Source organism: Choloepus didactylus, chromosome 4, assembly GCF_015220235.1.
Source record: "Choloepus didactylus isolate mChoDid1 chromosome 4, mChoDid1.pri, whole genome shotgun sequence".
In the NCBI taxonomy this organism is placed as follows: domain Eukaryota; kingdom Metazoa; phylum Chordata; class Mammalia; order Pilosa; family Megalonychidae; genus Choloepus; species Choloepus didactylus.
Window position 1 is genome coordinate 60,866,128 of NC_051310.1, and position 225,089 is coordinate 61,091,216.

The following is a 225,089-nucleotide window of genomic DNA, read 5'->3' on the forward strand; positions in this document are numbered from 1 at the left end:
CACCACCTTCCCCGTCATGATGTTGCATGTTCAGGAGCTGGCTAGATTCTCACCCACAGGTTACATGCTTATGCCTTTCTGCAACTGTGGAAATAAGGTGAGCATATTATGATTTGTTCATGCCTTTCCTTAGACATGTGAAAAGCTAGGAGTAAAAAGTACTTAAATGAGTGGATCTGAAACTATAGCATGCAACAGAATGCATGTACCTGGGCTCCAATGCCAGAGATTCTGAGTTGGTAGAGGCCCAGGCTCTGCCTTTTTATAGACATCCCAGGTGATTCTGATACAGGTGGTCCAGGGACCACATAAGAAACAGTGATATAAATGGAGCACCAGTGCACAAATCCCACCAAGCAGCCCCTGCCTTCATCAGCGGTTTAAACATGCTGTCGCTAGCCCAAGTCCTGGGAGATCCAGTGTTTCCTTCTTTAGTAACAAGGTCTATTATTCACTAGCATAATTTGAGGGCGTTATCAAAAGCTTTCTTTTCTAAAAATATTTCCCAGGAGTTTCTGAATCTACAATCCACAAGAGTTCTAAAGGATTTATCTTCTCCAGGACTCCCTGTAAGTCATGGACAGCCCAGCGAGAATAGAACTTTCCATATACTTTTTTTTTTTTTTTTGTAAAGGGAAAAATCCCAGTGTGGCATGTCCTCGGTATTTTAAGGTGCAAAGACATCTCACCTGTCTCATGTTCCAGCCCGTTGGAGCCCTGAGCTCTTCCCCACCACCTTCCTCTGTACCCAAGGGCTGTTCCTGAGATATAGAGACCCAGAAAGAAGGGCTTTTAGTCTCATGTAAGTTCTTTCCTCCTTAGGGCACCCTCTATTAACAAAACCATAAAGAAAATCAATGGGCTGCTATATTCCCCTCCATCTTGTTTAGATCCTTCCAAATTAAACATGAAATTGATGGGTGAGGTGGTCCAAACACCTTCACAATGAAATTGACAGCATATGAAATGAATCTGAAAATTCCATTTATTAAAACAAATACATTGTCCATGTGGGATGAAAATGTGCACATCACATTCAGGTTTTCCTGCTTTAACATTTCTGTATCTCCCTCCTTGAAAGCCACACTGTATAGATTTTAAATAGGAAAACTGTAACAGTTCTTGGGCTGAAAAATGTATATGTAACAATTCACCATTACCAGGAGCAGCTAGAAGCAAAAGTAAAATTTAAAAAAACTAAAAAAAAAAAAAAGTATAAAAATCCCCTAAGACAGCATGCTTGGTTTTCTCAAAATTCCTTATGTGAATATATTATATACAAAGAGAAGGTTTTTATTGTTAAATTTTTCTTTGTAGGCAATCACTTTTAAATTTTATTAGCAAAGTCAGACCCAGATCAAAGTATTTATTTGGATCCTCTGATTTAAATTAAATAGTATTTGGTTTAAAGTTGGATAAAAACATTTGAAACTGGAGTATAGTGAGGATGATGCAAGATTATTTTTTCTTTATAGAATCCACATTCTAACTATGTAGGTTATTGTTACTATCTATTAACTAAATCCATGGCAGATTTTCATTACTATTCATACATTATATACAGGAATTAGGGCCTTGAATGATTAAGCTGAGTTTTCCTATTAGTTACCCCTTAAGATAAAATTATGCTAGTGAAAATGCTGAATTTCTAAAGGAATTAAAGCTCTTTAGAGAAATAAGTAATCAAAAGAAGACTTTTCCTCTTAATAAGTAAAAAATACCGGTAAGCCAAACTCATATAAAGTCTCTGGTAGTATAATGCAATAACGATGCCATAATGTAGGATGTGAAATTATTAAAAAAAGCCAAACCATTTTCCTTAAATTTAATTTCAAATGGGCTGTGTATTTTCTGCCTTTTCTTCTGTTTTATAAATATGCTCACATGCAGTTTGGAACTTCCTTAACTTTTAATTACCAGACTCATAATGCTTCCTGAAAATTTTAATTCCACTTTAATTGCTCCAAAGATCGAGATTTACATGGGAATAGAAAAAGTGCTTCTGAGAAAAAAATAAATGGTGTGGATTATGAAAATCATCTGAGTTTATAATGGCACCTTAATCACCACTAAAGAGTTCTTTATTCACATTTGTTTTTATGTGACCACATATTCAAGTTTTGGCTCATTTTTAAAATGTGTTAAGGTTTTAGCTGATTCCACAGTATTACTAAGCTAATTGTACAATATTGTTGTTTAATGTCGTTTTTCCTACTAAATCTTTATCAGCGTCCCACTGACTGTAGCAAAATCCTAAGGTTTGAACAGAAGTCTCGTTACATAAGTGCCACACATTTCACAAATGTTTCAGTCTCTCCTTTGTTCCATCCCAGACGTGAGCTTTAATTGGATATATTATACTTTTCACCAGCATGTCTTAAAAGGAGCTAAGGAAACATTTACTAAGAATGTTTCAAAATCTGTCCTCGTATCTTCTCTTTCCCTCCCTCTCCATACTTAAAAACAAAATAAAACAAATAGGAGGAAGAGAATGGAGAGAGACAAGATAATAAAATCATTTGGAAGGTAGAAGAGGATGTACAAAAGACTCTCTCTTGACTGAGAACGACAGAGAAAGAAGTGATAAAGGCTTTCAGCACCCCCTTTCCCCCCCATTACTGATGGATGCTACAGCTGCAATGAAAAAGCACTCTCAATATCATAGCCGAGGAAGAGAGAGGTCTAGCTGCAAGGAAGTTGCAAATAAAGACTTAGAAACACTAACAAACAAGGTGGAGAACAAAACCAAAACCAAAAAGACCCCATTGAAAAATTTGGTGAATGAAAAACAAAGACCATCTCAGTGGAAAAAAGCCGGAATCCTTTCCTGGAGGAGTGGCCGCAGGGGCTGAACCTGCTACCCAAACAGTGGGTAATCGGATGTGGTGGCTCATCTGCTGGAGTTCTAAGAATTGGTTGCCTTCTCTGGAGCCATGGGATTACTTCTCCTGACACGTCAACAAAGGAGGGCTACAGTTTTCTTGTTAAGAATAGCAGAAAGCGTTCTTTCAATCTAGGACTTCCGTGATTCAGGGAAAGAAGAAGCAACTTGCTTATACACTTTGGCAAAAGCACTTCCCAATGATGGTGACTCTTCACCTCTCATGCTTGGTGGGATCTGTGCTGCCCCGAATCCTGGATAAAACCAAAATGGTTTGGATTCTGAAAAACATTTTGAAGAGGCATTTACACAGTAGTTATCTAGGAGATATTTTGGGCATGGCTAAGGCTCTGAAGTAATCTCTGTCTTCAAAATATTGAGTTTTTCTCTCCAGCTTCTTTTCTCTCTAGTTTCTTCTCCCAGCATTACAATAAAACAACAAAACTTCTGAATGGATGTAACATAGGGACAATTTCATGCAGTATTACTCAAAAATTATCACAAATATATGAAAGCACCAGTCACAACACATTATTTACTTTTACTTGCAGAATCAAGGCTATCATATACAAATGTTAGGAATAGTGATAAGAGCACACAGAAAACTGGCATTTTCTTTTTTTACTACCATGAGGAGACATCGTAGGAACATCTCCCTAAGCATTTGGATGCTCATCCTTGGAGTTTGGTCTTACAGACAAGTCCAGCCTTATCTTTGTACTAGTCTAATGGGGGGAGAGGGCAGGGTTGGGAGAGGAGGGATAGGAAAAGGAAAAAAAGAAAAGAAAGGCACAAGACTAAACATCAATGCCATTTAACCAAACTGTGGCTACACTGGACAATTTAGTTTATCACAGGGTATTCTAAAGACAATATTCATTCCAAGAAGGCCATACATATCTTAATTCAGTACAGCTGTCTGTTTTAGTTTTTATTTTCTTAAATATGAAGCAGAAACATAAGGGTTTTTTTTTGGGGGGGGGGGGGTAGCAGAAAAGAAGTGACACCAATTTTACTTTACATATTCCCCTCCTCCAGGCAGTTATGCAGATATCAGATCTTTTAACTCATGATGTGGATCAGCTTTCAGTCTCCTAAAGGGGACCAGTTCTTTAAACATGCATGGCCTGGAGTTTCCAGGATGGTTCTCCTCCCTCTCTTTAAATGCTGTGGACTAGAAAGGCGTCCACTTCGCTAAAAACTCTACATCAGTGTCCCAGGAGCCCTGAGGCTCTTCAGGTGCCTCTTAAAGACTTAAAGGATGGCACAGAAGAACTTCTTCTCCCTAAATGGGTTTTCTGAAGCTGGAACTGGAGTCAGGAGGGGATCTTCCTTGGCATGAGCTTCACAATAGGCCATCAAATCTGCAGCTGCCTTGGATACCTGGAAAAGAAGACAAAAACAACAGAAGCTTTAGATCAGGCATTGATTCAGGTATAGTCTAGTGCAGTCAGTCAGCTGACCAGTCGGTTTGGAGATACAACTGCCTGGATTCAAATCCTTGCTTCACTGCTTAGTAGATTGTGTGAAAATGAGGCAAGATCTTCAACTTCCATTTCCACATCTGCTAAGAAGGCAGTTGACAGTAATGACCTCATAGGACTGCTGCAAGCAGGTCTGGGACTAGAGAGAGGTGAGTGGGGTACCTGGGGCACAAAATTTAAGGAGGCACTCACTGTCAGGGTCATGCAAGTGCTAACCCCATTCTTGCTGAACCCTGAGAGTGAGGGCCCCCTTAAATTTTGTGCCTCAGTACCTCTCTTGAATCAGCCTGGTCTCAGCCTTGGTTGCAAGGGTTAATTGAAATGATCCAGGTATGATGGTTAGGTTCATGTGTCAACTTGGCCAGGTGATGGTGTCCAGGTGTCTAGTCAAGCAGGCACTGGCCTGCAACTGCAAGGACATCTGTGGCTGGTTAATAAACCAGACGGCTGGTTTATTAAATCATCAGTGAATTGGCTGCAGCTGTGACTGATTACATCAACAAAGGGTTTATCTTCCACAATGAGATAATTCAATCAGCTGAATTTAATCCAATCAGTTGAAGACTTTTAAGGAAAAGAGAGAGAGGACCTCCACTTCTTCTTAGGCTAGCCAGCAAAGCGTTTCCTGAGGAGTTCATCAAACACCTTCATCAGATTTGCCAGTTTGCCATCTGCCCTACAGAATTTGGACTCATGCATCCCCACAGTTGCCTGAGACAATTTTATAAAATCTTATATTTACAGATATCTCTTGTTGATTCTGCTTCCCTAGAGAACCCTAACTAATACTCCAGGTAAACTGCTTAGTGCCTGGCACATAGTAAGCTTTCCACACAGGCTAGCCATTATTATCATTCCACAGTCATGCCTCTCAGCTTCAGGAAATGTGCTAGTATGCCTAGAGCCTTGATGATTCCTTTTTTAACCAAACACATCAGAATATATTAATATATGCATATATATATTACTTCAACCAAGCATTGTCCCCTTTTGGGGCATCTCTTTGGGAGGCTGGTAGCCAATTTCAGTGACGCTACCACTTCTCATAATTTCTTTAGCTCCTCATTAGGAGTTGCCCATGGTACATTCTTTTGAACAGCCTTTACAGTAGCAAATTTTCACTTAAGGGTGGATTTAACTTAGGGAAATAAACTAAAAATCATTTATAACCATCTCCTCGGGAACAGGAGGATGATCAACCAGGGGAAAGCAATCTGGGTCAAAAACTATAAAATAATGAGTCAGTTCCAAAGTGACAATACACAATACACTTGACATGGTAGCACTTGACATGATAGCACTACAATAGCCTCTCAAAGTGACAACTCAAAGGATAATTCTCCCTAAGAGTGGGGTAGATTACCTTATTGTTACAAATATCCACGGCAGGTAGATTATATAAACCCGCACAATGACATCAGGCTTGTCCACGCGACACATGATTTGCTCTGACCAATGAATTGCCATGTTCTTTTCCCACTGCCACTTTGTCCAACTGAAATAATTTACTAGGAACCATCTTAACTGATCAGAAGTTTTAACAAATCACATAGTGGTTACACTCTTGATTTGTTCCCTGCCCCAAGGCTTAGTTGATTAGACCTTTGCCACTTAAAGACCTTTCAATTTTATGGTTTACTGGTTGGAAATGAGAATCAGTTTCCTCTTCTAATCCTATAAATCCTTGAATTTTTGGTATTTTTCTGTTCCTTTTGTCACAGACCAGATAGAAGCAAATATTGCAAACAGAAGCTGCTTCATCTCCCAGTCGCTGAGCAAAGGTGACATGATGTGGAAGAGAGTGCTGGGAGTGAGAATTATGCCTTTATTGTTGTAAGTCCCTGAGAATGTGTGTGTGCATGCATGTGTGTGTGTGTGTGTGTGTGTGTGTGTCTTTTGTTACTGCAGCAAAACTTAGCCTACCCTCACTGATATAATGAGGCATAGGCATTGATATGTTTGTGCAAATATCACTCACATTTTAGTAGGCATTTCATTACTTATAGAAATACTTTTATTGTACTTCAATTTTGTTCCAGACATTGTGCTAAGTCTTCTTTTTTGACCCTTACAATAATCCTGAGGAGGGAATCACTAGCCTCCTTTTATAGATGACAAACTGAGGCTCAGGCAGATTGTGATTTGTTCAAGGTCATACAGCAACACAAGTGGTAGAAAATTAACTTGAACCCTGATGTTCTGCCATTAAGCCACAGCCACCTACATGCCAACTCCTCAAGTGTGGGGCTAGTACTGAAGGCCAAAATTGTTTACAGCGCCTTTATGAAATGCTACTATAACGGAATGAAAGGAAACAGCCTGTTCTTGTCTTCTCTCTTCTACATGAAGGCAAAGAACAGATTTTCAGACTGAATCTCAATCACTTTTTGAGGTGCCTTTTACTTGTTTGAGCAATAGTCATTATTATGCCAAACAGGAACTAAGCAGAGACTCGACAACAGTAATATCTAAAACTCACTTGTTTAAAAAAGAACCAGCACCATCCCTACTCATTTGCAAGGTCCACACACAAATAAGTGGCAGGCATTTGAAAATATTTTTATGATACAGAAGTTGTTATTGTGGGCAAAATGAATAGCTTAGAGTTACTCGTATCTTATATTTGAACACTTGATTCTGAATAGTTTCCTTCTCAAAATATATTATGTGCTTTATCTTGTTTCCTCAACTAGATTGCAATCTCCTGTGGGCAAGAGTCCAACACAATGTCAGGATCATAGCGGTAACTAGAATAATTGCTAATATTTATCAGTCCTTACCCCATGTCAGAAAGGTGCTAAGCACTTTACATATAGTGTCTCGTTTAATCCTTATAACAACATGATGGGTCAGGAACTATTATTACCCTAATCTTAAATATGAGAAGTTGAAGTAGGTGTTTCCTGGGTCTCAGAGCTAGTGACTGGCCAAGTTCCTGACTTAATTCGTATGAACACTCTTCCTTTCTAACAAGTGGCTGCCAACCTGGTCCTCTGCCTACAATGAGCCACAGTAATAGCTTCCTGGGTCCTCTTGCTTGCTGACTCTCCCTGCTAACAGTCTGCACACAGCTTCTTTTACATTTCACATGTCCAGGCCTGGTTCTTCAACGAAGCTTTCCCCAGTGACTCCAGGCAATCTCCCCCTTTCCTGTCCTGTTGATGCATCTCCAAAAATATCTCAAATTTGCCCCCATACGATGATATCTTTAGCAACAACCCTAGTTCGAGCCTCCTTCTTCTCTCGCCATGATTATTGAAATAACCTCTTAAATAAAAAGTTACTAACTTGGGCTCCCCAAGGGGTCCATGGATAGAATTCAAGGGGTGACCTGTGGACTTCAATGATTAAAAAATTACATCTTTATTTTCAATAATCTCAAACTGAAATTTAGGATTTCTGTCAATTGTAAATGTTGGCAACACACTACAGTAGCATTAGCAGTTACTTGTGACTGAGTCACTAATAGAAATCAGATGCTTTCAATTACATTATAGTTTTGCAGAAGCTCATCAGATAATTTATGTCCATCTAATTTATAATTATAGGGATCATTGTCCCCACTATCAGATCTCATTACATAATCAGTTAATAAAGGTGAACATATATAACTGTACCACAGATGGTTTTTAAAATTATTTTGATGAACTACAGTTCAATAAAACCACTTTCCTTTGTAATTTTAAAACATTATTCTGAGAAGGGATCCATAGACTTCACCAGACAGCCGAAGAGGTCCGAGACAGAAACAAATTTAAGAATCTCTATCCCAAATGGCTCCCTGCTTTCACAACTGCGCCAGGAGTAGTATTCTCCATACCATAGCTAGAAAGTTATTTTAAAAATATAAATTGGCTCATATCACTCCTCTGCTTGCGACATTCAGCAGCTTCACACTGTACTTTGTAGAAAACAAAAACATCATAAAACAGCCTGTGAGTCCTGCTTGCTTTGGGCCTGCCTATCTCTAATTTCATGTCTACCACTCTTCCCTCCCCACACATGTCTCCTTTCATTTGGAGAAAGCTCCAAGTTCTTTTCTGCCTCAGAGCTTCACATATATAGCTCTCTGGAACATTCTTTTCTCCAGCTCTTCAGCAGCTGGCTCCTTCTCTTCCTTCAGGAATCAGCTAAAGTATTGCCTGCTTACAGAACCTTCCATGACCGCCTCATCTGAAGTACTTTCTTCATTATTCTGTCCCAGCACACCCTGATCTTTTCCTTCTCAGAAAATCTTATGCCTATTTATTTGCTGTTTAATATTTGTCTTTCCCTTTAAGTATTCTGCTCCATGAGGGCAGGAATCATTCCTGTATCACCACTGGATAACCAGTGCCTGGCACATAGTAGGCACTCAACTAATTGCTAAAGGAGCTCTCAGTAAGATCTTATTCCACAAATATTGCATTTAAAGAATATTTACTTAGTACCTGTTAGGTCAGACACAGTTCTAGATGCTTGGAATAGTCAGGAAAGCAAATAGACAAAGATGCCTGTCCTTCTGGAGCTTAGACACTATTCTAGACTTCCAATTCTGCCTATGATAGAGTATCAGGGACCAATGAAACCATGCTGACTTAACTTAAAAACTGGACAGAATATATGGAGAAATGGCTTTCAAATGTTGGACAATGGGCAGTGCAGAACAGTGACTCCTGAGAGAAGGGAGATAACTAAGGTAAGCCCCACGACTGCCCCAGCTTATTGCTTGGTGAGAGTTTCCAGGCCATAGAAGAGGGAGGGTTCACCTAAAGAGGCAGGCAATCTACCTGAGTTGAGGAGAGTAAAAGAGAAGAAAGATCTACAGAGAGACAGAGAGCTCTGGATGCCTTCAGAGGCTTCCTCTTGAGTCTTTAGCTGAGTACTGATCAGCACATGTGAGGGAAGGAACTACCTGAGGCTGGGCAAAGAATTTCAGAAAGGATCAGGTGAAACAACCCCTGGAGATCATGCGGGGCTGGAACAGTTTGTGTTTCCACCAGACAGAGAAGAAAAAATCTCTTAACATCCAGGACACTGAGTCCTGAGAAGGTATTGTTTCACTAGTGGTGCCGAATAGCCCTAATTTAAAGGATGTTATGACCCACCTATCAAAGTTAAAATGTAAGCCTTGAAAGGATCAAAATGTTTCCAAGTTACTTAATTGCACTCTAGAACAAAATCCAAAAACATTTAAAGGAATATGAAAAATTCTAGTACCCTAAAAGATAAAATTCACAATGTCTGGATCCAATTATAAATTACCAAGTAGACAGAAGCAATGTGTTACACACAATGGAGCCTCAATAAAGATTAAGTGCTGATTTCATATTGGAATTCATGGAGGTAAGAAGGCAGTCAGAAGACATATTTAAAGTGCTGAAAGCACAATATTGCTAATCAAGAATCCTATATCCAGCAAAGCTGTCTTTCAAAAATGAGGAAGAGACTAAGACATTCCCAGATAAATAAAAGCTGAGGGAATTCATCACTATAAGATTGGCCCCACAAGAGATGCTAAAGAGAGCCTTGCAAGTTGAAAGGAAAGGAAAATAGATAGTAGATCAAAGCTTCATAAATAAAGATCTCCAGTAAGGATAACGACTTGGATAAAGATAAGTGCCAGTACTTGTATTTTTAGTTTGTAATTCCACTCTTACTTCTTACAGGGTCTAAAAGACATATGCATAAAATGTAATGATAAATCTGTGGTTTTGGACTCATAATGTATAAACAAGTAATTAGTGACAAAAACTACATAAAGGTAGGGGAGTGAAGGGGTACAGAAACATGGTTTGTATATACTATTGAAGTTAAGTTAGTATCTAAGCAAATGAGAGTATTATAGATGTAGGATGTTAAATTAAAGCCCCATAGTAACTACAGAGATATATTAGAGAATGTGCAAACTCATAGAGACAGAAATTACAAAAGTACAGTTTGCCAGGGACAGGTAGCAAGGAGAAAGGGGAATTAATCCATGGTGTAGAGTTTCTGTTTGGGGAGATGGGTAAGTTTTAGTAATAGAAGGTGGTGAGGGTATTGCAACACTGTAAATGTGATTTATCCCACTGAATGGTATGCTTGGGAGTGGGTGAGATGGGAAAATTTATGTTGGATATACGTTCCCACAATTAAAAAAAAAAAAAGAAAAGAAAGAAAGAGCATCTAAAGAAATGATGACAATTAAATGCAATACATGATCCTGGACAGGATTTAACAAGGCTCATTATTCAGATGTGAAAACATTAGAATATAGACAGTAAGCTTTATATTAATGTTTAAATTTCTTGAACTTAATAACTGCACTTAAAGTGATTACATAGTGAATATCCTTGTACTTAGAAAATGTACATGGCAGTATTAAATGTAGGACATACGAACTACATTCAAATGTTCAGAAAATTGCTAAATAGATACACAGGCAAGCAGGCAGAGAGATAGTTAGACGGATATACAGATTGATAGATGGATTGATAGAATGATATGGCAAATGTGGCAAAAATAAAAATTGGTGGATCTGGTTATATGGGGGATAGGGATATGCTGGAGTTCTCATTATGAGATTTGTATTATTTTTATAACTGTCCTGTTCGTTTGAAAGTATTTCAAACAAAATTATGATACACACAAATAAGCAGGAAAAAATAACCCCATAATGAGGAGAAAAACTAATCAAAAGAATACCCAGAATTGAAACAGATGATAAAATTAGTAGATAAGGATATTAAAATAGCTATTACAAATATTGTCTATATGATCAAAAAGGTCAAGGAAAGCAAAAATGTGATAAAAGACACATGGAAGATTAAAAAAAAAAATGACCCAACTCAATACATAGGGATGAAAAATACAATGTCTAAGATTAAAAATACACTGACGGGATAAGCAGCAGATTAGGAACTGAAGAAGAAAAGATTAGTGAATTTGAAGACAGCAATAGATACTATCCAAAAAGAAGCAGAGAAAATAAACTGAAAACAAAAAAAGAACAGACTATCACTGAGCTGTGCAACAACTTCAAGTGGTTTAATGTACATATAATTGGAGTCTCTGGAGGAGAGGAAAGGGACGGGGGTTGGGTGGAGGGATGAACAAATATTTGAAGATAGAAAGGCTGAAAAATTTCCAAATTTGATGAAAATTTCCACAAGTTCACTGAACTCAACAAACCCAAATGGCAGAAGCACAAAGAAAACTACACCAAGGAACTGCATAATCAAATTGCTTATATAGTATTTAAGTGGGAGGGTGGAGAGAATACACAATAAAACCTAATGAATAGTTACAGAGAATGTTAGAAGGTAAAAAGTTTTATGGAAAAATGAAAAAGTAGAGCAAGGTAAAGGGGATTTGTGTGTGCTTTGGGTGAGAAGACAGGTTGAAATTGTTAAGCCTAATTTACCAAACTTTGAATTTAAACAGTAAGTAAGGATATAGCTCAGTCTTCATTATATCCTGAAATTGAGACACATCTTAACATTGATGTCACAAATACTTGCAAGCCATTAGGCAAAGAAGTAAGCACTAACAATTTGTCAATCTTTGGTAAATTAAAGGTAAATAAAGGTTATAGTAAGAGAAATGGGGGGGATTCTGGGAAGATGGCAGCATAGAAAGAAGTGGGGGGATTCTGGGAAGATGGCGGCATAAAAAGAAGTGGAAGACTTAGTCTCCCCCAGAATAATTCATAAATGAACAAAAAACCAGTAAATAACCTGGAATGGTAGCGGGGAGACAAACGTGACAGTACACTCACCATCCACCGACATGAATTGGGAGGAATGCCCGAGATCACAGCATAAAATCTGTAAGTAAAAGTGCGGACCCGCGCTGAGAGCCAAGAACCTACAGCTGGGAGCCCCTCCCTCATGGAAGCCATGCCGTGCACTTTCTCAGCCCAGCTCCAAGTGAGGTTTTAATAATAACTGCTCAATACAGACAGCGAATCCTCAACAAGCAGACAGACGCTTTTGGTGACAACTGACCTTGGGAGAATCGGGGGAAATATTCTGTCTCTCGCTCTCCCTCTGTGGAGAAAACCTCAGCTGCTCTCAGCCCACAAGGCATTGCAGTAAAGACAGCCTCACACATTCTTCATTCTGAAACGAGCTGAGAGCCCTGTGGCACAGCCAAGCGGCCCAGGGCTTCCCTAGAGGGACGGTGCACACTGATGACATAGCACGGCATCCCCCTCGGCTGAGGGAGGATCGCAGCTGGGAGGGGGGATCCGCTCGGAGAACCCAGGGGCGCTACACCAAGTCCGGTGGTTTATGGGACACCGAGAGAGAGGTGCCCTTCCTCCCTGGCCACCCGTGAGCACGCCCCACATTCAGGGCGGGCGACTCCAGTGGCGCACCCAGGCTGAGCTCTCCAACTGAACACACAAGAATCATTTCCCCACACTACGTGGGAAAAAAGGTTGAGAACTGACTGGAGGGATATAGGTGGCTCACAGACGCCATCTGCTGGTTAGTTAACGAAAGTGTATGTCACCAAACTGTGTCTCTGAAAAATTAGATTGAAATCCTTTTTTTTTTTTGATACAACTTGAAAGAACCCTATCAAGCAAAACAAATGCTGAGAGGCCAAAAACAACAGAAAATCTTAATGCATATGATAAAACCAGATGATATGGAGAATCCAGTTCCAAACACACAAATCAAGATTTCGGAAGAAACATTATACCTCACAAAACTAATTAAAGAACTACAATCAAAGAACAAAAACATGGCAAAGTATTTAAAGGACATCAAGAGGACCATGGCCCAGGATATAAGCACCATAAAAAAGACCCTAGAAGAGCATAAAAAAGACATTGCAAGAGTATATAAAAAAATAGAAGATCTTATGGAAATAAAAGAAACTGTTGGCCAAATTAAAAAGACTCTGGATATTTGCAATACAAGACTAGAGGAAGCTGCACAACATCTCAGTCTCCTAGAAATCCACAGAACAGAAAATGAAAGAACAGAAGAAAGAATGGAGAAAAAAATTGAAAAAATTGCAATGGATCTCAGGGATACGATAGATAAAATAAAACGTCCAAACTTAAGACTCATTGGTGTCCCAGAAGAGGAAGAGAAGGGTAAAGGTCTAGAAAGAGTATTCAAAGAAATTGTTGGGGAAAACTTCCCAAACCTTCTACACAATATAAACACACATAGCATAAATGCCCAGTGAACTCCAAATAGAATAAATCCAAATAAACCCACCCCAAGACATATTCTGATCAGACTCTCAAATACTGAAGAGAAGGAGCAAGTTCTGAAAGCAGCAAGAGAAAAGCAATTCACCACATACAAAGGAAACAATATAAGACTAAGTAGTGACGACTCAGTGGCCACTATGGAGGCGAGAAGGCAGTGGCATGATATATTTAAAATTCTGAGAGAGAAAAATTTCCAACCAAGAATACTTTATCCAGCAAAACTCTCCTTCAAATTTGAGGGAGAGCTTAAATTTTTCACAGACAAACAAATGCTGAGAGACTTTGCCAATAAAAGACCTGCCCTACTTCAGATTCTAAAGGAAGCCCTACCAACAGAGAGACAAAGAAAGGAGAAAGAGATACAGAGAATTTTAACAGACATATATAGTACCTTACATCCCAAATCACCAGGACACTCATTTTTCTCTAGCGATCACAGATCTTTCTCCAGAAGGGACCATAAGCTGGGACATAAAACAAGCCTCAAGAAATTAAAAATAAATAAATAAATAAAAATTGAATATACTCAAAGAACATTCTCCAAACACAATGGAATACAAATAGAAGTCAATAATTTTTGAACTATTACTCCACTATTTACTTCCTACATGATAAAAAATATACAAACTCTAAGGAGAAATCAATGGTTTTGAACTCAATGTAAAATATGTAATTTCAGACAACTATATAAAGGTGGGGGAATGAAGGAGTAGAGGAACATAGTTTATGTGCCCTATTGAAGTGAAGGTGGTATCAAAGAAAAACAAGATTGATAGGGATTTAAGAGGTTAATTTTAAGCCCCACAGTAAACACAAAGAAATTATCAGAGAATATAACCATAGAGATGAAAAGTAGAGTTTGCGTTAAGAGAAATGGGCAAAGGGGCAATGGAAAGTTAAGAAAGGAGTGTAGGATTGCTGTTTGAGGTGAAGGGAAATTTCTAGTAATGGATGGTGGGAAAGAGCATAACATCATTCTAAATGTGATTAATCCCACTAATGGAAGGCTAGGAAAGGGGTGGAATGGGAAGATTTAGGCTGTATATATGTTTCCACAGTTGAAAAAAGAAAAAAAAAAGACAGTCTAACTAGACAACAATTGAATGCTAAGGATGAACTTGGATGGGATTGGGGGGTGGAGGACAGGTGGCTCGAAGGGACACAGTTGAGACATAAGAAAAAGCATTGTATCATTGTTGAATCTCTTATACTTCTTAGCTGTGCTTAATGAAATAACATAAAAGAATGTTCTTGTTCATGGGAAGTACATACGTGAATTATAGTGTATGTTCAAGGATGTGTGCAGCTAACTCATATATTCAGAAGACAGAGAAATATTTGATGGATGATAGATAGGGAGGGAAAGAAATAGTGATGTGACAGCATGATAAAGTTGGTGGCTTGAGCTATCAGGGGAGGGGGGTCAGGGTATGATAGAATTCTGTGTATGGGGCTAGTATTGTTTTTGCAACTATTCATGTAACTTTGAATTTATTTCAAAATAAAATAAAAAAAAAAGAGAGAGAGAGAAATAGGGAACCACTGACAAATTTTAAAGGAAGGCTCTGGATGCTGTGTTGAGAACAGGACTCTGGGAGCAAAGGTAGAAGCAGAGACTACTCTGGAGTCTGTTGCTGTAATGCAAGCAAGAAGTGACAATGGTCCAGATAGCAGCAAAGTGGGAAGTGGTCTAATTCTGGGTAATCAGCATTTTGAAAGTAGAGTCACCAGGATTTTCTGATGGATTAGATGTGGGGTATGAATGAAAAAAGAAGTTTTTTGGGGAAAGATCAGGAATTCAATTTTAGAGATGTTGAAACTGAAATGTCTCTTAGACATCCAATTGAGATATATGATTCTGGAGTTTGGATTGGGAAAGAGAGCTAGACTAGAATATACATTAGGAATTGAGGCCATGTAGATAGTACATAAAGTTTCACGAATGAACATCACCACCAAGGGGGCAAACTTAAATAGAAAAGAGAAGAGTTGGGACCAAGCCCTGGGACACTTCAACTTACGAAGCTGGGGAGCCTAAGAGGAACCAACAAAGGAGACTCATAAAGAGTGGCCTGTGAGAGTGGGGAGAGGCGGTGGCAACAGTGGGAGTTTGGTTCCATACAGTGTGACTGATCAAATAAGCATAATAGGAACCAAGTTATTCATTGTCAGCGAAGGGAATTATAAATATGGGAAGTGATAAAACTGGAATGAACCTTGTGGTATTGGATAGGATAGGAATTGGTGGTATCAGGGTGAATTCATGATTACATATACATACATATGGATATAGAAATAAATACAGATGTAAAAGAGTGTGTGGTGGGGGGAACAGGGGGAGGGAATGAACAGCTAGAGCAGTGTCCTTGATTAGGGAGATGGGTGCTTAAATGAAGGAATTTGCTTTTGATAAGAGCATGGAAAGCTATTATTGTTATTTGGTCTTCCCAGATTGACAATTGCTGAAACCCAGCTATTCAGCAACCTCACCAAACTAGACTGGGGCTGAGACAGGTGTAAGGGAAGAGAGACTCTAAACAGCCCCAATAAAGGCCTCCTGACTGTGATTTTTATGCTCTTAAAAAAACAGGGACCTACTCTAGGCAGACTCCCTGAGAGTTTTGAGAAGCAGCAGCTGCCAGTAAGGATAAAAACCAGACCCAAGAATTTAAACAGTAAGTAACGATATAGCTCAGTCTTCATTACATCCTGAAATGGAGACACATCTTAACATTGATGTCACAAATACTTGCAAGCCATCAGGCAAAGAAGCAAGCACTGACAGTTTGTCACTGCCTATGTACGTGGGAAGCTGGCTGTGCATTAAGGCTATCAGTCACTCAATCGCCCTTTTCAGTTGGGTTGCCTGCACTGATGGAACCATCCAGGGCTGACTTGACTTAATTTGTTGTTTAAAAGGACTTCAAAGATTACACTGGGGTGGAGGCTTGAAGTGGGAAGTTATTGTGTACATGGAAGATTGCCTGTCACAGGTCTGGCAGTAAAGTTGAGGGCAAAAGAAACTGTGAAATTTCTGGGGAGAGAACACCAGATTTTCAAACTAGGAGAACTGTTGGTCTGACATTATCCAGAAAGGCCTTCTACTCCACTGAAAAGCTGCTAGCTGACTTTCAAGAAAGGCTTTATTTGTCTTTGAATCATTAATATGTAATTAGAGTAAGGAAAACTGAAAGCATCTAGCTTAAGCAGTAGTAAATGCAGAACAGACCTCAGTCTTCTTCAATATGTTTGGAATTTTCTGAAACGGCGAGAGTGCCATGGAGAGCAGGCTCACTAACACGGAGTGGAAAGCAGCAAGTCACTATGATGCTCTGCATCACCAGGACGACCCATGGCACTGCCAGTGACCACAGGTGAGTCTACGGGAGTTTCCCACTGAGATCAAGAAGTCCAAGTTTGATTGTGACATGAGAGAAATAGTGATTATGTGATTATGTTTGATTATTCTAAGTAGTCTTTGCTTCTCCCTCCTCCAAGGTGATATTAAACAGATGGGACATATCAATAGGATCTTTAAAAAAGAAAACAGAATAAATAATTTTCAAAATAACCATTGTCAAGAAAAGTATATTGTATTTAACTATTTATTAAGAAGATAAAATTGGGAGAAGGGAGACTTCATCTGGTCTGAAAACTAGACTCCAGAAAAATTCATTTCCCAGGGATTTCAAATTACCGAAATATCACAGTACCACTTCTGTATCTCCTAGGTACAAAGCATAAGGCTAAGCATGTACTTGGTGCTTAATAAATACCTGCTGAATTTTTAAGAATTAAATCAACCCTCATAAAAGTGAAAATCTATGCTCAATTATTAATGTACTCCTGAATTCAATTTTAAATTTTTTGCTTCATTTTCAGCAACTCACATGAATGAGGGCTGGCTATATTTGAACATAGCCCTCTCCTTTATAAGTCTTTTGATATACTTTACTTACTTTTATTATGCTTGAAATTGGCCTAGAACGGGGACGTATTTCATTCTTATAATAAAATCAAATGCAAACATTTTAGGGAAGTGATGCTAAAAAGTATTTGAAAAAGTCCCAAACCTAGGCTTATGTCCCCTCTCTAGTACCAAGCCTGATGTCTAACTGGCCTATTTCTCAGTTCAGCTCTTTCTAAAGTTCAGTTCAAATCTATGAGGAGGCAATCATCAGAAAGATGATTCAACCATTAGAAATATTCATATCTGGTTCAGTAATTTACAAATATTTGTCAGTTATGAAAATTAGTCTATTCCTTTTATGTTGAGCTGTTTTAAAAAAGTATATTATAAATGCTATCTATTCACAATCATTTACATGACACAAAACAATTCACCTATTTTTAAAATGACCAACATCCCCCACCTTTTTGTGTTTCTTTTGAATTCTCACTAATTACCACAATTTTATTTGGCCAATTACATTCATGCTTGGAATCTCCAAAACCCTAAATGTAATTAACATAGTTCTTGATGACTTGTTACATGACACTCTCAATACAGGAACTTAAAACTATCCCCTAAAAAAAGTGTTAACTGAAAGCCTGTGCACCTTAAATGCAGGATGCCAAAAAGTAGAAGACATGGTGTTTGACTTTAAGGGTCATGCAGCCTAGTTGGAAAAATTTACCTAATGAAAGTGAAATTAATAGTAAATTGATACAATATAGCGAGAAGGGATAAAAAGATTTATGAACAATTGGGGATTTTAGTTGGCCCCTAAAGGAGGGATAAGATTTGAATAGACCAAGGATATGAGGAAGGACATTCAGAGACAGGGACTCAGATTAACTAGAGGGGAAATTTGTATAACACATTCTTGGGACAGTAAGGTGAACCACTTGCAAAGATCTATTAAGAATACTGGGGATAAGCTGGGCATTTTTTGTGTGGGGTCAATTTATGGAGCATTGATTAGTTAAGAAGTGATTATTTCACCCATGCTCCTGGCTTGGCTTTCCTTTGCTTCTGTATCTATGTTATTCTTCCTGATGCTAACAGTGATCCCTGCCAAATGGCATTTTTTTTTTCAGCTTACAGTGATTCCTACCTCCCCTTTCACAATCTGCCCCCTTCCCATCCACATGGGTGGGTTAATTCCTAGGAGTCATGTTTGTACAATGTTGCTCAATTCTAAAGCCAACTGATAGAAGCTGGAGACAGTTCACACAAGTGCCACTCTAGGAATATGGAACTGAGATTAAAAGGATCAAATCAATCTATCTCTTTGAGCTGGAACTGTGACATATGATCCTGGGAGCCATGGGTAGCCATCTTGTGTCTGCCATATGGACCAGGCAGCCCAGAAATCCTTTCTTTCCAGGCAAAGAAAAGGGCAGACACACAGAGAAAAGCAGAGACATGATGGGTGCTCACAGTTGCCGATGTCCTTCTGGTTCTCACTTCCACTGCTTGCTTACCCAGCTACATTTCTGTTCTTGGATTCTGTGGCACCCTCCTTCTTTTATAATCAATCCCCTCTTTCTGCTTAAGCTAATTGAGGTTAGATTCTTGTCCTTAGAAACCCAAAGAATCCAAATATAGTGATGAATAAATAGATTTACTGAAGCTCTGTTGCATTTAACTTTTGGACATGTTCTCTCAACTTGTGCTCTAGGGACAAGCCTTTGATTTTGCCTTTGTTCAACACTGATGTGGGTATATTGCTGTTTCATACATCAAAGTGTCACCATCCCCACAACTCCTCTGCCAGTCGTCCCATTTTTCCTTTTATTTCCCTTTATTCTCTGTCCCTGAATGAATGCTAACAGAGAAACACGGCAAAGCTGGGAGTATCATTTATGTATGCCTGAGGCTTATGAACAGATAATGGGTTCATCAGTCCAACTCTCTCAGGATCTGTGATGCAAAGAGAGAGGAAACCAGAAGGTTTAAAAATGAATATGCTGCATTTAAAAATCGTTAAAGTGACAAAAGTTATGTTACACAACACACACACACACACACACACACACACAAACACACATATATATACCAGAATAAAATAAAATTTCAAAAAAGACTATGTTATTTTGGTCCTCTTTTAAGGTAGGGCTACTCTATGCAGCCGGAGTTGCTCTGGAGGCTACCTGAGGGGTACAGCCACCCCTTGTTTAAAGGACCCTCAACAGCTCCAGTGCCAGCTGTGTCTCCTTCCCTACCTTATTAAGAGTCCTGTTCATTGTCCCCTCAGCCACAGAAGACTCTCCCAGGTCCACATGAAGTCCTTGCTGCCCTTTACAGTTTGAAGAGATTGCTACTCTGACTGGAAAATCACAAACCTGGGATCTTCAGAGAGAAGCCCCTTCCTGCTGACAGGATCATGCATGAAAGGGAGGTAAAAGAGGTCGACTGCTCAGACGCCTCAGGACTCCTAAAGGCAGATAACCAAGCCCAAAACCAGCTAGCTGACAACTGTGTCAACACAGCCTCAGTTTTATCCAATAGCGAAACTAAAAATACTGTGACACTTCACCACAGTGTGCCTGTCTGGCTCTGATGTGCAGAATAAATGCTGAAATACAGGCTGCTGCTGAATTTCCAACAATTTAAGGTCTAATGACGTCAAGAGGGATTCAGAGATTTCACTCTACAGATCACCTGGGAAAGCAAACACTCGATGCTCTGCTTATTAAGCTAGTGCTTTATCTCTATTTTACTGGTGATTTATTTATAGATCTTCAGAAGTAGTATATAAAGGGGGGGGTGTTGGCTTCTTTCTGATGACATTTGATAATTTGCGTCAATGATGGGTTTTGCTCACATTTTTTTAAATAACCCCTTACTAGATTAGGAGGTTCTCAAAGACAAGAATTGGGTCTTTACCCATTTCTTTATCTCTAGAACCTAATCACCTGGCAACTTAGAAAGCTCTCAATAAAAATACTTATTGGATAAAAGGATGAATTGAATGAATGAATGAACAGAATGAAAAGCAAAAATCCAACCTGATGACTTCTTAACTTCTTAAAAGCTGAACCTTCATGGACTCACTGAATTAGTAAAGCAGAAAGGTAGAGAGGCAAGGAGGATGAGGATTCTAAGCATTTGAAATTCCCATCAAGGGAATTAGAAGTGGTTCAGTATGGCATGTGGGGGGAAAGAAAGGGATTAAGCCAAAGAGATGGGCAGGGACCAGAAAGACCTTGTATACCTTGCTAAAGAGATTGAATTGTATTCTATAGGTGATGGGGAATCATGAAAAGATTTCAGCAAGAGAGGAACATAATGAGACTTTTCTTTTGAAGGTCTCCTTTGGCAGCAATATGAAGGGTGGCTGTGATGGCAGGGGATGGGCATGGGGTTGAGATGGTGTATCAGTCAGGGTTCTCCAGAGACACAGAAACAATACGACACGTGTGTGTGTGTTCTATTTTATGTTAGATTTATTTTATGGAATTGGCACACGTGATCGTGGGAACTGGCAAGCCTGAAATGTGTAGAGCAGGCCCACGGGCTGGAAACTCAGACAGGAGTTAATGTAGTCTTGAGGTAGAATTTCTTCTCTGAGAAACCTCAGCTGATTGGATGAGGCCCACCCGCATTTTTTTTAATTAAATTTTGTTTAATTAAAGAAGTTGTAGGTATATAGAAAAATCATACATAAAATACAGGCTTCCCATATACCACTCCATTTTTAACACCTTGCCACCCACATTTTTGAGGGTAATCTCTTTACCTAAGGCCGACTGATTATAAATGCTAACCACATCTACAAAATATCTTCAGAGCAATATGTAGACTAGGGTTTGATTAAATACTGGGTTCTGTAGCCTAGCCAAGTTGACACTTAAGACTAACCATCACAGATGGGATTGTAGAGATCAGCTAGGAGCCCGTTGAAGTCAGTAATTCAGGTGAGAAATTATGACGGATTGACCTATGGCTGAAAAGATCTACTTCTGTCCTCGTCCCCCACTGTGAGCTTCTCACCACCCACCAGCACCATCACATCTTCCTTCAGCAGCAGTATCCGGGGATGCTGGGCAGTAACAGAAATGCCAACCACAGTGGTGATACACAAACACTTTTATCTTAGTTGGGCCACCTGAAAGGGCAAAGTGGTATTTTCCAGAAAGTTTATGGGCAAAATCCTACTCTCTCTCTCTCCCACTCCAAAATATCTGAATGAGTCTTTCTGATGCTATGATCCTTGCGCCACCTCACTTTTCTCAGCATTTGGTACTTTTTCAGCAAAGAAGTCAAAAAGAAGAGGTAAGGGGAAAAGAGGAAGGTGGCAAAGGAGTAAGGCAGATAGTCAGGACTCTATTGATCTCATTTATGAATACAGAGGAATTAAAGCTGTTGACAGAAAAGCATGAGCTGTTTACAACTTCACCCATTATTAGGAGTCAAATTTTATACAGGAGGTTTAGGATAGATGGAAAAATGTCCATGGTTATTTGCTCAGCCTATTTATGGAGGAAGCCAGCTGTCTTCATTCTCTAGTACACACCTGATACGAGGTAGAAGGAACAAACCCCTTCCCCTAGGACAGTGGTTCTCAACTATGGCTACGTGTTGAAATCAACTGGAAACTTAAAAAACACTGAGGCATGGGTCAAATCTCAAGAGATTCTAATTTAATTGGTCTGGGGTATGGTTGGGAAGTGATCATTTTCTATAACTCCCTGGGTGATTTTAATGCACAGATGGACTGGGAACTACTGCTCTAGACTAGAGGCAGGCAAACGTTTTCCATATAGGGCCATAGAAACTTAGGCTTTGTGGGCCATATGGAAATTAGTTGGATGTGAAAAGGTAAAATGTACCAAGAGACTCTAAAAGTGGTGCTGGACTCTACCTGAGTCATATGGTAAAACAGCATTCAAGATGTATCTGCCTAAAACATGAACACACACCAAAGCCTACGTTTACTTTTCTCCTCACATTCCCAGCATTTCTAGACTTGCATCCTGTTCCACCTTTCTTCTTTCCCCATCTCAGTCCCCACCTCCCCACTCTCTTTCTCTGCCTACATAGAAATCTTCTTCTGTGGTAGGCAGAATAATTCCCTCCCCACCCCCAGAACCTGTGAATATTTTATGTTATATGGCAGAGAGATATTAAAAGCCTGCTAATCCGCTGACCTATAGATAGTGAGATTATCCTATGGCAGCTACTCTTCTTGGCTGTTGTAGTGTAAAAGCAGTCATAGACGATATGTAAACAAACGAGGGTGGCTGTGTTCCAATAAAACTTTATTTACAAAATAAAAGGCTATAGTTTATTGACCCCTACTCTAGAAGCATGCTCCCCAAGCATGCCTGCATTGATTAGGTTGATGAATCAGGTGTGAAGAAAATAGAAAAAAGATGCTAGTTTTAAAAAGGGCATTAGGAAGAATGTTCTGGTTTTGTTTTAGTGAAATGAGATACGTTCCTGAGTTCTATTTCATAAACTGCTTGGGTCTTCTGGGGAAATAAAGTTTTGATGGCTAATAAAAATTCACTTTACCACCCTGCAATAGCTATCTGTTAATAGTGATACTAAGCAGGCCAACTTTATGTTCAGAATTGCCAAAAAGGGGGGTGGGGGTGGGGTGGGTTGAAAGTCTTGGTACAATTTGAATTAGCCCCAACTGAAAAAAAAAAGGTGCTGGGTTGGAGCTAGGGAACAAGAGAAAGAAATAAGTAGACTATCAACTTTTTAATGTAAACCTCTATATTGTTTGATTTCTTAAGGAGACCTTATGTGACTTTTGTGTTTGAAGAAGAAAATCTTATAAAGTGTAAAGAAAAAAATAATAACCTGTGATGGTGAATGGTGGTTTGACATGAAAGACAGACATGTAAAATTAGAACCTGATCCAGGACAGAAAAAAGTCAAGAACTAAATGAGAATAGGGTCTCTACAAGGTCAGGGAGGTCACTTGATAGACTGATATATTTTATGTATTCTCCAATTTCCTTGGCTGCAATGCAGCTATGATCCTGTGTTTTGTTTTGTTACTATAGTTTGTTTAAATCCTACCACGAAGAACCAGTTTTAACAGTTCTTTATGCGAGATAACTCTAGAGAAAGCAAAGACACATTAGAAAAATGAGCTTTTGCCTAATCATTACGTTTCTCTTCTGTCATCACTGGCTTCATCATTCTCTATGGAAGAGTAGTCAAAGGACACATGGCTGCAAATCGCGCTCCTTATAATCAAGGCTAGATGAGCTGTAGAGGTTATACTGTCCTCACCTTTATCCTATCTATGTTGGCTTCCATCTTCAGCTGTTCTACCAGCTTCCTGGCTTGTGCTATGCTGGCGGTGTTGTTGCTGGCCATCGGAGGGCTGGCTGTGTTTTTCAGACACACTAGGAAAGGAAACAAAGAGGAAGAATGCATCAGAGAATTCACGAGCTGCCAAATCTGCAGGTTCATCACAACTAGATGATCTCAAAACAGTGGCTGTAGCTGGCCCGGCTCCTCTGGCCCTCTACAACAGCAATCCAGCATGTGTCTGAGGGCGGGAAGATTAGAAGATGAGGTTGCATTTTCCAACCTCCTACCATTCCTTTTTTTAGGGAAAAAACTAAGCATATTTACCAATCAAATAGACTATGACGTGCTCCCACATTAAGAAAGCAAGATATTAAAATGATCCTAGTTTATGAAATAGGTTCAGAATGGTAAGGATGTCAACATACATTATTATTGTTATTATTTATTGAGTGCTACTATTGTCAGATACTGTTTTAAGTGCCTTTAGATGAGGAATGAAAGGCAAGCAGAAGGAAGAAGGGTAAACTATGTATTCCTTCAGGACCAAAGACACCAAGTGTACAACCGTCCTCCCGATGGGCTCAAACTCTGACCTTCTGGTTAACTGTATCCACCTCAGTCTGTTCATACTGCAGAGTCACTGCAACAGGAGGCTTGGCTTTGCTGCATTGCTTAATCCAGCATTGTTTTAAAAAGCCATTTCTCACAGTCTATTTGAAATATGGATTGATTCACAACCATCCACTTGACTCACAATTTTTCAGGAACACATCTATGCCATGGGAGAGATGGACTGCCTTGTCTACATGCTAAATACATCAGTTAGTTCATCAGCAGTATTCTAAATTAAGTACAACAGACTTATAATTATTTATAGTTAGATATATGGAAATGGAACATGAATTTTTAGAGCGTAGAGTTCTGTGTCTATGTAGATAGTGAGGTGGTTTATTTGCTCTGGTCCTGCCAGACCCCCTCCCCTTCCCTGCTCCCCCATCCCTGCCAATTCCTATCCCACTTTCATCTCTCTTCTAATCCTTTCTTGATCCAGAATCTCACTTAATTCTTGTAGTTCATCTCAAAAGTGTTCCATTTTATTTTCAGTGCCTGTCTCTCCCACTTTCTGGTCAGGTCTTGCTCCATGTCAAGGTGCCAAACACCATTTCACGACATCCTATATAAATGTGTCCTTGCGATTACTCACACCCAATAGGGAAGCAATGTCTGAGAGCAGAAGTTCAACAGAGTGCATGACCCAAGAAATGGGAAAAATTAAAATGCTGCCTCGGTCAACTTTAGTAGGATCTTGTTCTGAAGACATTGTATTAGAAACCGTGACTGCTGCTAGCTTTGGGGAATTATTTTTATCCAGGAATGAAGTAGAATCAGGCTAACCATCTCAAAACATAAAGAGGACATATAGAAAACCTAAGGAAGCAAGAATAACGCACAGTAAATTCTACACATAGAATTTTACCTGTGCACTAAAATCAAGAAACTTTTTTTTAATTACCAAAAAAAGTAAAACCTTATAATTTATCTCCTTTAGTACCTATTTCTTGATATTTAATTCTCTAAGACAAAAAAAGAAATTATGTGTAAGGCTTCAATGAACATATAGTCCCTTAGTACTATTTATAAAGAATACTTCAAAATTAGCCACCCCCAAGTGTTTACAGTATAAACTGGAAGATAATTAACTGTTCCTTCAACTTGTTTTCAAAGGGTTTAGAGACAATAGAATGGGAAAGAAAACTAAAGGGATTTTGAAGCCACAAAGATCTCTGAACCTATGCTAGAAGATCAAAGGAGGAAGAACTACATGTAAAAACAAAACAAAACAAAACAAAAACCTAAAAAATAAAAGGAGGCTTTAACAATTGTGATTTCATCAGCATGGTTAGGGACCTAATCATCTCAGTCCCAGAGTGACATTCTATGTCCCACAATCAAACATCCAACAGCCTTGCAATACTCCACAGGGCCAAGAAGAAGTACTGAGTTTTACCTTTTCTGTTCATCCAAAGTTGGAAGCAGCCATACGTTATAAGCCCCTGAAAACTGTTCTGTGAAGCTAATGTTTCGCAGAACTATGTGAAACGGTAATTTTTCACACTAAAATGCAGATTATCATTGAATTACTAAATTCTCATGGCCCTGAAGGAGCTTTGGGAGTCTGGTCCTATTCTTCTGTCCTGAACCTGAACCATATCAAACAGCCCAACCTGCCTCCCAATACTGCTTCTTCCTTAGTAATAATATGTTTCTTTTTGTAAGAGACCACAAGAACCCTGAATTTTAACTGTGCATATTTTGCTGAAAAACCATTCCCTAGTCTCCCTTGCAGCTACATATAGTTATATGACTAAGTTTTGGACAATGAGATAGGAGTGCAAGTGTCCTTAAAGGGACACGGTATGCCTTTCACCTCCCCCTTCTCCTGCTGCTGGCCTGGAAGGCAGTTGCGTTGCCCACGGAGCTCCCTCGTGGACCTCTATAATAAGGACCATACCCAGGGTGAGCCAGAAGGATTGTGGGTCTTTGCTGACACTTGAGCCAGCACTCTCTACATTGATGGGCTACTTTTAGACTTCTTTTATGTGTGAGAGAAATAAATGCCTATCTTGTTTACACCATGGTTATTAAGGGTTTCTCTGTCGCTGGCCAACAGAACTGACATTAACTGATTAAGTGACCTGTAATTTTCACTCAAGTATCCAAGACAAGTCTGTCCTAGTACCTTTTCCTATTTTCTGGGAAAAGCTGTAGATGTCTTGAGGAAACTGAGATTGAAAGTAAATTAGTTTCCTATTGCTGCTGTAACAAATTATCACAAACTTAGTGGCTTAAATAATACAAATTTATTATCTTATGTTTCTGGAGGTCAGAAGACCAACATGAGTCTCACTGGGATAACATCAAGGTGTCAGCAGGACTATGTTCCTTCTGGAGGCCCTATGGGAGAATTTCTTTCCTTCTCTATTTAGTTTCTAGAGGCTGCCTGCATTCCATGGCTTGTGGCCCCTTTCTCCATCTTCAAAGCTAGCAAAGCAAGTCGAGGCTTTCTCACACTGCGTCATTCTGACCTCTTCCATGGTCACATCTCCCTTTGACTCTGATTCCTCTTCTGCCCTGACTTCCACTTTTAAGAACTCCAGATAATAACTCTAGTGTGAGTACATAGGGCACATCCAGATCATCCAGGTTAATCTCACTATCTTTAGGTCACCTTAATTTCATCTGCAACTTCAATTGGCCTTTCCCATATAACACAACATATTCACAGATACTGGGGATTAGGCTGTGGGCATCTCTGGGGGGGTGTGCCTGTTTGAATGTATTGTGTCCCCCAAAACGCCATTATCTTTGATGTAATCTTGTGTGGGCAGACCTATCAGTGTTGATTAGATTGTAATTCTTTGAGTGTTTCTGTGGAGATGCACCCCACCCAAGTGTGGGTGATGACTCTGATTGGATAATTTCCATGGAGGTGTTACCTCACCCATTCAGGGTGGGTCTAAATTAAATCACTGGAGCCATATAAATGAGCTGACAAACAGAAGGAACTCGGTACATCTGAGAGTGACATTTTGAAGAGGAGCTACAGCCAACAGGGACACTTTGAAGAATGCACAGAAGCTGAGAGAGTAGCTGCAGACGAGAGACAGTTTGAAGATGGCCTTTGAAAGCAGACTCTTGCTCCGGAGAAGCTAAGAGAGGACAAACACTCCAAGAGCAACTAAGAGTGACATTTTTGAGGAACTGCAGCTTAGGGAGGAACGTCCTGGGAGAAAGCCATTTTAAAACCAGAACTTTGGGGCAGACACCACCACGTGCCTTCCCAGCTAACAGAAGTTTTCCAGACAATGTTGGCCATCCTCCAGTGAAGGTACCTGATTGTTGATGCGCTACCTTGGACACTTTATGGCCTTAAGACTGTAACTGTGTAACCAAATAAACCCCGTTTATAAAAGCCGATCCATTTCTGGTGTTTTGCATCCTGGCAGCATTAGCAAACTAGAACAGGGGGCCATTATTCTGCCTACTACAGAAGGAGACTTCTATGCAGGCAGAGAAGTAAATTGGGGAGGTTGGCAATTGAGATGGTGAAAGAAGGGTGGGTTAGCACACTAGTCTAGAAATGGTGGGGAGAGTTCATGTATATGAAGCCTAACAGAACTTAAGAGAAAAAGTGAACATAGGCTTTGGTTTGTGCTCATAGTTTTAAGCAGATACATCCTGAATGCTCTTGTTTTACATACAACCCAGGCAAATTCCAGCACCAATTTTAGAATCATTTAGGGCAGTTCACCCTTTTCCCATCCAACTGCTTTTCTATAAAAGAAATGCAGAAATTCACCTCCTGAGGTCTAGAAGAGAGCTGTATAGTCCCAGGCCAGTGTTCCAAAGAAGTACTTTGGAACTTGGCCAAAGTACTTGGTGGGAGCCAGGTACTTGGTGGGAGCTATCCAAATGGAAGATATAAAGAGGAGCAAAAAGCTGGAAGTAGAAGGCAGAATCAACAGATGAGAGAGTGTGACTGGAGTAGAAGAAATGCTGCCCAGGGGTCAGTTAGGAGGAGAGAAGATGGTGATTGCAGCAGGAAGTGCCAGGAGTGGCTGGCGAAGAGTGGGGAGCATGTGAATTAAGGTATATGCTCCCTTCTCTAATGTCATACACTCCTTGGGGACCTCACTCCCTTCATCCCACAGTTTTTCCTTCTTTTTGTCCCAGTCTCTCTTCCTTTTTTTTTCTCTTTTAAACTGGCCATAATATAGAATGGATATCTAAATGCTGAATTCATTGAATTACTGCCAATATTCTTAATGCTTTCTCTTTCCTACTTCTACCTTTCCCCACATCAAAAAGCATCTAAAAATTAGTTAGTTGCTTTTGACTTGCTGTCATCTTGTTTTTCCTATGCATGACTGTGATCCTCAGCGGAAAACCTTCTCCCACCCCCACTGTGAATTGCAAAATTCCAAGTGTTTTTGTAAAGACCATGCTGTTAGACCTTTAAAAACCAGGTCGTAATTTTCTGAAGCTCATTTCCTTGGAAACCACTTGCCTGCATCCTGAGTTATGCAGAATTTGTAGGTCAAGCAAACCAAGCCTTACACCCCAAAATGTTAAATCCATGGTGTCTGAGAAGCAAGCAGCTTTATAAATGTTAGAAGAGACAACATGTATACAACCATGCTTTCTAGCAACTTCTGAAATACCAAGTGGTATACCTCTATTCCTGGTCTATTTGAATTTGTCCAAGTCTATTAAGCCAACTATTGCAAAAAAAGAACATTAGAAGAAGAGGTCAAAAGCCATTCTCTTGTTTAACTGTGGAAGGAAAAGTTAGCCCATCTTTCAAGCTTGAGGTATTTGGACAATGTGTGCACTCACACACACACACAAACACTTCCCTTCACACACACACACACAAACACAGACTATCTTTACCTACTAAAACAGAGACCCTGACATCACGGATTCTTGATAGGGAAGAGGGAAACTTTTGTCTTCCACCCCCATCTGAGCTGAGAGTAATCAATGCACTAAGAAATGTTTATGAAAAGGTATTTACTGCACCTTTTGAATATAACGGAGTCAAGGAAAAGGGTTGACAGGAGTCCCATTAGATGCTTAGGCAGTTTCAACAGAGAAGCACAAACATCAGATATTCTTTACTAATGTTTCTGTTTCGTTTTACATGTAACCTAAATTGGGCAGACTTTTTTAAAAAGAAAAACGTGGTTCGAATCCAGTAACCACTGAAACAGCCCTAAAAGAAAAAGTAAAATTCTGCTGAGAAGATCTTCTAGGTTAAGTTTTAAAATACACACCTCTTAAAAACAAACAAAAACTCTTTAGTTAAAAAGAGAGGAAAATGGTGTTAATGGTAGCACAATATTGTGAATGTAATTAATATCAGTGAATTGTACGCATGAAAGTGGTTTACAGTAGGGAATTTTGTGTTATATATACGTTACCACAATAAAAATTAAAGGGGTGGGTGGGAGAGAGAGATTCATTTCTATACACCCCCCCCACCCCATCAACCTAGTCTTTGAACTGCTTGTGATGCACCACGGTTTACCTTCACAGGGACCCACCCTGGCCTTGGGTCAGAGGGTCACTCCAAAGATGTGCCCAGCAGCTGATTCCACCTCTTCTAGGAGTGGGAGAATAGGAGTGTGACAGAGGGAATTAGAGTCACAGTCCGGTTCTCTTGGGAAAACTTTGGAATCCTGAGTCCAATTCTGGGAACTTAGAACATTTCCAAGAGTCAGTTGGGGTGATGATCAAAGGTTGGGCCATGCTAGAGCAGCATTCTTTGGTCCAGCAATTGGTAGCATCTGTCAAATGCCAGGTCACCTGGCAACCAAGTAATGGCATGAATTTTGAATCAGAGAACTATATGGCTGAAGTTTTATGCTTTCACAATTCTGAAGCCAAAGTTTCTTTTTTAAATTCTAATAATCTACCTTCCAGGAATTCCAAATGGGATTTAAGCTTTTCTCCAAGTCTTGCACCAGATTCACTGGCAGTAGTTCTCAACCAGGAGAGGTCCCGTCCCTTAGTGTATAGGTGACGATGATGCTGGCATTTAGTGGGCAGAGGCAGGGATTCTAATGCCTTGCAGAGCACCAGACAACAATGATTTGTGTCACTCAAAAGGCCCACAGTGCCCCCACTAAGAAATATGCAAGGATACTAAAAAATAGTCATAGAACCATGCATGGAAAATTCTGCTCGAAGAAAGTACTCCGTGAGGAAAGGTGCAACTAACTGGCCTTTTATCACCTTACATTTTATAAAGCCTATTACCTTCCCAGTGATGAATAAGTGTTAAAAGCTCATAATTTCTACCAGCATTTTTATGCTTTATGGATATTTGGACCCTGCTCATTTAAAATAGAGGCTTGTCTCTTTCTTGCAATGTACTGTGGAATGAGATTATGCTGGGTACTAGCAACAAAAATCCCTAGAACAATCACAGAGATTGTGTGTGAGACTGGTAGGGCTCTGAAGGAATGCCCTAATTATCCCACCTGAATTCCAAACCAGGAATTCCAAACCCAAAGAATAATACAGAAGAATTTTTATGCTTTTCAACTGATTAGAATAATCTCCTCCAACCCCCATCCCAAGGAGCATGAGAAATAGGCTTGTTATGGAATAATAACCTTTTAGATGAGCATTATTTTTCTAAAAATACATTCAGCATTTTAATTTCTTTCAGGAGGAACTTTTCTGTTAAGAAACCGTAACATTTTCTTGTCATTTAGGCTTGGGAGTAAACACACACAACCCCTTATTCCAGTGGCACAGAGAAAAATAAATGTTTTGATAATGGGGTCTTTGCCTTAGAGATCATAGGTTAATTGCAGAGGATTCCATTCTTTTCATACTCTAATGGTGTCTTTTAAGCATGGCATCCAGGCAGGCTTCCCTATGGCCTTGAATTTTAATTACAACTATGTGTTTCTCAGGACTGTGTTTTGGTATTTGCAGTAGGTGCTGAAGGGCTTTGATTTATTTGTTTTGTGTATTCGCATTCACAGGTTAGGATTACAATGGCAATAAAACAAATAATTTTTAGGTCTAGAAAACAAATTAGAGGTTTATAGTTTCCCAGTCACTTAATGATATCTTTGTTATTCTCGTTTGTCAGTTAGCTACATCATTGGTGCTTGGTAGCTGCTTTTGAATTAGAGAAATAATTACAAAATATTCTTACTTTAGAGTTTTTCAGAGCTTCTGAAGTTATTCATCTGGATAAATGTGTTTGTTAACTGTTCATAGCACAAGCTACTTTAGCTTAGTCATTTTTGCTACTGACTTTTCTTTGATCCCTACCCTAATTAATTCTGCAGTAAATCCACCACCATCATTTATTAGATTACATACACTAAGAGTTTAATGTATGTCCATTCCTGTGAAGAAGTTTCACAACAGAGAACTAGTAAATTATGACGAGTGGCTGCAATGTGAATCAATTAATAATGGTAGAATATCAGTCATATTTCAGGGTAGCTTTTGTCAGGCATCTCCCTCTATTGCCAGTTGGCTGCTTTGATCTAAAAATACCAGAACAGCACATTTCGGTCTCTGCTAATCAGCAAACATTAATTTCTTTTGGATCCCCAGCCACTAGAGACATTTTTAAACCAATAAAGGATTTTTACCTGTGAAACTTGCTGTTTCTCTCCCTCAACACTCTCAAGCCCTTGGGTTTTTGGGTTGAAAACCACCACACATGGTCACTCTTTCCCAACCGTGTGTTTTCACAATTGGGTGCATCAACGATATCTTTCGGGTGTCACAATGTCCTGGAGTTTCCTCACTCGCCTGTGCTCATTTTTGAGCACTGGAGTGGAAGTGAGAGACAGAATAAAAAGGAGATGAGAACAGAGTAGGGTAGAGAGAGGACTGTAGGGTATGCATGCACACAGAAACAGACATGGGAAAGCTTGGAGATAGAGGGCATGGAATGATCTTGAATTCCGTGGGCCACTGGTTTGTATTTGGAGAGGGAAGGGGAGGAAGGGGAGGGAGGAAAGGAGGGAAGGGGAGGTACAGGAGGACATACCACCCCAACCCTCACGGAGCCTCAGGGAGTTCACAGACAGGGCACAGAATGTAAACAGCTGGACAGCACAGTGTTGGCTAAGGTGAAGGATGGATTTGTAAGGAAAACAAAACAGGAGCCTTCCATGTGCCTCCCCCCGGCCCCACCTCCATATTTTAGTGCTTCCCATTTCCTGGAATTTGATTTTACAGGCCAAGAGCTCTGCTCCTTCACTAAGAACTCATACTAACATGAATTTAATCTTACAGACCCAGGGCTGCCCAGAAGTGGCCAAGTGCTTTAAGCCACTCTCCTATCTAACCCTCATGACAACCCTATGGAGGTGAGCATTGACGTCCCAGTTGAGGAAACTGAGGCTTAGATTACGTCAGAACATTAGTGACAAGGGTGTTTCTGAAGCAATCTTCCCAGAGAAAGATTTTCATCCAGCCCTTCTCATTTCACATTTTCAGAGGCAGCCAACTGATCCTAATCTGGGGACTGTGGTATATGCTTGGCCATTCTCAGAAATCTACTAGCAATTTTTACAGTTGGTCTGTGTAGTTACAGGGAGAGCTAATGCCGACGAGGATCAGAGTGGAAGCTGTAACAACCAAACACACTTTGGGGCCAAGAGGGAAGAAAACGAACCAAAGGAGGAAAATCTCCACATAAAATCCCTACTGTATTCGATTTTGCTAGCGCATTGCCACTCACCAAATGGTAGAACGGCAAGATTGTGTCTGACTTCCCTCAAATCCGCTTGGGAATCGTCTATGCTATGTAGATGGGGAGTAAGACGCAGCACAGCTTCCCCTGCCTCATGTGGGTGATAAAAACCAGTATGTGAAGTGACAGCTCTCCACTTTCCAGTAAACTGCTGTTTTGAAAATGTTAACCTCTAGAAGCTACAGCCTTCCTCTTGGAAATAGGATCATTGATTAGTCGCTTTTAATGACCTTGACAAAAACACAGCCCTTGAAAGATATTTACTTCCAAGTCATGGATTTCACGGATTTTCTAAAATGAAACAGAAATGAATAGGCCGTGTTGCAACTCCAAAATGACACATAAGCTTTTAGTTTTTATCTGGGCCTTTGACAAGGAAACAGCTTGTATCCATAAACGGGTGCTGGCATTCTAAGATGCTAGGTGGGCTTTGTTCACTGGGGAAGAAAGATTAGAGTTTTGTAGGACATATGTCGGATTTTTTTTTTTTTTTTTAATATGGAAGCCCAGACCACGTTCCAGTAGGGTTCCAACAAAAGAGAAATAATCAGCTAGTGTCCATAGAAATGGCACTGTTAACCTACTGATACTCTGCAACAGCAGGCAAGTGGGATCTGACAGGCAGTGGCCTTCTGCCTCCTTGTAGGAAATTATCGTTTGGTTAATTAATTTCTTTAAAGAGCCGCAGCTTCAATCCTAAATCCTCACTGGATCTTAAACCTTTGGCAACTCTGGAATTCAGGGAGACTTCCCTGCCTGAGCTTCCTTGCCACTGATCAACATGGTTCTTTAGACTTACAAAATGATAACATAAGACATTCCTTGGAGAGCAGCTAAATTCCCAAATAAGAATTGGACCTTTTCCAGTCAGGTTTGTTTTTCATTACTGCATTGTCTGGGTAAATTCCCCCTGATGGAAACCACAGATAGTAGAAGACTGGAAAACACGCACAAGGAGACAGAGGACTTGGATGCTAGTCCTCTCTGACACTCCCAGCTGTTTTACAGTGGGAAAAGCATTTCATCTTTCTGGGCCTCAGTTGCTCCGCTGTAAAGTGGGGTAACAAGCGTGCCTAACGTTAGTGACAGCACGTTGTAAATTATGAAATATTATAGAAGGAGAACACAGGCATGAATAAAAAAGAACCATCACCACCTTTTACTGAGCAACAACTAAGAACTATGAGTCAGAAACCTTATATACATAATCACCAATACTCACAACAAGGAAAATGGAAAAGGGATAGCGGAACAAGAAAGGCAAAGAGAAAAATGCTATGGGACGTGACTCACTGTGACTCTATTAAGAACTTAATAATAAATTAGATGTTAACAAACAATTCAAAAGGATAAAAAAAAAACTTTGGTGGGGGGGGGATGGAATCTTTACATGCCACCCAGGATTCAATCCAATGTTGAATTTCCAATGAGATAGCAATTATTTGGAAATCAATTGTAATTTAAAATTAGTTAACAGGGTTTTATGGAGTGCTTAATATGTGTCTCCCAGAAGCATACTCATTCTTTAAGTAAAGAGCTGTGGGCTACCTCAATGATTCTAGGAAGGCATTTAAATCATTCATTTCTATCATGTGGAGGGGAAGGCTGAGGTCCACATAAGCACTGGTAAAGGTGTTCTGTGGCCAGAGAATACACTTGCAGGCCTAGCCCCTGAGGCTTTCTTAATCGGCTCCCACCTCGTCCTTGGGCCTAGCTCCTGTATGGAAAGGCCCAGTCAAGTACCGCTGCATACGCAGTAGGCAAGTCTGTCAAAATCACCACATCACCAGCTCTTATCTTCAGCCAAACCAGCCTGTATGTTGTTCTCCCAACATAACTCCTGCCTGGTGGCCATGGTTTTCCCATGTTTCTCTCATCCCCTTACACAGGCTTGTATCTCCAAACCGTCCGGCAGTCTCTCTTCCTCTGAGACGCTGTCTTTGACGACTACAGTGGCCTCCTCAGTCCCACAAGCCCACAGCAGCCTCAGAGCCTGTGCCAGTATAATCCAGCCATTTCTCTGGCTTTTTAAAAAAAAAAAATTGGATGCTGGGTGGTAGTATTAATTATCATTATGGTTTCCAGTCATTCATCCATACCGGTCATTCTATCTCCAAAGTAGCTCTAAATTTTCCTATCTTTACTGGTTAAGCAGGTTGGTCTGGGTTCCACATAGGGCCTTTCTTTACACTTGATGTTTCCTCAGCCTGCAACATGTGGTGCACCCATGGCTACTCCCTTCTTCTTTGGGCCTAGATTCAAATGCCAAGTTCCTTCCAGCTCATGCTACCTAAAGTGCCCCATCTTTTGTTCTCTAGCACATCATCAGGTTTATTTTCCTCAATGCATTAGAATAACCTGAAATTATGTAATTATTTATCTGTTTCCTCCACTAAATGTAAACGGCAGGAGCCTTATCTGTTGCATTCACAGTAGGTGCTCAATAAACATGTGTTAAATGAATAAAATACCCAACATCTACCCCAGTACCCAGCTTATCCATATCAGATGCCTAGTAAATGTTTGCAACTCCTAAGGATGAGTGCCTGGACCTAGCATCATCCATACCCCAACCCCACTCCAGCCAAACAGATGCTATTGGATACAGATTGCTTACATGGTTTGGGTTTGGTAGAAAAAAGAGCTCATGTAGGTCCCCAAAAAGGGCCCCTCCCAGACTGGTTACACCTCATCAGATTCACCTGTATCTCCACATTCTTGGGGCAAAATATAAACTTGAGACTGGTTGAACCCTCCTCTCCCTTGTCAATTCCAGGCTAATGCCAAGAAAGGAACAGATCCTCAAATAACCAGATTCAATCTGTTGTTTTTGGAAACATATAAATTATCAGTAACTTTTCCCAGTTGCAAAGTTGTGCAAATACTTTGTTTTAAAGAATAAACATCATTCTGAGCCTGAGCGCTCCTCTGTAGTTGTTGGCCTTGCCCCCATCAATACATGACCACTCATCTGGGGCAGAATCTCAGTGTGGGGCCACGAACCCTGAAAATGCAGCATGGAAGACCTTTTCTTCTTTTTATTAATTTAGTTTTCCCTTAATGCCAGGGGCAGCATTAGCACATTTTCCCCCAATTCACTTCTTAAATTATTTATTTTTCTTATAAAAGCAATACATACCTATTATTGGGAAATTGAAAAGCATAGAGCTTCAGAAAACAAAAATCTCCTACAATCTCATCACAGTATGTTTTCAAGTACCATTCCCAAACTTGGAGGGCTTATTTTTTGTGTGTAATATAATGCTGGGAAGATAATATTAATTAATAAACATAATAATTTGCTGGGCCCTGCATAAATGTTGACCTTTCAGGATAATTTTTCATTATCCACACAGCAAGATTTATGCTCCCCCTCGAACTCCCACTTCCTTCAGGGAGTGAAGTTATTTTAACTTTCTCCCATCACTCAAAAGCCAAAATTTATATTTCATCTTTTACAGCTATTACACATATCTGATTAGTAGAGAGCCATTTTAAAAATTCTTTTAATCAATATTGTTTTAAAAATTACTTCTTTAAGTACATAAAATGAATTGCCATGCCAATATCTCTGATTATAAAGAGTAAGTAGAGAAGAAAATGTAAGGAACTTAAGATGAAGGGACAAGTAATTTTCTCTTTTATTTCACCACTATACAAGGCCACGGACATAACCGTTGTCCACACTGCTTCAGAAATACTCTGTGCATTCCCTGAGGAGGGAAAAATAAAAAGTGACCCTTCTCCACAGGACGGGTGTTTATTTGCCATGTGCAAAGGGTGAAAGAAACTTGTCTGAATTGTTGACCTGGGGACCAGGATGGCATCTTATAGATACTGTTTGTGGTGGATTGAATTATGTGCCCCGATTTAGACATGGTCTTGCTCTTCATCTGCATTCCTGTGGGTGTAAACCCGTTGTAAATGGGACCTCTTAAATTTGTTATTTCAGTTAAGGTGTGGCCCACCTGAATGAGGTTAGACTTAATGTGGATTACTGGACTCTTTTATAAGCAGAAGAAATACAGAAATAGAGGGAGAAAGCAATGGGAGGAGCCAGAAGCTGAAAGTCAAGAGAAGCCAGAGGAGAGAGGGGAGGACTTCACCATGTGATGGGAAGCCACGAAACCCCAAGGATTGCCAGCCAGCCAGAACACTACCAACCCCAGGAGGAAGCAAGCCTTCTAGACTCTGAAATTTTAAGCCAATAAATTCCCATTGTTAAACCAACGCCTTGTGTCAATTTTGTCTTAGGAGCCTGGCAAACTAAGACTATTTTTTTTTAAGTCAGATTTATCAAGATATAATTCACGTACAGTAAAATTCACCCTTTTTAAGTGTGTCCATGAGAGGGTTTGACAAATGTATATAGTCCTGTAACTACCACAATTGAAAATACCATTTTAGGGAGCTCTTTCACCACACTTGTTGCTCAACTTCTCCCATTTCTAACCTGTCCTCACAGAATGAACACTACTGAGACAGGTCCCAAGGTACAGAGAGCAACTCCCAGAAAGTAAAGGCTGTGAACTTGACTGGCCTTATTTAGTATACCACGGTGTTCATGGAGTTTTTATCGCAGTTCAGCAGGATCCAGAAGTTATCTTACATAACCGTCTATCCAATATAGAAATCTTTTTTTAAACCTCCACTGATTTAATACACTTTAATCACCTGTGACACAGGTTTAGAAAATGCCCTGAATGTGTAGAGCCCAGAGTGGTTATATTTCATTCAACAGCTTTGGTCCTGTTTTGATAGCACCTGGGGGCTCATGAAAGGAGCCCTGCCAGGATGGGGGTTGATGGTGTTCTATGTTTTATTTTAAGGAATGAAAAATTAGAAAATGACTCCTCTGCAAATTTATGCTACTGCCCTTAAAGAGAGGCTAAATATGAGGCATTCAAAACCCACTGAAACAAGACCCTTATTTTCAGATAAAAGAAACTTAAGGGCAAGTGTGTTTCAAGGAATTGCTTTAGAAAATGTAGCTATCACCCAGTGTGAAAAGCAAACTTAAACTTGGGTTAACAGACACCTGATTGGTTAAATGCACTTTTTACTGTTTGTTGAGTAAGCATTTCTAACATTTTCCTACCCTCAAATGAGGCGTTGTGAAGATTCAGGTTTATTCAGGTTTTTCATTCAAGTTGTCTTTCCTTCCCCTCCTGACATGCGGTCACTGTTAGAGAAACTCTAATCCCTATTAGGAGAATGGATTTGGGGGATGGGGTGTCAGTGAAATAAAAACAAGATCCTATTCTCTCTGCTGACCCCTCGCCTCCCTAACGTGATCACTATCCAACTATGAGACATCCTGATCTATTTAGATTGGAGGAACTATGCTTGATTTTCCCACCTTCATCATTTGCCAAAAAACAGTTTTACAAAGAATATAAATAGACAGCAAATTTTGCTACAGAGTTTCCTAGATTAGTGTGTGAATAGTATCTGCTAAGCAGGTCTCTGCATTTAAATAAGTCTAATATCACGCAGAGAGGGAAAGAGATAATTGTGTGAATCTCCAGGGAATTTTTCAGAGGACATTTCTTTATTATGTATGTGATGTCTTGTGATAGAAATATGAAAGTTAAGACAGACAGGCAGGGGAGTAGCTTCGAAGCTGCTTTATTTTATTTCTTGGCACTTATTATCATCGGATATATTTTATCTGTAGTTTTATTGCCTGTATTCCTCACTAAAATATAAGCTCCACGGAAGCAGAGAATTAGTCTGTTTTGGTCATTGCTGAAACACTGGTACCCAGAAGAGTTCCTGGGTCATAGTTATTTATAGAATGAATGAATGAATGCAGTAGCCATAATGACTTGGTCAAAAGAGTCATTTCCCAGAAGGGGCTTGGCTTCTATTGATCATCTGTAGATGGATCAAGAGGTTTGGCACCTTGGGAACTTTAAAAGAAATTCATTTTAAAACAGGTTCCGTGTTGCACTCTTTAAAAATTGTCAACTGCATCTTAGGAGATTTGACTTTATTTCCTGAGCTATACTTCTGGAGCTTATTTGTTCTGGTTAATTTTTATGACAACCATATAGAATGATAACTGTAATCATGAAAGGTTGCCTTCAAGAACTCTACTGTATTTTTTCACTGTTTGGGGGAAACACCTCTGAGACAAACCTGAAACAAATTTTGCAGATGCAGAAACAAGAGAAAGATCAGATGACCTGGCCAAGGTCAGAGACGGTGATTAGCATTCAATTCGTGTGTCTCTAAAACTAGCTTGAAAACCTAAGAAAATGGAATCCCCTTTCTTAACTAGGCCTGTCCTGTGAAAATGACTTAATTCCTGCAAAATGTGGGGCTAAAGACAGAGCTAATATCAGTATCACTTTGCTTATGGTGGTGATGGATTAGTCAGGTTCAGGCTACTGTGTACCCTATGTCCAATGAACATATGGCAGGATAGAGGCTGAAAGGGCATTTTGTGGTCCTGAAATAAAGCCAAGTTGACTCTGCTAAAGAGGAATGTATTGCCCAGACTATATTAGTAAGGTGCGTTGGCCAATATACCAAAGAAAGTACACAGGAAAGAATCAGAAGTCTGATTCATGTCTGGTTAGAGCATCATTTGCTAGGCTGAGGGTTATGTACAATGTCACACAGGGTTGAGGTTAATATGCGTGGGCAACTTCTCATATTGGTAGTCAGCTATAGAAAAAATATTTTGGAATTTCTAGAGCTAGTGTTCAAAACTGGTGTGTTTAAAATTAGGATGATACATTTTCTTCTGGCTGACTAAAACAGATATTATCATCCTAGCAAACAGTTTTCTAAAGGCATTGGAGATTCTGTAAAAAAATTTCATCTATCTGTCAAATTGGCTTCAGAGCCACCTCCATCAATTACTACTGCCAGGCTCTTTTCTCAACACTATTCTAACATCTTCCTTCTGTTTTCCTCCCTACCAAGCACAGAAGGATCAAGAACATACAGCAAGCAGATCAGTCTTCTCTTATCTTAAGGAATATTTTCATGAAAATCAAACCAAAACTGAATAGGAAGGAGAGGTGGATATTTCTTTTAGCTTCCCTAGTTGGGTATTTATTACTCCCACCCATTTCAATTACTTTTTGGCCTTAGGTACATAGGGCTTATATTTATGACTAATGCCTAGTATTTTTTCCTTACTCTTTTCCTTGCTTGGAGGAGCATATTCTGCTGGTATAGCTAAACAGATTCTCTGGTTTATGATTACTCATTTTCAGAAACCCTGTGTGTACTGAAAGGCTGCTTAGTGACTCTCAATTCTCAGCATTCTCACATTCTTGTCACTTCTTCAGCAGATGTTAACTGGCAGTGTTAGATGAGTCACGCAGATATGGACTGCATCCACCACTGGGGGTGAATGGTAATGGGATGAAGGGGATCTGTCAGTGGCCACATTACAGCAGCTATTTAATATTGCTGGAAAAGAAACAACAAATAGGCTGGTGTCTAAGCCAGGTTACTTGCTGGGCCTGTTGCGGGGGTGATTCCTGATTAAGAAAATGAGTCCAATTTCATTTTACAGAGGTCTAATTAATACTTTGACATCTCAGCATCATTTGAAATTCCTGGGATTTGGTCCTTAAAACCCTAAGGTCAGTGATCCTACTTGCTTGTAAAATGCTTCTTATTCCTAGGAGTTTCACACTTAGACTTTGTTCTCACAAAGAGTGCACATGATTGAACGAGATTATGGTTCAGCTCACACTAGTTGCTCTGGATGTACAACTGGAAAAAGACAAATACCCAACAAGGACTTCAGAGGATACTTGGTTTTCCATTAAGTGTTTTAGTGTCATGACTAAACCTTGGAATTCTAATTACACAAGGGGATGATTTCGTCTATTCTTCTCATCAATTGCAAAGAGTACCAAAATACTTAGTTTTTAAAACTTTCAAGTTTCCTCTATATAACAGATCATTCTTAAACATTTGGGTGGCCATATTTAGTCTAACTAGACAACCAAACAGAAGTTTTGCCAGTCTTTTGGGGATTATTTTCCTTTCAAATCTCAGTGTAAATAAGAGATTTGAGGCTTGCTTACTTAATGATTCAGACAGTGCTAGGCTCAAGGGATAAAAAACAGGAAGCCAGATACAGTCCCCATTTTCAAGGAGCTTACATTCTAGAGGTGGAGACAGACCTACAAACAGGAAATTTCAACACAGCATGGAGCACACCAAGCTAGGAGAAGCCCGCAGTATAAAGGGAGCATCTAGGAGGGGCATGCCATAGTTTGCCAGGGCGGCTATGACAAATGCTACAAACTGGTTGGCTTAAACAATGGGAATGGATTGTTTCACAGTTTTGGAGCCTGAAAGTCCAACATCAAGGTATTGGCAGGCTGTGTTTTCTCTGAAATGTGCAGCACTCTAGTACTAGCTTGCTGGAATCCTTGCCATTCCTTGGCCTGTAGATGCAACTCTGCCTCTGTCATATGGCAATATCTGCCTCCTTCCCTGGCTTCCACTGACTGACTGTGTCTGAATTTCACCTGCTCATAAGGACCCCAGTCATAACGATTAATTTAATTTGGCCTCATTTAAATAGGATCTTTAAAGATGCTATTCACAAATGAGCCCACACCCACAGGACTGGTGTTAGGACTTGAATATGTCTTTATGGGGGGCATGATTCAATCCCCAACAGGCACCTAACCCAACACTTTTTCCAGAGAAAGAGAAAAAAATTAGAGTTCAGTTTATAGGTTAATGTGAAAGAAGGTGATCTGTTAGGTTAATACGATTTCTCTCTAGTTAATAAATGCAAAGCACTGAGTTCTAAGACTTGTCCAAATCATATATCTAGAGCAAATAAAATGTTTCAAGTGACAATAAAAAAGGCAGGAATTTAATTTACACATATGACAAGACCTGAAAACTAAAGCATAAAACAAAGATGCCAATAGTTTTCTCCAGCTTTGGACATCAATTGATATTTGATCCTTGGCCACATCACTGGGCCAAACTATAATGTAGAAATCACAATTTGAGTCAATGACAGAAAGAATTAGATCTGACTGACTTGAGAGGTCTAATGTTTACCATTACTCAACCAATGGGAGGTGGGTTTTAATTAAACGAGGGAATATTGGCACTGACTTACAAAAGGAAATTTAAATTTGAAGAATTTTAATACTATTAAATTTGGAAAAGTGGTCAGAATTAAGAAGTGTGGTGATTCTGACTCAAAATGATGTCAGCTCCAGATAAACAACAGAGATTTGATTGCAGACAAAACTATTTATTCTGTGGCTGGACTGACCCTCCACTTAAATGGAATTATTTGACCAAATGGAACTGCTAATAGTCAAGAGAGACAAAAAATGAAAGATGAGGACAGCCCAGGAAAGAGGAAAGACTACTAGTTTCTACTAATTACCAACCCAAGGAAAGGAACCTGTTGAAGAATTTTTGGCAACTCGCCTCAATTTAGACAGTCACATCTGCCTTCAAAGGCCATCACTTTCTGATGAGTGATGAGCTTACTGACCAGATCATAAGTGAAAGTTACTTTACATAATGAGTCTGAAAATTGAGAAATACAAACATCTGGCACCTACATCGAAGTATTTTCTCAAAAAGATTATTGAGTTTCTTGGTGATTTTCATGTCAAAACTATTATAAATTTTAATCTATTTTTTATAGCAGTTGGTAAAGTGTAACAAAAAAAAAATCATTCAAAAAGTCAGAAATCTCAGATGGGGGAACGATGTTCGTACAGCATCCTTGTGTGTCAATGGTCATTTTGGGTCCAGCACAGCATGTAGAACACTAAACGTGTAGCCTACATTTCTGCCCATCACCCTTCTCCCCCATAAAATTAGCTCAAAGCTCATTCTAGAATCAGATAGAATTTTTTCTTACACACAGATCTTCTTTTGCTTATAATTTGTATGACTTCTTTAGAGGGGAAGAGTTTTAAAATAAAAATTTGAAATCCACTAGTTTGCTTTGCTCTTTATGGCTTTTCTCTAAATAATCTTAAATATGTCTCATGAGGCCTGGTGTTAGAAGCAAATATAATGTCAAGCTGATGATTTCAGGAGCTTTTAGAAGATAGTAAAATGACTCAGTGCAATCTGTCAGGTCCAGCAGCAGACTTGAAAATGCACCAAATGCCACGGTCCTTTTTTAAAAAATGGACCCTATACCTTCGCAGTGTCCTTAGACATTCTTCCCAAAACTTCATTCAGCTTAAAAACAAAACAAAACAACAACAACATAACTGATTGCTTCCTTAGAGCTTTTTCCTTTTTGCCCCCATTTCAACCCCATGTATGTCTAAGGCCTCAAAGTCAAGTCTTGCACAAGAAAGTTTGAGCAATAGGTCCCAAAGAAGGGAGGAGACTCTGATTTTCACAAGACCACACTCAGAGTGCTTTCCTGCACATTTAAATCACCTTTATCTACAATGGCTACTCCAAGGGTTAGGAGGAAGTACAAAGAGGAGGTACAGGATCTATCTTCTCTAGTCACACTACCTGGTTTCAAATGGATCCTGTCATGTGCTAACTGGTCAAGTAACTTAGACACTCTCTGCCTCAGTTTTGTCACTGTAAAATGAGAATATTAAAGTACTTACTTCTTAGGGTTGCCGTGGGGATAAAATAAGATGACTCACGTACAGTGCTTAGAACAGTGACCCATACATTGCACATGCTAAACAACTGCTGGCTGTTATTAAGATGATGAACACCAGAGCAGAGATGATGGGAGGCAGTGTCAGGTCAGACAAGGATAGTACATATTTTGAAAGCTAAGTTTAACCAGTATTTGCCTCTGATTATTTATGATTTTTGGTAGGTTCTTGCTTTAGGAAATACTATACTCAGAACTCCATAGTCTGTGCCTTGGAGGTTACCTAACAACTTAAAATGAATCTTATCTATTGACTTTTCTCATCATAGCAACTTGTGCAGTCAGGGGCTGTTTCTACCTCAAGGTCTTTCTGCTGAATTACAGAGAAGTTTGTTCTGGCATTCACTCACCTCTCTTTTTCTCTTCCCTCTCTCTTCCGACCTCTAATACTTCCAAGTGCCAAAGTCCTTCACTGAGGTAACGCATCTCGGTCTGACCTTCCCTAATGTCTTATATTTCAGAATTACCTCTCCCAATGCCATCCTTACCCATCTGTTAATGAATCTCAACTAAAATGAATTAATAAGGATGATGATGTATCACTAACCTCAACTAAAATTATTAATAAGGATGACGAATGACATTTAAATAGTGCTTCGTAATTTAATAGAGGACTTCTATGTACAGTATATCATTTTTACTTCAAACAACTACTCTATGATGGCAAGGCAGGGGTTATCATTCCTATTTTCAGATTAGGAAACTGGGACTCAACCAAATTAACTGTCTTGCTCTAGTTCACCATTGTTAAGTGACCCTAAGTTAGGAACCCAAAGCTTCTGATTTGGTTTGCTATGAAGCCAATGAGAGCAGAAAAATAGTTTTTAAAAGTGATTTATACTAAGATGTGAATGGCTGATGGCTTAAACCTATCAAGAGACAAAGACATTTAAAAAGAGAGTTCTGAAAAGTGTAATGAATTTATACTTCTAGAATGAAGGTGGTGGTGGCGATGGGGAATTTAGGTATCTTTGAGGAGAGCACCTTTCTGGTTTTTATTGCCCCTTCCTGCTGCCTGTGTGGCCAGCCCAGGTTGAGGTGTCTCAGGTCTCTGCAAAGGCTGAAAGAGGAGACTTATTTTACTTTTTTTAGTTTTATAACAGTTGGAAAAAGGTAACAAAAATACCCCTGGGGAATCTGTGGACCTTTCCTGTCACAAGCCGAGGGTTGTGTCCTGTTTTAATCTTAAATCCATACACATTTTACATACTATTCCATGTTGACTTTAATATAGAAACACTTTTTTAAATAAAATAAAATAGAGTGAAACTTTTACCATGTTATTCCTGGCATGTAGTTGCATTCTCTCAATTTAAGGTGTTATGAAATCCTTTTCGAGTCCCCAATGCAAACGGCTTTTCATTTAAATCAAACATATGTATATATATTTACCAACACAGAATCCAAAAACACAAATGGGTATACACATATACTTGTGTGTGTGTGGCGAAAAGTGAAACTAAGAATTCTATTTCACAGCTTCAAAGAAAAGTTGTGAATTACTACTCCAACCCTCTCCTTACCTCCATGTTTTCAGAATCAAATTTTCTGGAAGCTTGATTGTCCCTACATACTTCTGACTTAAGACCCAAGACTAAGAGGGAACTCAGGCTGGCTCCATCTCACTCTGGGCACAGCCTTGATGGTTTCAATAGGAAATGTGACATGTTGGCTTACCATGGGCAGAACCTTGCTGGTCTAAGAAAGAAACCTCAGATGGGTTCCAACCGTTTCCACTTAATGCCTATTATATTCTCTACCTGGTTGTCATTTTAAATAAGGGTATTTTATGAAAAATAACACCCCACTGTACATTGGAAACGACTTAGAAAATTATTGGCTGAAAGAACTGTCCTGCTAAGAAAACGTATGTTGGCAAGTTTCAAGGCAGAGTTCCCAGAGCTGCAGTTGAGTAAGTCCTGTGGAAAGTGCCAACATGGTGGCACACACACTTTTCCCTTTCTCCCTGACCCCCAGCCTCCGCCTTGGAAATCAGGAGCTGCAGTCTTTGACTGGACTCTATTGAGACTTCCCACCCGCGGCTGCCCAGGAAGCACATACCAGCAAACAGAATGAAAGGGGCCTTTATAAACAGGAGTCGGTTATTTCTTAAACAGACTCCCACATAAAGACTTTTTGTTTCTAACTGTTTCGGAAAAACTGAGCTTCTTCTGAAAAGTCTTTGGAAGCGGGAGGAGAGACTGAAGACAGGGAGGAGGCTCGGGGGAGGATGCTACAAGACGAGGGAGAAAGGCGGGGTGGTGGAAATTGTCAGAGGTTGAAATCCAAAGACTTTTCCAAGGTAAAAGCCACACTGTTCGGTGGCTGATAGGGAGTCGGGGTCAGGGCTGAGAGATGTTGCCTGGTTACGACCCTTCGGGGTCTTCTCCCCCAGAAAGTCATTCATCACAGGAAAGAACAATTAGGAGAGAATCTAGTGCTCTAGTTTCCAGAAGAATTTCAGGGAAATTCTTATTTTTTACATTTTTTGTCTTTATCTTCTCTTTTCCTTTTATCTCAAAAGTTACATTTCATATTTTACAACAGTCACAAGCAATTTCCTTCCCATTGTACTATGCTAGTTTATCACAGATAAAGTAGTTTTCTGTCTCTCTTTTTAACTAAAAAAGCATGATTTCCCAAACTATTTGTAACATCCTCAAATTTGAGTCGTATGTAGGAAAAAAGTCTAGAGTTTTACAATTTGACTTACTTGGCTGTCACACGATTTAAAATACACACACATACACAAACAGGCGTTAATGAGAAAAACAAAGATGTATAGCAAAGTTGCATTAATTTATTATTAAATATTTATTGGGGGAATGATAATCTAATAAGAACAGATAAACTATGGAGGGTAATCTCAATGTTATGGGAATGCTCAGGAATGATTATGGTTTGTAAACTTTCTTGGATATAGTAAGATCATGTTGGAAGCAATAGAGTTATTTTAGGTTTTTTTTTTCTCTTATTCCTTTGTTTTCTTAGGGGTTGTTAATTTTCTTGGGGTATGGAAGGAACATGTTGGAAGCAATGTAGTTATTTTAGATTATTTGTTTTTCTTACTCCTCTGTTTGGACATGGTTTATTAATTTTCTTGGGGTATGGTAGGAACATATTGGAAGCAAAGTAATTATTTTAGGTTATTTGTTTTCCTTAATCCATTGCTTTGCTTGAAATGTTGTGGGGTTTTTTTGGTTGTTGTTTGCCTGTTTGTTTTTAATTTTTTGATAAACAAAGTTAAAAAATTGAAAAAAAATCAGTAGAAAAATGGGAGTAAAAACTAAATGACAAATAAGGTGGGATGGGGGATGGTTTGGGTATTCTCTTTTCACTTTTATTTTTTATTCTTATTCTGATTCTTTCTGATGTAAGGAAAATGTTCAGAAATAGATTGTGGTGATGAACGCATAACTATATGATCATACTGTGAACAGTTGATTGTATACCATGGATGACTGTATGGTTTGTGAATATATTTCAATAAAACTGAATTTAAAAAAAAAAAAAATATTTATTAACTGATTTTTTTCATAATATAACTGAATGCCCTTGGTACCATGTATGAAGAAAATGCTAAGGAGAGTAGTACAAAGAAAAAAATGATAGGGTTTTAGGGATTTGGGTGCATTAAGAAATGAAGAGAAAATGACACTGCTTATTGCAATTCTGTACTAGCCATTAAAACAGAATCTGCTGTAGACAGAAGTCAGTTCAAGTTAATGTGTCCAATTTTTAGTGAATTTTTTTCAAGATTAGAAAAGTCTTTCCCAAGTTTAAATTTATGAAATCTCATTACGTTTCTTAAAAGAACAAAAAACACATTGCCTTAAGAGAATCTACCTCTCAGTACTTCCAGTAATGGCATTTATTTCTGTACCTTTGTTTTCCTGACCACAGGTGTGAAAGTGTTATGAAGTCAGCACTAGTTTAATATCCTGTTCATACCCTATACCCAGAGGCTTAATTACCCATCTGTGTCCTAAGGAAAAGGAGGGTCCCTGTGGGTATCAAATACTGCTTTACACTGCCATGGCCCCTTTCCCAACAATAAAAAGTTGTACATTTTAAACATGCCAAAAGCAAAGGGTGTTTTAGTAGGATTTGTGAAAATGTAAATTCTCAGTTCCCAAACAACATTCCATTTATACTTGCACTCAAGCGTCTTAGGCCTTCTGCCTCTATTCAAGCCCTGTCCTTAAAGGAGGTAACCTCCTTTTGTGGGATCATAATAATACTTCTTAAGTACTTGCCATGAAGCAGGCACTGGTACAAGTGCTTTATTTAGATTAATTCACTGAATTCTCACAACACTGTGTTGTGGGTACTAATATTATCCTTAATTTTACAGTTTTGGAAACTGAAGCACAGAGAGATAAAGAAAGTTGTCCAGGATCACACAGCTAGTAGGTGACGAGCTGGGATTTGAATCCTCACAACCTGGTTCTGGAATCTGTACTTTTTACCACTGCACCATACAGTCTTCAAGGATTTTGGATCTAAAAGGGCCTTAGAGATCAATCCATCTTAACCTTCTCATTTTATAGGAGAAGGCATGTGATTCAACTAGGTTAAGCAACTTGTCCAGGGGTATATAGCTAGTTTTTGGCAAATTTATGAAATGTATAACTATTTTTCCCTCCCTCTGTCTTCCCCATGAAAGCAACTAGGTCTTCCTAAGCAGCCCAGAACCCTTTACATTTTTCCATATTGCCTCCTTCATTGTTTCTTTGCCCCAATGAAAGCAATTCACGTCAGTGTAAATTCATAATGTCTTAGTTAAGACAGATAAATGGAGGCAGTGACAGAAGCAAAAGTCATTGTTGGGGCATTCACATCATCTTCCACTGTCTACAAGAGATGCAAGGGAAGGAGGGACTGAGAACCATTCAAGAGCCACCATTTGAAAAGTTCAAAATCCCTGATGCTCACCTTTCCATTTATAAGTTCTATCCAAAGTAACTCTTCCTGTTACATCTCTCATAGCATCCTGCTCCTATCCTTCAGAGTACTACCGCATCAGAATTTGTAATTATGCATCTAGTTGTGTGTGTGTTTAGCTCCTGTCTCCTGGCTAGACTAAAAGCTCCATGATGGCAGGTGCCATTTGTGTTTTGTTTGCCAAAAAACATCTTGAGCCTGGTACATAACCAGTGCTCAATAAATAATTGCTAACTGAATTTACCCTGAAGACTCAGAGACACAGTCCTGAAAGATGATCTTAGGCTGCTTCACATTTTGCCTAATAAACATCTGTTCTTCAACGCTCATTACCTTTACCCAGTCACTGGACCATATCCATTACTGAGGCAGAACATGTCAGAGTCTTAATCACTCAAGCCAATCAGTTTACAAATCTACCTTTCACTCAGGGTCCAGGATCTCATTAGGTGGGGCTAGCTATGTTGTTAAACTTCAGTCATCACACTAAGTAGAATAGACCACACTAAAACATCTAAATTATAGAATATGTCAGTGAAAAAAATGAATTACTTCTAAATTATTAGGGTAACTCAAACTATATTAGCACTTGGCCACAACAGACTTCTTTTGGGAACTTGCTTTAAATCCTAGTTAAAATAATCTGTTTGGCATGTTCACTGTTTATATGTAAAGAGTTATTTCTAAAGATCGTTAAGGAAGTTCAAAAGCAAATTATCCTTTTAATATTTTAAACATTATTCTTATAATCTTATTTATACTCTCAATTGCATTATTACCCACAAAGAAAAGGTTTGTTGAGTAAAATTAACATCAATCCAACCACTATCTGAAATAAAGCAAATTATGAATTAATAGACTTTAAATTAATAAACCTTTTACTCTAGCTATTATAAAATGTTTTCTAAATTCTTTTTCCTCGATGATGCCATATAATCATTTCTCAAGTAACACTGGGCTCTTTAACTTTTTTACAATGAAGGTAACAGGAAAACAGATCCAGGTGAGTATAGGTACTTAGTGTCTAAATAATCTATCTGTATTAGTTTCTCTTCTATAGGTGGATCCAAGCAAAAAAATTCTTGATTGTTGTGCTATATATGTTAGTGTATTTATTTACTTACTTATTTTGAAGATCATAAGTTATTGGAAAGAGCATGCTTCACAAGGTAAGTGCTGTCTCACGGGGACCATGCCAAAGATGAACAACTGCTCTTTTATTTTTAGAAAATAACTGTTTGTAAGTTGGGATGGTGAGACATTTTTAAAATTTGGATTCAACCCTTGGCCTCATCTTATCAAGATGCAATTGCAAAAACTCCCTTTTTAAAATGGAGGTAAGAGCTGATTTTATAAATATTTTTAAGTGTTGTCTTTTGGGACTTGTGTCTGCATAAGAACAACCAAGAAGCAAAATTAGACCAAAGCTGCTCTTTTGCAGTGCAGAGATGGTGCAGCTAGTTACCAGCGTGCATGACAGTGTCTTGGCAACAAGGCAAAGCTCCTTAGATCAGAACCTGGGTAACTATGTTTGATATTATCAAATAAAAATGCTTTGGGGAGTGGTCTATCCTGCTGTTTTCCCCCCATCACTTCTGACTCATTATCATGCAGCTTTAGTCTTCTTCCCCTTTTGGGGGAGGTTAGGGTGGGGCTTGTTTGTTTATTTTTAACACAGTATGTCTAATGATTAATAAGGAAATGGACAAGAGTTGAAATTTGCTTGTGAGGGAAAGAACCGGGGCTAAATAACTCAATGATATCGTTTAAAAAAAAAAAAAAGCCTGATTTTTCTTTTCAGGGAATAATAAATCTCCTTTGATTAATCCTAAATACCTTTAATCAGAGGAAATTTAGCAAGTGCAGAATTTATACTATTTGCTGGATGTTAGGTAAGAAAAAAGACAAGTTTTAATAAACTTGGCATTGGTCTAAGGCTCCACTCTAACCCCCCAGAGGATGATGCATCTCACAGGAAGATTACAGAGGAAATTGCAGTAAAAACTGCTCATACCATTGCTGCCTGACAGATGGGATGCAATTTTCTTGTACTTTCCTTCTGGAGCTCAGCACGTGCAGGTATGGAGAATTTTTCCTTCCCTACCACCCGTTTCCCAGGAGTGACTAGGTTTCACCTGGAGGTGCCATGACTACTGGGCACTTTGACTCCAGAGCGTTTGGGGGCTGCTTTCACTTTGATGGAAACAATTTCAGAAATGAGATATAATTTTGAAAGGGTGAAGATCAGCTGAAGATGTGCTCATATGCCTAAGGGCTATGAAAGATTTGGGGTAGGTCTTTGGGTCCTGTCTTTCCTAGCCACCACCTCCTACCCTCTAGCCACAGTCTTGCTTTCAGCAGGCTTCACCCACCTGGTACCCAAGCCAGGCCTGAGCAAGCCTGGCCAAGGACATGAAATTAGATCTCCATCAATGGGTGGGGTCTAAAATAGCTTTTGCCTCCTTAGGCTTATGGCAAGGGTCCTAGGGAATACCTGGGCACTCATATAATGTTCCCTGCATCCTTCCCATTTGCCAGGCCTTAACCTCCCCAATGGCTAGATTTTCGTGCCTGAACTTTAATTGCTATTAGGCAGATGGGAGACAGCTCCAAAGCTGGCAGATGGTCCTGAATCCTGACATAGCTCACTACCTGCCATCCCCTGTCCATCACCCTGCACCACTGGGATACCTACATCAACCTGGATAGGTTCCACATCTGCCCTGTACTGCACCCACCACACTGCAGGCAGCCAGATCTCCCTGGGTGCCCTCTCTCTCTCTCCTGGCTTCTTCCTCTTGTGGTCACTGCTGAAGCAGCACCAGCTACAAACTCTTCTCCCTCTAGAGTGTATGAATAATATTAATTTCCATTTATTATTTTTCAGAATTATTTTGGTGGTGAGATTTTAGTACTTTTAAGACATTATGATATTGGCATCCTAGAAACCAAAATACAAAGCAACTCAGCACAAAATAGGTTCTCGTGGGAAGCCAATGTCAAAATTTCCCACCATGTTCTGCCAACACTGCACTATTCTCAACTATTCTATTTATCTCCATGGGGCAAATGATGGATGTATTCCAGCACCCACTCAATTTCTTGTTTTCTTCTTGCTAAAATAATAATAGATCTAAAATGTGAATTTCCATCTAAAATTAGCCCTTGGATAGACATGATCAGCTACCACTCAACACCAGGAAATTTCATACAGAAATAAAATGATTATAGAGATAGAATGATGCATGATTTCATTCACTGAATCAATCGTCTTTTTCATTTGGTGCCTACTAAATGTAGTATGTTATACAGTAGGGGATAAAGAAGTAAATAGGAAGAGGCTCCTGTTGTCAAGGAATTTATCTTTGAAGGTTGACTTTTTTATTTTTAGAGTCCTACTATTCTAATGCCTCCCTCTCTCAAAATGACAGCAATTATAGGTTTATCTTATGAAAGATATTGTTGTCACCTATCACTTACTGTCACCTGCTGCCACACTCATGAGAGAACTAAAATGCCCGTATGTGTGTTCTGTATATTCTGCAGTGTGTTTCTGCCTGAGAAATAAGTATAGCGTCTGTTTCCAGAGTTCTAAATGCATGACCCTTAATTCACATATATAGGCAAAAATGATTATTTCATGCTAAATGCATGCTCCTTTCAAAGAACTAATCTAGAGCAATGTCATATTTTTTCAAGTAGCATTTTGCCACAAAGCATTTTAGAAAATTTTCAATTTTCTGTTGAAAGGAAACACTTTAAGGGCCTAAAATTCATGGGGGAAGTTTTTTAAAATAATAAAAAAAAAATCACTGTAATTACAGAACAGTTGTCACTGTAACTACAGAAAAGAACAGGTGGCCTCTAATGTTCCAATATTTACCCATTTCCCCCTAATTTCCTGTTTACCCACATTCAGTTTGTTTTCCTGCTTCTTCTCCTAATCCCTCCCATATCCTGAGACCAGTTTAGGTGTCTTTTGTGAATTCGTTTGTGCGCTTTCTCTATTCACTTTATTTGGGGCAGTAATATTTTTCAAGAAATAAAACACACTGTGACGCCAGTCATAATTATTACACTCAATTGTACCATTTTCCCTAAGGGAGCAGAGGTTTAATATATGAAGTATAAATTTCTCAAACCTAATTTGCCATTCTTACCCACAAGCTGGTTTAACTGCCTTTACAAGGCATGTCTCTTTTCCTTTAAGGATGCTGTCCTTATTCAAAGAACAGAACAAAGAAGATGAAAGAGAGCAGAGGGAACAGATAATTGAGCTGATTAATGCATTTGAGCTCTAAACATGGCCGTTTCCTTTTTTTTTTTTAACATTTTTTTTAATTGTGAAATACAACATATTCAGAAAAGTGATAAATTTCAAAATACAGTTTAACAGGTAGTTTATAAAGCAAATTTCAAAGTACAGTATGTGTTACAGTTCCACAATTTCAGGCATTTCCTTCTGGCTGTTCTAATACACTAGAAACTAAAAAGAAATATCTATGTAATGATTCAGTAGCTGTAATCATTTGTTAAATCCTAACTTCTCTGTTATAATGCCTCCCTCTCATTTGATCATTTTCTCAGTCTTGAGGGATATTTGGGCAATGTCCACCCTAATTTCTTTATTGGTCAATATTTCTTACTAGCTGAGGCAAAATGGTCAATACTTCAGATTGCATGGTTTTCCATCAAAGTAAAGGCAAAGCAAACTCATAAGTAGAAACAAACTCTGCTGATGTTAAACTCAAGCAAGAATTCACTGTGACGGGCTCTTTGTCCCTTCCTAATGCAGAGGACATGGCATGAGGTCATGTATGCCGCTGTCCATTTCCCCCATTTTATCAAGAGAGATCCAACCCTAGCATCTTCAAGGTTTCTGTCAAAGCTATGAATAAGTGAGTAACTCTGATCAATATTAAAATCTAGTTCAACCTGTTATTAGCACTTAAAAAAAAACACTCTTGAAGCAAAATCTGATAGAACTAACTTGCCCATGGAATTCAGTGCAACAAGTTTCATCAGCAAAAATCTCTCTGTTACTGAACATACCAGATCAGGGCCACAAAGAAACTCCCCGAGAATGCTTTAATTAGGTATTTCGCTTAGAAATGAATTAATTAATTAGTGATAAGCACCTGAAGCACATTACTCATGCGGGTCTATTTAAAGCTTTAAATAGATTAAAAACAGCTGACACCTCATTACCATCAGATAATGTTAGATGGGGCTTAACACCCAAGTGATTTACCAAACTTTTTGCCATACCAGTTAGCACTTATTCTAGTCCCTCCTCCATACTGGGCACCCTTTAGCAGGAAGGATTCTTCAAGAGGATTCAGGTAGAAAGGATTAAAGCAGGAGCTGTGATTATTGTGGTCAGTTGTTCTTCATTAGTACTTGTTTTGGACCTACTGAAGCTGCCCAAGATGGCGGCCCTCTTCCATCTTGCCTTGGTCTGACTTGTGCATTCTGTGCACTGCCACGGAATAAAAGCATGGTGACAAATGTACACAAAAGCCAAAGTGGAACTACTACATTCTTTAAAAAGATGATTGAAATTTAGGTACCTTCTGCAAAAGTGCAGAGAGAGAGGAAGGGAGGGAAGGGGGGAGGGAGAGAGAGAAGGAGAGAAAGGAGGAAAGGAAAGGAAAAGAAAAGAAAGGAAAGGATAAAAAGGAAAAGGGGAAAAGAAAAAGAAAAAGAAAAAACAGCAAGAAAAAAGAAAAGAGAAAGAAAGAAAAGACCAACTTAATACTGATTCCCAGTATTAAGCATACATATGGAAATTCCTACCCAAACAAAGCCCAGAAAAGCCTGCTAAGTATGGCCAATCGGGTAAAAAATTAGAAATTAGGCCAGAAAGAATTTTGTGTGCCCTTTATAAGACTCATCCATGCAAATTAAATATATAGATATGTATATATATATTAGTTGGCTATTTGTGGACATGATAGGGGCCCAGGAATGAAAATACATTAGTCAAGAAGGTAAATGAATTATTGACATTGATTTTTACTGAGGAGACTGTCAGGGAGATTGCCATCTGAAAGTAATCTTGGGGAAGAGAAATATCTGAGGAATTAAATCAAATAGCTGTAAATGCACATTAACATTCTGGATCCAGTGGACTAACTGCATCTAGTTGAGTTACCAGTCCACAATGGTATCTATTTAAGAATTTTAAAGAAGTTAATGGTGAAATTGTAGAACTGTTGGTGAAAGCACTGTTAAAAATCAGTAAATGTAAGAAACTCCCCAAACTAGGCAGAATATTGTGATCACCATTCACAAAAATAAAAGTATAAATAAAGCCATCAAAGATTTATTCATCAGCTCCTGTTAAGGGCATGCTCTCCGGAAATTTCCAGTTTTAATTTCTGGATAAAAGGAGTATATTCCATTTGATACAGTGGCAAATACATAAAACAAGTATGATATATAAAAAATGTTTAAAAAGGTACTACATGCATAACATTTATTTTTCATATAACACCAACTTTTCTCTGATTATAAAATAATACTTATCACTGAAAAAAATTTGGAAAATTCAGAAAAGTAAAACAAAAAATATAAAAATCACTGGTAATCTCACTACCTAGAAATAACATTCTAGCGATATTCTTTCCAATAATTTTCATATATGTGTGTGTGTGTGTGTGTGTGTGAAATACACCCACATACATACACTCCATTTTTGTTATTATTGTTGGATCAGTTTCAAGGGAAAATATGGCATAAACAGAAAATTGGGTAATGCAAAGTATCTCAATGCTGATATTAGACTTATAAATACAGTTTAAAGGATGGACCCTGCACTCCCACCGTGACTTCTAGTACTGCAGCACTACTGACAGCCGTGGCTCTGATTTCCTCATCTGGAGCACACCTTTTCCCTCCATCTATCCCTCCTCCCTAGAATCCACCTGCTTCTAAGGAAAAGGACCACTAATCCTGTACTGCTCTCCCCTTGCAAAGCACACCATCAGAGACAACTGTTTTTTAAAGCTTTTCCTCATTAACTTTATTCTTTAATGCCTTTATTTTTCCCCAACTAATTATTTAAAAATTTTAAACATACAGAAAAGTTGAAGGAATAAAACAATGAAGACCCATATACACTACCCCCACCCTAGAATTAACAATTGTCACTTCTTTCTCTTTCCCCACCACTTGAAACTAGGTAGCAGATACCACTACACTTCATCCCTCAATATTTCAGCAGAAGCTCACTTTTAAAGCAGAATCATAGATTACGGGTTAAGTTAAACTCCCAGCAGAGTAAGTGAACTCCAGCAGTTTTACCTAAATATTATCCCAGTTTTGCCTGGTCGATCTCCAACCTTCTAGGAAACAACACACACGTACACACACACACGCACGCAAACAAAATCGAGCCATGTTGCATAACATCTGGTCTAAGGTTTCTGTAAAGGACTGCCTATGGGATGCTGTTCCCACGTGGAAACTATGGCCTCACATTAAAATCACTGACATATTATTACAAGGAAGAATCCAGGCTGGGAGCCCTGCAGGGAATAACTCTCTTTAGTTATGTCAGACTTGGTCAATCACGCCACTGTGTTCTGGAAATTTCACCCCTGGGCACTTCTGGTTTGTGTGAAGAAGCCCAGCAGTAATGAAAAAGAACTCAAGACTTAACCCACAGGAGGGGTTCTGCCGTGGGGAAGGTGGCAGGTACCCCTCGATAGATCCCTGGCCAGCTTGCACTAACCTCAGGCAGCCAGAGCAACAGGAGAAGGTGAGAGCTCTGCCTCACCTCGCTGGGATCGGGGGGTTTCAGTAGGGTGTATTCTCAGGACACATTCAGCACCTAGTCTGCAGGCCTGGAATTTAGGATTGCATAGGTGGGGAGCAGGACAGGGCTCACGGTCCTGCCTAAGGTAGAGACAATCCTGGTGCTCTCTCGTTTTCTCTTTCTGACCATTCGTACGTACCCCATTTCCATTCTTTCTTCCACCTCTCCCAATAATAATGAAAGCCAACATTTACATGTGTGTCGCGAGGCAGTGAATCTGAGCGATAAAAAGCTCAGATTCAGATCCAATCGCTTGAGTTTGAGGCCTCTCCTAGGTATTTGATCTTGGGTAAGTTACTCGGCCTCTGGGCCTCCACTGCTCACCTGGAAAGTGGGGATGATAATACAATAGCACGTGCCTCTGGGATCTTTATTTTGCAAAGTGTCTAGGGCAGTGTCAGACACTGTTAGCTGTATTTTTAATTTACTATGCAGTTACTTCATACCAAAGCCTTTCCATGACTCAACTCCTTTAATCCTAACAACCCCCCCCTAGACAAGGCTATTATTATTCCCATTTTATAGATGAGGAAAATGAAGCTCAGATAAAGTTAACTTCCTGAGATTTCCCAGTTTAAGCGGCTGCACCTGGACTTGAACATGTACAACAGGACTCCAAGGCCACATTTTGGCCATCCTGCTTTGTTGCTTCCTAACACAGGACATGAGAGCACCAAGTTAACATTCAGGATCAATTTCACACTCAGAGGCCTGAACATAAGGCATTCCCTTCCCTTCCTCAGAATGGAATTCTTTCATTTATCCACTATCTCTTTCCCACTCCCTTCCCCTCAACAAACACACATGCAGACGCATGAATGCACGGAGTTATATAAAGCCTATTTCATCAACGCATGATACCAAGATATGATATACTTTTTATTTTACATTATTGCAAGCACTGAAGCTGACCAGCTTGGTAAGCAGCACTGACAAGTCCCTGACCCAGTTCCCAAGGCCCTGACCACATTCCCTTCTCATCCCTCCTCCCCCCCTCCCCAATTACTTTGCTGGACAAATTGTTACACTGGGAGCACAGCTCTCAACTACACCTCTTTGTTAAATAGTGGCTCATACCTGACTTCAGCAACAGTGATGCATTTCAGAAGTTCAAAAACTAAAGGCAAAAGGGAGGGAAAGTAGGTTGTTCTGGAAGCTCTGCCAGCTAATTCCATATAGGCAGGTGACCCATATTATGTCAATTAAGGGCTGCTTTAGAGGCATGCTACTGGGCTTTTTAAAACATTGAACATTTTAGGATAATGTAGAGATGGATTAAGGTTTTCTGAATGCACCAGGGCCTTTTCTCTATAATTCAATTAATAGAATCAAGCATGGACTTCTGTTGGTGTCCTCCCAGGCGGCTGAAAGGCAAAGTGGGGCATGGACCTTTAAGTCTGGGAGGGGAGAAAGGCCCTGGCAGGGCTGCTCAGCCCCTGGAGCGTGTGCCGTGGGCATCACGGTTTCCAGCACCGCAGTGCATTGCCCATGAAGCCCAGCAGAGAACGAGGGCAGGAGGAACACAGCTCCTAGAATCCCTGGGGCCTTCGTACCAGCTGAGCTCTCTCCCTTCTGCCTGATGACACTTCTCCCGCTTCTCCCCATATCTCCCTTTTTTGAACATTTCCATATCCTGACATTTTTTAAACTGTCCTTTCCAGACAAACGTGTAGGCCCCGCGTGGTCTGGCTCTTGGTTCTTCTCCAGCCTCATCTGTTGCTTTGCCCTCCGCTGGAAACATGGGCCTCTCTCAGTTTCTCCAACAGCCCAACTACTTCCCACCTCAGGGTCTTTGCATGCGTGCTGTTTGTTAGTTGGTTTTCTACCCGGCGTGTTCCTCCCTGCATCTCTCCGTCTGACCTCATGCTCAACCTTTGGATTTCCACTTTTCTGAAATACCCCTTATTCCTAAACATTGCCACAGTTTGTGAATATATATTTGTAATTATATGATTATATTCCATCTCCCCCACTAGACTGTTGATACCTCTTTGGGCTCATGGTTATTATACCCCAAGAGCTTATTATGGCTTCTTAACCACAGTGGACATTCAATATTTACTATTTGCTGAACGCATGGATTCCAGTACTTCAGGGTCCTGGTCTCTTCAATTAATGTGAAATGTTAACCTTGTGTATACATTAGTGACTGATATCAATGCGTTACTTTTCTTAGACAATTTGTGTGCTGTTTAAAGGATCTTCAGTCCAAGTTGCCAACCAAAGCCTCAGTGAGATTTTCAGGTACGAATGGTGGCAGGTTGTTGGGAAGAACTGAGGAAAGCTGGCTTTCCACAGTCCAGTTACCCTTACTTCTAGGCTATTACTGGCTTCACCAGTGCACAGAGAAGACAGACAAAGACATCAGAGTTTATCTTGTTAAGGGATGAGGTGCATAGACATGTACATACTAGAGGTGGAAAAGCCAAACTCAGGCCCTGGAGCTCCATGCAGGACTCTGGGAGAGGTGCTGAGGCCTACGAATTCATTTATCGGATCTTACTGCAGGCCTTGTTTCCCTCTGCCAAGTACACCACCTCAAAATCACATCAAGGTGTATCAAGGTGAAGTAATGCTGACATTCCAAGGCAGGTGCTTTAGGCACTTTTGTCACTATTGACAAGGGTGTAATTAGGTACAGCATTTTTAGCAGACAGTTCAGCAATTATCTATTAAAATGTTAATGCACATACCTTTTCATTCACTAATTCATCTTCTGAAAATTTACCCTACAGAATTTTCACACAGTATGCAAAGATATATGTACAAAGACATTTATTTTATTTAAAAACTGGGGGAAAATACAGCTGTCCATCAGTAGGGACTGGTTAAATAACTTTGGTATGGTTATTGTATTTACTATAGTCATTAACAGAATACTAAGCAGCTAGCAAAAAGAGTGAATTATATATACTGGCATTGCAAGTATATACAGTATATATCTACAATATATTGTAACGTGAAAAAAATACAAGATTCAGAATAGTGTATGGTATTTTAATAAATATATTTTTAGAGTGATATATAAATGCATGCTGTTACATGACTAGGAAAAGTCTAGAAGTTGACCCACTAAAAGATTAACTGTATTTGTAAGGGGTTTACATGGAACTTTCAGTTTTTAAATTGTATGCTAGTATCTATTATTTACAGGCTTTATAAGCATATTTTACTTAAATATAACAATAAAGTTTCCATTTTTAAGCAAAGGTATAAAATTATTTTCAAAATATGATACAATATTACAATTAACCTGATCAAGAGGCTGTCTGTAGACACAGCACCAACTTACAAAGAATGCAGCTATCCATGTTATCTAGAAAAGCTGGTCATTTGGATCTGGGGTAGCCAGCCTCGAAGAGGACCCCCAATGATGGTACGTTACCTCCGAGATCAGGTTATAAAGGACTATGGCTTCTATCTTGGGCGCTCTCCCTCAGAACATCTGCTCTTGGGGAAGTCATGTCACGAGGCCACCATGGTGTGGATTTCAAGCCTCCTGCCAACGGCCATGTGAGTGAGCTTGGAATGGGATTCGCTGGATCCAGTCGTGCCTCAGATGGTCTGCTGCCCCAGCTAACACCTTAACTGCAGCTTCATGAGAGATCCTTGGCCAGAGCCAGCCAGCTAAACTACGCCTGGATTTCTGATACACAGAAACTGTTAAATAATAAATGTTTGTGCTTTAAAGCCACTAAATTTGGGGTAATTTGTTTTGTAGCCATAAATAACTAAGACAAGACCCAATGAACTATTTAACTTTTAGTGCCTGTTTGCCACCTGCATATATATAGCCTTTTAAAGTTACCATCTTTATACTCTTAACTTAGCCTCACAGAGGTTCCCACTCAAATTGGTAAAGACTAGCAACTAAAGTTGGTACAGGGTATTTTTTTCTGTCCTCCAGAAGGATACCACTAATGATGAAGGGAGAGAGACTGAATCCAAGGGAGGTCACCAGGGTGAAAGAGCCAGGAGCTGGTTTGGTATCAAACCTTCAAGTTACAATCCTGTGTGTTTCAAAACTTCCGCCTCTTCTATCTACCCATCAAACTGTTACATTATTGAATCAGGCAGTGGTATAAATTAAATGTCACAAGAGAAATTCATAACAAAGAGAAACGGACAAAACAGCTGAAACATTGTCCGTTATTTCCTTGCTAAGTGGAGTCACTGATGAAAGAAGAAATGGGTTCCTTTCATATGCAGGCTTAATTTTGCTTAATGCCAAGAGAAGAGAGGAAAATGAGCTTTCATTGTTGTATAAGTCTTTCCTACTATTATTGTTAATGCATTTCCATTCAAGACCCCTGTTTTTAATCCAGCCAAAAACATCTGTTTAATGCTTTTATTTTCTGTTTTAAAATGGTTTGCACATGTAGGATACATTTTTGTGTGTAACTGGAAAAAATGTGTGCATGAATCGGCACCTCAGATTTTCAAGGAGAGGTCAGGGAAGCACACCCAGCACATCCAGGGAGAAACCAAGCTCTCCCGAGGCACCATCGATTTGCTGCCAGCTTGGTCCATGGAGACATGGCAGCGGCCACCAGCCTGAAAAACACCCAGAAGCCACAAGCCTGTACCTCCAGCATGGCTTAGTAATAAAGTCAGGGAGTCAGTGCAAGGGGTTTTCAAACATACAGGTTCACAGAGTATTTTCTATAAGCTGGATGTGAACTATTTTCTACACATATGTGGTCTACTAGTTCCCTAAATATAGACAGATGACAGCATGATAAATAAAATGCAAATTCATTTAAAAGAGCTCTTAATTAATAGCTATCTCAACCAATGGCTATCAAAAGTACAGTCCTATCATATAATATATAGATATGTTTAAGTTTCTATTTTTTAAAAATACTCTTCCAATTTGAAATGTTGGGAATCATTGTTCTAGAAATGCTGTAAGTATATTAAAAAAATCTCATTCTTCACTAAGATGTGATTGCATTCTAATCCAGTTTCCCCCATTCCCTCAACATGAAAATTCAGTTCATTGATTAAACCAAATCAAAGTATATATATATACCTTTGATAAACAGAATACACATTTTATACAAAAAAGGAAGAGCAGTCTTATTATGCGTCAAGTATGGTATGTAAGTGTGCTATTATGTCTTAAATCCTAGTACATCAAAATTTTAATATAAAGAGTAAAATAAAGAAGGAAGGAAGAGCAAAGAAGGAGGAGAGGGCATTTGAGGGTTAGATGGTACAAAGCTGGGAGCAGAAAACCCTGCCTCATGTGGAAAGTCCAGATTTTAGTAATTTCAGTGAAACAAAGTGACAATAGTTTCAGTTTGCTAGCTTAGAAGAGTGAAGGAAAATGCAGTCTGTCTTTGGTCTCTATCATATTTTATGGCTCCCTGCAAAAGAATACCCCCTTCTAACACTTATGAGTGACTCACATCTATGACATATTTTGCTTTCATTCTTTTTGAGTTTGTCTATAGTTCAAAGTGAGAACGTAAAGGTAATTAAACTTGATCCAATTTCCCTAAATTTATTTTTATTTTATTTTTCACTATTAATCTAAAGGTGTTCAGAAAAGTTCAGTAAAACCATGTAGAACAGGCATTTAGAAGGAAAATTTTATTGCAATTTTAACCCAGATGCCTATCATTTTTTTTTCCAAGCTCCCCATCTACAATTGCTATATCAAATTGTGTGGTAAATAATCAGAAATTACAAAAGCCCCTGTGCCAGTTTGAATGTATTATGTCCCCCAAAATGCCATTACCTTTGAGGCAATTTTGTGTGGGCAGAACGTATTAGTGTTGATTAGATTGTAATTCTTTGAGTGTTTCCATGGAGATGCAACCCACCCAACTGTAGATAATAACTCTGATTGGACAACTTCCATAGAGGCATGGCCCCACCCCTTCAGCATGGGCCTTGATTAGTTTACTAGAGCACTATATAAGCTCAGACAGAAGGAGCAAGCTTGCTACAGCCAAGAGGAACACTTTGAAGAACGCACAGGAGCTGAGAGAGGAGCTGCAGATGAGAGACAGTTTGAAGATGGCCGTTGAAAGCAGACTTTTGCTATGGAGAAGCTAAGAGAGGACAAATACCCCAAGAGCAACTGAGAGTGACATTCTGAAGAGCAGCTGCAGCCTAGAGAGGAACATCCTGGGAGAAAGCCATTTTGAAACCAGAACTCTGGAGCTGATGCCAGCCACGTGCCTTCCAAGCTAACAGAGGTTTTCCGGATGCCAATGGCCATCCTCCAGTGAAGGTACCCGATTGTTGGTGCATTACCTTGGACACTTTATGGTCTTAAGACTGTAACTGTGTAACCAAATAAACTCCCTTTTATAAAAGCCAATCCATTTCTGGTATTTTGCATCCAGGCAGCATTAGTAAACCAGAACAGCCCCCAAAGACTGGAAACTACAGTTGTCACACAATAGAAATCTTAAACAGTTAAAAATGATTCTGCAAACAAAACTCTTTCAAATGAAATATTATTTAATAATAATTAAAACAATTAGTAATTAGTTTAACCCAAGTCTCTAGGAGACAGGACCAGAGTTTTTTAAAGACTGGGGATATACCAAAAGGTAAATAATTATTTTTGTACCAACTACTCTCAGTCCCCAATTTTGGGGAGATTCAGGAGTATGGGTGCAGTGAGTTAGCTCTGCCAGAAATAGTGTGAGAGCACAACCTGCCCCACTGCACCCCACCTCCCACAGAAACACTTGTGTAATGAGGACTGAGGAATATACTGTGAAAAATATTAAATAAAATGGCAAAAGAAAAACATTTTAAAATGCAGATATATTAGTTGTCAAAATCTGTCAAAACCCATCAAATATAGACCATCATGTTTTGTGTGCCCTGAGCTAGCTGGACAATCAGGCAGACATAGGAACTGTTTGAAGATTCTTATTAACTCAGGGACACAAAGTGCCTAATGCAGAAGATTTTTTAGAAAATGAAGCTGATCAGAAACTTGCCAGGACACAAAAGTGACACTGAAAATCCTGTTTGAATCCCACAATACATGCATGTTTTCAAAATATCAAGTCAAAAGACTTGAAGTTTGGTATTTCACTAAAATTGAATTTTATCACTGACTATATATTCTTCCTCTCTTCTAATATTGGAGTGAAAAGAGGAATATTAGTATGCAGAGTAGTTGCAGCAGCCTAGGAAGCCCAGGCACCCTGTAGAACCGGCTCCAGCTGCCTGAGGTGGGAGTTTGTCCTCCCCAAGCATGGTAAGCCTCCCTTCTAGAAGGGTTGGTCAGGCAGTTAATCATCCCAACACATCCCTATGGTGGCCTGAGGCATCACAAGTGAACCCCTCTCTGAAAGGCCTCACATAGGCTATGTAAGATGATAAGGTAATTCTATCATTCTTCTCCTTCTATGCTTCTGACCTGTTTCCTAAATTCTGAGGTAGAGGCTAAAATTCATTTTCCAGGCTCCCTTGCAGCTAAGGTGAAGGTACATTGCCCAGGCAGAATCCCATCCAACTCTGAACTGGAAGCTAGCAATGTGGAGAATTAGGGATGGTGGATGTGGGGGCAATGGCAGCCACTTTGGGTTTTCAGAGACAGCTGTGGCAGCAGTTCCAGAGGCAGCTTTCAAGTGCCCAGTGTCACGTGTGGCTGTGCAAGCTGTGGTATCTGTGTCCAATAGAAGCAGTCATGCTGTCTTCTCTGGGCCAGCTCTGCAGTGTGATTGGCTGTTATTTCTGATTATCTAACCTAGAAGTCTGAAGGTTCTCCAGCCCTCCCGGAAATTCTGTGGGTATTGCACATGCTTTTGATAAATTCCTTCTATGGTAAAATTCACCAAATTTGGTTACTACTGGTTGTAACTAAGAATAACCAAAAGGGATAGAGCTAGGGAGCAGAACATAATTCTCTGAAGTTTGATACTTTATTATGTCCAACACTGGCTATCTAGTTAGAATTTGGGTCACAGCCATCCCTGTCAGTGTCTGGATTCTTCCCAGTTCTCAGAATTGGTAGTGGTTGTTTCTTTCCGACCTTGTAGGGAAATAAAGAAAAATATTGAATAGATTTACTAAGGTTCCTGCCATCCTCTATGGGCGTATTGTACAAATACACCTCACTCTAATAACAATATTCTTTTTGATCTTAGGGAAAGAGAGAATAAGGGATCCAAGAAACTCCATAAAAGACTGAATATCACAGAGGTCTGGAGCTAGCTAGTTGTGTGTGCTAACTGTCATGGGGAGTCAAAAATACAATAACCTAAAAACAGATGTCTTTTTCTGCCTTGTCCAAGGTTTTGAATGTCATCAATGATATATGACCAGATGTGAACACATAAGACTATGCTCCCACAAAAACCATTTGCTTTGTTCACAGAAATCCTGGGGGATACGATGAATTATTTCTGAATTTTCAGTTTATGGTTATTATGTACCATCCCTTTGAATTTATGTATCAAAAAACCTCTGAAGAGCAATGTGACTTGCCGGGAGGAAACAATCTTCAGTTCAGAGGAAATAAATCTGGGATTAAATGTTAAAGCTCTGTAGTGACTTCCTAAAGCAATCTGTAGGGGAGGTAAATTTTTCTTCAGGATGTAGTTTTCATTCATTAGCAAAGCAGCTTAATGAGAATTACACCCCAAACAGTAATTTTCATCTAGATACTCGGATCTATATCTCTCCATTCCCCTTCATTTTCATCCAATAGACAAGTGTTGTGTCATTTTTAAAATGGTTGTAAATATAATGTGTATACTACGTAACAGTTATTCTAAACTTCTTTATGTAATCTTCACATTTTATCACTTCAAATAAGTACATAATATTTCACTGAGCTGCTGGACATTTACAGTGCTTCTAACTTTTGCTATTATATAGCTCTCCTATTAGCATCTTTTAAGAAAGTTTTCATTTTCTTTAACATCGTTTCCTGCGGACAAATCCCCAAAATGGGGTAGAAGAAAATGAGCATCCCTGATAACTAGCAATAAATGAACTAGGGATCCTTTCAAAAACTGATAATGAACTTTCCTGTTTTCACAATGGTTCTCCAGGATTGGATTTTATTTCTTTATTTTTGCTAAATTAATAGGTGAGATAATGAGGTATCTCATTGTTTTAGTTTGCATTTATTTAATTACTGGTGAGGATGAAGAGTTTTCACACATTGATTCAGTTAACAGTTATCAATCCTATCAGGCAGGGCAGGCCCTGCTGTCAATGTCCCTGCCCTCAGGGAACCTTGGGGAACCTCTTATCTTTTATATAAACTTTCTATTAAAATCCAACTGTTTGCCTATTGGAGACTTGTGTTAATCTTTCAGAGCTTTGAAAGAACACTTTATTTATTAAACTTAAACAGAAGATCGCAGACTGGTGAGCTGTATGTTTTAGTTACTCCTCCAGGAAAGTAGGTAGAAAGCCAGGAACTGCGTGGACTGGACACCACAGAGCAATCTGACTTTGGGCATACTTCATACAACACTCATGAAAACGTCGAACTGCTGAGATCAGCGAAATCTGTAAATTTTTGCGGCCAGGGGACCCGCGCCCCTCCCTGCCAGGCTCAGTCCCGTGGGAGGAGGGGCTGTCAGCTCCGGGAAGGAGAAGGGAGAACTGCAGTGGCTGCTCTTATCGGAAACTCATTCTACTGATCCAGACTCCAACCATAGATAGACTGAGACCAGACACCAGAGAATCTGAGAGCAGCCAGCCCAGCAGAGAGGAGACAGGCATAGAAAAAAAAAAAACAACACGAAAAACTCCAAAATAAAAGCAGAGGATTTTTGGAGTTCTGGTGAACACAGAAAGGGGAAGGGCGGAGCTCAGGCCCTAAGGCGCATATGCAAATCACGAAGAAAAGCTGATCTCTCTGCCCTGTGGACCTTTCCTTAATGGCCCTGGTTGCTTTGTCTCTTAGCATTTCAATAACCCATTAGATCTCTGAAGAGGGCCCTTTTTTTTTTTTTTTTTTTTTTTTTTTAATCCTTTTTTCTTTTTCTAAAACAATTACTCTAAGAAGCCCAATACAGAAAGCTTCAGAGACTTTCAATTTGGGCACGTCAAGTCAAGAGCAGAACTAAGAGAGCTCTGAGACAAAAGGCAATAATTCAGTGGCTGAGAAAATTCACTAAACACCACAACTTCCCAAGAAAAGGGGGGTGTCCGCTCACAGCCACCATCCTGGTGGACAGGAAACACTCCTGCCCATCGCCAGCCCCATAGCCCAGAGCTGCCCCAGACAACCCAGTGTGACGGAAGTGCTTCAAATAACAGGCACACACCACAAAACTGGGCGTGGACATTAGCGTTCCCTGCAACCTCAGCTGATTGTCCCAGAGTTGGGAAGGTGGAGCAGTGTGAATTAACAAAGCCCCATTCAGCCATCATTTGAGCAGACTGGGAGCCTCCCTACACAGCCCAGCAGCCCAGAACTGCGCTGGGGGGACGGCACTCACCTGTGACATAGCACAGTCATCCCTCAACAGAGGACCCAGGGTGCACAGCCTGGAAGAGGGGCCCACTTGAAAGTCTCAGGAGCCATACGCCAATACCAAGGACTTGTGGGTCAGTGGCAGAGACAAACTGTGGCAGGACTGAACTGAAGGATTAGACTATTGCAGCAGCTTTAAAACTCTAGGATCACCAGGGAGATTTGATTGTTAGCACCACCCCCCTCCCCGACTGCCCAGAAACACGCCCCACATACAGGGCAGGCAACACCAACTACACACGCAAGCTTGGTACACCAGTTGGGCCCCACAAGACTCACTCCCCCACTCAAAAAAAAGGCTAAGCAGGGGAGAACTGGCTTGTGGAGAACAGGTGGCTCGTGGACGCCACCTGCTGGTTAGTTAGAGAAAGTGTACTCCACGAAGCTGTAGATCTGATAAATTAGAGATAAGGACTTCAATAGGTCTACAAACCCTAAAAGAACCCTATGAAGTTCAGCAAATGCCACGAGGCCAAAAACAACAGAAAATTATACAGCATATGAAAAAACCAGACGATATGGATAACCCAAGCCCAAGCACCCAAATCAAAAGACCAGAAGAGACACAGCACCTAGAGCAGCTACTCAAAGAACTAAAGATGAACAATGAGACCATAGTACGGGATATGAAGGAAATCAAGAAGACTCTAGAAGAGCATAAAGAAAACATTGCAAGACTAAATAAAAAAATGGATGAACTTATGGAAATTAAAGAAACTGTTGACCAAATTAAAAAGATTCTGGACACTCATAGTACAAGACTAGAGGAAGTTGAACAATGAATCAGTGACCTGGAAGATGACAGAATGGAAAATGAAAGCATAAAAGAAAGAATGGGGAAAAAAATTGAAAAAATCGAAATGGACCTCAGGGATATGATAGATAATATGAAACGTCCAAATATAAGACTCATTGGTGTCCCAGAAGGGGAAGAAAAGGGTAAAGGTCTAGGAAGAGTATTCAAAGAAATTGTTGGGGAAAACTTCCCAAATCTTCTAAACAACATAAATACACAAATCATAAATGCTCAGCGAACTCCAAATAGAATAAATCCAAATAAACCCACTCCGAGACATATACTGATCACACTGTCAAACACAGAAGAGAAGGAGCAAGTTCTGAAAGCAGCAAGAGAAAAGCAATTCACCACATACAAAGGAAACAGCATAAGACTAAGTAGTGACTACTCAGCAGCCACCATGGAGGCGAGAAGGCAGTGGCACGATATATTTAAAATTCTGAGTGAGAAAAATTTCCAGCCAAGAATACTTTATCCAGCAAAGCTCTCCTTCAAATTTGAGGGAGAGCTTAAATTTTTCACAGACAAACAAATGCTGAGAGAATTTGCTAACAAGAGACCTGCCCTACTGGAGATACTAAAGGGAGCCCTACAGACAGAGAAACAAAGACAGGACAGAGAGACTTGGAGAAAGGTTCAGTACTAAAGAGGTTCGGTATGGGTACAATAAAGGATATTAATAGACAGAGGGGAAAAATATGGCAAACATAAACCAAAGGATAAGATGGCTGATTCAAGAAATGCCTTCACGGTTATAACGTTGAATGTAAATGGATTAAACTCCCCAATTAAAAGATATAGATTCGCAGAATGGATCAAAAAAAATGAACCATCAATATGCTGCATACAAGAGACTCATCTTAGACACAGGGACACTAAGAAACTGAAAGTGAAAGGATGGAAAAAAATATTTCATGCAAGCTACAGCCAAAAGAAAGCAGGTGTAGCAATATTAATCTCAGATAAAATAGACTTCAAATGCAGGGATGTTTTGAGAGACAAAGAAGGCCACTACATACTAATAAAAGGGGCAATTCAGCAAGAAGAAATAACAATCGTAAATGTCTATGTACCCAATCAAGGTGCCAGAAAATACATGAGAGAAACACTGACAAAACTAAAGGAAGCAATTGATGTTTCCACAATAATTGTGGGAGACTTCAACACATCACTCTCTCCTATAGATAGATCAACCAGACAGAAGACCAATAAGGAAATTGAAAACCTAAACAATCTGATAAATGAATTAGATTTAACAGACATATACAGGACATTACATCCCAAATCACCAGGATACACATACTTTTCTAGTGCTCACGGAACTTTCTCCAGAATAGATCATATGCTGGGACATAAAACAAGCCTCAATAAATTTAAAAAGATTGAAATTATTCAAAGCACATTCTCTGACCACAATGGAATACAATTAGAAGTCAATAACCATCAGAGACTTAGAAAATTCACAAATACCTGGAGGTTAAACAACACACTCCTAAACAATCAGTGGGTTAAAGAAGAAATAGCAAGAGAAATTGCTAAATATATAGAGATGAATGAAAATGAGAACACAACATACCAAAACCTATGGGATGCAGCAAAAGCAGTGCTAAGGGGGAAATTTATAGCACTAAACGCAAATATTAAAAAGGAAGAAAGAGCAAAAATCAAAGAACTAATGGATCAACTGAAGAAGCTAGAAAATGAACAGCAAACCAATCCTAAACCAAGTAGAAGAAAAGAAGTAACAAGGATTAAAGCAGAAATAAATGACATAGAGAACAAAAAAACAATAGAGAGGATAAATATCACCAAAAGTTGGTTCTTTGAGAAGATCAACAAGATTGACAAGCCCCTAGCTAGACTGACAAAATCAAAAAGAGAGAAGACCCATATAAACAAAATAATGAATGAAAAAGGTGACATAACTGCAGATCCTGAAGAAATTAAAAAAATTATAATAGGATATTATGAACAACTGTATGGCAACAAACTGGACAATGTAGAAGAAATGGACAATTTCCTGGAAACATATGAACAACCTAGACTGACCAGAGAAGAAATAGAAGACCTCAACCAACCCATCACAAGCAAAGAGATCCAATCAGTCATCAAAAATCTTGCCACAAATAAATGCCCAGGGCCAGATGGCTTCACAGGGGAATTCTACCAAACTTTCCAGAAAGAACTGACACCAATCTTACTCAAACTCTTTCAAAACATTGAAGAAAATGGAACACTACCTAACTCATTTTATGAAGCTAACATCAATCTAATACCAAAACCAGGCAAAGATGCTACAAAAAAGGAAAACTACCGGCCAATCTCCCTAATGAATACAGATGCAAAAATTCTCAACAAAATACTTGCAAATCGAATCCAAAGACACATTAAAAAAATCATACACCATGACCAAGTGGGGTTCATTCCAGGCATGCAAGGATGGTTCAACATAAGAAAAACAATCAATGTATTACAACACATTAAAAACTCGAAAGGGAAAAATCAATTGATCATCTCAATAGATGCTGAAAAAGCATTTGACAAAATCCAACATCCCTTTTTGATAAAAACACTTCAAAAGGTAGGAATTGAAGGAAACTTCCTCAACATGATAAAGAGCATATATGAAAAACCCACAGCCAGCATAGTACTCAATGGTGAGAGACTGAAAGCCTTCCCTCTAAGATCAGGAACAAGACAAGGATGCCCGCTGTCACCACTGTTATTCAACATTGTGCTGGAAGTGCTAGCCAGGGCAATCCGGCAAGACAAAGAAATAAAAGGCATCCAAATTGGAAAAGAAGAAGTAAAACTGTCATTGTTTGCAGACGATATGATCTTATATCTAGAAAACCCTGAGAAATCGACGATACAGCTACTAGAGCTAATAAACAAATTTAGCAAAGTAGCGGGATACAAGATTAATGCACATAAGTCAGTAATGTTTCTATATGCTAGAAATGAACAAACTGAAGAGACACTCAAGAAAAAGATACCATTTTCAATAGCAACTAAAAAAATCAAGTACCTAGGAATCAACTTAACCAAAGATGTAAAAGACCTATACAAAGAAAACTACATAACTCTACTAAAAGAAATAGAAGGGGACCTTAAAAGATGGAAAAATATTCCATGTTCATGGATAGGAAGACTAAATGTCATTAAGATGTCAATTCTACCCAAACTCATCTACAGATTCAATGCAATCCCAATCAAAATTCCAACAACCTACTTTGCAGACTTGGAAAAGCTAGTTATCAAATTTATTTGGAAAGGGAAGATGTCTCGAATTGCTAAAGACACTCTAAAAAAGAAAAATGAAGTGGGAGGACTTACACTCCCTGACTTTGAAGCTTATTATAAAGCCACAGTTGCCAAAACAGCATGGTACTGGCACAAAGATAGACATATAGATCAATGGAATCGAATTGAGAATTCAGAGATAGACCCTCAGATCTATGGCCGACTGATCTTTGATAAGGCCCCCAAAGTCACTGAACTGAGTCATAATGGTCTTTTCAACAAATGGGGCTGGGAGAGTTGGATATCCATATCCAAAAGAATGAAAGAGGACCCCTACCTCACCCCCTACACAAAAATTAACTCAAAATGGACCAAAGATCTCAATATAAAAGAAAGTACCATAAAACTCCTAGAAGATAATGTAGGAAAACATCTTCAAGACCTTGTATTAGGCGGCCACTTCCTAGACTTTACACCCAAAGCACAAGCAACAAAAGAGAAAATAGATAAATGGGAACTCCTCAAACTTAGAAGTTTTTGCACCTCAAAGGAATTTCTCAAAAAGGTAAAGAGGCAGCCAACTCAATGGGAAAAAGTTTTTGGAAACCATGTATCTGACAAAAGACTGATATCTTGCATATACAAAGAAATCCTACAACTCAATGACAATAGTACAGACAGCCCAATTACAAAATGGGCAAAAGATATGAAAAGACAGTTCTCTGAAGAGGAAATACAAATGGCCAAGAAACACATGAAAAAATGTTCAGCTTCACTAGCTATTAGTGAGATGCAAATTAAGACCACAATGAGATACCATCTAACACCGGTTAGAATGGCTGCCATTAAACAAACAGGAAACTACAAATGCTGGAGGGGATGTGGAGAAATTGGAACTCTTATTCATTGTTGGTGGGACTGTATAATGGTTCAGCCACTCTGGAAGTCAGTCTGGCAGTTCCTTAGAAAACTAGATATAGAGTTACCATTCGATCCAGCGATTGCACTTCTCGGTATATACCCGGAAGATCGGAAAGCAGTGACACGAACAGATATCTGCACGCCAGTGTTCATAGCAGCATTATTCACAATTGCCAAGAGATGGAAACAACCCAAATGTCCTTCAACAGATGAGTGGATAAATAAAATGTGGTATATACACACGATGGAATACTACGCGGCAGTAAGAAGGAACGATCTCGTGAAACATATGACAACATGGATGAACCTTGAAGACATAATGCTGAGTGAAATAAGCCAGGCACAAAAAGAGAAATATTATATGCTACCACTAATGTGAACTTTGAAAAATGTAAAACAAATGGTTTATAATGTAGAATGTAGGGGAACTAGCAGTAGAGAGCAATTAAGGAAGGGGGAACAATATTCCAAGAAGAACAGATAAGCTATTTAACGTTCTGGGGATGCCCAGAAATGACTATGGTCTGTTAATTTCTGATGGATATAGTAGAAACAAGTTCACAGAAAGGTTGCTATATTATGTAACTTTCTTGGGGTAAAGTAGGAACATTTTGGAAGTTAAGTAGTTATCTTAGGTTAGTTGTCTTTTTCTTACTCCCTTGTTATGGTCTCTTTGAAATGTTCTTTTATTGTATGTTTGTTTTCTTTTTAACTTTTTTTTTCATACAGTTGATTTAAAAAAGAAGGGAAAGTTAAAAAAAAAAAAAAGAAAGAAAGAAAAACAAGGGAAAAAAAATGATGTAGTGCCCCCTTGAGGAGCCTGTGGAGAATGCAGGGGTATTCGCCTACCCCACCTCCATGGTTGCTAACATGACCACAGACATAGGGGACTGGTGGTTTGATGGGTTGAGCCCTCTACCATAAGTTTTACCCTTGGGAAGACGGTTGCTGCAAAGGAGAGGCTAGGCCTCCCTATATTTGTGCCTAAGAGTCTCCTCCTGAATGCCTCTTTGTTGCTCAGATGTGACCCTCTCTCTCTGGCTAAGCCAACTTGAAAGGTGAAATCACTGCCCTCCCCCCTACGTGGGATCAGACACCCAGGGGAGTGAATCTCCCTGGCAACGTGGAATATGACTCCCGGGGAGGAATGTAGACCTGGCATCGTGGGATGGAGAACATCTTCTTGACCAAAAGGGGGATGTGAAAGGAAATGAAATAAGCTTCAGTGGCAGAGAGATTCCAAAACGAGCCGAGAGGTCACTCTGGTGGGCACTCTTACGCACACTTTAGACAACACTTTTTAGGTTCTAAAGAATTGGGGTAGCTGGTGGTGGATACCTGAAACTATCAAACTACAACCCAGAACCCATGAATCTCGAAGACAGTTGTATAAAAATGTAGCTTATGAGGGGTGTCAATGGGATTGGGAAAGCCATAAGGACCACACTCCACTTTGTCTTGTTTATGGATGGATGAGTAGAAAAATAGGGGAAGGAAACAAACAGACAAAGGTACCCAGTGTTCTTTTTTACTTCAATTGCTCTTTTTCACTCTAATTATTATTCTTGTTATTTTTGTGTGTGTGCTAATGAAGGTGTCAGGGATTGATTTAGGTGATGAATGTACAACTATGTAATGGTACTGTAAACAATCGAAAGTATGATTTGTTTTGTACGACTGCGTGGTATGTGAATATATCTCAATAAAAAAAAAAATTTCAAAAAAAAAAAAAAAAAAAAAACTTAAACAATAAATCTTTACCTACTATATTACCAGTATGTCCCCAATTCATTTTTTTCTTAGTTTTGGTTTGGCTAAATACTTTTAATGTTTGTATAGCTGCAAATAAGAATCATACTCAAAATGAAAATTATTGAACTGTCATGAATAATAATATTAACAGGTAATATAATACATAAGCCAAAAAATACTTAACATTCCTTTTATTTGCTGAATAAAATTTTTGTCGCAAAACTGATTACTCTGTGATATATTATGGAGAAAATGCTTCATTGAAATATTCTAGAAAATTCCAAATCATTTGTTGATTTTTAGAAATTACGATCTTATGTGATGCAGATGTCAGCTAGCTAAGCGATAGTCCTGTTTACCATGTAAGAACCACATCAGTGACTTCACCATCATATTGACAGTCATTGAATCTCCAGTATCTTAGTTGCAGCTGGAGGACAGCTGGGCACCCTGCCGGCTCTTCATGACAGGTACATACTGGGATTCCCGTGCTTTTCCGGCTTCTCCCTCACTTCCACCTCCTCACCCCCAAAACTGCTGCCACCAATGCCACCTGCCTCACTGCCTGCTCTGCTGCCCCTGGCAGCACTAGGCCACTCCTGGGCAGAGGGAGGTCGTCGCACACACCTCTACCGCCACCTCCGAGACCACTCAGGGGCTGCTAGAGGCCATCAGTATCTTGTACTGGCACAACTCCCAGGCCCATTACCACCTCCATGGCCACTGATAGGTGACATCATTAGATAGCTCATAATCTCAGTAAAGAGATAATTTCTCTTAACCAACTGATATGAAAGCATTTCAGTCTTTTAACACCCAGTGCAGCTCTACTGGAACACATCAACTGATTATTAGCCCTGGCTACCACATAATAAATGCTTTATATGAAACGGTTATTCAGAAACCTAAATCCTGCAAATTTGATACCCGCTTAGGTGACAGGTCCTAAGCATTCACAAATACTTTAGATGATCAAACTGGCAGGATGTAGGAACACACTGGAATCATCCTTAAAACACCCCACATTTGAGCTTTGTGTGCACTGGCTGATTGTCTAATCAAAATAAACAAAACTCAAACACAGCTGACGAGAGCATGAAAATGCGGGTGGGTCCATTTACACCATCACTTTTATGCAAGCACCCATACCAAGCTACTTCTTCTGGTAACTGGACAACCAAAAGAACCAAAATCCCTTTATGGTCAAGTCACTCCCAGCTGGGAAGAATCTAGGTGAAAGTTAAGTGACCATGACAGGTTTCTCTCCACTGGACTCCCAGACCCATCTCCACCTACTGCCAGAGAACTTGGGAAAAAGGAAACAGGATCTCTCAGGGTAAAACTATTGTCTGTCAAGAAAAAATTTCCAAAACTCGGAAATAAAGCAGAAAGATTACTGTGTGTTCTTTCAATGTCATACTATGGTATTGTCTAACAATATTGTCTAATAATATTGTCTATGTTCACTCCTTCAACAGAGGAGAGGAAAGTATTGTTTGATTTACTACTGATTAGGGCTCAGACTCTATCAACTTAGATGTTAGCTTTGTAGAAGACAGATAGATTACAAATTATTTTTGTCTGCCGTAAATGCGAATTATTTGACGGAAAAAAAATAACCCCAAATGTTTTGGCTTTATCACCCTGTAAGACATCTACTGGTTTTGTATGAAATTTAGCAATCTTATTTCAGCATTCTTTCTTTCATTGCCTATATATATTTCACTCTCTCGTATTCTCCTTTAAACAAGGTTTTTCACTTGCTGTTTCCTTTAATGAGTTAATTAAATCTCTGACACATGCTCATTATAAATTTTTATGAGATTCATGTCTTAACTTTTTCAAAACTGACTTTGACAGGTAATAACCCAATGGGTTGAGGTGGAGATATACGAAAACATTGACAAAGAGGCAGGATTTCTTCCAGACTAGGGGTGACTAGGTTAATGGCAGTAACTGGACTGGACTGATTTCATCATGTGTCAGTCAGGAAGGGGAAGTTGGTGGATCAGCAATGGAAGTTGCAGAGGCAAATGTCCATCTATTTAAGTACTGACATGGGGTTCACTCCACAGGTCTACCTATGATTTTAGTAGGTAACCAGCTTGATGTCACTAAACACAAAAACCATATAACTAGCCCTCTTCTTTTTCAATGCCATGCTCACAAAGAAACCTACAGATTATAAATTAGTTTTTCAGGCAGGGAAATGATTCACTGGTCAGGCCAACTTGAGTAACCCATCCAGTTGGCACATTTTTCACTGTAAATAAATAAGTTGGCATTGGCATCTTGTTTTACATTCCAATTCTTTGTGGGCCCTGACAGTGTGTGTCTGCATTGTGATTTAAGTCAGCTCTGGTTCTTCTACTAGATCAGGTTTCTGGGCCTGCCCCAGATCATGTGAATTCACCAAAGGAAATACCAGCTGGTCAGAAACTCGGTGACAAGCTTGTTGTGGACAAGCTTGTTGTGGACAAGTTTTTTTCCCTTCCCTTTTGTTAGTTTTTAATTTTCAATCCCTTGTGGACTAATACTTTTGTAAAATCCAATAAGGATATATTACTAGAAAAATGAAATTGAAAAAAGATGTAGAAAATGCCAGCCAAATTTTTTTATTATTAGATATAACAGAACCCAAACTGTTGTGTAACAAAGCAGTTTCTTTTAAAAAGTATAAGTGTCTAAATGCTTATTCTTAATTTATGTACTTGGCGCAGGTCCAGGGAACTACACTTCATCTGGGAATGTGTTAGAAATGCAAATTCTCAGGCTCCATCCCAGACCTACTGACTCAGAAACTCTGGGTGGGGCCTGGCCTTCTGGGTTTTAACAAGCCCTTCTTCAGGTTCCTGCTCGTTTTGGGAATCACTGACTGTCTTAGTTTCCTGGGCCTGCCATTACGAAGTATCAAAACAGAAGTCTATTGTCTCCCAGTTCTAGAGGCTAGCAGTCTGAAATCGACAGGGGAGAATACTTTCTTGCCTCTTCCTAGCTTCTGGTGGTTTGCCAGCAATCTTTGGGCTTCAATCTCTGCCTCAGTTGTCACTTGGTGTTCCCTGGTGTGTCTGTCTGTGTCCAATTCTCCCCTTCTTATAAAAACCTACCCTAGCCCAGTTTGGCCTCATCTTAACTAATAACATCTTCAATAACCCCTATTTCCATAGAAGGTCACATTCACATGGCTGGGAGTTGGATTTGAACATGTCTTTTTGACGGACACAATTCAACTCATAGCACTGACCCAGAGTAAGTGTGAATTAGGAGTCACAATCTCAGATGCTAGAAGAGCAGATCTGACAAGATGAGGACAATGGGGAATGGTAGAGTCCCTGGCAAACTGCAGCCTGGATGTCCCACAAAGAGGCGTTCAAACCCAGACACACACATACACATACACACACCCTACTGGCCAAACAAAACTTCTTCTGGACAGTGTGGAACCCCTGGGCTATTACTGTTTCTAAATGTGGATTTATTATAATCTGCAACTTGAGATGAAATTCTTAAGCGTATGCATGTTTATACTTGAGCTCTTTATTCTCTCACAATAATGTTTCCCTTTTTAATTCTATATCACACCATTTTGAGTTGTGAGGCATGATGATATATTTTTAATATCTAGTAGGGCTAATCCTCCTTGATAATTTCTTTTTCTTTGATAGCTTGAAAGCTAATTCTTCTCAATTAGTTTTAGAATAATTTTGTTAAGTTCCTTAAAGTCTCCTGGCAACATTGCAATTGAAATTGTTAACTCTTATGACTATTAATTAACTATTAATGATGAGTTAGAAGAAAACAGGCTTTGGTTCCCCACTCCAGGTCTACTGTTCAGCAATGCCTCCCTCACAGGCCTGCAGTAAGAAATTAATAAAATAACATACGTAAATCACCTGACAGATTGAAGGTACTCAAAAGAGTTACTGCCCATTTCCTTCCAATTCTCAAGTCAACCCCTTCTCTTCTCTATTCCATTAACAGCATTCTTTATTCTAGGGAGGAAATAAAGAATAAAACTATTTTGAAAGCAATTTATTCCTCTCTTTGTACTACTTTGCTTTATGACCTAATTATTTTATATGTAGTATTTTTATTACCACCATTTTTGGGGGAGTTGTATTATGGCCAGGAAATGTGACATTTAATGACATAATTTGATTTCTCAGTTCTTATTGAATGTTTCCAGGTGTTCAAATAGAGGATACAATTTTTATAAACATTTCCTATATGTCCAAAAGAAAATGTTTATGTTCTTTTCTTTACCCTTAATTTGGAACATAAATAATAATTCTGCTGTGTTGCCCATACTGTTCTTCCTTCAGTTCCAGCTGAGGCCAGGACAGAGACTGGTTCGTATCTGTGGGCTCAGTCAGAGAATGGCTGGAATTTGACTGAGAAAAGAAGGAAAAGCTGATGGGCAGAAACGGGCCAGAAAAGGGGAAATAATGGAGTTCCCCAAACAAGCCCAAGAACAAACTATTTGTCAGAAAGGGTTTGGGATTAGAAGTATTGCATGCTGCAGAGACATAGTAGTAGTCGAAGGGAAAGTTCCATAAATAACCTGGGACACAAGTTCTTGAAGGTTAATTTCAGAGTGAAGCTTGGCCTTCCAGAAAGCTGATTACGTGAGCACTCTCACTTAAAGATATTTTAACACAGCTGTCCTTCCTCCCTGCTTTTTTTCAAGGTTTTACTAATTAGTAGTCTGCCTGAATCACTATATATACTTCATCTCCACCAAATCATGATGATATTTCAGCAGGAACCTTGACAATGTCCAGGTGCTGTAGTGGACTGTCAAAGAAGGCAGGGGACAGTGACTTGGCCCTTGAACCATCGGCTGGGAAGCTTTTCCCCACAGATGGTAGAGGCAGCCGCCATCTCAGAGGCTGAAGAGCTACAGGGCACGAGCGCTTGTCAAAGAAAAGCACATTTGTATTCCATGGACAGCCTGCCATTTTTAGTTATTTTTAATTCAAACGAAGAACTGTCCCTGGTAATTTGTGGCAGTTTTGTTTGTTCCTCTGGGCTTTGCTGGAGCTGTTATTTTGACAATTTTCACTTTCTTTCTTTAATGAGTGATCCTTTTAGCTTTTTTTCATGTTACTTATTTCTATCTTTTACTTTGTATTAAATGGACACTGGGAAGTCAGGAAAGAGCTAGGAGAGCAACCTTTTCTGCTGGCCAGGTCTGTGTTGTTCCTTTTTATTATATCTACTGTAACACACGTCTATACCAGACCCAGTAAAACCTAAGTGCAAGGTCTCTTTCTACCCTAAAAATTGCTCATTGCTAGTCATTCAGAAGAACTACATGCTCCATTTTGTCCACCAAAGAAGACCTACATTGTCTATTATTTTAAATATTTCACAATAAAATTTTTTTTAGCAATAACATTAAACACAAAGGCAGCTTGGAGAAATGAATGAAATAATAACCATTCTGAAATTTCCAGACTACAAAATCTGTAAACTAGAATCTGTGGTCTCCAGTGTACATAACTGCAGGACATCGACAATTTGCTTGAAAAGCCCACACCACAGATAGAAAGTAAAATAAATGGAAAACCATACAGAGAGAGAGCCCTTCTATACAGCTTCTTTCACTAGTTCTAGAGAATAGTTGTCAAGAGGTCTTCTGCTTAGAGTCCTTTTCATAACAGCCTGTCTCTCAACCACTTCATCTCAAGGTGGACTCGAGATGAATGTTACAATTATGCAAATGTCTCTGGCTGCCTTCCTTAAAAACATAATTCTATAGTCAAAGCATTGAGGGCCATGGGGTTGTTGTAACAATATTGGGACCCTGGCTTCAAACATAGCAGAGCCAATAATATTCCCTATATATTTGGTTACGTTCAGCTCCAACTAACTTTTCACTGGCAGAGTTCCCTGCCCTTCGGAACTAGGTAGAAAAGGATCCCCAAACTATTTGGTAATCTACTCAGAAAAATATAGGCAACAATAAAGATAGGTGTAGGTCTCTGGAAAGCAAATTCAATCTGTCTTTAAGCCTTAGCATGAATTCATCCACCTAGTACCATTTTCATCATTAAACTTCTCAATCTATCTTCCCTTTGTGAAATTACCACTAGAGTGCTGCTGGTGTAACTGGAAGATTGGTTCAATCTGTATAACCTGCCCAAATGACACCTCTTAACTCTAACACTTACCTTCCGAACATCACAGGATTATTCCCATGACCCTCCTTGGAGTTGTACTATGAGGCAACATATGTTGCCTCCCTACAACTATCTCCACTCTCCTTAGCTCTAGGAGCCATGTCTTTTACAGCTGCCTGATCTGACAAAGCCTCTTTCCTCCCCAGGTCATCAACCCAAGGAAACGAATACATTTCCTAAATATAAGTGATTTTTTTTGACTCTACTGTATCTCAGTCCACATGAAACTGGAATTTTCAACTCTGGTCAGTATTAGTAAACCAGGAGGTGTACAATATATATTACTAAACTTCAAAAAGCCAAAGCTATGTGGCTGTGGGGGCTCTTTGAATATACCTGATGATAAGTCAACTTCTCTCTCTGAATGTGACAAAACGGATGCCACCCAAAGACAGAGACCCTTTTCTCATATCACCTCTTTTGTATTTTAATATTATTTGCTTGTTCTTTTCGTTCTAATGGTTTTCCCCTTTCTTTTAACCTTATTATTTGTGACGGCCTTAATCATTATAAAAGTCATAGATTTCTCTTTTTTTGCATATTGTTATTCTCAATTTCCTTATGGTTTTATTATCTTAGCCCTGCCTTGTATTTTAATATGACTTTTTATGACCTAAAAAAAATTTTTCCCGAAACTTACAAACACTCTATACTCATCAAGCAACAACTCCCCATTTTTCTCTCCCCCACTCCATGTTAACCTCTAATCTATTTCTATCTCTAAAAATTTGCAATTTCTAGATATCATATGTAAGTGAAATCATACAGTATTTGTCCTTATGAGCCTTATTTCACTCAGCATAATGTTTAAAACGTTCATCCATGTCATGGCATGTCTCAGAACTTCATGCCTTCTTATAGACAAATAATGTTTCATTGCGCCAATGTACTACATTTTGTTTATCCATTCATCTGTTAATGAACATTTGGGTTGTTTCCACCTTTGGCTATTATAAATAGTGTTGCCATGAACATTGGTATACAAACATCTGTTTGAGTCCCTGTTTTCAATCTCCTTATGTATATACCTAGGAGTGGAATTGCAGGTCATATGGTAATTCAATATTTACCACTTTGAGGAACCAACATATTGCTTTCCACAGTGGCTGCACCATTTTATATTCCCATTAATTTATGACTTTTAAAAGTGCATCTGTTTGAATAAAAATATATTTGCAGCATCTGGAAAAAAAAAAAGTGCATCTGCTTTATGTGGCATATCTATGTTTATATCTATTATGATTATTATTATATTGGACCATTATCTATCATTCTTTTTTCTTCTTATATTTCCTATTTCTTATTTTCACTTTATACATGCCATTTTCGGTATTAACCAAATGCTTTTCAAAGTGCATCTGTTTTATGTGGCATATCTATGTTTATTTCTATTAAGATTATTATATTTGGACCATCATATATCATTCTTTTTTCTTCTATTTGCTATTCCTTATTTTCACCTTATACACGCCATTTTTGGTATTAACTAAACACCATATATAAATACACTTTCTTCTTCTATTTTTGAAATCTGTTTGGAAGAAAGCATTGATTAAAACTATTTCTACCGAAACCAGATCTGCACACACACACACACACACACACACACACACACACAAACTATTGACAATCATCAAATTCATTTTTCTGTTGATTTCTAGTTACAGCTATAACAAAACCCAAAATTCTTAGGCTTCCTTCTATGAGTAAAAAAGAATGTTTGAGCTACTGGCTTCAGACTTTCCCCATCTTGTCTCACTCTCAGTTCTTTAAACTGTTTTTCTGAAACTACCATTTTTCTTGGGAGTAAGAAAGACATGTATTCAAATTTTGATCTTACTACTTCATAGTGTTACTTAACCTCTGAGAACTTTTCTCACCTGAAACAAAGGGATAAAAGCATGAGAGTTTTTGAAGATTAAATGAAATAATGTATTGTAAAGAGCTTAGTACATAGTATATGCTTCTTAATATTAATTACTTTCCTCTCTTCCTTCCTTTTAAGTTTTAGATCACAATTCTATTCTGCAATGGGATTGCAGTCAAAAGCCTTGATCCTAGTGTTTTTAGTCTCCCATCTTGAGAGTAGAACTTGGTAAGGCAGCCACAATGTTAAAAATTTCTGTTTTGGACCCAAAGTGTAAGTGACTCTCTAGGGTTGGGGGGTTTTGTGAAAATCTGTCTTTAGTTTTCCCAGATGAATGACATCTGGATAATTTTTCCATAAAGAGAGCTGCAGATGCTGTTTCCTTTCCTTAGGGAGTTTATCGTCTCAGTGTGGCTTCATCTGAAACTAGTATTTTGAATGTTATCTGGCCTTTCTTTTCAGATGTTTTCAGATTTCTTCCTCACCGAAGTCTGAAAGTGTTATAAGCAAATGTCTTGGTATCTTTCTCTGGTTGTTAATTTCCATTTATTGGCCAAGGCTTTAATCAATTCTGGAAACACTATACCTTAAGTTGGTGGTTCTTTAAAATTTATTGATTCTATTGGCTCAGGTATTTACTCCTATCATCTGTAAGTTAAAACAGTGTGTTTTATTCTAGAAGCGGGTCATTTTGGTCCAGCATTATTTATTTACAAAACATTTATTTAAGCCATCTAATTTTGATTTGATTCTGTAGATAACTGTCTTTACTGCTTCTGGAAATGTTCTTAATTGTGATATGCAATTTTCACTACATGGTCTTTGTTTCATGGCTTTTTCTTTTCTTTCCTTTTATTTAGAACATATTAGAGTTTTGGTTTTTTTTTTTCAACTCTGAGATTTCTCAGTTGTTCCATATGAGATCATTTTAAAGTTTATTGTTCTTTTTTTCAATTCTTTTATAGTTTTTGTCTTTGGAATTACAACATTTAAAAATCAGTTGGTTTATTTAAAAAATTCTTCCTTGACTTATTTTGTGGATGCTGAGGTTATATTATTGAAGATTTTTGAGGCATTTTCATTAGCATCTCCTCACCGGCCCCACCCCAGAACCTCCAGATGAGATTATTAGCATTTTAATGGATTTAATATGAAGAAGGCTGTCTATACTGCTATTTGGGTCATTAGCTTACTCAGAGGTAAAAATATTTCTGCTTGTAAATTCTTGTCTTTAGAAGTACTGTGTGACTGGTTTTAAAATAAAAAAAAAACTACAGAAAAAATTCTTCCAACAAGTGATATTCCTTATTGCCAACAGATTATATATTGAGATTTTATCTTCAAATGAGCCTCTCAGTTCAACAAATAAATTATGCCTCAAAGAAAATTGACATTTAAATATAGCAATTGGTTTCCTCTGTTAGGATCCCAGATTTAGCAGTCCTAGCTGATGTAGAACTGAAAGAAGGAATGACATGCCCAGTCACACACAGCTCAGAGTGCAGCCTTCATCCAGAAAAACTGACTCACAGTAACAAAGTTGGGATAAGGTCAAGTAGCACAAAGCTCTTCTTTAATGTTCTTTAAATCCAGCTTATCACTTCCTCTGTTTTTTAGTCTGAGAACAAGTTTTGCACTAAAAGAAGAAGAAAGCAGGTTTTTTTTTTCCTTGTATTTATCTTACATCCAGCCATTTTACCCAACCTCCAATCCCAAAAGAAACCAAACTGTTAAATACTGAGGGATATACTTTAAAAGAAAACTACAATATCTATTTGAAGACCATTATAAGATATTATTAAAGAATATACAACAAGACTTGACCAAACAAAAAGACAAGTTTCCTGGATGGAAAAAACTGAATATAAAAAAAGTTATTTCCTTTCAAATTAATATGTAATTTCAATGCAATTTTAAACAGAATATCCAAGGCTTATTTCCCCATTTTTGGAATGGAACAAAATGAGTTTAAAGTTTATATTGAAAAATAAATGACAAATAATACCAAGAAATATTGAAAAAAAAAGAGTGAAGTTGTACTCAGTTGCTTTTCTAGGTATTAAAACCTAAAGTATTCAAGATGGTATCATATTAACACAGGAATAGAAAATAAATCCAGGAAATATAGAACAAAGTACAGAAATTTGTATGTGGAAATAATATATGACTAAGTGTCACCTCAATTCAGTAGATAAAAGGTGGTTTTTAAAGTGAATGGTGTAATCAGAACTGTCTATACAACTGAAAGAAGAAGTTATATTCATATATCACATCAAACATAAAATATATTCCAGATCTATTTAACATATTTATGTAAGATATAAAGCAATAAAAATATTAGAAGAATTAGGAAGATATTTATACCACCTTGGATAGAGGAGATCTTCCTAAACAAGAAAAGAAACCAAAAAAAACATTAAGGAAAAGATAATATAGGTGACCAAGTGCAAAAAATTTTTAAGGCAAAATGCAAGATAACTAATAGACTGAGAAATAAATAGCCGTAACATGTAGAAAAGACAAAGTATTGCTATCATTTAAACTAAGAGCTCCCTACAAATTTAAGGAAGAGTCAAATAACCTTATAGAAACATGGGCAAAGGATATGAAATGACAACTCACAGATAAGAATTGCAAAGAATCTATAAAAAATGTATGAAAATATGCTCATCACCAGAATTCAAAGAAACACAAATTAAAATAGAATATCATTCTTCATCCAGTTGAATGACAATACTTAATGATGACTATAATATAGACAACAAATGGTCTTATACTTGTTAATGAGAGTGTGAATTGCTAAAACACTTTTGGGAAGAAATCTGGAGATATATTTCAAAATTTAAAATACACTTAGCAATACCTCTTTTGAGATTTGACCAAAGTAAAGCACTGGCTCAAAAGAACAGATAAATAAGAGTGTTCACAGAAGCACTGTAGGTCAGGACAAACAACCACAACAAGCAAAGGTTGTGGTTATGTCTCTCCACAGGAGACACGTGCTGCATGAGTGTCCAGGACATTTCTCATTCACAAAAATGTAGCTGTACATGTTTATATTTTTAAAATCCTGAGACAAACACATGATATGCATGTGTGTGACTGAACTACATGAAACTGCTAAAATTCAACTCCTTTTGACCTAATAAAATGGCAATCTTATAAGTTTCAACCTAATATATGTTTATTACATATTTACGAGCATGAAGAATAATACAACCCAGTGCATTCATGCTGGCTACCTGGAGGAGGGGGAGAGAATGGAGAAAAAAGATAAATGAACTTCTTCATACATCTTTGTGCTGTTGTTAAAACAAACACAACTTTCTTTTGTAAATTAAAAATATCTAATAAAGAAAAAAATTTTGAAGGTAAAAAAGGAAAGAAACAAAACTCTCTGGCTAGGTATTACTCGAAAACATATATCTAGGGGCAAAATCCATAGCAATGGTCCATTTAACTTTATCAAATACAATAAACAAACACTAATTTATTTCCTTGTCTCTTTCACCAAGATAGTTCAAAAAGAAAACCCAACCAACTCTGTTATTAAAAAAAAATTGCACAATAGATCTGAAACAAAACTAATAAAATTAAAATTCAGAGAATATAAAGTGCTGAAAAGTGAAGTAACAGGAGTGCTTTTACATTGCTAATGGGAGAGTATATTGGTGTAACCACTTTAAAACAACACGGCATTCCCCTAATAAGGTCGAACATTTGCATACGCTATGACCCAGAAACTGAACTATGTCCTCTAAACACTCCTGGATGTGGACTAGGAGGCGTGTACCATGCAGCATGGTTCAGGAAAAAGCTAGAAACAACCCACATACCCCAAAAGGGTAGAATGGATAAAAAGAGCATAGTATATTGCATACAATGGAAGAACAATTCTGATATACTAATCCTGGAGAGCAATGCAATTGAGTGAACCACAGCTACATACATTCACAGGAATGAATCGCAAAACATAATATGGGTAAAACTCCAACTCAGAGAAAAAGCAGGTATCCATTTATTTAAAATTCAGAACAGGCAAAACTAGAGAATATAAGAAAAGGCAAGGGAATGATAAACAAAAATTCTGAATTATGGCTCTCTATGAAGGGGGAGAAAGGAGGATGGAATCAGAGAGAGGCACACGGATCTTTAGAGGTGTTACTTAAAGATGGGGAATATATTCATGTTTGTTTTATTAATAGTCTTGAATGAATGTGTATGAGCATACAAATATACTGTGGATATACATCTGTTCCATGCTTTTGAAGACCATCATCTCACCAGGGAAGCCACTTAACCATGTTTCAGGTATGCTCTGTGTATTGTAGATGCTCAGTGCATAAGTGAATGAATATAGTTCTAAAGTAATACTCAAAGGAACATCCATGGGAGCCACATTCTTCCAGTACCAGGGCAAATTGGAAAAATCTCAGGCAGGTTTTTTAGTGGCACTAAAAGTAGAAGAAAATAGAACACCTAAGATAAATGCACACACTGACATAAAAGTTTTCAAATCACCTTGGGAAAACTTTATTTACCAAATAACAGTAAAAAAACAAAGGCACCATACAATGGAATATTACTCCACCATAAAAAGGAATGAAATTGTGAATCATGCTAAAACATGGAAGAATCTTGAAAACATCATGTTGAATGAAATAAGCCAGATACAAAAGGACAAATAGTGTGTGATTTCACTTACCATGAAATACCTAGAATAAGCAAATTCATAAAGGCAGAAAGTAAACTATAGGTTATCAGGGGTTGGGACGTGGGGAATGGGGAGTTACTGCTTAATGGGTACAGTTTCTCTTTGGGCTGATGAAAAATTTGGGTAATGAATGGTATTGATGGTGGCACAATATTATGAATGTAACTGATATCATTGACTTGTGCAAATGTAAGTGGTTAAAATGGGAAATTCTGTGTTGTATATACGTTACCTCAATAATTAAAAAAAAAAAAAAGCAAAGGCAACATTTCTGAGTAGAGTTTCTTTGGGTTTATTTTCACCTGAGTTAATACATTTCACTCACTTCAAGATTTAAACCAAATGACACCAAAACTCAGTTGCTACCTAGTGAGATTTTTCAAGAGCAGGAAAAGATGTCTTTTTTTTAAAACTAGAAATTGTGAGTACCCAGGAAGCACTGATTTATTGGGAATAAGCCAGGTGGTGCACAATTTCCATATATTACAATGTTGGTCCTGATTCATAGCAGCTGAGCAGTTGAAAGGATTCTAAATAAGGCGGTGTTTCACCAGGTGAGAGAAGACAATTAGAAAGGGAGGAAGTCTGTTCTCATTCCCATCCTCCCCAGCTGCTTGAAACCGAAGTTGTACCCCACCCCCACCCCGACTGAATAGCTACTAATTCTTATCTCCTGGTTTTTTCTTTCCAAGGATTATTTTGAGTATTTGGACCTCTACCTTATTTATTCTGTTCTATCTACTCCTATTAGGAGTGTGGCAAATAATATGATTTAGCTAAGATGTTTTACTGATAGTATCTAGTTAACTAATACTAAAGGAAAGGTGATGAAACAATCTGACTATGCTATTTTTGAAAGAAAAGGAAAAGACAAAAAAAGTCCAAGTACCTACAGGCCTTTTATCATCCCAAGTAAATTAAAACAAGATAATACTAAACTACCTCCCCAAATACTATTTATTTGAAGATGTGATATTTTTACTTCCTATTGCTAGAAAGTTTCCATTAGTGCCCAGGACTTGGAAATGCAGGTGCAGCACAAAGAGGTAAACTGTTTTCAGTTTTCCCTTTAGTAAATGCAATGCAAAAAAGGAAATTAAATCAATTTCTGCTCTTGAATGTTTTTCCCCAAGCAAACTTTTTGGAGATAGCTTTTTTAAAAATAAGTTTTATTGAGATATAATTTACACACCATAATGTTTATCCTTTTAAGATATACAATTCAGTGGTTTTTTTTTTACTTTAAAATGTTATAGTTATGGCTATAAAATAAATTGTATTGCAGCTTAAATCCATTGTATTACCTTAACTTGGACTGCTGAATATATATTTCTAAATGTTGGGGTGGGAGCCCATGTGCTCAGTCACTGAATAGCTTAGTGCTGTGATTGGAAAAATAAGCAGCAGCTGTGCACAGTGCATTTAAGAAATGTGGGTAGGTCAGCTGATCTAGCCCAGGGGCTGATACGTGATTGTCTAGAGGATATGTGACAAGACCTCATTAGTGGCAAGGAATTTGGTTTTTGACTCAGCAAAAGTGATTTTTTTTTTAATCAGTTCACAAGATTGAGCATCATTGCTATCAAATTCCAGAATATTTTCATCACCCCCAAAAGAAACTCCATACCCACTGGAAGTCACTCCCCAATCTACTTTCTCCCCAGCCCCTGGCATCTACTAATCTACTTTCTGTCTCTTTACATTTGCCTTTTCTGGACATTTGGTACAAATGGAATCATTTGGCCCGTTGTGTCTCTGGCTTCTTTCACTTAGCATAATGTATTCAAGATTCATCTATGTTGTAGCAAGCATCAGTACTTCAATCCTTTTTATGGCCAAATAATATTCCATTGTACAATACGCTACATTTTTTTTGTCCACTCATCAGATGAAGGACATTTTGGTTGCTTCCTCTAGGTTGATGATTTACGGTAAAGAACAAAAGAAAGCCTAGGAAGCAGAAGGGACCACACTTCGGCTCAGAACTCAACCTAAACCAGGGATTAATAAGCACAATCACTGTTTTATCTGCATTTACACCCAATCTTTGTAAATCACACTATTCCTGGAGGATGTTAATGGAGATGTCAGCTGTGGTCGACTAATATCCACCAATAGGTGACCAGAGAAGCAAGTTGTGGCATCCCAGTACAATAGAATGCTACTCAACAATAAAAGGAACTATTGATGCATACAGCAACACAGATGTATCTCAATGTAATTATGCTCAGCAAAAAAAAAGCAGACCAAAAAAAGAGTACATATTGTATGGTTTCATTTATAGAAAATTCTAGACAATGCAAACTCTTCTAGAGTGACAGAAAGCAGATCAGTGGCTGCCTGGGGATGGGGGTTGGGGGGTAGATTACCAGGGGGCAAGAGGAAACTCTTAGATATGTTCATTATCTTGATTGTGGTGATGGTTTTGTGAGTGCATACAGTCAAAACTCATCAAATTGTACACTTTAAATATGTGCTTTTTATTGTATGTCAATTATACCTTAATAAAGCCATTAAGAAATAAGTTTTTAAAGTGAACGTATCCTACAAAATATATTTGAATGACTACTGTGTAGAAAACACTGCCTTTGTTTTGCATATATGGTTTCATTATGCCAAAGAGATGAAATTTATTCTCATTTTACACATGAGGAAGTTTGAGACTGAGAGAGCTCAGTAATTTATCAAGGTGGTCCCAGGCAGCATTAGGTTGAGATCTTATTCTTAACCCCAAGGTAAGTGCTCTTATTACATTGCACTGCCTCTCACTGTTCCCATTACAGACCCAACTGTTTTCTTCTGGAATCCATAGTCCCATCATTTCCCAAGTCAGGGAATGTTCTGGTTCACAGAAAATGCTTTAAGGTGTTTTTCCAGTCTTTTCTTCTGCCTACCACTTTATACAGTCACATATACCTCTCCAACTACAGGGATTTATCTGATTCTGTTGATTTCTTGATTTTCAGTGGTTCAGAGTGGTTAACCTGGATTTGATCGAGGGAAGTAATCCTGGTCCCTGAACCAAAGGTGTGAAAATAATCCATTTGAGATTAAAAGCAAGCTGGACCTGAAAAGTTTTGGAAATAGTGACGATGGTTGCATAACATCGGGAATGTAATTAATGCCACTGAATTATATACTTAAAAATGGATAAAATGGAAAACTTTGTTACATAAATTTTACCACAATAAAACATATACAAATAAAGCAAGTTGGAAAAAATAAAAAAATTGGCCACTGAACCCACTAGCTGGGCATTGCACTTCTTTGGGATAATAGTCACTCCTTTGACTAAGGGAGGATTGAGAATAGGTGTCCAGCTATTTCTTACAGCTCCTTCCACCAAACTTGAACTTTAAGTTGGGGTTGCCATTCCATACCTAAATAGGGCAAGAATGAGGATGGTTTCCTCACCTCTGACCTCATCCAGATCACCTTTCACCACACAAACAACTTGAACTCTTCAAATGCTACCATTGTATTTTGGCCATTTGAACATGGGCCATGACCTTGATTGAACAAAATTAATTAAAACATAAAAGGTGGTTAAAACAATTATTTTTTTCTGGATAGATGGATTTTAAAAACTGTGAGATTTTCATAATGAAGGTTAACTGTGCTGGATTATTTTCCATTTGCCTCTCCATACCCATCCTCCAGCCTCTTTCACCTGGTTCTGTACCCCAAAGGACTAGCCTGCATGGACTCAGAAGCAGGCTTCTCATTGGGTTTGGTTTTTGTGCTCCCTGCTTTCAGGGTCATTATAATATGGCTTTACTACTTACCTGAAGGTCATAACTCCACTCAGTAGGCCCTCTGCTCAAAGCCCTCTCCATCTCCTCATCCAGTCAGACCTAAGGATGGCAAAGGAGCCCTGGAGAACTGCACTCTCCCTTGCGGTTTCCCTGCATATATATCCTTGTAAATATTCTCTTTACTAAGCTCTCCTAAAATTACCCCATTGGAGGATGCCAATCATTTCTGATACAGCTGGGAAACAATTTTGGAGAGCTAATAGCATGCCTTATTCAGAATATGACTTTATTTCAAGCCCTCGGTTTATATGAAACCACTGACATTCATGGAGCTGAGACCAAGCCCAGGCAAAGATAAACAATGGCAAGGCGACGTGTGGAGTGGCATGGTCAAACAGCACCAATTCTACCTCACTGCACTGGTGATTGGGTAGGGCGAAGGTAGATTAAAAAAAACTTATGAAAACGGTAAAGGTGGTAGATACATTTCACAGATTTGAAATGTGAGAAATGGAAAACACTTCCAGGTTGACCTACAATGCTTCTTCATGTTTACAAATCATTTTCCATGGTGTTTTAAACCTTTTTGCGTGTTATTCCACTTAGACTGAGACATTAAACCACTTCTTTTTTTTTTTGGTTCTGATTATCAAATATAAAGAAAGTGATGTTTGCTACAATAAAAACTGCCTCCATGGCAAATTTAAGAGAGAGAACAGATTCCAGAGAGGTACCATCTGTTTTCCTTCATTGAGAAGTATTATCATATATAGTGAAAAAATGCTATAAAAATGAAACGATGCTTCTTATGTCATTCATAAGTTACAGTCTCAAGCAGAGTTTGATTAATTAGAGCTTATATCAAAGATAGAAGTCCATTAAGGAAGAAGGATGGATCTTGATCCCATCTGAGTCCAAAACAAGTACTTTCCCACCTCCACAATCACCCAAGCCATATCATTCCCAAATGAAGTATAACTAGAATAGCTACCTTTTAAGCTTGATTTTCTTTGATGACATTTAGCACAAATCTATAAAGCTCTTTTAAATGGAAAGGCTAAAATGTTTAAATAATATTGTGTTTTGTTTATTTTTTGTTTGGTTTCTGTTGGTGTGTATGCACACGCACATGTGCAGTAGCTTAGGACAGGAGATAGAAAAAAGAAGCCCACTGACTTAACCTGAGCCAGCAGAGTAAGATCTATCTTTGTATTCACTATGGGTATCTAATTGAACTGGGAGTATGTGAGAGGAGATATCAAAAGAAAAACTGGGAGACTCTTAACAAAGCTCTCACTTCTCATTTTCCAAATGAGGGGTAATTTCATTCTTTCAAATTTTTCTAACTCAATGTAATATATGAATGAATAATACCATCTTGAATTTGTACACCATTTTACAATTTACAAAATGCTTTCCTATTCATTGTCTCAACTGATCTTTACAATAATTAAGATATCATCAGGACAAGTATTATATCCCCACTTTAAAAATGGGGAAACTAAGGCCTGGAGATATCAGTCAGAGAAATTTTTAATAGCAACTTGAATTAGCTCAGAAAAAAACAGAAATGCATTGGCTCACATTATCAACTGCAAAAACAAAATAGAAAAATCTTGATTCATTGACTCTATCCATGGACTCAAGTTGTTTCTGGGCTCTCTCCTTTTTTGGTTTCCTCTTCTTTCCTTTTGCCTACTTCCCTCCTTGCCTCCCTCTCACCCCACCCCCCACTCCCTCTGCTTCCCTTCCCCTCTGTACACTGGACTTCCTTCCCTCAGCAGACTAAAACATGATCTTACATGATTCTTACCACACTGAGTCAGGAACAGGCGACTCTCCTGGCTCAGCTTGAGTTGGGAAATTCCAGAGGAAGGACCTTTTGGCCCAGGCTGGGTCACATACCCAACCTTTGAACCAACCGCTGTGGTCTGGGGATGAAATACCATGGCTTACCTAGCCTGGGTCAAGTACCCTACCCTGTGGCCAGTATTACCAAAACAAACAGACAAAATGGGAAGAGACATAGCCACTGAGGAAATTGGGAGGAGAGGGCCAGCAACCCTAATTTATTTGACTACAAGGGCAGAACCAGATCTACTTCCTAACCAGATCTTCAGACTGCAAGCCCAGTGTCTATCCATCCTGCTTCATTTCACAACCTTTCCCTGCCACAGCCATCGAGGTGTTACTGTGGCTCTCTCTTACAGTTACCAACAGGGTCTGGTTCAAGACTGAAACTTGGAAAAGGCTTGAGTTCTAGTTCTGATCCTGTCACTCATCAGCTGTGTCACCATGGGCAAATTACTTAACTTCTGTAAAGCACGGCTTCCTCCTTTGTAAAAGAAAGTAAACAAATCCTGTGTCACGGGGTTATCCCAAGGATGGAGGGAGATAACATACTCCGGATAACTTTGAAAATTTAAAAGAACTACATTAAGTGTATTACTTAAGTTCTGTATATAAATTTTACTGAGGCTAAAATTACACACTAACATTCTTTGGTTGTAGTTCTCTATCCAGCCCACTTTCTCTATCGACATCAGTTTGGTTCTGACACTTTCACTCTGAATTTCAGTTTTAAAAAGCACATTTCCAAAAGAAGCACCAAATGGTGTCTCAAAATTAAAAGACTTAGAAATTCAGAAGAAAAGCTTATGAACGGATGGTTTAATGGAACTTATACTTACTTTTTCAATAAAGATTAACCATGCAATAGACAATTTTTGGAAAACATACAAGATACTATTGACAGTGGTTACTTCCAGTAAGTCTAGAAGTTGGTGGAAAAAAAAACTTTTATTTTTTCATGTACACCTGTCTTTACTACTTGAATTTTAAAAATCTGTCACATATGCTCCTTTCACAACTAATTTTAGAAAAAATTAAAAGAAGTATTATCACAGCAAAGGAATATAGTATAGACCTAGCATAGTGTCTGACACATAAAAAGCTTTTGATAAATTCTTGTTTTTTTGATCAAACTAAGCATTTCTAATAATCACCTAGTCAGCAAAATAAAACCAGCTTCTCTAGGATACAAGCTAACTTTCCTCTCTGGGAATGTTACTTGTTTTCCATTAATTATATTGGAAGATATTCTAATTACCACCTGCTGAGAATATGGTTTTAAACTCTTGCTCCCTCACACACCAAAAATGAAACTTACTTTCTTAACTCCCAATTATAAAACCTAGTTCATGGGGCTGCCTCACCGCTATCATTAGTGCTTCTCTTATTAGCATACCTCCTTACAGACATCAGTGGATGCTGGGCTTCTAGGAACATTCCACTCTACAGCTGGGGAGTTGCATGATATTTTCTAAGAAATTAAAGGTTTTATGGCAGCGTATGCCAAAGATAACAGACAGATTTAAATAGTACCAAAAAAAAAAAAAAAAAATGATGCAATAGCTATGAAGTTTGAATGCTGTGCCAGCTAAATGCCATACTGGTTGCCTAGTTACATCTCTGTAGAAAGGTCAAAATAGTTGTCTTTAAACCTAGAAGGAATTTAAAGCCCTAAATTTTCATAATTAAACCAGATATTGTGTGCTAACACCTATGCAGTCATCCCTTGAAACTAGTCTCATCAGATTTTGATCAGGTGATAGCCCTTGGGGATATGAAAGGAAATATTTCAAGGAAAGACATTTATACATAAAATTTGTTAACTTGCTCACATTTCATTACATATTACATATGTAATGTACATATTATTACATTATATTACATATGTAATTATAATAATATGTACATTATATTACATATGTAATGTAATGTAATGCATATGTTATTAGATATGGACACTTTCCACTTTATCATTTACAATTGCAGTCCACTACTATAGGCTATTAAAAAACTTTTCAACCAAGCTGATACAACTTCAATCCCATGATAGGTAAAGAAAGTCCAGTGTTTTAAGTTGCTAACTTTAAAAAGCAGATTTTTATTAGGATCATCTTTGCAAAGTATAGGCTGGTCTATAATCAAGTAACAAAAAATATGCATCTTAAATATAAACAACTAGTTTCTTAACAATCAGGGATGTTCACTCTTTCACTTCCTCAAATTTCCTCATCAGCTTTGCCTGTAGATACTTTTAAGTCCAAAGATCTTCTCCCAGGAATGGAACATAATAGAACTTTGGTCTAGAAATTTAATATGAATGGTTTCAAATGGACACAGACTTCTTCCAGAATTTGAAAATATGGAGTAGTCTTTTTTTTTCTTTAATTTCAAGTGTTTTTTTTAATTGTGGTAAAATTCATAACACAAAATTAACCATTATCCATTTTTAAATATACGCTTGAATGACACAGTACATTCACAATGGTGTGCATCCATCACCTTTTTCTAATTCCTAGACATTTTCATCAACCCAAAAGGAAATCCCATACTCCTAGTAGTAGTCATTTTGATCTCATATTTACATTTGCACTCTAACTTCTCTTTGGAAAAGAATGAATCTTGGTTTAAGTTGCAGCATAAGGATTTCATCTGTTTTCATGTCTGATTTCTGGAACTTGTTTGATACACACACACACACAAAAGCTTAAATGAGGCTAGTCATGGCAAAATGAAACCAGGATTGGGAGTCCAACAAGGAAGGATTAAGGAGAATATCAAAATAATTCACAATCCTGTGTAGGACCTACCCTTGTCAGAAATCCAGATGCTAATTCAATGCCTGATAGTGCTCAATCTTTTATTTGGCGAGGGAAATATGAAGTGAAAAAGAATTCCTTGGACCAGCTAACTAGGTGGGTTTGGAAAATAGGAAATGATTACATTTTTTAAGAAAAAGAAAGAAAAAAGACTGCCAGCTCCTAAAAGTCAAATCCTCCTTACTAAATTTCAGTGGCTTAAAGAAAAAAAAAATCTCTAAATAAAGGTCACAGAAATGTAAGGGATGAGGCCGTAGGATCTCCTGTATTCCTGGTTCCTCTTCAGTCCCACTCTTCCCCTTCCTGTTCCGCCTGGCTTTGCTACGGATGACCAGGAGCAGGGTACTGCGGAAGGAGGGGGAAAGGGTGAGCCAGGGTCTCTGCCCAGATGCAGCAACTTGACATCAGGGAAAGTAAGTAGCTCATGCTCTGTTGTTGGGAGGTTGGGAAGCACTACGTTCTTATAACTGGATAAGATTCCAATCCCCTTCGCTCATGCATTCAAGAGTCTTCCTAAAACTTCTCCTCCTGAACCGTCCATGCTGTTTTTCAGGAGTTGGGGGGGGTGGGGGGGGTTCAATTCTGTTATACGAAAGACAGGATTAACATTAAGAGAGCTCCCTACTGCACCGGCAAACTTGGGTTGTATTACTTCCATAGGCCCTGCCCTGCTGACAAAGATTCCGTGAGGGCCTGTGATCACCTCAATAGCAGAGTTATCAAAGCTGTGAGCATCAGAGGCAACATGTGGGGATGTGCTGGTAAAACCAGAGAACTGAAAGGTCAAGCTGTTATCTTGTGATTTCATAAATGTTGCTGGTTCTTTTTAGTTCTGAATCATGGGTTGTTGGGTGGTGGTGGTGGCTGTGTTTTTACTTGGTTTGAGCAAACACGCATATATGCATCCAGATTTTCCAAAAGAGTTGAATTAGCCCCATCTTCAACCCAATCCCTGGGTTTGTCATCTTTCATTATTTAGCTCAATCAAAATTTCTATTCTGACAGTTTACCGACATGACTGCCACTTTCCAGTGGAGGCATTCTGTTAGACATCTGGGATGACTAACCAACCCAATTTGCCTGAGACTCTCACAATTTTAGCACTGAAAGTCCTGCATCCCAGGAAACCGATCAGTCTTGAGTGAACCAGAATCGTCTGTTAACCTACTGCTAGCCCTAGATTTGATCTTCACATCTGTGAAGTACCTAAAAGTGGATAGCAAGGGGGCCTGCTACAAAAGTAACCAAAAACTTTAAAAGCTCCACTAAAAATTTCTAGCCACATTCCTTTCCAAAGATGATTTTCAAGAAACAACTCAATGATTGTTCACTAGGCAAAAGACAGTTTCTTACTTTCTGGGTATAACCTACCTAAAGAAGGGAGGAAACAAAACCAAACTTACTAATTAGCTATAACAAATACCACCAGAGTGAGTGTTACAAGTTATTTTCCTCTCCAATTTCCATATTTTAGAACCTAATAAATAAAGCATAACAGGACAGGCAGATATAACAACATAAAAGAAAAATCTCACATTTCTTTGATGCTATTCAAAGATGTTGGAACTTGCAAACAGTAGGCACACTTGCCAGAGTTGGAGAAAGGCCAAAAGCAGCACACTTTCCAGAGGCCACACTTATAGTACCAGAAAGTCTGGCCAAGAAAGGAGCTGTTGGACTTTAACCTGTCCACTTGATCCAATGCCAAATATTCCAAAAAAAAACTGAAGGCCTTTAGTGCCTGAACCTACCAAAGGAGAATTGCAGAGTCAAAACAAGAACTTGAAGGAAAAAACAAACAAACAAAAAACTTGCTTCATCAATTTGGGAACCCTAAGCCTTCTCAATCTTATACAATTAAATGTTGGATGATCCTGTTCCTGTTACCTAAAGTCTTTGTGAACAATTAAGAATGGCCTCTGAAAAATGCCCACTTTCTAATTCCTGGAACCTGTGAATCTGTAATCTTTCATGGCCAAAAAGACTTTGAAGATAAGATTAAATTAAGGACCTTGAGAAAGGGGGAGAGTAACCTGGATTATCCAGGTGGGTCCGATCTAATCACATGAGTCCTTAAAATCAGAGAGCCTTTCCAGGTATAGTTCAGTGTCAGAGGGAGATGCGACTACAGAAGACAGACAGATGTAATGTTGCTTTGAAGATTAGAGGAAGAGGGTCTCTAGAAGCTGGAAAAGGCAAGGAAATGAATTTCTTCCCTAAAGCCTCCAGAAAGGAACACAGTCCTGCTGATATCTTGATTTTAGCCCAGAGACCCCTGTCAGACTTCTACAGAAGTGTAAGATAATAAATTTGTATTGTTTGAAGCCACTACATTTGCAGTAATTTATTATAGCAGCAATAGAAAACTAATGCATACTTCATAACTGCACCTGCTCCATTTGCATGATGCCTTAGTGGTATTTTGCTTCAAACCCCAATACTTGACCATTTCTTACCTAATGTTTAATTTGCTTCTCTGAGTAGACTTAAAAAAATAGATTTAGTACTAGACCAAACATGTTGAAAATCCCTCTGACAGTGCAAAACATTTCCTTTTAAATTTCTACTTTGTTTAGTTTCTTTCTTCAGTTTTGTTAGCACAGAAACCACTTACATAAGGAACCCACTGAGCATAACTAAGACCAATAGTTTTGTGTGAAGCAAAAATGCTTTTAGGTTTAAGTGGAAAAACGCCGAGTAACCTCTTTAAGATCCTGTGTTAAGATACAGTAATGCTCAATGACTCCCTAGGGTGCTTGGATGTCACAATGACTGGAAGTTGCCACTGACCTTTAACGAGCCAAAGATAGGGATATTAAAGAGATTGTCCCACTCAACATGCCAACAGTCCCCACATTTATTAGCATGGAAGAAATCAACACAAACATCAGACAGAAGATCATGAAACACTTATAAAAGTCTTCATTGTTAATAATAGTTGGTAGCATACAGGGACCTCTCAGCCCTCACCTGAGGATATTAAATACTTAACTCCAATAAGACCTCATTATGCATTAGGAAAAGCTACACAAGGTTTCAAAAGAACATGCAAAAAGGCCTTTCTTCTAATGAGCTAGACCAGAGGTTCTCAACCTGGTTGCACAATTAAAATCACCTGGGGAGCTTTCTAAAATTACAGATGCCTGGAGCCTTTGCCTTTCCCCAGAGAATCAGTATTAATACTCCCCTGGGGATTCTGATGTGCAGTCAGGACTGAGAACCAGTGCTCTCTACCCATCTATGAACAGCCTACTTGACATATCCAGTTGGACATGGCCACTCCACAGATCTCAATCTGTTCCTCTCTTCCTGAATTTGTAACTCAATTATCACCACCTATCTGATCTCCCAAAAGAGAAATCTGAGAGTTATTCTAGATGTCTTCCTCTCCTTTACTTCTCATCTTTAATCACCAATTTTCCCAAATCCTGCCCATGATTTCCAAACCAATGACCTCCACTGGTCTTCCTTTCATTAATTTCTCTCCACTTCTTTAACCTTTACCCAAGTGCCTACAGTATTATCCTTAAAAAAATAAAATTAAAAATCTGATTATGTGCCCTTGTCTGCTTTCCCAATCACAGGATAAAATCAAAACCCTTGAGCATGACACCTAGGATCTTTCACAACTTTACCGACTGGCTTCTCAAGTCGTATTTCTTCAATCTACTACTTCCCATCCACTTCCTAGCCATATCCCAGACACTCTCAATTTCTAAAGGTCCCCAGGATACACCATACCTTTTGGGGCCTCTATGTACTTTTATATGTGCCTCCTTCTTCCTGAATACTCTTTCCCTACTTCTTGGACTGATGGTACTTTGTGTCACCAGTCATATACCCCTTTGTCCATCAACCTTCTTACCAAACTCCCCACCAAGTTATTCTCCTCCTCCATCATCACTACTCTGCTCACATCTTACCAACACTAACCACAGAAATCTCTTTCTTTACAAGATTTTCTCCTTCATGAGTCTAAACAGCTCTGAGGCAAGGCCTGTATGTTTTTCAGCTTCATATTCCAAGCATCAGGCATTCAATCTTTTGCTCATTGATTCAATAGTTTTTATCAAATATATAACAAGTGCCAGACACTTTGCTAGATGTTGGAGGCAAAAATGTTTATTAGCAAGTTAGACACTATTGCTGCCCTTTCACGGCTTATATTCTTAAAAAGGAGGCAGATCACCAGATAAGCATTTATGACATAACAGGAAGATAGAACAGAGGCTGGGAGAATTTTTTTTTTTTTTTACGTTCCCAATATACTAAAAAATGAAGAAATATCACAACAAGTTTCAAAAATTGTGACCTATTCTAAACCTTTACATCTAACAATTAATGTCATATGTTCCATTCTTTCTGTGTATCTCTGGCAGATAACCTCATTTGGAGATGTCAGAAGTCTAAATTTAAGAGCCACATAAATGTAAATTGAGGAAGATTGGCCCTCCTATCCTAAGAAAGGTCTTGACACCCAGTAAATAAATATAAATAAACATTTACTGAATGAATAAACAGATGAAGGACTAGCTCTAGTCAACTAAGTCAAGCTAAAAGCAGGTTTTATCTTTTACTAGCATTTTGCTGTGGCCACTAAATGGTTATATAAATAAACAATTAAAAATCCAACAATCAGATTCAAGCCACCATACAATCCAATGAGAATGAATAGAAGTGGGTGGGAGTATAAATGAAACCATATTGGCCACCGTTAATTGTTGAAAATGGATGATGGAGACATGGGAGTTCATTACCTTGTTTCCTCTACTTTGGTACATGCTTGAAATTTTTCATAATAAAGTTAAATTTAAAAATGTAGGAAAAAAATTCCAAGTCACTGACTAGAGGCAAACACGTTATCACCTGTCTCAGCAATAAAATGACCTTTTGAGCTACAACAGGATTCAAATGGCATTTGCTAATTCCAAAAACCAAGTTAACTCCTTCTAGAAGAAACACCATCAGGATTAGACTGATCTTTTATTGTTGTGGCTGCTGGTAAAACAATGCCTGCAAACAATCTCTTAAGAACAAGTTATCGCTTCTCTGTTCTAACATCTGAGGTTCTGTCTTATACAGGGTACGTCCTTAATACCTGCCAAATGATTATGTTTGGTGTTACAGGAATACCGCAGAGGGTCTCCAAGTCAGGTTTTTAGAAGAAAATGGGGGAAATCTGTGTGAGAAAACTGATCTTACCTATCATCAAGGAAAGCCATTTTTCCTTTAAATCCTGAAGTCATGTCAATATTAATAGAGACTCTATGAATGTTTCTTTTCAATAAGGCATCGCTTCCTTGATGCTTTCATTTTTGGACCACTTAAAATATGTTTTTCTTCCTTGAAGTTCTGGTTAGATTCAAGAAGATCCTAAGAGAAAATATGTCAGGATTCTTACCTCTTCTGTTCCCAAAGCCTGAGGCTCACTGGCAGATTTGGCTGTTGAGAAAACAAGATGAGAAAATGTATTCCTTTTTTTTTTTGTTTTTTTTAAAAGGACAAATATCATGATATATAAGAGCTGACTGAACAAATGAATGTTTCTTTAACTAGGATTTGGTGGTAATGGCCTTCTAGTTAAAAAAAGGCAGGGAAGGGGAGTGATCCTTGCAGGTTTACATTTCTGAGGCTAAGAAACAAACATTTGTTAACCCTTTTTTCTTTTAAGAAACGGATTTGTGAAAATAAGAGTCCCTTTCTTTGTGAGAATCCCTGGCCTGAAAGAGAACATGAAAATACAAAGGCTGCTTGAGAATCTAGAGGAAGCAGAGTTCTTGGTGACAGAGGCTGTGTGTTAGTATCAGTGAGATGAGTAAGAACAAGCTTTCCTCATGACCTGATCTGATCTGCTCCCAATGGGACCAAAGTGGCAGGGTCAGAAGCCCATTTCTGCTCCATACGTGAGGGTCAGGGTTGGAGTCCCATTTGTGTGTATCCAACCCTTCATGAGGGTAGATCAGGACAAGTTCGTGCTGATAAAAGCAGGTTTAGAGTCCAGGCTTCAATTAGTGATATGAATGAAGCAGATCTGGATAAAACTAGGGCAAACCAGGACAAAGGACAAAGGCTGAAACTGACTGTTTTAAAACTTCAACTTCCATATGAGACCAAGGGAAGAGTAGTCTATTTGGTGCAGGATCTGTATTTTCTAAACAGTGTAACTTTATAGTCAGTTTGTTCAAACACACCACAGTTACATGGAAATTTGAATAGGAAGTGAGATATGGTAGGTTTGTCTAGGTTAGAGTGAAACAGTGACATATACCAAAGTAATTTGGGCAGAGAATAAAAATACATTTACAGGCCCCCCCTGAGGAACTGAGGGAAAATGCAGAAGAGTTGTACTTCCTCACCTGGACTGATGCTGATGCTGTCACAGACATTGAGGACTGGCGGTTTGATGTGCTGAGCCCTCTATCATGGGACTTGCCCCTATGAAGCTTGTTACTGCAAGGGAGAAGCTAGACTTGCATATAATTGTGCCTAAGAGTCTCCCCCTGAGTGCCCCTTTGTTGCTCAGATGTGGCCCTCTCTCTCTCTAGCTAAGCCACCTCAGCAGGTGAACTCACTGCCCACCCTGCTACGTGGGACCTGACTCCCAGGGGTGTAAATCTCCCTGGCAACACAGGATATGACTCCTGGGGATGAATCTGGACCCGGCATTGTGGGATTGGGAATATCTTCTTGACCAAAATGGGGATGTGAAATGAAACAAAATAAAGTTTCAGTGGCTGAGAGATTTCAAATGGAGTCGAGAGGTCACTCTGGTGGACATTCTTATGCGCTATATAGATAACACCTCTTAGGTTCTAATGTATTGGAATAGCTAGAAGTAAATACCTGAAACTACCAAACTCTACCCCAGTAGCCTTGACTCTTGAAGACGATTGTGTAACAACGTAGCTTACAAGGGGTGACAGAGTGATTGTGAAAACCTTGTGGATCGCACTCCCTTTATCTAGTGTATGGATGGATGAGTAGAAAAATGGGGACAAAAACTGAATGAAAAATAGGATAGGATGGGGGGGTGATTAGGGTGTTCTTTTTTACTTTCATTTTTTATTTTATTCTGATTCTTTCTGATGTAAGTAAAATGTTCAAAAATAGATTGGGGTGATGAATGCATGACTATATGATGGTACTGTGGACAGTTGATTGTACACCATGGATGACTGTATGGTATGTGAATAATTTCAATAAAACTGAATTTCATTCAAAAAAAAAAAAAAAAAAAGCAGGTTTAGCATCCAAAGCATCTACAGGCTGCTTGGGAGTAGGAAGATACTTATATCCAGAGTCACTAATGTCCTCAGTGGATGTTTAGCAGAATTGGCATAATTTTGCTAGTGCCTTGTATGGTTCATATCTGAGAAAGTTCCTATGTAAAAGGAGTTTCTTTACTCCTAAAAAGCTATAGAGCACCCAGCTCAAAAGGCATTGCCAAAGCCTCAGGGAGTTCTTTTCTGCTCCTATTTTACCATATCTCAGAATAAAGAGTTACCTCCATCTAGGATGGAAATCAAATTCATATTGGGCCCTGGGACCAAATGAACATCAGTGTCTCTAGAGATCTCCCACTGGCGTGTACAAAACAATCTCAACTCAAGCAATTATATTCCCAGATGTCTATAAGAGGTCATATGTTTTTAAATGAGCCAAAGTTATTAGAAAACCATTATCTCATGACTAATGACAGCAAAGAAAGAAAGAAAAAACAAGCCAAGGGCAAAAAAAAAAAAAAAACAACCTATTTTCAGAGTGAACGCTAAGGATAGCAATGACTAAGTAGGACTTGCAAAATAAGCCAGGTCAAGGGTGCTGTGTGTCCGGCATTCTTGTACATTATTGGTGATAGTGTAAATTGGCACAACCGCTCTGGAAAGCAGTTTGACACTATTTATCAAGAGCCTCCAATATGTTCTCAGTCATTGTTTGTCCTTGACTTCATCCAGACAAAAAGTCAAAATGTAGGCAAAGAATTATTACCAAGGTGTTAGAAACAGTCTAATTATCAATAATACAGTCTATTAAGTAAAACATAAAAGTTCCACAAGATGGAACTTTACAAAGTTTAAATGAGGAAAAATATAGGATACAAAGTTAAGTGAAAAAAGAATAAAAAATTTTATATACAGAATGACCCCAACTAATTTTCTAATATGTATACATTTACATATACTCTACATAATATTTTTCTAATATTTATTTTCTATACTTTTCATGTATCATAATCCTTTTCTAATATATCATATACAGTTTTTTCTAATGTGTATTATACATCTCTTCCTGATATATAATTTTTTCTAGAAAAAAGACTAGGAGAAAATATATCAAAATCTAAATAGCATTTTGCCTCTGTTTTAAGGGACAATGGAAATGGCAGAAATTACAAGATACACCACAATATTAACTCTCCTCTTCTCCCACGCTTATAATAGAATTTGTATCTAGGCACAAACATTTCAAGAATAAAATCTACTTTCCTGAGCTGCTCTTGCTGCTAGGTGTGTGGCTCTATGATAAAATTCAATGGGATGATAGCAAAAGAGCTATATGCAACTTCTGAGCCATAGCCTCCCCTTCCAACGTTCTCTTTCCTGCTCGTTACAGTGGGTCTTTATGACAAGCCACCTTAAACCATGAAAACAAGGGAAAGAAGCTAGAGATAATGGAACAACAAGAGAGAAGAAGCCTGGGTCCCTGGATGACCTTGCGGAGCAGCCCCTACCAATCTTGGACCATCCACCACTGGACTGTTATATGAAAAAGAGATAACTTCTAACTTTTTTCAGCCGCTGTTACATCAGGTTTGTTACTTGCAGTTCAACCAACAACATAACGAATGGAAGAGGCCATTTTTCTTTTTTCTTCAATGTTCAGCATGAATTACTCAGGAAAAAAATAAGTTTTGTTTACTAACGTTAAGGAAATTAAGGTAACAGAATGAAGTTTGGGCAATATATGCCTTCATCCCATGTATGAGAGGAAAAATAAAATCTATAGTTTAGAGAACTAGTTATTACGTCATACGCTAGTGAACAATGCCCTGAGTTTATATGACTCTTTAATTTCAACTCACTACACTTTATTTGAAGTCTTTTGAAAAATGAGAAAACACTGTTATAACTCTAAATAAAATCTGCTATAAACTCTGCTTAAGGAACATAACCATACTCTACAAAATAAAACTTCAGTCAATGTATTGTAATTATTCATTTAAAAGGATACTCAGACTTCTTAAATGAATTTGAAAACAGTTTTGTAAATGCAATAATTCTCATACCTTTAACTTAGGTTTATTTGTTCTTCATGTAGAATCACAGTGAATCAATCCTACAATAACACTGGCCCAATAACTCTGTTGACAATCCATCAACCAAGTGAATGCTTTGATTTTATTTTCTCCAGGGGTGGTGACCAAGTTGTCAGAGCTCATATAACCTCCTGGTCTCTTTTGTGATCCGGGGCATGTGTCATAAGACGACTGTCCAAGGGGTCATACCAAGCCCATAAAATAGGGAAAAGACATCTAGTCTACTTGGGAATCAGATCTGACACAACAGCCTCATTAAAACCAGTCTCTAACCATATCAGAATAAGGCACAGATCATTTAAATCTGCAGTAATGTTATGCCAGAGGCATTTGATGCCTTTTAGAGAATCATTAAAGCCCCGTGCACATGCACACAAGACTCTTCACCAGGTTTACCTTAGAGACTTTTATGTAATTATATGTCAGATAAAGAACCTATTTTCCCCCTTCTTCCCAAGAGAAATCCAAATGGGCCTTTCCCCTTCTGTGAATCACACCGCCCAACACTAATATGGCTAACCTATTTTCATAACAAAGGCAGGATGCCAGAGTTCCTTCATTTCCCTCTCAGGATGACTGTGCCAGTGTGTTCGCAAGAAACCTCTAAACTCTCTCTTGCAATAGGCAATCTGAAGCTGGTAGTCAAAGCTCTGAATTTTCAGTTTCTCTCCCCCTTCCTCCATTTACAGGAACATAAGCAAGCCAACTCCACAGGCCTAATTACCATGGTAACAACATGCACTGTGATTATGAGTGTTTGTTTTTTAAAATGACTCACAGATTGTTTCCCCAGAAGCCCCAGACATACAGTTTTCTGGCTGGTTTATAAAAGCCATCCAAATTTTCTTGCAAACTTCTTGCTCCTATATGATGGAGAGATTCACCAAATCAAATATGTCCTTCTCCTTAAGGATGAAAAAAGTCTCACTTGATTCCTTAAATACTCCAAGATTAATCAATTTAAACCTCAGGTTTATAATGAAATTAATTTGAGTTTGTACACTGGAGATAATTATCTGTTCCTAATTTAAATAATTAAGGTATTTCATAATGTAGTTTTAGAGAACCAAATGAAATAACCAGGTGAAATAAAATCTGTGGTAAAAAAATATTAAATAAAATAGCTTCAATCTGTGAGTACATGGTCACACGAAGTGTTAGAAAAGAATAAACTATCTTAATACTAAGATGCTTTTAAACCAAGGTCCAAAATAAATATGAAAGAGTACAGACATTTGGAAGAACTGTGGACTTCTTTCACTCATTTACTCAATAATATTCAATAATACTACTTAGTACCCTCTATGTACCAAGTACCATTATTTATAATTGGAACATCACGACAGGACTTAGGGAAGACTATTTCCTCACAGGAGACGAAGGCCATGGGCATCGCTCAGTACATTATCTTCTCTCAGGAAGCCCCTTTGCTTCACAAGGCACCATTCTGAATAAAACTTAGAGACAGAGCTTTATGGTCATATCAGGCCTGGAATCCAGAGTCCTGACTTTGGCATCACTGTTGCCTCCCTCCAAAATACTTGTACAAGTAATTTTGGTATTCTTATATTCCTCTGTATAAAATGGAAACAAACCTTATTTTAAAAGAAATTTAAAGGGAAATTATTTATAAAAATCTTTTTAACTTAAGACTGTAAGCCCCCTGATGCTAACTATACATATTATGCATGTACATATTCATGTATAACATTGTAACACAGTAATTAAAAATTACTATCTCCAAATAGATACATATTTTATGCACTGCTACCAAAATATATTTTTTCCCAATAGAGTTTGATGGTTGAACCAGAGTGTATCAGTCAGGGTAGGCTAGGTTACACCATGGTAGCAAAAACCCCAAGATACCAGCTGCTTAAAATGGCAAAGTTTACTTCTTACTCTCCCTTCCAGACAATTGTAGGTCAGCAGAAAGCTCGTCTCTCTGTTGTCCTCATCCAAAAACCCAGGCTTAAGAGTGTAGCCACCATTTCCATGCTTCTACCACTGCCAATTACTGAGGAATGTACTTACACACTGGTTCTTATAGCTTCTGCCTGGAAGTCACATACTTCACTTTTACTTGCATTTCACTGGCTATGCTGGTTTGTATAATATTATGTCCCCCAGAAAAAGGCATGTTCTCTGATGCTATCTTGTAGGGGCAGATTGATTAATCTTTTTGATTAGGGTGTGACTTCTTGATTGGATTTTTCCTTGGAGATGTGACCCACCCAACTGTAGGTGATAACTCTGGATAATTTCCATTGAGGTGTGGCCCAGCCCATTCAGCGTGGGTGGGCTTTGATTAGTTTCCTAGAGCCCTACAAAAGCTCAGACAGAAGGAGCTCACTGCTGCAACTAACAGAGACATTTTGAAGACGGCTGTTGAAAGCAGACTTTCGCTCTGAAGAAGCTAAGAGAGGACAAATGCCCCAAGAGCAACAATTAGAAGAATGCACAGGAACTGAGAGAGGAGACAGAACTCAACCTGGGATCTGCAGATGCCAACCGCGTGTCTTTCCTGAACATCAGGTTTTCCTGAACATCACTGGCCTTCCTTCGATGAAGGTACCCTATTGTTGATACTTACCTTGGACACTTATTGGCCTTAAGACTGTAACTTTGTAACCAAATAAACCCCCTTTATAAAAGCCAATCCATTTCTGGTGTTTTGCAAAACAGCAGCATTAGCAAACTGGAACACTGGCCAATGCAGGGTACATGGTCATTACTAACTAAAGCAGACAGGAAAGTATGAGCCTATCATGATTTGGAAAAGAGAACTGGAAGTATTCAATGAACAGCACTACTGACTAAACATATGAATCCTGAACAAATACCGCAAATCTGAGGCTTACACTTAACTAAGCCAAAACATTTACATCTGACTATCCCTGGGCAATAGACTTCCTTAGTTGATTCTATACTCCAAGTTTTGAGCACCTAGGATTAATGTTGGACCATAAAAATCATTTCTGCTAAGATTTGGTAAGAACACCAAGGATAGAATAAAAGATATTCTACTCCAGATTAGTGGTACCAATAACAATTATGCTAAAAATAGCTGCACTTCTTGAATGATTACTCTAAGTCAGGCACCATGCTAAATAATCATTTTACATGCCTTATATAATTTTCTCCTGACAGTTTTATGAACTAGGTATTGTAATTGTCATTTCTCCATTATTATTTCTCTTTAAGGCAAAGAAAGTTTAAGCAACTTGACCAAGAGATACTGTTTTTCAAACCTATGTCTTTTACTATGCTCTCTTGCATATTAACTCTTAGAGTATAATTTTCTACACCATGTTATTTTAGGATTTTTTTTAAGGCTTATAATAAAAGAGCAGTAGAAGCTTTTTTTATTTTTTTATTTTTTTATTTTTTTTGGCCTAGCCAAATGTCACCTTATCCTAAATTTTTATTATTTTAATTGCTTAAAAATCTTGGGCCTTCTCTCTCTAGCTAGGCCAACTCAGCAGGTGAATTCGCTGCCCTTCCCCTTGCATAGGACCTGACTTCCAGGGGTGTGGGTTTCCCTGGCAACACGGGATATGACTCCTGGGGATGAGCCTGGATCCGGCATCGTGGGATTGAGGGGATCTTCTTGACCAAGAGTGGGAGGCGAAATGAGGCAAGGTAGGGTTTCAGTGGCTGGGAGATTTCAAGTGGAGTTGAGAGGTCACTCTGGAAGGCATTCTTATGCAAAATATGGATATCCCTTTTTGGGTTTTAGTGTATTAGAGTGGCTAGAAATAAATACCTGAAACTATCAAACTGCTACCAGTGGCCTTGATTCTTGAGGACGATTGTATAGCTGTGTACCTAACATGGGGTGACGGTGTGGTTGTGGGGTCCTTGTGACTCACACTCCCTTTGTCCAGGGTGTGGATAGATGAGTGGAAAAACGGGGGCAAAAATTAAATGAAAAATAGGGTGGGATGATTTAGGTGTTCTTTTTTACTTTTATTTTTTATTCTTATTTTTATTCTTTCTGGTGTGAGGAAAATGTTCAAGGATTGATTGGGGTGATGAGTACACAACTGTATGATGGTGCTGTGAACAGTTGATTATGCACCATGGATGACTGTATGGTATATGAATATATCTCAATAAAACTGAATTTAAAAAAATCTTGGGCCTGTTCAATTTCAAGTTTTTTAAAAGAAAAAAAGTGAAATGATTTTAATGTCCATACACAGCAATATTCCCTAAACACATGCATTATTCATAAGGTTAAAAAATAAAAGGCAATGGATCAATTGCAGTTCTCTAAGGAAAGCCTCTAAAATGACAGTGATTTTTTTTCCCTGTTTAAGTTTTTTCACAATTTTTCTCTAATGGTTCTGCACAGATGAGACAAATATCCTTCTTAAGCAGAACTCTGTTGGCAAAGCCTAGAAAATAACTTTACTTTTCTGTTCAAAAATGCAAATACAAGAGTAGGAGGCACTCAAACATTTATTACAGAAAAGATACTCCTACCATCAATACTTAGTCTGTTATGATGAAAACGCACAGAAAGACACTGTTAAGACAAGCAGTCAAAATACTGTAATGACAGCATTTCCACTGAAATTTCCCTTTTTCAGTATTGTACCTCAACATATGTGATCTTCTAAATACAGGACCAAAGTGGAATGTAGGAACCACTGAGAAAATGCAACAGTAATGGGACTGAGTTTGCCTCCTGAGCTGGAAAGTGAAAACGTATTTTCAAAATAACTCAATCAGAAATTCTGGAGATTATTTATTCTTCTCCTACAGGTGCTGTAATCTACAGAATATATCCATCTCTACAGAAACAAGGCTTTCATTCAAGTCCTACAGATGCTAACCTTCAGCCTTGCTAGCTCATTACTTGGCCCAGAGTAGATTTCATTTAGATCAAATTGATTTAAATGACCAGTCAGGAAGACTCAATTTAATTATATATTTTTTTACAATGCAGAAACGCACAGCTGGTTGTCTAAATTAAATGCCATTCTTATAGCATTTAATAATTTTATAGGACCTACTGTATTTTCCTCTGAAAATTGTTTTAAAGGCTATTCTCTACTGTGTCTTACTTCAGCCATTTTGGATTTTTCTCCAGGATTCTTCCTTCGATTTACCTAGATCATCATTGTCAAAAACAAACAAACAAACAAGTTTTTTTGTTTGTTGGTGTGTTTATCTCTTTTTCTCCAAGGGAAAAGCATGGATGCTGAAACCCTATCCAACTCAAACCTGTGTGATCTTGGTACTTCATTTAATCTTTCTGAGCCATGGTATCTTCATTTAAAATGGCAGACTCTATTGACTGCCTACCCAATAACCACTAACCCCTTCTTCTTTGCTAATAGACTAGACCCTTTATCTGCTTCTGCCGAACATCTTCAGAGAGGCTGGGCTGCTCCAGAGCCTCAGGAGAAAATTCTTAAATTTGCCAATCACAGCAGTTCTGCCCTTCTAGTCACTTAAAAGTCATGTGATTTATGAGGGGAACTCTGCTGGAGACAGTATTTCTGGAACCTTAGAAAGAGTTACATGAGAAGAAATCAGTTCCTTTATTATGCTTCTAGATATTAAAATCTGTCTGTAATTCCCAAACTGGAGTAGCCACCTTGGTACAGTGAGGGAAACCAGCCTAATAGAGTAAACCAATCTGCTGTGGATGTCAGAGTGGGAAGAAGGAAAGAATTCACATTGCTGATGACTTTTTCCAGCTACTGAAGAACTAACTCTGGAACCACACTCCTTTCAAAGGTCTTGAGATAAGTTTCCTATTGTTTACATCATTTTAGTGGGGAGTTCTTTTACTTGCAGCCAAAAGCACCATGAAAGAAAAATACTGCACTTAACCTCAAGGTTATTTTTCAAGCTAGATGAAAACAGTCATGTATAACAAGTATCCAGCACACAGCAGCACAAACAGAATGGCTCAACAGATGCTAGCTCTCAATTCAATTCGTGAAACGTATTGATCTTCACTCATTCAAACACGACTGAGTGCTTACTACGTATGGTTTGATTGTCTCCTCTGTGAGGTTTTCCCTGATTCCCCAAAGCAGAATTAAGGGCAGAAATCCTTGCCTTCTCTTTTTTATTCATCTAAGAGATAATACCAAGTACCTAGGGTGATTTTAGACAGTAAGAATGGTGTTTAATTCAGACAACAAGCACTCTTTGCAGTGCTGACTGCAGTGTAGAAAAAATATAATTAAACGAAGTAATCTTCCTATGTAAATCAACTTGATCTAAATAAAATACAACCCAGACCAAGCACTCAAAGGAGTGGCCAAGCATCCTGCCTAGTTTAATAGAAAAGCTGCTTTCTGTAGAGGAAAAACATATTTTACAGATCATCATGTGTGAAGAAGGCCACATTTCCTCTGGAATTTCACCTCATCCTCACTTCAGGAAGGCTTTTGCGCTTTCTCCATGGAACCCTCTTGCCTCAGCCCCAGATCTTCGTGTGGCTGAATCACTTAGGTCTCAAGTCAAAGGATACCTCTTCAGAGAGGCCTTTGTCGACCATTCATTCAAATGTAAACTCCCCATTGCCACCAACACCATGCACACAATCGCTTATCATCCAACCTGTTTCTGTTTTTCTCTATCTTGTCATTTAACCATTACCTGATATTTTCTTGTATTGAAATTTGTTTCTGTCAATGGATTTTAATTCTGACTGCTTCTGATTTAATTAGTCCGGGGTAAGACTGCGACATAGGTATTTTTTCGAATTCTCCCCAGTGATTCTGTTGCACAGCCAGATCTAAAAATCACTGGTTAATGTGTTTACTGGGTCTCTCCCAAACTAGAATATAAGTTCCAAGTAAACAAAGAACTGGCCGGAAAGGTGCACGGCACATCACCAACAGTCAGTTAAGCTTGCTGACAGACTAAGGTACTGTAATTACTTTTTCATTTGTCTATTTCCCCCAGTAATCTATGCACTCCTACAGGGCAAGTTCTCTGTCTAGCACACTCTGAATCAAAAAATAAGTCACTCAAGAAAGTAATGAACAAACTGCATTGTGTGCTATAAGGAAGACAAAGATGAAATCAGGTGTGGCTTTTGTTCTCAAAAAGCTTGCAAAGAAATAAAAAAGAAAAAAATATGCAGATTGCCATAAACTAGAAGGTAGTTAGTGCTGTGATCAAAGAACCACAGACTTCAGAGGAGGTAAAAATTGTCTCTTATTTGAGGGTAGGGGGAGCAGAGAACCAAGGAAGGCTGCATGGAGGAGAGAGCATTAGAACTGAGCCTTAAAGGACAGATAGAATTTGGCTATTCAGAGAAGGAAGAATGTGGGAGTGAAGCATGGAAGGGGAAGGAAGAATGTTATTCCAGGGATGGGGAAGAATGCAAACAACAAATCAACCTAGCTGGAGGTTAGGAGAACCTGAATTAGGGCACTGGCTGTTAACATGGAAAACAGTAGACAGTGTCAAGAAATATTTCCAACCATAAAGCAAAGAACTATGCAACTGACTGCAACTCAGGGTTAGGGTGGGGTGGGGAATGATGGGCTTAATGAGGGATTAAGAGAATGGGGTGTCATTAACTGTCATGGAATCAGAGGAGGAACTGGTTTTGTGGTGAGGAAGGTGGTGGTTGTGAAGCACTGTTTTGGACATATGAGTTTCAGTTTTAGTCATGGGCTGAATGTCCGGTCGAATTTGATGGCAGTCTGATGTGCAATCTAAGAGAAAAGATGAGTGATCAGGCTGGAGCACCAGATTTGGGACTGACCCACATAGCAACGTTGGTCAAAATCACAGGAAAAGATGTGATTTAAAGAGATGACATAGAGAGAAAAATTAAGTGGCCAAAGAATAAAATCCTGAGAACACCCATATTAGGCAGCAGGAGTTGGAGTTAGTGGAGAAGTTGGAAGCCATCAACATGGCAAGAGGTCACGAAGTCAAGGGGAAGTGTCGTTGGCAGCAGGTTTGTTTTATTTATTTTTTAATGTATGTGTGGATGGAAAACCCAAGCATGTTTCTAGGCAAAGAGGAAAGGGCCAATAAAAAGAAAGAAACCAAATATGTAGGAAAGAGATAAAACCAATGTCAGAACATAGTCCCCTTAGAAAGTAAAAGAGAATGGAATGGAGGGTCCAAGTAGAGGGTTTACTCTTGGCTTGGAGGAAGGCTACTTATCCGTTAATCAGACCTAAAAAGGAAGGAAAAGAGAATGAATGAAGACATGCAGAAATGTTGAGGTAATAAGGAATGAGGTTGAGGGAATCTGTAATAAATGCCTTCTCAGAAAAAGAGAAGGTGAGGTCGCCTGCAATGAATGAAGGCAGTGGGGATGGGTCAGATAGTTTCCATGGAAACTATGAAGGAAATAGTGAAAAGTAAAATAAAAGAAAGAAGAAAAGCATTTTCAAAGAACAGTGATGGCACTCCTGATGTCGCAATAAACCTGGAGTAAAGCAATCAGCCCAGTTTCCAGACCCTCTCCTTTAGCTTCTGGGAGAAAGGATCTGGGGAATGCCTGACTGGACAACCGCACTGGCGGGGGTGGCAAGAGAAGGCTAAGGGAACAGGGAGGAAGGGGTCAAGAGACAGGTTTTTCAAAACCTTTCAGTTAAGAGCTTGACTGTTCTCACATATTTGCCAAGAGATAAACAGGCTGATCCTGTCTTATCTCAAACCTTGGGTATACATTGGTACCACTTCTAAGAAACTTATCACTAAAGGTTTTGAATTGAGCTTCCACTTTTTAAATATTTAATGAAAGCCTCTATACACTGTCTGAACACTAACTCCCATTAAATATAACTTGTTTTCTTTAACATAGGAGTTTTGGGGAATCCCATACATCTCTAATACTTCTAACTGAAAATTTGAAACTGTATTCCACAGTGCCATCTTCACACTTGAACATATTTAAACACAGAAATTCCATATTTACATAGGACATTAAATGTAAATATAACACCTTTTTTTAAACAATTTTTTTTTTTTTGGTCTTACAAACCATTTTAAAAGTGACAAAGTATAAAGACTTTCACTTAATTTGAATAGCACTCTTGTCTATCAATTTTTCTTACTATAGGAAAGAGGGCCGTATTTTGAATTGGGAGGTGAGGTATTAACTGTGCAACTCTTGGACATGCCACTTAAATCCTATTCCTGTTTTAAACTCCGTCATGGCAGGGGATGTTATAGGCGAAGCAGTCTTAACAGAGCTCTGTAATTTCCTTTCTCACCCAGATCTATTAAAGCCAGGCACTTGGGTTCTCCCAGTAATTGTAGAACGAATAAATTTGCAAATTTAACAAAATTGGGACACATCATCCAACCCCTCCCAACACATGTATCCAGTGCACTATAAAAAGTCAACATATCATCCTTCTAGAGCCCCTCTAACCATTTAAGTTCAGCCTCTACATCCACACCATAATGTCAGATCTTATTATTATCCTATGGGTACCTCCTATTCTTTCTGCCCAGCTCTCGGCCTCATCTACACCCAGCCTCATCCACACCCGGCCTCACAAGTTTCAGAATTGGGAATAGAATCTGTAGTGGAAAATGAAGCATGGAAGGATTCTTTAATTTTAAAAGTGAAATTTAGATTAGAATCACATAGTGGTAGAAACTTGTCTCAGAAATCTATTATTAAACTACTGTAGCCAAGTCTCTCCTCCCACCCCTCACCGCACCATATACCATGTTAATGCTTTCCATTATAAAAGTTTTAAGAGCAATTTAGTACTTTAGTTTATGCTCTCTTTTCCTGACCCTACTACCTACTGGGCATGTTTCTCACCCTGAGAAGTTTCAGCTACTGAGTAGGAACCAGATAGGCAACTGAAGCCATCAGCCCCCAGTGTCTCCTTGGGAATAAGTAGCCTGGTCCATGGATTTGGCCAGGAGAAACACTGGCATGACTGTCTCCAATAAGGGTTTGCATTTCACTATCAGGTTCCAGATACCACTTATTATTGCGAGCTACACAGATTTTCCTACTTTCTCCTTTTGATTTAAAATTTTACTTTTAAGAGATGTATCTTACCTTTGTACTCAGGACATTAAATACAAATGTTATAATCATGATCTTTATGACACATTACATTAAGAGATCTCATCAAAAATGCTCCTTGAATCTTTGAAGTAGTAGATAAAGTCAAGAATGTGTTTATTTTTCTTTTTGCCACCAAGGAAGAAAAAAATTGAGTACCTAGTATGTACCAGGCAGTCATTTATGCACACATACACATGTATACACACAAAACAAAATCCCCCTCCCAAAAATAAAAACTTGATTATGTACTATTAAACCCCTCTTTACAATGAAGAAACTAAGTCTTATAAATTAAGGTGCTAGGTCAAAAAGTAAGGACCAGAGGTAAGATTCAAAGGCATATCTGTCTGACTGGAAGCCTGCACTGTTTTCAGTCTATATTGTTCTTTTCTTGTACCCATTCAGACAGGCTTTCTACTTTGACTATAGAACCCTCTACTTAAAAGTTGGGCCTACCTTCTGAAGCAGGCTAATAAAGTCAAATAAACACATTCATAAATGCCCACCATATGCGGCCCAGGACTGGCCATGCAATAATAGAGTCATGTTTCCATTCAGCCATTGACCATATGGTAGGCGGGGAAACAAAAGCCATACAATTGATTGACTCCCTCAAAAGTCACTGAATACCCTAAGCAAAAGCATTATGTCTTTCAATATTCCATATGGCCAGAATGAGTGGAAACAGACTCATCTGACATCGTAGGGACAAATTCCTCTTTCTCCTAAATATTCCACCATCATAGTTACTGATCTGCTGTTACTCACTATAATTCTGCCTCAAGCTGGAATTTAGCAATTAAAGAAATGTTTTGTGCTATGCAAAAAATAGGTACTTCTCAGTTGTTTTCAGAAAGATAGCAGGGGGGCCCTCTTGACTACTCTGCCTATTGGCCAAGGTTTCATTTTCTTGCTCTTACAGGAAATACATACAGAAGAGTAAGGGCAGATTGTCCACACATCCCCAGCAAAGCAGGGTGTTGGCTTTATCTAATGAATACCGCCTGGAAGTAAGTACCAAACGGTGAATCCCATCCTCATTCATGCAGCAGAGTCTCAACTTTCTACCTCAATAGCTTAACCACACAACTCTAATTAGGGGCATCCTGGATCCAAACTCTACCTTAGGCCTACCCTCTGGGAAGACTGTCTTTACAGATTCTATTTCAGGAAGCAAAGGGCAGATGGAACTGTGGAATCCTTGGCATGACTTGTTTTGCCCACAGGTTTGATGAAATTCAGCAAATTCCTCAGGGGAGCTCCTTGATTTCAACATGCCTCCCCAGCAACCCTTCACCTTCTAGACACGATTCAGGTTTACCTTAGTCATAATTTTTTTTTTCCCTTTAATACCTATCAAATGCTTCCTATCTCTGAAAATGTGCTGCTACCCTACAATTTTAAGAAGCCAAATCAATTTCACAAAGATGGCATAAAAAAAACCCTACAGGTCTTCACAAATGAGAATGGTGGTAAATGAGGCGGCATATACACTCTCAATTAGCTTATCTGGTGTTAAAAAAACTGTATTTTAAGAATTCATGTGCATCCAAATATGACATTTTTATCTTTACCATATGTCATTATTTCTTTCCTTTGAAAAATTATCTTCTTTCGTTATAGAAACTCAAGGAAAAAAACCTTTTATCAATGACAGTTTATTGCTTATCTGTACTTTCTGTTGAAGAGAAAGCTTAGTTTTTAAAATCACACTGTTAAAGAGTATTAAACTCTCTCCTCCTACATATCCTTCTAAAAGAACCCCACAATCTCATTTCTAATCCGTTAGTCCTATTTATTGCACTTTTAAATGTCATTCATAAATATGAACAAGCCACAGTCACAGACTCTCATTAAGAACATCCGTTGCTCAAGAAAATCAAAGAATAAAACCACGTTCTGATTTTACTACTTCAGTCTCTCTCTGGCGTACACAGGTAAGGAAATAATCCAGCTCCACTTTTACATTTTGTCCATCACTAAGGTTTACACCCACCTCGATCCTAGAGATGACTAAAATTCTACACGTCTGTAACACCAATATCTGATTCAGGACCTTCCCTACCTCCACCACCCTCCTTGGAACAAGGATGCAACTTTAGAATAAGACCTATTGGCGACCATAGCTATTTCTGAGGTTAACCTGAAAGCAGCTGCACAGAGCTGAAGCTGACGGAGGAGGACACCGTTTTTTAATGGTAAACATTGCCCCTCACATACGCAATTCAAGGCATTGTTGGCATATTCTGAGCACAAAAGGATTTAACAACAACAACAAAAGCTAAATCACAGCCATTATGTTGCAAAACAGACGACACCCCTGTGCAGCATGTAAGAAAGATAAAGCAATTAACAATTTACACCGCTTACACCCCTGAAACAAGGGGACTGCAACACAGCCAGTTGATTAGACCTCCGGCTCTCCCAGCTCCAACTGATTTCAACTAAGCCCTGCTTTTCTTCAAAGGGAACTATGAAACAGCTCCTTCCATATAGCGTGTTTTTCTGACGAGTCACTAAAGTAGCTAAGCACTATGACTATTTTTTGAAGCAAATGTGTTACAAATTTGCTAAATCCCAAAAGCTCGTCTAAAAGAACCCATTCTAATTGTTTTCCGCCCCCCACCCCCAATCCTGAAGCAATGTCCCGAGCTTCCCTTAGAAATCTGCCCTTAAAACCACAGGCAACGGTCATTTTCCTCAATTAAAAAGGAAGCAACACGGGAACTGTTTCGTTTACCTTAGCTCGTACGGCTTGGTCAGAGGAGCGTGGCTTTTCTCCTCTCTTTGGAGCTGATCTGTGCAGGCGAGCTCCGGCGCAACCCGTCCAGCCCAGCCCAGCCCAGCCCAGCAGTAGTAGTAGCTGCCCACGGAGCGGCGGCGGAGGCAGCGGTTGTGTGTGTGAGTGTGTGTGTGTGTAGCAGCGGCGGTGGCTGCAGCCCAGGGACTAGTCCCCACCCAGCTTTGTCTTCAGTCATCGTTCTTTCTACAGGAAGCTGTGCATCTTCCACTTCCTCCTCTTCTTGGTAGCTGTTAGCTGTCTTCTTTTCCTTCTTCATTCCATTTCACAGCTCATTCTAGCAGTTTTGCCTAATACTGGGCTACTGAGACTAATTTAACTATAATCCCCTTTACCTTTGTGTTCTAAGTCCCTCCAGTACTCTCTGTTCCCTCTTTCCCCTTCTCAGTCCCTCACCCACACCTTGACAAAGGCTTCCACAGACGGCTTCAATCTGCTCTCTTCCCTGCACACAGCCTTACTTTCTTAGCCTGAATTTGGCTGGATGCTGCTGCTGGGTTTTTTGGGTCAACAGCCCCTGGCCATGTTCTGGCCCTGAGATGGAGCACCAGCCTCAACTACTTTTCCAGATTTCCTACTGTCCCTGTCAAGTCAGCTAGCTGGGAGCTTGCTGCCTGCAGTTTGCAGCTTCTTGTTGCAGCATTTTTCTCTGTGGCCAACATTCCACACACTTAATCTCTCCAAGGTCTAACTATCACTGAGATCTTTCTTAATCCACATGCTCAGGAAAGAATGGCCCTGAGAAGCATTCTTGTGGGGCATAAGATCTAAATCAAATCCTGCAATGCTACTTGTAAGGCTTAAGAGTGAAGGCAGAGTCCCATGGTGGGAAGGAATGAGGTGGTTCCAAATGGTGGCTATTCATAACCTAAAAACATAAGCCCCCCAGTGGTGGGGCTAAAATGACCTTCATGGTCCTCTAATCTCTTCCTTGCATTTTAGGATGTGGTATAGTGTCATGGTTAAGAGTAGAGCCTGGAGACAGTCTGTCTGCCAGAGTTTGAATACCAGCTATCCTTGCTGATGGTGTGAATTTGGGCAAATTATTTAAGTCTGGTGTGCCTCAGTTTCCTCCTCTGCAAAATGGAGATGATTATAGTCATACCCCACAGCAGAAATCTGAGAATTAAATGAGACACTATACAAAGTGCTAATAACAGTTCCTGGGAAATAGAAAATGTTCAATACATATTAGCTCTGATTATTTTTAGAGGTTGAAGCCCAGAGATGGCAAGTAGCATGGGCAGTCGGCACTCAAGCCAGAACTTAGTTTCCCAAGTCCTCATAGTTAGTGTCTTCACAACTACATCCTGATGCTCTTGGTGGCAGTTTATTCAACTGTCAGTCACCCGCCTCTTCCCCCAAATGCTAACACAAAGTGCTTTGGGGAAGCAATAGATTAAACATGGGGTGGAGGCAGGGGAATCCTTGTTCATGTCCACTGTTGAATTTAAAAGACTTACCTCAGGAAACTGCCTGGAGAGCTGATCTTCCCAGGCAAAAGAGTTAATTGATTCCCTAACCTTTTCAGTCCAGTCTTGCCTTAACCCTCAAGCAAGCAAACTAACAGGAAATGTTAGAAATTTAGGGCTGACACAGGATAACTCAATCCTCAGGGAAGTCACCAGGTGAGTCTTCCTAACACACCTTGGTGACCATGCACATTAACCTGAGAGGTAGAGGATTTAATTTCTCTGAAATGTTCTGAGACACCCCCAAGGATAACCTTTGTTTTGATCTGATGTCCCATGAACAGTTTGCTTACTTCCTCCTAGAAATATTTAATCAAAATCAACCCTGATACCAACTCACTAACATCTGAAAATTACAAAATGGATTGTTTTAAGATTAAAAATGGTAACCACTTTTGAATCACTGTAGTGGGAGAGGATTAGGCATAGATCTGAGATCCTCCAAGAGCCCAATGAAAGACAGATGTGAATCACCTTCAAATCAAGTGCCAAAGAATACCAGGAGCTTTTAAATACAAGTTTAAATACGTATGATGCCAAGTCTAAGAAAAATGAGAAGCACATTATTAATGGTTGGAAAGATTATGAAAACAAATCTTTGGTTAATTTTAGACCAGTGAATTCTAGCTGTAACTCTAGATACAAATAGATCCTCTCTTTCCCCCTCAAGCCTTCCCCTTCTCTCTATTTCTATCTCTCTCAACCATAGGCAGTGGTTGTTACTTATCTTTAAGCTTATATAGGAAAACCTCTTTCAGACAATAAAAACTCTAGGAACTTGGCCTACTGCCTGCTAAACAGTTCTTCCATCTTTTGCTCTTATAAAATTCTCAGAAGGTTAATCTGGCCATTGTTGGGAAGTGCCAACCAACCTGTCTTCAAATCTGAAGACTAGATGTTAAGATTTAAGATCATTTTCTCCCTGTTATTAACCTCATTGCTTTCAACTGGTCCTAATAACCTCTCTCAGGAAAGACAGAAAGAGTGTGAATGTATAGATTGACCTGGAAAGAAGATTAATACAGTTCAGAACTCTTAACATGAGCTTAAGTTACTCACACTAAGACTGCAAAGTGTTCACTTCTTAGGAGATAAATTTACATGTCACCATTCATCATGCTATTGATTATTAAATGTGACCCTATGCTTGATAGATTTTACCAATGCAGAAAACAAAAGCCTGTAAAATACTTTAATAATCATCAGTGATCTTATTTGCAGCCACTAGTATCTGGGAGTATTTAAGGAGACTGTAATTTGGGCCTGATCTCTCTCCTGCTTACTGAGCCTGGTGGCTGGATGTTCCTCGGAGTTCTCAAGTTTTATGTTCCCCAAATTATATGCATTACCTTCACCTAAAGCTTGTTCCCCTTTCTATAGTCTCCATTTCATTTAATGAAGATACAGCCAGTAGCCCACAGCAAGAAAATGAGAGTAATTTCATTTGTCTTTGTTACCCCATATCTGATTTATAGTTCCTAGTCCTTTCATTTCCACCATCAAACTATTCTTTGATAAAACCCCTCCTCTCTATTCCTCTTGTCACAGTCTTATTACATAAATGCTTTGTTTTTTTCCTGTATGACTGCAATACTCCCTACTTTGTTCTGTCTTACTCTCTTTTGAGCTATCCCCATGAGAAATATATTTCTAAAATGAAAAGTTGATCATGTCACTGCTCTGCTAAAATTCTTCAATATCTCCTGTTGCTGAGATACAAGCCTTAATTCCTTTGTGTGGCATACAAGGCTCATCTACCCTCCAACCTTACTGCCTTATCCAACCTCACATCCACCACTCCACATCCATCCATCTTCAAGGCAACCCTGATTGGGCTGTGCTTTTCTTCTTACTTCTTGAAACATGCTGTTCCTTTTGCCAGAAATACCCTTATCCCTTCCCCTGTTTATCTGCTGGTAAACTCCTACTTATCCTTTAAGACTCAGCTTCTCTCAGAGACTGTCCTTGACTTCATAAGCAGAGCCGGGTCTTTGATGCTCTGGGAACACATGGTGTCTTGCCTCTACCTCTATTTCAGCACAAATTATATTGTTTTCATTTGTTTTATGTCCTTCTTATCCATTAGTATTTGGGTCCCTTAAGGTTGGGGCCATGTTCTATTCATTTTTTCTTTTCACTTAGCTTGGTAGTTAACAGATGTTCTTACAATGAAAATGCATCATTGGCAGAAATTCCAGAACTGTTTTTGTATTCCTTTGGGTGCCTGGGGAGTGGTGAAAAAGGAAGTCTCAAACCTGAGAAATTGGTAATAGAATAAGAAACAATAATTGCTTTTTTTTTCCTTCAAATTGTATGCAGGAAACCATGCTACATGCACAGATAATTCTGCATATTTGTTATATTGGTAACCCTAAAGAATCCTGGGGCAACCCATGGTTCTGTTTCTGCATTGAATTGCTTATAATCTTGCTTATAACCACAGTATGGCAACAAAAAGTAATTTAAAAAATAAATTTTAAGGAGAAATGGAGTTGGTGCTTAGTTTGTACAGAATTTCTATTTAGGTTGATTGTAAAGGGTTAGAAATGGATAGCAGTGATGGTAGCACATTACTGTGAATGTCATTAATAGCACTGAATTATATAGGTGAATGTGGTTAAAAGGGGAAACTTCGGGTCTTATATGTTACCAGAATAAAAATTAAATGATAAAACATAGAACTGTATAACACAGTGAACCTCACTGTAGATGATGAACTATTGTTAATAGTACAAGTCTAAGAATGTTCTTTCATGAATTATAACAAATGTGTGACTAATATATGGTGTTAACAATAGGCTGGTATATAGGGGAAAATACAGCTAATGTAAACTACGGACAATAGTTAATACTACTATTTTAATAATCTTTCATCAATTGTAACAAAGGTAACTACTGTTAAAAATAATAATACAATTACAAAAAAGTGCTATCATCCATTGTAACAAATGTTCCACACCAGTACAAGGTGGTGGTGCCGTGGTGTATGGAAATCCTATATTTTATTCATAATTGTTGTGTAAATCCACAACTTCTCTAATAATTTTTTTTTAATACAAAAAAGAGAAATGGAAAAAAATAAACAAAGCTAATCTTTACTTGTGTCTCTGGGTGAACTTTAAAGGGGACCAATTTATGAACCAGAAACACTTCTCATATCCCCTCATCTACTCTCTAAGCTTTGCCCCCCACAGCTGTCCCAGAGCCTCTCGCTTGCTAAATCCTCAAACTCTTTCTTTAATCTCTTCTCGCTTTCCCCCAACCCCATGACCAGCTAGTTCTTCACTATTTCAGTTGACTTGCCCTCTCTAAGCCCTCCTTACTTCTCCACCCACATCTCAGTTTTGGTCTTTCTCTATCCTTTCTCATTCTATTGTATCAGAAAAAAGCCCAAAACTGTGTCAGCAAAGCCCCTCTTTGAATGCATATGTGGGGTGTGGTGAAGAGAGAAGGAAGACATGAAGACAAAAAGGTGAATTCATATATTAATAAATCTTGTCCGCTCATATACATTCAGGATACATTTAATGACTTGCTTAATTGTTGTGCTGAATAGTCAAGAATAAATACATAGGTTAATTAATTAGTTAAAATTGTTGAGCTACTGTTTTATCACAGAAAAGCCAGAATTCCAGGAATTTCTTGCATAAGCTAAAGGGAATGGAGGCCTCTCTAAAGACTTCTTCAAAAAGGCATAATCATGATCTGATCTGTGTTTCACAGGATCATTTCCTTCACCCATGCTCCATCCTCACCACCATATATCTGAGCCTATCCCCAGCTGTTAGGAGCCGAGAAAACTGAATCATATTTGGCTTAAAAAGAGCCAGGGATTGGGATGGGCAGTACTAATCTTTCTTGGGAGAGAGAGAGTACTCAACCTTTACTAATATAAAAAATGTTAGATGCAGCAGTCTGTCTCTTGGGTCAACACAAAAGCTAGGAAGGCAAAGGGGTAGCAGGGAGGCAAACTCTTATTCCAGGAGACAAAGTGTTGGAAAAAGGAACTGTCGTTTCTCTTTGCCCTGCCTAGGGCTAGTGCAAAGCCACCCAGATTCTTCTCTGATATTGCCCAAAATGTCATAAAAATTAAATTCATTAGGGTTGTCTATCCAAATTTGTATGTTTTACATACATAAAGCCCTGGGGAGGTTATAAGTGATGAATGAGTTCATGAAACTCACTTTCCTAACACCTCATGAGAAAGCAAAGTGCAAGTGTTGATGTGGAGGGGGAGCAGTGGGTAAGGAAGCTGAGGGTAGATGGAAGTTGTAGAGGGCTTGAGGGGGCTAATCATGAAATATGGGGTTCAGCCAAGGAGGGCACTAGCATGGAGGGACACTGGAAAGAAGAAGGCAGGAGATGGGGAGGGAAGCACAGCCAGAGCTGGAAGTGGATGAAAAAGGGCCAGAGCAGCCTGGATATGGATGCAGACAGGTGTGCCCAGGGGGAGTTTGGCCAGACTTCAGTAGGAGCTAGGGCTAGACACACCCTGAGTGGGAAACCACCTGCAGAGCCTCTGAGATCCTGGTCTTCCCGTAAGCAGAAACTGTTCCCAACTCTTTTCCAGCAGAAGGTAGAGTCAGGCTATTGTCAGGGATCAGACGAAAGAGTTTAAACCAAATGAATTATTACAGTAAAAACAGAAACAGTGATTCTGCAAAATAAAACTTGCCCCTTTGATAAACGTACCTTAAGATCAATATGGAAATCCAGGGACAAGAGAACCAAGCAACAAGATCAAGAAGAGGGAGTCAGCAAAAAAGCATGACAGATGTTAGAAAACATTGTGCACAAGCAAAGCCTTGGAAAAACAATCCTTAATAAAGGAGTGTCAGAATGAAAGGATACGAAGCAGTGAGATTGATATCACAAGAGTCAATCATTGTGAAGTGTCTTGAAAAAAAAGCTGTACAATAAGAACTCCGATAATTTGCAGGCAAGGCGGAAAGGCAAGCCTTGCTTTGTCTGTGCCAAATACGTGGACCAGACAGGGTGATCTATTTTGACAGTAAATAGGTTGGCAAATGAGGATAGAGAATTAAAAGAGACATCTGAAGGTAATTTGTCTTTGTGTCTTTGTTGATTTCCCTCTGTAAAGGGTTTTCATCGATTTGCTTATGACCTTGGTCCCTTGAGTTTTATTTTTCTCCGAGGTTTAAGGGTCTCAGCTTTGAATTTTCCTATGATAAAATTTCAGAACTGTAAACATTGGGCGGTGGGGGGTGGGGGGGCGGATTGTGAGGTTGTGTTGGTTGGTGAATTTGCCTCTTCTATCAGAGTACTGTAGAATCTACACTGAACACTCCCTGAGGGCAAGAACTAGGTTCTCATCTCGGTATCTTCTGTCTGCATCTTGCTAAACTCTAGGCATACTGCATATGCTCAATACATGTTTGTTAAATTTAACTAATTTTATACAATTAGGCCCCAGGGAAGAAAGTTATGAGTACTACTGACCATTTTGAAAATACAGGAAAATTCATTTCACAAAATCAGGCAAAATCCTAAGAGAATTAGCAAACAAACTACCAAGGCTGCTTAAATTATTGCCAAAAATGTCCTCAGGAATCAGAAAATAAGAGGAAGGAGGAAAATGTGATAATGATTTTGAAAAAGGAAAGACCCTGAAGTTACCAACCAAAAGACAAACTCTGTAATTTGCTTAGATCATAGTGAAGTTCCACCGTATGTAAAAAGCTCTTACAAAGGAAAGTTTTGTCAGTCAATTGTTCTTCCTGCAAAACTGCAAACTTGGAAGGTGCATTTTCAGTAATGTAAAACAGTTTATATAACTTCCCATGAAATGTACGAAAATGGTTTCAGAACTTGAGTAAGAAGTTATTCATTATTCTTTAAGTATTGGTTGTATGATTATGCTGGGAAATTTCAACAGTTAAGTTAGAATTATGCAGTCTAAAATAAATTGGGAAATCTCAAAAAAATCTATAAACAAGATTCCTTAGCAAATTACTATGGTTACTTATGTAGGTTTCAAAAAAGAAATGTCTTTTTCTTTTTCCATACCCTGCTTATCCTGGTTATAGCACTTGTCACATTGTATTGTTATTGCATGTTTACTTTTCTCTATCCTCTACCATATGGAAAATCCCAGAATGCACAGGCAATGTCTTGCTCAGTACTGTATCTCTAGGACCTTGCAAGGTGCTTATTGCATGCATAGCACATAAGTCTGCAATAAATATTTGCTGCATATATGAATAAAGGCAAAACATGCTTTTTCTTTTTCCATACCCTGCTTATCCTGGTTATAGCACTTGTCACATTGTATTGTTATTGCATGTTTACTTTTCTCTATCCTCTACCATATGGAAAATCCCAGAATGCCAAACATCTGTAGGTTTATTTGTAATTTTAAAAAGTCAGTATAGTCCTATAGTATCTTATTCGTATAGCAAGTTTGTTAATTATACACTATCATTTATGGCTTTATTTTCATTTTAAAAGAATAGGATCAGTTATTGTCATTGATTCTTTCCAGGATCACGATGCTAAAATTCACTCAGACCACAGCCAAGTCATTTGTTTATTGTTAAAATATTTATATACATTCCTCCTAACAACCCATCCCCAAATTTTTGCATCTAGAAAGTAGATTTGTACCAACTGATAACTGAAAGCATAAACATTACTAAAAATAAAAAACCTCTATATACACTTGGCACAAAAGTGATACAATAGTGTAAAAACTACATGACCTGCACCCTTAGTTAAGGATTATATATATCAGTAATTTTTTATCTGAAGAGGGTGGCAGCAATAACCTCAAATAAGATAATCAAGAAGGAAAAAATTGCATGTGCCCAGAGCTGAGAGGACACCACTAGGGAAAAATAAGATTTCAAGGAAGAAATGAAAGTATTTAGAATAAATAGGTTTGCTTAAAATGCAACAGACTCCCATTTTATTCCGAAAAAATAGTCTAAGGAAACTCTTCAAAGGCCTTTCATCTGTGACAATCACCAGATGGGAAAATAAAAACACTTCTCTATCCTTAAATCTCTGGGAATGTACCTGATACTGATTAGCTTTGTAGCCCAGGGTCTTCATGGTGCCTGATATGCCATAAGCCTTCACTAAATCTTTGTTAAATGAATGAATGAACTTTACAAGAACAACAGAAACTCACTATTCGTATTTATGATATATATAAATGAACAGATTCAGTATTAGTGGCAGCCAAAAATTGCTGGTTCTGGTCCAGATGGTGAAAAAAAGGGGATACCCCAGTAGAAAAAAGTTTTAAAATGAAGACTTCTGTGTAGATTTAGTGTGGAATGATAATGACGATCAGGAACCACCTCAATAGACATATCATCCAAATAAAAACACGATGCTTGGTATGCACAGGTGACATCAAGTCATGTCCTTTAATGCCCTTTGGCAATCAGCTTGCCTTCCCCACTAGAGGGGAGCCTACTCAGACCATTAGGGACTGGTTTCTCCCAAATCTGGAAAGTTGCTAATCTAAAATGCAACCTCTAGGGCTCATGGAGGAGAAAAATCATCCTTCCACCCACTCCAGATTTGGGCACAGATGTTCCTAAGGCTGCCTCCTCCTTCTTGTGACCAATCACTTGGGACAATCAACTAGAACAACATTGTGTCCGTGGGCTTCACAATGGACTGGCTGTCCAGAAGAAATGTTTTTTTTTCCATTCCTTTTCTGTTCTCTTCCTCTGACCATCAGTAACCAGGGCTCAGCAATCTCTATAGCATTTTATTTGCCACACAGGACAAGAAACTCCATAGATTATCTTGGCAGATCTCAGAAATAAACAGGAGAGGGGAAATAAGGAAGAAGATTAGGAGAGAAGGGTTTATTTTTCTCATGAGAGCCATTTTTTTAAGTAAGACCTGAAAAGAGAACTCAACTGAGAATCACATAAACCACAGACAATTTAATTTGCTTCTAAGAGGCAGAAATATGAAAATTTGCTTTTAAAATTAAGGGAGAAAAAAAAAAAACCCTCAAAGGAACAAGCAAAAGAGAATAAAAGAAGACAAAGAGAGACAAAGAACCAAGAGGCAACTATGTTGTTCACCAAAGTTGCCAGAGGCAAAATTCTAATTTACTAAACAATATCATTCATTTGGGGTAGGGGGGAGATAACTTTTTAATTTAAAAAGGGTGGGATATTACTGGAATTTGTCATTTTAAAGCATTTACTTTTCATCTAAAATTGGGAATAATTTATATATCCAAATACAATATAATGTATTGGAAGTTTATTAGGTGCCATCAGGAAACAAAGTAGACTTAGTCCCCTATCTCATGGAGTTTATATTCTAGCAGGGACAATCAGAAAATAAAATAGTTAACAAATAAATATATACTATGTCAGACAACATCGAGTCCTGTGAAGAAAAATAAAACAGAGTAAAGGGGGTAAAAAGTGGCAGGAATGCATACAATATTTTAAGTAGCATCGTCAAGGAAGGGGGATGGTTATTCTCTGATTCCAACCCCTCCCCTTACCCTCATCAATTCATTCTCCATCCTTCTTGGCAACAAACTATTCAAGAGTTTGTTCATCTCTTCTTTGAAAGAGAAAAAGAAATGTTCTGCTGTAAAAAATGGAAGAGAAGTTATTTCTCATTTTACAAAGAAAGGGATCTAATTCATAGAACATTTCTAAGTTCTGGCCTATTCAAATATTTTCATGGGGAAGACTTAAAAGTCAAGTTGTGCATTCTCAACTTTAGTTACCTGTGATCAGCTCTTGGAAATCTGACACTCCCCACCACCACCCCACCACCCCAGGGGTCAGACTAAATAAATCCAGGAGTCACTGTTTGTTCTGGGGGTGGGGGGTCGTGGGCTCCACTTCTCTATTATAAAACAAAATCTGCCTATAGATTGAGGATTCTGCACCAAATATAGAGGATTCTAATTATCATGCCTATAAGAGATAATCTTCACTGGTTAATCTCCCAACAGTTTTTTATTTTTATTTTTATTTTTTTGAAGTGTGACGACCTCTAGTTCCAGAAGCAGATGTGGCAGGAAACAAGACCTAACAGACACTTCCGCTTTTCTTAGGACAGCACCCTTTGCCCCACTTCCGTAGTGCGGGGGGCTCTCACCATACTGGGACACTCACCCTCCTTACACAGCATTGGCTACCTGCTTTGCCTTTGCAGAGCTGAAGCGCTGGCGAGAATCTGGCAATGCGGTTTGGTACTTGTGCTTACAGACGCTACAGAGACCAAGTCAGCACCCGGTGCTCTGAGCAGAGGAGGCAACACCCAGCGCGTCGCTGTTAATGTCCGCTCCACGCTCTCACTCAGTCTCACAGGCAACCGCTTGCCTTGTGATACCAGTACACGGCCCCATCCCGATGCCAACATGAATTTGTTTTGTTTTGTTCTCCAAATTACCTCTGTCTAAAAATTCGGTGGGTTTCAGGAAGGAGCACAACCGGTTGTGATCAAATGGACTTCTCCCTCCCCCCCCCCAGCTCTGGTTACCATGGCAACCCTGAGTGACTGATTTCCTGGTTGCCATGTAAATTCAGTGGGATCTCGGCCACTGCGCCACACAAAGACGTCAGTAAGAACGGTGAGAAAACAAAACTCGTATTTGAGAAGACAAAGAATTTCAGCGCAAGCATTTTTCTCACACAGAAGTAGAGGAAAGGAACCGACTGTAAATAGAAATGGTGCGCTTCCTACGGCGGGAGTGAATGTGTCTCTCCCTTACTCGAGGCAAGACTGGGAAAAAAGGGGGAAATCCCTCCATTTGTAGCCCGAGGAATTGGCATGGTGACAGGAGGACAGATGCTGTTCTCCGGTGGTTATAACCCTTCAGTAATCAGCCTGAGTCCCACTGAGAGGAAATCTGAAATATTTAACTGCAATGGAAGAAATAAGTTAGATGGAAAACAAAACCAAAAAACAAGTCTCATGGACATTTTTAGACGTGCTTTTATTTTTATACTTTTATGATTTTAGGATTAAGATTCCAAATGCTCTAATTTATTATTTGGTTGACGAGCAGTTTTTATTTCTATGTAATATCTTTGGAGAATTAACCACAAACTGCAGTTATCTATTTTTTAAAATTCATTTGTTGTGATTAATCCCACCAATGGAATGCTAGGGAGGTAGTGGAATGGGAAGATTTAGGCTGTATATATGTTTCCACAATTGAAAAAAAAAAAAAAAGTCTAAGTAGATGACAATTGAATGCCAAGGATGATCCTGGATGGGATCTGAGGATAGAGGACAGGAGGCTCAAAGGGACACAGTTGGGACATAAGGAAAAAAAAAAAGGAAATATAGAATGTAAGTTTTGTATCAATGTTGAATTTCTTGAACTTCTTAGCTGCGCTTAATGGGATTGCATTAAAGAATGTTCTTGTTCATAGGAAATGTATATGTGAATTATAGTGTTTGTTCAACGATGTGCGCAGCTTGCTCTCATATGTTCAGAAGACAGAGCAATAGATGATGGATGATAGGGAGGGAGGGAAAGAAAGAAATGGCGGTGTGACAGCATGTTAAAGTTGATGGATTGGGGTATCGGGGGAGGGGGGACAGGGTATGCTGTGTTTGGGGTTTGTATTGTTTTTGCAACTGTTCCTGTAACTTTGAATTTATTTCAAAATAAAATTAAAAAAAAATTCATTTGTAACATTCTGCTAAAACTGCATGCCAAAAATTAATCCAGATTTCTATGGTTTTCATAACAAGTTTTTTTTTTGTGCTTACTAATATCTATAAAAAGCACTGGCATGTGCAAAAAAAATGGGAAATATATTTTGTATTACTCTAAAATATACAAAGACTAAAATTGTTAAAAAACTTACTTCCTTGACTTTTTGTCATTGTATCTCAGAGTTATACAGCTTAAAATGAATCTGTTGTTACTTTTCAAAAAAAAAAACATCTTTCTGCCTTTTGCCAAATGCTACTTATATTTTAAAAATCAAATCAGGCACTCGGGCAAGATGGCGGCATAGAGACAAGTGGAAGCTAAGTAGTCCCCCTGGAACAACTACAAAAAACCAGAAACAACTAGTAAATAATCCAGAATAACTGCGGGGGCACAAACGAGACCATCCACTCATCATACACCAACCTGAATTGGGAGGAATGCCTGAGAACACAGCATAAAATCTGTAAGTAAAACCTGTGGAACCAAGTTGTGAAACCCCCTCCCCCATAGCCCGAGCTGCAAAGACTCGTGGTGCCACAGAGAAGCTCTCTCCCAGCAAGCGAATACAGCTCAGCTGAGCTCCAACTGGGGTTTTAAGTAGTGAGTGTGAACTGCTCACTACAGGTACGCATCCCCAAAAAACAGACAGAGGCTTTGGGTGACAACTGACCTGGGAGAGCCGGAGGGTCACCTTGGACTGAGTCTGAAGGGGACTATCTGTTTCTTTTTTGGCTCAGTGGAGAAAGCCCCAGTCGTTTTCAGTTTCCAGGGCTGTGACTCTGGGAAGGGTGGAGACAGCACAAGCAGAGAGCCAGACCATTGAAATGCTAATGACCTCCACCTGAGGGGTCTGTCTTCTCTAGGAGGAAAGGGGTGGGGCCCTTTCCATTCAGAACCAGACCCCAGAGCCTGGGGGAACATGGCCACACCTCCTCACACCAGTCAAGAATTATAGGCTAACAGGCATCACCTGCTGGGCAGAAAAGCATAGTGACCTGAGGCATCAAAGGGTGGAGCAATTTTCTAAAACACACCCGCAGGGAAACCAGATACTGAATATTTCTTCCCTCTGGGACCTGAGCCTGTTCTGGTCTGGGAAAACCTGACTTGGATAACCAAGGAAACCATGCCTAGACAACAGAAAATTACAACCTACACTAAGAAAAACAAAGTTATGGCCCAGTCAAAGGAACAAACATACACTTCAACTGAGATACAGGAATTTAAACAACTAATGCTAAATAAATTCAAAAAGTTTAGAGAAGATATTGCAAAAGAGATAGAGGCTGTAAAGGAAGCACTGGTCATGTATACGGCAGAAATCAAAAGTTCAAAAAAACAACTAGTAGAATCTATGGAAATGAACGGCACAACACAAGAGATGAAAGACGCAATGGAAACATACAACAGCAGATCTCAAGAGGCAGAAGAAAACACTCAGGAACTGGAGAACAAAACACCTGAAAGCCTACACGCAAAGGAGCAGATGGAGAAAAGAATGAAAAAATATGAGCAATGTCTCCGGGAACTCAAGGATGAAACAAAGTACAATAATGTACGTATCAATGGTGTCCCAGAAGGAGAAGAGAAGAGAAAGGGGGCAGAAGCAATAATAGAGGAAATAATTAATGAAAATTTCCCATCTCTTATGAAAGACATAAAATTACAGATCCAAGAAGCGCAGCGTACTCCAAACAGAAGAGATATGAATAGGCCTATGCCAAGACACTTAATAATCAGTTTATCAAATGTCAAAGACAAAGAGAGAATCCTGAAAGCAGCAAGAGAAAAGCTATCCATTACATACAAAGGCAGCTTAATAAGACTATGTGTGGATCTCTCAGCAGAAACCATGGAGGCAAGAAGGAAGTGGTGTGATATATTTAAGATACTGAAAGAGAAAAACCACCAACCAAGAATCCTGTATCCAGCAAAGCTGTCCTTCAAATATGAGGGAGAGCTCAAAATATTTTCTGACAGACAATGAGAGACTTTGTGAACAAGACACCTGCCCTACAGGAAATACTAAAGGGAAGACAGGAGTGCGTGGTTTGGAACACAATTTTGGGAGATGGTAGCACAACAATATAAGTACATTGAACAAAGGTAACTATGAATACGGTTGAGAAAGGAAGGTAGGGAGCATGTGAGACACCACAAGAAAGGAGGAAAGATAATGACTGGGACTGTGTAACTTGGTGAAATCCAGATTATTCAACAATTGCGATAAAATGTACAAATATGTTCTTTTACGAGGAAGAACAAGCAAATGTCAACCTTGCAAGGTGTTAAAAATGGGGAGGCATTGGGGGAGGGATGCAATCAGCATAAACTGGAGACTGTAACTAACAGAATCATTGTATTATGCTTCCTTTAATGTAACAAAGGTGATATACCAAGGTGAATGCAGATAAGAGGGGGGGATAGGGGAGGCATGTTAGACACTTGACATTGGTGGTATTGTCTGATTCTTTATTTTACTTTGATTTAAGGTTATTTTTCCTTTTGCTGCTTCCTAGCTGTCATTTTTTTTTCCCTCTTTCTTTTGCCTCTCTACCTTCTTTGACTCTCCCTCCTGCCTTGTGGAAGAAATGTAGATGCTCTTATATAGATAGTGGTGAAGGTGGTGAATACATAAATGTATGACCATGCAGAAAACCATCGATTATTTACTTGGGATGGAATGTATGGTGAGTGAACAAAACCATATTTAAAAAAATGGGTTGATGACAAAACCTCGAGGGCAATATACTGAGTGAAATAAGCCAGACACATTAGGACAATTATTGCAAGGTCTCACTGATAGGAACTAATTATAATATGTAAACTCACAGACATGAAATATATGGTACCAAGATATAGTACAAGGCTTAAGAATGGGGAGTGGTTGCTTAGTATGAGCAGAATGTTCAATTAGGATGAACTTAAAAGTTTGGAAATGAACAGGGTTGTTGGTAGCAAGATGTAAGAATAACTAACAGCGCCGCATGGTGTGTGAATGAGGTGGAAAGGGGAAGCTCAGAGTCATATATGTCACCAGAAGGAAAGTTGGAGATCAAAAGATGGGAATGTATAAAACTGAATCCTATGGTGGGCAATGTCCATGATCAACTGTACAAATACTAGAAATTACTTCCATGAACCAGAACAAATGTATGACAATACAATTAGAAGTTAATAATAGAGGGGCATATAGGGAAGAACTATATACCTTTTACAAACTATATACTACAGTTAGTAGTATTTCAACATTTTTTCATAAACAGTAACAAATGTACTATATCAGTACTACGAGTCAACAATTGAGGGGGGTTGGTTAGGGATGGGGAGGATTAGAGTTTCCTTTTCTTTTTTTCTTTTTTCATCTTTCACTTTATTTCTTGTCTGGAGTAATGAAAAGTTTCTAAAAATTGAACAAAAATTAAGTGTGATGGATGCACAGCTGTATGAGGGTACCCAGGGGCAAGTGATTGTACACTTTGGATCTTTTGATAATTGTATGGTATCTGAACAATCTCAATAAAAATGAAAAAAAAAAATCAAATCAGGCAGTGTCCATCAGTTTATTGAAATGCACAAAGAGAGAGCTACAGGTGCTTTAATATTAATTTTCGGCAGCTGAATCATGAAGTCATTTTTAACTCATATCTTGTAAGAGGTTGGAACTGCAATGAGGTAAAGCATGTTTTGTAGATGCTAGAGCAGACATGTCAAAGGTAAAGCTCTGTGCCTAGCCTACTAGGGAGTACAAAATGGATGGATCCAGGTCTTATAACTTCATTTCTTAATATTCTTTCCAGCATTCATCACTAAAGTCAGCAAGTCCAAAATGAGTCAATAGGAGTCACACAGAGGAAAAAATCGGGGCAGTGAACTCAGCATTCAAATAATTTTGCAAAATTTTAGGTTCAAGAACATTAACAAGGTTAATGTATTACAGGACTTCTCAGAGATTTTATATTCCAATGGTTACTCTCTGAGAGGGTGCTCTAGAGAATATGGTGTTTCCCAAACATATTTGACCACTGAACATTGTCTTCACAGAACACTGCTTAGTTCTTCAGAGTGTGCTGAGAAATGCTGTACCATATTTTCTCTACAATCTAATTATGATTTAAAGATACATGGACTTCTATTTATGATTTTAAATTACATGATTTTTAAAAGTTATTGGCTCCATTTGATACCTGAATTTTGCCCATATGCAAACATAGATTCCTAAGGGAGCCAAGGGGGAAAAAAAAAAGAATCCACAATAAACTAATTGTCTTTTAGAATATTTATTTTAAACCTAAGCATGTGAGCACATATTTTCATTTTCAAGATTTTATTATACCTTTTAAAGGTTCTAACAGGTGAAATTCTCTAACAATAAACCCCACAAGGGCTCCAAATTGTTTTAGCAAAGATTGCTGCAAGATGCAAACAGAAGGAGGATCTGAAGGATGTGGAGTGATGCCTCTAGTTGGGGTCACCTGGAAGTTGCAATGATTCTCCTGGGATGGAACTACCACACTAATGCTTATAGGACCTTCTTGGGACTGAGTCCCTCCGATGGAAATTTTGGGGCTTCCATCTGACCACACTGAATCTGTAGATCATACTCCCCTCAAATGTGAAGAACAACAGAAGTTGCCAGTAATCTCATCACCACAGAAGTGGTTTGCTCACGTAGGTTTCCAGCTGATGAAGAGAATGGTGGACATAGAAAATGTTTCCTCCTGCTCCTCCATCCCTCTCTGCACCATCGCATAAGGAAGAAGGGGGGTGGTATCAGAAAGCAGATCTACACTGCCCCCCACCCCCAGTCGCAAATCTAGCGTAGGAGAGATTTGAACCAAATATGAGATGGTAAACAAGACCAGAATTTTAACAAGTGACTAAAGAGCTATGGGATAGAATGAAATCCTGTTAAGGGAGCTTGCTGCCCAGAGGGAAAGGAGAGCTGACTGAGACGCAGTTGGTAGCAGTCATTTGAAGAATAAAACTGGTCCAAAGTCTTCACTGGAACTGGGCACAGAGCCTGGACAGATGTGTGAACAATGTGGGGGCATGGGGAGGAGGTAAATTTACTTTGCCTGGGTTACCAGGAGAGTCTTTAGAACAGAGGGAGCAAGTGAAATAAAGGGCCAAGTAGAAGAAATGGGGCTTTGCAGGCTGAGGTCACTGCCTGTCAGAGACATGAGGGTGGGACAGAGCATGGCTTCTGTAAGCCCTAAATGATTCAGCAGAGATGTAACAAAAGGCTGGGGTGTGCTGGTAGGGTATACCGTGGGTTGAAAGTGTGTTGCTGGAGGACACTGCCAATTGACAAGGGTCAGTTTGAGAAGTGCCTTCTTCCATGACATTTCAACCAATGTTGAAAAACGAGGAGCCATAGAAGATTTTAGGCAGAGGAGTGATTTGACCAGATATACATTTCAGAAAGACCACTTCATGACAATGTGGAGTATGGATTAAAAAGGAGTAAGGTAGCAGGTGACAGCAGAGTGGACATATTCCGAATATTTAAGAGTGGCTTCCACAGAATGTGACAGTCAAGGAGATAGTGAGGGGAGCAGAACAATAAAGATGAGATCAGGGTGACTCTCTAGTTTCACTCGAAGGTAAAATAACCAGGGCAGATGATTGTGCCTTCTTCCATCCACACTACAGTAATTATTTATTCACATTAATATGAAAGCATCATCTCTTCCCTCTCTTTGCCCTGAAGTCCTTCCTTATGATTTATAGGAAGGATTGTATTGATTTAAAGCACCTGGAATAGTTCAGCTAATTATAATTTAATTGGGTTGTTGGTCTCTTCTGCTTTATAACAATAGGGGTGGGCCTTTTGCTGCAACAGCTCAGTCTGCTACCTTAGTAGCAACAAGATTAGCATGGAATTCTCCAAAGGAAGAGGAATTTTTTTTCTATCTTCAATTCTGGCAAATGATGGTGCCTTGTGAAAAAGGGTCATACATGTGCCATCCCTTTGGCAGCATAGGGAAAATAAATTCTGGACCCTGAATAGGTTGGTGACTGTTCAGGTGAGTCTCAGGAAAAGCCACTCCTGCGCTGAGCGTTCCCAGTTCCTCAGCACGTTCACTTAGGTGTGTGGAGTGCTGTGGCTGCTGCAAAAGAAATTCTGCCTGCCAATCACAGGTTCAATTATTGATGGGCATGATATTGACAGCTCTAGAGGATGTAGAAGGAAGAAACACAATCGACTGCTCTGGTGAAGACCTGGGAAATGCTGTCTGCTTTCTGTTTCCTTCAAAAATAATTCATGTTAAAATCAGATTTTAAGAAAATTTCTTTCAAGGTATCAACTCCAGACTTAAAGATTCTGATTGTATCTTTTTTCATGATTCCTTGTGTCTAGACTAGATATTATCAGGATGATTGTCTCATATCTGAACAGGCTTTTAATGTGCTGGCTTTGAATAGGAGTTTTTTTCAAGGACCTTAATTTCATTTAGGCAAGGAGAGAGCAAATAAACATGACATCATGGTAGACATCTAGGTTAGACAAAATGAAGGCCTTTTAGACAGTGGGAGAATAACGTACAGGGGAATAAAAATCTTCATTCACCTGAAGGTTAAGAGATCATGTTTAACTTAGTGGGATTTTCTGGGTTGCTATGTGTGAGAGCTAATTCATGTTAAATATCTTAAATATTTTAGTGTATTTTTCATATATGGTCTGGATACAATTGATTCTTCTCAAGTTTGCACTGCCTGGGGGCTCTCATTAAGACCACCGTTGTCACTATACAGGCCCAGAGAAAAGCATTTCATTGAATCTATAGCTACTTCAACATGCTGGAAAGCATACCTATTTTTCACAATAATTTCCTAATTAATATAGGGTGATTTTCTCATTTGCCTCTCATTTCTTCCTACTGTTTTCCTTCAGTGTGCCTTAATTTTTGCATGCTCATTTTCTTTTAATAGTTTTGCTGAAATATTATGGTGGACTCTGAGGCCAGATTGCCTGGGTACAAATCCAGTCTCTACCACTTTAAATAGCTGTTACTTCTCTGTGCTTCAGTGTTCTCATCTGTAAAATGGGGGCAACAATAGCACCTACCTCATAGGATTGTTGTGAGGATTGTATGAATTAATATAGAACAGTGCCAGGTGTCTTTTCTGGTGAAGCCTCTAAACATGGGGTTCCCAAACCTAGTCAAATATCAGAATCACCTGGGGAGATCTTTAAAAGTACAGCTTCCTGGGCTCCACTGGCACAGTTTCTGATTCAATCTGGAACAGGTCTGTCTGAGATCTGTTCCTAGAATTGTAATGGTTGATTTAAGTCTGAGGTAAAACATTGTTGGGCATATATTCCTGAACTCCTTGTGTGTAATTTGATTCATCGATAGGCATTTCAGAACAACTATTTAAAATATTGGGTGCTTCTGTGGTGCTTTTCTTGTTCTTTCCCCCCCATCTCTTGAGTCTCCCACCCCATTTTTTGTGGTCTTATATGACAAATCTCAGATTTTGTAGATTTTGGTTGATTTGCCTACCAATTGCAACCCTCCATAGAACTACCCAGCTTCTTGATCGTGAACCTAACTAATTCTAGTGTTTTATTGGCCTATGAGTTTCATATTATATATTATATGTTTGTGGTCACTCCTCAGGCTCTCGTGTGGTCTCTACTCTTGAAAATAAAACTACCAGTTATCTGAGGGCCCCAATTAATCTATGTTTGCTTGACGGTAGGTAATATATTATGTTCTAAGCATTTTACATGCGTGTGGCCAACCCTGTTTTCAAGGCTCAGAATATTGCAAGGTAGGAGAATCTTTAGAAATTTGTTTTCGTAATGTAACTTATGTAGGAGAAATGAGGGAACCCTCTTGTAGTGTGATAAGCGTAGGAGTTATGCTAAAAGCCAGTTACTTACAGTGTTCTGAAAGGTCAAACTATTCTCCTGGATGCTTAATCTGGGGGCAGACAGATGAGGGTACCTGTCTTCTCTCTTCATCCACCCACTGGATCCAAAGCCTTCTTCAGCTCTATCCGGTGGAAATCCTAATGCAATGAAATGAGTGACAACTCAGTTACAGGATTGAGGAGGAAAAATAAGGATGCAGTGTCTTTTACGAGACTGGAAGACCAGTGGAAGAGGAAGAACAAAGGAGGGCAGCTTACAGAGAAGAGAAATTCTTCAAGAAATTGGAGAAATTTCTCCAGTTCTTCCAACTGTGGGGGCTGCATCCAGAGTAGAGCTCTAAGACTGTGCCCAATGAGAGGAGGGGCAGCTAAACAGCTCCAAAGAGTCAGAGTCACTTCTGATTTCCTGTCTCAGGTAGATTTTGTGTGGAACATTTCTTAGATGTCACAGGAGACAAGATTAATGCAAAGATACCAAGAGATGCAGTAAGGGAACATAATGTTTCTTAATGATAAGTCAGGTAATGCCAGAGTCAGGTAAAGCAGAAGATAAGGTAGCATGCTCCCAGACAGAGAGAGGTATAGGCTCCCAGGCCCAAGATCTGACAATGATGTATAGATGCTGATAGAGTCACCTAAGTGTATAGTGATTTCACTTGGCATGAGAAACTCACCTTTGCTTATTCTTACAGGCATTTTTATACCTTCTTGAGTCCTTCACAGCTCCCTGATTACCAGATGTAAGTAACTGATGCCAAACAAATGCAGCACATTTCCAATACTTTAAGACTCAGTTAAGCAAAGGTCAAGTTCCCAAGAGCATCCTGCAGCCTACCAAGGCTTTAGGTCTGTCTGACATCTATTTCTAGAATTGCAATGGTCGAATTGAGTCTGAGGTAAAACATTGTTGGGCATATATTCCTGAACTCCTTGTGTGTAATTTAATGACTAACAGTAAGGCCTTTTTAAAAATAAAAGACTTATATGTCTTGCTCTTTTTTCCCATATTTTAAAAAAGTAAGGTATAATATGCATACAGCAAAATTTACCCCTTTTAGAGTAAAATTATGTTATATTCTTGAATATAACAGTTCTACCCGCCCCCACCAGCACCACCACCAAAATTCCGTCCTCCCAGTGCCTGGCCACCTACTTTCACTTAGCACAGTGCATCCAAGCTTCATCCATGTTATGTTTATTAGCAGTTCACTCCTTCTTATTGTTGAGTATCTTGCACTTCTAATGCTGAGTCAATATGTGTAAGTTGCCATGAAATGATGTTTGGACCCAGGATTGGACATTCAATAAGGACACACAAGGACCCCAAAGAGGAACTTTTTGGATGATTGAGCAAAGACTGCTTAAGATTTCTATTTATTTTACTTGATTAACACTTGTACATTGTTTGCTAGGTTTCAGACACTGTTCTAAGTGCTTTACAAATAGTAACTCATTTAATTCTCAAACTTCTAAGATAGGAGCTATTATTATTCCCATTTTACAAATGAGGGAACTGATGTGTATGGAGGCTAAGTGACTTGCCAAAGGCCACATAGCTAGTAAGTGCTGAAACCAGATCTGAACCCAGGCACTTCGATTGTTCTTTTCCTGCCAAAGTCATAGCTGTCTATTGCAAATTAAAGTTTAGTCATTGGAAGAAAGCAGGCTTCCCTAAATTCCTAAATTGTATTAGTTTGTGCAGTAGGAATAAAAAGAGCTATAGATTTAGAAATACAGTTGTAGACTGTGCTTAAAATCTAAATTCAGGGTATCTGTGTAAAGAGAGACTGCAAATTTTCTATAAATCAGTGAATCTGCCTTGTTGGGTAAATGATCTAAAATGGACCAGCACAAAACACTGAACAAAAAAAATAACAAAACCTCAGAACAGATAATGAAAGGTGAGAGGTACTCAGATGGTACTGTTCATAAACATTAATTAAGAACCATATGTTTACTATCTTCCTTGTATAGGGAACCATTCTGAAGTTAGATCTCTCTGAATTAATTGCAGCTTGCTGTGTTTATATTTATAGTTAGATTTATTTAAACGTACATAGTTCTTTACATGCATTGATTAGTTTCCTAACATACGTAGCATTTTTATACAGTGCTAAATTTAAAGAACCTTTTTAATATTAGGTAAGTATTTGAGTCAAGTATATTTGAGTGGGAAATGCCATCAAGATCCTGGTACCCCAAATAAGTAGCAGGAAATGTATCAAATGGGCACAATTTTCTTTCCGTATGTTACACTAGCATGTTAAAAGCAGCATTCAAAACTGGAAGCACTGGGATCCATCCACTTACTCCAGGTAGAATTAATAATATTCACGTCACTGCCTTAAACCTAATGCTTTATATAACTGTCAAATTATTTCCTTCTTTTAAAACAGATTATGTACCAAATTTAAGTGCAGAGGAACACCTACTCACATCATAGAATGACTAAAATTCGTAAGATTGACAATACCTTGGTGAAGAAGTGAAACAATGGAATTCTCATAGACTGCTGGTAGAAATGTAAACTGGTACAATTACTCTGGAAAACTGTTTTGTAGAACCTACAAAACATCCATATCACCCAGGAACAATAGTTCTATTCCTGAGTATACAGCCAAAAAAAATTGTGCTTATGCCCACAGAAAGGCTGTATAAAAATATTCTTAATAGCTTTATGCATTATAGCCCCGAAATGAAAATAACATAAACATCCTCCAGCAAGAGAATTAATAAATGAGTTAAAGCATATTGATAAAATGGAATACCAAACAGTGGAGGAAAGGCATGAACACTGCTACATGCAACAACATGTACGCATCCTGCAGATATAATTATGAGCGAAAGATGCCAGACACAAGGGAGTATGCTCTATATGATTTCATTTTATGAGAAACAGGCAAAACTAATCTATGGTAACAGAAGTCAGAAAAACGGTGACCTGGGGAGTGGTGGTGGCTACTGACTGGGAAAGGGCATGAGAGAGCATCTGGAGTGCTGGAAATGTTCTGCATCTTGATCTGAGTCATGATGACCTGTTTAACAAAAGACACATGTACACCCATATATATAAATACTCACTGCATTGCATACTTCAGACTTCTGCACTTTCTCATATGTATGCTATATTTCAATAAAAATGTAAACACATGTTTCTGTCAATACATACCTTGTAGAACCAGAAGCAAGTATTTCATAAGCTGATCTGGGTAATAATTTGTTATGGCAAGTTTGGACAAATTTCTCTGTTTCTTTGAACTTCAATTTACTGTATTGAAGTATAAATGGGATTATTAACAATCGCTTTCCAGAACTGTGTAGATTTAATTAAATAATATTAAATTCTGCTATATAACATGTATTTACTTACAATAACAATTATCCAAAAATTAGAAATTAGCAAGTCTTTTCAGTGTAGGCAAGGGTTATCTGGTATACTTGATGGGAGGATTATCTAATTCTCTAGATGGTGTCTTTGTTTGATATTGATTAGGATATTTTTACAACTCTGCAAGGTTAACTGCTAATTTGTAGAAAACTGATAGTAATGCAAATGATTCTTCTCAGAGCAAAGCAAGTGAATTTTGTCCAGAAGAGGTGAAAATGATTTATAGGTTGAAAAGACAACCACAAAGTTACAATTTTATTGCCCTCTAAAACATGAACCAGTTTTGTATTTAAGTGTTGAATCTCATTCAAATGTTCTTTTTTTTTTTTTAAGCTTCTAATATCTTTCTTATTCTTTTTGAGTCAACATTACCGTCTTGCTGGTTCTCTCTTTAATGAGTTAAAAAAAAAACACAAAACAACACAATGTTAACATGAATTTGTTTTATATTTGAATGATAGCCCTGCTTTTACATTTATATTTGACAATATTTAGCAGAGTGCTTTGCTCATAGTAAGTGCTCAAGAATTTTAGCTCTTATTCTTATCCAATTTTTTTCTTTCCTCCATGTCTAGCCCAGCGGAACAATGTAAAATGAGGTATGTTTCTTTGACAACTGGTTTTCCAACTGATTTTTTTTTTTTTTTGCAACTGATTTTTATTTCACAATTTTAAGATGAGAATACTTAAAAGAATAATACTGAAAATCTTTTATTGAGTTTTTTAAAACAAGCTTTTCTGTAGAGGTTGGCTTTGAATCTTTCCTTTATTAAGAAGTTGTAGGTAAGGGGTGTGTGGGGGCTCAGGGCCCGGTCTCCCCCTCCCTAATGGAGAATAAGGCCCCACAGCACACAGCAGCCTGCATGACCAGGACAGAAGTTGAAGGTCATCAGACCTCTTTAGGGAAGCAAGTATACACAGATGGTAATGTAAACAAAGCACTGAAGCTCCCCTTCCTTGATTGGCATTGATATATCTCCAGACCTCTGTGTCACAAGACCCGGCTAAAACTCTGTTCTCATACCCTATGGAAGGCCTTTGTCTTAAACCCTTATAAGCTGTCCCTTCGTACCCCCACCCTTGTGGGGCACTAATTCCATTTTCCTCAGACGGCTGCCACTGGGGAACCTCTCTTGTTCCTAAGTCCTAATAAACCCATGTCTCACTCTGCCTGGTGTGTTCTTTGGTCTTAGGGCTGTGCTGACCCAAGCCCTCCAAGAGCTTAGTTGGAACAGGATGGGATTGGATAATCCTATAAATTTGCCTTACAATGTTTTTCTTCCAGAGGCATCTATTTGAGGATATATAGGAGAGCATGGAATATAAGAAGAAGTGGGCTACCCATTGATACACTTTGGTCAGAAACCAGAGGTAGCTTATATTCCGGTAGGAAGAAGATGCTGGAGAGGCAGGTGGTATGTTTGAGAGGTAACTATAAAAAATGTATTTGTATGATTTTTTATAATTTTAAAACCATTTTCTTATACATTATCTCATTTGGGTCTCAAAACAGCCCTATTCTTCCGTTTCATATAAAAGGAAATAGAAGTAACAAAGCATTAACTAGTGACAGAACTGAGACCAGCACCAGGCCCAATTCTTGTTCCATTATACCATCCTACCACTACTTACCTACTCTGATAGATTGAATTATGTACCCTAAACACAGACATGTTCTTAATCTTAACCTGCATTCCTGTAGATGTGAAACCATTGTAAATAGGACCTTTGAAGATGTTATTTTTAATTAAGTTGTGGCCAACTGAATCAGGGTGGGTCTTAGTCCATATTACTGGAGGCCTTATAAAGAGAAGGAACTGGAAGTCAGAAGTCAGAGAAGGCCACACAGGAAGAAGTAGAGAAGAGCAAGAAACAGAGGAGAAGGAGAGAGAAATTGCCATGGGATGGGAAGTAGAGAAGCACAACAAGGAACCCCAAGAATTGCAGCAAGCCAGCACCAGAATACTATAGACTTTGGGGAGAAAGCATGACCTTGCTGACACTTTATTTTGGACTTCTAGTCTTCCAAACTGTGAGCCAATAAATTCCTGTTGTTAAGCCATCTCACTGTGTGGTGTTTGTCTTAGCAGCAGGGCAAATTAAGGACCTACCAAGTCTATTTGTAACATGATCTTCCATGCACAGCTTGGTGCCGTCTCATCCTGAAATTTCCAAGATTGGACATCAGTGCTTCTTCTTAAGCACTTTCAGCAAAAGATCTAACAAATAGCAGCAAGACTAATTTTTGCAAAGTGATAGGAAAAAGGAAAACACAGTATTTTAGCTGAGGCTTTCTGCTTTGTTAAATGTTTACATTTATTTCCGATTCTAAAAGAAAAATGCTTTGAGGTCTAGGAAACTCATAAACTTGGGTCTTTTCTTTATTGGGAGGTTATAGGTAAGGGACAAGAGTAGATAATCATATAAATTTGTCTTAAAATGATTTTCTTTAGTTGCATCTGTTTCAGTGTCTGTAGAGGAGCTTGGAAAATGAGAAGAAGTAGGTTAGATTTTAATGTACCTGTGTCAGTATATCTCACACCAACAGAGGATGATATTCTGTATACTTGGCTGAGTTGTGGAGAGGGGAAAGAGCTCTGGGGGATACAGTCAGAAAATATCTCTTTATAGCCTTGACCCTCCAAAATGTTACAGGTAAATAGAGCTGGAATTAATAGTGATTTTTCTCTTAAGATAAAAGAAATAGAACAAGATAGGTGTAGATGCTGAAGGAATCAAAAGCTTGGATGCCTAGTCTTTATCTTTGCTTCATATGTCTCTTATCTGATATGATTAGTTCACTGCTCTTCCCTGCTTCTTATGGTAATTACCCAATCTCAGCTTCACTCTTCACCTCAATCAAGGTTATTAATAAACATCAGGTTAGCCTAGAAGCTCTTACTGTCTCCTCTTTTGCTAGCTCCTCAGAGAGAGCATAAAAAGAAGCCGAGCCTTGGTAAGAACTCCAGTGACCACAATACCAATCAAAAGCAGTGGGTTCTCTGCCCAATGTGCATAACAGCCAATCCATGACCCCAGGGTTTCAAAGACAGAAAGAGTGAAATGCTAGGCATGAAGCAGGAGATCGGATGGCCTGTCCACACCAAAATCTGTCTCCCTGTGTCTAAGGAGTTCAAGGATTTTATGGATTCAAACAAGGGGAGATGGAGTTGTTGCCATTTCAATAACAAGTATAAGTAGAAACAATTTACAAATGTAAAGGAGTGGAACTATGCTAGAACTAAGCTAACAATTACAAGAACAAGTCAATGGTTAGTTTTGAGCTGACTCAAGTTCCTTCATTAACATTAGGGAGTTGCCTTTGTGATTATAACACTCTAAAGTTGAAAAAAAAAAAACAGATAAGGGGGTACAAGTGACAAGGTTTTTACAATCACTAGTTCACAAGATAAAGCCTATTAGTTATACAATCACTATTAAAGATCAAGGCAACTGGATTACAGTACAGATTTCAGACATTTCCTTCTGGCTATTCTAATACACTAGAAAGTAAAAAGAAATATCTATATATTGATTTGGTAATCATAATCATTTCTTAAATCCTAACTTCTTGGTTACAGCCACAGCCTAATTCTACAGATTTCACCTCCTGTTAATTTACATTTCATTCCTTTGGTTGGGACCTCATTGATCTGCAAAATCCCTAGCCCTTTTTAGCCTGGAATTTTATCTTTATCCATTTATAGGGTAGCTGGGTGGGCAGTTAGAGTATATTTAAACCAGGCATTTAATAAGTTGCTCTAACTCAGCACATGTACAATAAAATGGGTCTCCTTGGACATAGCAGAAATAAATCGAATGCCCTAAAGGGAATGAAAAAGAAAATCTATTTCCAGAACATTTGCGTTCTGTTAATGAACACTTCTGGCCAGGTATCCAGTAACTTTTCCTACAATTACAGGACTCATTGAGTTTCGGAATCTGCTTAGGCAACAGCCCTTATGCTTTCCTTCACCCTGGGAAAAGGAATCCCCTAAAAAGTTAAAATGGCTTTAGCAGCCTTTGTATCGAGTGGGCACTTGTTTCTCCTTACACAGTACCCAGTGGCATTGGTATTCATGGAGTACATGAGCACAAAGCCTGCTGTGCAAGACAGGGAAGGCTTTCTTCTAATTTGCTACCCTCTGGAGGGAATAACATTAGCATCTTGCCAGCCTTTCATCTGCCACCTTCACCCAGCGGTTGTCTCTTGTCTCACAGCTCGTTGACAAGTTCTGCTGTCAGTCAGCAGGGAAGGCCTAGCTCCCATGTGGCTCTGGCTCAGCAGGGAAGCTGGTGGCCGGCAGAAGCCAGGCAAGTCCAGGGATGGAGACAGCTGTGAGGCCAGAATTCAGTCATGGCAGTTCAGGAACCAAGTGCTGATCAATGGGTGCATTTCTGGAGAATTATTTATATACTGATAAATAGATATTTGTATCCTCTAGTTAATAGAGACAAGAATTCTCTGAGGCAATTCCTGCTGTCCTTTCTCCTGCCAGGCCTTGATATACACTTCCCTCTTTTCCAGAATCTTCAATGTGTTGTTTAATGTACTTTTGATGTAGTCAACATTCTGCAATCTTTTCATCCTGTTTTTTTTTTTTTGTCTTTTCCAGTAATTGTCCAGAAAGCAAGGACATTTTTACTAACTCAATTGTTATTTCACAATAAGGGTATCCTAAGGGCATTCCAGTGCTATTGTTGAGTGGATCTCAAGATATCTACTGTAAATTAAGAAAATGCAGTATATTCCACACAGTCCATATGACCACCAATATCACTGTAAAGGAAAAACAATGACAGGGAAAATGGGGCAGTTCTGAATGACGGTAATTTCATTCATCCCAGTAGATGGCATGCAAGAATGATGCTGTGATGAACTGGTTACAGTAATCGGCAAGTGATATGGTACAGAATGTGTTTTATGGTCCCTTTTCTAAGTTCAATATTGCTGTTTTTTATGCCCCTTGAATATCATATCCCCTCTATCCCCTCTGCCTGAAAGTCCACCAATAGTGGTTTTCATTCCTTTGATTTAAGGCTTCTTGACTACTGTTTAAAAACTCTGGAGGAAGGCATACATTAAGCTTTATCAGTCATCTCCACATTAGTATAAAAAAGTATTGAGATTTCTCCTGAAATGCAAGTCTTGGTGGAGCAAATATTACTCTATTTGTATTCACAAACCCTTCTCCATCTTCTAAGAAGGACTCTGTTTTTGTCTTCTGCTGTCTTTAATGTCAGACAGTGATTCCTTTTTAATGGTTATACTGGGGGTGACAAGAACTAGAGGAGTTAAAGTGATTTATATTAGAAAGACCATAAAAGAAATTCATGGACCAAGAAGACCTGGGAAGGAGCTGAAAGGGGAAAGGAGAGTCAGTGCAGGATGGAGATTTTTGTAGAATGGGTAAGAGAGAAGACAGACTGTGTGTGTGTTTGTGTGTGTGTGTGTGTGTGTAAATTACCATGAAAAGGGACCAGAGGTGGATTTTCCTTGAAGATCTCCCTGGCACAGAGCCCTTCTTTAGAAGTCCCTAGGACTTGAATAATGTGTTTTCATGTTCGTGTTGTATTCTTCCTAAAGTGCACCCCTCCCCACGAACTGTATAAGCTTCAGGTCGGAATCCTGAGTGGGGTTAAAAAGGAGGAAATGGGTGATGTTAAGAAAAATTTTCCAAACTGGAAAGGCAAAAATATGACTGAGTGACTCCTTTGTCATTAGGGCCACGTCTAACAATCTTTTTCCTGCAGTTTCGGCATAATCTAGAGAAACACTAATATAATTGAATTATCTTATGGCTGATAGCAGCATAGTGTTAAATTTGAGAACTCACCATCTAATATCCAAAAATTAATTTAAAATTTTACTGAAGTTTCACAAAGAGGTACCATAGTGGAATACATTACATTACATGGAGCATAATTCCTAAAGATTCTCTTCACTGTCCTGTGTATAATTTCCAAACTTTTAAAAATGTAAGTCTTATATAAATACATAGTGAGCATGTGTCGAAGTTTTATTTAACTCATTGAAATGATGGCAAAGCCAGATCAAAGGATAAGTAAAATAATGATTTTATACTCAGTGAAAGTAAAAAAGAATGCAGGAATAAGATTGTTAATTAGATACAAAACTTGTTACTAGAGGCAATAAACCAATGTCTTTGGGGTTATGTACTTGCAGAAATAATTCACATCTCTACAGGGCAAAAATCATTTGCTTCTCCATAGGCAAAAACATTTGCATCTTATCAGTTTTCTGCAAAATTTAAAGGCTGCCCTTATAAGACTTGGGGATTAGTCTAATCAATAATCAGCAGCTTTGGCTGCTATACTGGACTTGGAGGAGCAAAGATGAAAGCAGAGAGAGCAATTAGGAAGCTATTGAAATAGTTCAGGTAAGAAACTCTGGCAGCTTGAACAACAGTAGGAGAAACTGGAGTGATGAGAAGTGGTCAGCTTTTGGATAAATTTTAAAGTTAGAGCCAAGAAAGCTTGCTGATGGATTACATGTAAGGTCTGAGATTAAAAAGAAGACATAGGGAATATGACTCCCAGGGAGGAATGTAGACCTGGCATCGTGGGACGGAGAACATCTTCTTGACCAAAAGGGGGATGTGAAAGGAAATGAAATAAGCGTCAGTGTCAGAGAGATTCCAAAAGGAGCCGAGAGGTCACTCTGGTGGGCACTCTTACGCACACTTTAGACAACCCTTTTTAGGTTCTAAAGAATTGGGGTAGCTGGTGGTGGATACCTGAAACTATCAAACTACAACCCAGAACCCATGAATCTTGAAGACAATTGTATAAAAATGTAGCTTGTGAGGGGTGACAATGGGATTGGAAAGCCATAAGAACCACACTCCACTTTGTCTAGTTTATGGATGGATGAGTAGAAAAATAGGGGAAGAAAACAAACAGACAAAGGTACCCAGTGTTCTTTTTTACTTCAATTGCTCTTTTTCACTTTAATTATTATTCTTGTTATTTTTGTGTGTGTGCTAATGAAGGTGTCAGAGACTGATTTAGGTGATGAATGTACAACTATGTAATGGTACTGTGAACAATCGAATGTATGATTTCTTTTGTATGACTGCATGGTATGTGAATATATCTCAATAAAATGAAGATAAAAAACAACAACAACAAAAACAAACAAAAAAAAAACCTTCTACTTCTAAAAAAAAAAAAAGAAGACATAAACAGATGACTATGATTTTTGGCTTGAGTGACTGGAACAATAGTGTTGCTATTTACTGAGCTGGGAGAACTATAGAAGGACTAGTTCAGAGGTAAGATCAGGAGTTCTATTTGGATATATTAAATATGAGATGCTTTTGGGCATCAAGGGGTGACATCCAGTAGGCAGTTGATAAATGAGACTGGAGTTCAGGTGAAACATTTTGGCTAGAGATATAAATTTGGGCATCATCAGTTCAAAGATGGTATTTGCAAGAATGAGGAATAGATGAGCCCAGCAAGGGAATGCATACAGAGAAAAGAGGAGGTCCAAAGTCTGACCCCTGAAGCTCTCCACTATTATAACTTGATAAGATGAGGTAGAAACTGCAAAGAAGTCTGAGGGGGAATAGCTAACAATATGGGAAGAAAACCAGAATGTAGTATTCTGGAAGACAAAAGAAGGAAGCAGTCCTAGGAGGGAGTGACCAACTATGTGAAATGCTGCAGATAGGTCAAAGAACATGAGAACTGAGAACTGACCAATGGGTTTAGCAGGGGATGTCTCTGATGATCTTGATGAGAGCAGAGCTGTTGGAATGGTGGAGGTAAAATACTGATGGGAGTGATTTTACCAGAGAATGGGAGGAGAGGAATTGGAGATAGTGAGGACCAATAACTCTTTCAAGGGATTTTACCATAACGGAATAGTGTAATGGGTCAGTTGCTGGAGAGGGATCTGGGATCAAGAAAGTTTGTTTTTGTTTTTGTTTTTAAGATAGGCAGGAAACAGCAGCTATCAGATGTGGGTCTGTAGTATGTGCCAAGTCGAGTTTAACCGGAATCAGGGGTTTCCACGAGTGAACTGAATTGAAAGAGAAGCAAGAGAGATGAGGTGAAAGGGAGTGAAAATAATGATAAACTGTGGTATGTGAGTTGGGTAAGGAGCAGATGAGGGTTGGGAGGGAGAGGTTGGAGGGACAGTGAAAAGGTGGTAGGATCAACAGCTTGTAGGTTGTGTGTCTTAAAGAGCTGTTGGAGTTCAATAACTTTTGGAATTGGGGAGATGAGCTGACAGGTCAAGAGATTGTAAAGGGATGTCGATGCTAAGGAAAATGTCTAGGCTTTGCCCTTGGGAGTGGACAGCTGAGGCAGGGGCAGGACAAGATGATGGCGGACTGGGGTTGCTGGGCGGCAGTGTGCTGCTGTTCAGCCAGCAGGGGCCTTACGGCTTTACGGAGGCACTCACTGTGCCCTTGTCCTGCCAGTTGTTACAAATTGTGAATATTATTCCCAAGTCCAAGGAGTTGAAAGGATCATGATTGTGGACCTCGACACTCCCCAAGAATTGTGACAGGAGTAGTTGAGGATGTGACAGTGGTACGAGCTAAAATTTTCAAGGTGCAAGGGTCTGTAATGACTGCACACAAAAACATGAGGTGGAAGGAAGAGGTTATGCCTCTGTTCTGTCCCTCTCCCTGGGCCACTGGGGATGTTCCTGAAGAAGGATGAGTGAAGGGCTATAGGTTGAGGTAAGCCTGAGGAAAAGGATTTCTGGAGGAGGAAATGGGGCCCCCAAAGTGGAGTAGAGTCACAAACAAATTCTGCCAACTTCACAATTTAGCCTGGAGTGCGCAAGCAGTTTTATTTGTCTACGAACTCAGCTGCATGTCGTGGTCACTGGAATGCCCAAATCATACCTGTGTATAATGCATTCCAGAATCCTCAGTGTGGCCATGAGTCAGACAGAAATCATAAGCCTAATTACTCAGCCAAGCAAAAGGACCTGTGTTCTTCTGCTTTTATCATCTCCCTGATTTATTCTTTCATGTCTTTCTCCTCCTGCCCTGCTTATCGGTCAGAGCCAGGATAAGCACTATCTAAAATTTTTCAAGGTTCTTCTGTCCTGCTTTTCTTTGTGATAACAATTGGACCCTGGAACCATTTTCAGGCAGACACAGCTCCCGGCTGGGAAAGAGAAGATCTGAGCACTGGGAAGTAACTGGGAAAGGGGCCCATGGGAAAGAGCTAATGGCAGGCCAGGCCCTTACCACTGCCCATTCACCTTGAGGCAGTGTCACCAGTCCCTGCTACTCCTCTGACTGAGGCTTTCACCACACAATGACTTATCTCCCCTAGGGGCAGTGTAAGGATTGCTTGGAACAGTCCACCACAATGGCACCAAATAATTCACGTCAAGGAAACTAGTCAGTTATACCAAGTCCTCTCAGACAGATAAAGCCATGGACATTGCCCAAAAGGTAAATGGACACCTGCTCTCCTTCCCCCTTCCCTATGCCCAATCAACTATCCTGCATTGTTCCCTTTTTCTGCAGCTCTGTGCTTTTTCTGGCTCTTCCCACTCTCAACCCCTTTCTCCAAACCCTTCACCCTTCCACTGTGCTCTCTGAAGTCATCATTCCACAGAGAATAAACGCTTCAACATTTTCTTCTTTATGGGTGTCCCTCCACCATCATTAGTTGAAACTTACCTTCCCCTATAGGTGAACTTTTCTCCTGTTTACCTTCAACATGCCCCTTGACAGGAAGCAAGGGTTGGGGGTCAGCACTCACTCAGCAACCTGGTGCTGCTTTTCTGCCATGTGTGAAAGAGTACTTCCTCTGTCAATGTTTATGCCAATTGATGTTACCACTTTCTATCTCCCATAAACACTGAAGGTCTAGGCACATGGTTTGGATCATAGTTTTCCTCTCCATCACCATCACCACATAATCTGGGATATTTAAACATAAATGTGGATGACCATGCAACACCCCAGCCATTAGATCCTTGACCTTTTTAAGGCTCTGAGCTAAGCTAGTCATCAGCTGGAAATGCTTGACATGGAGAGATACCAGTTCCACTCTCAGAGGGATCACAGGAAAAGGATCTTTCTCCTAATTCAGTGCTTCTCAAACTTTACATGCAGTGGCACCACCTGGAGGGCATGTTAAAAACACAGATTGTGGGCCCCACCCCCAGAGTTTCTGAATCAGTAGGTCTGAGAAGGGGGTCCAAAGAATTGGCATTTCTAACAAGTTCCCAGGTGACACGGATGCAGCTACCACACTTGGAGAACCACTGTCCTAACGTATGAGCCCAATGGTACCCAAACATAACTGCACATTAGAATCACTTGGGGGTGCCTCAAACACTCCTGGTGTCAGTGTCTATGTCTGTGTCCCACTCCCAGAGATATGTGATTTAATTGACCTGGTATGTGGCCTGAGTTTTGGAATTTATAAAAGATACTCAGGTGATTCTATGTGCAGATAAACTTGGGAACACCTGACATCAGTTCCTTCTAGCCTCTTCTTCCTCTTCTACTCATCCTGGAGGATGTGGCTAATTATCCAAACTATACTTCCTACCTGAATATTCCCCCTGTATCCTTGAGTCAGCCTCGTCTCCCAGGAAACCTCAAAACTTAGTCAGTCCACCTTCTCTGCTCCTAAATCCCAGCATGGCTGGAAAAAACAAAGCCATGTGGCTCATCCTAGCTGTGCTCATTCATTGCTCTTTTAACTTACAGTTGGTTCTCTATGGTCTCCATTCCTTTCACTGATAATTCCCAAATTTCATTGTAACTCCATGACTTGAACCCTTCAGAGGACCTCATCTGCTACCTCATCAAGAAAAATTGAATCTATCAGGCAACTTCTCTTTCAAGTTTCTACTCCACCCAAACAACAAATTTATCCATAGCCACACCCTTTCTTCCCTTCATCTCAGAAGATATGTCCCTATCCCAGTTCAAGTTTAATGCCACCACCCTCCCACCCATATCCCCTCAGTCTTTGCTGACACGTAGCATTGTCAGTTATGTGCTCTTTCAATATAACCTCAACCTTCCCAGCTCTACTCGTTCTGGATCCTCTGCTTCAGTTCTTAAAAGTAACTCAGACTCTCCCTCTCCCTCTTTTCCTTACTGTTTTCTCACACAAAACCCAGCACCCAATTGTCAGCTCCTGCTGCCCACTGATGGCTGATTCAGAAGGAGTAAATTATTCTAGATTCAAAAAGGCTTTTGCATTTGGTATTCAGCATTCTTAAAGTTTTTTTTTTTTTCTTTTCTTTTGTACCTCCTGCCTTGCCACGTGAATGGGGACTCTGCTTGCACTGCCAACACCACATTTCTCTTTATTTCTAAAACCTGGCTTCCTTGCTAAGTATACCATGCACTAATGAGAAAGCCACCTCAGAAACATAAAGCATTATATTAACGATGTTTTTGCTTCCGTCGTGTATTTACTGCTCAACAAAAGGCAGGCACAGAGTTCCTGTCAGCACAATGAAAAAACAACAAATCCAACAACCCTTTGGGAAACTGGTTGTCTGGGGATTTGAGGGTCTCCTATTCACTTGGTGACAACCCCAGAAGAGGCGGGGGGTGGGGGGACAGGAAAACTACAAAATCACAAACAGGAAGCTCTGTACAGGAAGAAAATCAAGGCAGAGAGAAGACTGTCTCTGCAGTTTTGTTTATTTAACTAATAAAATTAAATGAAGCCTAATTTAGGAAGCATGTTCTCATTGGAACCGTGGCTCACGTGTCAGGTTTGGTTGCCTATGGTAGGTGATGTACAGTGAAGTTCTTTCATTGTGGCTTTGAAAAACCTTACCACTAGTTTAATACAGAGCACTACTGTTGCTTCTATTCAAAATGCAAAGTAGATCAGGAGGGATAATTGGGGGAGCCTTGATACTAATTTTTTTTAATAACATACAATTGAAATAATACTAATATGATATTTTAATAAAGTTATACACACTATAATATTAAATATTTCATTTATATAAAATTTCATATTTTGACATAATATAAAAACAGATGACATCAAAAGCATGATACATAAAGGAAAAATTTGATAAATTTGGGCTTTATCAAAATTAAAAAGTTTTTCATTTAAAGATAACCATTTAGAAAATGAAAAGACCAGACTCAGACTTGTAATATATTTGCAAATTATATGTCTGATAAAGGACTTGTATATAAAGAAACCTTACAACTCAGTAATAATAAGACAACCCAATTTTTAAAAAACAGGCAAAAGATTTGAATAGACATTTCATCAGAGAGGATATACAAATGGAAATAAGCACTTGAAAAGGTGCTCAGCACCATTAGTTCTCAGGGGAATGTAAATTAAAACCAGAATGAGATACCGCTTCACACCCACTAGAATGGCTATAATCAAAAAGTCAGGCAGTTCCAAGTTGGTGAGGAGGTGGAGAAATTGAGAATATAAAATGTACAGCCTCTTTGGAAAGCAGTTTGGCAGTTTCTTAAAAAGTTAAATGTAAACCTACCATGTGACCCAGCAATTCAACCCCTAAGAATCTTAATGAGAGAAAAAAAAAAAAAACACATGCCCACATAAAAACACATATGTGAATGTTCATAGCAACGTCATTCATAATAATAAATAAAATGTGGAGAATCCATAAAAAGGAACACTATTCAGCAACTAAAATGCAATAACTACTGATTTATGTTACAATATGGATGAACCTCCAAAACATTATGCTAAGTGAAAGAAGCCAGATGCGAAAGACTACATATTGTATGATTCCACTTATACAAAGTTTCTAGAAAAGGCAAATTTATAGAGACAGAAACAGATTAGTGGGTGCCTAGGGCTGGGGTGGGAGCAGTGATTAACTGCAAAAGGGCAGGAGGAAAACACTTTGAGGTGATGGAAGTGGTTGTTTTAATTATACCTGATTAAAGCTTTAAAAAAAAGTTAACAGTTCATAGTTCTTTAAATTACCAGTGAACCAAAGTTGCATTTTCTTTTGCATTTTCAATTGCTAGAAATAAAACATGGGTTAAGACTTTCAAAAATGGTTTAAGAAATACCCCTCCCTAAGATCGGCCATTTATTCCACACCGAGAGAAGAGGCTTCCAGGAGCTTTAGATAGTTCATGAAGAGGGTCAACCCTGTGTTTGATCAAACTGCCATTAGCACCCAGACTGAAAAGTTGGCTGTCCTCTGCTGTCACTTTCCCTTACAAAGGGAGGGGAAAGTGAGAGGCCTGGACATTGCACAGATCAGATCATCATTCTGAATAACAAAGCAGCTAATTCATTTTTTGCCTGACATCAACTGTTTTTGCTATCACCATGTATTAGCTGTCGTTAAAGCTTGCCTTGTTCATGCTTAAGGGCCATCTGACAACAAGAATAAATGCACTTGTAGTATTTTCTAGTCTGGGATTATACAAAAAGGTGTAAGCAAAACACCTGCACCACCCTCAGCACTTACTGAGCATTTTTAATATACTAGCCACTGAGCTAGGCTTGTGGGCACTGCACAAATGAAACAGCCTCTGTGCTCAGGGAGTGTGTAACCCGATTGGGAAATGGAGCTAAGAAATGGTTATTAGTAAACAATTAGTAAATGAAGAAAAACATTGCAAAATCAAATTGAAAACCTCAAAAAAATGTAACGCAAGGGAGTTACACTAGATAGAATAGAGTTTGAGTTTCTCCAGCTTGAATATTCTATTTTTTTTTCCTTAGGCAAAAATCTGGGTAGTTTGTATATAGGCTGTGGTTGGGTAACTTAAGGATTTGTTATGTTTCTGTGACAACCACTTATTTTGTGATGCTTTTTGGTCTGTGTTTTAAATTGCATGAATTACAAAATTGATTCATTTCCAAGTCAAGATCTCATCAGCAAAGCTGAGCCAAACTCTGCTGTGTGTGTCTGCAGCTGCAACATTTTCTCTTTTTCTTCTTATTTTTCTTCCTTTTTTTTGCTGATGCCCTTAGTTCTGCAAAATGGCAATGCTGAAAACCTTTGTCTTATGATTACTAAAAAGGAGATGAGGCAAATTTCCCAGTACTGCACAAGGGCATGTTAGCTAACCTTTGCCCACCAAATCAAATAGAAACCCCTGACAAGTGGTACTAGGTTCTGTACTTGAATTTCCCAAAAAAATCCAGACCTGTTAAATGAAAGCAGAATGACCATCATAGACACCCTGAATCCTTATCTGTGGTGGAGGGAATGGACTCATTTGTGATTCCTCTTCTCCTGGAAAGTCACCCCTGACTAATGAATAAGCATATGAATTGCACATATTAATTATGGCAGCCCAAGTTTTTGCAGAAGACAACATTGTATATAGATAGAGCTCCTATATTCTTTAGAATATTTAGCAACTTGTGGAGGTATGAGTCATCATTTAACTTGAGGTCAGGATTGAAGTTTGGGTATGAAATCATGAAAATTAAAATAATATCTTCCCCATCTGCTCTCTCTTATTCCCCTCCCATTGCATTTAAGACCTCCATGCAAAAGGAAGTGGCTACATCATACCCATGGCTTTGCTAAATTAGGCCTTTGTATGTGTGAATGCTCCTGGGGCTAGGAGATTCCCTGACCACATTCCTGATTTTTCTATTTATACCTGCACCAGTCTGAAAATACCTCCAGAAGTAGAAGAAATCACAAAGGAAAATATAGCCTTGACTACCTAAATAGTAAAATCTTCTATATATAAATAAAATCATTAACAAAATTAAAGAATAAACAATAAGCTAGAAAAAATTGGAGATAATATCAATAAAAGTTAATCTTCTGATATTGAGAACATATACAAATCAATAAGGAAAATGATAATATTTCTATAAAACTAAGATCCAAAAAAGCATGAATAAGCAATGTATAAAAGAAGTCAGTTTAATTTAAAAAAAAAAAAAATTTAAAAAACAAAACAAAAACAATGAAAAAAATATTCAGAGCCACCCTGAGGAGCTGGTGGAGAATGCAGGGGTGTTGGGCTTCTCCACTTCAACGGTTGCTGATGTGTTCACAGACTTAGGGGACTTGTGGTTTGATGGGCTGAGCCCTCTACCATGGGACTTGCCCTCGGGAAGACTGTTGCTGTAAAGGAGGGGCTAGGCCTCCCTATAATTGTGCCTAAGAGCCTTCTCCCGAATGCCTCTTTGTTGCTCAGATGTGGCCCTCTCTCTCTGGCTAAGCCAACTTGAAAGGTGAACTCACTGCCCTCCCTGCTATGTGGGATCTGACAACCAGGGGAGTGAATCTCCCTGGCTACATGGAATATGACTCCTAGGGAGGAATCTAGTCCTGGCATAGTGGGATGGAGAACATCTTCTTGACCAAAAGGGGGATGTGAAAGGAAATGAAATAAGCTTCAGTGGCAGAGAGATTCCAAAAGGAGCCGAGAGGTCACTCTGGTGGGCACTCTTACACACAATATAGACAACCCATTTTAGGTTCTAATGAATTGGAATAGCTAGCAGTAAATACCTGAAACTATCAAACTACAACCCAGGACCCTTAAATCTTGAAGATGATTTTATAACAATGTAGTTTATGAGGGGTGACAATGTGATTGAGAAAGCCACGTGGATCACACTCCTCTTTGTCCAGTGTATGGATGGATGAGTAGAAAAATGGGGGCAAAACAAACAAACCACACAAAAAAGGCACCCAGTGTTCTTTTTTACTTTAATTGTTCTTTTTCACTTTAATCACTTTAATTTTTATTCTTATTTTTGTGTGTGTGGTAATGAAAGTGTTAAAAAATTAATTCTGGTGATGAATGCACAATTATATAATGGTACTGTGAACAAGTGAATGTATGCTTTGTATGACTGCATGGTATGTGATTATATCTCAATAAAATTGAATTTAAAAAAAGTCAGTTTATAGGCCATTTAAAAATGTTGAAGTTTTCAATGCATTAATAATCAAAGAAATAAAAATTAAAGCAATGGTAAGATTTGAATTTTTTTTTTTAAAGATTTGTCAATTTTATAGACAATAACTTCCCAGTGTTGGACATAGTACAATGAAAAATGATCTGTTCTATTTGGTGGGAGGACAAACTGGTAAAACTTTTCTGGAAGGCATTTTGACAACATGTTTCAAAGATCTTTAAAATACTCATATATTTTGACAGATTAATTCTACTACTAGGAATTTATATTATGGAATACACACACAAATGTATATATAAGAATGTTATTTGAAACAAATTAAAAACAGCCTAAAATCCCGTTAGAGGAATAATTAAATAAATTATGGAGTAACCATATAATGGGCTATTTAAGTAGTCATTAAAAAATATTTAGAAAACATTTTAAATGACACAAGAAAATGCTTCTAATTTCATAATGGCTAAAGGAATCTGCAACAGTATAAAGTGCATTTTTTAGAGACTACAATAAAATAAGTAAAATATTAAAAACTATACCTCTGGGCAGGATTATAGTTTATTGTTATTTCTATTTTATACTTTCTGTATTTATAAAATTATCTACTCTCAGGCATCTCTTTTGTAATAAGATACAAAAAAACATTTTCATAATGTTACAATGAATATTTAGCAATATGAAAAATTATTATATTCTTAGTGGAAAGGCAGGATTCAAAATTATAAATGCGGGATGATTATGTTTAGGTAAAAATAAATCTTATGCATAGAAGAAAAGATAAGAAAATATACTCCAATGAGACTATAGTTTTGGTGGTGGGACCGAGGGTGGCTTTTTCTGCTTCTATGCGGTTCAAAATGTATTGGTGAACTTTTACAGTATAAAAATATTGTCAGCCACTTGTTGGATAATTTATGCAACAAATATTAAATTCATAAGTACTGTGTACCAGGCTGTATGTATGCTGGTTACTGGGAATTCCAGAATTATTATGGCAAAGTCTTTGACCTGGAGGAAATCAAAGCCTGGTATAGGTGATACAGAAGGAAACACATGATAAAAATGTCTTAAGTTCTACAACAGAGGCAGTGACTAGATGCTATTGGTGCTATTGGAACCCAGAAGCAGAGCAACTAAATGGGACTGGCTTGGAGAGAAACAGGCAGCAGGGGTGTGTTTCATATGAAGGCTACCAAATAATGAAAATGGAGTGATGGAAGGTTTGAGAGAGTTATGTATGTCCGATATTAGGATGGAAATATATTAATAAGGGTGACTGACACATGAGATGCAAAAGAGGGAAGAATCTAGGATGACTCACAGGCTTGTGGATACTGTTGTTCTTTAAAAGGAGAGGAATCCCAGTTGGGGTGAGAGGTTGTCTGCTGTTTTGGCCATGTCGAGTTCAGTGTACCTGTGGGATATAATAGTGGAGGCATTTGTAACACGTGGAGCTCAGAAGAGAGATCTGGACCAGAGATTGAAGCAGAGGTTTAAGATATGAATTTGGAAGGGAAATCGGGGAAGATGTAGAAAGTGAGAGAAGGTGCCCAGAGCCTGGGATGGGACCTAGAGGAAACAGGCATTTGAAAAGGAGGTGTCTGAAAAGAAATGCCCAAGGAGGAAAATCCAGGAGACAGTAGAGCTCAGAAGCCAAAAAAGAGAGAGCTGCAGTTAATGGTGCCAAGTACTATGCAGAGCGTCGGAGGGTAAGAGCTGAAGTGCTACTTCAGTGTCACCATCTTCCATTCAGCTTGTTTATAAAGGGAAAGCGAGATAGAAGAAGTGGCTGGAGAAATGGGGAAGAAGATGGGATGGGAGCAGAGGGGATGTGGGGATTGTTAGGTCCAGGGGTGTGTTACTAAAATCAAGTAGAAGAGGGAACCCACCACGTGCCAGGGGTTAAGATAACGGTATAAAGATAAAAAAAGACATATATATCCCCTATTCTTACAGAATTAAATATGGCTGTAATAGGTTGCGATACCCAAATCAGAATTAAAGAATAACTAACTAGTTGCTCTCCTATAAACTTCATCCAAACTTAACTCATGGTCAAAAAAATGTAACATGCCAATTGGATGGTTGCCAGCAATAGATGTGTGGTCATCTGCAACTTTAGCAGAGAGCCCACCCAAGCCCAGATAATGTCACTGCCAAAGAGATCCTTATCCTCTGTTACATCCAGTCACACCTCAACTGCTCTGACACCAGACCCATTAAATGTTCTTTATTTCCAACCACCCTGGACCCCTGCCAGGGCAATACTGTCATCCAAGGGCCTCTGATGCCCTTATCTGTCTTCCCAAAAGAAAAGCGGTATCTGTTTAAAAGGACAAGCAGACACAAATCTGCTCACTTCAGGCGTGCAAGTCACAATTTCTGTAAGCTTGCCTAGTAAAGCAGCAGGTCTGTGAGATGTGGGGGTGGGGAGAGGCAACCAGAGGGTTCATTCTCTTATGCCACTTCTGAACTCCTATAATCCTCGTTTTGCACATGTCTGTTAGTGCTGACATTGTATTGTGGTTCCTGGGGTGTCTTTTGTCTCCTCAGGTAACTTGTAGACCCTTGTAAGGTAGGGAGACAAAATTCTACTTTTTTACATGTCCCACAGATTCAGGCACACAGTATTCTATACAGTTCTTGACAATTTCCCTCTTTTCCTGCTCTGAACCAGGACATGATGTGTGGAACTTGAGTGGCCATCTTGTGACCATGAGGTGACAAACTTGAGGGAGTGGTAGAGAGCATTAGCAAGTTGCTGGCCATGACATTAACAAGCTGTTGAATCAATGCCAGTAGATAGCTAGCGTAATAAATTATGTTATGAGAGGAAAAGAAACTTTTGGTCTAAGCTCCTTGTAAGTCAGCCTGTTTCCTGCAACTTAATGTAATCCATTCCATCCACTTTCTTACTAAAAGAACCCCAATTTTGTTTAGGTTAGGTGCATATCCCTCCCCCACTCAACCACTACCTCAGGCAATCCTAACTCTATCTCTAATTCCAGGGGTGGCACTGATTGGCAAACTATAATAACATTTCCCTTGACAAGGTTGTGTTAAGGAGCACACTGACCAATTAGAATATACTGACCAATGAATGAGGCAGGGGGTGAGGTGGAGGTGGGAGGATGGAATCAGCTTTCTGGGGAAAGACTCCTATGAGAAAGCAACAAGAGACTGTGTATTTTGCCTTCCTGTGGATATTCTTGTGCCCAGATTTGATACCTGGAACTGTTGCAGTCATCTTGCTACTCCACTGAGGTTGATGCCAACACAAAAGATGGTGAAATGAAGAGATTATAATAACCTGGGTCCTTGATGATATTGTTGCTCCATCGAATCAACCAATTTTGAAGTCCACTCAACCCCTGTACTTGCTGTATGTGACAAGGTAAATTTCTTTTTTTCTTTAATCCAGCTTGAGTTGGGGTTTCTGTTACCTGCCCCTGAAAACATCTTTACAGATAAAGGAATTTTTTAAAGTTTTGTTTGTGATTATCTAATTCTGGCTTTTTATAAGAAAAAGTAGATCAAGTATCCAGTCCATGTATTCAGCATTTTCAAATGCTGAATATTGTTACTATTTTTTTCCCTTCCTTGAAGGTAGAAGCTTTATATACAGAGAATGTTTTAGCCAAAATGTGTCTTGAAACAGAAGTTAGTTTTGTTCTGGTCAAGCTGACCCAGACAGAAGAATGCTCTGGTTTATTAAGTGTGTGTTCCTAAGTAAAATAGAGAAATTGAACCAATGATACTAGGTTATCTTCTCTCTGATGGGATCTTAGGGGTAAATGAGCCAATGAGAAATAGTACTCTAACTTCTGATATAACTTGAGGAAGACAGACCAGCTCTTCTTCCATAACCGGAGTCGGGCTGCTGCAGTTGGTATGTCATAGGATGATGCCCTCGCTGTCCCCCGACACTCTCCCAGTCCCCTCTGGGACCACAGAGATGGAGAACCCTGTGAAGGATCTGGGGTTGGCAGGAGCCATTAACACACCAGCTATGAGTCATGTCCTCCCAAGGGGAGGAACACATCAAGACGTGAGATTCTTTTAACCTAGGGTTCATAGAGCTGGTATGTTGCATGGCATATAGAAGGCACACAAAACTATGTGTTTAATGGATTAAAGAGGGAGGGTGGGCAGTTGGTACCATTTCTATCTTTTATTTTCCCTCATTATATCCAATAAAGGATCCTTTTTTTCTTTTTTAGGTGCTCTTTGCTGAATATGACTGAATTATGCAGGTGGTCCAGGGAAACTTGGAGCAGCCTGAGGTCACTGAAGCATTCCAGAAAACATTCTGTAGTACATTGCCACAGCCCCTGTGCCAGCAGTTTAAGCCCAGGACATTTTTAGAAGCTGTAGGCTAGAGCAGGGCACTTCACGAAATATTGCTGGGGAGCCCAGAATTTAAATGCTTACTGCCAGTTCTAGGCATTGAGTCTGTCATATTCTTCTGAGAAGATGACTGCATGAGTTTCTCGTCATTGCCATGACAAACATTTTAAAAATGAACTGGAAATGTTTCAGGGATATAGCCATGTCCCCTACCCACTCAGAATGAGATAATCTAGAGAATATGTTTCCAGATAAAGCTGTCAAATTCCCACTTTTCCTTTGAGTCTTGTTGGCAGATGTATCTTCTTAAAGGGCTTAAACCTCAAATTTCCCCTAATTTTCCACTTGCTTAATAAGCAGCATTATAACCAAACATGTATTCCTATTTTCAATCCTGAGCATCAGCACAGGGGACGTGAATATTTTCAACTTTATGAGATGTTCACCCTTCTCAGACGTCCAGGACCTAGCGTAGTGAAGCACAGTAAAGTGTTCAACAAGTTTTTGTGGAATGAATGAAAGAATCACATGCCTACCTATAATGGGAATGGATATGGGAATATTCTTTCCTAATATAATAGTGCCCTGCATTTTAGGGATACTTATTTGACAGATATTTTAGCTTGCAAAAATGGGAAGAAACTGTAATGGGGAGGGATCTGAATGCTGAAAGTGGAAGGGTTTTTAGTCTCAAATATATCATCATAAATAAGCACTGCTATTTATTGTTTATTCTATATATGACCAGCTGACATAATTTTAGCTGCTACATATATGATATTGCATTTTATTCTCATAATGACTTACATAGTAGCTATTATTGTTGTGATTCTTGTTTTAAAGATGAGGAAAGTTAGGACTTGGGAAATTAAGTATCTTTCCTGTAGTCACACAGCTAGTGCATGTGTCTGACCACTTATAACCCAGCTGGTGTGGTCAGAGTACCTGTAAGAAATTTATCAGATCAGAAAGAGGATGGAGAGTATGGAGAGCCTGGCATTAGGGAGATAACTGAAAAAGGTTTTAGAGCTGCAAAAATCTCTTTGGACACTATTAAAAATCCAGTGTAGCATGAATGAGGTTAGTATTCCGTCCATTTTCCAGGGAAAAGTTTTCAACTCTTTCCCTATTGAAACTACTTCTAATGTGTTTATCCAAGACAGTGGAAACACTACACTTGTATACATAGAAATATGCCAAGAAAGATGGATGGAACGCAAATGCTTACCCTAAGCTACAATGCTAACATGAATGTAATCTCATATATTTTTCCAAGATAAATTCCCACTCCAGTTCAATTGGTTTGCTCAATAGAACTTGTGTGTTCTGACCTCTATACTATGGTTTTGTTTCTCCCAGAATGCCCTTTCATCTCATCACCATCAGTCAAAATCCTGCTCTTCCATTAACGCTTAGCACAAATCCAACTCACCAGTCTGGCCTACAATGAGAATTCTAATAGTTAGCATTTACTCAGCACTTACTATATGCCAGATGCTGTGATAAACACTTTAATTAGTACTTAATTTAATTGCCACAACAATGCTATATGTAAGAGGAACTACTAAAAGTCTCATGTTATAGATGAGAAAAGTAAGGCACAAGGCAGTAAAATCACATACCCATGGTCCAATAGCAAGGAATAGGTAGAAGAAAAGTTCTCTCTTTCTGTTTATTGCTCCACCATGTTTTTAAAAAGTCAATTTCACTTTTGGGATACTTAAAAATAGTGTCCCGTTCAGTGGGTATCCTTAAGACTCTAAGCATCTGGATTAAAGGACATGTTTCTACTCACAGTATTTAGTAGAGTAAATCCCACATTGTTGGCATATGTGCTGGTTTGAATGTATTATGCCCCCCAGAAAAAGCCATATTCTTTTATGCAATCTTGTGGGGCAGACATATTAGCGGGGATTAAGTTGGAACGTTTGGATTAGGTTGTTTGCATGGAAATGTACCCCACCCAACTGTAGGTGATAACTCTGATGAGATATTTCCATAGAGGCATGGCCCCACCCATTCAAGGTGGGCCTTGATCAGTGGAGCCATATAAAATGAGCTGACGGGCAGAGGGAACTCAGTGCAGCTGTGAGTGACATTTTGAAGAAGAGCTACAGCCAAGAGGGACACTTCAAGGAACACACGTGAGCTGAGAAGAGGAGCTGCAGATGAGAGACAGTTTGGGGGTGGCTGTTGAAAGCAGACTCTTGCTCCGGAGAAACTGGGGGAGGACAAACACCCCAAGAGCAACTGAGAGTGACACTGTGGAGAGGAGCTGTAGCCTAGAGAGGAACGTCCTGGGAGAAAGCCATTTTGAAACCAGAACTTTGGAGCAGATGCCAGCTGCCTGCCTTCCCAGCTAACAGAGGTTTTCCATACGCCATTGGCCATTCTCCAGTGAAGGTACCTGATTGCTGATGTGTTACCTTGGACACTTTATGGCCTTAAGACTGTAACTGTGTAACCAAATAAACCACCTTTTATAAAAGCCAATCCATCTCTGGTGTTTTGCATTCTGGCAGCATTAGCAAACCAGAACAGCATATGAACACAGAATATATTGCTTTTTGGAAATTTCTGTTTTCAAGGTATGTGTTCATAACACAGCCTTATTTTTTAATTTGATACCCTAATGACTCGATGGATCTTTGGGATGCTGTTTAATAGCTGCAGAATGGTTTTAGTTTCATCACAATAGACAGTTGTGGTGCTCTGGAAAAGATCACACCTTAAGATACAGAGTTTTCATAAGAAAACATTAAAATCATAATTTTAAAGAATATTTAATGACATGGAAATAAGCCCATGATATAATTGATAAAAGCAGAACCCAATAAAAATACATAGTACCAACCCATAACTTAAAATATTCATTTATAGATGCATATAAAAAACTGAGAAATAAGTACTCTAAATATTAAGAGTGGCTAGCTGTAGATGGTAGAATAATAGGTAATTTTTATTTTCTTCTTTATAGTTTTCCTTATTTTCTCATATATATATATATTTTACAATGATCATATGTGTATAATCACTAGGAGATGTAGCTGAAGTATTTAGCCATGAAGTATCACAATGTTAGCACTTACTTTCAAGTGGTACAATAAGTGTGTGTGTGAAGAGAGCGAGGAGAAAGAAAATATAGCAAAATATTAATATTACTGAAACTTGGAGGATATACCAATATTCAATGTACAATTCATTCAACTTTTGTATTCGTTTGAAATTTTTCATAATAAAAAACTGGAGAGAAAAAGCAGGCATTACATGTTTTTGCAAACTGGGATTTGTAATTGGTAGTCCTTAAATAATAAAGAATTTGCCTTTATTTGCTATTAAGACTCTTTTGGGTCATTTCCACCTGTTCCATTAACTATGTTCCTGAATTTGACTTGTTGTCAAGGAAGTCACCTCTCCAAGGAAGGGCTGCAGGTTCAGACTGTGTGAGTGGAGAGAGAGCTATAGGAAGCCCAAGGCATTCAACAGCATTTGGGTATACTATACAAATGAGTGCATGAAAATGCTGAATGCAGGTGGGAATTTCTTTGGATTTAAATTAAGTTCTCAAATAAATTTTCTATTTGTACAACTGTTAACTGGTTGGATTTCAAAGGCATCATACAAATACTCCCAGTCACTGTCTTGCCCTTTACCCTGCTTTATTTTTCTTCATAGCATTAACCCCACCTGCCATATTATATACTAATTTGCCCGCTGTCTGTCTTCGCATTAGAATGTGAGTTCCTTGGGGATACTGATTATCTTAACTCCTAACTTCAGCTCTCCAGCAACCACTTTTGTTATATTTACCACGATGTTACCAATAAGGCAGTGCCTAAAAGATAATGGCACTTGATAAATTTATTAGTGAATATTCAGTTGTTTCCAATGATTACTGTCATAAAATAATGCAGCAATGACCATTCTGTACATATATTCTTATGCATTTGTGCAAAAGTTAATCTAATGTATATTCTGAGTTGACTTGCTGGGTAAAGATTATGTATATTTTCAAATTTATTGGATTTTGCCAAATGGGGAACTAATTTTCAGCTCCATGGGCAAAATACGTGAGTTCCTGTTTCTCTTCAACTATTCATCTTCTCATTCATTCAACGAATATTTCTTGTATACCTACTATGTTCCAGGCACTGTCCTTGCTTGGTACTGAGGATACGGTAGCAAACAGAACACAGTTCTTGCTCTTAATGAGCTTATGTTCTAAGTGGTGGTGGGGGCAGGAGGGATACAGCTGATAAATAAGAATATAAATATCGATAGCAGGTAGTTGTAAGTGTTATAAAGAAAAACACAGCAGGGTAAGGCAGCTGGACAGTGACTGAGGAGTGCTGTTTCAGTCTGGGTGGTCAGGGAGGTTCTCTTTCCTCGAGTAATACTTGAGAAGAGACCTAAAGGAAGTGAGGAGTGAGCCACGTGGCTCTGTCAGAGGAAAGCACTTTGGGAAGAAAATATATCAAGTGCTCAGGCCCTAGGCAGGACTATGTTTGGAGTTTTTAAAGAATAGCAAAGAGGGCAGTGTGAATGGATCAGAGTATTAAAGGGGAAAAGTGGTAGAAGATGAAATCAGAGAGTTTGGGTGAGGAATGGGGTGAAGAAGGGAAGACTGAGCCAGGTTGTGTAGTGTGTGGAAATCTCTGGACTGTTATGAGAAGAAGTGAGATGATATGATTTATGTCATAATCTCTTCTGGGTGCTGTATGCACAAGAGACTGTAGGGGAGCCAAGGTGAGAAACAAAGTGACAAGTTAGGAAGTTCTTGCAAATAGTAGGAACAAGATGATGGTAACTTGAACCAGAATGGTAAGGAATGGAATTGGTTGAGAAGTGGAAGGGATTAGGAAACATTTCAAAAGAATTTTTGAAATTAGGATTTTTCTGATGGATTGTACATGGAGTGTGAGAGAAAAAGAGGAGTCAAGAATGACTTGACCTGGTTTTCTGCCTGAGTAACTGAAAGTAATTGAGTTACCATTTCCTAAAATGAGAAAGCATAGAAAATAGCACATTTGTGGAGTGAGAAATCAAGGCTTTAGTTTTGGATATGTAAAGTTAGAGATGTCTATAAGAAATCCGAGATGTTCAGTAGGCAGTTGTATAATCTGAACCTGGAGGTCAGGGGAAACTTCTAAACTGGAGATAAAAATTTGCAAGTCGTGAGCATAGAGATGGTATTTAACACCTTGTGACTGATTGAGAGTAATTATGTAGTGGGTGCAGGTAAGGAGGAAAAGAGGTCTGGAGAACTTTACCCTGAAGCATGCCAACATTTAGAGGTCAGAAGGAAGAAGAGAAACAAAACAAAACAAAATGAGAAAAAAGGTCTGGTGAGATTAGAAGAGAACTAAGAATGGTTTCCTGTGCCAAGAGACAATCAAGCAAAATCTGAAAATCTCTCAGGAAAATGATTTTCAACCTGGAATTCTCTATCTATCTACTTTATCAATCAACTCTGAGGACAGATGACTCCTCAAAGATCTACTTCCCATCCACCCTTTCTCAAGAAGCTACTGGAGGATGTGCAAGGGAGTCAAACATGAAACAAGACAATGCAGGATCTAGGAAGCAGGGAATCCATCACGAAGGAGAGACAGAAGAAATTCCGAGAATACTGGTGAAGAGAGAGGATTGAAATCTCCATGGGAAAGGTCTGTTTTCCATGGGGAAAAACAGAATTGACTGTTATCTGGTGTACTTGGTCAAATTTAATTTGAAAAGGGAAAATATGTGTGTGTGTGTGTGTGTGTGTGTGTGTGTGTGTGTGAGAGAGAGAGAGAGAGAGAGAGAGAGAGAGAGAGAGAGAAAGATGAGCTAAGTTTCAATCTACACGGTAGGACATCAGTAGGTAATATCTAAAATTGATAAATAAAAAACAGTATCATAATATTCACTGAAACATTGGAAGTAAGCTAAAGAGTTGAAAGTGATTACCACCAGGAAGCAGGAATCAGGAAAAGTAAGGGATGGGACAATGGGCTTAATTCAGTGTCAGTCCTCCACCCCCACCCCAGTCCCACTAAATCATAGTCTGCATTTTAACACGAACTCCAGGTGATTCCTGTGCTCTTTAAATATTAATAGATTTTTATGTATGTGCATATATTAATTCTAAAAAGAAGGTTAAAAAGAGTGAGAGAATGCTCTTCTGTGAATAAGTGAGCAAAATTTTTAAAGAATAAGTTTGATTTATTGAGGCCTGTGTAATGAACATTGTATTTCTTAAAGGGTTGGTTGTTGGTACTTGGTAAGTGCAGACTTGGAGGATGGTGGTGGGGGAGGGGAAGGGAAGCCTGAGTGCAGAAAGTTTGAGAAAAAATGAGAGGAACAGAAGTGGATATTGCCTGTATTTTCCCTTTTTTTTTTTTTTTTTTTTTTTTTGATTAGCTTCTGATGCACAGTTTTAATTTCAGGTTGGTAAAATTTGTTGTCCATTCTCCTCATGCTTTGTACTCATTAAGAGAACTCGTGTTCTCTTTAAGAAAGCATTCCTTGCCCAAGTTTATAAAGATACTCTTCTATATTTTCTTCTCAAAGTTATTGTCAGTGCTTTGTTATTACTTAAAAAAATGAATAAATTTGTTAAAGTGAAAAACTTTATTTTAAAGTAGATGAAGACACTACTTCCCCTTCCTTCAGTTTTCTAACTTCCTTGGACCAAAGGTCAAATACTTTTTTCTAGAAGAGAGGATATTTATTAAATATTCCTCTCTTGGGATGTCTCATAAGGTAACTTGAAGCAGCCCTCTAGCAAGTTTGAAATATGGAAGTGTTCATTATTTTTTCATGGGATGTTTGCTAAAGCTACTGAAATGTTGATACCATAAAATGAGTTGACTTTTACAACGGAAATTTATTAGCTTACAAGCTTACAGTTCTGGGGTCATGAAAATGTTCAAATCTAGGCGTCATTAAGACAACACCTTCTTCCTGAAGATAGGCTGCTGGTGATCCTGGACTCCTCTGTCACATAGCAAGGCAAGTGGTGGCCTCTGCTGGTCTCTGCCTTCTCTTCCAGGTTTCGTTGCTTCCAGCTTCTGGCTTCCTCTCAGTTTCTGTGTGTCTCTCTCTGTCTTTCATCCTCTTATAAAGGATGCCAGTAAGAGGATTAAGACCCACCTGAGGTGTGCCTCAGCTGAAATAACCTAATCAAACAGTGCCACTCACAATAGGTCTACACCCACAGGAATGGATTAGCTTAAAGAACATAATTTTCTGGGGTACAAACAGCTTCAAACCATCACAAGATGGTAGTTCTTTAGAAGGAAAGAACAAGAAAATACATACAGGTCTCCACTGATTATCAAAAGTCTTTTAACATAGAACTATTGTTAGATGGTAAGTTAGAGTTACAGGACTCTGTAAGGTTGCCTAACTCCTTGCTACTTGAAGATGGTCCATAGTCTAGCAGGTCAGCCTCACCTGGGAGCATATTACAAATTCAGAATGTCAGCTCCCCACCCCCACCCCCACCCCCACCCCAGTCCCATGAAACCACAGTCTGCATTTTAACAGGAACTCCAGGTGATTCCAATGCTCTTTAAACTTTGAGAAATACAGATATAACCCATAAGGCAGAGAGCTGTGCAAGTGATAAATCTCAAATAATTTTTCTTCTTTGGAGGGTGGTGGTTCTCAACTTTGCCTTCATGTTGGAATAACCGGGAGAGCTTTAAAAAATACTGATGCTGAGTTTCACCCCCACAACCACCCCCAAATTCTGATGTGATTAGTTCGGGATGCTGCCTGGGTATTAGGATTTTTAAAAGCTCTCCAGGTGGTTCTAAAGTTCACCCAAGTTTACGATGCACTGCCTCTGAGAACCTGTAAGTTAGAAATGCTGTCAGCTGCAAGTAATAGAAAACCCAAGTAATGGTGGCTTTAGCCAGTGGTTCTCAAATTTTGCTGCACAGAGATTTTAAAAATCCTGATGTTCAGGCTGCACTCCAAGGGATACTGATTTACTTGGAATGGGGTACATCCTGATGGTAGATATTCTCAGGTTGGTTTAGCAGTTCAGTATAATTAACTGGTATCCAGCTCTTCTCTGTCTTCCATTGGAATGGAATTGTAGCTGGGATTTCCCAGCCCCCTTTGCAGCCAATGGAATGTGAGTAAATGTGTGTGCCACTCCTGGGCCATCCCCATTAAATCTCTTAGGCTGCCTCCTCCATGCTCTTTCCCCCTCCCTCCTGGTTGGAATGATGATGACCAGGATAACCCTGGAAGGCATGCGTGGAAGATGGCAGATCTGCTCTTTCCATAAGGTTCTTGAATGAACCTGGGAAGAAAAGCCACCTGAAACCCATAAACTGAACTGTTATGTGAAGCAGAAACAATCTTCCAAGTAAGTTCATTACTTAGGCATTTAGCCATTTACCAAAAGTAATACATCATCTCCTCTTAACCTTTCAATACCTAAGTGAGGTAAGTGTCATCATTTCCATTTTGCAGATTGAGAACGCTAAGACACAGCTAGGTTCAGTTTCTTGCCTGGAGTCATGTAGCTAGAAAATGGCAGGGAACAGATTTAAAGCAGGCTTTTCTTATTTCAAAGCCCAGGCTCGTTACTACACACCCATGAATTTTTGAAAAGAAGAACACTCATAGTTGGAAAAAAATAGAAAAAGAGTTGATAGAGTCTATAGCTGAGGCAGAAAACATCTGTGCTTTAAAGACTGAATGCTTGAATCTGTATTTAATGGCTTGTTTCTCAGTAATTTTTAATTGCATCTTTTTGGCTCAGTAATCAGGTCTCCCTGCCTCCTCCTTTCTCACATCTGTTCTATTTGTTCATATGTCTGTTCTATATGCTGCTACTATGTTAGTTTTCCTAAAAAATTATCTTCTCTTGTCACTTCCTTCCTCAGACATCTTCAGAACCTACAACATAATGTTCAAACTCCTTAGCTTGGCACCAAAGGCTTGTCTCTTCTGGCCCCAACCTTACCTTCTGGTCTTTTCCTACTCAAGCACTCTGTTCCAGCCAAATATACTTATCCCAGTTCATCCAACCATATGCTTCACTGAACCATAAACCATAAACCACAAAAAAATTACCAACCTTATCAGCTATCTTTTGCCGTGTAACAAACCACCCCCAAACTTTTTTAAAATTCAATTTATTGAGATGTATTCATATACCACACAATCATCCACAGTGCACAATCAACTGTTCACAGTTCCATCACACAGCTGTGCATTCATCACCACAATCAACCCTCGAACGTCTTCCCCACTCCAAAAAAAAAACCCAACAAAAACAAGAACAAAAATAAAAGTAAAAAAGAACATTCGAAGCATTCCATCCCCCAACCCACCCTATGTTTCATTTAGTTTTTGTCCCCATTTTTCTATCCATTCATCCATATACTTGACAAAGGGATTGTAAGCCACAAGTTTTTCACAGTCACACAGTCACACCGTGTAAGCTACACAGATATGTAATCATCTTCAAGAATCAAGGCCACTGGGTTGCAGCTTGACAGTTGCAAGCACTTCCTTCCAGCCATTCCAATACACTAAAAACTAAAAAGGGGTATCTATATAGCACATAAAGAATGCCCTCCAGAATAACCTCTCGACTCCACCTGAAATCTCTCAGTCACTGAAACTTTACTCTGCCTCTTCCACCTTTTGGTCAAGAAGACTTTCTCAGTCCCATGATGCTGGGTCCAGGCCCATTCCTGGGAGTCATGTCCCGTGTTGCCAGGGGGATTTACACCCCTGGAAGTCAGGTCCATGCAGGGGGTAGTGCAGTGAGTTTACCTGCGGAGTGGGCCTAGAGAGAGAGGTCACATCTGAGCAACAAAAAGGCCCTCTAGAGGTGACTCTTGTGCACCATTATAAGTAGGCTCAGCCTCTCCCCTGCAGCAACAAGCCTCATAAGCCCAAGCCCCAAGATCGAGTGCTTGGCCCACCAAACTGGTAGTCTTCAATGTTTGTTAGAATATCAATAATAACCCAGGTGGGGAAGTCTAACACCTCTGTATTTTAACCCAGTTCCTCAGGGGGCTTCACAAATAAATTTTTATTCTCTGCCCAAATTACTCTGGGATGCATCTCCACCCCACAACTTTTTGCCTGAAAATAGTGATTTGTTGATTCTCACAATTTTGTGGGTTGACTGCTGGTCTGACTCAAGGTCACTCATATGGCTCCATTCAGCTGGCAGCTGGGCTGGACTGGAGGGTCCATGAGGGGCTCTCTCACAAAGACTGTCGGCTGGGGTGCCTCAGTGCTCCTCCACAAAGCCTCTCTCTCCATGAGGTATCTCAGCCACCACGGCTTCTCCACCCAGCCCTATCTCCAGCAGGACAACCCAGACTTCCTTACAGTATACTTCTAAAGGGGAAAGGCAGAAGCTACCAGGCTGCATAAAATCTAGATCTGGAATATATATAATACACATGTCATTTCTGCTTCATTCTATTGGTCAAAGCAAGTGACAGGGCCAGACTGGATGGACTCTGTGTGTGTGTGTGTGTGTGTATATATATATATATATATATATATATATATATATATTTAAATTATTGAGATTGTTCACATACCATACAACCATCCAAAGATCCAAAGTGTACAATCAATTGCCCATAGTACCATCATACAGCTGTGCATCCATTACAATTAATTTTTTTTTTCAATTTTTAGAACATTTTTATTACTCCAGAAAAGAAATCAAGGCAAAAAAAGGAAACTCAAATCCTCACATACCCCTAACCACAGCCCCCTTCATTATTGATTCATAGCTTTGGTATAGTACATTTGTTACTGTTGATGAAAGAATGTTAAAATACTGCTAACTGTAGTATATAGGTTGCAATAGGTATATGTATTTTTCCTATATGCCCCTCTATTATTAACGTCTAGTTATAGTGTCATACATTTGTTCTAGTTTGTGAGAGAGATTTCTAATATTCGTATAGTTAATCATGGACATTGTCCACCACAAGATTCACTGTTTTATATGTCCCCATCTTTTAACCTCCAACTTTCCTTCTGGTGACATACATGACTCTGAGCTTACCCTTTCCACCACATTCACACACCATTCAGCACTGTCAGTTATTCTCACAACATGCTACCATCACCCCTGTCCATTTGCAAACATTTAAGTTCACCCTAGTTGAACATTCTGCTCATAATAAGCAAACACTCCCCCTTCTTTAGTCTCATTCTATATTTCATGTTTATGCATTTACATATTATAATTAGTTCATATCAGTGAGACCCTGCAATATTTGCCTTTATGTTTCTTATTTCACTCAATATAGTGCCCTCAAGATTTCTTCATCAACCCATTTCTTTTAAGATAGTTTTGTTTACACACCATACATTCCATCCTAAGTAAACAATCGTTAGTTCCCTGTATAGTCACATATTTATGTATTTAGCACCATTGCCACTATCTGTATAAGGACATCTCCATTTTTTCCCTCAAGAGGAGGAAGAGTCAAAGAAAGCAGAGAGACAAAAGAAAAGAAAAGAGAAAAAGAAAGAGTAAACAAAACAAAAACAAAACCCCATAAAACTTGACAGCTAGAAAGCAACAAAAGGAAAGATAATGGCAGCAAGGCTGAAGAATCTTTGGCCATATTTAGTCCACCACAGTGTCTCATTCTTTCCTTATCCCTCCTCCTCTCCCCCTCCCCTTCTCTACCTAACGTTCTTGCTCAGCATAACCATATTACAGTGTTAAGGAGAGGACTCCAGGGCTGCACCTCTCTTGGTTTGTATCTCAGCTCTACCTACTCGGAACTTGGGCAAGTTACCAAACCTCTCTGTACCTCAGTTTTTTCAACCTTAAATTATGTGTGTGTGGTGGGGGGTGGGTTGGGGGTAGGAGTGGGACACTGGAGGGAATTAATCTTACCTTAGAGGACTGCTGTGAGGATTAAATGAGCTAACACAAAATGCTGGAGCAGTGCCTGGCTTTATATATGTTTCAAAAATGCCATCTATTGTATTCAGTAGACCTAGTTCTTAACTGGTGCAGAACATAAAGGAGTCAGGCTGAGCCTAGGGTTTAGTCTCCAGAGTAGAGGGGACCAGAGGGAGTGATATAGATAAACCCTAAGGAGTCACCCTTGAACAAAAATGCCTTGACTTAATAGATTGCATGAGGAATATTTTAGGGGAGGGTGTCTGAGTGCTCCCGTCTCAGCTTCTGAAAGTGCTCCTCCTAAGATAGGACCCCTGGTCCTGAAAGGTGGGAACTCCACATCCTATGCCCTCCACTGCAATCTCACAATCATCGGAGGTTCTGTTTTCCTGACTTATAAGTGCTTTAACTTCATCATATTAAGCCCTGGGCCTCCAATACTTAAATATCTTTCCTTCCAAGGGTCTTTTGCAGATCCAAAGGAGAGGCCTACAGCACAATCTTGTGTGCAGAATTCTGGATATTGGTAATTCCAGTCTTGGCACACAGTACCACTCAGCCCTGAGCAGCCAGGATTTACAGCATCAGAGTCTGGGCAGTAAATCCAGCAGCTCCCACTACACATGACAGATCTTAGAGCCCATATTACATGACAATGTGGCAAGGGAAGTGGGGCTGAGCCAAGGGAGTGAACTGTGAACTGTGGGTATCACCAGCTTCTCTCTCTGACCATTAGTCATATCCTGTGGCTTGTGAGTCTTATTCCCCCAATTCCATTTTTCTTGTTTCATGAACAGGTTAATTATTGTTCTTACTAAAAGAGAGAAAGAAAAAAATGATTTAAATTCACTTGGAGGCTGAGAGTAATCATACTAATGCATTAGGTCAGATGTTACTTTGGGGCAAGGTTGCTTTTAGTCTGCCATAATTCATCTGAAAGTTCTGTAATCAGCCTTCCTGCCATTATTTTTTATTTGTCTTGCAGCACAAAATATGCAAAGTGTAGTCTGAGAGATGAAAGTGGTACATAGAGCTTATGCCTACAATTCTGAAATGAATTTATTTTGCATCCTTTTTATTGTCTTCAGTTCAATTAGTATTTTTTGGAGTACCAGGTATGTGGCTAGCACTGTGCTAGAACCGTGTGGGATACAGGAAAAAAGAATCAGACCTTTATTGAGCCCACACTTCGGTGAGTCACCCTGAAAATATTGGAATTTCTGTTTTGGAAGTCATAGTCTCTGTCTTCGATGGCTTAAAACATAGATGCAGGGATGACACACACCAACACGAAGAGGTGTAAATAAAAATATAAGACAACATGTTAACATTAAGAGAGGCCTCAAGACCCAGTGAGGGTACGGATTGTAAGTGTGAGCTCCTGTTTTCATGGAAGCCTTTTTCAAGGAGCATTGCCACGGACTGAGTATCGTGTTGAGGTTAAAAAAGCATGGATTCTGGTGTATACTGCTTGGTTCGGGTTCTGGCTCCACCACTCACCAGCTGTGTGAATCTGGCGAGACACTTTACTCCCCATCTGTTGGTTTCTTCATCTGTAAACTGGACACAAAGTACACCTGTCTCCTGGTGTGGTTATGAAAATTAAATGAAGATAAAGTATTCATAGCCACATCATCCATGCCATCTAAGTGCTGGATATTAGCATTTTTATTGTTTTGATGAAGGGAGAGGAAGGGAGAGCAACCACAGCAAAAGCTTATGGTGGAGCATGATGTGAGCCATCTGCTACAGGACAAGAGTAATCAGCATGTGGTGGCCATGCCCTCTCCCCCTCCCCATCCTCTGCTCACTTGGCTCCTAGAGCCTGAGTGGGTGGAAAATAGAAAGAAATGGAGGGGGACACAGGATTTGCTGTGGCCCATCTCTTCAATTCCCTTTGCCACTCTTCATGAGGTTCTAGTAGGGTCTGAATTGCTTTTCAATTATTCTTGCCCTCTAACTGCTCTTTATTTAAATGTCACGTTAGGCAGAGGCTGATGGGGGGTTGTTCTAGTTTGCTAATGCTGCTGGAATGCAAAACACCAGAGATGGATTGGCTTTTATAAAAGGGGGTTTATTTGGTTACACAGTTACAGTCTTAAGGCCATAAAGTGTCCAAGGTAACATCAGCAATCAGGTACCTTCACTGGAGGATGGCCAATGGTGTCTGGAAAACCTCTGTTAGCTGGGAAGGCACGTGGCTGGCGTCTGCTCCAAAGTTCTGGTTTCAAAATGGCTTTCTCCTAGGATGTTCCTCTCTAGGCTGCAGTTCCTCTTCAAAATGTCACCCTCAGTTGCACTTGGGATATTTGTCCTCTCTCAGCTTCTTCGGAGCAAGAGTCTGCTTTCAACAGCCATCTTCAAACTGTCTCTCATCTGCAGCTGCTGTGCTTTCTTCCAAGTGTCCCTCTTGGCTGTAGTGCCTCTTCAAGGTGTTACTCTCAGCTGCACTGAGTTCCTTCTACTTGTCAGCTCATTTACATGGCTCCACTGATCAAGGCCCATGCTGAATGGGTGGGGCCATGCCTCCATGAAATTATCTCATCAGAGTTATCACCTACAGTTGGGTGGGGCGCATTTCCATGCAAACAACCTAATCCAAACGTTCCAACTTAATCCCCACTAATATGCCTGCCCCACAAGATTGCATAGAGGAATATGGCTTTTTCTGGGGGACATAATATATTCAAACCAGCACAGGGGTGCTTCTGGTTATTTTCTTCTAATCTGAAGTAATAGCCACCTCTGGATCCTCGGGGAACTTTGAACTACTTTTTTTTTTTTAACCCCTTGACATAAACTGTACTGCAGTATGTTTGCTTTTGCCCATGCCACATGTCCCTTGCTTGCTTTGTATTCTAACCATAGTGGTTTACACAGAGTAGATTGTGTTATTGATATTTTTTAGGGTCAGTGAATGAATCCACCTATTTCTTGAGCAGCATTTCTGTTCATTCCAGGATCTGGATGAGAATCTTCAGTGTGAGGGTAAGATTTGACTACCTGTTTTCATTTTAGATCCTGGCATTACCCAGGAGAAGCATCTGCCAGTTTTGGGCAAGGAATGTCAGCACTAAACTGGTTCCCTACTGAAGTATAACACTTTCTTAAGAATGTGCTGGAGCTGGGGCTGGAACATTGTTAGTGAAATGTAATTGGCTTCCTAGACAAATAGCTGTGAGCATAATTTGAAGGCAGGAATAAATATTTTAAGATCAACTGCACTTTCAGCCTATGATGCTAAGAAAACCTCTTCACTGTACAGAATAAAAAAAGCAACTCATCATCCATATCACAGATAAGAAAATATTACAAGAGGAAAATACACAGATAAATTTTGGATTCAAGTCATCCTTCCCAGAGGTTTAAGGGCATAAGAAATTCTTATAATGCAAAATAGAAATTTAGAAGCAGTTTAATATTTAGAGCATTTAATTTACTCCCACTGCTCCCAGGCAGTTCCTGTGGGGTCAATTGATAGGATTTCAGAGAAATAAGAGGAACAAGGTAAATCCCATTAACAAAGCAGAGGGTGACCTATTGGTTAGATGTCATTTTGAAGCTGGAGGCTACAGAACTGTGGTTTTTGCAACACTGCTTGCACATTAGAATCACCGGGGGAGGTATTTTATTTTCCTGTTTGCTTTTGCTTTTATTTTTTATTGAACCATGACATATATCGAGTGAAGTGCACTCATCTTAAGTGTAAAGCTTGATGAATTTTTACAAAGGCATCTACCTATGTACATTGCCAAGTTGAGAAATAGAATATTTCCAACTCCCCAGAAGCCTTCCATACTATACAGTCCCCTCCCCAGAAATAAACACTCTTCTAAATTCTATTACCATGGTCTAGTTTTGCCTGCTCTTGAACTTCACATAAATAAAACCATACAATACATACTCAATGTGCCTGTTTTCTTTGCTGAATATAATATGTGTGATCCATCCATGCTATTGTGTGTATGAGTATTTTTATGGCTTTACACTGATGTGCTATATTCTATTGTATGAATATATCACAGATTATTCATTCTACTGTTGATGGACATTCAGGTTGTTTCTAGTTTTTGGCTATCAATAAAGCTTCTGTAAATAATCTTGTACCTGTCTTTTGGTGCCATATAGACTATGTTTAGCTTTAGTAGATACGGTCAAACTGTTTCCAAAGTGGTTATATCAAATTATATTCCTATAGTTATCTATGAGAGTTCCAGTTGCTCTACCTCTTTGCCTACAGTTTAAAAATTTTAGCCTGGGGAACTTTGTTTTTTTCCTTTTGACTTAAAACAAAAGAAATTTATTCTCTTACAGTTCTGGAGGCCAGAAGTCTGAAATCTGTAGGGGGAAAACTTTCTTGGTCCTGGTGTTTTGCCAGCAATCCTTGGGCTTCAATCTCTGCATTAGTCGTCAGAAGGTCTTCTCCTCTTTCCTGTGTTTGTCTGTCTTCTGGGGAGCTTTTAAAAGATCCCACTCACAGGTTCCTTTCCCCAGAGAGTCTTATGCACTCTTCAGTCAGGATCCAGGCATCTGTTCATGTGGAAGCTCCCCCAGGTGGTTCTAATATGCAGCCAAGGTTGAGAACCACCATAGAATGTTGTCCAAACCTGGCTGGGGGTATTAGAAACAGCTGGAGAGCTTTAAAAAGTACACTTCCCCAGACCTACTGAATCAGATTTTCCAAAGGATACCCTGTGATTTTAACTAATTCCTAGAGTGATTTGCATCCAACTAATTGAAAGTTTGGGAACCGCAAATGTAGGACATGCTCATTTTCAAAATGTGGCTACTTTTTCCCCTTTTAATTGAAAAAGATATACATGTAGTAAACAGAAAACAAAAAATAAAAACAGTTCATTTGTATACACAGTGAAAAAGAAGTCTTCCTCCTAGCCTCCACTCCCAGTGCCCCTCCATAGAGGTAACTGAATTGTTGAGAGTTTCAAGTATCGTGTGTATCCTTGTAAACATTTTCTGAATATCTTGTTTTTGTTAGGAACCTTTATGTTGCAAGTGATGGAAAATTCTTTTCACACTGATTTAAATTAAAAACAAAAACAAATAAACAAACAAAAACAAGACAAGATGGGGAGATGATTTATTTAATGGAATAGTCCAGATTTAGCCCTGGTTTCAGGTACAGTTTGGATAACAGATTCAAACTTGGGGTTTTGGTTTCTTTCATCTTGTGGTTCTATGTAACAGCCCACTCCCTAATGTGCGCGACAGTTCCTGACTCATCTTTATCCCATAACAGTTGCCGCCAGCTCCTAATCTCTTCTCTACAAATCCTGGGGTTTACCTTGTTTCATTGGTCTGAATTGGGTTACATGTTCATCCCTGATCCAATTACTCTTGCTGGAGGAGATGAAATGTGCTGATTGGCCTAAGCCAATCCCCTAGAGAAGAAGAGTAGGTCACAAAGTATGTGACCAAAATATTGCTATATACTAACGTGAAGTGTTAATAATAGGGAACACTGTGTGTGGGAGATGGTATATAGGAACATTGTATTTTCTGAAATCTACAACAGTGAATGAATGAATGACTAAATAAATGTTGGTAAATTCCCCAAAGGAAAATCAAATTAGTGTTATCCAGAGACCGAATAGTTGCTAACAAATGTTACCATTTACTATGTGCCAGGACACTCTGTATTTATCAAAACCCATTTCAGAAAGCATGTAACAGCCTTCTGATCAGAAGAAGCTCTCCCTGGGAGTCTGGCCCAATCCCAAAAGCTTGTCCTATGTTTATATTTGATTGTCTTCTTTCCATATATTAATAGTAGGGAATGAAGGATCCGCCTGGGGGTAGAAGCTGTTGGAAGGGTGAGGTTTGGTCTTAAGAACATGTATTATCAAAGTAAGTGCTGACTCTTATGTCCTACTCTCAGGCTTCATTCTCCCAATTTAAAAATGAATTTGCTGGATTTTGTCTAGTTCCCAGTTAATAGATATTTGCTTTCTTAAGTTGTGGAATTGCTTCCTTAACAAGTGTCCTGTCATACATATACTCTTGAATAGAGTGATCACTGAGGGTACTTGTTTCAGTTTGCTGAAGCTGCCAGAATGCAAAATACCAGAAATACACTGGGTTTTATAAAGGGGATTTATTAGGTTGCAAATTTACAGTTGTAAGGCCATGAAAATGTCCTAATTAAGGCATCAATAGGATGATAACCTTATCTGAGGAAAGGCCAATGGCATCTGGGGTTCCTCTGTTACATGGAAAGGCATATGGTCAGAATCTGCTGGGCCTCTCCCGGGTTTAGCTTTTGGTTTCTGTTGCTTTCTTCAAAATGTTTCTGGGCTTCTGTCTCAGCTTCTCTCTCTCACCTCTGTGTGTCCTTGCCTGTTTCTCCCAGGGTGTTTCTCTCTAAGTATCTCTTAGCTTCTCCAGGGCAAACTCTGGATTTCATCTCTTAGTTCCTCTCCTGGTTCTGGTTTCAACAGCTGTCTCCAGAACATCTCTAGGCATTTTTCGTCTCTAAGTGTCTCAGTCTGTGTGGGCTCTGAGCAAACTCTCTCCCTGAGCTCTCTTAAGGACTCCGGTAAACTAATTGAAACCCACCTTGAATGGGTGGGATCACATCTCCATGGAGACAACCTAATTGAAAGATCCCACCCACATAGGTCTGCCCCCACAAAAATGGAATAGAAGAACATGCTCTTTTAAGGGGTACGTGACAGATTCAAACCAGCATAGTACTTGCTGTGGCTGGGTTGGTAGAACAACGTCTGGTGGTGCTGAGGTTTATACTTACAGTTCCTTTTAGCTCCTAGGAACCAGACAACTGCCTGGTCACCTTTTGTTGGGGCCTCTTCTACCTCAAGGCCATCCATCAGGAGGCTCGGGTGGTTCCAGGGCTCTCCTACTTGATAACTACACTGATGCTGGGCAGAAATCATGTAACTGACCAAAGTAAAATGACTTCTATTCTAAATGGTTAACATATGTCCCGATACTCCCCTACTTAAAACTAATGAACCATCTAAAATTATATGATTTGTGTGAGCAATCCAACAACTATTTTCCCTGCTATTTCTATTTACTTCTGTGACTGGTATAATGAGTATTGCCCAAAACCAGAGCAGAAATTTTACTAGTTTAAAGAGATTACTAGCTGGCATTTTTTTTTTTTTTTTTGCTGTTTTGTAATAGTTTTGGAAACTTAAGTGTACTACAAACTACCTTATACGCATTTTATATTATTTGTCCATTTCATATCCTAATGGCATAACTTATTCTGATTGACTATAATACTACTATCATTATTATTAACTATCATCATAAATCAGTCTAGCCTTTTTTTTCTGTCTTAATAGTGGGAATGGTCAGTTGCTGTTTAAATGCTAACATAGCCCTCTCTATAAGTATTCTTGTTTTCTGATCAAACAGCAAATGTTTTCATCCTATCTTGTTTTTTTCTTATCCCTAAGATAGGTCCCAACATCCTCCAGGGAGCTCTGGTTCTTTTCAGTGGAAAATAGAGAGATGGGTCAGAACCTGGGGCTAAAGCTGCCCTCTTGAGCATGACTATGACTGTTTGGCTGTGGGAGAGACAGAACCAAAGCAAGAGTGTTTCATAGAGCAGTGGTTCTCAACTGGGAGAAAGTTTGCTCCTGGGGAACATTTGGCAATGTCCAGAGACATTTTGGTTATCAAGACTTGAGGGACGCAGAGAGTGGGATTCTACTAGCATCCCATAAGTTTAGCCAGGATGCTGCTAAACATCCTACAATTCACAGGACAGCCATCCCCTCCCCACCAAAAAGGATTATCTGGCCCCAAATGTCAATAGTGTTGAGGCTGAGAAACCCTGCCATATAGCATTAGCTCATGTTGATGCTTTCAATTTACCTGCTCTGGTTCCCTGCCCCCCCCCCACCCTTTTTTTAAAAACAGTTTTATTTGCACACCATACAATCCATCCTAAGTGTACAATCAATGGCTCTTGGTATAATCACATAGCTATGCTTTCACCTCTACAGTCAATATGAGAACATTCTCAGTTTTTCCAAAGAAAAACATCCCATATCCCTATATCCTCCTACTATTGACTTTTAGCTTTGGTATAGTGCCTTTTTTACCATTCATGCAAAAATGTTACAATCTTCCCTTTGTTTTTAAAATATCTTGCTATACTGGTAAGTTTCCAACTCCTTTGTACATACCTATACATATGTACATATGGTATGTATATACTCCTAATCAAATGTGACATTTATATATGATCACACCAAATCCTGTGTTTGAATTACAGTGTTGCCCAGAACTGGATATACTATCTCTAATCCCATACAAGAGCATTTGTGGTGCACTAGTGGCTGCATTTTAGGTTTTAGGATGACTATTGTGATTTACAAACAGAATATGTAGATAGAATCTTCGTTCTTCCTACCTTCTCAGCCCTTAGTTTAGTTGTCCTGAAAATTAATCCAAGTTGTGCAAAGGTCTGTGATCTACTTGTGTTCCAGTTTGCTAATGCTGCGGAATGCAAAACACCAGAGATGGATTGGCTTTTATACAAAGGGGGTGTATTTGGCTACACAGTTACAGTCTTAAGGCCATAAAGTGTCCAAGGTAACACATCAGTAATCGGGTACCTTCACTGGAGGATGGCCAATGGCATCCGGAAAACCTCTGTTAGCTGGGAAGGCATGTGGCTGGCGTCTGCTCCAAAGTTCTGGTTTCAAAATGGCTTTCTCCCAGGACATTCCTCTCTAGCAAGCTTGCTCCTCTTCAAAACGTCACTCACAGCTGCACTCCGTTCAGTCTCTTTGAGTCAGCATGTTTTATATGGCTCCACTGATCAAGGCCCACCCTGAATGGGTGGGGTCACACCTCCATGGGAGTATCCCACCAAAGTCACCACCCTCACCTGGGTGGGGCACATTCCAAGCAAATCTAACCAGCACCAAAACATCTGTCCCACAAGACCACAAAGATAACGGCATTTGGGGGACACAATACATTCAAATTGGCACAACTTGGCTGGCACTATCAGAGAGTAACACCAGCTGCTGGAAAAGAAAAAGAAACCCTAATCTTCTCCAGGGGACCATGGGGATCTTAAGGGCATATGGCCCCTAGCGTAACAAGTAGAGCCTCAGTTATGGAACCCAATTTTATATTTTCTGTTAATACTGCCATTTTTTTGGTCATTACTTCCTTATTTTTAAAGCATTCTATTGGAATATAACATACATACAGAAATTGCAGCTATCTTATTTATGCACTTAATGAATTTTAAGAACCTAATCAAACCTGTGTAACTGCACCTAGATTAAGAAACTAAACATGGCCAGCATTCCAGAAATCCCCCTTCTAATCACTATCCCAACCAAGAGTCACTCTCTTAACTTCTAACAGCATAGATTAGTTTTACCAATTTTTGTAATTTAAATAAGTGGAGTTATGCAGTGTGTACTCTCTTGTGTCTGGTTTCTTCCATCCAACATGGTATTTGTGAGACCATCTATACTGTTGTGGATTAGTTTGTAGATTCTTCACTCTTATTGTCATTTATTATTCTACTGTGCAAACATACCACACTTTATCCATTTTACTGTTGACAGAAATTTCTGAAGTTTCCATTTTGGTGCTATTTCAAACAATATTGTCATGAACATTCTAATAAATGTTTCTCGGGAACATATGTATCACATGTATGCATTTGTGTTGGTTCCTATGAATGGAATTCCTGGGTCATAAGGCATGCATATGTTCAGCTTTCATATATAATGCCAAACAGGTTTACAAGTGGTTGTGCCAATTTACACTTCTACCATTTAATGTAAGAGAGTTCTATTTGTTGTATGTCATCATCAACACCTGATATTTTCCATCATTTTCTTTTTAGCTTTAGTGTATAGTGGCATTGCAAGGTGGTTTTAATTTGCATTTACCTTATGGTAATACAGTTGAACATCTTTTCATATGTTTTTTGACCATTTGGATATCACTTTTTTGTGAAGTGTCAATTCTCTAGTCTTTATTTTTAAAATTTTATAGATTGCCCTCCCCGCCTTTTCTTTTCTATTTCCCTTCCTGTGTAGAGATTCCCTCCTCCCCTTTGCCCAGATCCCCAGGAAGTCTTTATAACATTTGAATTTTTAGGGTAACATTCTTTCACTTTATTTCTGAGCCTGTGCAAATTCACTTTCTGTTCCTATTCTATTTTTAAAAAAATGTTTTTAATTAGAGAAGCTGTAGGTTTACAGAAAAATCATGTGAAAAATACAGCATTCTCATATACACTCCTACTGTTAACACTTTGCATTAGTGTGGTACCTTTGTTACAACTGGTGAAAGAATATTAAAATTGTACTATTGACTATAGTCCATAGTTTACATTAGGTGTACTTTTTTCCCATATATCACTCGATTATTTAACACCTTGCATTAGTGTGGTTCATTTGTTATAATTCATGAAAGGACATTTTTATACTTGTAGTTAAACTATACTCCATCATCTACAATGTGTTCACTGTGTTATATAGTCCTATGTTTTATTTTTTAATTTTTTTTCTAGTAACATATTCATAGCCTAAATTTCCCCTTTTAACCACATTCACATACATAATTTATGATGCTATTGTGCTAACATCACCACCATTAATTTTTAAAACTTTCCAGCAACCTAAGTAGAAATTATGTACAAATTAAGCATTAACTCCCCATTCTCTACCTCCAACCCACTCCTGGTTACCTATTGTTCCAGTTTGCTAATGCTGCCGGAATGCAAAATACCAGAAATGGTTTGGCTTTTACAAAGGGGATTTATTTGGTTACAAAGTTACAGTCTTAAGGCCATGAAGTGTCCAAGGTAAGGCATCAACCATCAGGTACCTTCAATGAAGGATGGCCAATGGCATCCGGAAAACCTCTGTTAGCTGGGAAGGCATGTGGCTGGCGTCTGCTTGCTCCCAAGTTGCATTTCAAAATGGCGTTCTCCAAAATGTCAGTGTCAGCTTTCAATGGCCGTCTTCAAAATGTTTGTCTTGGCTGCAGCAGCATCTGGGCCTGTGTGGCTCATTTTAAAGTACTCTGGTGATCCAATAAAGATTCATCCTGAATGGGTGGGGCAACACCTCCGTGGAAATAATCCAATGAAAGGTCTCACCACAGTTGATTGAATCATATCTCTGTGGAAACACTGAACCAATAGGTTCCAACCTAATCAACACTAATACATCTGCCCCTACAAGACTGCATCAAAGAATATGGCTTTCTCTGGGGACATAATAGATACAAACCAGCACACCTATATTCTAGATATTAACTCTTTGAGTCTCCTTATCCTAATCAGTTCATATCAGTAAGATCATAGAATATTTGTCTTGTATTTGGCTTATCTCACTCAGCATAATGTCTTCAAGTTTCATCTATATTGTAGCATGTATGCAGACTTCATTCCTTTCTATGGCCGAATAATATTTTATTACATATGTACCACATTTGTTTATCCATTCAGCATTTGATAGATGCTTGGTTAATTCAATCTTCTGGCAAGCATGAATGATGCTATTATGAACATTGGTGTGAAAATATGTTTGAGTCCCGGCTTTCAATTCTTTGGGGTATATACTTTGTAGAAGGATTGATGGACCATATGGTAATTTTATACTTGGCTTCCTGAGGAACTGCCAAACTATCTTCCATGGTGGCTACACCATTTTGCATTCCCACCAGCAATGAATGAGTGTTCCTATTTCTCCACATTCTCTCCAACACTTGTAGTTTTCTGTTTTTTTAATACTAGCCATTTTAGTGGGGTGAAATATTGTTATCACTTGCATTTCCCTAATAGGTAGTGACATTAAGCATCTTTTCATGTGCTTTTGGTCTTTTGTATACCCTCTTCTCTATTTTTTAATGAGGAGTATTTTATTTTATTTTAATGATCAGTTGTTAGGGTACTGTGGTAGTGTGGTACTGTATACACTCCAGAAAATCATGCTCTTAAAGCTAATCCATTCCTGTACATTTAAACCTATTTTAAGTAGGACCTTTTGATGGGGTTGCTTCAGTTAAGGTGTGGCCCAGGATGAGTCTTAGTCCTCTTACTGGAGTCCTTTATAAATGCGATGAAGAGAGAGAGAGAGAGAAAGCCAAGGAAGCAAAAATCTGAAAGAAATGAAACTTAGAAGAGAAGGGAGAGACCAGCAGATGCTACGATGTGCCTTGCCATGTGGCAGACGACCCAAGGATCCCTGGCGGCCAGTCTTTGGAAAGAAAGCATTGCCTCAACGATGCCTTGATTTGGACATTCTTATGACCTCAAACTGTAAGCTAATAAATTCCCATTTTTAAAAGCCAACCCGTTTCTTGGAATCTGCTTGGAGCAGCCTAGGAAACTAAAATAGGTACTAAATAGAAAACTATATATATATATATATATCTGTTTCATTTCTCCAGAAATTTTAGATGTAGATTCGAGGTTTGCTTTTTGGCAGATGATATTTCAGTTGTAGGCCAACCAATGACAAAGAAATCTTAGCTATTGAGGGATCCCTGATAAATCTTTAATTTTAATTTGATTACTTTAGGCCCTTAGACATGCAATTGAAGGGCATATGATGATCTATTAGAGAAATACATATACGATTATAGCATGAGAACCCTACTTGGAAAGTTTGCATAGAATGATTTCTATGTAAGCAATGTGGTCCTAGTCCATTGTCATGGTCCAAGAGGGCTTTTGTAGCCAAAGGACTAAAGAAAGCACCAGACACGTTCTGAGACATGAGCTTTTATTTTGGGGGCTTACCTACAGGGTGGGAAGTCAGTCACGTTGACCTGAATTCAGGATCTTCTCTGAATGGATTTAGGAGATGCTCTGAATGGCAGTGGGTTCAGAGCTCAAGCTGAAGGTATTCTGCATAAGCTGGTTATAAGTGCTCAACATTCCAATGGATATGAGAGCATAAGACAGGGGTGGGGGAGGGTCTTGCAACATAGGGAGGGATTGATTGTAATCAACAGGGAGGAGGGGGGATTATAGATTATCTTGTAGATAACAATATCTCAGGGAGTTTCAGGAAGGAAGTAGTTATAGATTAAATTTAGCACGAGAGGCCTGAGGTCAAACATTAACTGTCCTAGGTCAAGGAAACTGCTGTGTGCAGTCTTCAAGGCACTTGGGGAAGGCCCTGGGCTCCCATATCCATAAATAAAGTTACAAAAAACACATATAAAGGGGGATTACAGTACATTTCAGTTACACCTCCACTTTTGTGTTTTACTCAATGTTTATCAAATATTTTTGTGCACAATTTTCACCCATTTTAAAAATAGTCCCAGATATTTTGTATGGGGTCCGACAGAAAGTTTTGATACAAGTACCCACACTTTCTGCACCATAACCATATGCTATGCTCATAGTCCCCCATTTTACATTCTGTGAGATCTGTACAGCGACCACGAATAAACTTTACCAATAAAAATTTATTGGTAAATCTTCACATGGACTTACCTTAGAAAATCCCTCAACTGAAAGATAAGAGGTTTCTGAATTCTGTTATAATATTTGTGTTTACCATCTTTTAATTTTTAATTTAATAGAAACTTCAAAATTACTTTAGTCTGTACCTCCATTTAAGAAAAGGGAATCAAAGCTGTTAATCTCCCCTCCCCACATTATAACCCAGCTAAAAAGTACTGGCCTCAGACCACAATCATGAATATTCTTAATTAACTAACAATTACTTGTTTGTTGCCATTTAAATGTTTTTGTCTCTTTATCTGTGGTTCCTTTTAAAACTCATAGGTCACTAAAGCCTGCATTTGAGACAATGACTATTCGTTCCCCAAAAGTCAGGGGAAATATAAAAATGAAATTAGTGATTAATGATAAAAGTTAATTAATGCAATCATTTTGGTTTAATTATTTGAAGTCCAGTTTTTTTTTCTCTAGCACATCTGAAAATGCACCATTCCCTAGTTATCACAAGTATACTGAGATCTGCAATTTTTCACTGATGAATTTATAGCTCTCAAATACAAAGAAATAGAATCTTGAAAGGAATCCACACAAAAATTATGTGTCGACACATACCCACGAAACTTTTGCATACACCCACCCCTGCACATGTTTAAAAGACAGCCTCTTAAATATTAACAATGAAATTTTGGTTTCCAACTAAGAAATTCTATTAATTCTTTTAGAAGCAACTTTGCCTAGTAAACAATCATTTTCAACCTTATAATCTTCAAACACTGTATTTTAAACCCATTGACTCTGAATTTCTGAATACTTTTATACAAATCACATAACCTCAAGACCATTGTTTATTTTATCTAATTTATCCAACTATTGATGGTATCTCTCTTATTTATATATTTAACTATTCTCTCTCACTCTCTCTTGCTCACTCTCCCCCCTCCCTCCCTCCCTCTCTCTCTCTCCATCTTATCTACCTATCTATCTCTATATCATCATCATCATCTCTTCTATTTGCAGAGATATTTAGAATGAAAACTTTAATTTGCATCTGGATAAGCGCCCTGAATCGAGGCAGTGTTGATTGGCACTTGCCCAGTTGGCCCCTCTCTTGCTCTGAGTCTGTTTTTCTTCTGGGTATCTTGGTGGGGATGGGCAGATGTCTCCCCACACACAGCACTGTAGCCAGAGAGGAGTAAACACTACTCAGCAGGGTCCTGGTGACACTCCAGTTGCCCTGAGCCACAGAGACCTGGTCTCTTCAGGAGCCAGAGGGCTTTCCTGCAGGATTGCAACTGTGTTCTGGGAAAGGCCTCAGATGGAACTGGCCCTTTATTTGTAATTTACCCTATTTTTGATAATATATTTGACTCCCATATTTTTTCTTCCTCTAGCTTTCTAATTAATTTAGTCTTCAGTCTTTTAATATTTTTGGCAATATTTGTCTGAGAATTTGTTCCCTGGATTTCCTTGTTTCTTGATCTTTTCACACCATAGGGAGGAACTTGCTTTCTGAAGGACATCAAGAAAGTGATCAGCATTTTGATTAGGATTTGTTAGTGGTAACAAGGCAAGAGGTTTTTCTAGACCTCAGATATCTGGGTAGAAAGACTTGCCTGGGTTTGATTTGTAGAATTGTTATTTTATCACATGGAGGGACCAGTGGTGGTGGAAGAGGGGGAGTAGGGCAGTGATTCTTTGTCACTGTAGGGAGTGGTTGTCTGGAGTGGAGCCCTCTTGCTTATTTGAACTGATGCTGCCAAGGGATTCTCCTATGGAATGTTCCTCCAGCGTGTGCCTGATCCTTTGATAAATGAAGCTCATTAAACCGCTCTCTGTGCAATCACAGTGGTGTTTTTGAAGGCCAATCCCTTTCATTCCTTATCAAGATCCATACCTTTGTATCTTTGGAATTTCATCTGAGAGCCTCCCATTCCCTTTTCTGCTGTCTTCTCTTTCAGATTGTCTGGTTATGGGATTAGACTGCATTTTTCCCTGAGCTTCTGAGAACTGTATACTTACAATTTGCACCCGTGTCAGACCCTATTCATAATGGTTTTCCTTGGGAATTTTAATCTCCCATGTGATAAGGCACTCCCTGCTTCACCCACCCCCTCCTCCCCTTCCCTCAGGCTTCTGTACTTCCACCTCAATAATGAGTTCTTCTTGGTAGGTCAGAATTGAATCCAAGAGAGAAGTTCCTTTTGTTTCTTCCTTTTCCTTCTGCAAAAGGAAATTATCAACAAGTCAAAATCAAAATATATCAGATGTTCTGCTTTTAGAGAAGTGAGATTTCCAGTAGGAAAACAGAAAGCTGCTAAGTTCCCATTACTGCTATGACTTGCCAGTGTGTCAATGCTGTGATCTTTTTAGGAATCCATTACTCAGAGCTCCATCTTGCTTAGCTGAGGCTGTTATATTCACTATGTCATGCCAGGGGCTTTCCAAAACATTTGGTCATGTATGGAATCTCTGTTATCAATGTGACCAATGATCAGGACTTTCCCCAAGAAATGCACCCAAGGAATATAAACTGACTTCTCAATTATGCTTGATTCAAAGTGTTGTTTGTGAGCTAGGTTGCAAGTGGGAGTTGAGGGACAGTAGCACAGAAAGGAATTAAGGATCTGCATTTGGAATCAGACATACCTATCTTTGAATCCTATTGCTCTTGCATGGATTAGCTAGGGTTTAGTCAAGAAAACAGAAGCCATGACAGTAATTCTAACAGAAAGAATCTAATACAGGGAATTGATTAAATGGGTATCGGAGACCTGAACAAATAAAAAGGGGACACTGGTGTGGCACAGAGATAGTAACTGCAGGAATCAGCTATCACTCCTAGGGCTGGGGGAACAAAGGACAGGAGGTGGGACTATTGGAACCCAGAACAGTCCCTGGAGGAGGGCCCCTTCATAACTGGGACCCAGACTTCTGGGGAAGGGGTGCTGGTTAACTGGTGCTGGTGCTTTTTGAGGGGGCTGGTTTGGGCAGTGTGGAAAATTACTGCTGCTTTGATGAAAATCCTTTGCTGACAGTAATAAGAAGCAAGAAGAAAGAAGCAAGTCTCTTCCCCCTCATCCAGATTTACAATCTCCTTCTAGTATGTCAACAAAGAGCCAGCCAACAGGGCAGAAATGTGATTTGCAGAGTTCCACCCTCAGCATCAGAAAGCAGAATATAGAAGTGTGGTTTTGAAACAGAAAAAAAAAAAAAAAAGGTGCTTAATAACCAGCACAATAAGCTTACGTATATCATGGAACCTCTCTGAGCCTCAATTTGTATACCTGTGTAATGGGGAGAAATACCTCCTTTCAAGGTTATTGTAAGGATTAAATGAGACAATGAAAAAGAGAAAGTGCATTGACAGTAGCTTCAAATCTATATTACTCAAACTCCATCTTCAGGCTCAATCTAGCAGCCAGAAAGTGGCAAGAAAAGAGAGAAAGAAAGATGGTGAAAGGAGAGAAGAAATAAGATGAAAGAAGGAGAAGGGAGAGGGAAGAATGGAACAAATGTGAGAGGTACTCTGGGGTATTTTGTAGCCACTTCAAAGTGAAGTTTTCACACTTAGTGGAGAGAAGGCCACAGCCCTGTGAACCCATCCCTAAGCTCCTTGGGAAGACTTTTCTCACTTTTAACAAACTGCACGTTCCAGGTGCTTTTAACGACTCCTGGGGGTTGTTATGATTTCTGCAAAATAGAGAGAACAAATAAGAATAACCGGATGTATGTGATCATTTTCTAAAATGTGAAGGCTCAGTGGCTTGGCAAAGGATGACAGCAGGAGGTCTTAATGACACAGACCACAAATTAATCCTGCCTTGTTTCTCTTTTAACTGATGTTTTTTCCCTGTGTCTTTGGTTTGCTCTAGCAGCTGTTCCAACTGTGTAATTAAGTCATTTCTAAGAGAGCTGAGCAGCTGGGTCAGTGCTATATTTCTGGTGATCATTGGCTGCCAGGGTGCGGCTTAAATTAATATTCCAAGCCGTTCCAAGAATATGTGGTCCCGTCTTCACGGAGGCCAGGAACTTGAAATGCGACTGATAATCAGTCTCCTACTTTTCTCAACAAATCTAAGAAGGGAGAAAAACTAGAGCCAATCAGATACCTCCAACATTTCTCAAACTAGATATCAGCAGGGGTGGGAGGTGGGGTGGGGTGGACTAAATCTAGTCCAGGGAAAATGTTACTGTGTGCTCTGGCTGCCCCATCTAGACAAGGTAAATCATAAACCCACCACGATGTGGTATCTCCCTTGACCTTTAGGACTTACTTTCTTCCTGGATATTGCACCTAAATTCCCTATAATGCAAAAGGATCACTTTCTGGAAATGTAAATTTAAATGTGGTGGCTGCATAAATTTAAGAAATTAGTTCTGCTGGTGGAAGAAATCTTAATTAAAGGGCTGCTTTGAAATCAGGGAGTATAATAAAGCATTTTTCATTTTGTTTGCCTTCACACCAACCACATTCACTGTAATGATCTAATTTCTTTTTTCTTATTTAATGGATGACATTAGATTAGCTTGTCCAACAGGTCCATTATTCCAAAAAAGGAATGAAGTTAGGCTAAGTATGTATGGTAGCTCACTCGGGTTTCTGCTTAGAACCACCAATATCTGATGGTCCTGGATTCTGCTTTCTAACTGGGGATGAGAATAGGGTTTATCAGAAAAACTAGTCCTTTTCATACCTAATGACTGTGTCCTCTGTATTAGGAAATTATTTTGCTACTGTCAGAATTGCAGAGGAAACAGCACCTGGTCTATCCCCTCCAGATGCGTAAATTTGTCATGAAATCAGGTTTTTGTGACTTGCCGTAATAAATAAATGAAAATAATAAATTTGATCTATGAGGACCCAAATGGGAATTTAAAAATTCATGTGTAGTAATCCAGTTTTATAAGAGGGTTGGGCATAGGGTATTTTAGCATTTATTGAACGTGAGAACAGGAGTAAACTTAATTTTTTATGCTTTTTTTTTTTAAAGATGAGACTACCTAACTTCTCTTGCATCAGGCTTCTTATGGAAAGAACATGGAATTTGGGGTCAAAAGCCCTTGGTTTGTTACATTGCCATTTCTAGTCAAGATGGAGTAATGGGGACTGGATTTATGACTCCTACCTGAAACAACCAAAAAATTCGGAAAAAACAAACAAACATGATTTTTAAGTTGTGGACATGGGGCAACAAAGGACGGTAATTATTTTTAAAATTTTTATTTTGGTAACATTTATAGAATACTAAATTTCCCATTTTAACCATTTTTAAGTGTAAGTTCCGTGGTATTAATTACATTCACAACATCCACGACATTATGCTACCATCACCACTGCCCGTTACCAAAACTTTTCCATCACTTGAAACAGAAACTCCCTACCCATCAAGCCATAACTCCCCATTCTGCTCTTTCCCTGATAACCTCTTACCTACTTTCGTCTGTAGCAATTTGTTTATTGCAGATATTTTACATAAGTGGAATCATACAATATTTGTCCCTTTGTGTCTGGCTTATTTCACTCAACATTTAAAGTTCATTTCTGTTGCTGCATGTATCAGAACTTTCCTTTTTATGGCTGAATAATATTCCAATGTATGTATGTATATACCACATTTTGTTTATCCATTCATCAGTTCATGGACACTTGGGTTGTTTCCAGCTTTTGGCTATTGTGAATAAGGCTGCTATGAACATTGGTGTACATGTATCTGTTTCAGTCCTTGTTTTTAATTTTTTGGGGTATATGTCTATAAATGAAATTGCCAGGTCATATGGTAATTCTATGTTTAACTTTTTTTTTCTTTTAAACATTTTCTTTTGAAACAATTTCAAACTTACAGGACAGTTGCAAAAATAATATAAATCTTATACAGAGAACTCCAATATACTCCATCCCCGAAGTTACCTAGATCCACTCATTTTAACATTTTGCCACATTTGTCATATCAATCTTTCTATTTGCCTACCTTTCTATTATCTATCCATCTGTCTGCCGACTTATCAATCTATTTTCTGAAACTTTGAGAGTCAGTTGTGTACATCATGCTCCCAATACTTAATACTCCATGTATTAACTCACTGCTCTCCCCACTATGTGGGACCTGACTCCCAGGGGTGTAAATCTCCCTGGCAACGCAGGATATGACTCTCGGGGATGAATCTGGGCCCGACACCGCGGGACTGAGAATGTCTTCTTGACCAGAAGGGGGATGCAAAATGAAATGAAACAAAGTTTCCTTGGCTGAGAGATTCCAAATGGAGTTGAGAGGTCACTCTAGTGGGCATTCTTATGCACTATATAGATAACCCTTTTTAGGTTTTAGTGCAGTGAAATAGCTAGAAATAAATACCTGAAACTATCAAACTACAACCCAGTAGCCTTGACTTTTGAAGACAATTGTATAGCAATACAGCTTATAAGGGGTGACAATGTAATTGTGAAAGCCTTGTGCATCGTGGTCTTTTTATCCAGTGTATGGATGGATGAGTAGAAAGATGGCAACAAAAAACTAATGAAAAATAGGGTGGGGAGGATGATTTGGGTGTTCATTTTTTTTCATTTTTTTCTGGTAAAAGGAAAATGTTTAAAAAATAGATTGGGGTGGTGAATGCACAACTATATGATGGTACTGTGAATAACTGATCATACATTTTGGATGACTGTATGGTATGTGAATATATCTCAATAAAAATGAATTAAAAAAAAGAAGTCACAGACCAATATACCTCATGAACATAGATGCAAAAATTCTTAACAGAATCTTAGCAAATTTAATACAAAAATATGTAAAAAGGATAACATATCATGACAAGGTGTTTATTCCCCCTGGGAATGCAAGATTGGCTTAACATTTTAAAAATCCGTCAGTGTAATTCACCACAGTAACAGACTAAAAAAGTAAAGCCATGCAATCATTCAATAGATGAAGACAAAGCATTTGATGTGTTCCAACAACCATTCCTGATTAAAACAACAAGAACAACAATAAACAAACACAAAACTGTCAGCAAAGTAGGAATAGAAGGGAACTTAACCTGTGAACAACCTACAATTAACTTAATACTTAATGATGAAAGGCTGAATGCTTTTCCCCAATGATTAGGAACAAGATAAGGATATTTGTTCTCACCACCTCTGTTCATCATTGCTCTGGAAGTTGTAGTCAGTGCAACAAGGCAAGAAAAAGAAACAAATGGTATTCAGATTGGAACGGAAGAATTAAAACTCTTATTTGCAGAAACATGATTGTCTATGTAGTAAATATAATCAAATCTACAAAAAGGATACAAGATTGAAAGATATAAAAGCAATATGCAGAAATCGATTGCATTTCTGTATGTTAACCATGCACAATTTGAAATTGAAAATTTTAAAAAAGACCCACTTTCAATAGCATCAAAACTATATCTTAGAAACAAATCTGCTACTGGAAGTGGTTGCCTGAGGATGGCAGTGTGGGGGTGGAAAGGGGCAGGGAGGGGGAAGGGTTTATAAGGGAGCAAGAGGAAATTTGTGGAAATAATGGATATATTCATTATCCGGATTGTGGTGATGGTTTCACAGGTTTATATATATCAGAAACTTATGTTTTATACTTTACATATGTTCACTTATTGTACATCACTTATACCTCATTAAAGTTGTGTTTTCAAAAGGCTCATTTTCAAGTCTTAGTTGTGAGATCTCGAGCAAGTCTCTTAACCTCTCTGCCCCTGAGTTTCCTCATGTGTCAAATGAGGACAATAAATACTCCCCTCACAAGGTTGCTGTATGAGGTAAGACCTCAAGTGACAGCCAGGAGGAAATCTTTGCATCAGGGACGGTGCAGAGCACTTTATCTTTACTGTAAAGAACTTAATTTTCTTACTAATCTCTCAGCAAAATGACAGCACTCTCTCTCTACTTCGTATCTTTTATCTTCAGAAATCAAAGGACATGGTTTTTAAAGTTAAGGTAGATATATTTTTAAATGCCTTTATAAACAAAATCAGATGTGGAAAAATTAAAATGCACTGGGAATTAAAAGGCAACAGCAGAAGCAGCTGTCGCCTTTTTGAGGACTTGTGGAAATTGTGCTTGCCCTCTCATCAAGGGACAAAGTGAATTCAAGCCATCTGGCCTATGTCTGACCCCCTCAAAGCACACCTTCATATGAGAAAAAATTATAAAAATAAAATAAAAAATTTTAAAAGGGCCACATGTCTTAGTTTCGTATAACTTCTGTAACAAAGTACCAAACTGGGTGGCTTAAAGCAACAGAAATGTATTGTCTTACAGTTTTGGAAGCTAGAAGTCCAAGATGAAGGTGTCAACACAGCCATGCTAGCTCCCATGTCTGTAGGGAAGAATCAATTCCCCACGTCTGTCCTGGCTTCTGGTGGTGGCTTGCCAGCAATCCACAGTGTTCTCTGCCTCGGTCGTCGCATGACACACTCCCCTCTGTCTGTCTGCATCCAATTCTCCCTCTCTTATAGGGGCCCCAATCATATTGGATTTGAGACCCAGCCTGCTCCAAGATGACCTCATTTTAACTTAACTGTTTCCATCTGAACTGGTCTTGTTTCTAAATAAGGCCACATTCCGGGGTACTGAGGGTTAGGACTTCAACACATCTTTGGGGACACAGTTCAACCTATAACAGACCATCTGCTCTAGTTGGATCTCGGATCAGATCCTGACTCTGTCATTAGAGGCTCTGTGACCTTGAACAGTTTACTCAATCTTGCTGGGCCAGTTTCCTCATTTGCAGAACCACTATCCCGACAGATGGTTAGGAGGGACTGAAGAAACATACCTCGCATGGTGTTGGCACAGAGAGGGAGCTCAGTAAAACCATGTCCCTCCAGTAGCACGCTAGACTGTGCTCTCACTGAATCCAAACCTCCTGGCCCCCTGGTCAGGGCCCTTCCTAGTCTCCCCTGTTGCTAGCTCACCTGGCTAGCCTGTGGCAGAGTGGGGATTAGATGCCAGGTGTCTTAGCTCTCAGTCAGGTGTTCTTTCTATTGTGATAGGACTTCTTTTTTGTTTTTTAACCACCTGTAATCAGAAATCATTTATTAATTAGAGAAGAAATTGCACCTGGTTGAGAGACCAGAAAAAAATCCCTTTGGACCCTATTCCAGTGCTACTAATTACCAGTTCAGTCCTCAGTGTGATGCCTTCTCTCCACTGGTGCATTTTCTGATTGTTATGGCCACTGAACCAGGAGCCCTTTCTAGAACTTCAGACCAGGAAACCCTGGTGCTGGGCTGGGCAGGACGCTGTGGGTGCATAATTGTTGTAGTGGCGCCACTTGACCACAAGATGGCACACAACTCTCTTCCGAAAGAATTAAAAAAGAGCAAAGCAGTGAAATTTTGAAATCTGCCATGCTTCAAATCAGATGAAAATGCATTTGTTTTTATAAGGTGCTTCTCTTATTCTTAAAAAAAGTAAGGACAAACCAGGTATCACACAAGGAGATTCTACCACGCCATGAGAGATGGTGGGGTGAAGGGGAGAATGCAGTGGGGAGACCCTGGGGAGCAGCTTGGAAGCTAGAGGAGGTGTCTTCTTGGTGTTTGCACTTGGTCTGGTTGTTGCACAGTCACCCCAACTACAGCTCCAGGCTCCTGACTCTCAGACCAGTCCACATACTTTCCACACCACCATAGCACTGCTCATGGTCCAGCCTTAAATTCTCTGTGTCGCTACCCTTGTGTGCCAATCTTACTTTGTGACCACTAGACAGAAGAATAACTACTTGTATTGGGCTCTCTATTTCAGTTCTGGAAAAGTCCATTATTATTCATCATTAAAGTTAGGTGATCTCTTTCTGCTGGTTATAAATTCCCAAGAATTAAAAAGGAAAAGGAGAGGAAAATATATTGCTGGAGAAACTTCTTTAAGCTAAATGTTTTCACGACCATTTGCCTCCCAAGTGACTCAGCTTCAGCAAGTTGAACAGGCTAAATATCCAGATGCTAGGTAAGCCACACAGACCCAGTGGGACAGATAAAGGGCTACAGCAGCCAGGAGCCGGCTCTCCCCAGCCTCAGTGGTTTCAGGTACTCCAGCCAGGTGAGAGGGAGCGTGATCTAGGCTAATAAGGAGAAAGGCAACTGTCTGAATAATAGAAGCCTCTGGTATACACCATCCAAAGCTGTGTGGTGGTGCCAATTTTTCCACCTCGGCTCCCACTCCCCCCACCTCTCAAAACAAACAAACAAACAAACAAACAAAAAACACACTTTAAAATGAAGAATTAATGTATCCTAAAAGACCTGACTTCTCTTTGTCCTCTTTCTCCTCCTCTGCTCCCTTGGATAAAATGCAGAAATGCAGCTAAAAATGCCACCTTTGGATGCTGCATTCCTTATCTCTGGCACCATTAGAATGGAGCAGACTTCTTCGCCTCTGCAATACTACAAGGTGAGAAAGCACCAGAAGCAAAACAAGGGATTTGGAAAATCTATAAACTGCCTGTCACTTTCCTCTGCAAATAATCCCAGTCTTGGCAATAGAGCTTCTGCAAATAGAGGTGGCGTTTGGAAGGGTATGACTTCCCCCCTTGGTACTGAACCACTCCCTTTTGACCACCAGGGGTCAGGCTGCAGCTAGGAAGAGGCGGGGAACGCAGCGCTCAGTCCTGGTTCCTCCCAGGCCCTGCAGGGCAAGCCTGACAGCTCCTCCAAGCGCAGCCAGCTGTGTCCTGTAGGATTCCTTTCTCATTTGTAATCGACGGGGCAGACACACCATAAGCTGCCTGGAGTTGTTAGGTTCCCAAGTGAACCATTCTTTCATTTCCATTTGTTATGTTTGAGAACGACTCCCCTAACGATCATGTGGGGGACCTTATTAAAAGGCAAATTTCTGGACCCTGCTATTAGAGGCAGATTCTAGGGGTGGGAGGCTGGGACCAGGAGTCTGCATTTCACGCAAACTCTTGCAGGGATTCTGATGCAGGGCCACACATTGAGAGATGATGCTTGAAGCGTTTGCTCAAACCAGGGCACTCTCCAAGCAGAGCCTGTGACTCAAGCAGGCAGATGGGATCAGGTCTATGTCCTCTGCCACAGCAGGGCTATTGGACATCAGACCTGTGGTCTCTGGCACACCTGAAGTGACTCAGCTACTCCTGGTTGCATTTTTAAACACTCAAGAGGGGCTGAAGGAGGCCGGATGAAGGAAAACCCTTATGCCCTGGTCAGGACGAGACCATTGCAGGCCAGCCCTGCCCTCCCACATGCCCTACATGCTCCACATTCCTTCTAATCATTTCTGGGCACTGCTTCCCTTATTTGCTCCTCTTTAGTGTGCCTCCACCCTCCTTGTTGCTCAGAAACAGCATCCCGGATTTGAAGGCAGCTAAACTCTCTGCTCGGGATAATCCCTGTTTGTTGTCCTTTCTTGATGCTAAGACACCATTTCTTACATGAGCACCCCGAGGCACTAATAGCTTTTCAGGGAGGAGCGGGAGTGAAATATGCACATCGAATGCAAGTTGCAGCCCAGTTCCAGTATCAATAAAAAGTGGATTTTAGAATTGAGGAAAGTTCCCTTTTCTTCTTGTAATCTAATGTTCATTCATTCATTCATTCAACCCAAATGCATTCTGTGCCTGCAGTGACAAGAACCTGATCTAGATGCCATGGGAGGAGTGGTTAGCACGATCGCTAAGGTCCTTGCCCTCACAGAGCTGGCATTGTGGTCGAGGCAGACAATAAAAGAATACCAAATGAATGAATGAGTGAATCAACGAGTTGGAGGTTGTGATGGGAGGTATTAGGGAAATAAATAGGGTGGCGTGGTAGAGACTCAATGGGGAGGCTAATTCTGGATAGGGTCGTGAGGGAAGAACTTTCTGAGGAAGGGTCACGGGGCTGAGATTAGAATGAAGAGAATGAGTTCACCCTGAGGATAAGCACTGGAAGAGTATTCCAGGTGGAGAGGTCATGTGGTTTCAACCAGGCGCTGCAGAACTTGGCACACAGCGGCAGAATGTTCACTACTGGTTTAACTAAATATATACAGAGCACCTGCTCTATACCAGGCGTTGTGCTCATTCTGCTGGATGCAGCGAACAAGAGACATGATTTCTGCCCTCATGAAGTTCACAACCTGGTGGGATTTTTTTTTTTTTTTTTAAAGATGAGGCTCTATTGACTCTCATTTTGGAAGTTCATCATTTCTCTTCATCACAGAAAATCTATTTTGGATGTAGGGTGGCCATAATGGGGAGGGCTTTGGGACGACCAAACCCATTGGGAAAATCAGCTAGGGATGTCTCAGGAAACTGAATAAGGGATCTAGTGTCTCAGATTAAAAAAAAAAAAAATTCAACTGTCCCACCCCACCCATTTTTGGGGAGGAAAGGTTTTTGTTAGGTCTCCAGCATTCCCTCACATCCCAGGGCTCTGTGATTCGGGAGAGAAGCAGCGGCTAGGATCCAGAAGCAGAGCCCATATCTTCTATCGTTGACAAAATTCAGCCCATCTGTTTTTGGCGCCATCTCCTGGTGCTGAGGAGAAGCACAGCTGCCTGGCCTCCCCTGAGGAACACCCCCCAACCCACACACTTCTAGCACCTTGGAGGCTGTTGGAGGCTGCTGGAAGGGAGAGAAATATTTGGCTTTGAACCTCTCAATTGCTTCTCAGAGGCTCTTACTGAAGACGAATGATGCGAATAAAAATTGGCAACCATCTATAGGGCAACTTTGCCTCTGCACCCCCAGGAGCGCCCTTCTCCTATATAACAGGTAGATGCTGTCAAACCCCTAGTAAAAACTGACCAAAAAGCAGATTTTTAACAATACTCTCTCAGACCTCTAAGTTTCAGAAAATTCTCTCTGCATCTGAAATTCTAATGAAGAAGGAAGAAGGAAAAAACAGCTAAAATAGAAGAGTGTCTTGGGACCATGGGCCAGGACCCCTCTGGAACTGGTGCAGCAGGCTGCCAACGTGGTCAGAGTCCTGGAGTTCCTGCTCAGAAGATGTGGCATGAGGCATGGAGATAACTCTGTTCTTCACAAAAGCTCCTTTGGAGCTTCTGGAATTGTTCAGGTTGTGAGCCATTGTCCTAGGGAACAGACTGATCAACAATCTCCTAGTTACCCCTTCCTCCCAGCCCACCTCCCTCAAATACAGGGCTTCAGGATTATCTTCTGCCCCAATTTTTGTCGTTAGCCCCTAGGGGCCTGTGGCTGAAACCGGAGTCAGTCCCAGCCCCAGTGCCAGGTGGAGCAAGTGACTTGGGCAATTTCAACAAGGGCTTTGGGTTACCAGACACCCATCTGCTGGCTGTTCTCACCAAGGAAATGGAAGCCAGATCACTTTCACTGGGCATCAACCCCAGGCTTCCCAGTGTGCAGGGAGGAAGGGGGCTCAGCCTCACCTTCTGGTGCTTTCAGTATTAACAACTCCCATGTGGCTCCCGACCCAAAGCCCTTTTCATTAATATCCTAACACTTACCAGAATAGCTCGCATGTGTTGTCAGAAAGAGCCCACGTTCAAAGGAACAGCAGCCTCTTCATTCCACCTCCTGTGCTCAGCTCCCACGTACTCTTTTCATTTGAGACAAAGATAAAGCCTGCTCCACAAAACAAGATCGAACCCTCTCCTCTACTTGCTTCCATTTGCTGATCCTTTTCTCTTTATAGCTTCTGGGCATCTGGGGTTATGAACAATCTAGCCACTGAAATAATTTTCATCTTCTTAAAAAGAAATTTTTAGTATTTCTCAAAATAATACAGCTATGTAGTTTAAAAGTCAAATGTCCTACATTTGTTCTAACAAGAAATCTTTTCCCATCCCTTTTGTTCACAGATGCTAACTTTTTCAACTCTTGAAGGGGTTTAGAAGAAAAGTATTTGCCTTCATATTTCTAAGTAATATTCTTATTATATTTGTGTACTTCTTTTTCATGCTTTTTCAATTCTGCATGTTATCTACTGACATCTGTTATGATGATGAGGATATAGCACTTTGGTACAAATTCATGCTCCCTCGCCACTACCACGGAATTTCCCTCCCCTCCCAATGGTTATGTCACATTTTGCTAAATCAATATTATAATAGTGTTCACATGATTATGATTATGATTATGATTATGGAAGTATTGTTAATTGTTGAGTCATACTCATTTGTTTACATATTGTCTATGGCTGTTTTCATGTTAAAATATTTACTATTTGGCCCCTTACAGAAAAAAAATTTGCCAATCCCCACACTAAATGACTATTATTGTGTCAGGAATTCTAGAGTATGTTTTGCATCTGGTAGGGTAAATATCTGCTCATTGGTTTTATATTTTTAAAAATTCTTGGCTAGTCCTCGTAATTCACCTTTGGGGTGATTTTACATCCCATATGGTTATTGATATGGTCGGGTTTGAATCTAACTTTCTATTTGTTTTCCTCTTGACACATTTGTTCTGTTTCTTTTTTCCCTCTTTTTATGCATTCTTCTGGATTTAGTAATTTTTATGGTTCTATTTTTTCCCTATAACGCTTTGTTTTCTTTATTTGCAGTGGTTGCTTTACGGTTTAGTATAGACTTTTACGTTATAGTCTACGTTTAAGCAATATTATACCACTTCACATCTAGCATAAAAAACTTTAAACAGTTCGCTTTCAATTCCCTTTCCTGGCCTTTGTGCTATTGTGGTTATGCATTTTACATTTTACATATGTTATAAGTTTCAAAATACATTGTTTTAATTTTTGCTTTTTTCACTGAATTGTTTTGTAGAGAGATTTCACATATGAAAACAATGTGTCATATTTACCAACATATTTATCATTTCTGGTGCTCTTCATTCTTTGTGTAGATCTAGTTTTCCATTTGGTAGCATTTTCTTTTTGCTGGAAGACTTCCATTAACATTTCCTGTGTAGATTTACTAGACTTCCATTAACATTTCTCTCAGCTTTTGTATGCCTGAAAAAGTTTTTATTTCTTGTTTGTTTTTGAAAGAGATTTTTGCTGGGTATAGAATTCTAAGTTGACAGTATTTCTTTCAATACTTAAAAGATGCTGCTCCATTGTCTTCAGCTAGCATTTTTTCAGCAGATGTCTGCTCGAATTCTTATTTCATTGTTATTCCTCTGAATGTAAAGCGTCTTCCCCCACCCCCAATCCCCACCCTGGCTGTTTTTAAAATTTTCTCTTTATCATGGGTTACCATCAACTTGATTATGAAGTGCTTTGGCATGGTTTTCTAATGTTTCTTTTGCTTGGGTTTTGTTGAGCTTATTGGATCTGTGTATTTTTGCTTTCATGGAATTTAGAAACTTTTCAGCATTATTTCTTTAGATATTTTTCTGTTTTTTTTCTCTCTTCTTCTCATTCAGGGACTCCAATTTCATGTATAATTAGTTGCTCAGTGAGGCTGTTATTTTTTCCCTCTTAGTTTTTCTTTGTCAGCTTGTTTCATTTTGGATGGTTTCTATTGTTACATCTTCCAGTTCACTCCCTCTTCTCTTCTGCAACGTCTAACCTCTATGCAATATCTTTTTAATTTTAGACATTGTAGTTTTCATCTCTAGAAGTGTGATTTGGCCTTTCTTACATCTTCTATGTCTATACTTAACATATTCAGTCTTTTTCTAACTTCTTAAGTATATGGAATACAGTTATAATAACTCTCTCAATGGCTTATGTACTAATTCTATCATCTGTGTCAATTCTGATTCTGTTTCTATTTATTGATTTTGCTCCTTATTATGGCTCATATTTTCCTGCTTCTTTGAATGATTGGTAAATTTTTATTGGATGCCAGACATTGTGAATTTTGCCTTCTTGGGCATAAGATATTTTTGTATTCCTTCAAATATTCTTGAGCTGTTTTCTGGGATACGGGGAAATTACCTATAAACAGTTCTCCCTTTTAAAGCTTGTTGTTTAAGCCTTGGTAGGCAGGACCAGAGCAAACTTTAGTCTTGGAAAATACCTAAGTACTTCACTGATGCTATATGTATTGAAAGGTTTTCTCATTCTAGTTGATGACAAACTATTTCTGGCCCTATGTGAGATGAGCTCTAGGAATTTTATTTTATTTTATTTTATTTTGCTCCTTTCTCATGATTCTTTTCCTAGCCCTGGGTCCTTTCCTCACATGTATATGCTGATGGGTTCTGAGCTGAAAACTTGAGGGAAACCCCCGGCAGATTTTCAGAGCTTGCTCTCTCTCTGCAGCTCTCTCCTCGCTGGTACTCTGCTTTGTGAACTCTAGCAACATGTCCTCCCCAAATCTGCAACTCTGCCTTCTTAATTCAGGGAGACCCCTGGGATCTGTTTAGGATCTTTGTCCTTGCATAGTGGCCTGGAAACTGTTCAGGCAGTAAGTTGGGGCCATTATAGGCTCACCTCATTTATTTCCCTTCTCTTGGACTTACTCTACCATACTGCTTACTGTTCAATGTCTAAAAACCTTTTAAATTGTATATATATAAATTCTTTTTTTTAGGTGTTGTTTAGGTGTTTAAGGTGTGAGGTTAAAACTGCTCCCACTCCATCATGGCTGAAATATTTCATTTGGGATTTTGATTAGAATTGATGGGGAAAACTGACCTTTACATTATTTTTAGGAACATGGTATATAAATTTACTATTTACAGTATTGTTTTTACTATTACTTTTTATTTACCATCTCTGTACCTAGCTACCAAACAAAACTCTTACCTTCCCTTCTCCCTCCATCCCCTGGTAACCTCTCATCTATCCACTTAGGCCTTCTGTTAATTCCTCCTGTTGATTTTACAGTTTTACACTTCCAGATTGATGTTGCATTTCAAGGCCTGAACATAGTCTTCTTCCCTTATAGCATCTTATTCTTACTCTATAGCAATTCAGGGATAGAGTCTCAAAAAGACCCTGGGATCTTAGAGTGGTTCCCAGATCTATCGTCTTCCGCCTACCTCTGGAGATCGGAAGCAGGAGAGGGCCTGTGGCCTGACATCACCTTCATACCAGCTGGTTCCTGTTGGACTGGGGTGGGAGGGTGTGGATGAGGAAACAGTAGAAGCACCCCTCATGGAGCCCCAAGGGAGAAACTGTCTTAAAGTTGCTTCATCTCAGCATGGCCTATTGGGGGTGCTGTCATCTGTATCTGGTTGTGGGGGTTACTCCACCTACCTAATTTATACTCCAGGCTTCTTCTTTGACAGATGGTTCCTACTGCACAGAAAAAATATATATAATAATATCTCTGGGTAAAATGGGCATTTGTGGGCTGGTTAGGGGAGTTGGGGACATGTGTTCTAAATGTCAAACAACCAATTTAGAAGCAAACTTGGAACATAATTTCCTCCTAAGTTGGGAACTGTCTGTCCTTATGAATCCATCTTTTGCAGTAATGACATTAATAAATCGAAGAGAGCTCATCTGACTATAGTTGACAAAAGACAAGTAAACACCCATCCTAACTAATGAGTTGGTTAATTATATCTGTACCATGTTTATAGACATTTGATTACTCTCTTGAGAGTATGTAACTTCATTACCTACAATGTCTCACAGCATCTGAGCAGAACTTTTCAGAGGTCAGGCTTCTCCATTAACTGTCTTAAAAATCAAAGGGCTGGGTGGAATTTAGCCCATTTTCACTGTGCATTTGTGTGGGGATAAACTTGTACAAAGCATCAGAGCAAGGCAAATAAAACAGTGAAAGGGAGGAGGCTTTCAAACATTTTAATGAGTTCACATATCCCCCACCCTCATACTTAGCCAAACAGTCGTGTGTACATAGCATCCAGGTCTCTAAAATGTGGGTGTATTCAGACTTCTGAAACAATGAATTCAGTGCCTCATTGGAACATGAGCCTCACTGACAGCTTTATAGGAAAAAAAAAAAAAAATGATGTCATGCTGACAAAATGCAATATACCTGGATATTATGGAGAGCCAATCCATCCCAAGTGTGGCTCATGCTAGTTCAGAAGCAAATAGCCTGATAGGCCCACATTCCCTGGGCTGAGCTATTGACCGAGAGGTTGCACCCCTGCTGCAAGTTAGCACCAGTTGAGGAGCTTTTAGTAGTCCCCATTTGTAGGCCCCAGCCAAGACCAAATAAATCAGGGGCTCTGGGGCTGGGTCCCAGGCATTGCTGTTTTTGAAAAGCTCTCCAGGTCATTCTAATGTGCAGCCGAGGTTTAGAATTGCTGTTGCAGGCTGTAGTAGTTGTAGTCATTGTGCCAACTTTTAACATTCAAAGTATGCGTGTAGGTTTCAATTCATAATATAAAGCAGTAGTTAACTCCTCAGTCTTCCCAAGAATTCTGCCACATATAGAAAATTCACCTATTTTTACGGTGTTTAGCCTAGGAGGTGACAACCTTGGGTGTGTGTGCATGTGAGATCCAGCTCTTGATTCTGCTTCCTATATAGCTTTTGAATTCCTTCCTTTTTCTCCCTGCTGCTATACACTCTGTTCAGGCTTTTATCATTTCTTTAGTCTTGCTCCCACCTTCCCATCTTCTTCTAACAAAGCTCCTATTAATTATCTCAGACTCCAACTACATCTTTCTTTCCTCTTACAACCTCCTTCAAGGCTCCCTGCAGTCCAGAAAAAAATCAACGTCCTCCTCTGGGCACCCAAGGCCTTTTGTGACTAGGCTTGGATTGATTACTCCAGCCCAGAGGAATTGCTTGCAGGTCCCTGAGTGAGAATTCTTTGTTGCTTACAGCTTCTGAGCCTTTGCCTGGCCAGCTTGAACCTCACCCCATTCTGTGGGAAGCCACCACTGAAGGCACTTGTTCCTGGTAAAATCTTCCGATTTTTCCACTTTCCATCCCCCAGCCCCGAGGTCTTTACAGCGTCTGTGCCAAAGCAATACCTTGTATAAGCTTTGTGTATGTCTGCATATAGTAGGTGCTCAAACTTTCATTTATCACACTGTCAGAATTTTGATTCTGTCTTTTTTATTACATTCGGAACTTTCTTTAACATGGTACAGGTAGTAGAAAAAGCATAACTTTTGGAGAGAGATTTGTGCTTAAAATTCAGCTTTACCACTTACTAGCTGTGGGATCTTGGGCATTTCAACAGTTTCTTCAGCTATAAAATGAGGTGATAACTTCTTCTGACAGGGTTGTGAGGGTTAGACATGATGTGTGTAATATCAGATGCAGAGTAGGTGATCAAGAGACATGTCTTCCCTTGACTCTCATAAGCATTTGGCTCTTACAGTTTACCAGAAATTCTGCAAAATTCACCCGTTAATACCCCATTAGAAAGCTTTTGTTTTGGATTGCATGCAAACAACCAGATGACTCAGTTCTTTAAAAGTTAAATGTTCTTTAGAAGATTTGAAAACCCTCTCTGTCCCAGTCACCAGGGATAAAGCATTCCCATTATCTTAATTAACCCCTCCAACAATCTTTTGAATTATGAGCCCCATTTTACAGCTGAGAAAACTGGAGCAAAGAGAAGGTAACAGATTTTCTTTAGAAAAAGGTGGGGCTTTTCAGAATCCTGCCTAATGACTATTTTCTGGGCTCCTTCCTTTATGCCATGTCCTCACATTCAGTCTTGTGAATGCATGCTTCTAAATGCAATCATTTATTTTTTTTAAAAATTAAAGGTATAAGTTTTTTTTAAGGGTATAAGTTACAAGGGCATAGAATTGAAGAGTACTAGTAAGGGTAAATTAAAGGAGAAAAAATAGAGAGGAAAAAAAAAGATCTAACAACTAAAAGCCAAAGAATAAAATGGCTGGTTCAAGAACTCCCTTCACAGTACTTTTATTATTATTATTATTGAGATTGTTCACATACCATACAATTATCCAATGATCCAATGATCCAAAATGTACAATCAATTGCCCATGGTACCATCATACAGCTGTGCATCCATCACCAAAATTAAAATTTTGTTTCAATTTTTTGAACATTTTCATTACTCCAGAAAAGAAATAAAGAAACAAAAAAAGGAAACTCAAATCTTCCCATACCCCTAACCACCCTCCCCCCTCCATTATTGATTCATAGTATTGGTATAGTACATTCATTACTATTGGTGAAAGAATGTTAAAATACTACTAACTGTAGTATATAGTTTGCAATAGGTATATTTTTTCCTATATGCCCCTCTATTATTAACTTCTAGTTATAGTGTCATGCATTTGTTCTGGTTCATGAGAGAGATTTCTAATATTTGTACAGTTAATCATGGGCATTGTCCACCACAAGGTCCACTGTTTTATATATTCCCATCTTTTGACCTCCAACTTTCCTTCTGGTGACATACGTGACTCTGAGCTTCCTCTTTCCACTACATTCACACACCATTCAGCACTGTTACTTATTTTCACAACATGCTACCATCACCTCTGTCCATTTCCAAATGTTTAAGTTTACCCTAGTTGAACATTCTGCTCACAATAAGCAACTACTCCCCATTCTTTAGCCTCATTTTACATCCTGGTAACTTACATTTCATGTCTATGAGTTTACATATTATAATTAGTTCATATCAGTGAGACCCTGTGATATTTGTCCTTAAGTGTCTGACTTAATTCACTCAATATTGTACCCTCAAGTTTTCTTCATCAACCTATTTTTTTTTTTAAGATGGTTTTGTTCACACACCATACATTCCGTCCTAAGTAAACAATTGATGGTTCTGTGAATAGTCACGTATTTATGTATTCACCACCATCGCCACTGTCTATATAAGGACATCTCCATTTCTTCAACAAAGGAGGAAGAAGAGTCAAAGAAGGTAGAGAGACAAGAGAAAAAGAAAAGAAGAAAGAGAGAAACAAAACAAAACATGACAGGTAGGAAGCAACAAAAGGAAAGATAGCATTAAACTAAAGTAGAATAAAGAGTCAGACACCATCACCAATGCCAAGAGTCCCATACCCTTCCCCTATGTACCCCCCCACCCCCCCTCCATATGCATGTAGCTTTGGTATATTGCCTATGTTATATTAAAGGAAGCATAATACACTGTTTCTGTTAACTATAGTCTCTAGTTTGCACTGATTGTATTTTCCCCCAACCCCACCCCATTTTTAACACCTTGCAATGCTGACATTCATTTGTTCTCCCCAATGTAAAAACATATTTGTACCTTTTATCACAATCGTTGAGCACTCAAGGTTTCACTGAGTTATACAGTCCCCATCTTTAGCTTTTCTCTTTCCTTCTGGTGTCCCACATGCTCCTAACCTTCCTCTTTCAACCGTACACCCAGTCATCTTTATTTAGTTTACTTACATTGCTGTGCTACTGTCTCCCAAAATTGTGTTCCAAACCTCTCACTCCTGTCTTTTCCTCTCTGTCTGTACTGCTCTCTTTAGTGTTTCCTGTAGAGCAGGTATCTTGTTCACAAACTCTGTCATTGTGTTTGTCAGTGAATATTTTAAGCTCTCCCTCATATATGAAGGACAGTTTTGCTGGATATAGGATTCTTGGTTGGTGGTTTTTCTTTCTCAGTATCTTAAATATATCACACCCCACTTCCTTCTTGCCTCCATGGTTTCTATTGAGAAATCCACACATAGTCTTTACCAAGCTTCCTTTGTATGTGATGGATCGCTTTTCTCTTCCTGCTTTCAGGATTCTCTCTTTATCTTTGATATTTGATAATCTGATTATTAAGTGTCTTGGCATAGGCCTATTTGGATCTATTCTGTTTGGGGTACGCTGCACTTCTTGGATCTGTAATTTTATGTCTTTCATAAGAGATGGGAAATTTTCATTGATTATTTCCTCTATTATTGCTTCTGCCCCTTTTCCCTTCTCTTTTCCTTCTGGGACACCCATGACATGTACATTCCTGCATTTCATTTTGCCTTTAAGTTCCTGGAGATGTTGCTCATATTTTTCCATTCTTTTCTATATCTGTTTTTTTGTGTGTAGGCTTTCAGGTGCCTTGTTCTCCAGTTCCTGACTGTTTCCTTCTGCCTCTTGAGGTCTGCTGTTGTTTGTCTCCATTGTGTCTTTCATCTCTTGTGTTGTGCCTTTCATTTCCATAGATTCTGTCAGTTGTTTTTTTGAACTTTCTATTTCTACCTTATGTACGCCCAGTGTTTTCATTATACGCTTCATCTCTTTTGCTGTATCTTCCCTAATTTTTTTGAATTGATTTAGTATTAGTTGTTTAAATTCCTGTATCTCAGTTGAGGTGTAAGTTTGCTCCTTTGACTGGGCCATAACTTCGTTTTTCTTAGTGTAGGTTGTAGTTTTCTGTTGTCTAGGCATCTGGTCTTCTTGGTTACCCCAATCAGGTTTTCCCAGACCAGAACAGGCTCAGGTCTAGTAGGAGGAAATAGCATCACATCTCCCTGAGGGTGTCTTAGATTAATACACCCTGTGAGGCCTCAAATCACTGTGCTTTTCTGTCCAGCAGGTGGCGCCTGTCAGCCCATCACTCCAGACTGTGTAAGGAGATGTGGCCCGTGGCTATTTCCCCCCAGGCTCTGGGGTCTGGTTCTGAATGGAAGATGGGTGGTAGAGCTTAGCACCATCTCTTTCCTCTTAAAAAGAATACATGCCCTAGGGAGAGGTCATTAGCATTCGAATAGCCTCTGACTCTGCTGTCTCTGCCCTTGTCTGGGTCTGAGTGCTGGGAATTGAAAATGGCTACGGTTTTCTCCACTGAGCTGAAAAAGGGACAGAATGCCCCCCTTCAGGGTCAGTCTGCAGATCCCCTCACTTTCACCGATTAGCCAGAGACAGCACCCGGTCCTCTTGGCTCCCCATCCCTCCCAGAGAGGTCCTCCGGCTCTCCAAGGTCAGTCCTCACCAAAAGCCTCTGTCTGCTTGTTGGGGATTCATAGCCTGCAGTAGCGAGCAGTCCATGCTTATTAATTAAAACCCTAGTTGGAGCTCAGCTGAGCTGTATTCGCTTGTTGGGAGAGTGCTGCTCTCTAGCACAGTGAGGCTTTAGCAGTTTGCCATGGGGGAGGGGGCTCACAGGCTTTGCAGTTCGGGCCATGGGGACAGGGGGCTTCTGGCTTGGATCCGCAGTTCTTACTTACAGATTTTATGCTGCAATAGCTGGCATTTCTCCCAATTCAGGTTGATATATGATGAGTAGACAGTCACGTTTGTCCCCCCACAGTTATTCCAGATTATTTACTAGTTGTTCCTGGTTGTTTATTAGCTGTTCCGGGGGGACTAACTAGCTTCCACTCCTTTCTGTGCCACCATCTTCTTCCGTCCCACAGTACTAAGTTTGAATGTAATGAATTAAACTCTCCAGTTAAAACACACAGACTGGTAGAATGGATTAAAAAGTATGACCCATTGATATGTTGTCTACAAGAGACTCATCATAGACCCTGCAACACAAAGAGGCTGCAAGTGAAAGGATGAAAAAAAAATATTCCATGCAAACTGCAACCAGAACAAAGCCAGGGTAGCTGTACTAATACAGTCAGACCTTGGTACTCGACTGCTTTTAAACTTGTTGAATTTGGTACTCGACACATTTTGGTGTGAAAATTTTGTCCCAGTACTCATTTTGTTTGATACTTGATATACAAGCTAGAATTTTTTGTTGTTGGTTGCCTCATGACTTGCTACCCTTTCCAGCAGAAACAAAGGGTCACATGTTAGTCACACAGTAGCTCTTCTCTGTGCATATCCCCTTGCAGTCTTAGCTTCTGGGGTCATTTTGCATATTTTTGCACTTTTTTTCTCATCATGGGTCCTATGAAAATGAGCAGTGATAGTGCTGAGCAAAAAGAAAATTACATTGAACCACCATTGAGCAAAAAGAAGAAATATTAGGCAAATATGAGAGCAGTATTTGCATTACCAATCTTGCTAGGGAATACAGGATGCCTACAATAATGGTCTCCACCATCATTAAGGATAAAGAAGTGATAAAATGGCTGATGTTGAGAAAGGAGTTAAAGCAGTAACAAAGCAGCATTCCCAAACACTCAAGGAAGTTGAAAAGCTGTTAAACTAGAAGCAGTTAGTGGGCAACAGTGTTATTGGAAGCCATGATATGTGAAAAAGCAGAAGTGTTGCATGCCTATCTTTTGAAAAGCAAATGGGGATCAAGTGATGAGAGTGTTGATGTTCTTAAGGCCAGCCATGGCTGGTTTGATAATTCTGAAAAGAGGACCACCATCCAGAGTGTCGTGAGGCATGGTGAGGCAGTGAGTGCTAATAAAAGGCTGCTGATGAATTCATCAGTGAATTTCAAGACTACATAGAGGCGGAGGGTTTTATTCCCCACCAAAGTTTTTAACTGTGATGAGACTGGACTTTTTTTTAGAAAAAAATGCCTAGTAAAACCTACACTCACAAAAGAGCAGAAGGCATTACCAGGCCACAAACCAATGAAGGACAGACTTACTCTATTGTTGTGTGTGAATGCTAGTGGGGGCTTAAACTCAAGTCTCTACTAGTCTATCACAGTGAAAATCCATGAGTTTTCAAGAAGCATTACATCATAAAAAGCAAACTCCATGTGACATGGAGGGCAAACAACAAAGCTTGGGTCATGAGGCAATTTTTCACCAAGTGGATAAAGGAAGTGTTTGGTCCCTCAGCGAAAAGATATTTGCTGGAGAAAGATTTGCCTCTGAAAGCTCACTGACTTTTGGACAATATGTCTGCTCACCCTGCAGGCTTGGAGGATAACTTACTGGAGGAGTTCAGCTTCATAACTATAAGGTTCCTGCCCCCCCAACACTACTCCTCTCATCCAGCCCATGGACCAGCAGGTTGTTTCAAACTTCAAAAAGTTGTACATGAAGGTGCTTTGAGATCACCTTTGACCCCAGTTGACCCTCACAGAATTCTGGAAGGAGCATTTCAATATCCTGTACTGCCTTAGCCTTATTGATAAGGCCTGGAACAAAGTCTCTTATAGGACAATGAATTCAGCAATGGAAGAATTTGTGGCCAGAAGCTGTGACTCAGAGAGACTTCAAAGGGTTTGACCCTGAGCCTGCAGGTACAGAGGGTAAGTTGTGCAGGATATTGTCTCTTTGGACCAATCCATGGGTCTGGAGGTCGATGCTGCTGATGTTGAGGGGTTAGTGGAGAACACTGTGAAGAGCTCAGCACTGAGGAGCTGCAGGAGCTACAGAAGGAGCAGCAACAAGAGAGTGCTGAAGAGATTTCTTCAGATGACGAGGAGATAAGGGAGGATGTCGCCAGTTCCCTGATAAAAGAAATGTGTTCAAAATGGGCAGAAGTTCAAAGCTTTGTGGAGAAGTACCATTCAGACGAAGCTCTGACAAGCAGAAATGTGAATTTATTGAATGACCAAAAAATTTCACATTTTTGAGGAACTCTAAAAAGAAGACAGAAGCAGTCCTTATTGGATAAGTTTTTAGTGAAGGTGACAAAGAGTGTGTCAGAGCGTGTGGTGCAAGTTGAAAAAAGGCAGAAAAGTGAAAGAACATCTGAAGTGCAAGTGCAAAGGGGACTCTCCTACCAAGCAGCATGCCATGTAACCGCTCCTCCTCACCACTCTCCTCCCACCGCACCATTAGGCCATGGACTCCTCTCAGTGCAGGTAAAGTGATGTTTTTATTTTATTTAATCTAAGTATTTGTTAATTTTTAGGGTTATTTCTCATGTAAAGTAACGATATACAATCATATCTTTTTACATATTGCCTTAAAATTGTGCACTGTCTTTGGTTTGGGAATGCATTAAGTTTATTTACATTATTCCTTATCAGAAAAATTTTTTGGTACTCATCATTTTTGGTACTTGTCATATCTCCTGGAACCAATTAATGAGTACTGAGGTACCACCGTATCAGGCAAAATAGACTTTAAATGCAAAGATGTCATAAGAGGCAAAGAAGGACACTATATTAATAAAAAGTACAATTCAGTAAGAAGAAGTAACAATCAAAAATGTTTATGCACCCAGTTAAGGAGCTCCAAATACATGAGACAAATATTGGTTAAACTGAAGGGAGCAATAGACGGGTCTACATAACAGTGGGAGACTTCAATATACCACTCTCTTCTATAGATAGAACAACTAGACAGGACCAATAAAGAAAATGAGAACCTAAAAATATGATAAATTAATTAGACTTAATAGACATATATAGAGCATTACATCCCAAAGTACCAGGATATACATTCTTCTCTAATGCTCATGGAACATTTTCCAGGATAGATCACATGTTGAGGCACAAAACAAGACAATAAATTTAAAAAGATTTAAATTATTCAAAGCACATTCTGTGACCATAATGGAATGCAACTAGAAATCAATAACCACCAAAGAACCAGATCTTTCACAAATATATGGAGATTAAATAACACAATCCTAAACAACCAGTGGGTCAAAGAAGAAATTGCAAGAGAAATTGTAAATATCTAGAGATTAATGAAAACAGGAAAACAATATATAAAAACCTGTGGAATGCAGTAAAGAAGGTGCTGAGAGGAAAATTTATAGCTCTAAATGCATATATCAAAAAGCAAGAAAGAGCTAAAACCAAAGACCTAACTGAACAACTGAAGAGGCTAGAGAATGATCAGTAAACTAACCCTAAAGCAAGTAGGACCAAAGAAATAACAAAGATTAAAGCAGAAATAAATGAGATGGAGAACACAAAAAACAATAGAATAAATAAAACCAAAAGTTGGTTCTTTGGGAAGATCAACAAGATTGACAGACACCCTTAGCTAGATTGACAAAGTCAAAAAGAGAGAAGACCCAAATAGAGTCAGAAATGAGAAGGGGAAGATCCCAAAGAAATAACAAAAAACCATAAAAGGATACTATGAACAACTGTATGCCAACAAACAAGAAAATTTAGAGGAAATGGACAATTTCCTGGAAACATATGAACAACCTAGACTGACCCAAGAAGAAATAGAAGATCTCAACAAACCAATCACAAACAAAGAGATCCAATCAGTCATTAAAAACCTACCTACATATAAAAGCCCAGGGCCAGATGGCTGCAGAGTGGAATTTTACCAAACTTTCCAAAAAGAATTCACACCATTCCTGCTCAAAGGAACACTACCTAACTCATTTTATGAAACTAATAATACTCTGATACCAAAACCAGATAAAGACACTAGAAAAAAGGAAAACTATAGGTCAATCTCCCTAATGAATATAGAAGAAACTATCCAAAACAAAACACTTACAAATTGAGTCCAATGGCACATTAAAAGAATTACATAACACGGCCAAGTGGGTTTCATTCCTGGCATGCAAGGGTGGTTCAACATAAGAAAATCAAATAATGTAATACAACACGTTAACAGATGGAAAAGGGAAAATCAAATGATCATCTTGATAGATGCTGGAAAAGCATATGACAAAATTAAACATCCCTTTTTGATAAAAACACTTAACAAGGTAGGAATTGAGAGAACCTTCCACAATATGATAAATGACATATATGAAAAATCCACAGCCAGCATAGTACTCAATGGTGAGAGGCTGAAAGCCTTCCCCCTAAAACCAGGAATGAGACAAGGATGCCCACTGTCACCTCTATTATTCAACATTGTGCTAGAAGTTCTAGCCAGAGCAATTCACCAAGACAAAGAAATAAAAGGTATCAAAATTGGAAAGGAAGAAGTAAAACTGTCATTACTTTCAGATGATATGATCTTATATTTAGAAAATCCTGACAATTTGATGACAAAGCTACTTGAGCTAATAAACAAATTCAGTAGAGTGGCGGAATATAAGATTAAAGCACATAAATCAGTTTATGTTCCTCTATACCAATAATGACCCAATGAAGAGGAAATTAAAAAAAAAAATTCCATTCACATTAGCAACTAAAACTATCAAGTACCTAGGAATATACTTAACCAAGGATGTAAAAGACCTCTACACAGAAAATTACAAAACTTTACTAAAAGAAATAATAAAGGAAATAAATAGGTGGAAAAATATTCTAGCTCATGTATAGGGAAGACTAAATGTCATTAAGATGTCAATTCTACCCAAACTGATCTACAGATTCAATGCAATTCCAATCAAAATTCCAACAACCTACTTTGCAGACTTGGAAAAGTTAGTTATCAAATATATTTGGAAGGGAAGGAGGCCTCAAATTGCCAAAAACATCCTAAAGAAAAAGGAAGTGGGGGACTTACACTTCCAGACTTTGGAGCTTACTATAAAGCCACAGTGGTCAAAACAGCATGGTATTGGCACAAAGATAGACATATTGATCAATTGAATCAAATCAAGAGTTCGGAAATAGACCCCAAGAAGTATGGTCAATTGATTTTTGATAAGCCCCCAAATCAACAGAAATGGGACAGAATAGTCTCTTCAACAAATGGGGCTGGGAGAATGGGATAGCTGTTACCAGAAGAATGAAGAGGGCCCCTACTGAACACCTGATACAAAAATTAACTCAAGGTGGGTCAAAGACCTCAGTATAAGAGACAGCACAATAAAACTCTTAGAAGAATACAGGGAAACATCTTCAGGACCTAGTAATAGGACTTAGCTTCTTAGACCTTACACCCAAAGCATAAGCAACAAAAGAAAAAATAGATAAATGGGAATTCCTCAAAATCAAAAACTTCTGAGCCTCAAAAAAATTTGTCAAAAAGGTGAAGAGGAAGCCAACTCAATGGGAGAAAATATTTGGAAACCATATATCTGATAAAGAGACTGATATCTTGCATATTTAAAGAAATCCTACAACTCAATGACAATAGTACAAATAGCCCAATTATAAAAAGGGCAAAAGATATGAAAAGGTATTTTTCCAAAGAGGAAATACAAATGAGTAAAAGACACATGAAAATATGCTCATCTTCACTAGCCATTAGGGAAATACAATTCAAAAAGACAATGAGATGCCATCTCACACCAATAAGAATGGCTGCCATTAAGCAAACAGGAAACTACAAATGCTGGAGAGGATGTGGAGACATTGTAACTCTTATTCATTGCTGGTGGCACTGTATAATGGTACAGACGCTGTGGAAGACAGTTTGGTGGTTCCTCAGAAAACTAGATATTGAGTTACCCTAGGATCCAGCAGTTCCTTTTCTTGGTATATTTGAAAGCAGTGACATCAACAGATATTTTCACAACAATAGCAGCACTGTTCACAATTGCCAAGAGATGGAAACAATCCAAGTGTCCTTCAACAGACGAGTGGATAAACCAAATGTGGTATATACACACGATGGAATACTATGCAGCAATAAGAAGTAACAAGGTCCTGAAACACATGGCAACAAGGGTGAACCTTGAAGATATAATGCTGAGGGAAATAAGTCAGACACAAAAGGAGAGATATTGTATGTTACCAGTTCTATGGACTCCCTGAACAATGTAAAATCAATGTCTTTTAATGTAGAATATTGGGGACCTAGTGATAGACAGATGATAGTGAGGGGGGATGATAATCTAATATGTTCAGATATGTTAATGATGGTGAATTCAAAGGTATGGGAATGAATAGGGGTGATGACTGTTTGTTAATGGGATTATAAGTATGTTAATGGGATTATAAGTATCAGAGCTGCATTGAAGGCTAACAGGATTGAAAAACATTGTTTAAAGGCATGTATCCCACAGATCGGCACTACAAATATAGATAGGTGCTTACATGATATACTTGTAAGGTATGACACTAGAACAGAGAGTTGACAACAGAACGGCATATGGGGAAAATCTACCTATTGCACAATAGGGACTATAATTAATAGGACTACCATAAGAGTACCACACAAATACTAGGGACAAATAATTAAGGGCTGAAAAGAGCTACCAGATGTTTTGGGTCATGAGAATGTGATGATAATGTGAGAGATGGATGGATTATCATGGGCATAACACATGTTATGTGAACTTAGGAACCCTCTACTTTGTAAGTCAAGCCCTTGATCTTGAGGGTTGTTCTGCTGAAACATATGGTTGTAAAGGGGAGGCTAAGGCCGACTATAATTATGCCTAGGAATCACTTCCAGAGAACCACTTTTGTTGCTCAAATGTGGACTTTCTCTAAGCCTAACTCTGCAACTGAATTCATCACCCTCCCTCCCATGTGGGGCAGGACCTCCGAGATGAGAGAGTCTCCCTGGCGATGTGGGATATGGATTTCAGGAATGAGCCTGACTCTGGCATTGAGGGGTTGAGAATGCCTTTTTGACCAAAAGGGGGAAAAGAAAGGCAACAGAATAAGGTTTCAATGGCTAAGAGAATTCAAATAGTTCTGTGAGGGTGTCCTGGAGGTTACTCCTATGCAAGCTTTGGCTCGATATGCCAAATGACCACAGTATGATAAGCCCAAGTCAACAGTAGTCCCAGAAACCCTAAAGAATACCCAGATCCCTATCTGAGACTATAAAAGTTTCACTCACTAAGTTTATTCTTCAGAAACTTAAGCCCTTCAGAGTGCTCCAATGCCAGCTAAGTCCCCAAACTCAGAGGTAATAGCTTCTTTTTTTAAAAAAAATTTTATTTATTGAGATTGTTCACATACCATACAATTATCCAAAGATCCAAAGTGTACAATCAATTGCCCCCAGTACCATCATACAGCTGTGCATCCATCACAATTAATTTTTTTTCAATTTTTAGAATATTTTCATTACTCCAGAAAAGAAATACAGACAAAAAAAAAAAAATGAAACTCAAATCCTCCCATACCCCTAACTACCCCCATTCCATTGTTGACTCATAGTATTGGTATAGTACATTTGTTACTGTTGATGAAAGAATGTTAAAATACTACTAACTGTAATTAGTTTGCAATAGGTATATCTTTTCCCTATCTGCCCCTCTATTTTTTTTAAGTTTCAGAAGAGTATTTAATTTTCAGATATTTATAGTCATCTTATTTGATATCACAAAATAGTGGCTGTGTTATAAATTTTACAGATGAGGATATTGTTGCACTATTCTCACCATACATAGGTTGCAGAATAAATCTGAATACAGATCAATACTTCCCTTTCTTCCTCTTTTGTATATTTACAAACATGCCTACACATAACCCTTGCTATTCAAATTATTTTTATCTGAACTAAGGAACTAAATGCATTGAGATAATTTTGTTTTGTTTATAGGAATTCTCACTGTAAACTATACAAGCTTAGGGATCAGAGAGTAAATATATTTTTTTTTTTTTTTTTTTTTTTTTTGCCAAACCCTCTATCTGAGTGCAGAAGCTAAAATCGTTCAGTATTTTCAATTAACTATGCAATAAATAGCAAATCTTGGGTCCACAATTAATGTTCTTTTGTTTCAGTTTATGAAATAGAAGTTAATAATTGCAATTAAATTTAGTGGATCAATGACTACAATAACAGATGTCTCTCCATATATAAATAGACATTTTCACCAACACTTCTCCCTATATTACTTTGCTCTATATATCTCATGTCTATCTCCAGACAATGGCATCTAATCTACACCAAACAATAAAACATAATTGAGAAGACACATTTTTCAGTGGCTCTCAAAAAGTATAAGGGTATTCCTTTGGATTTTCAAAAGGAGTCTATATTTTTAGACTTAAATTTAATAATTTTTAATTAGTCTAAATCCTATTTGATCAATTAGGAAACTAAGAGTCATCTTACAAGTTAAGTGAGATGACCACATTTACAATCAGCAAGTCAGAAAAGTGAGGCAAGTATCTTCATCTTCTGACTTCTAGTATTTCAGAAAGAAAACCATACCATAAACCTGAGTTATCCATTTGAACTAGAGTGAAAGAAATGGTAGCATGGAATAGGATGTGATACCAAGTATGTTTTCTCCTTCACAATGTCACCATTCTGCAATGTCTGTTTAGTCCTCTCTGAAGTACAGAATTAAAAATCTGAGATTAATATTGCTACTCCTGCTTTCTTTTGGCTGTAGCTTGCATGAAATATTTTTTCCATCCTTTCACTTTCAATTTCTTTGTATCCCTGTGTTCTAGTTTGCTAATGCTGCTGGAATGCAAAACACCAGAGATGGGTTGGCTTTTATAAAAGGGGATTTATTTGGTTACACAGTTACAGTCTTAAGGCCATAAAGTGTCCAAGGTAACACAACAGCAATTGGGTACCTTCACTGGAGGATGGCCAATGGCATCCAGAAAAACCTCTGTTAGCTGGGAAGGCATGTGGCTGGCATCTGCTCCAAAGTTCTGGGTTCAAAATGGCTTTCTCCTGGGATGTTCCTCTCTAGGCTGCAGTTCCTCAAAAATGTCACTCTCAGTTGCTCTTGTGGTTTTTGTCCTCTCTTAGCTTCTCTGGAGCAAAAGTCTGCTTTCAAAGGCCATCTCCGAAATGTCTCTGTAAGCCGAAGCTCCTCTCTCAGTTCCAGTGCATTCTTCAGAGTGTCCCTCTTGGCTGTAGCAAGCTTGCTCCTTCTGTCTGATCTTATATAGTGCTCCAGTAATGTAATTCAGACCCACCCTGAATGGGTGGGCCAACACCTCCATGGAAATTATCCAATCAGGGTCATCACCCACAGTTGGGTGGGGTGCATCTCCATGAAAACACTCAAAGAATTGCAATCTAATTAACACTGATAGGTCTGCCCACACAAGATTACATCAAAGATAATGGCATTTGGGGGACACAATACATTCGAACTGGCACATTCCACCCCCGGACCCTAAAATGACATTATCTTTCCATATACAAAATACATTCATTCTACAACATCACAGAAACTTAAATCATTTCAGTAACAATAGTTGAGTACAAGATTCCATCAAAATCAATTACAGGCTTGGTCAGTCCTAACGCAGAATTTTCCTTTAGCTGTGGATCTGTGAACTTAGAACAAGTTATGTGCTTCCAATATACAAAGGAGGGACATTCATAGGATAAACATTCCCATTGCCATATGGAGAAAGAGTAAGGAAAACAGGATTAACAGGACCAAGACAGTTCCTAAAACCTGCAGGACAAACTCCATTAGATTTCAAAGTCTGAGAGTCATTTACAGAACGATGTTGCATCTTTGGGGCTTGAGAGAGCGGGAGTCAAACCCTTCCTAAGGGCCTTTTCAGCAGCCCTTTCCTCTCCAAATGCTGGGGTGAGTTCTCCAACATATCCACACATTGGGGAGACCACCTTCTTGGCTCTAGCCTCCTCAAGCATTGGGGCAGCACCCGGATTCCCTTCCATCTCTAGGGCACACGCTGAACTTCTTCAGAGCAGTGGGGTGGCAGCCAGGCTCTTCCCAATTCCCTGGGAATGTGCTCACCCTTTTTGGGACCTGGGGTGGCAAAACTCTTCCAGAGCATCAAGGCAGAAGGCCTGCCCTTGACCTCTGGAGCAAACGCACCCTTTCCATGCATGTAGGCCACTCTGCTCTCCCAGTCCAAGGCTTCTTAACTCCAGACCTCAACCTCCATGGCTCTGTCTTTGAAGACAGTTTTCCTTCAATTTGTTCCTTGTCTGTCTCCTCCAGTCCCAACCAGCAATGACTCTGTCTATAAAGACCTCGCAAAAATTCTGTTGGCTTTGCATGAAGCACACAGGGGTCAAAGCCAGCAGACAATAGGACTTTCCACAAATCTTTTCTGCTTAACTTCTTTTCCAATCTTGGCTTCTACTGAAATGGCAGCTGGGTTCCATGTTTGCTTACATCCTCACATTGAGCTGTAGCTTCTAGGATTCCAACTCCTGGAGGCCTGTAATTTTCCAAGCCAGCAGCTTCTGGTTTCTTTGAACCCAAGAGTTCAGTTCTAAGTTTATCTCTCTCTGCTCGCATTTTACTATAAGCTGCAAGGAGAAGCTAGGGTACATCCTCCACACGTAGTCTGGAGATCTCCTCAGCTAAGTATTCCAGGTTGTCACTTTCAAATTTTTACTTCCATCTGACACCAGGACTCAATTTTGCCAAATTCTCTGCCACTTTAAAACAAGGATCACCTTCCTTTCAGTTCACAACAACACATTCATCATTTCTGTTCAAGGCCTCGTCAGCAGTATCTTTAGAGTCCATATTTCCACAAACAGTCTCTTCAAAGCAGTTTAGGCCTTTTCTATCAAGCTCCTCACAATTCTTCCAGAATCTTCTCCTTATCTATTTAAAAAGCCATTGCAACATGTTTGGTATTTGCAAACACAGCAGCACCAGCACCCCACTTCTCTGGTACCAAAATCTGTTCTAGTTTGCTAATGCTGCCAGAATGCAAAACACCAGAGATGGATTGGCTTTTATAAAAGGGGGTTTATTTGGTTACACAGTTACAGTCTTAAGGCCATAAAGCGTCCAAGGTAAGACATCAGCAATCGGGTACCTTCACTGGAGGATGGCCAATGGCGTCCGGAAAAACCTCTGTTAGCTGGGAAGGCATGTGGCTGGCATCTGCTCCAAAGTTCTGGGTTCAAAATGGCTTTCTCCTGAGATGTTCCTCTCTAGGCTGTAGTTCCTCCAAAATGTCACTCTCAGTTGCTCTTGTGGTTTTTGTCCTCTCTTAGCTTCTCTGGAGTAAAAGTCTGCTTTCAAAGGCCATCTCCAAAATGTCTCTGTAAGCTGAAGCTCCTCTCTCAGTTCCAGTGCATTCTTCAAAGTGTCCCTCTTGGCTGTAGCAAGCTTGCTCCTTCTGTCTGATCTTATATAGTGCTCTAGTAATTTAATTCAGACCCACCCTGAATGGGTGGGCCAACACCTCCCTGGAAATTATCCAATCAGGGTCATCACCCACAGATGTATGGGGCGCATCTCCATGGAAACACTCAAAGAATTACAATCTAATTAACACTGATAGGTCTGCCCACACAAGATTACATCAAAGATAATGGCATTTGGGGGACATAATACATTCAAACTGGCACACCCTGTGTCTAAGATGAGTCTCTTGCATGCAACATATTGATGGTTCATATTTTTTGATCCATTCTGCCAATTATGTCTTTTAATCAGGGAGTTTAATCCATTTACATTCAATGTTGTTACTGTGAAGGCATTTCTTGAATCAGCCATCCTATCCTTTGGTTTATGTTTGTCAGATATATTTTCTACCCTCTCTCTCCTAATGTCCTTTAATGAACCAATATTGAATCTCTTTAGTACTGAACCTTTCTCTATATCTCTCTCTCCTTTCTTTGTTTCTCTGTTGATAGGGCTCCCTTTAGTATCTGAAGTAGGGCAGGTCTTTTATTAGCAAAATCTCTCAGCATTTGTTTGTGAATAATTGAAGCTCTCCCTCAAATTTGAAGGAGAGCTTTGCTGGATAAAGTGTTCTTGGTTGGTAATTTTTCTCTCTCAGAATTTTAAATATGTCATGCCACTGTCTTCTCGCCTCCATGGTGGCCACTGAGTAGTCACTACTTAGTCTTATGTTGCTTCCTCTGTATGTGGTGAATTGCTTTTCTCTTGCTGCCTTCAGAACTTGCTCCTTCTCTTCAGTATTTGACAGTCTGATCAGAATATGTCTTGGAGTGGGTTTATTTGGATTTATTCTATTTGGAGTTTGCTGTGCATTTATGCTTTGTGTATTTATACTGTGTAGAAGGTTTGGGAAGTTTTCCCCAACAATTTCTTTGAATACTCTTTCTACACCTTTACCCTTCTGTTCTAGTTTGCTAATGCTGCCAGAATGCAAAACACCAGAAACGGATTGGCTTTTATAAAAGGGGGTTTATTTGGTTACACAGTTATAGTCTTAAGGCCATGAAGTGTCCAAGATAACACATCAGCAATCGGGTACCTTCACTAGAGGATGACCAGTGGTGTCTGGAAAACCTCTGTTATCTGGGAAGGCACGTGGCTGGTGTCTGCTCCAAAGTTCTGGTTTCAAAATGGCTTTCTCCCAGGATGTTCCTCTCTAGGCTGCAGTTCCTCAAAAATGTCATTCTTAGTTGCACTTAGGGTATTTGTCCTCTCTTAGATTCTCCAGAGTAAGAGCTTGCTTCCAACAGCCATCTTCAAAATGTCTCTCATCTGCAGCTACTTTCTCAGCTTCTGTGCATTCTTCAAATTGTCCGTCTTGGCTGTAGCTCCTCTTCAAAATGTCACTCACAGCTGCACTGAGTTCCCTCTGCCCATCAGCTCATTTATATAGCTCCACTGATCAAGACCCACCTTTAATGGGTGGGGCCACATCTCCATGGAAATATCTCAAAGAATTCCAATCTAATCAGCACTAAAATGTCTGCCCCACAAAATTGCATCAAGGAATATGGCTTTTTCTGGGGCACACAATACATTCAAACTGGCACACCTTCTCTTCCCCTTCTGGGACACCAGTGAGTCTTATATTTGGATGTTTTATTTTATCTATCATATCCCTGAGGTCCGTTTTGATTTTTTCAATTTTTTCCCCCATTCTTTCTTTTGTTCTTTCATTTTCTGTTCTGTGGTCCTCAAGGTCACTGATTTGTTGTTCAGCTTCCTCTAGTCTTGTACTATGAGTATCCAGAATCTTTTAAATTTGGTCAACAGTTTCTTTTATTTCCATAAGATCATCCATTTTTTTATTTATTTCCATAAGATCATCCATTTTTTAATTTACTCTGGCAATTTCTTCTTTATGCTATTCTAGGATCTTCTTCATGTCCTTTATATCCTGTGCCATGCTCTTATTGCTTGTCTTTCGTTCTTTGATTATTTGATCCAAGTACTGTGTCTCCTCTGATCTTTTGATTTGGGTGTTTGGGTTTGGGTTATCCATATCGTCTGGTTTTTCCATATGCTTTAAAGTTTTTTGTTGTTTTTGGCCTCTTGGCATTTGCTTTACTTGATAGGGTTCTTTTAGGATATGTAGGCTTATTCAAAGACTAATCTCTGATTTGTCAGATCTACAGCTTGGTGGCATACACTTTCTCTAACTAAATCTAAGTCAGCGAGTCACCTATTCCCCTCAAGTCAGTTCTCCCCAACTTTGTCTTTGTGGTGTGTGGGGGTCTGATTCTTGTGGGATCCAATTGGTGCACAAAGTTTGGGTGTGTTGTTGGTGCTGTCCGCCCTGAATGTGGGGCATGTCTGAGCAGTTAGAGAGGGAGGGCAGCTTTAATAATCAAACCTCCCAGGTGTTCCTGGAGATTTAAGGCTGTTGCAAGAGTCTAAACCTTCATTTCAGTCTTGCCACACATTGTCTCTGCCACTGACCCACAAGTCCTTGGCATTGGTGCTTGGTCCCTGGGATTTCCGAGTGCATACCTCTTCCAAGCCATGCCCTTCTAGGGCCTCTGCTGAGGGAAGGCTGTGCTATGTCATAAGTGCATGCCATCCCTCAACGGAAGCTCTGGGCCGCTGGGCCACGCAGGTGCACTCCCAGCCTGCTGTAAGGACGGCTGCATTGGGCATGCCAATCCCCCTCCCTTCGCACAGCTCTGCCCTTCCAGCTCCAGGATAATTAGCTGTGGGTGCGTGAAAGGCTACTTTCCATGCCCGATACTGTGGCGTGTGCGTGTGCCACTGGTAACAGTTCCTGTCACACTGGGCTTTCCGGCACGGCTCTGGGCCGTGGCGCTGGCACCGGGCAGGAGCATTCCCAGCCTGCCGGGAAGATGGCTGCAAGGGGCGTGGTTATTTTCCCCTTTTGGTTCATCTCTGCCTTCCTCACTCTGAGACAATTAGCAGTGGGTGTGCAAAAGGCTATCTTCCACGCCAGATACTGAGGCGTTCACACAGCCCGTTCCTATTGTGCTTCACACACACTACTGTGCGGTTCTCGCTGCCGTACCTGCAGCTGCTTTTGGGTTTAAAACAGAACTAGTCCGCCTCCAAACGCCAACCCATGGTTTCTCTACACCACAGAGTGGCAAGCTTACTCGTTTCAGAATGCAGACTGCTGGTTTCACCAAGTGCATGGTCCCTGTGGATTTAGCAGATCTTGTCCAGTGGTGCATCACTGGAACTGGTGTTCTCGGTCACTTTCTGGCTTTTATCTGGTATTTTTCATGGAGGTGTTTTTTTGCCCTGTCTCTACTAGCCGCAATCTTAGGTTCTCTGCAATAGCTTCTTCAAGAACATCAACTAAATGTGTCCCCTTTTCCCATAATGCCGACACCTCTTTTCAACATGAACAAGTTAGGGTGGTCACTGCCTAAACATCCATGAAGATTGGGAAAATAATTAAACTAGGGGAAGGGGTAGCAACAGACAAGATGGAATTTAACAAAGGATTACAAATACTGAAACTATATAATTTTCTTCTTGTTACTAAAGTATTAGAATATCTAGAACGAAAGAATTGGTGGAACTGTAACCCATAGCATCCTTTGAAAATTTTTCTATAGCTACTTGTTAAATTGTAATTTGAAAGTTATCACCATTTTGAATATATGTTGTATTTCACAATAAGGAAATAACAAACTGTAGTACTGTAACATAACAGTTTTGGAAATTTCCTATGTAATTACTTGTTAAATCATACTTTGAAAGATATTACCTTTTTGCATATATGTTATATGTCAAAATAAGGAAATAACTTTAACTGTGGAATGGTAACCCAGAATATTTCTTTGAATTGGTTCTCTAACTATTGGTTAAATTATACCTGGAAAGTTTTCACATCTATGTATATATATCCTACAATAAAAAAAAAAATAAAAAAATACATACCTTAAAAAAGATTAACACTATAAATATAAATAAGTTCTATCATGAACTAGTACAAATCTATGATACTTGTACAAAGAATTAATAATTGAGTGGTACATGGTGGGAATTACCTACTGCAAGCTATGGACTGTACTTAATAGTAATATCTTAATATTCTTTCACCATCAGTAACAAGTGTACCACATCAATACTGGGAGTCAATAATGGGTGCGAGTGGGGGTGGGGACAAAGGGTATGGGTGTTTTGGGTTTTCATTTTTATGTCTATCAGTTATTTTTCTTTTTGGAGCAATGAAAATGGTCTAAAGTTAAATGTGATGATTGTACAACTAGGTGATGAAACTGTGAGGCACTGCCTGTATCCTTTTGATGGATTTTATGGTATGCAAATATATTTCAATAAAATTTGCAGTTAAAAAAAGTAATGATTAATCTATGATTTCTGAACACACAAGGTACAAAGATAGGTAGTATCAGGTAAAAAAAATAAAGGTGGGGGACAGTGGGAAATAGGAAAATTATATGCATGCTATTGAAGTTAAGTTGATATCAAACAAAATATGATTGTACATCTTAAGCCTTAATCCCACTACTAGGTATATATCCAAAAGAACTGAAAGCAGGGGCTTGAACAGATATTTGCATACCAGTGTTAATAGC

General features: G+C 39.1%; 1 protein-coding gene across 2 annotated transcripts; it reads right to left on the reverse strand.

The window, feature by feature from the left end:
* Positions 1-962: 962 nt before the first annotated feature.
* GNG2 (G protein subunit gamma 2) lies at positions 963-117,126 on the reverse strand. 2 transcript variants are annotated; one of them, XM_037832720.1, is made up of 4 exons: positions 116,938-117,126; positions 100,253-100,293; positions 23,751-23,866; positions 963-4,264 (listed from the first exon to the last, which is right to left on the reverse strand). In XM_037832720.1, exons 3-4 carry the CDS (start codon positions 23,835-23,837, stop codon positions 4,136-4,138), a joined length of 216 nt encoding a protein of 71 aa, XP_037688648.1. In that variant the 5' UTR covers positions 23,838-23,866; positions 100,253-100,293; positions 116,938-117,126; the 3' UTR covers positions 963-4,135. The 2 variants fall into 2 exon arrangements, with proteins under 2 accessions (XP_037688648.1, XP_037688647.1); XM_037832719.1 differs by lacking the exon at positions 100,253-100,293 and having other exon boundaries at positions 116,938-117,123.
* Between the last annotated feature and the right edge of the window lie 107,963 nt (positions 117,127-225,089).

Coding starts and splice junctions, on each gene's coding strand:
- GNG2 (XM_037832720.1), bottom strand. CDS start 23,837: ATGGCCAGCAACAACACCGCCAGCATAGCACAAGCCAGGAAGCTGGTA. Junction 4,265..23,750: donor CCAACATAGATAGGATAAAG/GTGAGGACAGTA, acceptor CTTCTTTTCCAG/GTATCCAAGGCAGCTGCAGA.